Source organism: Cyprinodon tularosa, unplaced genomic scaffold, assembly GCF_016077235.1.
Source record: "Cyprinodon tularosa strain WSP-4 unplaced genomic scaffold, ASM1607723v1 ctg233, whole genome shotgun sequence".
NCBI classification, from domain to species: domain Eukaryota; kingdom Metazoa; phylum Chordata; class Actinopteri; order Cyprinodontiformes; family Cyprinodontidae; genus Cyprinodon; species Cyprinodon tularosa.
In genome coordinates this window covers 26,360-264,846 of record NW_024038871.1, presented here as the reverse complement: position 1 = coordinate 264,846, position 238,487 = coordinate 26,360, and the positions used below count along the sequence as shown (strand labels likewise).

The following is a 238,487-nucleotide window of genomic DNA, read 5'->3' as shown; positions in this document are numbered from 1 at the left end:
AATAATTTTTGCTTTCATGAGTGGAGCAGTACGGCTGTCGCCATAGTGTTAGAAAAAATACACTAGTTTCCACAGAAAATGGCTTGCTTATATATAACCCTAACCCTAGGCAGCTGTTAGATTTGGTCTAGAACTGACTCTGAAATGAATCTAACTCTTTGAAACCAACCATATCATATTTAATAAATAAGTTTTTGAGACTCCTGCATCATCAGTGTGGTGTTTTTGTTCTTGAAAACCCTAATTTACGAAATCAGACACCTGCAGTGCACAAAAAATCGAATAAAAGTTTATATAGGAATGCCTGATCTATCACTACGGAATAGGATTAGGGCCACTGAAAAAAATAAAAAAACGTTATGTTTTAAAAATATTTCCATTAATATGGGAAAAAAGTTAGAATTCTGACTTAAATCTCAGAATTCTGAGAATCTCAGAATTTTGACTTTTTTCTCAAAATTTTGACTTCAAGCTCAGAATTGTGACTTTTTTCTCAGGATTCTGACTTTTTTTCTCAGAATTCCGACTTTAATCTCAGAATTCTGACATTAATCTCTGAATTTTGACTTTTTTCTCAGAATTTTGACATCAATCTTGGAATTCTGACTTTAATCTCAGACTTTTTAATGGAAGAACCTCTTACACCCTCAGGGGGTATAAATACATTTCTGCCTGACAAAAACACCCAAAAGTAAATCACTTATAGCCTCACAGCTATTAGATTTAAGAAGAGACATTTGGTACCTCTGTAAAGGTAAGATGTCATAGAATGGTTTTGACCCTGCCTGAAATATTAGGGACAAAATACAAAATATTTTGCATTTTTTGAACCTCGCCAAAATTTTCTTTGAAATAAACATTGCAAAACACTACCAAAATATTATTTATAGCACAAAAAAGAAGAACAGACTTTTAAATCTAAATGTTGTGTAAAAATATACCAAATTTGGACTCAATCAGATGAATCATATTTATTTTAGAATGGTATTAGTGAGAAATTTCTTAGGCGGAGGGGCCATTTTGGCACATTTATCCAAAAATGTCACCAAACTGTGCCAAATGTGTTTTTTACATCAATACTGGGGATTTGGTAAAATTACGAGGTCACGTAGCAGCTGGACCCACCGGTGGGTCCGTAGGGTTCTAGGGGTTAATGGAAGAACAGAAAGTCGTTTAGTCTTTAAAACAGACATGACTACGGCTTGATGCTAAAATGTTTGTTAGCTGTCAGAATTCAGTCAGCATTCTGAGATTAAAGTCAGCATTCTGAGATTAAAGTCAGAATTCTGACTTTTCCCCCCATATTAAACGGAAATAATATTAAAAAATCAGTTAACTTTTTTTTTCAGTGGCCCTAATCCTCTTCCTTATATCACAAAGATGCAATCAATGATTCTAATTTAACTTCTACAAAATGTATTTTATAATAATGCAATTAATTGTTCTAATTTAACTTCTGCATCATATAATTTTTTTATGCCATAAAGTTCAAGGGCAACACTACTTTGATAGAAAAAAAAGAAGTTATCTGAAAACGATTTCATGGTCCTGGCTTTAAAGTGCTAAAGTTAGATATGAATCTCGGAATGTCCGAGCTTTTTTTGTGTCCTCGAACTCAACATGATTTCCAAGGGTGACGTCAGACCGTGACAGTCTGGGCTGGGCAGGGAAACGGGGAGCGGTGAGAATGTAACGGTACAAGGTACGCTGCACCTTCCCTCTACAGCCGTCGTAGAGACTCAGTAAACACAAAAAAAGCTGACCAAGTAAGTCTGCAGAGCAACTTTTTCTGCTGCTGTCTAATAATCTGTTTTTATATAGCATCACATAACATTAGTTTTATCATATTAACAAAGTAGTCGGTGGTTTATTTGCTAGTCTGAAGCTAGCTAGCTCTGGCATTCCAGCAGGGATTCAGGCTTTAGCTACAGGAGACAAAACATGACAACAACGCCTTTATTTATTTATTACGTCAGAGGACTAATTTACCGGCTGTTATCTGGTAACATTATAATTAACATGTAGGGAGTTAGCAGTGTTGCAGTGGTTTACATCAAAGTTATCCTGTTCTGTTAATGACACAGCCCAGACAAGATAATAATAATAATAAAAAGTCAGGGCAGACTTATGATGTGTTTACAAGCTAAAGCTTCATACGCTCATTTATGGTTAAAATGCAAAACCTAGAGAGCAGAGAGGGGGTGTGTGAGATCTGGAATCCTCATGCTGATGTTTGACAGCTGTAGGTATGCTTGTTGTTATGGTCTGGATGCACCGGCTGAGGGAGGGGAGGGTGGGGTCTACCTTGGTGATGTCACATCTGAGGAGCCCCTGTTTGGTTTAGTGTTGTTTAAGTGACTCCACAATGCATTGTTAGACTGAAAATCTGTTTAAAAATCAGATTTACCACTCAAATTATCCCATAAGATACAGCAAATTTAATGTTTAATTCATACAAGAATATTGCATGTGTCCCCCTGACTTCTGTCTAAATCTATGAAAAAAATGTTTTTAATCCTTTAAAAGAAATAGACAAAGATAATAAGCATGTAGTGAATGACTGAGGAGGCTTTGTATTGGTTCAAAGACACAAAAACTACAGTGACCACACAAGTGTTTCTTCCTCTTTTGGGATTTTTTACATTTGTCACAGTAAAACTAGTGATGCCATCTTTTGGCCCCAATACCCGACAGCTGATACCCGGCTGTGTAGTATTGGCTGATACCGATACCATCTGTTTGAAATTGATGTGTGTGTGTAAATTTTGGAGAACTGCCTACTACTTGGATGTAAAATAATTGCCATCATGGCTTTGTCAAGCTGCTGCCTACCTTTGTGAAGCAGGAAAAAGACTAATACAAAGTGAATCCAGTAAAACCTGTTATTGCCTACCTGGAATGGGGGACAATAGTTGAATAAACTTTTGGCTCTCAAAATGGTATCTGTGCGCTATTTGACGGTACTCAAAAGCTTAATTTTTCAACTATTTCAGATAGGGTCAAGGATGAAGGAGGTTTTGTTGGTCTCCATCTCCCGATACGCTCTCGCCAGTGTCCGACCTTTTAGACATTTCAGCATCTTTTTCTGAATCCTACATTATAGCATGGCATAGACAATTCACGTTTTGCAGTTTGAAGAACACCTGTTTGTTTCTGATGATTTCCTTTAGCTACCCAATGAGTGTTTGCGTTAAATGACTCATTTAATTACACAAGTTTTCACTAGATGTGGATCGAGCCAATGATCTGTATTGGATGGAGCACATGACTGGAAATAAAGATTTATAGACATGAAACCGAAGACAAGAGTAACGAGTAACGTTTGTTTTAAAAATGTAAGGAATAGAAAGTACAGATACTTGTGTGAAAATGTAATGAGTAGAAGTCAGAAGTAGGAAGAAAAGTAAGTAATGGAGTAAGGTATAGATACCTAAAAAGTGTACTTAAGTACAGTAATAAAGTATTTCTACTTCATTACTTGACACCTCTAGTACTCGCCAATACCGATACCACAATTTTAGTGCTGGATGGGGGCTCCGCCCGATACTAGTATCGGTATCGGTGCAACACTAATTAAAACCACAAGTTTTAGCACATTTTTATTGAGATTGGATGCAATAGTCAACCATAAAGATATTTATAACTGAGAAGTGGAAAGATGGGGATACATTTTAAAAGAAAAAAACAACTGAGAACCAAAAAGTGTGCTGTCCATGGTGCTCATCCCAGTCTGGTCAGTTCTTTACAGAACATCATTTCTTTGCAACAACAGCTGGGAGTTTATTGGGGGATTTATCTGCTATTTTTGCCCTTGTAAATAAATCTTGCCAGATGTTCTCAGTAGGATTTAGAGTTGGACTTTGACTTGAACTTTCTAACACATTCATACACTTTGATGTGAGTCTTGCCGCAGCTCTGGTTGTATGTTTGCGCTTGTTGTCCTAATGGAAGTATTTCTCTAAATTTTGCAGCCTAACTAAAAAAAATACATCCATCTTCCCTTTAACTTTGATCAGCTTCTACTACTGAAAAACATCACCGCAACAACAAAATGCTTACTTAGACAGACTCCTAACTATTAGAGATTAAGACCAGTACAGGTTTTTTAAGGCCAGTATTTTATTCTTTTTTATTTATTCTTCCCCGATATATGTGGCTGATAATTTTAGGGTGATTCTTGGAGTCAATATTGCTTCTTCTTCCACTTACACAATTTTCAATCAGTGGACATAATAATATTTGAACTTTATTGATCTCACATTGGAGAAATTTACATCTGCATTTAACCCATCCCCTTGGGGAGCAGTGGGCTGCCACTGTGTGGCGCCGTGGGTGCAGGTGTGGGGTTAAGGGTTTTGCTCAGGAACCCAGAGTGAAGGCTGTGGGGATCTAACCGGGTACTTGCAACCTTCTCAGAGCACAAGCGCACTGCTTTAACCACTAGGCCAACACTCCCTTCTGTAGCAGATGAAGGGAGAAGTTATGTATGGCTGCTGAATGCACTAATAAATCCTGGAGCGCTTGCAAGAATCGTCCGATAAAAGGTTAAAACACCGATATCACCATCTCTACGCGCCATAGCATACTGCTGAATCAAAGGAGCACAGAAGATAAAGGAAGACTGGTCTACATTCTCCAGACCTTTGCTGGTTTCTTCCCGCAAAATTGTTTTAATAAATTATTAATAATTGTAAAAAAAAAAAAAAAAAAACTCATATTAGTGAGCAATAAAATGCAACAACTAAGATCCAAGCATCAAATGAGGCATTTAACAAAAAAAAAAAAAAAACTAGTTACTGTGGTGTGGGATTAGAAATTCCTAGTTGTCACTGAATGTATCTTTTTTTTTTTTCTCTCTCTGTATTTGTTGGCCATATTATTCTTAAAACACTGAATGGTGCTTCATTGAATTCCTAAGACTTTATTGTAATCCATGTTTTGGATAAAATGGATCCTTTATGTGTGTAAAACAGAGTCTGTCTTGTTGCAGTCAGTATGAGTCATCTGTGTGGTAAGGTTTCTCTTCACGACCTACTAGATGTAAAAAAAAACATGATTTCAAAGCTGGACGAGGACGAATCCTGTAGAACCTTCAATTTTTAGTGATATGACAGCAAAAATGTTTTGTAAAGTAATATTTAGTTGCAGCAGCTGACATTGAAAACACTTCTGTTAGTCTGCATGATTTATTTCTCTGCAAAGAGAGAGGTTTCTTCTTTAGCAATGAATTAGTATAAGTATTTAATAAATAAAAATAAATAAATGAAAATGAAATAATGATAAAAAAATAAAAATAATTATGTATTTTATAAAATAAACATATCTATAAATTTCTAAATAATGTAATTAATCAGCTGTTTTGATTTGACTAAAAACATTTTTTGACTAATCTGCTAAACGGGTTTTTTTTGCCAATATTCTTATTGAATTACACAAAAGCTGTATTCGATTTTAACTGGATAATCTTTGGTTTGCTTTATTTCATTTCGATTTTGTGATTCCGTCTCGTTCTTTTCAAAGATGGTAAAATGTTAACATGTTGGAGGTGTTTGTCTTTAGGTTAGCTCCACCACAGAAACGGCCTTACTTTCTTTCTACTGACATTAAGAGGTCAGCTGACTCAAAAGCATCCATTGTCATGGTTCTCCTTGATCTTACTTATCCTTTTGATTGCAGTATTTTATTTTAAAGGCTCACATGCGATTGGTTGATTAGACATGGATCTAGATGGGTTTATTTTTTTATCATTTCGACAAAACTTCAGTCTTTTTTGCAAACATGTAAAACTTCTCCTATTTAGGAGCTTGCTTATTGTGGAAGTTCTCCTATTTACCAAGATGAGAGTTCTGCAATAAGGTTTATGCTTTTATATAGCGTTTATTTTTCTTATATTTTAATAAATAATTCATGTAAAGCACTTTGAATTGTCCATGTAATGAAATGGGCCTTACAAATAAATTTGCCTTGCCTTGTCTGTGATTTTCATTGTAGATTCACTTCAACTCTGAGAGACATAATAGGAAAAGAAATCCAGGAAATGATATTGTAGGATTGTAAATAATTTTAATATATATATAAAAAAAAAATCAGGATTTGTTCAGTAACAAAGATTGAACTGAACACTTTGTATCTAACCGTTGTTTTCGGTGAGGTTGGATGTTTCCTGTCCGTCTCCTCCAGTTTGCTCAGACTGTAGATGTTATTTTGCTTCATTTGTCCATCAGATCTCCTCTACAGAAGTGATGTTTCAGGGCTGTTGCTAGGAAATACTGACCTTAAGGGGAGAGAGTCAATACTGCGGAGGTCAGGAGAAAGTGAGTTCCAGAGCTGGGGAGCAGAGCGGCTGAAGGCTCTGCTCCTCATGGTGACAAGTCGAGCTGGGGGTACAGTGTGGTGGATGGAGGAGGAGGATCTAAGGGAGCGGGAGGAGGTGGCAATGTGAAGAAGATCTGAGAGATTATGGTTATGGATGGCTTTGAAAGTATAGAGAAGGATTTTAAATTGTATTCTGAATTGAACTGGGAGCCAATGGAGTTGGTGAAGGACAGGGGAAATATGATGGAAGGAGGGGGTTCATGTGATGACACGAGCTGCTGAATTCTGAAGATTTTGGTGTTTATGGAGAGATTTATGAGGGAGCTGAAAAGAAGAGAATTGCAATAATCAATACGGGAGGTGATGAGGCTGTGGATAAGGACAGAGGCAGTGTGAGTGGGGAGGGAGGAACGGAGACGGTTAATGTTGCGAAGGTGGAAGTGTGCAGACCTGGTAATTTTATTTTAGTGAGACTGAAAGAAGAGGGAGGAGTCGAGGATGACACCCAGACTCTTGACCTGATGGGAGGGGGAGACCAAGGAGTTGTCAATGGGTAGGGAGAAAGTATTGATTTTGGATAGGGTGGATTTAGTGGCGACGAGGAGGACTTCTGTTTTATCAGTGTTTAGTTGAAGGAAGTTTGAGGTGAACCAGTCATTAATTTCAAATAAACAGTTAGTAAGGGACAAGGGGGGGAGTGAGGAAGTGGGCTTACTGGATAAATAAAGCTGGGTGCCATCCGCATAACAGGGAAAATGAATGTTGAATTTGCGAAAAATACTGCCAAGGGGAAGGAGGTAGGTTATGAAGAGGAGGGGGCCAAGAACTGAGCCTTGAGGAACACCAGAAGTGACAGGGGAAGGGTGCGATGTGAAAGATTTGAGTTGTATAAACTGAGTGCGGTCGGAGAGATATGAGCGGAACCAGTCAAGAGGGGTGTGAAAAGAGAGGATAATCTATTGAGGAGAATGGGGTGAGAAATGGTATCAAAGGCCGCACTGAGATCGTGAAGGATGAGGATGGAGAGGAGTCTAGAATCAGCAGCTAAAAGGAGATCATTTCTGATTTTTATTAGGGCGGTTCAGTACTATGGGAGGGGTGAAAACCAAACTGGAAAGGCTCGTAAAAACTGTTCAGGGTAAGAAAGGTGTGGAGTTGAGCAGACACAATTTTTATTTTTGAAATAAAGGGAAGATTTGAAATGGGATGAAGATTATTAAAGTTAGTGGGATCAGAACCAGGTTTTTTTTAGAATCAGGGAGACAGATGCAGTTTTGAAAAGTGATGGGACAATACCAGAAGAGAGTAAGGAATGCATAATGGAAGTAGGCAGAGGAGGTAGAGGTCTGGAGACTGGCTGGGCCACTCCAGGTCTTGAAACCCTTTTTAAACGGAGTTGCTCCTTGGTTGGAGTGTTTGGGATCATTGTCTTGCTAGAAGACCCAGCCACCTTCCATCTTCACTGGTAAAAGGAGGTTTGGGCTCAAAATCTCACTATTCAGGGTCCTGTTCACCCCAAAGCATGATTCTTCCACTCCCGTGCTTCACAGTAGGTGTTCAACATGCCTTGCCCTGCATGATGTGAGCCCCCCTGGTCTAAGTGATACTAATGGTAGTTTTGGTTCCTTTGCTCTCTGCTTCCCATTCATCAGGTTTTCTCCATCATCCTACATGTATTTCTGGGATGTCTGCTCACAGTCCTCATGATCACTTTGACCCCACAGGGTGAGATCTTGTGTGGGACCCCTTATTGAAAGAAATCATCAATGGTCTTGTTTGTCTTCCATTGTTTTTCCCATCAACCTGCTGCCTGTCGCAGATTCACTCTTCTCAGCCTGGTGCAGGTATTCCTCAGTAAATATTTGGTTTTGGTCATTGTTGAGTTTAGAGTCTGACTGTTGGAGGGTGAGGACGGGTGTCTTTATACAGCTAACAATTTCAAACTGGAGCCAATAGAACAAATAACCAGAGGGGGACAGAGGAGCTTCAAAATCCTACAATATAATTTCCTAGATTTCTTTTCTCATTTTGTCTCTCATAATTGAATTGAACCTATGATGAAAAGATTACTGACCTCTTATAATCTTTTTAAGCAGGAAAATATGAGAATTTGCACAATCAGTGGCTGGCTAAATACTTTTTGCCCCACTGTACTTAAACAAGACAATGTAAATATTGGCAAAATTCATGTTGAACTTAATTTATAACCAAATACTTGAATGTTGAAAGTTTTCACTTCAAATACATAAAACTTAAAATCTAAAGAAGCCATTTTTTTCTTAACATAGGTGCACTTTTTTCCTGAATTGAGGAGGTAAGTGAGACACTTTGCCAATGGAAAAAAACAATTTACATTTAAAATAAGAAAAAAAAACAATTGCATTGTCTTATTTCAAGTGCATATTATCTAATTATCTTATTTTAAAGTTGTAGGGGAGTTATATTTAAATCTGTCTTAAAATCTGTGTTTTTTTTTCGTTATCTTATGTAGGCCAGTTATTTATACGTCAGCCTGAACACCTAAATTCAGCCAATCATATATCGATGGTCATCTGTCAATCAAATTTTTTTGGTCATAGCATCTTGATTCATATGTTGCAGCTAATATACGCAACGATTGAAATAAGAAATAAGAATAATTTCCTTTCCCATTGAGTTCCGTCCCAGTGTTCACGGGGATGGACTTCTGTGTCTTCAGCAGGCATAGAGCTAACAGAACGTTGGGTTACTTAACGTAATCCCTGGTTCTTTGATAACAGAGTGAGGTGTTTCACTATGGGAATCGCCTTGGCGTGACCAACTATGGAAGCTCCAATGACATCACGTCTGTCTGAGACAGACAGGTTGAGCGGTGTCCGTGGCTCCACCCACCAGCTAGATCACGGCCAACCTACCCGCCTCAACTCATTCTAGGCAGGTTTCTTTCCGTGCCCATGCAAGAAGGGATGTGTTGGTGAAACACCTCACTCTGTTATCAAAGAACCAGGGATTACGTTAAGTAACCCAACGTTCTTTTTCTAACTTCGCTCGGTGTTTCACTATGGGAGATATGGCCCACTCCCAGTTGCATGATGGCCCCGCAGCCATATATGATAGGAATCACAACCCAGGTCTCAGTTGGACCCTAACATCCCTACTCCAAGCACTGAGTGTGCTAGCGATGGCCGGGCCACATCCAGCCTGTAAAACCTCACAAATGTGTGCGGCGTAGCCCAACTGGCTGCAGCACAGATGTCCTGAACTGACACACCACGGAACAAAGCCCAAGAGGTGGCCATGCTTCTGGTAGAATGGGCCCTCACCCCTTTAGGGGGCTCTGATCCTGCGCACCTATATGCCAGAGATATAGCCTCCACAACCCAGTGTGCTAATCTTTGGCGGGAGACAGGTTTGCCCTTATGAGCAGTTGCCCAGGATACAAACAGAGGGTCAGCTCTTCTAAAACAGGCTGTCCTGTCCACATAAGCTCCTAAAGCTCTCACTGGACATAAGCAATGAAGCTTCTGCTCATCTGCTGAAGAGAAAGGGGGTGGATGGAATGCCAGCAATTCCACCATCGAACACCTATATGCTGAATCCAACACCTTCGGCACAAAAGCCGGGTTGGGTCTCAAGCACACCTTAGAGAGCCCGGGTGCCCACTGTAAACAGGCCGGACTGACTGAAAGTGCATGCAACTCACTCACCCTCTTAGCCGTAGCCAACGCTAAGAGCAGGGCAGTTTTCAATGAAAGGAACTTTAAGCCAACACCCTCCAAAGGTTCAAATGGGTGATGACAGAGGGCATCCAACACCAGAGAGAGATCCCATAATGGCACCAGAGGCTTAGAAACTGGTAACTTACGTCGGGCCCCTCTCATAAAACGACACACTAAGGGGTGCTTCCCCACAGGTTTATCACCAAACCCTACATGACAAGCAGAGATTGTGGCTAAATAAACCTTAATTGTTGAAAAAGCCTTACCCTTCTCCAACAAGCTCTGCAGAAAGCAGAGCACGTCCCCCACTGAACACTGAAAAGGAATGGTCTGTTTTTCCTCACACCATTCCTCAAACACTCGCCATTTACCACTGTAAAGATAGCGAGTAGAAGAAGCCCTAGCATTCTGTATGGTGTCGATCACCTCTGGGGGGAGGCCTGTTGCATTTAAATTCCACCTTTCACGGGCCAGGCCCAGAGAGCCAGGTGATCTGGGTGTGGATGATAAATCTCCCCTTGAGCCTGAGACAGCAGGTCCCTTCGAACGGGGAGGGGCCATGGTTCGGCTGACAGGACTTGGATTATCTCTGCCACCCAGGGCTTCGATGGCCACCAGGGAGCCACCAGAATCAAAGACAGCCCCTGTTCCCTCACTCTGATTAGAGTTGGGGATATCAGGCTGAGAGGAGGGAAAGCATAAAGCAACGCGTCTGGCCATGGGTGCGCCAGCACGTCCATACCCAGTGGAGCATCTGGGTCTGACAGGGAGAAAAACAGCGGGCAATGAGTGTTTTCCCATGAGGCGAAGAGATCTACGGCAGCCCGTCCGTATCTCTGCCAGATCTGCTCCACCACCTGTGGATGCAGCTTCCATTCCCCATAGAGAGGGTTCCCTCTGGATAAAAGATCGGCCCCTCTGTTCAGAATTCCCGCTACGTGCGTTGCTCTGAGCGACAGAACTCTGGTGCTGCTCCACATAATTATGTCCCTGGCCAGTCTGTGTAACTGCAGGGACCTGGTGCCGCCCTGACGGTTGATATAAGCCACCACAGTGGAGTTGTCGGTCTTTACCAAGACGTGGCAACCCATCACATATGGCATGAAGTGCTTCAGAGCTAGGAACACTGCGTGCAGTTCCAGCATGTTGATGTGAAGCCGCCTCATTCTCGGCGACCATATGCCATTCACCGCTCTGCCCATCATAGTTGCGCCCCAACCTGTCAGGGAAGCATCGGTCGTCATGGTAACCCTGGATGCTACGGTCCCCAGCGGGACGCCCGACGTGAGAACCGTTGGGTCTCTCCAGGGCTGAAGAGCCGCCACGCATGTCTGTGTCACTTTTACTCTGCGGCACAGATGACGGCGGGGACAGATTCGCAGCGAGGCGACCCACCGCTGAAAGTCCCTCATCATCAGAAGCCCCAGATGGACCACTGAAATCACGGATGCCATAAGACCGAGGAGCCGCAGGCACAGTCTGAATGTAACGACGTTTCCCAATTGAAAACGCGTCATGCACTGGGTGAATGACAGGATTCTCCCCTCTGATAGTGTGACACGATAAGAGAGGGAGTTTATTTTGAGACCCAAATACTCCGTGCATTGCACGGGAGTCAGGCGACTTTTGGCTTGATTTATCCTGAACCCGAGGTTGATGAGGTGGTTGATCACTGCCAGGGAGTCGCTGACTGCCTGCTCGCTTGACCGAGAGCAGATTAGATAATCGTCTATGTACGAAAATATTCTGATCCCGCGCGTCCTCAGAGGGGACAGCGCCGCCTCCACACACTTGCTGAACACCCTCGGGGCTAATGACAGCCCGAACGGGATGGTCTGAAACTCGTAAGCTGTGCTCTGATAAGCGAACCTGAGAAACTTTCTGTGTGGGGGGTAAATGGAGATGTGAAAATAGGCGTCCGCGAGGTCGATGGTTTCAAACCAATCCCCCGGACGGATGGAACGGCACAGTGCTTTGTGTGTGAGCATCCTGAATGTATATCTGTGTAAGTGTCTTTTTAACACACGCAGGTCCAGAATGGGGCGTAGTGATACGCCGTCTTTCTTTGGAATGAGAAAATAGCGCGAGTAGAAGCCCTGACGAACCTCCTCGTCCGGTACAACTCTGATCGCTGATGAGCGATGAGCTGAATCCCCGGTGGCAACCGAGGAGAGCACTCCGTTGAATCTCGGAGGTCTCGTGGCAAACTGCAGTCTGTAACCCTTGGAGATTGTATCCAAAACCCATGGAGAGACAGCGCATGCGCGCCACTGATCTGCCCGAGCAGAGAGAGGAGAAGCGTCGCTGCTGAGTGACGTCATCCCCTCTGCACTGCTGCGCTCGGCTCTCTTGTAAAGAGCGCAAGCTCCCTCTGCTGGGCGCAGAGGGGAGTGGCAGAGAGCCATTTGTGTTAATTTTTTTCTTTTTTGTGGGGGGCTTTCTGCCCTTGGCAACATGCCTGGCTGCAGAAAAGCTGTGTTTATTTTCTCGAATTCCCCCTGAACAACACTTTGTAACATGGGGCACAGCTGAGTGCTTGGTGACACTGATAATGTGCTGTGGAGTGTTTTGTGACACTGTGTCCTCCACCCCAAAATGTCTTCTCTCTGAACGTGAGAGGGAGAATTTAACATGCCTCCTGGTGAACTGGGAACTACAGGAGCATCTGAATCCTGGACAGAGAAGTTTGCCCTGGTGCCTGGAAACCTTCTCTTCAGAGGGGAGATGGTTAACAGTGGGGTTAGGTTGCCCGCTTTTTCTTGCTCTCCCCAGGGTGGGATGGACGATTTTTTGCAGCGGCCGCTGCAAAAGAGTGCTTCCCCCATGGTCTTGGGTTCTCCGCTTTGCTTTGCTGGGTGGATTGTGTGGCAGGTCTCCTTGAAGGCTTGGCTCCACCTTGCCGTACTCTCACTGCAGCAGCCGCAAACCCAGGTCTGGGTCCCTGTGGGGGGGTTTGGCTGGGCTTACGAGGCAAACAAAGGTTAAAAGCCTCTCCCTCCTGTTTTCTGAGGATACTTGTCTCCCTCATCTTCTCCAAGGAGGGGCCAAATAGACCTTTTGTCGGGTCATAGGGCGCATCCATGATCTCGGCCTTCTGGGAATCACTCAGGCCTGACAGGTTTAACCATAGGCCTCTTTCCCCTGAGACAGCCAGACCCATGACCCGACCACAACCTTGAACAGCACCTCTAGAGGAGCGCAAGATGAGATCGTTCACCACACAGATCTCATCCCATATCCTGGGGTTAGGTGTCCCCGAGTCCAGTTGACGCCCCATCTCCTCCAGGATTTCACCTTGGTACGCAGACAGCAGTGTAACCGCGTTAAGTGAGCACACTGACTGACCCACATATCTGTACATCCTTTGGTAAATGGAGGCTGTGAGGCGGTCCATTTTACCTGGGAGCGAGATGTTTGAGGATGCTGAAACCGATCTGCAGTTAGGGTGGAGGTGGTAAGCCACTGAAGGCTCTACAGCTGGGGGTTCGGCCAGCCCCAGCTCACCCATGCCCTGTATCTCCAGCTTAGAGAAGCCCTTGGTGGGAAGCTTACTCTTAAATGGGCTGGACCAGAAACGGCTCATTTCTCTCATGCAAGCAGGAACGGCTGGTAAAAGTTGCTTTGCTGGTGGTAAAGCTGGTGGAAGCCTTTTACCGCCGTACAGGTCCCGTTCTGCTCCTTCTGAATCCTGCGCTGCAGGCCAGGGGATGTTCAGCTTTAAAGCTGCCCGTCTGCACACATCGTACAGATCACTATCCCCCGGGGAGGTGACTTCTGCCCCGCTTGGAGGCCTGGAGTGATGACCCGGGAAGGTCGAGTCCTCCTCCTCCTCCTCCTCCATGTCCTCCAGTTCCAGGAGGTCGGAGTTAGCGTCACCCTCCGTTTCGTCGATGTCTGCATCGAGTTTCCCGCTGTCCATAAGGCCCTCAAACAGAGGAGGCACGGACGGGTACTCCTCTTCCATCACGTCCGCCCAGCTCTTAGAGGCTAGCGGCGGATGGTTTTCACCCGCCGCCGCAACGGCTGCAGGTGAGGAGAAGCAAGGGTCCTGGCTGTTAGCGACAGCCACCCTCAGCCGCCTCTCCAGGATCTTTTCCGGCATCGACGCGCAGTGCTGGCATCCCTGAGGGTCCGCCAGCGATGCCTGAGCGTGCTTAGCGCCCATACATGCTATACACATCGGATGAGGGTCCCGCCCAGAGATAGATGCCCCGCATGACGCTGGACACAGGCGGGATACAACCTCTTTAGCCTTCGGTTCCGAACCTTTGGCAGGGGTAAGAGCTGCAGACATGACTGTAGATAAAACACGGAGCTCGTCGCTACACGTTAGCTCTTTACTGATATAAAGTCCATTCGCCACAACACGTTAACCGGACTCTTATGCTAGCGATACACTGCTAGCCAAAAACCAAGCCCACCTTTACGTGTTAGCTCGGCTGACACAAGCGCTCTCTATTCCGTTAATTAAAACGGAGTAGATACAGGGACAGCTCGCCTTTACGCGGTCACCGCTCCCAGCGTTTGTGTTCCAGAAAGTGCTTCTGCCGAAGCGCTTACTCAGCACGGTACAGGCCTGTCCTGGTCCTGCGTTCAGCGACGTTTTCCTTTACGGAACGCCTGAGAACAGTTAAACAGGTCCAAGCTAGCCTGAGCGCGCTGAGGGAGCTTAGTTGTAGTCTTCTCACGGGAAGAAAGCGTGAATAAGTTGAGGCGGGTAGTTTGGCCGTGATCTAGCTGGTGGGTGGAGCCACGGACACGGCTCAACCTGTCTGTCTCAGACAGACGTGATGTCATTGGAGCTTCCGTAGTTGGTCACGCCAAGGCGATTCCCATAGTGAAACACCGAGCGAAGTTAGAAAAAGAACTGGCAGCGTTGCGAGGCAAGGGCTCAAACATGTACGGCTGGAAGCCTTCTACACCAAACCAAGCTTCTGCCGCCCTGGCGTCCTCTTCCACAACATCTTCGTCCCCGCTTTCCTCCTCTAAATAAAAAATGTATGACAGAGGAGATTCATCTACGACCTCCGACACAAAACTCTCCTACTCTTGCATGTTTCTGCTGTCCATAGCGTTCCTTGACAGTGTCGTTTCTAAGTGACTAAGTTGCTAACTGGTTAGCAAGATGTATGAAGGTAAATATGTGCCAAAATGAAAAAACTTGTGAATTTAATGTGAAAACTTGAGAATGCAATGTGAGAATTTGTACCACAAAAATCTGAACTTGTATGCCAAAATGTTCTGCTGTAAAGAAAAACCGCACACACACAAACTGAATTTGAAGTTGCACTAAAAGACATATCAGGCAAGAACATGTAAAAAAAAATTACACTTGTCAGTCCAATCTTCACCTGAAGAGGATTTTCACTCAAATCTGATTTAAATGTGAATGCACAAAAAAACTATTTACTGGTGTGTTCATATAGTTTTACACAAATAAAATTACAGCTGACAAATGATTATTGATAGTTTATTTGTAATTATTATTTTTTTGCATATGTTAATCTTGCATTACAACCTCAATTTAGCCATTACAGCTTCTTGAATCTGCTGCTTCAAGAACACAAACGCGCTCTCGCGAGACACAGCACGTTGACACCGCGCTTTGACTTTTGTCACATTCCTTGCGAGATATTTGTGCCAAAACGAACTTGTGTTTGAAGATGTGAGAGCAAATGTGGTGGGGAAGGGGGGGGGGGTGTTCTATAGGCCAACCAATCGCAGGCTGCGTACTTGGGAGGACGCCTTTGGAGCACTTCCTGGCTTCTTTTTTTTTTTTTTTTAGTAGTTGAAGAAAAAGAAGAAGAAAGTCGGATTTTCTTGAAGTTACGGACAACCGAAAGCAGCAGCAGCGCCGGCAGTAGAGCGGAGAACACCTTTAAATGTAAGTAGTTTGTTTTTGCTTTTTTTAAATGAACATCTATTAAAATACATGACGGTAACAGAGCCACCGGGATGTGTAGGACCAGCTAAAGCTAAAGCTAACCTGTTGATACGTGATGTTCATCAACAATTAAAAGCCTTCATACAAATGTCACTATTTTTTATTTTAACCTACATCTTACTGTACTGATAGCCGTATCCCTCTCTAATCAGATCTATTTATTCTCAAACAGTTTATTACAAAGTATTAGAACTTTTAAAGCTTAATGCAGCTGAAGAAATAACATTAGTCCAGCTGTACTGGGCTGTTAATACTGTAAACGTTTTGTTTTAATACTCAATAATGTATAGTTAATTTACAGTACAGTATAATAAGGTTTAAAGTATAATTCACTTGAAGAACAATACCAGTGTAATTATACAGAACAGTCATTTAGCCTGTTGACTTAACAGAAATATGCTTTACATGTCATTTTGTTCCAGGGAGCAGACAGAGGAGTGGATAAAATGACCACCTTATCATCGGGGCCAAAAATACTGCTGCAGTCAGATGGAGCGAAGAGTTGAGGCAGAATTCCATCTACATGTTGCATTTCTATGTAAAAGTCACACAAGTTAAAAGAAGTCCTGTTCAAACACCAACGTACAAATATATAATAATTTGATCACATCAAATGATGCTCAGATGCCACTTTTTGTAAATCTCATATTTGTGATAGAAGTGATCCTTGTGTGGGACAACTTAAAAAAAAAAATACAAAGTATGTTCAGGTTTGGATAATGTACACACACACTATATATATATATATATATATATATATATATATATATGTGTGTTTGTGTGTGTGTGTGTAGGGAAATTACATCTTACAATTATTATATTCATGTTAATTTTGAGTAAGCTTAAAAAAGTAATCTCCAGGTTACCATTCCAAAGTCTTTTTCTGTAGAATTTCATTAATCCATCCAAATCATGAAACCTTCCTTTTTTCTAGCTTTAAAGAAACACTACAGAAAACAGGGGGTCAGTTGGAACCCTACTGCTGCCACCTGGCCCTGGTTTGTCCTCATGGATGAGGTATTAGGACAGAGGCCCCCTAATGCCCCACCTGTCCTAATTGCCTCCATCCCTGAGGACACAGCAGGGCCAGGTGCTGCAGAGGCTGAGCAGCACCAGGTTGACGATGAGGAAGAGAATGAGGATGAGAGGCCAGGAGAGAGGAGGGAAAGGAGCAAGAGAAGAAGGAGAGACGAGTTGGTGGATTTAATCAGGGAGGATATCAGATGGCAGAGGGAAGCGGGAAAGGATGGACAGATTATTTCATTTATTGGAGAGGATGGTGGACAGACATTATTATTTTTGGTGTTTTTTTTTTAACAAGTTCAGGTTATGTGTTGCTGTTATTAAATTAAATTATTAAATTGTTTATAAAAGTTATTGTTGTCGGTGTGTTCTTAAAGTCTTTTATCTGTTTCATCACTTCTTTATAATTTAAGTAAACTTAGAACAACTTCTCAGTGACATCAGTTTATTTTTAGAGAAGCAAGTATTTACAATAAACTATTAAAAACATTTTTAAGTATTGAAATTAGATCTTAAAATTAACTACTACAACTATTTACAGAAGATATACAGTAAATATTACTAGAGAACATATATATATATATATATATATATATATATATATATATATATATATATATATATATATATATATATATATATATATATATATATATATATATATATATATATATATACAATTGTGACTGAGCAGGAGTCCCTTGTGGTGCTGCTGGACTGGATGCGATGCCACACAGATGACCTTGGAGTCTTCTGACTGTGAGTGGGACATCATTTGGGGGGTGGGGGTGCCTCTCTCCACTGTTCACCACATCATCCATCAGGGTTTGCAGGGCTGACCCAATCGACAGCTGCCCCAATTGACGGCTGCCATGTTACTAAAAAAGTTTAAAATGACGAAGAAAATAATGACTTTACTAAAACTGTTTTCATTACCCTGAAATAACAGCTAAAATGTGATTAAAATGTGCTAAAATGTGACAATCTAAATGTAATGGTGGTCGGGTAGACCCTCCTCCAGGGGCAGACAGCTGGTCCCTCCATGGAGCACCACTGACTGCCTCAAACACGTTCTCCCCTCCTCATCCTCTGGCATGTCATCCTCTGGGGCGGTGATATCACCAGCTCCCAGGCAGATGTTGTGCAGGACAGCACATGCCGTTACCTGTAGAAAAAAAATAGACAAAAATATTTATTTTTATTCAGTCATCTATCTTTATTACATGATTTATTAGAAATTTAATTTTACTTAATCTAGATCCACTATTTAACTTATTTTTTCGTTTTTATATTTTTTTCCTGTATTATGTTTATATATATATATATATATATATATATATATATATATATATATATATATATATATATATATATATATATATATATATATACAGTAATTGCAAATAAAATCAGGCAGTAAGGGGATAACAATTTAGACAAAAAATGATTTATTTCTCAACAGTTTGGCTTCTCAACAAAACATTAGTAATGGTGAAAGTAGTTATTCAAGTCAGTTATTTACAGGGTTTGTACACATTTAAGTATTCAATTCAAATTACTAAAGTTACAAACAAATAAATTACAAACTTAAAAATAAATATAAAATTTGATATTTAAACATATTCATCAATCTGCTGACAAGCGTTTATTTAATAGCTGGTATATTCTGATCATTAGCAGGCCCTGTGGGTTAGAATAATAGCAGGTAGATCTTACCTCTCCACTGCGCACTGCCAGCCTGAGAAAAATCCGTCGCAGGTTTTGCTGCCGCCGAAGCCGTCAAAGCGACTCTCCTCCTCCAATAACAAGTAAATAAAAAAAAAATTCCATATATATTTTTTTGTTTTTGTTGTTTCTTTCCGTATTTCTCGAGCTGTCGGATTTTGTTTGGCGCTGTTTTTGGGGTAAACGTGATGACGTCGTGTCGTAACCAGGAAGTGCTCCAAAGGCGTCCTGCCAAGTACGCAGCCTGCGAATTGAGACGCAGCCTGTGATTGGTTGGCCTATAGAACACCCCCCCCCTTACCCCCCACATTTGCTCTCACATCTTCAGACACAAGTTCGTTTTGGCACAAATATCTCGCAAGGAATGTGACAAAAGTCAAAGCGCGGTGTCAACGTGCTGTGTCTCGCGAGAGCGCGTTTGTGTTCTTGAAGCAGCAGATTCAAGAAGCTGTAATGGCTAAATTGAGGTTGTAATGCAAGATTAACATATGCAAAAAAATAATAATTACAAATAAACTATCAATAATCATTTGTCAGCTGTAATTTTATTTGTGTAAAACTATATGAACACACCAGTAAATAGTTTTTTTGTGCATTCACATTTAAATCAGATTTGAGTGAAAATCCTCTTCAGGTGAAGATTGGACTGACAAGTGTAATTTTTTTTTACATGTTCTTGCCTGATATGTCTTTTAGTGCAACTTCAAATTCAGTTTGTGTGTGTGCGGTTTTTCTTTACAGCAGAACATTTTGGCATACAAGTTCAGATTTTTGTGGTACAAATTCTCACATTGCATTCTCAAGTTTTCACATTAAATTCACAAGTTCGTTCATTTTGGCACATATTTACCTTCATAAAGATGCTTCCAAGACACCGGCCACAACCAAACTTGCTTGCGAACCTTCACAAAAATTCTGCCCTCTTGATAAAGGACTAATCACATTCACTCGTGTAAAGTATGGAAATGCAAAGGTTGGAACAGCCGCTTTCCCTACGACTTTAAGAGTAAATCTAATTCCACTGGCAAATCATCTTATTTACCTACTCAAATTGAGGGTAAATACACTTAATATTTCTAGACTGCTTTTTTCCAGTATACCCCTCGAATCAATTAGATTTGTGGATTGTCTATAGGCAGTGACATGTACTGTTTTAGTTGATTTAAATGCTGTTATTTATTTTTCCAGCTTTCTTCAGTCACATTGGGACACAGAGGGGTAGTGGGGGAAGGCTGTCCCCCCCACAATAATCAAGTCCCCAAACCATGGACAAACAGGGGCCCATCACTACGCCAGGGAAAGCAAGTGGCCTAAAACCTCCCAGTAAAATAGCTCGTCCATCTGGAGTGCCATCTAAGACATCGCCATCGTCTGGTAAGAAGTTTTCCCTGCCGTCGTCATGCTGATCACACGCTGACTACCCCTTAACATGGTCGTTTAGACAGACTAGAAATCAGACTTTGTCCTGGTCTTGCCATCTTGTTTGTTTTTATTTATTTTAGGATCAACTGATTATCTTTGAAATAAAACTATTGACTAAATTAATCAGATAGAATGTAATACGATAAATTTTTTTTTAGTTTGAAATATCATTTAAATAAGTGAATCTTCATCAGCGTAGACAGAGTGTTTGCATAGTGTTGCATGAGATAAAGCAATGTTATTTTTAGATCATTCCTGCCATAGTGTGAGGGGATTTGAAGTAAAACATGAGTTTATTCAAATGACATGAAAAATAACAACAAATCATATTATATTGTAAGTTTACCAATTTTCTCTTGCAGGGGCTTCAAAGCCAGTTCCTCCTGAGAAGTCCTCCCCTGGTGTCACCTCCCCAACACAAGACGGCAGCATAGACTTTCAGATCGGCGACAGGGTCTGGGTGAACGGCAACAAGCCAGGCTATGTTCAGTTTATCGGGGGAACGCAGTTTGCTCCGGGCCAGTGGGCAGGCATCGTCCTGGATGAGACCATCGGCAAGAACGACGGGTCGGTGGCTGGCGTTCGCTACTTCCAGTGTGAGGATGGGCGGGGCATTTTCACACGGCCATCCAAGCTGTCCAAAACTGAGATACCAGAGAAGGAGGCGAACGGGGGGCAGGCGAGCCCAGCACAGGCAGCTTCAGCGACAAGCGAGGCTGCAACTACCGTCACTGCTGAGGCTACACCTCCTGCCTCTGCCTCAAACGGTAACAGACGTCTTTCTCTTTTATATCTGGCATCCTAAAGCACCTCAGACTAAAAAAAAACTTTTTTAGCGTGTTCTGTTTACTTAAAGTTTGAATAAACCTTAAACAACAGTGTTCTACCTTGAACCTTTTTCACATTTTCTCAACAAGCACACTATGCAACATTTGTCAGTTAATTAATGTGTTCCATAACGTTTTGAATGATTAAATGATTCATTTCAGGTTGAACAAAGGTATTCTCGGCCGCCCTGGTGGTCTGTGGGGGAAATACCGCACTTGCAATTGCAGGAGCACCGACCCGCACCCACAGGCTCAGAAGTCTCGCAAGAGTCGGTCTTGCTTTACGGCGAGAACTGCTACACCCCCCAGTTAAAAGCATGCTCGTTGCTAGCACAGTGGCGATCTTTGTGCAGTTATGCTACGTTCACACCAGACGCAGCAAAATCAGCAAAATCGCGTCTGCTGCTTCATTTTTGCTGCTTGTACCAGTTAGTTCTGACGCGCGGCTGAAGCAGCTTTGCTGCTCTGGCTGCGCGGTGCAAAAGTGTGTCTGACGCGCGTTGGGCGGAGCTTCACTATCCTTTCTCTGCCTTGCAGCTATATTTGCTTTGATCAGTGGGAATAAAGTAGTTTTAATATGTTTTTAAGTGAGAAAATACACCTGAAAACATAATCAGTGCCGTCAGTTCATTCAGATTACAATCCTGCCTTCAATATTTTTTCTGTCGAAGCCGCTCAGACCCCCACATACCAGAGGTGCGCCGACAGTAGGAATCCCTTCATCAGCAGCCTCTGGCCGGGTCGCCTCCTCACGGTTCACCGCGGCAGCTGGTGTTTTTCATCTAAATAATCCAAACTGCAGGCAGCAGGATAATAAAAGCCAACATATTCTGCCGGCAGATTTCTGCATTTTAAGTTCATTTAGGCGTCAATAAACTGTTTAAGCGGAGTGATCATGGCGCTCTGATCATCAGCGCTGTGTCTGTTTCTCTCCCTGCCAGCTCCCAGATCAGCTTCTCTGATTGGTTGACGCGGCGCGTCGAGCAGCAAAAATTAAATTTTTCCATCTTGAGCAGCAGCGCTTGCGGCGCGTCACGCGCGTCAGATGCTTAAACGCGCCAGACGCGCTGCGCCTGCTGCTCATAAACACGCCGCGGGACCTTTTGCTGCTCCTTGACGCGCGTCAACCATTGACTTTGCATGTAAACTCGCTGCTTCTCTCGTGCCAGCTGCGTCCAGTGTGAACGCAGCATTAGTCATTCGTTGCGTTCGCCTGTCTGCTAAGCTCAAAACAACCGCGCCTGGCTTGACGGATAAACCAGGAGAACAGCTGTGCATATTTACGACAGTGCACTTTTACTTTCGCCCTCTGGGGGGAGCCTCGCTGGAAAATCAACACCGGTTGCATAGTGTACCTTTAAGTTTTTCATCCAGATTTCTCCTGATTCAATGTTTTAGAGTCATGTTTATGTTTGGGACATAGCAGGAGAGAACACACTCATGCACAGGGAAGCTAGACTCGAGGCTAAAGTGGTCGAACCCCGGGCCTTCTCTTTGCAAGGCGACAGTACTACTAATTGTGCCACCGCAAAACCTCTCCATCTTTTTTGGGGAACTGTTACAGAACTCCAAACATGGCTCAGATGATCTAATCTGCAATTGCTTCCTTTTTCCTCTCTTTCAGCTCCCGTCACTGGTATAAAAACCAGCGGCGTAATTAACCGAATGGTGACATCCAGTGAGTCTGTGTCCAACCTGTCAGACCCAGACTCTATGAAGAAGATCAGAAGGGAGCTGAGGCTGGGAGACCGTGTTCTGGTGAGAAGTATATTAGATTGTCTTCATTTTGACCTAAAAACGTGTTGGATCTTTGTCCAGAAGGATCTCCATGTCTGTATAGTTTGGTTATAAAAGTCGTCTTACAGTAGTTGTGGAGGGTGACAGGAATTTGATTGGAAATTAAGAAGCTGTTCCTCAAAAAACCCTCCAGCACATCAAAGTATGAGACATTTTTTATTTATGCTGCAGTCAGATTGGGGACAAAACTTATTTTTGTGATTGCCTGATATTCATCTCTTTCTAGCAGGGAATTAAACCGGAAATTCAAAGATGAAAAAAATAAAAAAATAAATAAAGCATTACCCTCAACCCACTGTGTTCCATTTTGATTTTAAACCCAGTGGGAACTATTAAGAAAAGTCAAGTTATTACCAATTCTGCTACTTGGAAAAAAAGCTGATTCTGTTGTGCTTTAAGCCCCTCCACCCCAACTTGTAAGTAATAGAAATAAAAATGGTAAAATTTCATGCAAAACTTTTCATTTTTATAAATGTATGTCTCTTACTTTCAGTAGGGCCTTCATTGCTGCCTAAATCAGTCAGAAACACCAACCTACATTCACAACTTCAACTTTAATTCTTCTTCTATCCAACTGTATTTATTTATTCCAAACAATCTATTCTCTTAATTTTGTAGTGTTTTTCTTACCTGTGCTGCTTCCATTACATTTATGTGGTTGCTAAATATTTTTGTCCAGTCAGATTTCAGTGTGTTGCTATGCCAATCTAATCTGCCCAGGGCCTTCAGGAGCAGCAGCGCTGGCTGTTGTTACATTCACAATATTAGTGAGGAACATTTTCTTCAACCAATCAAATTTCAGATTTGCCCCACAGGCCCAGCTAGCGGGCCCATGCTACCCTCAGTATTTCCTGTCCTCTGATTGGTCAGTTAGAGCCAAGTTAAGCTAGCGACAATCTGCTTTTTATGTTCACTTTTGTTTTCAAAGACTTCCTGCACAAAGATATAGTGATCGATTTGTTTATAAATAATTTGCATCTCTGGTGAGTTTGATATATTTATTTATAAACTTATTTTCATGCTTTATGCCAGGGGTCTTCAACTTTTTCCAGACCAAGGACCCCAAATTGATGGGGTCCTTGATAATTATATATATTGTATGAAGTAGTGTTCTATCAAACTGGTCCTATAGTCATTCTATTACAGATGGAGTAATGTAACGAAAGTAATTTCTCCCTGGGATTATTAAAGTATTTCTGATTCTGATTCCTGGTTGATGGGACAGGTGTTGTGAATGAAACGGTGCCCAGCTTGAAAGAGCTCCTGTGTGTCGCTGAATGTGTGCATTGATGACTGAAAGACATCTTCTGCCTCCATTTATCTGTTTACCCCTGGTGTTTGTTATATGGACAGAATGAAAACCTGCAAATGGGTCATAAGACGCTTTGCTGGCCCCTTGGTCTTCATTATTTTTGGTATATTAGGTTTGTGTTTGTTTTTTTTTTTAAATAGAAGGCAATAGAATAGTGCATTTATCCCTGGGCTCTGCAACTTGTGGCTCCTTAGACCCTCGATAATGTATGATAATGGAGTAATAGAAACACAACAAATGCTGGTTGACATTTTCTCCAATGGCTAATTGCATTGAATTAACAAAATAAATGAACTCTAAATTTAACAGAAATATATACATTTTTATCGTATACAGTTCTTTTTTTTTAAAAACATTAATATTCCAAACATTTCAGCAACCCATTGAAAAGGTATTTTGGAAGTTTCTTTTCTTTATTTAAATTTCTTGATGAAAATTTCTTTTTAACTGTGTATTTGTTTTTTTTTTTATGACGTTATGTCATTTTTGCCGCTCTAAACAAGTTTTATAGACTTGAACTCAACTTTGTTTATCCCTTGGGATTACTCCTTCAGGGAAATTCTGGTTCCAGTAGCTTATCTAGAGTACAGAGGGTTAAAGCAAGATGCCAGTAAAGATAAAAATATGACAGACAATATAAAAAGGAATTTTTAGCTGGACTGAAGTCAGAATTGAGTCTTTGGAGCCCTGATCTATCCTTTCAGCCTATAAGGACCCCTCTTTCGTGGTATGTCAACCGGATGTTTGCTATTTAACAACTAACATTTGTTTTGGTGTGTTTTATTTGGGAGGTTGTCTCTTGTTTTCATATTTTTTAGGGGGTTTATTATGCTTCGTATTTTGCCTGGTAATGCTGGTACCTCACGGTATGAATTGCTTATTTTGAAATAAATTATTTAAAAAACAGAAAATCCATTTCAGTAATAGCATCCTTTATGCACAGGTTGGTGGTACGAAGGCAGGAGTGGTGCGTTTTCTCGGACAAACCGACTTCGCTAAGGGAGAGTGGTGCGGCGTGGAGCTGGATGAACCTCTGGGCAAGAATGATGGAGCTGTAGCTGGAGCCAGGTAGGGTTGTGGCAAATAATCGTTTTGGCGATGTGTCATGATATTCGGCTGCCAGATATAATATCGATCTTTTACTTCCTAGTATGGATTAAAAAAAAAAAAAACATGGTTACCTTAAACAATGAGGGGAGATGGGCTACCTCTGCACCAATACACTGGCAGAAAGCTCTGTGGAGCCCCATATCTGTATTTGAGGTGGTCACAGTGGAAGAAATGGACTCCAACTCCAAATAACATTGATATATATATAGATGATCAATATCTTCTGATGAACATATACAGCACTTGCTTTTTTATCTATTCATTGAATTTTGATAGCTGGGGAAAATATTGCAATATATAGTGACATTGCAATATCGTGATAATATCGTATCATGACTAGGGGTGTGCAAAATAATCGTGATGATGATGCATCGTGATTCTAATTTTCGTGATCTACTGCATCGATTCTTGATGCCAAGAATCGATTATTAATTTAAAAAAATGAATAAATAAAATTGCATGAATGGTTGGCGAACATCAGCCAAAAACAAGTGTAATACAACTTCCAGTCCAGTAGATGTCACTGCAAATGTGTTGACGCACGCTGCCTTGTGTCACAAGCATTTCCGGCCGTGGGAGTCATTCAACAACAAAACATGGAGGATAAAATATTGCAATGCATCGCAATAATTCAAGTATCGTGATACATCGTGATAGAATCGCATCGTGGCCTGTGAATCGTGATTCGAATTGAATCGTGACTTCTTTGGCAATACCCACCCCTAATCATGACCCAAGTATAGTGACACTTATCGATTCGCAACGGCCATGCCAATACTCACCCCTAGAGCCAAATGAATAACCCTGGGTCTACTTATGATCCAATTAAACATTCACTGATTAGAATCAATTTTCCTATTTTCTTTTAAACGTAGGGAGTATTTATTTAAGCCTAGTCGTAAATTGTAAATTAGTTTCTTCCAAGCAAGTCCAATAAGGTCAAAATCGTATAAATGTTTCAAATTTAAAACTGATAAATTCTGTATTATCAGCAAGATTTACACCTATGTCGAAACATTGTAGATTAGAGCGGTTAGCTTTTATCTGTGGAGCCAACAAGCTGCTTCTCTCCGCCCACAAATGTAATGTAAAACAGAATTAAACAACAAACACAAGTACCAACAGTGTACCTGAGCCTACAGCAGACTGACAGTTTGGGACATCTTGTCCCCCCCAGGTATTTCCAGTGCTTGCCCAGGTATGGCCTCTTTGCTCCCGTCCACAAAGTGACACGGATTGGCTTCCCCTGCACCACGCCGACCAAGGCGAAGAGCTCCCGGAGGAGGTCCACTCTCAAGAGGAGTCCAAGCGCTTCGTCCATCAGCTCCCTTAGCTCTGCCACCTCCTCCATCAGCGGCAAACCAAGCAGGGCAGGACTGGTAATGTTGGCATTAATCATTATCACAGATTTGATCCAAAGTATAAAGTTTCATATCTCAATGTTTGGATTGGGTTAAAAGCAACACAGTCTGCTTAAGAAAATAAATAATTGTGATTTTTTTTTACTTTGAGAAAAGATAAATTAATTATTTGTCTAACTTAAATATCAATAGAGACTTCTTTTCTAGATGAAACTTGGAAAAATGTGCAAAGATAATTGGATCAATTGGGTCTGTGAAATAGTTCTCTCCCTCTAGCTTCTTAGTAGCACCAAAATTAATCTTACGATGTTATATTTACTTTTTTTTTCTTTTTTTACCCCGTCCAACCTTTTACAAACCCACATGCTGAAATTTGTTTACTTTTTGTTTATCTTCCAGCTGACCGAAACATCTGTGCGCTACGCTCGGAAAATTTCAAGTACCACAGCGCTGCAGGAGGCCCTGAAGGAGAAGCAGCAGCACATCGAACAGCTGCTGCTAGAGAGGGACCTAGAGAGGTGCGAGGTCGCCAAAGCAACCAGCCGCGCGGGAGAGGTGCAACAGGAGATGGCCGTGCTGAGGAAAGGGCGGGATCAGGTGAGTTTTCTACAGTTAATGAAAAAAAGAATTTAATAAAAGCAGCTTGGGGTTAGTTAAAATGTAAACATGTGGCTCAGAGGTATGGAATAAGGTAAAGCTAAGACTATTACTGCTAGTTAATAGTAAATGAGTAGCAGCTTAGCAGTGAAATGAATATTCCCATTCCATAAAGTGCAGCAGTGATCAAATGTAAACAATGTGGCAGAAAAAAAAAACATGGTGCAAAAACACATTGATATGGAAATTCAGAGCATTGCAAAGACAAATATATATGGTGCAAACTTGCAGTGTTTTGGTTTGGTGGAATGGGGAATCATGTTTGTTTCAGTTTCTCAGAAAATACACAGTCCTTTAAAGAGAGAGAGAAAAACTACAATCTTTAAGAAAGAAACTATGTTCTGAAAAAGAGAAATAAATAAACTACAGTCTGAAAAAAGAAAGCAGAAAAAAAGAAACTACAATAAGAAAGAAAGAAACTACTGTCGAAAAAGATTACAGTCCGGAAAAAAGGAGGAAAAAGAAACAAGAGATTAAAAATAAATAAAAAACTACAGTCTGAAAAAAAAATAAGACAAACTATTGTCCAAAAAAATGAAACTTCAGTCTGAAAAACAAAAGATTAAAGAAACTACAGTATGGAAAAAAAGAGAAAAAGGAACCTAAAAAATAAAGGAAAAAATAAAAGAAAGAACTTAACTCTTTGCTGAGACCGTTATATGACCTAGTAGTGTTCCTCAGCCAGGTTAGGTAATCAGGGAGGTGTTTTATAGATACTGTTGAGGTCATTTTAAGCATGTTTGCTGATGCTGAAAGGCCTCTAGATGTTTGGCTCCTTCCATACTAACTGATTCATTAGTCTCAAATCATCAAACAACTTAAGATGTTTCATATTTTGTAAATTTATAGTCATGCTTCTACAAAGTGAACAGCAGTGGGCCGAGTATGCAACCTTGAGGTGTGCCAGGTCTCAGCATCATGGAGTTTATTTGTTCTTGTTTTTTTTTTCCCCAATCTGGATTAACCGTGGTCTTACAGTCTGTTGCCTTCAGTATTTAATGTTCTTTGTGCCATTGACTCCACTTTTATTTTGTATTTCACAGTATGCAGTGGAGATGGAGGCCAAGCTGGATCAGCTTCGCTCTCTGGTAGAGGCAGCTGATCGAGATAAAGTGGAGCTGCTCAACCAACTAGAAGAGGAGAAGAGGTAGGTCCTTCCTTCTGCCAAACTCATCAAAGTGGTTCGACGGGCTTATCTGCTGCCCTGTGTGCCACGGTTAGTCCCTAACTGAGTATAAAGTTTAGTTAGTTTAGTTTATTTTAAAAATCACTGCTTCATTACAAAAATCTCCCCAGGGGACATAATATAAAAAAGAAACCAAGCTTTAGATGGACCTCTTATTAAAATAAAAAGTTGCTTTTAAGAAAAAGTCCAGTCAGCAAGGAATAATCAATGGGTCATTATTTATACGTAAAACCAATATGTTCTCGGTGATTAAATTAATTTAGCGTTAATTGGTGAAAAAAATTAAATTTTTGCCCAATTATAGTAACCCCTCACTCCTGATATCTTCTGGCAGTGACGTCACGGTACTGTAAGCCTAGCAACATTCTCCCTGCATTACAAACAGAATCAATTGGAACTACTAGACACATCTGCAATCAACAACAATTATTGAAGATTTCCAGAGGACTTCACAATTGAAATTCACCAGATTTATAGTTAAACTGACAATGCCCCCGTGGGTAAAAGTGAAAAAAAAATTAGTTATTTCACCTTTCCGATTCCTGATCCTCAACGGACGGGTTCGTCGTTGGATTGTCAAATTGAAGAGGGAGGATTTGCCATCGAACTCCTGAGAAAAAGCACGTAATATGTAGCCAAAATTTGGAAGAAGAATGTTTTCAAGATGACTTGGATAAAAGCGCGTTGTGACAAATGCCAGATACAGAACTGGGACTTGATCAACAGCTGATACCGCATCGTGACGTCTCAAACCAGTAGGTGGCAGTAGTGTTCTTTGACAAACATGGATGCCTCCAGTAAAGCACATTCAAACGAAATTACTCTTAATTAAAAACACCTATCATTTATTTAACAGTATGTAATAATTACATATTTAAAGTACTTTTAGAAGTTTGAATTCTGAATGTGAGCGGACTTTTCCTTTAATATTCTTTACCAGATTTCCTGACTATTTTATTCTTATTTTTGACACTATTGTATGTTTTAACAGAAAAGTGGAGGACCTGCAGTTCCGTGTAGAGGAGGCTTGTATCACCAAAGGAGACCTTGAGGTATACATCCTTAAAATAAACAAATTTCACATTGCAATATATATATCAGACTTTTTCTAGAGGTCTGTGTTATCAGCTTTGTTTTTGTGGATCTCCACATGAAGTAACACTGAAGTAGATTTCCATCTTTCCTTTAAAAAATGAGTAAAACTGAACTTTTTCCTGTTCTTGCACTCTTTAAATCCTGCATTTCCATCTGCCCTGTTTATTTATTCATCTTGGAGTTTGGTGACTCTTCTCCTCAAATGTCTCTACTATCTTTAAAACTTCCTGTTCATCCATCATCTGTTCATCCACACATCACCATTCTTGTCTGCCTTCATCTTCAGCTTCGCTTGAACTCTTTGCACTTTTTTTGTTTTTATTCACAGCAGATATAAATAAGTACCTAAATCTGCTGGGATTCTATGCTGAATGTAAAATAAATTATTTCAATTCAGTAAATGAGCCGATAAGTGACCGTTACTGAGATCATAACAATAACCAAAGCTGTGAAATCTTCTGTCTCACTCGCTGCTCTTCTTTTTCAAGCATTCTCTCCTTGTGTTGCACAAAGCTGGCATGTCATTGCAGCGTTGGTGTTTGTTCTCCTTCTCTTCCTGCTCTCTCTTACTAACAGACGCAGACCAGGCTGGAGCATGCCCACATAAAGGAGCTTGAGCAGAGCCTGCTCTTTGAAAAGACCAAAGCTGAAAAACTCCAGAGGGATTTAGAGGACACTAGGGTAATGCAGTCCCACACCAGGGCTGAGTCACGGCCTTTTTTTCCCCCCACTGGGTTTAATAATGATGCACCGTGAATATTAAGAGAAGCGCACCGCTGAGGCCCTGTGGAAATATTCCACAGCTGTGGCGCTGAGACATAACAGCTCATCTGCATGTAGCTTCCCTTAGAAGCCAGGCTTTCCTAAACAATATGCATGCGTGCATGAGTTCAACTGATATTGTTTGGAGATACCTGCCAGCCTAGAATACGGCTGGTGACATTTTCTTCTTGCCAACAAATCCCACAGAAGAACTTAACTAACAGATTAATTAATTTGGCTTTAATTCAGCTTTGAACAATGATTCTAATCCCACAAAAAGGATTATTTTTTGGGGAATTTTTAGTCTAATTCACAATCTCCATTTTTTAAACTACTTTTTAAGCACTTCAACATGAAAAGATATAAGCGCAGTGGTCAGATGTTATTCTACCCTGCCTACTATAGGAAGTATTTAATTATTTAGATATATAGTGATGCCATGTTGCCTGTGTGAAATATTAGACTCTTTAAAACGGTATTTTACTAATTTACAACCATGATTAAATTCTGCTTAATTCAAACTTTTTTTTTTTCTCTTACATGATGTGAAGAAAGACAGATTTTTAGTGTTTTAGTAGGGTCTTATATTTTTAGTCAGAGCTAGTTAAGTATGGAGGATGAGCTCTACTATATTTAAAAATAAATACAGAAATAAATGAATAAATAAATAAATAAGCATACAATTAAATGCCCCCAAAAAACAAATAAATGTAGGTAGAAATTAAATTATACAGTGAGACATAAATTTATTATTATTTATTTCTGTATTTTTAAATATGGTAGAGCTGGTCCTCCATAGTTAAGCTTCAAAAGAAGGACTTAAAAGTTTTCCTAAGGAGAAGGCTTTGCAACAGAGAAAAAGAAGAAAACAAAGTGGGACTTGTTAGCTTTAAGATAAATGTGGAAGACATTCTTTATGCTTTAAAAACTTTGACCTGTCGCTGCTTACAGATAGGTTCTCTGATTAGGGTGGTATTTTATTCTGAAAATACCAAAACACAGGCAACGTTGATTTGTTTTGGGTTTTTTATGTACTACTGGGCAACATCTTTATGGTTAAACCTCAGAAAATCTCTTTTTAAATAGAAAAAAATGAAACAGTATTTATTTTTTTTTCTAATATACACATAGCTAATTGAATGTAATTTATCTGTGACATTTTATCTGGGTTGTTAGGCTAAAATTAGTAAAAAATCTTGGATCATGTTTAAAAAATCTTGGATCCTGTTTCTTAAGCTATTATGTTACTACATGTTAAAAAAAGCTTTCCTAAAAATAATAGATAAAAAACTAGCAGTATTTCTTGTACTTCCTGATGTTCTTGTCACACTGTGAAAGTTTATTCTTTTTCCGTCAGCTCAGGGCTAACAGCGCTGTGTAAAAAGCAGACATTTTTGTTCTTCAAATGATCACGTTCTTTCTCGCACTTGTTATTTAAAACTATAGTTAAGTGTCAAAAAAGATTAAGCGTTAAGCACGCATAAAGCCAAAATAAAAACATATGTGATAAACGAAAATGTAAATTGCATTTAGGATGCTGTAATCAATAAAGGGATCAAGTCCTCCAAACCTCACCTGGATGGTGGTGTGAGGGGATAGAAGAAGAAGAAGAATCTCCAATAATGCGAGATGCTGGCAATCTATCATAGGAAAAAAAACGTTTAGTTTTTCCTGTAAATGACAGTTGAGCCAACTGCTCACAGATTCAGCTTTAATTATAGAAGTTATGTCATTGACATGTGAATTCTCTCTCTTAGCTTCCTCTTTGACGGTTACTCTGTGTTGGGCTATCTCCCAATCTGTTTTTTTTTTTTTTTTTTACTGAATTGAGGTTAGGTTTTAAGCAGTCATCGTGTTGCGATGGATTTAAATGTACTTTTATTTTGATCTGGACTCAGTTTTGATTTCTCCCTCTGGATGGGTTCTTGGACCCTGGGATGTTTTATTACCTTGGGTTGTTATAGAGAAATAGATGCTAAATCTAGACTGAGTTTCTTTCCAGATCGAAAGAAAACAGCAAGAATCAAAATAGCCACTTCTGACCATTTGGATGTTTTTGCGCTGATTTAATTTCCAGAAAATAGTTTGAAGGTCTCTACTCGCATATTTGCTGGATCTTTTCATAAAAGTTTAGAGTTGCCTCTTGGCTTTAAAAAAAAAAAAAAACATCTTTGAAACAACAGCTGGATGAACAGGAAGACTAATGTATGACGAGACAGAAAAGACTGCTTATACAGAGCCATGCAGAAGCATTAATAGCTGTGAGTTTTTCACAGTTTGGGATTTTATGAGATAGATACATATTGTGCAGTAGGAGAAAAATGATTCTTGGTTTTATTATTTTTAGAAATAAAAATCTGACAAGTGTGGCATGCATTTGTATTGACCCCGTCTGTTAAAACTTTGTAAACTATGATTTTAATTGAAGATATTGAGGTATGTAGTTACCAGCTTTGCATAATTTCCTATTTCTTTCAATCTTTTCTCTGTGTTGGGAGGCGATGTTCATTTCTCGCCTCAATATGCAAACTAAAAGACTGACCCAGTGAAATGCTCCTCTGATCCACATGCAGCTGGTTTCATGCGGTAGAAAAAAATCTACTCTGACCATCAGGTCGACTGACCAGCCATTTGAGAATCCTTCTGAACCTCCAAATGTTCCTCTCTGTCTGGTTGGAGACGTTAGCATCTGTTCACTTGCTTGTTGGGTGTCGATTCTGAAGTCTGCTGGGTTCATCTCACACATATGCGGTGGTGGGCGAAGTAATCAACAGTAGTACTTGAGTAAAATTATTGATACTTGTATTCAAATCTTACTCAACTACAAGTAAAAATTACTCAGTCAATAATCTACTCAAGTAAAAGTATTGAAATAAATCAAATCAAAGTTTATTTATATAGCGCTTTACAAAAAACACCAGGAAGACCAAAGTGCTTCAGAGAAAAATGAAAACATTGCAAAAAAAAAAAATCATACTAAAAACATAAGCATAAAACAATGTGTCCTAAGTATAAAAAAAATAGTCTTTAATCTGGACTTAAAAAGGTACTTAAAAGGTCTTTAAAAAAATACTCACTTTTGAAAATAATTATTCAAAAGTAGGTGCATTTTAAAGTATCTAAGATTTCAAAAAAATATACAAATTACATTTCTGTATAATTTTCAGAGTAATTTAAAAAAACCTTGTAACTTTCAGAAACCCCCTGATGTATTGATGCGTAGAACCACCTGCTGCAAATTGCTAACCACCTATAAAGAACTTCAGCACAAAAACTATTTTGATTATTATTCCTTATTTAAAAACAAATCAAAAAGGTTACTTGATTTCTGTTAAACTTTCATTATGGAATAGAGTTTAAAGGTCAGCCTAGTGAACAACTAACGCCTTAATAAAACGTATAATCTACCAATAATATCTGCCCTGAGTTTCTCATATCTGTGGAATGTTGTTTAAATCTCTAAAACAGTGGTGTGTTAATTCAGTCCTAAGGGCTGCTAGCTTACATGTTGATATTGCATTTCAAGAAGGAAAACTAAACAGTGGATTAAAAAAGCTAGGCTGCATCAAAATGAACAAGTAACTAGCAGCTTCCTAGAGATGGAGATAGAGCAGAAAGTATAATATTGGACTTTAAAATCTAGTGGCGTGAAACTATTAGTAACCCCCGAAAAAAATTACTCAAGTGAAGATACTGAAAAAAACTTTTTAAGTACAGTCACCAACTAAATGTACTTTGATACTTTCCACCACTGCATACATGTCAAATTTGGAGGTAATTGTGTTTAAAATCCCAGTTTCCCTGGCCTTTACTCTAGGGTGACCAGACGTCCCCGATTTCCGGGGACTGTCCCCGTTTTGGACCACCTGTCCCCGGCTAAAGCTGTCCCCGGAAATGTCCCCGATTTTACCGAGGCGAAAAATGTTGCGTGTAGACTGTTATTACAGTAGAGCTGTTGCGCGCAAAAATAGGTATTACGGTAGCTGGTTGCGCTGCTGATAACATAAAGATAAGGATCAGAGCGCACCACTAGAAGGGCGGTAATGATCCTTTTGGATGTCAGCTGCCATTAAAAGACAAAGAGGAAGAAGAGCGCATCACTTTTAAAACAGAAGAAGAAGAAGAAGTGGAAGTTCGTTTTTTACAACCTGTGGCAACTGATGAGGAGCTACGCTGAGTGATGGTAAGTGTGTTAATCAATTAATTTTATTCTGATCGGGCTGATCTTGTGATAAATGTTTGGTTTGTGTCCAGGTTAAAACAGTAATAAAAAGTAAGACAAGACCACGAGTTGAGCATGAGTAAAAGACGCTGGGTTAAAATGTAGCAAAATGATTGAAAACTCCTTGTAAGGCGCTAATCTGGTACGCTGGTTCTCCAGGGATCAACAAGGGTTTGTATAAAGATGTTTTAGAATGGATAGGTGACCTTTAGTTTATATTTCAGATAGTTATTATAAGTAGAGTTATTTCAATTTGTTTTGATGATTTATGGTTGTGATTTATGAGCATAGACTTCCAGTTTTTGTTGTGCTTTTTTACTGCTCAGTTTGGATATATATGAAAGTTCCTTGTGAAAAAATAGGAGTCAGTAACAGGAGAACTGAATAAGACAAGATCTACATGATTTGAGAATGATGGAGGAAGAGATAACCACCTGTTTAATGTTCATTTATTATGTGGTTTTTGCTTGTAGCTCCTAATATTGTGGTAATTAGCATTTTTAGTATTTAGATGAGATATTAATAATAATAAGTTTTCATGTTGCACATCCTAATTTTTTTGGAGGTGATTTTGATTGTATAATGTCTCTGTTTTAGAATAATGTAAGATTGATGCTGGAGGAGTGAGGAAGAAGATAGAAAGACAGAAAGGAGATTGAATGAGAGAGGAGGAAACTAGGAACTCTGATAGAAAAAACGGTTGACAAGAAGGGAGAAAAATTTACTTTGAGGAGTAAAGCAGAGAGCAGGAAACATAAGAGGAAACCTTAATGCACAATACAGAAGCTGTAAAAAGAAGGAAATTATATATGTATATGTTATTGCTGTTTATAAATATGGACTATTCTTGGATTATATACATTGTGTTGATGTTAAGCCTATTCTGCTGTTCAATGGTTAAACTTGTTTAAGACATTTAAAAAGGTTATTTTGCTTTTTACTTGCTATGTCTTCTCTTATATTATTTTACCATAATTACCAGGGCTACTGCCTCAGACCCTGTTCAGTTAATATTTCTGTTTCAAACATTTAAAATGTATAATATGTATTAATAAAGTTCAAGTGATAAAGCGTTGACATGATTTGAGTGATAAACTAACATATTGAGTAATGTAGTGTGCAAAGTATGCTGTGGAACACAGAGTGGCTGTATACTCAGGTTAGTAGGAAAAATGAACCTGCTACTTTGAGACACACAGGCCCCTGATGGGGAACCAACTACCAGTTTTAGTCCGTGAGGCAGACACCCTGTCTACTTTTAAGGCTAGGCTTAAAACTTTCCTTTTTGATAAAGCTTATAGTTAGAGTGGCTCAGGTTATCCTGAGCTATCTCTATAGTTATGCTGCTATAGGTTCAGACTTCTGGAGGACATAGGGATCCCCATTTCATCATTCTGCTTCATTCTCTCTCTGTTCTCCTATTCTGCAGAATCTGTTAGTTCAATCTCTAACGTTCTGCTCTCTCTGCTTTTCCTCAGAGTAGCTTTGCCTCGTCTGTTCCTGTTTAGCTGTGACTCCATCCTGGAAAGAAACATCAGCTGTGCTGCTTCCATCAACACCCTTGTTTATAGATGTTGGAGATCGGCCTGTTTTCCAGTGTAGCCCTGTTTCTCTGACCGTGACTAACTGGATGTGCTCTCTTCGTCCTCTGGCATGGGAGCTGGCTCGGAGCTCGTCTGCCTGGCTGTGTGTTTCCTGGACGGGGCCGCCTTTTACAGTTGCTTTTTGTATCTCTGCTTCTGTCTCCTTGAACCCCAGTCTGCCTCGGCAGATGGCCGCTCACACTGAGCCTGGTTCTGCTGGAGGTTTCTTCCTGTTAATAGGGAGTTTTTCCTCTCCACTGTCGCTACAAGCATGCTTAGTGTGAGGGATTGTATTTGAGTCAATGAGTCGATGCAATCAACTGGTTTTCCTTAGATAGAAAAATTTGTATCGATTTGACTGTATGATCTGGTTGAACTGTAAAGTGCCTTGAGATGACATGTGTTGTGAATTTGGCGCTATATAAATAAAATGAATTGAATTGAATTGATCTGGCTAGGTGACAGTAAGAAACATATATGAACCTTTACCTGCAGGCTTGACTACTATTTGTTTTTTTTATGTTAATGAAGAAAAAAAATATTTCTTATAGGTATGTACAGTAGATGTAAACAGAATAAGTATTTGTTGCACTTTTTTGAAGAGGTGGGGAAACTCTGTCTCAACAGACAGCCACAGGCATAGAATAAATGTTTGTATTTACTTTTCTAAATTTCTTTCCCTCATGTCACTCTCCCCTTAGGAGGCGGCAGAGCTCATTGGGCCCCCAAAATTGGAAAGCCCTGCTAATGACCCTTGACCCCTCCGCTCCCACCCCCACCACTTTGCCCCAACCCAGAGACACAGTTCTAGTTTTCTACTAATAACACTATTCATGTTATTAATCTTAGGATATACTAAACGTTTGGAAAGGCACATTCCTGGCTTTTACACTTGATTTTTGTTGTTTAAATATTAATAAATATGTAAAAATATATGAAACCATTACTGTCCCCGTTTCCTAATTTCATCTCGATAAGATGTATTGATTTTTATCCACGAGCAAGAAATGTCCCCAGATTTGATTTCAGAAATCTGGTCACCTTACTTTACTCTGATTAAAGTTCGGAGATTTCAGTGTATTTTGACAACTTTCAGTGTTGCGGGAGGTTTTACTGAAATGCTCTGGACAGAAAGCAGCCCAGATGGCAGTCAGTTGGTCTAATTTCAGCGTAGCAGTGACAAAATTCAGCCTAACGACCTGCTGGAGAGAAACCTGGGCCGTTTCTCAATTCACAAGAATGAGAGTACGGACTCATGTCCTCGCCAAGTATGTTCTTGAGAAGAACAGAGACGGCAAAAGTACTCACTTTCCATACTTGAGTAAAAGTACAGATACTTGTGTTAAAAAATACTCTGGTAAAAGTGGAAGTACTGATTAAACTTCTTTACTCAAGTAAAAGTACCAAAGTACAGGCTTGTAAATTTACTTAAAGTATAAAAGTAAAAGTAGAAACCACTTTTTTCATGCCGTTGCCTACATTTTAAATGGATGTCTGCCAATAGGACTAGATCTCCGTTGTGTTCATTTTCAATCATCTCGTCGTCCATGCTACTATGCTAACGCCACCGCCACCAAGCTGCAATGATTTGCTGCCAATGAATACCGCCGAATCTGTCGATTCATCTTGTAGTGGTGCGTCAAATGCAACGTAGATTCCCATCCAATTAGATTGAATTTGGTATTGATGACGTGAAAAATAATAACGGTAACTCCATTGAAATGATTCAACACTAAAGTAACGAGCCAATTTTTTAAAATGTAAGGAGTAGAAAGTACAGATATTTGTGTAAAAATGTAAGGAGTAGAAGTAAAAAGTCGCCATAAAAATAAGTAGTAAAGTAAAGTAAAAATATCAGAAAAATCTACTTGAGTACAGTAACGAAGTATTTGTACTTCGTTACTTCCCATCTCTGGAGAAGAACACAATAAAATATGGACTTGGGGAGAACGGGAGGACGCAGAATAAATATGGGTCAAATGGAACAGAAGCGTACTGATGACGTCATCACATGCTCCTCTTGGAGCTGCATTTCCCCTCCTGTTATTATTAGTCTAGATAATACTAAATTCTGACTCTTTTCATTTATTGGGGTAATAATAATGAACACAGTCAGATAAACACAAATCAAATTAGCATTTTGCAAAATAAAATAAAAAAATCGCCATCAGTGTCCTTCACACACGGCTATACCAAAAGACGGCTGCTGCAGACGGGCTAACGTTAGCCCTGGCTGCGGTTAGCCTCGGAGGTCCGCTGGTTGCTGCAGTCCTCTCAAATTTGGAAAAAAAATTTTAAATTATGCATTAAATCGGTAAATTGACCATATAGTGACGCTTTAAAGTATAATATTCTCACCTCAAATGATCTTAAAACATACTTTTATAGAACAACGGCAACAGAAAAGAGAACTTTAAATTTAATACTCTGAGCTCTGTGAGCGCTCCATTGGAAGCTGCTGCTGCCGCAGTGCATGCTGGGACAGCTGTCAGTCTAAGAAAGGACAAGTCTGCTCTGATGCATGCTGGGTAAAGAGGGAGGGGCGAGAACAACATCCGGGGACTTTCTCCGTTCTCGATCTGCTGTTCATGTGAATTAGAACAGTACTAGGACTGAGGGTGATGACGTTTCACGAGCACACGAGAACGCACAAGTACATATATTGAGAAACGGCCCTGGACTTTGACTAGACCATTTAATACATGATTTTCTTTCTGATGCTGATGTTCCTATTATGGTCCTGGCCGTATGGGTAGGTTTATTTCCCTCTTAAAGCTCGACCACCACCCTAGACTATTGTAGCCTTTAAAGGAATAGTACACCCAAAACATGATTAGCCTTCATTTTCTACTCACCTCCATGCTGAACAACACTCTGGAGTACTTTTTTGATATCTCAAATGCATCTGATTCTGGGAGGCTTCTTGCTGTCTGCTGACATTCAAATAATGGAGGTCTATGGTGACCGAGACAGAAAGGTCCATAAAAGTCCACAAAAAACGTGTCAATATTCCTCCATACTGCTCGTCCAATGTATTCCAAGTGTCCTGAGTGGGTAGCGTCCGTAATTTACTCGAAACGAAGTCATTTAGAATGTTTTTAGAGCATAAACAGTAGTGTATAGGATTTCCTGAAAGCGCGCACATGCGCGATCATACGCTACGGAAGCCGGCAGACCAAACCAGATGAAAGTGCGCATTCTTCCAATAATGCAAGCGTAGAAGAAGAAATGTGCCGTTTACCTGTGCAAAGAAAGAAACAACGAAAGAAAAATGTCTGAGGACTTCAGTGTTGAGGAAGAGCATGAGTTCTTTGCCGAGCTGAATGCGCTGGTTTGGTCTGCCGGCTTCCGTAGCGTCGGGATCGCGCATGTGCGCGCTTTCAGGAAATCCTATACACTACTGTTTATGCTCTAAAAACATTCTAAATGATTTTGTTTCGAGTAAATTCTGGATGCTACCCACTCAGGAAACTTGGAATACATTGGACGAGCAGTATGGAGGAATATTGACACGTTTTTTGTGGACTTTTATGGACCTTTCTGTCTCGGTCACCATAGACCTCCATTATTTGAATGTCAGCAGACAGCAAGAAGCCTCCCAGATCTCCAGATGCATTTGAGATATCAAAAAAGTACTCCAGGGTGTTGTTCAGCATGGGGGTGAGTAGAAAATGAAGGCTAATCATGTTTTGGGTGTACTATTCCTTTAAGAGGTTTTCCTTCTACATTCCTATTTTCATTTTCTCATCCAGTCTGAGAAGCCCTCCAGTCACTGCTGATGAGAAGGATCCTCACAGAAGAATGCACCCATCATGCTTCTCTCTGGAGACGGTGCATTCAGGAGGATGGGACGTTTTCCCACCTTTATTTTGTACTGATTGGCCAAAAAGTTCAGTTCTGTTTTAAATCAGAACATGTTTTTATTTTGTAGATTCATAAAGGGAAGTTGTTCTGTTGCCAATTTCTGCCACCTGAGGTGTGGATCTAAACAGCTCCCCCCTGAGTGACAGTGGCCATCTTAGCTGCTTCTCTGATCAGTCTCTCTCTGCCACATCGTTAATTTCAAAGAGGCGGCCTATATTTCAAACTTTAAGATGTTCAACCATCTCAAATGCTTCCTCCCTGAATCGCTTGCTGTATCTCTTGGTCTCCACGATGCTATTTGTTCTCTAATCATCTCAGAATAGCTGGTGTTTTACAATAATGTGTGTTTATCTGTCTCATAAGATCCCTGAACAATATAAGAATAATATGTGGTGATGTTGGCAGTACCATAGCAGTGAAGGATAACAATATATACTGTATTAATATCTTTCAAGGCGCTGTAGATTTTAAAGGCTTTAATTTATTAGACAAATTATTTATTTAAACATGCGAATGTTTGTTTTTGCAGCATAAGATGTCTTCTGTGGGGCATCCTGTGGGCCCTCACGCCTCCTCTGTCCTGTGTATGCCTCAGGTGGCCACAGTTTCTGAGCGCTCCAGGATCATGGAGCTGGAGAGGGAAGTGGCGGACCTCCAGCTCCGGCTGCGGGCATCACAGCAGAAGGAGGACGCAGTGTCGCTGTCGCAGCAGCAAATCAGTGGCCTCAAGGTCCAGGTTCAAGCTCAGGAAAAAAAGGTCTGTGGCCTTAGAATTTCCTGAAACCTTTTTACATAACATAGTTGCTTTGTAACACAGCATCTGGGAGGGATAAACCTGGAGGTGTTGTCTGTCATATACTTTACAGCTCTGTTTTCAGGCCTTAATGTAAATAAACAAAATTCCTGCGTCTATACATAATGGTACTGTGATAAAACATGAATTATGGCCCAATACATGTTTACGATGTTTGTCTCAACAGATCAGCGAGCTGAGCGTCGACCTGGAAAGCAAACAGAAAGAGCTTCAGTCTGCTCATCACGATAGAGCTACTCTGGAGCAGCAGCTTTCCAGTCTGGTAAGAAGAATTGAAGAATCTCTGGTGATGATAGTGATTGTTAAAGAACGGAGGAAACTGCAGCCCCTCTCAGAGATAACTCACAGGCGTCCATGTTTCAATGCACAGCGGTAATTCTGCCATGATTTGAATTTAGAGCGCCCCGGTCTTGTTTGCACATGCAGATATCTTGTTCTGCATGTAGAGATGTATAGGAGCCCTTAAGCATTGTGCAGCATGTCATACTCCATGTAGATTTCAGGACAATGGGATGTTTGAGCAGCTCATCCAAACTCATAAATCCCATTAGATGTTCAAACATGGACACTAAACCCAACCGTGTGATCAGGGACCTAAATCATTAATTGCCACAAGAACAGGGAAAGAAATTCAAGCAACACTGCAAAACTTTTGCTCCAAGCATCAGCTTGATCTGAGTTATATTATTAAATCATTTATCAGGTTAATTAAAAGCACTTGTTGCGTACCAATGAGCTTTTAAAAACCTATTTATAGGAGAGGGTCAGATCTGTCTCTGAATGAGTCATGTGACCCAAAGTTAAGCTAAAAGTTGTTGCTCAGAAACAAAACAAAGAAAGATCACATATATTTTCTAGAGGAATGAATGTGGCCTTGAATTTACAAGGAACTCCCTGAGTTCTCTTTACAAGGTTATAAAGGTTTTAGATTTTTCATTCTAGCTTAGTTTTAGATAGTTATAACTACTTTCTTCTCTAATTCAGTTAGATTTATCATTATTTGTTGATTGTTACCCCGAAATCCCATAATAATTAATGAAATTAATGAAAAAATCCCCAAAAAATAATGAATTGTAATTTTTTGTAATGATCCGCGGAAACCCTGGATAATTTCCGCATGTTTTGCTGCTTTGAATTTAATCATCTCGTGCATGCCCTCTACGATCTACAAGGAACTTAGAGCGGAGCGGACGGGAGCCACAGTGGAGGCTGTAGGCTTTGCTTTGAGCAGCCGGTCTGGAGCGCAGCGGGGCGAAGCGCTGACGGAGTATGTGGGATTTGGGGGTTAGCATGACATGTTGGTCGTGTTGCTGTTAGCATAAACAAAACATGTCGCACAATGCTTGCACACTGTTGCACTTTTATCCACAACTTTCTTTCCGCCGTCATCGTAGGTCACTCTAAATACAATGCGGTCCATTACAGCAGACCTATAAAGTGCTGCTGGTGCGTCTTCCAACTCCTGTTCTTTCCCACTCGCCATACCCACACAATTCTCCACAACAACTGATTTTTTTCAGCTACACCCGGCTACGCTGCTTTGCTTCCTATTCTTCTTCATAAACCATTCCATCCCTATATACCGTAAATTCTCTAATATAGGCCCGGGCCTTTATTTCACTCAAGTGCATCGCGGTCCAGGCCTTTATTGGATAGAGGCCAGAATTAGAGACAGGCCTCTATTGCTATTTGAGCAAAACAGACTACCAGTGGAATGAATAAAAATGAGATTTTGTGTCTATTTGAACCTATAAAACACTAGGTTCATTTATTGAAAAAGTACAGTTACCATGTCTCGCTTGGTTTGAAGTAAAAAAATAAAAAAAATCCTCCAATTCTGTTTAAACCTCCTCCTCAGTTTTTCTCCTCCTCTTCATCTCTCCCTTTAATCTCCTCATCACTCGCGCTCTTCCTGTTCTGCTGCGTGTCTGTTCTCTTCCTCGCGCAGACGGGCAGCAGTCAGGGCCTGTCGTCCAGCTGCGCAGGGCTGTGGTACTTGTATGTTACTACCACAAGTATAATGTTGAGGTATGCCCAGAAAAAACGTTTATAGCCCTGGCCTGTATTAGAGACCGGCCATTATTTACCTCCTCTGACAGCGAGACCGGCCATTATTAGAGACCCGGCCGCTATTGGAATACAGGACAATATTAGAGAATTTACGGTATATATATATATATATATATATATATATATATATATATATATATATATATATATATATATATATATATATATATATATATATATATATATAGATATATATATATATATAGATATGGTTGAAGGAGGATGTTTAAAAAAAGGGGGGGACTGTTCTTTCAAATATCTTCTGACTTTGTACATTCCAATGCGTGCTTCTTTTATTTTTTATCTTTTATTTTTTATCTGTGATTTGTGAAATGTGAACATGTGTCTGAAAGGTGTACTACCACTGCACAAAATTGCCCATACTGGGACAAATAAAAGCTACTGAACTGAACAATGAATTTTGTCCTCATGCATTTGACCAGCGTGCTCTAACCGCTGTTGCGGGCCTTGCATTGCCTCGTCATTTCATTTTGCAGGCTAAAGGATCCTGATGCTTCATAAAATATCTCCCCCTCCTTTGTCTCAGTGAGATCTAGTCCTCTGCAGACGCTACAGCAGCTGCATTGCTAGTTTTTGTAAGTTTGATGGAATTGGAGTTTTCACAGAAACAACGAGATCTGGTGATCATCATCCCAAAAAAATTAAAGCAAGATATATTTATGGTCATTTTTGTTAATATATCAAAAAATATGGTTAAAGTAAAAACCTGATCCACAAGTTTAAGACTCTACTTTCTTTATTTTATTATTAAAATGTCTTTTTATTCTTGGGTCCAAATCTGTATCTCTGCCCAGACTCACGTTTATTACTATAAGCTGTTTTGCTTGCAGGCATTGTGAAAGTAGCCTCATTAACAGAGGCATTTCATCCACAATCTTGCATGTTTTCTGGAGCCCGTCATTATTCCCCAGTTATCTCAAGGTACAGGAATGCTGCTGTGTAAATGTTTAGCATGTAATCATGCTGATGCTTCTGCATTTCAGAGACAAAAGCTGGAGATTGCTGAGGAGGAGAGCAGGACCGTTACAAAAACCATGAAAGGTAAAGATACCTCTTCTCTATGTCTGCTGCTCATGTGATTAACTTTTTTGTGACTTGATTGATGATTGTCTGTTGTTCTGCTGTTTTCCAACAGAGCTGGAGAATTCTATGGAGCAGACAAAGAAGGAGATCCAAAGCGTGAACCAGGAAAGTCAGAGCAGAGAAACGGATCTGAAGTCCCAACTGTTAAAGGTAGGATCCCTGCATGGGCTTGGTGCTGAATGGGAACTCTGCTATATTCAACATAATCAAAGTTAGAGGAATTATTTGGGCATGCAAAGTGAAATACTTTTTAATCTATTTTGCCATTATTTTATGACCAATAAATCACCCACCTCGGTGCTGGTTTCATTTATTTAACATAACATGCAGCATTGAGTCCAATCGGCTCCACAATAGGCTCTATGCACAGCTCCACTACTTCCTGAATTTAAGGCAGCTCCTTTGTTTCCTGTCTTTCATGATTGGATGCACTGATTAATCCAGGTGTGTATGACCTAAGTAACTGGCCAGACACACCTGGATTAATCAGTGGAGCTGCCTTAAATTCAGGAAGTAGTGGAGCTGTGCATAGAGCCTATTAATGCCACAAATGTTAAGGATGTGTATTAAAGCCCTTCACTACATTTCTATGCAGAGGTAGAGCTGATTGCTAGGGTTAAACACGCATCAGAGAAATTTGTACAATATAAATCTGTGTTTGGTTCGTTCTATAGTTTTTTTCGTTCAAAACAAAAAAACAAAACAAGCATGTGGTTTTTTGTTTTTCCGTTTTTAAAACGAAATTGGAAAAAATGGCATTTGCGAAAATGAAAAAAGGGTACGTTTGTTTTTTTTTTAACTGCAATGGTTAAACCAAAGACAAACTTTTATTTTGTTGTTAATTCAACGGACCTTATGGCAAAACCGGAAATGAAGACCTGAACTCCCAAAACATAACTTGTTTAGTTACCAGTAGGTGGCGGTAATGTACGCCTTCAATTTCTTGCCAACCGCCATTACAATCCACAAGAAGAAGAACTTTTTCAGTTAGCGCTACCAAAATGGAAACGTTTGTGTTATTTAGAGGGAATCGGAGTGTGTTTTTTCTTTCTCAAAAAGTTCGATAATCAATGCAGAAAACAGTTCAAGTGCAGCCATTGCCTTTTGTTTAGAAATGGTTTGTTTTGATGCCGTCTTCATCCACTGTAAATTATTTTTCTTTGGCGACTTACTTCATTTCCGGTACCGCTACATATTAAAACAACAACCATATTTTATTTTCCTTTAGATGGCAAAACAAAACTCAAACGCTGTTGATTTTCTATTAATTCGATTTTTCATTTTTTCAATTTAGGTTTTAAAAACGGAAAAACAGAAAAACCAAATGCTTGTTTTGTTTTTTCTTTTTTGTTTTGAAACAAAAAACCAAAGAACGAACCATACATGGATTAATATGCCAGCTAATTTCCATGTTTTTGATTAAAGAAGTTAATTGGTCTTATTGTTCAACTTACAATTGTTTGATAAGCGTGTACTTTCTTGAAAACATGATTTTTTTTTCTTGTATCAACAGGATCTTTTGATTAACATGAATTACTATCTTTTTTTTTTATCTTTACAATATGCTAAATTTAGAAAAAAAAGTAGAGCATCATTCTATTTTAACAATTTATTGTGCGATCTGTAATAAATACTGACTGAATAAAGAAAACATGTTTTCCTTACACATAATTTAATGAAACATATTTCTAAGATATAACAAACCAGTAACCTATTGGGTTACTTAATAAAAAATGTTTTATATGTGGAAAATGTATTATTTTTAATTAACAGAGATGTAAAACTATCATTAAAAAACAGGGTATGTTGCACTATGTCAGACTATTAGCCTCTTCGTTTAAATGACACAAACGCTAACTGTGATATAACTCAAATTTTATTGTTATCCAGTATTTAGTGCTCTGAGAGACTTTGTTCTACTAGCAGCGCTTTTAAAAAAGCGTTTTTTTTTCAAGCACAGCAGAGAAGTTATGCTGCTTCGTCATGCAGCATAGCTAAGTAGGCAGCATTTAGGTGATAACTTAAAGGGACAGTGTGTACGATTGATCGCCATCTAGTGGTGCACTAAATTAATTACAAATGAGAGACTGGTGCCTCCGCTGTTAGCGTGTGAGACCTATTAAAGCCAGGCATACACTGTACGATTATTTGCCTTTTTCGGGCTGATTCTCCAGTCGTGGAAGAATTTTTCGATTGGTGTAGTATACAGGGGATAACGAGTGGCAATCAGACTCTCACGACCACCTTCCGATCAGGAATCGTGAGGTCGGAGAAAATCAAACATGTTGAAATTCAATCAGCCGTCGTAAGATTGCATCTGAGTGTTAAGCCGCACAGTGTTAGAACATGCATTGTGAGCTGTGAACTTTTAACCCCTGAGGTTTCGTCGTACAGTTTGAGCTGTAGCTGCGTGCAACAATTGAAAATATCCCACAGTGTCTGTCCGGCTAAAGGAAGCTGCAGAGTGACATCTACACACAGCAGCTAATAACTGTTGCATCCGAGCTCATCCAATGTCGGCTAAATAACTAGCCGTCTCTGCCTTGTTTCTAACATATAAATTCGCTATTATATTGAATAACCTAACCTGTCCTGAAGAAAGCCTGCAACATTAGCGTCCTTTTGGAGTGCACTCCCTCAGAAATTGTCTCCACCTGGAAAAATCTGCACGAACATTGTTTTATTCCTGGTTAATGTGTATTTTTTCCTTTTTTTAATGTGTTTCTTTTGCCTCTCACTCAACATAAAGTGCAGATGTTTCTTCATTGCAAAACTTGAAAGTTTAGGATAGAATGATGTAGTTGTTTTTGCTTGTTTTTAACTCAACTGAACAACACATTTCCAGACACAGGCAGACAACTTTTTCCTCTATCTGCTTCGCTAATCAAAAACGCCAACACAATATGGCATTTCCCATTGGGTGGACCACCCCTTATGTTTTTAGAAACTACTAGTTCTAAGCTAAGAGAATGCTCTCATTTTGTATTTCATGTTATTAGGCTCTCACAGAATGTGTATTTATTAAAGCATTACTAGATTTTTGCTAATAAACAGCCAGATTTGTTACATATTGACCCTTTAAGGAGTGGAGCCACATAAAGTTCATTCTGTATCCTTGTCATCATTAAATAGTGTCAATAATATCAGACTGGACTCTGGATCGATTCACTCTGGCTTTACTTCTCTTGCTAATACCAGTAAGGCTGTCCTTAAGAATGATTAGTGGTGCCTTCCAGTGGACAGTGGCAGCACTACATCACTAAAGAGACTCCTAAATCTGACTTTATCAATTAATGGGATGGAAAAAAAGTCAAGCTAATCAACCATTTATCGACAATTATAAGTCAATTATTTGTTGGTTGATTAAGTGTTTACTCTAAAAGTGATATATAGCTCTGATTGTGAAGTGTCTCTGTGGATGTGGATTAACACAGCAATGTTTAAACAGAAGCAAACTGACAGCTAATTTTAAAACTTAATTTTCCTACTGTGCTTTAAACTAAAAGAGAAAATGGCCACTTCTGTTTAGATCTGGGTTCTTTGACAACATGATTGTATTTTTAACAGTTGTTGTGCTATTTGTCTGTATGTTTCTTGTCTTGCATGACTCAGTTTGCTAACCACATGGTTATAGACTGACTACTGCAGTAAATGACCTGTACTTATACTAAAAGGCAAAGGGCAGTGAAGTGCCAAGTACACTGATCTCAATAATAATAATTATTACAGAAGTGATGCAGTTTTAAGGGCAGTGTCCCTGATGAAGGAATAAAATTGTATGACTGCTGTTGTGTATAGACTTTTAAATGATATGTCTGCCAAAACATGTTTTACTGTTCTTTCATTTCCCTCTCGTGGTGTTGCAAAGAAAGGGGTCCTCTGTGAAACAGGGAATCGGCTTGCACATTCTGAGGCTTAAAGAAAATGGTGAATAGAAAATCTGTGTCTTAACAAACATAAAAAGCAGTTACTGTTATGCATGGATATGCACACAGCTCTGCAGTACTTCTCAGAAGTGGAACGGCAGCAGTGTGTTCATGTATGTGTTAGTGATGTCTTAATAACATTATAACAGCCTGAGGTTTCAGTTGGCTTTAACCTGGTAGATCTTTAAATGTGCTGAATGCTTTGAATGAAAGAAACATTTAGAACCTAATGTGGAGAACATTTTAAAAGGCTCATTAAATGTCCACATCATATAAATTAATTTAGTTCTTCCATTTTACAGATTAATTAGGTTTCTTTTAATGAGGTCAATAATGGGGGAAAAAAACTTGAAGGTTAAAGCAGTAATGGGAGGAAAATTAAAGAATGATACTTTCTGATTCCTCAATAAAAGGACCAAGTTCCTCTGCTAGATTAGATGTTAAAAAAAAACCCAGAGAAGTTGTGTTTGTTGTTGTAAGCTGGTGTCACGTGCACTCGGTCTCGGCTTGTTTCGTTCTCGATTTCGGAAACATCTGAACGCCTCGACAGACAGCATGCGCGTTCATGTGCTTTGAAGGTGTGGTTTCGAGGGGTGGTCTGAAGGGAGAGGCATGGTTGTGTATGTTCAAAAATATAGGTTGCTGGATCCGTTTTTCCAAGATCTCATACGGCACCTTTAAGATATAATTAATACAAATTTCGGCCGATGATGTCACCATCCGCCGATTAAACTCCGAATTGAACCAAAGTGATCTCCTTTTTTAGTGCTACGTTTGTGCAGATTTATGCCGTTAAGACTGACATTTGTGCTGCTTTAGCTTTTAAGATACTATCGATTTTAAATTCGTCCGATGACACCACCTTCCTGTCATCCAATTTGAGTCCATTTTAACTTAACACTCTTAACTTATTTTGCAACAAACTAAAGTTATAAAACATTTGTAGACTCACCTTTATCTGTTACCGCCACTGCTGGTGGAACAAAGAACTACAGGATATGCTGCTATACATACCCCCAACTCTTCAACAAGCCCTGGGAAAGACAGGAAGTACTAGGTGTGTAGTTGGACCAAATGTCTGCAAAGGTATCCCCTCGGAAAACTGAAATCACAAGGGTAAATGGAAACGCTACCTAGGCTTTTAAAAGCCTCGGGCTTTTGAGTGGCAATGGAAAAGAGACTGCAGGCGTTTCTGAGGGATTTTAAATCATTTTGAGAAAGTGGCCTGGTAAGGCCATGTTCACATACACCAAACTGTTTTTGTACGGTCAGAGCAGTAAATAATAAGTTAAATATAACTTTAATACAACGAGGCTGTGATGAGTAATGAGACATGGATCCCAGTGGATCTGGCTACCATCCACTATGAGGAAGGTATGCTAACACTTTGGCTCCAAATGGTGTCATCAGCTTTTTACCTTTCAGCTCTTAGCCTCATTTAAAGGCTGTGTTGAGGTTTGGGGTTTCATTTATGAGAAATAGATTTGGTTAAAAAAGGCCAGCCGTTATACAGGGTGGCCTTTTCTTGCTGCAAAAGTATTCAAAAGCTCATAACATGAGCCCAGAGGTTATCTTTGAAGTGTATTTTAGATGCAGATGGTAACACAAGATTAGTACCATACATGTTTAAAAATAACAAAAACTCATTACAGCCTTCTAATAAAGACTAGAAGAAAAATAAGTTCTGTTTATCTTAAACATTTCTTCCCAGCAGCCCAGATCAGCTCTGCTGTCACGATAAACTCCCAGTGATCAGAACAGACTGGTTCAGTTCATTTACTATTTATATCCGTACTTTTATCGTCTCTTTCTGCAGATGTCAGACATTCCTTCTGCAGGTGCAGAAAGAGTGTCTGTAAATAAAAGAGGTTCAGGCTGTAATTGCAGTAACAAATTGCTTTTACCATGCAGACATGAGTTTTCTGCTTCTATGGTTTTTACAAGAAAGGGCAGTTTGCTGTATGAAAGCGTGACACATTCCTGTTCCCTAAAGCTAAAGCTTTTATCCGCCTGCTCTGGCTTCATAAAACGCATTACAAATGTATGATAAAGTGAAATAACCTCTACTCAGTCCCTTTATGAGAAATACATCAGGGGAGTGTTGGCCCAGCGGTTAGAGCAGTGTGCTTGTGCTCTGAGAAGGTTGCAAGTACCCGGTTTAATCCCCACAGCCTGCATTCTGGGTTCCTGAGCAAGATCCTTAATCCAACACTGCTCCCCTGGAGCCACACAATAGAGGAGGATTGGTTAAATACAGAGAGTGAATTTCCCTATTGTGGGACAATAAAGGGGTTTACATTACATTAATAAAAAACAAAACAACAACTGATTTTTAGCCTTTGGGTCTTCTAATAAGTATGAATTACATTTTGTACCATGGTTTTTGCAATGGACACATATTTTACATTGGAAATTTTGGATAAATAATCCAGAAATGAAACTTCGAAAAGCTTCTTTATTAAAAGAGAGTAAATTAGCGGTTTTCTTTGATTATTTTCATCCATATTCATGAATGTTAACTATTTTTTTTACAGATTATACTTTGAAATATACTTTGGATTTCTCTTTTAGATTGAGTTTTATAAATTGCATTCTTTTCTAAAACCGCGGTCTAAAGCAGCAAGAAGAAAGCAATCTAATGTTGTTTTTTAAAAGTCAAATATTTCTGTAAGCGAGGACAAAAACCTAAAGAGGAGAATGCTTATTTACTTTTGCTGGGAATCTATTTTAGCCGATAACTATTCAAATTCTTCTTTGCTTAGTTGTCTGTAACATGTAGCTAACTCTTAATATTTTATGTAAATTTTATGACAGCTGAGACATGAGGCACCCAGGTAAACGTCATGTTCTGTTCAGATGGATGCGGATGTATAGAGCTGATGCGTGATGTGCAAATAAGCCCCTGTAAAATCTCCAAGCTTTATCTATGGATTCATACATGGTGTTTTTTCAGCATTAATTAAAGATACAGTTATTCATATACTTCACTGATTGAGGAAGTCTCTTTTTTTTAATCGTTATTCAAGGTAAACAGCAGCCAGATAACAAAGTTGACTTCTGTTGTCAAACCTTAGTGTTAAAGGGCCATTATCTAGCCACTTTTAAGAATGTCTCTGCTTTCACACTCTTGAATCAAATATTTAGGTCATTAGCAAGAGTTGGTAGATGTTGTCTTCATGCTGATGGGGTTATTTAACCATTCAATTTAGGTGTGTTTGACCAGAGAGGCCTCTAAAAGGTTTAGAACTGTGTTCATTAAGGGCTGGGGCTGGACAGATCTATATTTATAGATATAGCATTTAACAACTAAGGGCCTGATCTACTAATGGTCTGCATGTATAAAAACACATTCAAACTTGATAGCAAGCGCAAAGCTGATCTACTAACCAGTTGCAACCAGAAAAGGTTTGTTTAATGAACAAAAAGGCAGGTACAATTAGGGGGGGTAAAAAACAGCAATTACTTGTTAAAGTCGTAGGGAAGTCATATTTAAATGTCAAATCATTCTGGCTTAAACATGTATATAAATGTACTCTTTATCAGACTATCTTGTCCAAAAATTAAGAAAATTTGTATTTAAAAAAACAATTCTGTCATAAAATCAGTTTTCTTCCGTTATCTTATGCAGACCTGTTAGTTATAGGTCAGCCTGTACACATAAATTCGGCCAATCATATATCAACGGTCATCTGTCAATCTGATTTTTTCGGTCATAGCATCTTGATTCATATGTCGCAGCTTATATACACAACGGTTGAAATAAGAAATAAGAATAATTTTCTTTCCCATTAAATTCCGTCCCAGTGTTCATGGGGATGGACGTCTGTGTCTTCTGCAGGCGTAGAGCTAACAGAACTGGCAGCGTTGCGAGGCAAACATGTACGGCTGTAAGCCTTCTACACCATACCAAGCTTCTGCCGCCCTGGCGTCCTCTTCCACAACATCTTCATCCCCGCTTTCCTCCTTGAAATAAAAAATGTACGATGGAGGAGACTCATCCGCGATCTCCAACACAAAACTCTCCTCCTCTTGCATGTTTCCTCTGTCCATAGCGTTCCTTGACAGTGTTGTTGCTAAGTCACCAATTCAGTGCTACTTGGTCCCGATTGAATTTCCCATTAGGAACCTACTAGCACTTAGTTGCTAACTGGTTAGCAAAATGCTTCGAAGAAACTGACAACAACCAAACTTGCTTGTGAACCTTCCGCCACAACAATCCCGCCCTCTTGATAAATGACCAATCACATTTACTTTATTCACTTGTGTAAAGTCGTCCACCACTCGAGAGAATTTAGAAATGGGTTGGAAAACGGTTATGACTTTAATTGCAGTTAAGTTTTCACAATTCAATATCGATCCACAAAACTCTCTGAAATAGTTCTGGACAAGTTCCTCCTGGCCAGTAAGTTTGTGATCTACAGCGTTGTGTAACTTTGCATCATACTGAAGAAAAATGGATGTGAATTTCTGTGAGCATCAGACATAGAATAAGTGGAGTATCTTCCACCCAGGAATTCAAGTTAACCAAGGGGTGACTTAAAGACGGTCACAAATAGAAGCCATGAAATGTTCAGGCAGACTATCATAATTAAAGGTGCCAACCAGAGTTATTTTTCTTTTGTACTGTGCTGTACAGCAGCGCCAGATTGAAGTCAGAGGCGGGGTTTAACTGCTCATGCTAGCATTCCCATAGTCGACAGTAACTATGCTAAGCTACAGGAAAATAAACAACAGATCTTAAAAATCATATCTGGTTCTACCTAAGTAATAATAATGGACATGCAGGTGGCGCAGAGGTTAGTGCACACAACTCATGTACAGAGTTTTTTATTCTTTAGGCACGTGAGTCTTTAAAATGCCAGAACTTGCATAAAGTCTGTTTGACAGCATCATTTATAAACATTAAATCTGTTGTTGTTATCCAACTTTTTTGTTTCATTTTTTGTTTGTGTGTAAATATTGGATAAAAAAACATAGAAGTTTAACAGGAAGGTTACTCTACTTTAAAGGAATAGTACACCCAAAAATTGATTAGCCTTCATTTTCTACTCACCCCCATGCTGAACAACACCCTGGAGTACTTTTTTGATATCTCAAATGCATCTGGAGATCTGGGAGGCTTCTTGCTGTCTGCTGACATTCAAATAATGGAGGTCTATGGTGCCCGAGGCAGAAAGGTCCATAAAAGTCCACAAAAAACGTGTCAATATTCCTCCATACTGCTCGTCCAATGTATTCCAAGTGTCCTGAGTGGGTAGCGTCCAGAATTTACTCGAAACAAAGTCATTTAGAATGTTTTTAGAGCATAAACAGTAGTGTATAGGATTTCCTGAAAGCGCGCACATGCGCGCTCACGACGCTACGGAAGCCGGCAGACCAAACCAGATGAAAGTGCGCATTCAGCGTCTGCTCTGCCAATAATGCAGGCGTAGAAGAAGAAATGTGCTGTTTACCTGTGCAAAGAAAGAAACAACGAAAGAAAAATGTCTGAGGACTTCAGTGTTGAGGAAGAGCATGAGTTCTTTGCCGATCTGAATGCGCTGGTTTGGTCTGCCGGCTTCCGTAGCGTCGTGAGCGCGCATGTGCGCGCTTTCAGGAAATCCTATACACTACTGTTTATGCTCTAAAAACATTCTAAATTACTTCGTTTCGAGTAAATTCTGGATGCTACCCACTCAGGACACTTGGAATACATTGGACGAGCAGTATGGAGGAATATTGACACGTTTTTTGTGGACTTTTATGGACCTTTCTGCCTCGGGCGCCATAGACCTCCATTATTTGAATGTCAGCAGACAGCAAGAAGCCTCCCAGATCTCCAGATGCATTTGAGATATCAAAAAAGTACTCCAGAGTGTTGTTCAGCATGGGGGTGAGTAGAAAATGAAGGCTAATCATGTTTTGGGTGTACTACTCCTTTAAGTTAATTTAAGTGCAATTAGAGGGAGAGGGGGTAGGAAAAATTAGTTTTACTTCTTCATACCCCTTTTCAGACAATTTCCATTAATCAGTGTCATTTTTCTGGCTGTATATACCGACAGGTTTATTCGGTGGAGGGGTTTGTTTCTATTTATTTTCAGGTGAATTTAGTTAGTTTGGAAATTGGTGTTTGGTTTGGTTGATGTTAACTAGTCTCTTGTGTGTATACTTGGTTGATTCACTTATTGTTGTTTGTCAAATTGTCTGAAAATTGTATGAAATAAATTCCCATTCTAATTCATTCACAGTTACTCAGTACTCAAGTAGCCTTTCTACTGAATACTTTTTCACCTTTGCTTGACTAATTTCTTGGACAGTAAAATCTTGTCTTTTTGTGTTTCTAGACTACTGAGAAATTGGAGAAAACGACTCTGTCACTGGAGCAGCTGACTAATGAGAAGAAAACACTTGAGTCGCAGGTAAGAAGGGATTGATAGGAAACTTTTAACACTTTTAACAAGGAGAATTTATCTTCTGCAGAGGTGGAACTAACTAACTTAAACATCACCGGATTCTTGTTCAACCCTTTGTCTTTGGATTCAGTTTATATAATTGGCCGCATTCCCAGGAAATATGATCGGGCATTTTGATGTCCCTTATCTTACACTGAAGATGGTTTACTGATACAAGGATCCTGCTTGTTCTCAATAAAATAAAAGTAAAAAGCATTGCTGTTATTTTAAGAGGATAGAGGCCTGCTGTAATGTTTAATCAGTAAGAGCGGTAGATTAATGATAATGGACATTGGTAAAGTGAAAGCTTGTTTTAAGTTGGAGTTCTCAAACACAGCATAGCTCACATGACTTAAGGAGCATTATTTTTCCATATACAAGAGAGGAAAACTCTTTTTGAAACTGGAAATCCTCTCACATGTATTTCTGCATCCCCCTCCTTCTTTCCGACTGTGCTTTTTTTTTATTCCATTCATGCAACATTTTCAAATGAAAGCTTTATGTATGTCTGCATGGGTTTTACTCAGTCTGTCCACAGCAGCGTGAAAGGGTTTGCACATGCACGTACATGGGCTCCGCATCTGCGGCCTGCAGGGTTTTTGTTGCACATTCAAGCTGACTGGATGATTACACAGACTGTTCTTGTTGGGGGAAATTCAGACTCAGCCATCGCTTTAAATTAAGCATGAATGAAACCCTGCAGCCTCCTCTGCCTTCTCTACATTTATTTTTTTATCATCTTCTTTTATCATCATTGTTTTGTTTTGTTTTTTTCAAACTGTTCATTGTACTGCTGCTAAGCTCTCTGGTGCCCTCATGCTGTCTTTCTGCACATTCATCTCGCCTCTGGAACTTTCATAGCCAACAGCAGATGTATAGCTTTAAGGCACAGGGTGTTTATAAAGCATAATTTATATAATGTGAAACTGGGTGTTTTTAAAGCATAATTTATATAATTTAATCTCTCACAAGCATCACATTCAAGAAGTTTGTCTATCTCTCTTTTTACAGGATAGACTGTGAGGCCTATCTGTTGGGGTTTTCGTTATAGACCTTGTTTCTGTCCCAGTAGTAAGATTGTAAAGTGGAACATTTATTGTCTGCCATTTATTGAAATTATTTCTGTGTAATATGAAGGAGACAAGAAAGTTTTGTTTTCCAAAGCAACAGTTAGTGCTAATGTCAAAGGCAAAGGGCAAAATAAATTATATTTCTAGCATGCTGGATTTAAAAGCATGGCACTTTAATACTTTAGCCACCAAATATGAGAGTCAGACAGGATATTAATATTGAAGACATTGTAAGGATGATTGGGATTTGGGAGTTTTGCAGATCTAGTTGTATGTTGTTACTTTCATTTCTGATTAGGACACAATTAGGATGTCCAAAAACATCCTAATGGTCCCCAAAAATATTTTGTAAAGATACATTTTTTATTATTTCTGTTCATCGTTAAGTCAGTCTACTGCTTCTCAGACAGTGTGAAGTTGCTCTTCTCTCCAAACTTAACACACATCTATCAATCTCCTGCCAACAAAATGTATTTTCGTTTTTGTCTAGCGCTGGCTCAGCTCTCTTAGAGCTCCACTAGAGCTCCTCTTCAACTCCTCCATGTCAACTAGTGTAGAGGATTGTTTTTCTCCACCTTCTGTTTTAGGATGTCCTGAAGATCTTCAATTCACTTCAGTTTATGTATATCAGAGACAATTCGACCAGATCATCCAGTCAAATTGATTCAAAGTTTTCTATGTAAGGAAAACCAGCTGATTGCATCAACTCATTGACTCGAAGGCAATCCCTCTCACTAAGCATGCTTGTAGCGACAGTGGAGAGGAAAACTCACTTTTAACAGGAAGAAACCTCCAGCAGACGCAGGCTCAGTGTGAGCGGCCATCTGCTGAGGCTGACTGAGGTTCAAGGAGACAGAAGCAGAGATAGAAAAAGAAGCAGAGATACAAAAGGCAACTGTCAACCAGCTCCACAGGCGGCACTGTCCCGGAAACACACAGCCAGGCAGAGGAGCTCTGAGCCAGTTCCCATGTCAGAGGATAAGGAGAGCACATCCAGTTAGTCACAGACAAGATATCAGATGAAGCTACTATGATGAGAAAAAGCAGAGAGCATAAAGTTAGAGATTGAACTAAAAACTAATGCAGAATAGGAGAATAGAGATGGTCCCTATGTCCTCCTGAAGTCAAAGCCTATAGCAGCACAAATGCAGAAAATAGCGCAGGATAACCTAAGTATTTTGGAAGAGGTATAAGAATGATAGAGCCACAGTTTAGCCAAGGTAGAGCCAAGGAGAAACGTCAATCCAGACTGAAATTGTTGCTAAAGCTCTTCAGGGCAGTAGGGTTGTCATGAGTGTCAATAAAATTTTAAACTCGATATAAATACTGAGTACTCGATACCATTCTCTATACGTTGGGAATAAAAATATGCCAAATCTACCATCCATCTGCTCCCGCTTATTCCATCAGGGTCGCGATTGGGCCGGTGTCTACCTCCAGCAGTCTTTGGGCAAGAAGTACACCCTGGACAGATCACCAGTCTATAATAAAACAACACAGAAACACACAAAGACATAAAACTATGCAAGCCAATTAAACCAACAGTCATGTTTTTGGACTATGGGAGGAAGCTGGAGTACCCGGAGAGAACCCACACATGCATGGGGAGAACATGCAAACTTCATGCAGAAAGGCTGGGAATTGAACCCTTTGGTAGCACTCTTACTGCAAGGCAAGGGTGCTACCAACTGCTCAACACCCTGCCAAATAGTGTTTCATCCGGATACCAAATTTCAGTATCTATGCTTTTCAGAGTGTCAATAGTTTTGACATCCCTATATATTGTCCGATATCCGATATCTATCAGCCAGAATATATAAAAATGAACTTGGACATACACAGGATATGCACTATCCAACTATAGTCCAACTCAAATTTTTATAATAACCAAAAAAAAAACTTTAACACTGCAGATATGGGATATGGTTGCAGTTATCCATGTTTTTTGTCTTGTTTTCAGCAAAACCAGATTGATAAGGAGTCCCATTCAGGCCACATTTGATTGCTCCAATCAAATGTGTTCGCAGAAATGTGGGACCTTCAGGCAGAACCTTAAGAGCTAAACGAATGAAGCGACACTTATTGTTCGCCTAAAAGTTTTATTTTAGCCATGGTAACAAATTAAATAGCAACAGATGCTAAGAAAAGCCACAACAACTTGCGCTTTTACAAACTTGCTGTTCCGCTTTCAAAGATGAAATCGCAGATTCATACCAAACAGATGTGACAGCAGGTACATGTGAGTCCTCTGGTATTTTGTTATAACTGTAGGCACAGCAGCTCTTGTTTTCATCACAGCTGTATGTTCTGCCCTAAGCCATAATGCTGCAATGTGATTAGCCGACCTCCTTTGGGTCTGCCTCAAACAGTTGAATCAGGAGTGATTTCTGGCTAAAATTTTAATCAGATGAATTATTGACTGGCAAAAACGGTGATGCTCAAAAATACATGAATCCCTGATTGAAACATTTCTAATCGCATGGAGCGGAATGAGTGCTTGCTCTGCGTTACAGGCTCCTCCGGTGAAGGAAACGTCATTTCCGATATTTCTCTCATTTAAAGTCTGAGCTTAAACATGAGTCAGACCCCGGATAGGTCTAACAAACTTATCAGGACTAAACTGTGATGTAAGCTTGATTTGGGATCACAGCTATCCGACTTTCTAGGACTGATAATCCAGGGTGTGCAGAGATTGCCAGCTGAACTTATTCTTCCCACTTTCTACAAAGGAACCCTCCGCTCCCACTTTCCTTTTTATTCATTCAGAAATATCCCACAAATCCAAGATAGACATATGCTTGGAGAGACCTTAAATGATGAACAACGGGTTTGAGGGTGATGGTTTAACTAGCTGTAGAAAGGATGTATGTTTTAAATGCCCTGGCTAATATCTATGTTATCAATTGATCAAGTCACCTTAATAATGCCATAACACTCTCAGCTAATTATTGTCCGATTTTTAGCAGTACTAGAAAGAGTTTGGGAGTTTCTTCATGAGCATAAACAGACAAGACTAATATCAGACACGGCTGATTAAGTGTAGCAAACAGTAAAATCTAAATAAATAGAAAAGTGAAAGTTTTGAGGTTTATTTACATCCGTAGAGGAAGCTGAAAAGAAAAGCATCTGATCAAAATGGAAATGTTTTGATAATTTATGCCACAAGAGACAGTAGAAAGTTTGTATGGAAGGAAGGAAACTGAAGTGCATGTTGTCGAGCAGTTATTCAGCAGGGATGCTTCCACATCTGCCTCTTCTCTCTGCTCAGGCCTGATGGTTGTGATGTAATCCAGCACATGTTACAGTGAGCTGCAATGTGTGTGTGGGTGTTTGTTGTAATGACTGCTGACTTGGAATTGACCTGTCCCCTTGGACTGGAAAGGATTAACTAACATGGAAGGTGTCAGAATGTAAATTAATAATTTCTTGCTTTTTCAAACATGTTAATCCAAATATAGTGTGGGTGTCTGTATATATTTAATCCTTAGTGTGTAATATAAAGACCTCTATAGATTAGAAAAGATTCAGACTTCTGCAGCTATATGTATTATAGGTCATAACTACTACTTTTTTATCAAAGCAATAATTTTTTTCAAACATAAAACATCCAAAGAGCGTACCTGATTCTGCACAGTTTTGAACCATGATGGAGGAAAACAGTTTCGTTTGAACTGTAAACCCCACCTCAGACCTTCTCCTATTCAGAAACTGTCCCCAAAAAAGAAAAGAGATTAAAGGATACCTGTCTAGAGGGACTACAGCCAGTTTAAAATGCAGAATATTTTGAGGTGGTGCAGCAAAGCTCCCCACCTCGAGTAGGCTAGTCCAACATTGACGTGAGCTGTTCCTTTGGTCCTTCTTGTGTTTCAACTCTCTCTCCTGTTCCTCCATTTTAACTCTTCTAGGCTGTTTTACTGTATATTTAATTCAATTCAGTTTATTTGCATTGTGCCAGTTCTCAAGAAGTCATCTCAAGGCTTTGATTCAAAGTTTTTTATCTACGGAAAACAAGCTGATTGCATGAATCCTCACACAATCCCTCACACTAAGCATGCTTGTAGCGACAGTGGAGAGGAAAAACCTTTTAACAGGAAAAAACCTCCAGCAGAACCAGGCTCAGTGTGAGCGGCCATCTGCTGAGGCCGACTGGGGTACAAGGAAACAGAAGCAGAGATACAAAAGGCAACTGTCAACCAGATCAACAGGTGGCCCCGTCCAGGAAACACACAGCCAGGCAGACGAGCTCTGAGCCAGCTCCCATGTCAGAGGATGAAAGAGAGCACATCCAGTTAGTCACAGTCAGAGAAACAGGACTACACAGAAAAACAGGGCGATCTCCAACATCTATAAACAAAGGTGTTGATGGCAGCAGCACAGCTGATATTTCTCTCCAGGATGGAGTCACAGCCAAACAGGAACAGACCAGATGAAGCTACTATGAGAAAAAGCAGAGAGAGCAGAACGTTAGAGATTGAACTAACAGATTCTGCAGAGTGGGAGAATAGAGATGATGAAATAGGGGTCCCTATGTCCTCCAGAAGTCTAAGCCTTAAGCAGCATAACTATAGATACTTAACAGCATCCGATGACAACTGGCGTAGTTATCGCAACTTTTCCTTCATTAGCCGCCATACTTCTCTGTTTACAAGACACACCGTGTGTGCTCTTGGAGAAAAAATGCGTCATTGGAAAACGTACTTATTAGCTAATTGGAAATAAAGCTCTACAGCAAAACCCCATTGGCAGAGAAAACCGTCACGATAAAGTTAGAAGCTGACAACAAAAATGCCTGGACTCCTGCATTTGTGCAAATGATGTGTAATTTATTTTAATGAAATTACCCCTTTCCAAAAAAGCTTAAAATAAAAGGAAAAACAACATAAAAAATACTCACTGGACTTTGAAGATGTTTTGCTTCCTATCCAGAAATCTTTCTCAGTTCAAAATGTCTGGAGTAGCATTCAGGTCCATGCTTATATAGTGACCCAAACAAACGCCTTGTTTTGGCTTAGAAAACGAGGTTGAGGTCGTTCTTGGCCTGCAAAATCTGATACTGGCCTATGCCTCTGAAAAGGGAGTCGTTAGGGTCATTGCTGGCCTGGCTATACAAGCGAGATGTTTGGTCCCCTGCATATAGAATAGAATAGAATAGAAAATCCCTTTATTGTCCTACAATGGGGAAATTTTGGTGTTTACAGCAGCAAAAAGATTATAGAAAAATGGTCACACAAATGTAGAGCTTAAAAAAATGTATAAGAATAACATAATAGTGAAGAGTTAAAAGATAAACAATAAAATACTGTACTGTAAAATGTTTTAACAATATAATACTGTGCACCTGGAGAATAAATAACCAATATACAGCTATGGACATTTTTACAGTAATATTTGAAAATAGCAGCAATATCAGAGATGTGCAAAATGACAGCAGGATATTATTTAACTGACTAAGATAGAAACTGTGCAAAATCAGCATGAATGTAAGAACTTATTGAGGTTTAAAGGAAGGATCTGTGATAGCGGTGGGGGTTGAGATGATAGTGGGAAGCAACCAACTCTATCCCTGCGTTGTACGTTTTTGAAAGCTGAAACCTGAGTCCACCCCCTCTGTTCAGGGATGGTTTTTCTTTCTTAACATAAATGGCTTTCTACACACCCCTTTCCAACCACCTGCCTTCTTTATCCAAAATGTGAACATTTTGGTCCACAACCGAATGTCCTTTGTCCTTTAGATGTAGATGTACCGCTGTGTCTTGTCCTGCGGAGGTTGCTCTTCTGCATTGGGCATATGTCTGTGGAGAGGTTGTTTGGTTTCTCCGATATAAAGATCAGAACATTCCTTACTGCACTGAACTGCATGCACCATTCTGCTCATCTTAGGTCTGGGGGTTTTGTCCTTAGGATGCACCAGTCTTTGTCTAAAGGCTATTTGTTTAAAGACATTTTGAATTGAGAAAGCTTTCTGGATGGGAAGCAAAACATCTTAAAACTTGGTAAACAAAGTCCAGAGGTTTGTTTAACTTTCTTAAAAAACTTTTTGGGAATGACTATGACCTGGAAGACTGAGAATCTTCACCAGTAAAATGACCTCTTCTGCCACACAATATGCCATGCAAATAAATCTTTTTTCTTAAGAGAGATATAAAAAAATTAATGGAAAAAAAAACTGGCCCCAAACCAGCCTCTCTAGTGAATCTGGTCACTGCCTCTGCATTAAATCCCATCACAACATCATCACAAACTTTCTCTGTGTATTTAAACAAACCGGAAAACCTTCACTTTATCTATTTATTTTGTTTTTACTGTATGCTACACTTAATCGGCTCTGTTTGATGTCAGTCCTGTCTGTTTATGCCCATGAAGAAACTCCCAAACTCTTTCTTGCATACATGTATGCTAGTGTCAACTATCCCTTTAGTTTTGCCCCTTTTATCCCTTTAGTTTTGTAAGAAAAATACACTTTAAAGTCGCAGGGAAACGGCTGTTACATTTTCTGAATTCTCCCAAGACTTTACACGAGTGAATAAACTGAATGTGATTGGTCAATTCAAAGATTATGGCCGGTGTCTCGGAAGCATCTTGCTACCCAGTTAGCAACTTAGTGCTAGTAGGTTCCCAATGGGAAATTCCATTGGGACCAAGTAGCACTAAATTGGTGACTTAGAAACGACACTGTCAAGGAACGCTATGGACAGAGGAAACATGTAAGAGGAGGAGAGTTTTGTGTCGGAGGTCGTGGATGAGTCTCCTCCGCCATCGTTTTTTATTTAGAGGAGGAAAATGGGGACAAAGATGTTGTGGAAGAGGACGCCAGGGCGGCAGAAGCTTGGTTTGGTGTAGAAGGCTTACAGCCGTACATGTTTGAGCCCTTGCCTCGCAACGCTGCCAGTTCTGTTAGCTCTACGCCTGCTGAAGACACAGACGTGTATGCCTTTAGTCATGTACAAAAACCAATTTAAGGTCAGATCGCCGAACACTTCAAAAAACACCAAAAAGTAAGTACCGTAATTAAATAGTTTTTTTTGTACATGACTAAAGGGATACAGGCCCGTTGAGGTTGTTTATAGTGTATTTTTCATACAAAACTAAAGGGATAAACGGTATTGACTATGGGTATGCTGGTCTGACCGAGTATGCTCATCTTACAGAACACCGATGTTTCTGCATCATTGACTTGGAAATGCATCTACAGTTTTTGAATCGAGTTTCGATAAAAAGCTTCAACAGTTAAAATAATGACTTATAGCTAATCAAACCTGGTAAACAAGCAGAATTGTTTTGTATCATTGAATTAAGAGTTTTACTGAACTCTAAATTTTCTTACCTAAAGGGATAAACTAAAGGGATAAATAGGTATTGACTATGGGTATGCTGGTCTAACAGAACATCCTCATTTAAAAACCTCACATACATTTACTATCATATCACATTTTTCCGAAAAAGGGGGAAAAAAAATGGAAGTAATAAATATTGAAGCACATATTTCAGAGCATCATTATGAACTATTGCCATATATTGGTAAACAGTGCAGCAGACAAAAAAAATTAAAGATGAGTTGCTGTGGTTAGCTCTGAATGGTAAAGCTTTCTGAGAAGTGTAGGCACACATGAAGGGAGCAAACTTCCATGAGGTGGCGATGAGAACTGGGAGGAGCTTCTGCAGGCATTCATTATGTAAGCAGACTGCCTCTTTAACCCGACGTGAGAGGGAGAGAGAGGCAGCTCAGGCAACACACTCTTCGTTTCCCTCCTGCTGCTGTGCACGGCGGGAGACGAGGACTGATGTTTTATTGATGCTCAGCTTGTGTTTGCCTGTCGGTGATACAGGCAGAACAAGAACGGAGCATCAGTGACAAAACAGAAGCCGCTTAGCAGGTTGAATCATCTGAAATTCCTGCAGCGTAGGTATGGACATAGCTGCTCTACATCAGGGCTACTCCAACAACATCTACTCACCCCATTACCAGGTAGGACCAGTTCTTATTAAGCAGTGAATTAGAAAGACTCCTCCTCTTTTTCCTAAACAGATGTTTAGTTTCCCTCCATGCTGCCTCAGGATTTACTTTTTCAGCATGTGGTACAGATTTACTGCATGACAATTGCTCCATGATCACCCTGAAGTTAACATGTGATCGTTTATGTTACTGAGCTGCTGTGTTGAGCATATTTTAAACTGGGAGGCATCCCCAGCACAGCTGATCTCATACCTAACGATGAAGGGAAAACAGAAACATACGCTAGAGCTCTGGCATGCTGGCTTCTTCATGATTGGACATTTTTTTAGGTACTGATTTAAACTCCTGCTCTTAATGGTTCACTGACCATTGGTCCTGGAGGTCTGTGGATGAGGCTGCGCTGAATGTGTCTTTTTGTCTCTGAGGTGTCAGGAGGGACTCCTTATATGTTTGGAGTCTGAAGCTCTAGAAAAAGTTTAAGAAGATGATATTATTGGTCCTTTTTTTTAGTTTCACTTTGTTTCTATTTCCCTTGCTCTCCTTTGAAACAGATATCTAAGTTCATACCAGCTGTTTATTATCACCTTTAGTCAGAAAGTAACTAATAATCTTTAATTTAGGAAACCTTTTTAAGATGGTGTTCATCTGCCTTCGTGATTCTGTGTGCGGACTGAAGCTCGCTAACAAACCTTTGAGGCATTCACTAAACATCTGGATTGTTTTTGACCCAGCAGTGGAATCTGTTTACTAATATGGTGATCATGCTTTTGGTTGGTTTGGGATTTTCTCTGCTGTTCATCACTTATTTGGATGCAGTTTTTTAAACCTAACAGTGTTTTTTATGGAAACCTTTCAATTCATTCCATAGTTTTTGACTTTTTTTGTCTGTCCTGTATTTAACTTTAATGCAGTCTGAAATTAACCTCTTGTTCTTTTTGTTTTCTTATTCCTCTCGGTCTTGTAGGAACTAACTATGGGTTGATTGTTTTTTGAAATACTGACTGCTAAGATTTTCAAATATCTTGAGTCTTTCTTAATGTGTAAACAACCTCTGTCATGATGGATGTTTACGTGGCTTCAACTCCTTTCAGACTGTTGAAGAAGAGCAATAGTTTCTCTAAGGTCATTGTTGTCGTCTCTCTTTGGGATTTTAAGATGCACTGCAGAGAACCAACCAAAGCTCGGTTAATAAATGTTTTCTTTAGCATTAACTTGCTGCTGTTTTCCCTAAAAGCAGAAAGAATGAACTGTTGTTCCTATAGCTCGCCTGAAATCGAAATAAAATTACATAATATAAAATGGAACTTAACCATTGTGGCTATGAATGATGCATTGAATTTGATAAATTAGGAGTAACCTGGAGATTTCTCTTTACTCCTCTGCCTGTTTCTCCTCTTCAGCTCGAGCATTTGAAACAGCAGAACTCCAAATTCCAGGAGGAGCTCAGCCTGTCGAAGGAGCGGAGCAGCTCAGAAAGCCAGCGGATCGGCATCCTCTGCAAGGAAATGTGAGTTGCCCGGATTACTGATGTGTTTTTTCCTGCCTCTGTAAAGGTGACCCCTGCCTGCCTGTTCATTAACGCTGGAGCCGCTAAAGTCACCTCCAAGGTCTAAACTGCTGATTTAAAATCTAGCTGGATTTTTAAACACTAATAATGTAACTGGACTACATTTAAGAATTTAGATGTGTAAAATATACATTTACAAGCCCTGGTAAGGCCAAATGATTTAAAACATCTGTAGGGAGATGTTGCATATTTTATAAAACATTCTGCAAAGCCTGAAATAAGTTGGAGCTATTCAGTGATGATGTAAGACCTCCAGGGAATTCTGATCTTTACAGATATTTTTGTATTGTATACGTCATGTCAGGAAATGTCTAAAATGATCAATGCCCTCCAACCGATCTTTTATTTTTCCCATGGAGTGTTTTATCTCGCTGTTTCTGTCCAGAATACATTTCTGTTTTGGTCTTAGACTGACTTCATCATTTCTCTGGGATTCCCACAAGGATGTTAACATTACTAAAAACAGTTTTCCATGATTGACAGAACCACAAAAGGATGAAACAGACTAACTGCTGCGCTTCATTCAGACTATTTGTTGTCTGCTGAAAATATCACTGCCTCTTAAACTCTCCCAGCTTGAATGAACTATAAATATGTTATTGACGTTACAGTTTGCTTTTAAATAGCTTCTTCTGTCTTTGCGCTTCCCCTGATTTCGTTTGAAACCATCCAGAATTACTGTATATACTATTACTAAAACTGTAGATTTTAGATAACATTTTTACTATTTTTGAGCTAAATGACGTGAAAAGTGCTTTTTTACTAATTTCCAGGAATTTATTATTACCTTTGTCTCCACTGAATTTAAGAGAAATAGACTTAAGACAAGTAATGTCCCTACTCATGAGCAGAGATGGGAAGTAACAAAGTACAAATACTTCGTTACTGTACTCAAGTAGAGTTTTCTGATATTTTTACTTTACTTTACTACTTATTTTTATGGCGACTTTTTACTTCTACTCCTTACATTTTTACACAAATATCTGTACTTTCTACTCCTTACATTTTTAAAAATTGGCTCGTTACTTTAGTTTTGAATAATTTCAATGGAGTTACCATTATTATTTTTCACGTCATCAATACCAAATTCAATCTAATTAGATGGGAATCTACGTTGCATTTGACGCACCAATACAAGATGAATCGACAGATTCGGCGGTATTCATTCGCTGCAAATCATTGCAGCTTGGTGGCGGTGGCGTTAGCATAGTAGCATGGACGACGAGATGATTGAAAATGAACACAACGGAGATCTAGTCCTATTGGCAGACATCCATTTAAAATGTAGGCAACGGCATGAAAAAAGTGGTTTCTACTTTTACTTTTATACTTTAAGTAAATTTACAAGCCTGTACTTTGTTACTTTTACTTGAGTAAAGAAGTTTAATCAGTACTTCCACTTTTACCAGAGTATTTTTTAACACAAGTATCTGTACTTTTACTCAAGTACAGAAAGTGAGTACTTTTGCCATCTCTGCTCATGAGGGTGCATATAAATATATAAGCTTTGGTAGAAATCAAAGAAAGTGTTGCATCACCTCACAGCAGCAGGAAAAAAAATCCTGAAAATAGGAAAAATAAAACCTCTCACATGTTATTTAATTGCTCAGGGAAAAAAAAACATTTGTTCTTAAAATGCAATATACATTAATGTGCAGTGATGGGACTAACGGCGTTGAAAGTAACAGCGTTACTAACGCCGTTACCTTGTTTTAGTAACGAGTAATCTAACTAATTACTTTGACTGTAACTATAACGCAGTTACCATTGCAGACACCGCGTTACTGAGCGTTACTCAGGTCACACAATGAACCTATTTTCATGATAGGACTCGTGCGCGCCTTGTCATGAGAGAGGGGAGGATGAGAACGGCTGATTTATAGTGAGATTCCGTCTGTCAGTTGGGTAGGTGGGTGTTTCCGCTGGTGGGTGTTAACATACAGCACACACAGAGAGATGGAGAGTGAGGAGGACTCCAGCAGAATCAAATATGATTCATCTGATTGAGTCCAAATTTGGTATATTTTTACACAACATTTAGATTTGAAAGTCTGTACTACTTTTTTGTGCTATAAATAATATTTTGGTAGTGTTTTGCAATGTTTATTTCAAAGAAAATTTTGGCGAGGTTCAAAAAATGCAAAATATTTTGTATTTTGTCCTTAATATTTCAGACAGGGTCAAATCTACAATGGTGCTGACACCAGAAAACCATTCTATGACATCTTACCTTTACAGATGTACCAAAAGTTTCTTCTTAAATTTAATAGCTTTGAGGCTATAAGTTATTTACTTTTGTGTGTTTTTGTCAGGCAGAAATTTATTTATACCCCCTTAGGGTGTAAGAGGCTAACATTCAGAAGGGTGGCTGCTTTTTGTAGAGTCTAAAAAGCTGATTATAGGCTGGATGTTCCTTATTATTTATAGGTTGACAACTTTAGCTGAAATTTTGATTTAAGTTTTTTCAAGCTAGAAGCAAACTTGTTCTTCCTCCTCTTCCTTAACCCGCTGGCTGGCCTCTTCTTTTGTCATTTTAATTTGACTTTACATTAGGTGTGTCTGAAAAAAATCGATTTGGCAATATATTGGGATTTTTGGCATCCTGATATAATACTGATCCTTTACCTTCTAATACCATTTTTTTTTAAAGACATTTTTCCCTAAAACAATGGGGGGGTGTGCATTACTTCCGCAACGCCGCACCGGTCGACGGAGCCCTGGAACCCTTCTGTTGTGCATGTAGTAGAGGCAATTACATTTGCAGAGGGGGACTGACTCAAACCCCAAACACCAAGATAACTGAATGATCAATATCTTCTAATGAATATGCTGCACTTGTCTTTTATCTCTACATTTAATTTAAACATTAGCTGGGTAGTATACTGAAATATGTCTTGATATATGGGGATATCGTATCGTGACCAAAGTATCGTGATGCGTACCGTATTGCAACACCCTTGCTAAGGGTTTTCTTTTCTTTTGAGTATTCAGTTTTTGTTTGCGTTTTTTTGAATGTATTTGAGTTCTTAGGTTTTTCTTTGTTGCCCTCTGGTGTTGATCTCCTTTTCCCTAGCTCCCTTCTAGAATCCTCTGTTCACACCTGCTCCCATTCAGCTCATTAGTCCTGTCTTTGTTCAGTCTCCCATATATACTCTCCCTGTGCAGTTCCTCGGTGCTTGTTCCTCATCTTTTCCTGGTCCCCCACGTAAGTTTTTCCCCATGAAGTTGTCTGGCTTTTGGTTCCATGTTTTTTGTACCTTGGTTTTTGGATTTCCTGCCTCAATTATTAAATTAAATCTTCAAGAACTCAACTCAGCCTCCTCCCCTCTGCATTTGGGTGCTCAAAACCTCAACTAAACCCTGACAAAAATTAGGAAGGATTTTTATTTCTTCTCATAAACAGTCCCAGAAATCAAGCCATTGGCAGTTTTTTAGGTGTATAGTCTCCTATTGGAAGTCTTTCAATCAATAAAAACATTCTTTGAATTAATATAGGTTTAGTTTTTTGTTACCATAAGTTACAGGTAGCTCAGATCGTTTACACCTGGACTGGTTTGAACACACCAGACAAGTCGTCCTAAAGTCGGGGTCTGGACCTAATTAGGGCTCCAAACAAACCAGTTCTGCTGTAGTTTTCTATCTATAAAACAAAACTTTTCCTCTCCACTGTTCCTGCATGCATGCTTGATATGCGGCATTGCTGCAAAGTCAGCATCACTAAGCAAACGTCTGTCTGCTTTCAACTGCTCATGCATGAAGAATGAATTCTGTTAGTCAATGACTTGATTTAATCCGCTGATTTTTCCTTAGATGGAAAGTGTTTTAACCAGTCCATCTGTTTGATTTAATTAAATGACTCAAGTTCTTTGAGATGACATGTGTTTTAAGTTGGAGCTGTACAAATAAACTGATTTGATTTGGTTTAAATTCACTTATTCAATCACCTAGTAGGTGACTCAGCTACCCATTGCATAATGTTTGATGAATAGAAGCCCTCCTTTCTTTTATACCACCATATTGTTCCCTTTCTGCAAAATCAGAGAGTATGATGATTTTATAAAGCTACTTGTTAACCAAGATGTTTTCTTAAAAGATTGAGGGGAGAGCTCCAAACCTAAATTGTGTAGATTTCATTCAATTATCTGTTAGTTAAAGATTTACCAATCTTTAAAAATCCTCCAAGAATCATCAACCCTAGATAGATCATATAAACACTATATAACCCTAAAATACCAACTAGTATTCAGTGATAGTAGATCACTGCTGACTGTTGAAGTATCAGACCAGCACTGATCACGTGTCCTTTGAACTGCGTTTATTTTTACTTCTCCTTGTTGTTTATGGCGATCTCTAGCCTGATGCGGAGGTCTATTTTTAGCCTTCAGTGCTTGTGTGAAGCTGTCATGTGCCTCTTTATTTCTCAGTCTTTGCATCATCCCGCCACACCCCCTCCTTAGTCATCAGTTGCTGTGACATCACAGCTCCAGATCAAACTGACTGGTAGACTCACCATCATCACATTTGAAACATCCCAGCATCAAATGGAGACGCAGCAGATGGATAAACCTCCTTAGAAACAAGGCAATGTCATCCAGTCAACTCATTGTAGCTTTAGATTGAGTAAAACATATTTAAAAGGACAGGGCTTGCTGATGGGTTATGTCTCTCCATACTCCTCCTCCATCTCTGCTCAACCCAACAATGTGTTCCACCATCCTTTTCCAAAAGACATCCTTCCTCTCTTCACTGTTATGTAATCGCATTTCTCCTCCTAGGACCGCCTGGCTCCGACATAACCGCTTCTCTGGCTGTCAGCGCGTGTGTCCCAGTGTGTGTTACTGTGCATGTGTTTGTTTGAAACAATGGCGCTTTGAGCTTTCTGAAAAAATTAGCTATGCTCACTACAACTCACGTGTGTGTGAGTTACTAGTGCTGCAGTAGATTTGTTAAAGCTGGCAATTAATATATTTTTACGTTAAATGCACAGAAAAAGGTCCAAAGTAGGGATGGGACTGAGACATGGCTTTAAAACTTGGTTATAATATGTAATGTAAATCCCTTTATTGTCCGACAATGGGGAAATTCACCCTCTGCATTTAACCCATCCCCTTGGGGAGCAGTGGGCTGCCATTCTGTGGTGCTCGGGGAACAGTGTGGGGTTTAGGGTTTTGCTCAGGAACCCAGAGTGGAGACTGCGGGGATTTAACTGGATACTTGCAACCTTCTCAGAGCACAAGTGCACTGCTCTAACCCCTAGACCAGAGGTTACGGATTAGCGGACTGCGGTCCGGATCCCGTCCCACCTGCTGGCTAATCCGGACCCAACCTGATTTAAAACATTTATAAATTACCGCATGTTGTCCTAACATCACTTGCACCACTTCTCCTGTTAATACGGTAAAGCCCTCCGGAGTGTCGGGACAAGGCTGCACGTGATCCAAATTAGCCAATGAGCTGCTGTCAGTCTGAGTTGCTGCTGCTGCTACTTTTAGACACAGCAGGCAAACCTGTGGCAAGCCGGGTGATGGGAAAGAAGGAGAAGATGATGAGAAAAAGAGAGCAGAGAAAGTGTGGACTGCTGGAAGAACTGTGGTGAACTGGTGAAAGAAAAGTGAAATGGTGCTCAAAGATGACCCTGCACATTTAGAGGATGTTTGGCTTTTATTTTGGTTTTATAAAATATGTGAATCAGGAAATTGTCTATATATCAAACTGAACAAATCTTGTTCTCTACCTCACAAAACCTTAAATTTTCAAAATGGAAAAATGTTCAATTTTTTTTTACATATTTTTTTTTGTTAAAAATTTAATGTATAACATGGATGCATGCACCCCTCATTTTATTTCAGTGTTAAATTATGTTTAAAGTAACAGATTATAATTAAAAATGTCTCCGGACCTTTACTGGTTGATGATTTTCTTTATTCGGACCCTGCTGATTTTTAGTTGGTTACCCCTGCACAAGGCCAACACTCCCCACAATGAAAAGGCTAAGCTTAATAAAGCTCTCTGTATATATTTAAAGTAATAACAAAGGTTACAATATTACAATATTCCCAGGGAAGTGCAGAAATGGTTAAAACAAAACTGCAAGATTCACTGTGAAAAATGTAAAAAGAAAATTATAATTCAATAATATATTATGGAATATTATAGATGGATAGTTTAATAGATTGATAAACTCTTTCTTGATGCTGTGTCCCTGTTTTTTTTTAGGAATGGGAGTTTTCTTTTTCCTGGATGTTCTGAAAAGAGTCTGAGGGGGTTGACTAGAACTTAGTTGCTGTAGATCACTTTGTTTCCAAGTTTGAAGATTTTTTTCGCTTCCCATCCAGGACGCTTTTTCAATTCAAAATGTCAGAATTACCGCTTAGTTTGAAGCTTTGGCCCAAAACAAAACCTTGTTTTGGCTTAGAAAACATACAAGTTAAACTGGACGAACAGACCCACCCATTAGGAATGGCGACTCATTTTAGTTTTTTTTTTTAGCATGCACTACCAGATGCTTGTCTGTGCCCCTGGAAGGGGGGTCGCTAAGGGGAATTGTTGGCCTGGCTGAACAGGCGAGATGTTTTGGTCCCCTGCATGGGGGTTGGGGTTGAGATGATAACAGGAGGAAATCAACTCTGTCACTGCAAGGTTTTCGAAAGCTGAAATCTGAGTCTACCTCCTATGTTTAAGGTTATTTTTTCTCATAACACTCATAACATAGATGGCTTCCTTCACACCCCTCTCAAACCACCTGTGTTCGTTGTCCAAAATGTGAACATTGTTGTCCTCAAAAGAATGTCCTTTGTCCATAAGTTGTAGATAAACCTTATAGTCTTTACAGGAGGAGGTAGCTCTTCTGTGCCGGGCCATTCTTTAAGGTAGTCTGTCATTCTTTTTTTGTAGGCATTGGTTGGATCTCGTTTCAAAGATTTGTACGTGTTGGTGTCTGTCAGTAGAGCCAGAATTTTGCCCTGGTAGTCCAAAGAGGGTGGCAGCGGTGACTATTAACAACCTCAGCATGGGACTCAAAAAGTCTGGAGGTATTTTACTGAAGACAAAAACACAAGAAAGGGGAAAGTTGTTGGTTTCCTAGCAGGCTCAATTGAAACTTATAAAGGGAATTTAATTGAAATGATTTACCAGAGGTACGCTTCATGCCAAGGAACAATTCATTTAAATATGGAAATGATCGTGTGCGAGTTTTATCTATAGGTGTAAGTCACAATTTGGGGCAAAATTTGCTGCTTGGCGAAGTTGTGCGCTCTGAGTGCTTTTTCTAGATAGCATTATGATTTCTATCAACTTTTTTTTGTTATTTTGATTTTGTCACATAAATTAACAAAAAAAAAATCTATACCTTGATTTAGTATTAGTTTTAGGACTGAACAACTTTGCCAAAAATCTAAATTGCGATTATTTCCCCCCAAAATTGCTCTAGCGATTTAATCGCAACTTTTTAAACCCAAGCTTGTAGATGTTTTTGGTTTTGGCTTTTGGTTTTTGAGAGCTTGCTTGCCCAGAGTCCATTGTTGCAGAACTTTCCTGTAACCGTTGTGTGAAAAAGTGCTTACTTCTACTTGCATGCATGGATCTGCAAGCATGCTGCAAATCTCTCTACCTTTCTGTGTGGCGACAAACACACTTTAAGCATTTAATCACCACCTAAAGAGCTGGAGGGGGATATGTTGTGTCTTACTCTTGTTAAAAATCAGTACCTCTGCGATTTAAAAACTGCATTTTGTTAAATTGCGATTATATTGCAAATGCAATTATTTGCCTAGCCCTAATTAGTTTTCCTCAATGCTCAGGATTCCTGTGCTTAAATGTCAGCAGGTCATCTGCTCAGACAGCCCTGGGCTACTTTACAGACATTGTGCTGATGAGTTTCCAGTTGTTACTTTAAAACAGAATTGTCTCAGTTAAAATGAGGGGAGGCCATCCTTTCGTTGCTGTTATTGTCATAGTTTGAGTGGAGGTTTTTGAGGACCCAAGTACAGAGATCAGGAGGCAGAGGTGAGACTTGCAAATAATAGGCAACTGATGCAGAAATGCAAAAATCCAAAATATTGAGAACCAAAAATAAGATTACATCAGGGAAAACTCACGTGGGAAGCCAGAGATGAGGGAAGAACAAAACAACATACCAGCACTGAGTGACTGCAGAGGTGGTGTAAATATGGCAGACTGAACCAAGACTGACTAATCTGCAGATTGGGAGCAGGTGTGAGCAGGACCAACTAGGAGGAAGGCAAGGGGAAAGGAAAACAAGCACAAGGAGGCAACAGAGGATAACTTAAGAACTCAGCACTGGTAGAAATAAACTACAAATACACAGAACACAAATAAACTTCAAAATAAACCCAAGCAGAGGGTAGAAGTCTGACAGTTATGTTTGAACAAACGCAATCCTTTTTACTAATTGTTCCATAATAGCATTAATACACATTAGGACACTAATGAAAGGATACATGTAGGTTTCTAAATGTCACCGTTATCAATGTTCAGCAGAAACTAGGCTGCTTTCTGTTTACCCATCTGAATCTGAGTGTGTACAGGATGGACAGAGCGTTGCAGAGCTTGGTGAAACGTATTTAGCACGGTGCATTTCCCTTCCAAGTCTGCCTGCTGCCTTTTGTGTTGCAGCGCTGGATTCTGTAGAGCTATGATAAATGTGATTAAACAGCGTGCAGCCAGATATTTCACCCAGATGGCACCCGGAACATGTTATTAGTCGCACGAAGCTTCAATTATCTTCCTCTGACACAAATCCATAGAGCGACCCACATGGGAACAAATCCCAATTTGCACAGGAAATCGTTTGCTTCCAGTGTCTAAAAATATGTGGGGGGGGGGGGTTAAACATTCACAGACAAAACAGCCTTTCAAGCTGTCTCAGTCTGAAGTGCTAGTATATATTTCAATACCTCTGATTTGGTTTTGCTTTTGTTTCTTTTGTGTGATCGCATAATGTTTCACAGATGCACATGCAGCTAAATACTGCTTTTTAAACAATAATTAGATAGTTAGAGCAATTTTTCTTATTAGATGCATAAAATTGCATATATAATTATTCTTCTTTCTTAATACTTGCATCTCTTTGCAGACAGGCAGTGATGGTTACTGCTGTCCTTACGCTAAGCTAGTAGTTACCAATTCCCATTCCCCACATGTTAGTGTTATGAATATTTAGATTTTATCATCAAACTGATGATGAAAAAATAGGACATGGTTTTGTAATACATTTCCACAAATGAATTCATAATAAAAAAAATGTCAATAATACTGGAACAATACTAGAAATAATAAATTCACTGGGAGAAAGGAAATTTAAAGATTTTCTTTCAAACAACAGACAATCGCATTTACTCTCCACCCCCCCCACCCCCCTCAGAATACGGTTAGTTACACGAAAGGTCTGTTTCAGTGAGCTTTAACACAACAGTCAGATCAAGGTTAAATAGTCAGAGCTGTTTGAAGCCGTCAGAAAGAGCTATACAGCAGCTTCTGGGGCTTGTAAGAGATTTAAAAAAGGTCTCAGAAGAAATCTGCCCCTGTATGGATAACAGTCCAGATGTGGAAACCATTCAAAACATCAACTGATAAACGGCAGGTTTAGCTCACCAATAGATAACTAAGATATAGAGCTACAACTGATTTAAGCTGCAGTGTGTGATCATTACCGAAATGTAATATACTATACATAAAAATCTTTAATATTATATTTAATATGATCTACAAACTGAATAACTAAATATTTATGTTTGTGTGACAAACTATTGACTGTAGAGTTCACCATTACAATGTGACTGCAGCAAGTTAAGTCTACTTATAGAAAATCTATATCCTACATAGACTAATAAAATACTGTTTATGAAAATATCTATGTAAACAAACCTCTTCATCACTTGACAAATATGATGATTATTATTATTATTTGCGTTGGAAACAGCGTTCCTAAGCTGCAGATGTCATATTTGGGAAATCTGAACTTTTGCAACCCGACATGAAGCACCAACCAATCAGAGAAGCTGATCTAGGGAGACAGACATTATCACTGTGTTCGATGCCGGCGGCATCTTTTCGCCTGTATCCTACATAGCCTTGAGTATCCCATGATTCATTGCGAGTCAAAGCAAGCCGGCTGCTCCGTGCCAAGAGGAAAAAGGTACTTGGCACCAAACAGTGGTGAATATTGTAAGTTCAGTTTAATATAATACAAGTATTTAAATAATTCTGTCTGAAATTAATAAAAATAGTTGTTTTAAATGGTTATTGAGTCAGATATGTGGCGGGTAATGTTTGGTTTATTAAAAGGATGAGATGACGCTACTGCTGCTGAAACCCCTCAAACATGAAATGAGCACCCACAACAGTAAGAAGTTCAACATCCATTCTTTGCCTGCTTTGTTAATCAACCGTCATGGTTGCTAGGCGACAGAGCGTATGCATATTTAGGAGCCACGTCCGCTGAGGAAGGTTAGACCTGTTTGAACCTATAACAGAAATCTTCCGTCCTCCTGATTTTAATGTTCCTCCAAGGACCTAGCCTCTAAATTGGTACACACCATACATCCGAGCCTTAAACACTCCTCCTGTAGACCTGTCAGCACAAAACTATAAAAAAAATTAACATATAAATATGAAGTAGTTAAACTCCTTTAAATAAAATGTCATGAGGATGTATTTTGTAAAAGGAAAAAAGTGCTGTGATCATTATTATAAAATATTTTCCTGTTAAATTTTGGCCAAACAATATACATTACCTACAATTAACTAAAACTATGTTAAATATCACTATCGCTATCTGCCGTCCTGATGGCTACCAATGATATTGTTGTCATTTAAGTTCAATTTCTCAAAAATAAAAAGATAAAATTCCGATGAACGCTTCTTTTTATAGAACTGATTATTTTATGGGTTATTTAATCCATTCACAGCTGTTGACAGGAAGCCTGATGTATTGTCTGTGTGAGTGTGTTTTAGAGATTTGAACAGATGTGACACAGATATAACATAAACCTGATGGTCCTGTTTCCGATAGAGCTCACGAATCTGTGTCCTCTCTTGTTTTCTGTCTGTTTCCTTTCAGAGAGGAGCTGAAGCTGGCCTCCCAGAAGTCTCAGCATCATGACGAGGTACTGACCTTTCCCCGAAGCCGTCCCCTCTATCCTGTTATAGATCTGGGGTTTGTTTAGTCAGAAACGGAGCTTTGATTAAAGGGTTTAGGCGTAGGGACGTCTGAGCTCCCGCTGTGACTAAACTCCTCAAGCTGAGCAGCTTTAGCCTTTATTTAGATACGTCTATATGTGTGTTTGACCCGCAGAGCCAAGAGGATCGCAACAGTCAGCACGCAGACATGAAGAGCAGGTAAGCGGCACGTTGATTTATTCATGTTCTTTCAGATGTTCAAAAATGTCCAAATCTGCCAAATGTTTGCATGAATTAGAGCAGCAAATGGTAGAAGTACATTTTTTGAGCCATCGGGATCAACATCTCTAATGGAATTTACTGAACTGAATCATCCTGTCTTTATGTCTTTCTCACTCACAGCAAATAGTCAAAATGTTTATTTTACCTTTTTTAGGGGTTTTCAACAAATCTACTTTTTTTTTCTAAAGAAACCTCTAGTCTATATTCATTTCTTCCTCAGGGTTTAAAGTCTTAGGAAAGTGGCTGTTCCAACCGTAGCAGTTCCGATCTCTCCCAAGTGGTGCCCGACTTTACACGAGTGAATTAAGTGAATATGATTGGTCGATTATCAAGAGGGTGGGATTGTTGTGGCGGAAGGTTCGCAAGCATGTCTGGTTGTAACCGGTTTGTTGGAAATTTGAAATTTAAATATGACTTCCCTACGACTTTAAGGAAATGTGAATTCAAATATATTTAATTTTTAAAGATGTAGGGAAGTCATATTTAAATGTCAAATCATTCTGGCTTAAACATGTATATAAATGTACGATATTTAAAAAAAAATGCCTCTCTTAAAATCTTTGTGTTTTTTCTCCATATCTTATGCAGGCCAGTTAGTTATACGTCAGCTTGTGCACCTAAATTCGGTCAATCTTATATCAACGGTCATCTGTCAATCAATCTTGATTCATTCGAACCCACGTCGAGGACTAAAGGGCAGATTATTGTTCTGCAACCGCACGCATCAAATGTCGCTTGGGTCTGGTCGTGAACCAGTTTTGCTGGAATGCTTCTGCACCGTCAGTCTGGAATTTCTAGGGACGCAGATCGGTTTCCCACCAAAGCGCAAGGGGGAACCTATTTGAGAACTTGCGAGAAATTCGACGGATTGTACTTCCAAACCTCCTCGATTAATCTTTCGTCGTAGTTGTCCACTGTTGTAGTTCCTCTGTTTTTAAAAATGGTGCACCCCAACACCGAATCGAGAAGGACGACCACCCAGATAGCCGGAAAAGCATACTAAGGACCAATAACAGCTGCGCGGGGGGCATGGTCGTGCACAGAGACAGATTTGACGGTTGCAGAGGCTATGCATCAGAAGCATAAATTGGCCTTAAGGCCTCCGTACATGGGTCGTGCCACTAACCTCTGCGCCACCTGCATGCCTGGGGAAAATACAATTTCACAAACAAATTGGAAAATAAAAAGAATATTAAACTAAAAAGAAAAAAATATGAAAAGTAAATTTGTAAAAATAGCAAACTTACTCTCAAAAACCTTTTTTTGATTTAAACATTTTTTTCAAAGTTTCATTGATTGCATTTGTTTTCTTATTTCAATTTACAAAATTTGTTAACTTTTTCCCCCCCCCACACATTTTAGAAAACCTGTTCTTTGCTTGCAACAGTAATGAAACAAAACTCCATATTCTGGTGAATGTTGACACAACAGCTGCAGAGTTTGGCTGCATTTTCAATTCAATTCAGTTTATTTCTATAGCGTCAATTCACAACACATGTCATCTAAAGGCACTTTACAGTTCACCCAGATCATACAGTCAAATAGATTCAAAACTTTCTCTCTAAGGAAAACCAGTTGTTTGCATCGACTCAAAGGCACCAAGCATGACACCAAGTATGCTTGTAGCAGCATATCCATAAAACAAGTGTCCAGATCTTCCACATCCAAGAGGAGCTCTATGTGATTAAAACTGGTTATCTGTGGAGGCCATTAAAGTGGATCATCCCATTGTGTTTAAGACATGGTTGAACCTTTTTGCTATGGTGAAAAGAGCAATAGGAAGATCGGCACACAGATGTTATATCAGGATGGCCATGGTGAGCAAAAACAGTGATATCTGATGTGGAATTTTAAAGATGTTTAATGTTTACTAAAGATAACCCACACCAGGAATCACCACTGCCAAGATCTTCCAAAATAGCTCACTTTGTTTACACAGCTGCTGCTCTCTGAAAATGTCCTCCCTTTCTGAAAGTTTGTCTCTGAACCCCAGAGATGGTTTTGTGTAAAGGATCATAGATCAGATGTTTCTGAAATGCTTAGGCCAGCCTGGGTAACAGAAACATCTGACCTGTTCCAGTTCAATGAAATCCTTTTACTTCCCCATTCTGGTGCTTTGTTTGTACTTTATTACAATGATAGGGTACGTATGTACCCTACATGTACTCTTATCAGACCATATCGTCCCTAAAGTTTGAAAATTTCTATTTTGATGATTGGTCGATTATCAAGGGGGCGGGATTGTTGTAGCCGAAGGTTCTCAAGCATGTTTGGTTGTGACCGGTTTGTCGTAGTTGGAAATTTAAATATGACTTCCCTACAACTTTAAGAAAATATGAGTTCAAATATATTTACTTTTTTGAAGTTGTAGGGTAATTATTTTTAAATGTCAAGTCATTCTGGCTTAAACATGTATATAAATATACTCTTTATCAGACGATATTGTCCGGAATTCAGAAAATTTCTATTTTAAAAAAAAATGCTGTCTTAAAATATTTTTTTGTCGTTACCTTATGCAGGCCAGTTAGTTATATGTCAGCCTGAACACCTAAGTTTGGCCAATCATACATCAAAGGTCATCTGTCAATCAAATTTTTTCAGTCATATCATCTTGAGTCATATGTTGCAGCTAATATACGCAACGGTTGAAATAAGAAATAAGATTAATTTCCTTTCGAATTGAGTTGCGTCCCAGTGTTCACGGTAATTGACGTCTGCATCTTCAGCAGAACTGGCAGCGTTGCGAGGCAAGGGCTCAAATATGTACGGCTGTAAGCCTTCTACACCAAACCAAGCTTCTGCTTGTTCTCTTCCACAACATCTTCGTCCCGCTTTCCTCCTCTAAATAAGAAATGTATGACGGAGGAGACTCACCCACGACCTCCGACACTAAACTCTCCTCCTCTTGCATGTCTCCGCTGTCCATAGCGTTCCTTGACAGTGTCGTTTCTAAGTCACCAATTTAGTGCTACTTGGTCCCAATGGAATTTCCCATTGGGAACCTACTAGCACTAAGTTGCTAACTGGTTAGCAAGATGCCGGCCATAACCAAACTGCTTGCGAACCTTCTGCCACAACAATCCCGCCCCCTTGATAAACGACCAACCACATTCACTTTATTCACTCGGGAGAATTCAGAACTGCAATGGTTGGAACAGCCGCTCCCCAACAATTTTAAGTTGTTTTCTCATAGGCCTAGATTCATACGTCTTATGTTGCTGCCTTGTGACTGGATGACTAATAGCTGTACAACAGGGTGTACCTAATAAAGTGGCTCAGTATTATGATGTTATAAATCCGCATTGATTAATCCACATTTCAAATGAGTAGAGTGTAAGCATGGCTAAAACAAGTACCTCAGGTTATCCTTTTAGTGGACTTCCATTAGTAGTTTGTTGGAAAAATGGTTAGGACAAAACATGACAGATGTGAAAAGGTTTCTAAAAAAAACTATATTTAAATGAAAAAAACACCCAACTTAATTTCTGTGGTTTCTAGCAGATAAAGGATGAGCATTCTGGTCTGTTTAATCTTTTTTAATAATCTCTGGATATCACCACACAGATGCACAACAAACATAGTTGTTAAAAAGTCTCCTCTTCAGAAAACCTGTGACGGTAGCCTCAGGTGCAGCAGAGTCTGTTCTGCATACAGTTTTTTTTTTTTTTTTACGTTTTTTTTTTTTTTTGTTTTTTAATTGATGAAGCACACAAGGAAAACCCTGCTAAATAAACACCTTCCATTAAGCCAAAACAATCACTAACCCTTGTAGATATTGGTATAAAATAATGATATATAGCTAAAAACCCTACCTGGCTCTGATATAGAATCTGAAGGTAAAGATTAGGGTGATAGCATGGAGGCCCCCAACCCTCAATGACAGGGAGCTCCTCACCATATAATAAACCTCATAATACTTTTAACTAGTGTTGCGCCGATGCCATTTTTTGGCCCCGATACCCGATACCTGGCTGTGTATTATTGGCCGATACCGATACCATCTGTTTGAAATTTATGTGTGTGTTTATATATGAAGAACTGCACACTACTTGGATGTAAAATAATTGCCATCATGGCTTTGTCAAGCTGCTGCCTACCTTTGTGAAGCAGGAAAAAGACTAATACAAAGTGAATCCAGTAGAACTTTTTATTGCCTACCTGGAATGGGTGACAATAGTTGAATAAACTTTTAACTCTCAAAATGGTATCAGTGTCCTATTTGTTGGTACTCACAGATACCGATAATAGCATTTTAGTGCTGGATCGGGACCCCTCCTGATACTGGTATCGGTGCAACAGTACTTTTAACCTGAGGAATATTTCATTTACTAATGAGGAGTAAATTTTTTTAAATAAATTGAATTGATCGCTGAGAACCTATTTATTTTATGTATTGTATTTTTCATTTATTAATTTTTGCATAAACACGACACTGAAAGATTTTTTCTTTTACCAGGAGGTTCCTGTTTCATTTCCTACTGGAAACTAAGTTCTTGGTTTAATGAAAATCATTTAAAATCTGAGGATTCCGGGGTGTTAGTTATTTTCTGCTGTTATACTAAGAAGAAGTGATCAAAAGAGCTCAGTATTTTATAACAGCTGCTGTCAGCCCTCTATTCTGCTTTGCACAAGTTAATTGGTACATTCTTGCTTAGAAATTCACATGTGCAGGACTGCAGCACATTTATGGAAACGTGTATCATAAATGAAGCTGTTTATCCCTCACTCTTTACATTTATTCTAGAGATATACATGTGCGTCGTCTGCATAATGTAATGTTTAAGAACATATAGAGAATAGAAAATAGAATAGAAAAACTGATCCTGGATTTGAAATCTGGGACAAATTAGGATACGTAAAGTCTTTAAAACATAAAAATGTTCTTTTTAGATAACTAAGAGAAACTAAACAAAGTATATACCGATGTTTTGCTAGGAATTGAATTATATTTGGTTGTGAAAATGATATTTTTATGAAGCAAAAACAAAAGAATAAATGGGGGATTTCCTCAGCTTTTAGGTCAAACAGTCTGGTTTATGATATCAAAAGGCTGTTTTTGGGGTTGTGCTCTTTTTTTTCTTCTTCTTTTCAATGGAGTCTTGATTAACAGAATTTTCAGGTCCGATAACCAAGCAGCTGTGAACTTCAGTTCGTCGGAAACAGAAGCTTATGCTGATGAAATGATTTACTCCACTTCTAAGCAGCTCTTCTTGTTGAAAGTGAATGTATAATATGGGAGAGAGGGTCGACAGGGATGAGTATGTAGTTCAAGATCTGAGTGAATCAGGAGAAGTCAGGCAGAAATGTGAAGACGAGTTGTTAGTGCTGTGTGAGTGACCTAAGGGGAAATGATGAAGCTACAGAATGAGCCAAAACAACAGATGGGGAGGCAGAGGGTGTTTACACTTGGACCTGAAAAAGGTGAATAGAAAAAACCACCTTGTTGCTTTCACTTCCACTTGTTTGGCGTGTAGAACAGAGGATGTTTGTGGATTGTTAGCCAGGCTCAGGTGGTTTCTGTTTTTATTGCAGTTCAGCTGTCAGCTGATTAGCCTGATAAACCAGACTAAATGTGAGATTAAATGTGTAATTTAATCTGGCCTCGATGAATGAGACATCAGAAGATTGTTGATGAGAACAACGCGTTGTTTTTCAAACCATGTCTGTGCCTAATGGCCAACGCTCTGACCAATGAGAGCAACTGACTGTGACGTAGTAAGAGCGACAGAAAGCTGGTGGGGGAGTGTAAACAAACAGCCTGTCGGTAAAATGGCGAATACGTCCTCCTTAAAAATGAATGATCATAGAGCCTCTTTCTGCTCACGTTACAACGAAAACCCCAAGTCTAATCCTTCCAGAACTGATTCCAAAGCTGAGTCAAACGAGAACTGTTCAATAGTTGTTGCCATCTTCCTTCTGCTTTCTCCAGCGTCATGCAGCTTTGTCGTCACGCCCTCAAAACCCCGCCTGCTTTGCATCCAGAAATTTAAAGACACGTCTGCGCTGTGATTGGCCAGCCAGTTCTAGGGCCTGGGTGATCGAGGCTAGACCACTCGCAGGCAAAAGGGATTTTGGCCGCTGGCGGGTGGGGCTAGTTTACTAGGCTATAAGCTGATTATACTTCATGTTCAAAGCCATAGTTTTTGGATTTCAGACATTAAAGGCAAGCCATAAAGATAAGACTGAATTATGATTAATTTTTATATAAAATTTGATTTAAGGCGGACCACTACGTCTCCAGATAACTTAACTTTTCTTCCAAGAGAAGAAGGGAAAATGTAACTTAAGGCTGAGCTCAACAAACTCTGACTTATTTAGTATTCATAGCTTTAGACGAGAGCTGGACATGGAGTAATACGCCACGCTGTTAATGTGGATGTTCTTCAGCACCAGTGTGAAGAAGGACAGTTTCACTCGTTTTTTTTCCTTTAGAAAATAAAAAGTAGCTAGCAAAATTGTCGATTTCTTAAAGTGAAAAGATCTGAACTACTTATATCACATATATTTGCTAATAATCTGCTGTACTGTGTGTTTGCAGTTTAATTTGAACCTTCTCTCAATGTGACAGTCCAACTTTATTGTCGCCAAGAATACGTTTACATGAAAAAAGAGAAAAAGCAGGTTAAGTTTCCAAACTTGTAGTTAAGTGCGTGTTTATTTGTGTGGACAGTCAACAATGGCTTCTGTATTTCACTGATCAGGTTGGTTTGTTTAATGGTGAACCGTACGCAGATTCTATGGAGAATGTCCCTTTATTGTTGGTAGCAAATAACATATTTTAAAATTGGGAATTTAAAAAAGCTTTACTAAATGGAAATTAAAAAATATATATATTTTTTCAATTCTTTTACATATTTGATTTTTTTTATATGTACTTTTTATGTTTCACGTAATTTTTTCCACATTCTTTTACAGATTTTATTTTTTTTTTAACTTTAATTTGATAGATTTATTTAAATTTATTTTTTTCTAAAAGAAAGTAACCTTTCAACAGATGTTTTTCAAAATTTTAATGGTCAGTATTTCTTTTTGTTAATTGAGTTTTAAGAATTGCATTCTTTTTAAACTAGTTTTTACAGATCACTTTATCTCCCCTCCTGGGGCAGGCCTTCCTCTGGAGCCGGGAGCAAAGATGCATTTCTATTGGTCTGCTGGACGTTAGCAACCACATTTTCATTTGTCATTGATCACGAGTGAGCATTTTCAGTGGGCTTGAAGTAACTGAATGTGATCCGTGAAACCAAATAAGAAAATAATGCAATTTGGAAAACCCATCCTGAAAAAGAGAAATATGAAAAAAAGTTAAATTTCTAAATATAAAATCTGTAAAAATTAAAAGTATAAATTATATTTTGAGAAATTACATTTGAAAAAAAAATTAAATGCGAAAAAACTATTTGGAAACATATTAAATCTAAGAAAATGAAAATTTTCAAATTTCCATTTAAAAATCTCCTAAGCAGCTAGCTTAGAGTTGTGTGAAAACATGTTTCCCCCCTTTGTGATTTATTATTATTTTTTGTTTTTTTGCATGCTTGTTTGAAGAAGGATTTAATTCTTAATGCAGAAAAAACATTCAAACCTACTTAACTACTGTTTGAAATTAATTGCTGTTAGAACATAAACACCAAATATGTTTAGCCTCTTCTGTTTTCTTTAGGTAAAACTTCTTGTGTTCAAAGATGGCAACTGATTTTTAGGAACTAGATGACCATGACTGTTACTTAGAGCCGAATTGGTGACAATATTCTGTTATTCCTAAAATTAATTTCACAATAAGCATATTTTATTGCCAACAAAAGTAGTCTTTAAAGCTGTGAGATAAAACACAATATACAATCCTAAAATGTAGAAAAACACCATAAATCTTTAAAAAATCTGACACTTTTTGTGTTTAACTGCATATTGAGTGAGATCAGATTTAGCCAGGCTGTAACTCCGGATCTGTAGCCTTATTCTAGCCATTTCAGCAACAGGTAGAGAAGGGGCAGCAAGGTTTTACTGGCGTCTGATTGATTTAAATGCAGAAATATTCCGTTTGTAGATTGTTTTTTTTTTATTTACTCTACAGAGACGCTGTTTTAAATCAGGACATGAAGGGGGACGTCGATTTTCAGAAATCCATGGGAGCTTTGATCTCAGACAAAGACAAAGAATTGGAAACTCTGAGGAACGAGGTACAAAGATCAGGATCCCAGCTTTCAGTAGTTTTCCACATGGGTCTGTAAAGCCTCCTCCATCTTTGCAGATCGCCGTACTGCGTGGAGAGAACGCCATGACAAAGACGCTGCAGTCGGCTGTGGAGACGTTGGAGAAGGACAAAGCTCAGCTGCAGAGTCGTGTTCACAGTCTGGAGCAAAGATTGACGGGAACCCAGGCCTCAGACGGAGGAGACAGAGAGGCTCCCCACTCAGGTGAGGAAAGATTCGCTGAAGTCCTCGGCTCAGAGTTTGACTGCAGATTAATGTGTCTGCCCTTGCAGGGGATGCTGTCCTGCAGCAGCTGAGGGAAGAGAAAGAGTTTGCTGAGGGGCAGGTGAGGCCTTCTGCAAAGCCTTAAATAGTGCCCAAAAGAGTTATTTCATCTTGTCTTATATAATAAATATACAATAATCTGTGTGTTGGACTCCATCAGATCAACTTCCTGAACAGCGTCATAGTGGACCTGCAGAGGAAGAACGAGGAGCTGAAGATCAAGTTAAAGAAGCTTGCATTGGCTGAGTTCAATGGAAACGACGGCACAGACGGGTAAAAACAAAAAAAAAATGGCTGCCTGGAGTGATACTGGTTTTGAGGTGTGCCGGTGACAGTAAAGTTTAAATTCTTTTATCTCTATGATAGGTTTGATGATTCAGTACCAAAGCGTGAAAAGAAGGCGACTCCGCGTCTTTTCTGCGACATCTGCGATTGCTTTGACCTCCACGACACGGAGGACTGTCCCACACAGGCCCAGAGCCCCGACTCCGTACCTCACAGCAGTTACCACGGCAACCCGACTGACGTGAGGCCCTACTGCGACATCTGCGAGGCCTTCGGGCACGCCACCGAGTCATGTAACGATGACCAGACCTTCTAAAGAGGTCACTCCTCTTTTACTCTCCCTCCTGATGTATTTCTTACACTCCAGCTAAACACAAGTTTTTCCCATAGTGTATTTTTATACTGTAATGATGCGTCGCTGTGGTAACAACCATCCTAACTTAACCCTTTTCTGAGAATAGTGTTCCGATCGCGATGCAGGATGCTTGTCCAAATATGCTTCTTTGGTGCAATATTGATATTTATATCAAATTAAATTTGCTTTCTGCACTTGTTATTTTATACATATTTAGAAGTTTATGTTTTTATTTTTTATAATAAGTAGAAGTAATTTTTCACGTGTTGTTTTTAGGGTTGTTTTTTGGCAACAAAGTGATGCAGCTAGATGAAGCACAGTTAAAACCGAAGGATCTGTACTCTATTCTGTTTTCTAATAAGTTCATTAATAAGCCCCGCTGCCTTACGCAAGCGTATTGCATTCACAAAGGAAAAAAAAAAATCTCAAAGCGTATCTAACAATTACAAGATCGGTATTTCGGAATTATGAGATAATATGTTATAGTTAGGAAATAAGGAAGGACATTCATTTCTGAGTTATGCTACATAAAACGTGAACAATGAGTGCTTTGTCAGATTTAATATGCTTTTATTTCTTTTTAGGTATGCAACTCTGGGAAATAATTAGTCTCCTCAATGTGGATGGAATTAGTTTTAGTTTGTCAGCATTGCGCAGTAAGTTTCTACTCTGACTTGCTGGAAGTCGCACTGTTCCTGCAGGAGCAATTAAACCAGCACGGGATGCTTTATAGCTATAAATGCTATAAATGCTTCAAGCTGGCTTGGTGGTGTCCTAAATAACTATCCAGTACCTGCTCAAAATCCTAGATCCTTAAGGAGTGCAGCTGAAGCTTCAGAATCGTTCAAAATGACTTCTCTACAGAAACCTAGGTCCCAGCTTCATGCAGCATGTCGATTCATATGAAAACAAAAAATCATACAGAATCTGTATTAATGGAGCTCTTAATGGGTTTTCCCAAATGGTCATATGGCTGCATGCTTATTCCACCAGTAGTAATCACTGGGTTATAGCTGGGTAATTATTGATGAAGTGGAAAACAGGAGAAGAACTCCAAGGCGTATCAAGTCAGACCTCGATACAGAGAACTGTTCAGTGAAACGGATGCAGATATTTTTAAGAAGTAATCATGAAGACATTTTCTGAGAGATGCTACATTACTGGCTCAAGTAATCATAACCAAATATATGGATGTGATTTCATAATTATGAGATAAGTGGTGTGATTTTTTTTTTGTCTTTGGTGAATGCAATACGCCTCCGTACTGCCTCATTAAAACTAAGGATTTATGCTGTTTTATTAGCACAGCCATTGTTCCAGTTAAAATATATATGACAGAGTATTATGGCCAGACTAGGTGAAAAAAAAGAATAAGATTATGACATTATTCTCAAAATATTACGCTAAAAAGCTCAGTTTGTAAACATTATAGCCTAATAATTTGACGATGGGCGAAAAGGTTTCATTTCCTTATTTGTAAAACCAATGAGAACATTTAGGACAGGATTCTCAACATTCCTCATTTCAATGCAGGAGATGACAGCGCAAGAGCTCTCATTAAATAATATTGGCTTTAACCTCCTAATATTATGACTTTAAACTCGTAATGTTGCAACTTTAATTTCATAAAATATGACTTTTTTCTGGTTATATTACAACTTTAAAGTTTTAATGTTACAAATTCAATCTTGTGATTTTAAAACTTAAATCTCATAATATTATGAATATCCTCATAATATTGTAACTTTAAAAATGTTATGACTTTAATCTCTTAATTTTAAGACTTTTTCTCATAATACTATGACTTTTTTTCCTCATAATATTTAATTCAGTTTAATTCTATAGCGCCAATTCACAACACCTGTCATCTCAGGGCTCTTTACAGTTCACCAGATCATCCAGTCAGATTGATTCAAAGTTTTCTATCTAAGGAAAACCAGTTGATTGCATAGACTCATTGACTAAAAGGCAATCCCTCACACTAAGCATGCTTGTAGCGACAGTGGAGAGGAAAAACTCCCTTTAAACAGGAAGAAACCTCCAGCAGAACCAGGCTCAGTGTGAGCGGCCATCTGCCGAGGTCGACTGGGGTTCAAGGAGACAGAAGCAGAGATACAAAAAGCAGCTGAAAACTAAAAACAAACTTAATTGAAGTGAATCTCATAATATGACAACTTAAAGCTTGTAATATTACAACTTTTGTCTCATAATGTTATAACTTTATCGTCATAATGTTATGACCTCATTCCCACACTATTATGACTTTAATCTCTCAATATAAATTTTCTCATAATGTTATGACATTACTCTTGTGAATTTATCATTTTAATCTTGTTTGTAATGTTATGGCCTTATTATTGTAATATTGCAACTTTAATCTCTTAATACTATATTAGTAATGTTATAATTTCAATCTACTAATATTATGACTTTATCCTAGTAATACTGCATCTTTATTTTATAGTGTTATGACTTTATTCTTGCAATTTTACAACTTTCTAATGTTCTGTCTTCAAACCCTTAATATAATGTCTTCATTCTTGTAATTCTCCTATTTTATTCTCATGATAGTACAGCCCGTCAAAAGCAAACTTCTCTTTAGTCTGGCCCTAATACTCCATCATAGAAATGAGAGTCAGGAAGAATTGTTCTCAGAATAGTCTTGCTCGTTCCTCCACATTTTGTTAAAGCAACACTCTGTAACTTGAGAGAAATATCAGCTTTATCTAAGATATATTAAATGATTTTTCAGGTCAGTGGTTTTTGCATATTGATGCTCTATGCTACTCAATAACCGCGGATCTGTCTTTAATGAGTCATGTGACCCGGAGCATCGCTTTACCTCAGTCTGAGCTCCCCTTAATAACTACAATTAACAAAGTAAAGTTGTTTTTTTAGCAAACACTTGTTTAACATTCAACCCTTAACTGATCTGACATATTTTTGGTTCTCTGATGTAAGATTTAGTCCAGAGTAAACATTTCAGCCCGTGACCCTACAAAAATAACAATGCAACAAACTGGAAAATCCCTAAAAATACAAATTCTGTTAATTACTTCCCTCTATATTTAAGTAATTATTTTCCTTTTAAATAAAATGTTTTTGTTTTATTTATTTAATGGGACATCTAAATATTTAATGAAGCATTTAACAGCATACAGCTAAACCTGTAGGATAGGGGTCTAGCGCCCCTAGTGGCTAAACGTTGCACAGTGTTGCTTTAAGTTTTGACAACAAACTAATTTTCTCCAAATAAAAAAAAACAAAAAAAAAACATCTGAAGCCCAAAATACAAAGTAGTTTTTTTATTTCTAAAGGCTATATTTATAAATACAAATAAAACCATGATTTTCTTCTTTCCGAGTCGCAGTTATGAAGGAATTAGTGTTTGATCATTTTATAAAGTCTCGATTTAATACCATGAGATTTGTGGTACTAACAAGAAAATGCGGGGGGAAAAAATGAGGATTTTCTTTGTTTGGTTGTTAACTCACAGCTTTGTAACAATGCTTACCTTTAAACGTTTTATTATTGTGAAACTGTTAACGTAATCATGCAGTTTTTGATCTAAATATTCTTGATCCCCTTGTACATTTATGCACTGTCTGAACACAAAATTATTTAACTCTTTCATTTTTAAAGAGATTTTAAATTATATATTTTTTATCAAAAGTTGTTTCGTTTTTTGCAATGTAACTACATCTTTGTTAAAACTTTACATATTTAAAAACACTTTAATAGTTGCACCGATGTTAGATCGGATGGTGGAAATAATCTCTTAGGGTTAAAGTGATGTTCTAATCCAGGGCTGTGGAAGTATTTGTGGGATTCCCTAACAAGAAGGTCATGGAGATTTCTCCTATCATTTATCCTCCTGAGTTTTCAGATAATTTTTCGATGGCTCAGACACAGAATGAAGATAAGTTAAAATATGAAGTTTCTTCTTCATTATATCATCATCAGTTTAAAAGCTGTTGAGGAGCTTTCAATCAAAAATCACACAGTACAGTTATGGTGTCCAGGTGTGACTATTTTACATGCTTTACATTTCATAACAGCTTTAATGATTAACTTTTGTTTTAAAGTTAGGATTTCAAGTTGCAGCTCTTTACCTCATAGTTTTTTTGTTGTTGTTTTTTTTTCATCAGCTTCTGTGTTTAAGGCCAGAGTTGAACATTGCTGCGTGTCGCCCTCTATAGGCCGCTGCTAAAAGCTGCAGGAGTTTTGAGAGGATGATAAAGTTTAGTTATTAATCTCCAGATCTTTTTAGCCATGAAGTGATCATCATTACAGGGAAATAAGCTGGAGCTGATGAAGTTTAAGCAGGACTGATGAGGTATATGAGACGCACCTTTGCTTCTATTAGTATCACCCTTTCTATTTTAAAGTCGTAGGGAATTCATATTTAAAGTCAAATCATTCTGGCTTAAACTTGTGAATAAATGTATTCCTTATCAGACGATATTGTCCCAAAAGTTAGGAAATTTCTATTTAAAAAAAATCCTGTCTTAAAATTTTTATTTATTTTTTTTATTTTTTTTTATTTTTTATTTTATGCAGGTCAGTTAGTTATTTGTCAGCTTGAACCCCCAAATCCGGCCAATCATATATCAACGGTCATCTGTCAATCAAATTTTTTCAGTCATAGCATCTTGATTCATATGTCGCAGCTAATATACGCAACGGTTAAAATAAGAATAATTTCCTTTCCCATTGAGTTCTGTCCCAGTGTTCACAGTGATGGACGTCTGTGTCTTCAGCAGGCGTAGAGCTAACAGAACTGGCAGCGTTGCGAGGCAAGGGCTCAAACATGTACGGCTGGAAGCCTTCTACACCAAACCAAGCTTCTGCCGCCCTGGCGTCCTCTTCCACAACATCTTCGCCCCCGCTTTCCTCCTCTAAATAAAAAATGGATGACGGAGGAGACTCATCCACGACCTCCGACACAAAACTCTCCTCCTCTTGCATGTTTCCTCTGTCCATAGCGTTCCTTGACAGTGTCGTTTCTAAGTCACCAATTTAGTGCTACATGGTCCCAATGGAATTTCCCATTGGGAACCTACTAGCACTAAGTTGCTAACTGGTTAGCAAGATGCTTCCAACAAACCGGCCACAACCAAACTTGCTTGTGAACCCTCCACCACACATTCACTTTATTCACTCGTGTAAAATCGGGCACCACTCGGGAGAATTCGGAAAAGCAACGGCCGGAACAGCCGCTTTCCTACGACTTTAAAGATTTTAGAAAGCTGCAGCATCAGAGTTACTGTCATTTCTTCAGAAGGGAAACGCAGACTCCTCTATAGCTGTAAAACTGCCCTCCAAAGCTAAACGGTGGCATTTATTTAGGGATTTTGCGATAAAAGGTTTTAATTTACAGAATGGTTTAGGGCATTAACCTCTGACATCTCACCTCTGACTCACGTCTGGACAATTCCAAGGTTACCAAATAGTCGTCTTGGAAAAATCACAACTTGTTACCTAACAGATATTGCAGCTGTTAGTGTTAATTGATACCGATATTAATCCGATACAATATCAGCATGAATCATACATACTTTTATTACTCATTTTGTAGCATTGATATTTTTAGTGATATTTAGTGATATTAATCACAGAGAAAAAAAGTCGGTAGCAACAGATGCTTCATTCACTGATAGGTTACTGGAATCTTAACCTATAGCAAATATAAGCAGAGTTGATTACATTGAATATTTTAGACACATGCCAATATATTTCCCATATCTAGCCTTTTTGGCCGACGTCTGACCGATTTCCGATATCAGTATCGGTTCGGAACATCCCAAGATGCAGAACTCGTTCACTTTCAGAGCCGGAACATATTCAGGATACTCTATCCCTTCCCTTAGGTAAAAGTACTGTAATTAAGTAGATGTACTTAATTATTAGATTAAATTAATGCTTCTTAACTTGGCTCAGTTAATCACAGATACCCAAGATAGTTGAAATAATTCAATAAAAACATGTTGGAACTAAAAGAGTAAGAGTTTTAGTTTAATAGCACAAAAAGTTTAGGTTGAATATAAAATATAAGCAGGAACAGTACAAAGTGTTCTTTTTTAATTTGGGGAAAAAAAACAATGGTCCATTTGTATGTAGGCTATTTGGTGTAGAAGTGAACATTTTCTTAATATTTGAAGTCAGATTTTTAATGTGTATCTAAAGTTTAAAGTAGAAGAGAATAAGAAAAATATTTACTACACAGCCACACACTTTATGGTCCACAGTTCCAGGATATTTTTTTATGTTTACTGCTTTTTGGTTTAATATTGCTTTAAAATGTACTTTCTCATTATTTTATGACATGTGTTGGAAATGATTGGCCATGTGGAAGAATGTAAGGGAGTGTCTGCCCTGGAGATCTATAGCAAAGGTCTTATCGATTCAGCTCTAATGTTTGACATTCTGGAAAATATGCATCTTTCCATCCGTCAGTACAGTACAGACGTGTAAATGTGTCCTCATATTCACCACTCTTATTCTAATTTCTAAAATTATAGCTCTAAAATCTGTTTATGACATCTGGAATAACGATGAAAATGAGTTCATAACAAATTAAGTTCAGGTCTATTTGAGTTCTCGTCTGAACCTCCTGATATTATTTGTATTAACAGTCATTAATATATGGCGTTAATCTGTAGGCATTCGCTTAAACATTGACAAATATCAGTTTAAATCCTATAGATTTAATGGGTAAATTAAGTCTGTTTAGCCTCAGGGTTGACTTTAAGTCCATAGCTCAGTGGGTAGGACAAGTTTGAATACATCTAAAAGCACAAATGTACTCCAACTAGCTCACTTTTACACATAGGAAAAGTTTTCCTCATTGCACCTTTAGATTTAGGTACAGATATGTAGGTACATTAGAATAATTCGGAGTGAATCAACATTTTCCTCAACATGAAATTATGTAAAAGATTAATCATATTCTATTTTATAACATATTCTCTTAAAAAAACTGTTAAAAAACCAATAAATATTGTTTCATAAGCGAGTTATATATGAAAATGGTAGGCTGGTCAGTCACTGTGTTCTAGCTGAGCTAAGCTAACAACTTGCTGCTTAAGCTTTAATTGAAGAATAAAATGTTAAAATCTACACATTTTAATCATATTTTAGAACACATCCTCTCTTTTTTTAAACAGTACTAAATATTATGTCATTGACCTTTTTTTTTATGAATGACGGAGGCTTGTCGGTCACACTATGGTCTAGCTGAGCTAAGCTAATAACCTGCTAGCTTTAGCTTTAATTGAAGAATAAAAGGTTAACATTGAAAAATATGAATATTTTTGAACACATTGTTTTTTTTAACTAGTACTAAATATTGTGTAATTGACCTTTTCTTTTTTGGGTGATGGAGGCTTGTCAGTCACACTATGTTCTAGCTACGCTGAGCTAACAACCTGCTAGCTTTAGCTTTAATTGACGAATAAAAAGTTAACATTGAAAAATTTGAATATTTTTGAACACATTGTTTTTATAACTAGTACTAAATATTGTGTCATTGACCTTTTTTGAATGACGGAGGCTGGTCGTACAACCTGCTAGCTTTAGCTTTCGTGTAAGTGTAAAAGTGAAGATTTCCTCAAATGGAAAACTGTTTTATTTAATTGAACCTCCTGTAGCAACAATCTTTGGACATGTTTTGTTCTAAAGCACAAATTTTGGATCATATTGAATCTTCCCGTGTAAAAAAAAATAAATCATGCAAAGAACTGTTTGGCTCTAGTGTCTGTAAATAAGAATCAGAGGTTTCCTTCTGACGCATGTGAACACTGTGCCATGAACCAAAAATAAAGCTTTTATGTGCTGCATTTTATTTTTCTGCCAGTTAAAACGACTAAACTTATACAGTCCCAGTGGGAAAATGGTTTGTAGAAGATTCTATGCGTTGTGTACTTTTTAAGTGATGACTAATTGTTGGTGTAATGTTTTATACGTAATATCTGCACAAACGAGTATTTTACAGACGTCAATATGTTGTAAAATGTCACTGTTTTCTATGTACTGTATATTCCTGAACGCTCCAATAGAAATTCTAAGAAGGGTTTTGTGTTGTCATGTTTTCATTTAATTTCCCAGCAGTATTTTATATATATATATATATATATATATATATATATATATATATATATATATATATATATATATATATATATATATATATATATATATATATTTTAGATCACATGAATAAGATTATTTAAACCAGAATCTAGATTATAATAAATTAGAACATATTTTTTGTTGTATACATACATATTACTTAGCTCCATAAGTGTAACTCATAAGAGGATCTTAAAAGTGTTTTTTTACAACATAAAAAATATTTCTCCAATAAAAATAGAGATTTATTTGATTTTGTAAAATAAGCCCACAACTTACACCATTTGTTTTCCTTTAAATTAAAGCAATTTTTTTAAAGCATGATTCTGGTTTTTCAGTTACGTTTCTTTAGGAATAAGTTTCAAGTTATCGAGGTTGGAAAGCCTCCTTCCCATCACCCCATTATTATTATAGGGTTATTTTAATAATGCTATTCGGTTTAGGAATTATAATTGGATTATCTGTAAACTAACTTTTTGTTTTCTTAGTAAATAGAGTGAATTTTGTTCCATTGTTGCAAGCAAAGAGCATATTTTTTTGAAGGCAATCAAGAAAACAAACTTTGAAAGTTTGCATTAAAATAGAGGTTTTGAGTCTCTTTTCTGTTTTCTCAGATTTTTTTTCTTTTTTGGTAAAAAATGTTTTTTAGATTTAATGATTTCAAATGTTTTTATTTTCAAATTCAGATTAACAGATTTCATTCTTTTTAAGTTGGTTAATTTGCACTAAAGGAGCAAGCGTTAGTGTTGAGCTTGGAGGAATACAAATTATATAACTCAAGATGAAAAAACTATATATACTTTTTTAACAAATATAATATATATATAAATGTATATATAAATATAACATTTGTGAAAAAAAAAACTTTTTTTTAAAACAAAAAACCTGAGAAAACTACGTTTCTCTCAAAATCTTTTTTGTTAGACCATTTTTCAAATTTTTTTCTTTTTCATATTTCCACTTACAAGACGTATTCTTTGCTTGCAACAATAATGGAACTACAGTCATTCCACAATTAAACAAGTAAAAATAAATTTTTAAATAAAGTATACCATTGCTGTAAAAACAACCCTGACATTTCAGTCTTCTAAACTGAGACACAGCAAAGGTATCATTAGGAATATCCTAAACTTGCAGCCAAAATGTCTGCTCTTGTTTCCAATGGAGTTTAAAAATATGGATTTTTCTCAATGTTGGAACTTGTATCTATAAAAAAAAAAAAAAAAAAAGACATTACTTAGTTTATTGCCAGATGGAGAACCAGTGAGTAATTGTGTTCTTAACTACAAGAAGCAGCTCCAGGCACTTCTATTCTATGAGGTTAAACACTGAAGAAAATGAGCAGATAAAGGTTGTGCTGCAATGTTTACTGCTAAGTTTCAAGATTTCTGAGTAAGAATTTGTTTCAGCATTTAAATGGGGAAACTTCATCTGGTGATAATTTATAGTTTCAGTCTTTTTGTAAGCCATGGCTGATAATGAACCAGTGAATAAATAGTCAAATCCATATTTTTTGTTCTAAAATGAATTTGTTTAGTTCCTGACAGACAGAGACAAAAGATTTTCATGACTTTTATTAAGAAAACAAAAACCATTGGACATGATAAAAACAAAACCAAGCACTACTGATGGAATAAATAAGTCAAACCAAACCATAAATCTGTACAAGATCTAAAGGAAAAACAAAATGGTCCCAAGGGGAAAAAAACTTTTTATCATCTCACAGCTCTTTTTTTTCTCATTTTAATTTTTACACACAGTTATGAGCAAACTATAAATCAATCGGCTCAATCAGGTGAACGCTACAACATGGGTGAGAATTTTTTTTTTCTACAAACAAACCGAGCGTAAATAATGCTGTTTCTAACTGTCGATGTCGATACAATAGCATTTTAAGTTCCAGCTCTGCTGGACTGGGAATGAGGTATATGCTAATCCACCCTCTGAACAGACGACGCTCTCATTCTTTCCTCTCCATCCGTGTGAATGCTGATTGGCTGAAATCTGATTCTGGGTTGTGATGCGTAGCCCCGCGCTGTCCTGGTTCTCAGCGATTCAGTTGATCTCAATTCATCCAGGAGTGATTAAAGAAAGTAAATCTAACATGAGTGAGGTTTTTTTTTTTTAAATGAGAGGTCGTAGGTCTGAATCCGTACTTTAAAGTTCAAGTAAACTGCACTGATCAGCACACAGTCAGGAGCGATGCCACGCGAGTATGGATTCAGCCCACAGACAGCACCTTGAAGGAGGATTAGAGCGAGAAAAAAAAAACTCGACCCTTACATTTTATCTTTAAGTGGCGAGTGACACCAGCATAAGTGGGTCATAGAGAAGTAGTGACGCAGAGATAGAAGGTGATTAAAGGCGAGTGGTCGTAACGTGGGAAGGAAAAAAAAAAGTAAAAACAGTGATAAGATCCTGAAGAGTTTGCAGGAGCTTCAAAGAAAGAACATGATCAACTTCTGGGTAGTGTTCAATCTAATCTTAATGTGTTTATAAGAGTCAGGCGCTTCCTTGCTGCTACTTTGCATTAATCCTGAATCCCCCTAATTAATCTAACAGGTAAAACTGCCTGTTTATGCAAGTATTGTGTTATAAAAACCTCCACAGTGTCGCTCTCTATCACATTAATATTTGACTCGCAACAAGGAAGCTAATATCTCCCAAATATTTCCTAAAAAAAAAAAACAATAAAAAAAACAAACATCCTAATAAGGTGGAGGTAAATATAAATAATTTGAAAAAAAAAAAACTAATTAGTGACAGTTATAAGGCAAAAAAAACAGAACATGGCACCAAAACTGAAGTCCAAACCTGCTTGAACTAAAACTTGTGGAAGTCGTAACAACTCAAGGCACACACCTCCAGGACACACTCGTTCCTTCTCCCAGCTGATCTCAGCGTGTACCGTCACCTTCTCACTCTTCAAATCGCCAGCTAATTCACTTTAGGAAACAGAAACATGGAGAACTTTTTCATGGATAGAGATAAAAGACTTCCACTACAGCAGCAAATCTATCTGTGATCGATTGTGACATAACCATAACAGTGCATTGACCCTCCTGAGGGAGAAAAAAGCTAAAAAATAATAATAATTAAACATTTCCTAAACAAAAGAGAACATTAGTCTAAGAGGAGGCGGCGAATCGGGAGGATTAAAGAGACGTGCCCTCCCCCCCCACAGCCACTGATCTGAGATCAGGTTAGCCCCCTGAGCTTAACCGTTCGCAGTGAAATAAAAGATCTCAGAGCAGCGTCTGCGATCGGCCTCGTTCTATTCTCGCAACTCTTCTAGTCACAGAAGCAGGTTGGGGTTCGTGTTGTGGGCTGAGCTGAGCTGCCGGCGCCGCCCCCTTCCCCCGTCTGGTCCCAAACGGGATCGAAGCTTGGGTTTGGCGCTTCGCTTGGCAAACAGAAACAATGCGGAGGACTGGAAGGAAGCACGGAGGGGACCAGTGAACAGAGGTAATATCCATTCTCCCTCGGTGGCAGGAGGAGTGTTTGGGTAAAAGTGGCGACCGGGGAAGGGAGACGTCCGTTCTCCCTTCGGTTTCGAGAGAAGGAAAACAAACAAAAAAAAGAAATATATCTATAAGTAGAGAGCCGGTGTGTCCATTAGCCCTAAATCATCTAGAGTTAATGGGAGGAGGTACAGAGGGAGGGAGACAGGAAGATGGAGGAGAGAAAGACTCAGCCCAAAACATTTAGCTCTCCTCAAAGTCCTGAGATGAGGACTCCAGTTTGCTTTTCTTGCTGGGCGGGGACTCTTCCTGTAGATCCTGTGGGAGAGAAAAAGCATTGAATAATAAACAAAAGATGATCAGCGTTAGCACATAGAAGTTGTTTTTAAATCTTGGTTGTAAATAAACAGAAGAGCACCACTACAGCAACAGATCCCCCCACCCTGAGGACTGATGGTTTGTCCCACTTCCATCAGGAAAAATGATTCAGAAACATTAAATCCAAAAACAGACGGACCAAGAAACGTAAACACCTCATGCTAAACGTCCAGGTTAATTTGGTTCCTTAGAAGGATGGAGGAAAATGGAGTTTAATATTTAATACTTTGCGTTTTCTATCAATATGTTGGAGTTCTCCTCTGAGGATCAATTTTTTTGTCCCTATGGTTACATAACAGTGATAAGGACTCCTGATTCCTGCAGTAGTTCCGGATGCTCCTTCATTCTGCAGGAGAGAGCCGACCTTTCAACAGAGAACAGGAAGGCTGCATGTTTTCTTCTCTAAAGCGCTCAGCCTCTGTGGGTCAGTAGTTAGCAGCTAACTGTGCTAACCTATAGTTGCATTTAAAATGTCTCCAACGGTTGTTCCATGTTTTATCACAGTTTGTCTTTACTAACTCCAAAGACGATCAGAGTCTAGGAGTGATTGATGCCGTTTCAACTAAAGCAAAGATTTATGAATTAAAGGGATGGTTTGTCACAGATTTGCCTTTTAGAGAGCAAAAATCAAATTACTTAATAAATACATATTCTAATGAAAATCTAATAACATCACATCAAAAATGAAAGCACTCTTATTGGTTTGAATGAATAGTTTCTGAATACGTATGGGGCGGTGAACCCAATGGGAGACGCCATGTTGTGTCGCCATTTTTGATCACAGTAGCTGAAAGGGGACAAACTTGTCGGCTTTATGCGCTTTACCTGTATCTAAAAATGTGTTGCTGGTAAAATGGAGTAGTTTAATATATATATATATATATATATATATATATATATATATATATATATATAAAAGAAGTGATCGAGTGAAAACATCATCAGTACAGCTTTTATTAGGTGGAGATATTTTATGAGGAGGCGAGGCTTCAAAAAGGTTTCCGATTAGTTTAATATAAGAGTAGAGTTTAGAAACAGGGCAGTTTAGTCCAGCAACTAGTCTGACCCCCCAGCAGTGACGGCTAGTTTGAGCGTTATCCTCTAGACTGGATGAGCTCTGATCTATCAGAAATCAGCTGCTGTTATTCTTTATTAAAGTCAAACAAACAGGCGGCCATAAGCTTCTATCAGTTCTATTTTAATGGAGATTTTCCAACTGGTTCATTATTTATTTTAGCTGATATACTAAGGGTGGTTGAGCCAGTGTTCTGTCAGACTAGCATACCCATAGTCAGTACGCATGTACAAGACGTCAGATTTGCGTTTATCCCTTTAGTTTTGAACCTGGATGGGCGTGTATCCCTTTAGTCATGTTCAAAAAAAACTATTTAAGGTCAGACAGACTGCAATAAAACACAAAAAAGTAAGTAAGTTTTTTAAGTAGGTTTTTTGTACATGACTAAAGGGATACACAGGTATTGACTATAGATATACTGGTCTGACGGGGTATGCTCATCTGACAGAACACCAGCTCTGTCTACAGATAACTAGTTTATCTACATACGTATTAAAGGTTACATACATATTTAACTATTTAAGGCATATCCTAGCGATCCTTAAATATCAAGTTGTAATTGCATCAGAAAAAAAATGTGTAAGACAAAAAAAAGGTTATTTTTAATGTTTTTAAGGCTTTTTATGAGACAGATCGTGCCTCCTGAAGCACCATAAAAGGTGACCTCTCTCATTTGGTTTATTTTTCCTATGGCAAGCCATTTAACATAAATTTGGTTATAACACCTTTACATTCAAGATATCTCAAATTGTTTTATGAATAGACGTTTTAGCGATTTAAGATATCTCAAACTATATTTTGACTAGTCAAAATACCTATTCGAGATATCTCTAATTACATTCTGACTAGTGGAAATGACGTCAGATTTAACTTGTATGGAGACAACAATTTAAGATATCTAGAAGGAATTACTGAATATCTGAAATACACATTTCAGATATCCACCAATAAATTACAACTAGTCATAAAGTAATTTCAAGATATCTCAATTTTAGTTTTGACTAGTCATAATTCTAATTAAAGATATCTCAAATGCCACCATAATTCAAGATATGCAGTTTTGACTAGTGAAAACTAAATTATAGATATCTTAAAAGTAAATGATGACTAGACAAAACAACTTTAAAGATATCTTGAATTGTAATTTTGACTATTCGAAATTCCTTTTTAGATATCTCTAAATGAATTAAAGATATCTTGAATTATTCAGCTTTTTCATTAACAATATCTTAAATTGACATTCTGACTAGTCAAAATGTGTTATGATCTTTTTAATGGGCTTCCAGGAGGATCATTCCTAAAAAATTCCTTACTGTCAGTTTAATGCAAAAGAGGAAAAGTTAAATCAGCGTGTGACACTTTAAATGACAAATCTGGTGTCGTAATTTGAGATATCTTGAAAGGAATTTTGACTAGGCAAAATGTAATTTAAGATATTTTGAATTATTATTCTTCCTAATCAGAATGTAAATACAGATATCTTAAATTACCATTCCAGATAGTCAAAATGTGTTTTTTTCTAGTCAAAATGTATTTATTGATATCTGGAACGTACTTGTGGATGGTCAGACGAAACCGAATTTATGTTAAAAAGGCTTGCCATATACCATCTGCTGTATTTCCTAGAGAGCAGACAGAGCAGAGGTAATGCCTACATACCAACGCTACACGGGTTCCTGTTTCCTCACACGTTTGCAGAAGGACGTGTTCATACCTGAGTGGCTTTGCTGTCTGAGGAATCCTTCTCCCCTGAGGACAGACTGTCTCTCTTGGCACTTTGTGCTCTCTCTGAGGTCTCTGATGAGGCGACGGTCTTCCCTGAAATCACAGTGCAAAGAGAAATCAGACAAGCTGCTCACTTCTCCACCAAAAAACAGACAAAAAAAATCATCATTCTGGTTTTTTTGTGACCCCGTTTCTTACACTCTAGTGGCCTCATGTGGCTATAAGGAGTAACTACATGATCTACATGTCAGTTTTCTGTGCTTATTGATTAAAAGCTGAACAGATCTAGCAGACATAGAAGCTGAGAAAAGCTAAACTAAATATGTTCCTCCATGAGATCACATTGCATTTAAATAGAAACTAATAAAACAGACATTTGAGCCTCAGCGTTCCTGGTGGTTTTCCTTTCTCTTTAAATTCCTTAATGTTTCTGCTGCTATACTAAAATAAACTACCCAGCTGTCTGGTTTAATAGTTGAATAAAAAAATCAGAGATAAGGAGGTGGTCCTGATGTGGGGGAAGGGTCCTGGGTCACAAACAGAAATAGGAACAAAAAAATTTGAATTTTTAGCGGCAGAAAGCTGTGAAGCAAATGTACATAATATTTCCCAAAGTCTTGAGACACAGCCAGATCAATGAATCTCTTCCATGCCTGCATATTTATACAGGGAGCATGGATCCATCAACAAAGTGGACATTATAGATTGAGAAGTGATTATTAATGAGCTATTTTCAGCTTCCAGAACTATATTATAGGATCATCGATCTTTTTCATTCATTAAACTAATCTGCATGTTTTCCCCAAAATCCATGTTCTTCACTTCTTAAAAGGTTGAGAGAGAGAAAGAGACAGGAAGTGACTGCTGTAACCTGCTTAGCTCCTTCAGAGCAGCAGCTGAAACACTCCTCATTGGAGTTAAAGATGATCAAAGCAAAGAATCCAGTTTAACAAGGGGAAAATTACATCTAGAAACATAACTGGATTTGCTCCATATTTCATTAAGAGCCAAGCGACCAAGCAGTCGTATCAAAGCATATTGAACAGGCTAAAGTGGCTTGTAGGAAACTACAGCTACATGATGACGTTTTCAGCAGAAAGTCTAAGCAGATGTTCAGAGCTAAATGAGAAAGCTGTGAGGAAAGAGCCAACTAAGTGGATAATTAGGTATCTAAATCAAGTCACTAAATGTGAAAACATTAAAGACTTAAAGCAATAAATCAGCCGGAAGATATTTCTGACCAATACTGGCATTTAATACCTTCACCAAGGAGGCCTTTGCTTTTCAGAGAGTCTCTCTGTGTGTACAGGATAGCTTGAACAGCTATGGACGGATTTTAATGAGATTTTCATTAGATGTCTCCCTAAAGCTATTAAACAATGAGTTAAACTTTGGTGATGATCCAGATCCTAATCTGGATACAATGATTTTTTAAAGTTTCTGGATATTTGGCGGAACAAGCAGTTCTCAGTTAAACCAGAGGGTGGCAGTAATGACTGCTGACAGCCTCAGCATCAGACTCAAAGGCTACGTTCTCACTGCAGGCCTTGATGCTCAATTCCGATTTTTTTTATGTTGCCGTTCATATTTCCAAGTATATGCGACATGTATGTGATCTCCTATGTAAACTGCAGTCATAGAATGCAAGTTAGAGGACGCAATGACGTCACAGGTCCGCATGCTCTTTTTTTCCGGAAGTAAACATGGATGGTAGTGCTGGCGTGCATCTAGCGGTCTTTTCCAACAAAAAAAACCCACAATCTTTTCAATATGTTTAAACATAAATACTGTTCTCCGCATCATCATCTGCCATGGTTGGTGTTTTTCTTGCCGCTTTTGTGTAGCAAGACGCAGAATAGTGACCTTTGTCGGGTATTAATGGCGTTCAGGTTGGATGAATGCCACCTGGCCGTTCAGACGCATGTCGCATTTGAAAAGATCAGATTTGTATCGGATTCAGGACCACATAGCTAAGCGGTCTGGGTCGGATTGAAAAAAAATTGGATTTGTGTTGTTCAGACTGTCACGAAAAGATCAGATCCAGGTCGCATATGGGCAAAAAAAAATAAATAAATAAATAAATCGCATTTGGGTCACTTCAGGCTGCAGTGTGAACGTAGCCAAAAAAAACTACTACTGAAGACAAAAACACAAGAGAAAAGGGAACATTGTTGGTTTGTTAGCAGGATCAATGGAAAACTGATGAATGGATTTTATGGAAATGTTTTCCCAGAGGTTTGCCTCATGCCAAGGAACAATTAATTTAATATGGAAATGATCCAGATTATGTGTGAGTTTTAGCTTTATGCTGCTGCTTGGTGAAGTTTTGCGCTCTCCGAATGCTTTTCTAGTTATCTTTGTATCAGCTGATACTTTCACATGTCGACCAATTCATTGGTGCATTTAGCTGCCATGCCTTAGATCAATGTTAATTAAGACAATTTTAACATTTGGTCACTCCATGTTTATAATGTAAATGAAGAAAGAAGAAGTAATACGGGATCATAGAATCGGCCTGGAAATATCAGCAGCACATATCAGGGATTGGTTAGAAAAAATAAATAAATATACCAGTATTGGCTTTAAAAAACCCGTATCAGTTGATCTTTGTTATAAACTCCTGCAAACATGTAACCTCAAACATTTTATCTCTTACCTTCTATGCTTTGGACATAAAAGCGTAGAAGGTAGAAATCACATATTAACAACTATACAAAAGTAGAAATACAAGTTTGTACTGAAAAATATCTTTGAAATAGTATTTTGATTTGACCCTTTACTTTTTAAACATGGTTTGATAAGCTGACTGACACCTCAATAGCTCGACTTTCTCACAGCGTTTTTTTGAAAATGGCCGAGGGTGGTAATAAAAAAAGCGTTCACGAAGTGTAGGAGAAGAAAACAAGAGGCAGATATATCCCAGAATGCTTTGCGCGGAGAGCTCTCCTCAGAAAGCATTATAGTATTTGCGGTCACAGCGGACCTCTGTCACTACCCGACAGTGGCGACTAATAACAAAGATGGCGCAGTGGAGGAGCAGTTACTTGAATAACGGGAAGCAAAAAGGAGTGATCATCTGTCCAAACGATCAGTTAATTGAGTTCACTATAAAGTCCACTATATAATCCCCGCTGTATAGCGATTGACGAGCTATAAGAACAGCAAATTTTAAACAGATCGTGCACAAGGAGAAATGGGCTCGTGCACGCAATCGCACACGTATCCTCTCCGAAACGGGTTGTGTGAATGAAGGCGGATTTACTCAAAAAACCAGGTCGTCTGCGTGTGTGTCGCAGTTAACGCAGATATTACCTCACATACACGGTCAGTTATTGACGCTGGTAAACTGTTGCCATAGCTCCTGGCAAACGTATGCAGGAACGCACAAACAGCACCCGCCCCCTTCCTCTTCTGTTTGGCTAATAATGTTAGATTCAGAGAGCTCCTTTGCTACCATTGGCTGACAAACGTAAGAGGGATTTCGATTAAGATTTTAAAATTTATTTACAGTCTATTTATTTTCGAGTTTTTTTTTTTACCCACGGGCAATCGCTACGGGCCTGAATACTTAAATCCCTGAGAACAATAACTTCCCTGAAGGAGTAATCCCAAGGGATAAATAAAGTTGAGTTTAAGTCTAAGTCCATTAATACAATATTAACTATCATTTTACCTCATATAAAGCTCTACATTTCGATGTGTTTTTTTAGAGCACTATAATACCTGCATTAACCTAATGAAGCCTCTTTTGGAGCAGCGGGATATTAAAGGAATCATCATCAACCAGAAATTTGACTTTATTCTAAATCCTGTGTTGGTATTTCATTAAAATCTGCAGGAAAATCCAGAGTCTGAAAGTGATACTCTCTCCAGGAAGCCTGTTCAGATCCTCCTTGATTAAAGTCATCCCTGCTGGGATGCCAACATTAGCCTGCCTTGCTATCATCTCCTGCATCTCTATTCCACTAAAAAGAAGTGATTCCAACAATCGCTGCCTCCTCTGCAGGCAGTCAGTAAATGTTGCTGCATTTCTAACTTTTCACTTAATATGAAAGAGACCAGGAAATGATGATAAACGGCCCACAGCTAAGTGCTAATGATGCTAACACCACACCCACAAAACACACGTCAAATTCTTATGCGTGCGAAAAAAAGTAGTCTAAAAGGTGGTCAGAATGAGCCCTATTTCTTTTTTTTTTTTTCTGGTAAAGATGATTAAACATGAATTTAAAGAATTTTATAAGCGTTGTATATGAAAAACAGCAAACAAACGGACCAAATATCTGACTAAAATATGTTTGCATGCATGGGATCATTTGGTGTGCTTTTGTTGTGAAGGCTAAGGCAGAAAAGTTGGCAGTTAAATGCTGTGGGGGTCATTGTAGCCACAGGTGTGCAGTACATTTTAAGGGGAAGTGGTTGTTTCAGCTTGAGTGAGACCGAATCGACGAAAAACACAAACAGGAGGCTGTTCATGCTCCGCCTGATTTCCTCTTTACATCCGTCCTGCCGTCCTCTCTGGGTTAAAATCATGGCTGTAGCACAGAGGAGCCTGCCTCTCTGCTCTGGGGGGACGGGTCTTTGGCTCCTCATGACCACTATTGAGCATTTTCCCTTTGGATAAACTTTACATGCTCAAGTGCGCTCTCACAAACAACTGCAGGAGCTTGGTTCCAGGAACTTAGAGATTCCTCTCCATACAGAAAGCCAATATTCTTATCTTCAGCTACCACAGTATACATGTCAGATTAAATTATAATACTTATACTTCAGCGATAGTATCAATGTGCTACTTTACTGTATCTCTCGTACCATATCCGTTGGTTGTGCTGTTCTTTTCACATCTCCTTGCAGGTGATGAAGAAGATTGAAGATGTTTTATCATCGTCTCCCTTTTATCTCCTCTTTCTTTCATCTTTTCTCCTTTTTCCTGTTTTTCCTTTCCTGTTCTACTTACATTGCGGTGTCCATATAATATCTAATACACCCTGCATAATAATAATAAACTATTTATATGCATAAATCAAGAGGAACACTATGGCGATAGCCGTACAGCTCCTGAAAGAAAAATCTGTTGGGCTCTTTTTGGCATCAAGACAATTATTCTTATTGCCACGTCGCCAGACAGGACATTGAAAATAAATAAATAAATCATGGCCAGCCTGCTTTTTAGTTTGTGTTTGGTCTGACCTCTCTTGCTGTCTGGGCTCTGGTCGGTCTTGGCCTCGCCGTTGTCACGGTGAGATGCGGCGTTAGACTCCGGGGCGGGGCTGGTGCTACAGCTGTTCTCCTGTTTCACTGGAGACGAGTCGGCGATGGAGCTCTGGTTGCTGTTGTCATCTGGAAAAAGGGAGATTGAGAGTCTGTGACTCAGAAAACACTATAAACACGACTGAAGATGTCTTTAATTGGAGGGAAAACGTCTATAAAAACCCACCATGCATGTCCATCATCCCTGGAGAGGAGCTGTTCTCTGGCGTCGTCAACTCTGAGCCGTATTTATCATCTTTGCCTTTCTTCTTATTTTTGTTCTTCTAAACCACAGGAGGGACAAACGGCATTTGAAAGAGGGAAAAATAAAGATGTTTTTTAGTAAGAAACAGTTAATTTAGAGTGACAGAGCAGATTAAAGTTTTGGACTCACGTCGTCTGATTTTGGCTCCGTCACCGGCACCCACTTGTAGATGCGAAGGGACGTGTCTCCAACCGTCACCCATTTCTTCTCCCTGAGCAGGAAAGACAGACAAGCAGATTAAAACGGGTCGTCTGGTGAAAAATAGACTTAATAAGGAAGTTTTACTGAAATAATTATTTAAAAAAAACTTGTTAGGTTTAAATTTGGAAAAATAAAGCTTTTCTGGGAAATATTTTGGTCTCTGCTTTGAGAAACGGCTGGTTTCTGAGAAGTTCTGAGAAAATGTCATGAATATTAACGTTCCCAATGATGAAAAGGAACATTTCAGTAGATGATGCACTTTCTGATCAAGTTAACATTTTGTTTTAGAGAAACAAAAAATAAAACAACATTAGTGGGGAGTACAAACTGTTAAAAATAAATAATTTAGTATTTTTCATTAACAAAAAACTAAAGGACCATCTTATTTAGAAAGGTCTTTTCATAAGTTCTACGGTAGTATGGCCTTTTCTGTATAAAATGAAATATAAACATACATATTTGTAGATTAGGGTTCACAGAATTTTGGCCGATCACCGATCTTCAAAAAACAGGGTTCTGATTTTAACAGATATCCATTTTTTCTTGTATAAATAAGATTTTCCTTCATAATATGCCATCAATGTTTCATCAATGATCTTACTGAAAAATATTGAATATCTGTGAAATAATGTACTCTGGTTTTAACAGGATTAACAATGACTGATGACCTTTGCAGAGGAGGATAAATGTCAGCCGATCCCCCAAAATTAAGGAAATTGGGGCCCATCAATAAACGCCCACACAACATGTTACATATTTTCTCTTTACCAAACAAACACCAAAATAACGCTACAAAGATGCCATCCAGTGTCTGTTGGTAGGTGTGGATGGATGAGCGTTATTATGCTCACCTTGATTAGAAATACCACTTTATAAAATTAACATAAAAATGTATTTATACCATATTTGATTTGTTTTTGTGCTTTTACTGTTATTTATATTCTAATGCTCTTTAACAAGAGCTATTTATTTAGCATATAAAACAACCCTGACATCAATTTTTTTCTTCTTTGTAAGGATAAGAACATATTAACAAACAGATAAATTGGTCGTATTAACTGATAGGCAATGGTGTAAATATCAGTCAGACAGTCAGGCCCCATCACTGACACATGGTGGCCCCCCGACATAATTGTAGATAAGGACGTGTCTTTCTAGATGTAATGGGCGAAAACTTCCTCTTAAATCCATCTGATACTAAAGTGACTGACCCCACTGGACCGTATTTATACCGCAACACATGATGGTGAGCCGTTTAAACACGACACCAATAGCAAAGCAGACAGTGGCACTTTTAATCACTACTTTAATAATTGTGTATAGTTCATTAGTTGGCAACAAAATACACTCATATAATATGTTTCAAACCGCAATAAAGATCTTAAAAGAACAATGTATTTGATTTTTTATACTACGACTTGGAATTATGGGTAATCCAGAGCGTAGATTAAAACCATAACCGTTATGACAATGTGTTAGCGACGATGGATAGCAAAAAGAGGTACTTAAGAGGATTCCAGAAAAGAAAAAGGAAAGAAGAGCTGCTGGAAGAACGGAAAAAAACTTCCAAAAATAAACACTTTCTTTTAAAGAACAGAAGAGGGAGAGGAGGACGTTGCTGCTGTAGTGGGTAAAGATTGCGATCAGGAGATGAATGGTGAGAGCGTGGGTGAGGAGGGGGGCTGTGAAGCTGAATGTAGCCCCATGGCTTGTTGTGCTAATATACTAAAGTATATCCATGTCTAGTGAAGGTGAAGAATGAAGAAGTGTTTATGTATGGGGGCACGTTTCAGCTCGGTTGTCTACGGCGGCGGTTCAATAAGCATCTGAAATGAGTTTTTGGAACTTGGGATGTCTGTAACATGTGGTGGTGCGCTGTCACCAATTGTTCCATTCAAGGTGCACAGTCACCATTTTTCCGTGTGTGATGTGTGATCATATACTACTGAGAATTGCATAATTGTATCTTCTTGGCCGATTTATGGAACCGTCGCCATATCCTGAACCTTTATCAGAGTTGTACTTCATATGGGGTCAACCCAGATAATGTTGCTTACAGGCCTATTGTTGTATCGTTGCTGATACGGATAATATTTGGACATCAGACCAACTGCTCGCTGATATGTCCTGCTAGTTCTTTAGGCAGATATTGCTTTCCCTTCTCTAATGATAAAAATGACGAAAGCAAACATCTAACAACTCTAAACTTAGAAACTTTTTTCAACAAATCAAAGAAAACAGTGACTTTAAATAATTCCAAAGAATGGCCTCTGAATGAAATACTGAAATTAAAGATTCATATATACAGCAGTTGATACCAAAAAAAAAAATGTTTGCAGCCAGCTTACTGGCAGTGTGCAGCAACATATAAGGAAGAAGCAGTCTCTAAAATCTTATAGATAACAAAATATTTAGTCAAAAATAACAATAACCACCTGTTTCCTAATTGTTTAAAATGTATATTAACATGTAGCTTTTATTTAAAAATAAAAAACAAAACAGCAAAAGGAAAAATCTGGATGTTTTCAACATACTTGTTCCCTTCTGGGAAAACCCTAAAACAAGTTTAAAAGGGACACAAAATTCAAATTATAATAATTAAATTTACTGTAAAGTATCCTATCACATTTGATTTTTATTTTGTACAACTAGAATATAAAAGCTAGAATAAAACCAAACTTTTTTTCTGTTTAAAGAGAACAGAATGTGATTTTTCTGATAAAAAAAAAAAAAAAAAAAGATAACATTGATAAAAAATATCAGCCCATTCCTAGTAAAATCATTTTGCAGCCAGCTTACTGGAAGTGTGCAGCACCAAATTTTAGTGGTTATAAAACCTCTAAAATCTTCTAGAAACTATAATATTCAATATAACCAGTAATGACAGTAACCAATCAATGCCCAATTGTTAGATTAATATTGAAATTAACGTGGCTTTAATTAGAAAAAGAAGAAAATTCATAAGTTAAAAACAAAAACTTAAAAAAAGTGAAAGGAAACATCTGGATGTTTTTGACTGATTCTTTCCCTCACGGGAAAAAAACGAAAATTAAAGAGATTTCAAATTTATATTATAAAATAAAATAATAATATTAATCTTAAATGATATTTAATGTTTTGCGAACACAGAATATTAAAGTTCAAATGAAACCAAACTTCTTCCTTTGACCCGGAGACGTTTGATTAATCTGAATTAATCCAGATTATTTGTGACCCCGAGCGCAGTTAAACATCTTCATCCATAAACATCATGTCCTCGCAAAAACACGCGCTTCTTTTCCGTTTCTACCGAGCAGATTAATGTGATTAATTGTGGTGTAAAACAGATAAAGACTGAGTCACTGGCTGTTCAGCCATGCAGCCTACTTCCCTCTCCCAACCCCCACCGTGTCTCATTCTCCGGCAGACCTAAAGGGCGACTCAAAGCGCTTAATTTAAAACTCCTGGCGGACTAAAGTGCTCTGACTCCGGAGCTCCGGCCTCTAAATGTGCCCCAGCGGCCGGACTGGTCGGGTTTTTAGCCGCTAGCGGCTCCAGGCTCGACCAGCAATGGCTTCATGTGACCGCAGCGAAATGGCTTCTAGGTTCAACCCTTTTTTTTTTTTTTTTTGCCGTTAAAATCAGCGGAAAAACACCGGCTACAAGCTGTCTGCTTTCCGCGGGCAGCCTCCTAAAGCCGCGGGGAGGAAGGAGCTCCTCACCGGGGCGCTCCGCTAGCACCTGAGCCGGTAGTTGATCTGCTGAGAGAGAAAATCTGCCCTTTATCTTTCTATTTCATCCCTCTCTCTGTCTCGCTCCTTCCCTCTCCTCCCCCAACAAGCCTTTTCTCCTGTTAGATAACGAAGCCTGCACTTTTCTAGCTTCTTCTTCTTACCATTTTCGTACTTTCTCAATAGCGGCCATAACCCTCTTGATGTCATCTTTGGCCCTACTCCGGGTCTCCGCTCGGACCGACCTGCCCGACATTGCCGCGGTGGGGATAATATTTTTAAAGCTCGCCGGCAGTTCAGACACAATGCAAACAGTAGAGCGCACAGAGGAGCCAGTGCGCATGCGCGGGGAGGAGGGGGGAAGGGAGGGGGCCTGCCGGCTGCAGCTGCACTGAGCAGAGAGTCTGCCTGCTGAGCTGAGAGCAGAACAAAGAGTTCAGCTGAAAACTGATCACAGCGTCCATGAAGCACAGAAAACTGGGAGGATGTTTCACTAAAACCATGTCTGCAGTGTGAGGAGATTAAAATAGGATTTTATGTCATTTATTGTTTATATGAGCAGGGGCCCATACTGGGGCCCCAGCACATAACTCACAACCAGGAACCTAATCCAAGAAAAGAGAAAGAAAAAAAACTCTCTTTTCTTTTTAATTTTTGTCTTTTCTGGCTTGCTTTCTTCCTTTCTTTCTTTAAGTCTTTTGAAATTGTGTTCTTTTTGAAAAAAAAAATTATTTGTTATTTTTTTAATTTTCTTTTTATCATAATATTATTTATATTATATTTTAATTAATGTTTTAAAATAAAATTGTGTCCTTCCTTTTTTCATTTTTTATTTTATTTCTATTATGTTTTATTTATTTTTCTTATATTATTAATATTATATTATAATTAATAAAAAATAAAATTGTGTCCTTCCTTTTTTAATGTTTTTTTTTATAATTTTCTTTTATTTATTGTTTATTTTCTTTCTATTATTATATGATTAAATCATAATTTACAAAAAATGAAATTGTGTCATTTAAAATTTTTTTATTTATTTTTAATTTATGTTTTGTTTTCTTTTATTATAGCATTATTTACATTATATTATGATTAATAAAAAATGAAATTGCGTTTATTTTTATTTGATTATTTATTTATTATTTTCTTTTATTTATTCATTTTTTTATATTATTTATATTGTGATATCATAATTAATAAAGAAAAATTAAAAAAATGAAATTGCGTCCTTGCTTTTTTTATTTATTTATTTTTTTATTTATGTTTCATTTTCTTTTATTATAGCATTATTTACATTATATTATAATTAATAAAAAATAAATTGCATCCTTTTTATTTTATTTATCATTTTCTTTTATTTATTCATCTTTTATTTTCTTTTTATAATATTTATATTGTGATATCATAATTAATAAAGAAAAATAAAATATTTAATTGTGTCCTTCCTTTTAATTTTTCGTGGTAGACAACAAACCTGTAAGATGAAGGCGAGGTGATTCACTGTTCTTTATTAATTTACTTATTTCGATTCAGTTTATTTATATAGCGCCAATTCACAACACATCATGGCACTTTACAAAGACAATTCAATCAGATCATCAAGTCAGATTGGTTAAAAGTTTTCTGAGGAAAACCAGCTGATCGCATTGACTGTTTGGTTCTTCAGCAATCTTTCACACCAACCATGCTTGTAGCGACAGTAGAGAGGAAAACTCCCTTTTAACAGGAAGAAACCTCCAGCAGAACCAGGCTCAGTGTGTGCGGCCATCTGCAGAGGCCGACTGGGGTTTAAGGAGACAGAAGCAGAGATAGAAAAAGAAGCAGAGATCCAAAGGGCAACTGTAAACCAGCTCCACAGGCGGCCCCGTCCAGGAAACACACAGCCAGACAGACGAGATCTGCACCAATTCTGCCAGGCACAGTAAAGGAAAACAGAAAAACACTGAAAACAGGCTGAGCTCCAACATCTATAAACGAAGTAGTTGATGGCGGCAGCACAGCTGATATTTCTCTCCAGGATGGAGTCACAGCCAATCAGTAAAGACCAGATGAAGCTACTATGATGAGAAAAAGCAAAGAGAGTAGTATAATGTCTTCTTCTTCTTCTTCTTATGAGATTTTATGGCGGTTGGCAAACTTGTGAAATGTGCATTACCGCCACCAACTGATATGGAGTAAAGCAAGGAAACAGGAAACGATTCACCCCCCCCCAAAAAAAAAAAAAAAAAAAAAAAAAAAAAAAAAAAAAAAAATACTATAAAATAACCTGTGTAACTTAAACCCACATAATACTAAATTATACTAAATTACATTTGCCCGTATAATTTTAATTTACTCTAGGTCATCGTACCTCTGCCAGTTTCCGATGGTCCCATTGGTCTTTCCATCATGCTTCCAACCATCTCCCATTTCATATCTTTAACATCCAGATATTTTTCTGCAGCCTTCACTATTATTTTGATTTTTTCTGTTTTTTTTGTCGTCTGAGCAGTACAATTAATCACTTCCACCATGAAAAGAACAAAATTTGTCTTTTTAACAATTAGTGAGTCTTCATCAATTTTTGGAGATTTCTCTAGAGATTTGAAATTTGCCGTGTGTTTGAACTATAGGTTTGGGTTTTTTCTGACTGAGATGGGATCCTTTTTGCATAGCTTCAGCATAAGATATTCCAACTCAAATTTCATTTAATTTTTTATTTTTTTAATTTAGTTTTGCTTTCTTTTATTATAGCCATTATTTACATTATATATGATTATAAAAAATTAAATTGCGTTATTTTTATTTGACTTATTTTAATTTATATCATTTCTTTTATTATTCATTTTTTTATATTATTATATGTGATATCATAATTAATAAGAAAATTAAAAAAAGAATCTCATGCTGTTGTTTATTTATTATTTTATTTATTGATGTTTACCATTTACTTTTATTTAATTGCTTATTTCCATGATATTTAATTATATAAAAACTCAACTTTGCATCCTTTCTTTATTTTATTTACATTTTCCGTTATTATCACTTCTTTTTCTTTTTAATCATTTATATTGTCAGAATCATACTTAATAAAGAAAAATAGAGAACTCTCAATGATCCTCCTTGCTTGATTTTTCGTGGTACACCAAAGCCTGAAGAATTTAAGGCGAGTCGTTCAATTTCTTTATTAATTACTTATTTGCATTCAGTTATTTATGGCCTCTCTGCAGTAATAGCAGTCATGCACTTGTACAGAAATCTGCAATCGATTCATCAATCAATGTGTTAGAATGGTTTTCTGTAAGGAAACCTGATTCCATTGTACAAAGTTTGCTGATTTCAGACTTTGAATACAGACCATGTTGTAGCACAGTATTGAGAAACTCTTTAAAGGAATGTATGAATTATCAGCAGACCAGGATGTTTGAACTAGCATTGCAAGCCACTGGTTAAGGATCAGACTGATTTAAGAACAAGATCCAGGAACTTGTAACCATTCAATGGCGCCCGTCCAGAACACACACCAGACACGTATTTCCCAATCTTCAGCACATAAAGGAAAACAAGAAAAAACTGAACGCCTGACTTCCTACACATAACAGTATATGCGGCGCACAGCTGAATTTCTCTCCAGATGAGTCACAGCCAATCAGTAAAACCAGATGAACTCATAGAAAAAAGCAAAGAGAGTAGTATAATGTTATATGTGGAACTCATTAAATACTGCAGAATCGGTCTTTGTCAGACACGTGACTGACACGCCCCCTAGCGCCATTTTTGTGGTGAGCGGAAGAAAAACAAAACAGCAGAAAACAAGAGGAGAGCGCTGCCAGCCAGCAGCGAGGATTATCACTTAAATGGAAAAGAACAAGAAAACTGAACGGATACCCTACCCAGACAAACTTTCTAAAGCTGCTAGGGAACGATATTATATATTATTATTACAGTGACAAGGCAGATGTTGTGGGCAGTTGCACAGATAGCTGCAGTTATTAGAGCAGTTTGTGCTGCTCATCAGACTGAACGAAAAAACTTGTCATAATTTTTGCACATTGATAAGTTGCACACTGTATTTGCTGTTCACTTTATCCAGGCCTGTTTTCACTGGGATCTGCAGGCTTCTTCACAGATATCACCTGTTAGGTCATATCTCTACGGAAGACTACAGACCACAGTGAAAACAAGTCCTGGGAAAATGAAAATCTTCTAATTTAATCATAAGAGCAATCTGTTATATACGAGGGAGGAAGAAAAAGTAAAACATTTGAAGCTTTGCACTGTTTTGCATTATTTATGTATTTGAGATTTTGTATTGCATTTTCATAAATTCTCTGCTTGATTGAAAAGATAACAACACTTGTTTCAAATTTCAAATCCACTCTTTATTGTACACACATTTTTACAACCTCAGAAACATTGTTAATATTTGAAGTGATGGTGAAACTTATATTTGTTTTGCTGTTGTTTTTCAAAAGTAACTTTAAAAAAAGCAAAATTCTATTTGTGTGAAAAGAAGAATAAAAAAAGAAGAATAAAGTTGAAACAGTACTTGATCTTGCATTCATTTATTAGCTGGTTTCTCTGTGAAAATTTAAAAACAGTCAATAATCACTGTGACTCTATGTCCAAAGGCCTCCACAAACTGATGAGGCATAATTTTGTGCAATTTGTCTCTATCTGGCCACACAATTGCACGCTTTAGATTTGCATATAAAAATGACAGCATTTCATTGAATGTTCTGTACACTGTCTTTGGTGAAACACGGAAGAGATAAGCAAGGTGTTTTGAGGGCAGATCCAATCTCAGACGCATGAAGGTTAACAGAAACATTTGAAATGGACTGAGAATTTTATTTTGAGCAGACATGAGAGGCAGCAGAAAATTAAACAAAGCCATAAAGGTTGCCAAGTTTGGTAGACGTACTTGACTTTTTCATTACTGTCTCCAAAGAAGCAATCAGAGATCTGCAGCTCATCAAGTTCACGCTGCAGCTCTCTGTTTTCTTCCAAAAGACGGTTAATCTCTGCACACCTGAGCACACACAGGTTACATTCTGTCTGTCCTTCCTGACGACCACCTTCTGTGTCATCCTTGGTGTTTGGCCGGCCAACGTTTTCAGCAGCCTTAGGATGACAGAGTGATGAAAAGTGGTTCCTATGTCCTCCAGCAGTCGAAGTCTATAGCAGCATAATTATAGAGATAACTAAGTTTTAAGCCTAGCCTTAAGTAGACAGGGTGTCTGCATCACGGTCGGGCCCTTGAAATAAGATAATTGTATATAATATGCTTAAGATTAGTTATTTATATATGTTCTTCGATTTCAGAAAAAAATGTTACTTCCTTTTAGTTCATTTTTTTTGCTGTGAAAATCTTTATAGGTCAAAACCTAAGAAAATTAATACTTTGATGAGGCAGGATCTCCCAAATTTCTTCACACTGTCATGGTACCGTAAAATTGTATTATGATGGCTTAAATTCCTTATTGATTTGTGTCTTTTACCTGTTTGTTGTGATTTTTGATTGTCTTAAGTCTTAATTTCAGAATCGTTTTACATATATTTTAAGATCATTAGATATTTACCTACTTTCTTCTTACTTTGCACATCACTTGTTCCTTTCTTCTTGCTGTCCAATCATTTACCCTATCTTTCTTTTATTAAGGTAAACTTAGAAATATCCATCCATTTTCTGAAAGTTGTTTATGTATTAAAACACATTTCATGTGCACAAAAACCTCAATACTTTGCATAAAAAAATTAACATTAACACTAAGAGTTGTAAAATAGCAATAAAGAAAATAATACACATGAAATAAAGGTTACAGTGCATAGTAATGGAAAAAGTCATAGTTTTGACTAAAAGCTGTTTAGAGTTTTAGCGGTCTTGACATATTCAGGGAGTTTTTGCTACCAATGGGGAGCATAAAAGCTCAATGCTGTCTCACCATGTTTGGTTCCAGCTCTGGACACAGAAATTAGACACAATCCTAATGAAAGGGGTTGTTTCATTAATGGTGGACCAGGACAGCAGAGATTTATATTGTCCCTTTACCATTCAAAGACTTTTTAAACCAACAACAGTATTTGAAAAATATTTTCAGTGAGAAGTATTCAGAGTATTCAATAACACTCCAGTGAAAAGTATTCAGAGAAAGCCAGGGTATAGATCATAGTCTTATTGCGGACTCTGGGAGCAGCATTTTGAACAAACTGCAGCTGTTTAAATGGATTTCTCTGGGAGACCAATGAAAATGGCATTAATGGAGCAGCAGATAAGGCAGAGACAGAGACAACAAAAAACAGCAAATTCATTTCAAATTAAATAAAAAAAAACACATCATTAATCCCAAATGGAAGTTTAATGTTGCAGTAACTCATGAGCAGTTTTCTATGTCAAACAAAAGCATTACTAAGTTGTTGCTTTTTTTTTAAAGTCCTGATAAGATATCAGTCCTTTAATGCACAATATGTTGTTCAGGTTATTAAATTCTGATCATTTTTATTTTATATTACTTCTAATTATGGATGTGCCATTTAAAACAGAAGAGTTAACATAAAAAAAGAAGAAAAAAAAAACAGAAAGAACGAGAGAGACGCCGCCCTCTGGTGGTGAAAATTGATTACTGCAGGATGTAGCTCCAATGAACTACAAAGAATCACAATATTTACGCGTCTTATATGCTTTTCTTTACATTCAAAGTAATTGTCAAATGCTAGCTCCAAATGTTATGTTGCTTTTCAATTGTTTTTACTTGCTGTTTTTTTTTTTTTTTTACATTTTTTCTTTTGATAACTTTACAGCTCACATCCATAAAAGATCTAAATAAAAGTAAAATCATGTCTAAGTTGTTTTTTTTAAAGTCCTGATAAAATATCAGCCCTTTAACGCACAATATGTTGTTCAGGTTATAAAATTCTGCTCAGTTTTATTTTATATCACTTAAAGCGGAAGAATAAAAAAGAAATAAACAGAAAGAACGACAGAGACTACGTCATCTGGTGGTGAACATTGAATACTGCATGATGTAGCTGCAAAGAACTATAAAGAATCACAGTATTTATGAGTCTTATAGGCTTTTCTTTACAATCAAAGTCTTTGTCAAATGCTAGCTCCGAATTTTACCTTGCTTTTTTGTTCTTTTTAAATGCTGTTTTTTTTTTTTTTACGCTTTTCTTTTGATAACTTTGCAGCTCACATGCATAAATATTTTTAATAAAAATAAAAGCACGTCTAAGTTGTTTTTTTTAAGTCTTGATAAGATATCAGTCCTTTAATGCACACTATGTTGTTCAGGTTATTAAATCATGCTCAGTTTCTTTTTATATTACTTAAAACGGAACAATTAACAAAAAAAAAAAAAAAAAAAACAGAAAAAACTACAGAGACTACGCCGTCTGGTGGTGAAAATTGAATACTGCAGGATGTAGCTCCAATGTACGGAAGCGCTACAAAGAATTATAATATTTACGTGGCTTAAATGCTTTTCTTTACATTCAAAGTCAAATTTTAGCTCCGAATTTTACGTTGCTTTTCTATGCTTTTTACTTGCTCCCATCCATGGAAGATTTAAAAAGAAATAAAAGCATATCTAATTTTTAAAAAAAAAGTCCTTATAAGATATCAGTCCTTTAATGCACACCATGTTCTTCGGGTTCTTAAATTCTGCTCAGTTTTATTTTATATCACTTCTAGTTATAGATTGTGCCATTTAAAACATTTAAAGAATTAACACAAACCAAAAATACAGAAGGAACAAGAGAGACGCCGCCCTCTGGTGGTGAAAATTGAATACTGCAGGATGCAGCTCCAAAGCACTATATTATTTATGAGTCTTATAGTCTTTTCTTTACATTGTCATTGTCAAATGCTGGCTCCGAATTTTATTTAGCATTTCTATGCTTTTTACATCCTGTTTTGTTAGGCTTTTCTTTTGATAACTATACAGCTCAGAGCCACGGACAATTTAAGTCGTTTTACTTCGTATGTCACTCTCCTTTAGCATAATTGACAGTTTTCGTTATTAATCGCATTTAAACGCTTAAAATTTGTAGATTTCGACCCAAATTTGGATTATAACTTCATTTCCTCCTTAAATTAAATGTAACTCCTTTTCATTTTACTGACCGGTCAGTGAAGCTTACGCCGGGTGTACGTCATCACTCCGCGACACGTCACTGGGAGTGCATTGCATGAGCTAACGGTGTGAAACTCAATTTAGAGCGAGTAAAAATATTTTCAGACTAAATTGGAGTTTTTAAACTCTCGCTTTTGATTATATTAAAAACGTAAAGCATATTTTTATAGAGGTTTGGATAATTTAAAGAAACAGCGTCGCAGTTTGTTTGGTTCTTGCAGCACCCTGACATCTGGGAACTGATTGACTTCTTTACATATCAATTATAGTTCTAGTGTTTGGGTTTCGGAGTTTGTTTTGACATTATAAATAGCTTTTAGGTTTAGTTTTGGGTTTGAAGATGAACGAAGAAGGTGAGTTTCTCTCATCCTGTGCTCTGTGGTTCTCAGAGATGCTAAAACTTGTGTCTGTTTGTGGTCAGAACTGGTGGAGTACTTCAGGGCTCAGATGAGCAAAGACCCAGACATGGCTTCAGCTGTGGCAGCCATCCGGACCCTGCTGGAGTTCCTCAAGAGAGACAAAGGTGTGGAGTTCAAATGCTGTCTGGAACTTTTGATGATTAACTAAAATATTATTCTTCTTCTTCTTCTTGTTGTGTTTATTGGCGGTTGGCAACAAACTTAATAGTAGCATTACCGCCACTTACTGGTATGGAGTGTGGCTCTCGTTGGTCTAACGCTCTTTTTGTATATATATATCTATATATACTCATACATACACCTACCAACCCACACAAACAAACTTACATCCATATTTATATTCTACTCATCACTATCATCCACACATTCACTCTTATGTCTACTCTATCAAATTCTACTGAATATCTTAGTTTTCTTTAAGAATCTAATAACTATTTGTATATGTTTGCTCTCCAAACTTTCCCTCAAAATATCTATTAACATAAATTTTACCTTAATACTTTCAAACTCTTTTATCATACATCTTCTCTCTCTTTCATATTTATCACATTCTAGAATAACATGTTCTACTGTTTCCCATTCTCCACAATATTCACATTTACCAGTTGCATGTTTTTGAATTTTAAAAAGTGAGTAGTTAAGTCCAGTATGCCCAAATCTTATCCTGGTTATCACTCTTTCCTCTTTTCTATTTCTTTTTCCCTTTCTTCTTTCTTTAACCTTCTTCTGAATTTTATAAAACCATCTTCCTGTTATTTCTTCATCCCACCTTTTCTGCCACTTTTCCATCAGTTTTTCCTTAACCATACTCTTTCCTTCAGCTTTACTTGTTTTAACTTTAATGCTAATTGGTTTTTGAATTGCCCCTTTTGCTATTTTATCTGCTCTCTCATTTCCTTCTATTCCAATATGCGCTGGAACCCATACAAAAATAACTATCACACCCATATTTTTAATTCTATATAATGTGTGAAAAATTTCTAATAATATGTCCATTCTACTATCCGATTGCTTGTTTTTAATACTTAATAATGCAGAACTTGAATCTGAACAGATTATTGTTTTTAATGGTTTTATCTCTTCTACCCATTGTAAGGACAATAAAATTGCCATCATTTCTCCTGTGTATACTGATAAATCGTCTGTAATTCGTTTTCCTATTCTTATATTGAATTCTGGTACAACAAACGCTATTCCTACTTTTCCAGTTATCTTTGATGCATCTGTATAGATTTGAATATACTGATAGTAATTGTTTAAATGTACCTGTACTGAACTACTATCAATGATGAAAGATTTATCCTGCTTCTTTTCCATGATTGTCATATCTACTGTTGCTTCTGGTAAAATCCATGGCGGTATTACTGATGTTGGTGTTGTATGACTAATTTCCAGATTATTCATGTTAAATTCTTTTATTTTATTTTCAATTGTCCATCCAAGACTCCCCATATCTTTTGTTTCTTTTTCCCAACATGGTTTTAAAATTTCCATAGCTGGATGATCTGAATTATTGCTCTGCAAATTTAACCAATAATTTAATTCCAACCTTAATCTTCTTAATTCTAATGGCATTTCTCCCATCTCTACTTCCATTGCTGCTCTTGGTGTGGTTTTAAACGCTCCAGAACACAATCTTAATGCTTGATGTTGTATTACCTCTAGTTTAACCAAATGTGCTTTTGCTGCTGAACCGTAAACAATACAACCAAAATCTATGTTAGCTCTTATCATACCTGTATAAACCTGTTTCAAAGATTGCCTATCTGCTCCCCAATCATTTCCAGCCAAACATCTCAAAATATTTAAGATTTTCTTACTTTTATCAACAACTTTCTGGATATGTACATTCCATTTTAGTTTATCATCAAACCATAATCCTAGAAATTTAATACATTTTACTTGCTCTAACTCTTGACTATATAATTTTAATTTTACTTCCCTGTTTATTTTTTTCCTAGTAAATACCATTACTTTTGTTTTTTCGACTGAAAACTTAAATCCCCATTGCCATGCCCATCTCTCTAGCTCATTAATAACATCTTGTAATTTTTTAACAATGAAATCTAAATTCTTCCCTCTTTTCCAAACCGCTCCATCATCCGCAAAGAGTGAACATCCCATTTCTTTATCAATACCTTTAAAAATATCATTTATCATAATAGAGAACAATAACGGACTTATTATACTCCCCTGTGGTGTACCGTTCTCTACTCTATATACTCCTGATGTTACTTCACCGATTCTAACTTGAATTTTCCTATTTAGTAAAAAGTCTTTAATCCATTGATATATCTTTCCTTTAATGCCCAACCTATATAGTTTAATTAATAATCCCTCTACCCACATCATATCATACGCTTTTTCTATATCAAAAAATACTGCCACCACATTTTCTTTATTAACTTGTGCCTTTCTAATTTCATGCTCTAGACATAATGTTGGATCATTAGTACTCCGCCCTTTTCGAAATCCACTTTGATAATTTACTATATACCCCTTGCTATTTAAATAAAATATTAGTCTATTGTTAATCATTTTTTCCATTATTTTACACAAATTTGATGTTAAAGCTATTGGTCTATAATTTCCTGGTATTGATTTATCTTTCCCTGGTTTTGCTATTGGTACTATAATTGATTCTTTCCATTCCATTGGTAATTTCCCCTCCTCCCAAATTTTATTATAAAATTCCAATATTATCCCTTTAGATTTTTCACTGAGCTGACTTATCATTCTATACCATATTTTATCTTTCCCTGGTGCTGTATTTTTAAGTTTTGTAAATGTAGAGTTCAATTCAGCTTTTGTGAATTCAACATTTAACAAATTATTTGCTTCTTCTTCATTCTGCAACACATCTTTATATTTGAGTTTTGTATTTTCTCTTCCTTTTCTACCCTCCTCACTAATATTGTCAGAACTGTGGATTTTACTGAATGTTCTTGCCAATATTTCTACTTTATCATCGTCTTTAACTATATTTATATTATCTACTTTTAATATAGGATATTCGAATTCTCTTTTAATGCCATTCATTCTTCTAATCATTTTCCAAATTTTTTCTATTTTTGTTTCCTTCCCTATTGTGCTACAAAAATTTCTCCAGTATTCTCTCTTTGTATTCTTAATTATTCTCCTTACCATAGCTTGCTTTCTTTTATAATCAATTAAATTCTCATACTTTAAGTTACCTCTTAATACCTTAAATGCTTTGTTTCTTGCTTTTATTGCTTCTTTACATTCATTTGTCCACCATGGTACTATTTTCTTAGAATTTTTACAGCCTACTTTCTTCACAGATTTATCTGCTGCTTCCAAGATTATCTCACAAATTTTTAAATTTATATCATCTATATTCATTTCCATATCCACTTTTTCTAATTTTATTTGACTTAAAAATCTAAATTTAATCCAATCTGCTTTATTAAAATCCCATTTTTTACTGACCTTTCTATTTTTATTATTTATATTTAATCCTACTTTTATTGTAATGGGATAATGATCACTACCTATTGTTGTATTTTTATCAATGATCCATTCACAATTACTAGCTAACCCATTTGAGACTATTGTTAAATCAATAGCTGATTCCATCCCTGTTCTTATATTAAGTCTAGTTCCCCTCCCATCATTAATACATACAAGATTTTTACTTTCTATTAATTCTTCTATTATTTTCCCATTTCTATCATTACATTTACCCCATAATGTACTATTAGCATTAAAATCCCCACACCAAATTACATTTCCTTCCAAATATTCAGTTAATTCCTCCATTATTTCAATTGATAATAATTTACATGGATTATAAAAATTTATTATTTTAACTTTACCACCTTGTTCCCAAATTTCAATTATTATATATTCAAGTTCTTTCCCTTTCCCTAAAACCTGATATTGTATCCCTTCTTTTACAAATATACCACATCCACCTCCTCCTCCCTCCTGCCTATCTCTTCTTACACTACCATATCCGTTAATCACAAAATCCAACGTTTCTTTTAGCCATGTTTCTTGAATACAAATAATTTCTGGTTTTTCCTCAAGACTATCAATATATCCTTTAAGTTCCTGTCCGTTAGCAATCAAACTTCTTGCATTCCATTGTAGTATTAACATGAATTATTTCCACCAGACGTTCCTGGCTTCCCGTCTACCTCCAATTTTTTGTTTATGCTCTCCCATGATCCCTCTTTAAACCCCAAAAACTTTTCCGCTCCCCTCACTATAATTTTAATCTTCTCCGTTTTATTCTTGGCTTGGTCAGTACAGTTGATGACATATGCCATGAATAATATTAGTTTTTCTACTGGTATCACGATCTTTTCCTCTGTCTGTATCTCACTTTGCAGTGGAATTTGCCTCGTTTTTTCAACCTCTCTTATTTTCTGTTCTTTCACATTTTTAACTGCCTCTGCATAGCTTATATTTTTGGTCATTTTAATCTGAGTGACTTCTTTTGCTTTCTTCCTGACTTCACATCCTCCGAATGTAACTCTATGATTCCCTCCACAGTTACAACATTTTTCTTGTACTTCTTCTTTACACTCTTCTAATTTGTGATCTTCTCCACATTTTGGACATCTCTGCTTTCCTTTGCAAACTGCTGCTATGTGACCATATCTTTGACATTTAAAGCAACGAAGTGGTGGAGGGATATAAGGCCTGACCTGAAAACTGAGATAACCTATTTTGATGTTTAGTGGTAATTCTTTCTCTTCGAATTCCATGAGTATTGACAGACTCCCTACTCTTTCCCCGTTTATTGTTTTTGACAGTCTCTTTAAGTTACTCACTTTGGCACCAACTACACTTTTCTTGATTTTATCAAGATCTTCATCTAGAGGGATCCCATAAATCACTCCTCTAGTTTTTTTATTTTCTCCAATGATTCTTTTCTCTAACACATTCTTTTTACAAATACTCTCCACGTTAAGAGCCTTGTTCTTTTGTTCTTCGTTTTTACAAACCACCAACAGATTCCCATCTCTCAACATCTTTACCATTTCAACATCCCCAATTTTCTTTTTTATTTCTCTTGACACCACAATGGGGCTAATGTTATCTTGTCCTTCCTCATTTTTTAGTTTTAATATTATTTTAAATTCCTCTCGTACAACTTTCCTCCTAACTATCCTTTCTTCCTCTGAGCTACTTTCTTCCAGTTCTCGTTTACTTCCTTGACTTTCACTCATTCCCTTTCCTTCGTCTTTTTTGTTTCTTTCACGTCCTCTCCCTCTTCCTCTCCCCACTGGCGTCCACCCATCAAAACCCATATCTTCCTCATCTCCTAACTCCATTACCAACCGAACCATTCACATACCAGTTTATGCTCAATCCGCCTTTGACAATTTCAATTTGTAATTTGATTTTCCGCCTTCTTCCCTGGGCAGTTTTTTCTCCGAAAAACCTCCGCTCCAAGCACAACCAACGACCTTCTCCTGCTCGCTGCACCCCTAAAATATTATTAGATAGGCATTAATCCTTTATAGTATCCTTCAGTGAAATACTGTGAAAGTACACATTTCAAGCCAACAGTGTTATTGGAATCCAGGATAAGACCGTATTAGCTTTGTAACATAAAAAATATGGATATTTTGATGGCAAAAATTGATGTCAACAAGAAACGCCAACTTGCCCAAAAATGTTTCTATAAGAAATTAATGAAAAACATTCTGAGTGAAAGAAACACATTTTCTGGTAAAAAAAAACATAACCTTAGAGGCATTAATGCTGATACTAGCACTTACATTCTTTAGTTTATAAGCCTAAATATAATTGTTAAATAGGCTTATTAACTTTAACTTTTTTAATTAGCTTTTTACCTCTTTTTTATTGAATTATTAACTTTTTTTCAATTAAATTTACAGTAGTTAAAATCTCATTCAAGGGCTCATCTAATTGATCAAATACCAAAATAAGATATACAGCCATGTAGCAGCATCTTTGCTGAATGCCTGGATATAGATCTTGTGCTTCTAGACCTCACTGAGGGACGAGGGGGTATGCAAGTGATCAAAAAGAGTAACTTGCCCTATAGAGGGTTAAGAGCAAAATGACCAAGCAGTCGTATCAAAGCACATTGAACAGGCTAAAGTGGCCTGTAGGAAACTACAGCTACATGACGACGTTTTCAGCAGAAAGTCTAAGCAGATGTTCAGAGCTGAATGAGAAAGCTGTGGGGTGAGAGTCAACAAATGTGGATCATTAGGTATCTAAATCAAGAAATGAAAGACTTGTATTTATTCCTCGTAGATAGAGCAATAAATCAGCCAGAAGATATTTCTGACCAATACTGGTGTTTATTACCTTCACCAAGGAGGCCTTTGTTTTTAGGAGAGTCTCTCTGTGTGTACAGGACAGCTTGAACAGCTATGGACGGATTTTAATGAGATTTGTATCAGATGTGTCCCTCAACCCTCATAAACCTAAATATAATTGTTAACTAGGCTTATTAACTTTTAAACTTTTCAGTTAGCTTTTTACCTTTTTTTCTTGACTTACCTTTTCTTTAACTTAATTTCCAGGAGGTAATATCTCATTCAAGTGCTCATTTAATTGATCAAATACCAAAATAAGGTTTACAGCCATGTAGCAGTATCTATGCTGAATGCCTGGATGTAGATCTTGTGCTTCTAGACCTCACAGAAGGACAGGGGGAGTCCATTTGTAATGGGTATGTAAATGATCAAAAATGTTAACTTGCTCTATAAAGGCTTAATGGGGTCATCAGGTCCAGGTGAGTTTAGGTCGAACTGATTCTGATCCAGATTCAGTATTGGATCATAAATCTCAAATAATACAACACTAATAAGATGGCAATCCTTCCATAATGCTTGTTTCTGGATTATTTTCATTTAGGTGCCCTAAATCAGCCTGTTCATTTTATGTTTTTATTTTTTTTTTATATACCTTAGAGCAGGGGGTGTCAAAGTGGTTCCAGAAAGGGCCGTGTGGCGGCTGCAGGTTTTCTTTCCAACCAAGCAACACTTGACCAGACTCCATTCATCTTATCAAGTGAGTTCAATCTGAACATGATGACTCGATGAGATGAATGGAGTCTGGTGTGGTGTTGCTTGGTTGGAAAGAAAACCTGCCGGCCGCCACACGGCCTTTTCTGGAACCACTTTGACACCTGTGCTAAAGTATCGCAGGAGAACTAGTGTTTGAGAGCAAACAAATGCATCTCAACAGCAGCAATACTCTTAAAGCATTAACACAGCAGCAAATGAAAGTACTATTGACCCAAACTTCTTTTCCACTTTGGTCCTAAAAATAAATAACACCCTGCCTTTTTAATACCAACTCCACCGACACCAAGGGTGTAACTTTGTGATGAAAGTTGGTGAGGACACTCTAAGGGTGGCAGCTGATGGAACTACAGTTACTAAACCCCAACGCTTTCATTGGGTTTTTATATTTTCCAAAAATGAGCTAAAATATATATTTATTGAATGCTTTCCTATTGTTGAGAACCCAAGAGAAAACCATAATATACTGATATTTATATTTATAGATACAGAGATGCCTTTTAGTGTATTATATATATAGGGCCCAAAAACAATGTATAAAAAAAAAACGAATAACAGCCGATTCTGATGCTGAAATCAATTTATCATGCGTCCTTAAAATGCATAATTTCATAATTTCATGCATAAAATACCACCATTTAGTGCTGATCGGGGCCCCGCCCGATACTGGCATCTCAAAATAAAACAGAATTCAGTAAATCCAGAATTGTAAAATAAAGGAATCTTTTAAAAAAACTGCTTTCCATTTGTCCTTAGAGTAATTGAACCAGCTGCCTTTAGATGTTAACATTCAAAGCGGAGCAGGATTTCTTTAACTTCTTCCTGATTGTTTTTAACGGGTCGTTCCAAATGTGTGCCTCCGTCCCTTCAGGTGAAACCATCCTGGGCCTGAGGGAAAGCCTGACTTCAGCCACAGACTGCCTGAAGGGAGAGGACTCCTCTGTGGCCGTGTCCTCTGGAGGAGAGCTCTTCCTGCGCTTCATAAGCCTGACGTCGCTGGAACACGAGGTGGGTGAAGGTTCACTTGTTTATTAATCCTGAACGCCTCCAACAGGAACTCCAGCTGGCGTGTTGCTAAGTGTATAAGCAAACATTTCACAAAGTGTTGTCCTCCTTACAGATGTCATGCTTCATTTTCTCCCTGAAATGTTTCAGATCATCAAAGCATCAGGATTGCTAAACGAAAAAAAAGTTAGAAAATGTAGTTTTTTTCATTCCAAACTAACATGACTATGTGTCAGAGGAGCTGCCTCCAAAGTCTACTTTCATTTCTCTCCTTTTCTTTGTTTTGATTTCGCTGGACATGAGAATTTCACAGAATAAAACAGCAGTTTAGGATTAAGCTAAATAATCTCAGTTAGTTTCAATTCCAGGCTTTGATTGGGACACACTAAAACCTAAATCTAGTTGTATTTCTTTAGAGGTAAACTTTTTGTTGTACTGAAGTAGTGTTTAAGCTTAATGTCTCAGAATGATAGTAAAACCTGCAGCATTTCTGCTGTAGAAAAATTGTGGTGCCATAAACTTCCCGCCTACATTTGACCGCAAATTGAAGCTAAAGTACGTTTGGTTCTTAATTTCCCCCAATTATTAGAGAATAGTAGGATTTCTACGCAGTTTTACTTCAGTGGCAGTGAAATCCTTTTAAAATCCAAATTTCAAACCAATAGTGTTATTGGAATCCAGGACAAAACATTACTACATTTGTAACTTTCAAAAATATGGATATTTTAATGGTAAGAATTAATGTCAATTTAATAAGAAACACCAACTTACCCGAATATATTAAGAAAAATAACAAAAGTGCTTTTATAAGAATTTCATAAAAATAAAAAAATAAACATTTTTTGTGGTTACAAGATAACCTTAGATACATTAATGCTGATACTGGCACTTGAACTTTTTAGTTTATAAACCTAAATATAATTGTAAACTTATTAACTGTTCAATGAGCCTTTTACCTTTTTTCTTGACTTTTTAATTTTTTTCCCAACTTAATTTCCAGCAGCTAATATATCATTCAAGGGCTCTTCTAATTGGTCAAATGCCAAAATAAGATGTAGAGCCATGTAGCAGTATCTTTGCTCAAAGGCTGAATATAGATCTTGTGCTTCTAGATCTTACTGAGGGACGAGGGTAAATAAAATGCTTCTGCGTTTTATTTAGAGTAAATAAAATGCAGAAGCAGTCTTGAATCATTTTGTTAAAGAAGCTGAGAACCTTTTTTTTTTTTCTCTTCTGTTGCTGAATCTCTATTGACTGGAGGGTCAAACCGATTCTAGTGACGTAATAAGGCTTTGGTGCTGCTGCAGCTCTCACCACACTAACATCCATTTCTGTCTGCAGGATTTGTCTCGTTGTAAGAAAGTAATGGAGGAAAGAGGAGAACTATTTCTGGAGAAGATCTCCATGTCCAGGACCAAAGTAGCTAAGCTCTGCCACACTTTCATCAAAGATGGAGCCGTAAGTACCAGCCACGTCTTATTTCTTGCTCTTTGCATGTCATTAATCTGGAGCATTTCCTCTCAGAAAATCCTGACCCATTCATACTCCAGAGTGGTCCTGAGAGTGTTGGAGAAAGCCGCCGCAGAGAAGAAGCGCTTCTCGGTCTTTGTGACCGAATCGCAGCCTGACGCCACCGGGTGAGCGACAATTTAAGCTGTGCTCTGCTCAAAGGATGCAAAAAATAATTCAGTTTTCTTCTTTCTTTCTTGAAGACGGCAGATGGCTGAAGCCCTAAAGAAACTGAACGTTCCAGTGACGGTAGTGCTGGATGCAGCTGTAGGGTAAAGAAAGCCGTTCGGGGAAAATAATTGGTTTATTTTGTCTTTCATCTCCAGTTGAACTTTACAACTGAAAAGATCAGTGAAATATAACTCTAAGCTAACGATTACAGCAGTATTTATTTAGCACGATATAAAATAACAAAAATTACTTTGAAAAACTTCCATTATAAAGGCAGTAGAAGACCATTTAAATGGTCAAATATGAAATAGAAAGTAAAACCAAAAATAGCATGGTACCTTAAGGTAAATTTTGTGGAACTCCAGTATTGATTCAATATAAAATGCTTGATTTTATCTGTTCAAAATATATATTTATATATATAATATATATTTAATATATATTACATCCCTTGTCTATAATTAAAATGTAATTCTACATTTAAAATTTTCACAGGCAGTGAAAGTGAATCCAGATAATTTATAGATTTTTTTATATTAACGTTAGGAATAATATAAACAAGGAACCTTGTTTTACCTGTTTCTTTCGTCCCTCAGGTACGTGTTGGAGAAAGTGGACCTGGTCATCGTTGGTGCTGAGGGCGTCGTTGAGAGCGGAGGGATCATCAACAAGGTGAGCTCCTTTTTACAGCCTCAGCAGAGATATAATCAAATGAAGCCTGGACTATCAGGCTATCAAACATAATCTGCACCTTTTCTCATCCAGCGGATGTAAACTATACAGGAGACTGTTTCAGAATGGGATTATTTACCCAGGATTCATGTTGCTGAGTTAGCATTTATCATAAATAGGCTAATATATTACCATAGTAAATTAGCCCCACCCACCAGCGGCCAAAATCATTTCTGCCTGCGAGTGGTCTAGCCTCGATCAGTGCCCCAGGCCCTAGAACTGGCGGGCCAATCACAACGCAGAAATGTATTTTGAATGGCAACTATTGAACAGTTGTAGTTTGACTCAGCTTTGGAATCGGTTTTGGAAGGATTAGACTTGGGGTTTTCGTTGAAACGTGAGCAGGAAGAGACTCTACACTCATTAATTTTTAAGAAGGACGTATTCGCCGTTTTACCGACAGGCTGCTTGTTTACACTCCCCCACCAGCTTTCTGTCGCTCTTACAACGTCACAGTCAGTTGCTCTCATTGGTCAGAGCATTGGCCAATAGGTACAGACAGCGGTCTGAAAGACAACAGGTTGTTCTCATCAACAATCTTCCGATGTCTCATTCATCGGGGCCAGACTAAATTACATATTTAATCTCACATTTAGTCTGGCTTATCAGGCTACCAATATATAATAAATAGGCATAAAGGTGGAACTGGATTAGGATTTAGAAAACAGCTAAAATAAAAGCTTAGATTGTGTTCGAAGGGAATTTAATTCAATGCAACTTAATGTTGGCTCTGAAAGTGAGCATGGTACCTTAAGGTAAATCTTATTTTCCAGCATTTTATATTGAATCAATACTGGAGTTCCACAAGATTTACCTTATCTTTTATATTTTCCAACATTTGACGGAAAATTGGAGCTAAAGTAGGATTGGTTCTAAATTTCCCTGATTGTTAGAGAATAGTAGGATTTCTACGCAGTTTTATTTCAGGTCATGATCCGGATTAAGATGATGGTGTGTCTGTGTAGAAATTACAAAGCAGCTCAACATTAACTCAAAAGTTGTGTTCAAAGGGAATTACAGATCCAACTCTGTAAACTCTTTCTTCTAAACACTAGGGGTGTAGATAATCGTTTTGTATCGATGCATCGATCCAACAGCCGACGATCCGATGCATCGATACGTCCGCAAGAAAATCGATTCATGTTTTTTTTTTCCTCCGGTCTATTTTTATCCATTTGCTCCTGGGCGTAATTCTCCCTCCCGTGCTGGGGTGGCACTAAACCTATTTTGCCCTCCTACCTCGCTTCCTGGTTATACTCTTACAGCAGTGTGTTGCAGTGAGCTTGACACAGACATTTTTGATTTATGCTCAATATTGAAGCGTGGTCTGAGCTACACACTGTGGGTCTAGATATGGCCGATGCGGCGAGGAAGTGGGGGCGAGTTTAGTCCGATGACGGAGGGACATGAGGGCCAAAAAGAGCGGAGATCCAGGTGGAAAAAGGGTCCCAGCGTTCTTGTGCACCTCACTCTTCTAGCTGGTCAAACTTCACGACTTGTTTTCCGCAATTTTGGTCATAAAAACAAAACTAGCCGGCCTCCTGTCTGCGGTCAGCTACAATTAGGGAGAGGAGCAGCTGAGCGTCTTTCAAGGGGGCGGGGACGTCTGCAGCCGAGGTATTGCGTTGCACACATTGCACTGATTTTATGCAGTATTTTTTGATGCAACTTTTCTACTTCTGTTATTTGCTGTTTCATTGATTTATTTGAAACTTTAAACTTTGTTTAGCCTGTAAGGTGTAAAAAAAAAAAAAAAAAAAAAAAAAAAATTCGCATCGTGGTGTATTCTTCAGTATCGAAAATAATCAAATCGTTGGGTCAGGATATCGATACTAAATCGAATCGCCATGATGGATGTGATTTTTTTTACACCCCTACTAAACACATTGTCATATTTTATTTTCATTTGTAAAAAATCTCCCAACCTTTTCTGATTATCTTGTGGCACTAGCTAAATTTCGCTTATTTTGGTGCAGCTTCATGTTGTCATGTAGCTGCTTTCAGCATAAGCCCCGCCCCCTGCTGGCCGTATTAAAAACAGGGAGGCTGCTTCTGTTTTGTAACCAACTCAGCGCCTTTTCAGACTTATCCGAGGACTTGTTAGCAAAAAATCAAATAAGCCACAATTCTAGCAAGTTTTTACTGTCTTATTGACTTTGGTGTTTTTCCCGCAATTACGGTCATAAAAACAAAACAGGCCGGCCTTCTGTTTGCGGCACTGTCTGCAGACAGCTACAATTAGGGAGAGGTGCAGCAGAGTAATAATAATAATAATAATTTTTATTTATAATGCACTTTACATTTGATTTCAAATCTCAAAGTGCTACAAAACAAGTTTAAAAGACCATAACATTAAAAACAGAGTAAAAAGACAGTCATTAAAATCAATACATTAACAGGCATACGTAGCCTATTAAAAAAATCTAAAATCAACAATTGTAGGAATTTCTAAACAGGAAAGTTTTTAGTCCTTTCTTAAAACAATCCACTGTCTGTGGGGCCCTAAGGTGGTCTGGGAGGGCATTCCACAGATGGGGAGCTGCGGCTTCAAAGGCCCTGTCGCCCATTGTTTTTAGCCGTGTCCTGGGTGGGGCCAGACGGTGCTGTTGGCCTGACCGGGTCCGGGAAGAGGTGTGTGGTGTGAGCAGCTCAGTGAGATACATGGGGGCCGCACCGTGCACACAGTGATGGGTGTGCAGAAGAATCTTGTACTCTATACGGGCGTGAATGGGCAGCCAGTGTAAAGTGTGAAGGATGGGAGTGATGTGCTGGTGTTTCCTCACCCTCATCAGGACCCTGGCAGTGCTGTTCTGTACATACTGGAGCTTCTGAAGGCTCCTGCCAGAGATCCCGACGAGGAGAGCGTTGCAGTAATCCAGCCTGGAGGAGACGAAGGCGTGGACGAGCTTCTCTGCAGCAGGGAGGGATAGGGAGGGACGGAGTTTAGAGATATTACGGAGGTGAAAGAAGGACGTTTTGCAGATGGAGGTGACATGATTGTCAAAGGAGAGGTGGGGGTCAAGCTTGTTGACCCCAAGGCTTGTAACAGAGGGAGAGAGGGGAATGATATGACCACAGAATGAAACAGAGGTGAGAGGAGAGGAACGGAGTTGATGAGGAGTACCAGTTTGGATGGCCTCTGTTTTTGAGGCATTAAGCTGCAGGAAGTTTTGACTCATCCACGCCTCTATATCCTCCAGGCAGGAGCTGAGGCGGGTGACAGAGTTGGCGGGGGAGCTGGGAGGAGTCATTTTAATGTAAAGTTGTCTGTCGTCAGCATAGCAATGGAAGTTGACCCCATGCCTGCAGAGTGTCTGCAGAGGGGGCGGGGACGTCTTTGTGTTCACTGCGACACCTACGCAGACAACCTAGTTTCGAAGTATAAATCAGTCTCAACAAGCCCCTCCCACCTCCAGAACAAAGGGACTCCGATGCAGCAGCTGCAGCCCGTCGGCCCAGAGGGAGCAAAGCAATTCTCGTTTCCCCATTCAGTTTTTTTTTCTGTAAAACTGTTCCAGCGAATCAGAATAGCATGTGGGCGTGGTTTCAGCACCCCCAGCATCTCAGGGCAGAGAAAACAGATGTTTTTTCATTACTTTAAAGACCTAATTTTATTTAATTAGTCGTTTTTTTTAATCATTGAATTTCATATAAGTGATTAATAAAAACATTTCTGTGGTTTGACAAACTGAGAACAGATTTATTTGTACTTTACTCTTTAACAATCGTCAGTACTAATTTACACACACACACACTGGCTGTTATCAGGTAGTTAGCAGGATTAATGGGGGCTGAACACATTCTTGCTGCACATATTTTATTTATAAAAACATTTGTAAAACTGAACCCTTGTTAAAAGTCTGTTTTGTCTTTCCAGATTGGCACCTATCAAATGGCTCTGTGCTCCAAAGCTCACAACAAGCCCTTCTACGTTGTGGCTGAAAGTTTTAAATTTGTCCGCCTGTATCCGCTAAACCAGCAGGATGTGCCTGATAAATTTAAGGTGCTGCTTCCTTATGTTGTTGGTTTTCCCTCCTTTTTATTCAGATGTACTGACTTGTGCTTCCTGTCCCTCCGCAGTACAAGGCAGACACCCTGAAGAGCGGACAGAACCTGTCAGAGGAGCACCCCATCATCGACTACACGCCGCCATCACTCATCACCCTCCTCTTCACCGACCTGGGCGTCCTCACCCCGTCGGCGGTCAGCGATGAACTCATTAAGCTGTATTTATAACTGTGCCTCATTGTTCTCTAATAAACACCCTTAAACAGACGACTGGTTCCTCCTGAGCTTTAATTTAGGGTCCTTCTGCTTCTTGCTTTGACTTTGGTCGATTTGCGATCTGCTGATCAAAGTCTTCCTCGCTGATTTGGCCTTTTTTGAGCTTCTTAAGGAGGCGCGTGTCTTCCAAAAGCTCTTTCATGTATTCGTCATCCACATCAGAGTCCTGCAGAGGCAGAAGAGAAGCCATAAGTATATCGGATCCTGTCTAAATGCTCAGTTTATCCCAACAGAATTACCTCATCGTGCTTCCTTTTAGCGGCCCGTTTTTTCTTGCGCTCCTTCTTGGTCTTCTGTTTGGACCAGGCCTTGTTCTTAACGAAGCTCTTCTTGGGAAGCTCTGTCTTTTCCTTGTCCTTCAGCTCAGCCAGCCTTTTCCGTCTCTGCTTTTCCCGGTTTTTGTCCTTGTAGCGTATGGTCTCTGTGTCCACGGTCGTCTCCGCGAATTCAGGAAACGATTTTCCCTTCAGCTCCGGCATCTTTGGGAGGCGGAGCAAAGCGAAGCCGCGAGCCAAGGACACAAAATCCAGATCTGAAAAAATAAAACCTCATTAAGTTTTAATTGTCTCTAAGGAAATGATTATAGCTTTGAGGTTTTCTCACCTTTTACTCTAAAGATGAGGCTACATTCATGTTTGGCGTATGCCTGGACGTATGAGACGAAGGCCTTCATCCCGCGGTCGAACATGGCTCGGTCAGCCAGGGCCATGGCCTTCACTTTGGGAAGCACGTCCACCACATCCTTAATGGGAGACATCTTCTGCAGCGGGCACTGAGCCATTAACGAGAGGAGGCCATTTCTCATTAAACGTTCTAAACAAATGCACCTTTTCTGACCTGCAGACATCAATGGCATCCCTTTCTGCTTTAAAGAAAACCATTTTTCACCATAAGTACAGTCTGAGATGCTCTGCTGTTAAACAGAGTCACACTGATAATGAACAAGGACAAAGTGATTATAAAGGAGTCAACTTCTAGTTTGTGAGGCCCGTCATTTGCTGGCAAAATCATTTTTCACTGCATCTAAAATTCTTTGAAATATTTCTCTTGAGAAATTGTAACATGAAAAGAAAATCTGGGATTATATTTCCAAAAAAAAGCTAATTTTAGTTTAGAAAAATAAACTGGTTTAGAAAAAAAAACCTAAGTTGGCAAAACCCCGTGCTCTTTGCTATTAGGGCTAGGCTAGAGTTGCTTTTTCTATTTCAAGAATAAAGTCGCAACAAGAAAAGACATAACATTGTAAGGAATAAGTCGTAACATTGCGAGAAAAAAGTAACACAAAAAACAAGTTGTATTTTATGACAACTATTACAAGAAACACTTTGTTCCCTAAAATGAGGAATGTGGAGCATCATGTGAACTTTGGCTCTGGTTTGACTAATAATGAAATCTTTTAGCAGCAGCATCAAATTGGGCAGAAGGTCAAAGTGGACTCAGGTTGCTGATTGGTGGAGCTGGTCGACCGTCATCTGCAGCTTTAAAACTTTCTTTCTGAAACGGGTATATACGGGATGACTTAATTCTCGTTATATTCAGAGATGGGAAGTAACGAAGTACAAATACTTCGTTACTGTACTCAAGTAGATTTTTCTGATATTTTTTACTTTACTACTTATTTTTATGGCAACTTTTTACTTCTACTCCTTACATTTTAAAAAATTGTCTTGTTACTTTAGTTTTGAATAATTTCAATGGAGTTACCATTATTATTTTTCACGTCATCAATACCAAATTCAATCTAATTGGATGGGAATCTACATTGCATTTGACGCACCACTACAAGATGAATCGACAGATTCGGCGGTATTCATTGGCGGCAAATCATTGCAGCTTGGTGGCGGTGGCGTTAGCATAGTAGCATGGACGACGAGATGATTGAAAATGAACACAACGGAGATCTAGTCCTATTGGCAGACATCCATTTAAAATGTAGGCAACGGCATGAAAAAAGTGGTTTCTACTTTTACTTTTATACTTTAAGTAAATTTACAAGCCTGTACTTTGTTACTTTTACTTGAGTAAAGAAGTTTAATCACTACTTCCACTTTTACCAGAGTATTTTTTAACACAAGTATCTGTACTTTTACTCAAGTACGGAAAGTGAGTACTTTTGCCATCTCTGGTTATATTACAACTTTAATCTAAAAATAAAATAAAGAAATCTCTAACCTGGCCCTCATAGTCTGTCCTACTTTGCTGCCACCTAGTGGACATTCAATTTAACAGGCTCTGGTTGTTTGTGTCGCTTTAAATTGGGGCTTAATGATTTTGGCAAAAATCTAAATTGTGATTATTTTTAACCAAAGTTGCGATTTTATTTTGACCTTTCTTTGCACCAACCTCAAGCTTGTAGATGTTTCACCCCAGGCTTTTGGTTTTTGAAAGCTTGCTTACCCAGAATCCACTGTTACAGGACTTTACTGCAACCTTTCTGCGAAAAAATGTTTACTTCTACTTGCAAGGTTGGGTCTGTGCTCTGGCTGCAACTCTCTCTTTTTGTAACAACGATCCCACTTCAACCATTTAACCACCACCATAAGGACTGTGATTTGAAAATAGCATTATGTTAAATTGCGTTTTTAATGCAAATTCATTTAATTTCCCAGGAAAGTCAGTTGATAAAGTAAAGTGGATCAGGTTAAATTTTTACATATTAAGAAAAAAAACATGCATTAATCAACAGCCGTGATAAATTTGACAAGTTAAAAATAAATTTTTAATTTTTCTTTTACTAATTCACTGTGATGAAAAACTGCATATGGTGATTAAATAAAGAGCAGGCAACAAGACGCTGTTAGAGATAGTAGAAATAAAATTAACTGATTTATTTTTTTATTAAGTGCCTATATGTAAACTACTATAGGAGGAAGATGCAATCCACCTTATGCTGATGATATTCCACTGAAAATGGTCACGGTGGAAGATGGCGCCTAAAAAGCGCTGCAGTTTCTGGTGGAACCCGGAGGTTAGACGAAACAAAAACGACTTTAATCCAGTCGTATCCAGTTTTGCTAAATCTCAACAGAACCACCAACTGTGGTTCTGACCGGTTTCAGTATATTCCTGCTTGGTGATACTGATCGTTATTATTATTGGTTAGATTCCTGAATTCATTGATTACCAAATTAGGTACAAAATGTGGAGGTTTTTTTTGTATTTTTAAAAAATTTGAGAGAAATCTATTTTTAAGAGAAAGTGTTCACTCTAAATGCATATATATTTATATATATATATATATATATATATATATATATATATATATATATATACTTGAGAGCAATAATATATATACTTATATTTTTTCAGCATTTTATTGTCATTACACCGTTGCAAGTACAGATCAACGAAATTCACCCCTGCAGTTAAGCCATCCCCTTGGGGAGCAGTGGGCTGCCATTGTGTGATAAAGGGTCTTGCTCAGGGACCCACAATGCAAGATGTGGGGATCAAACCGGGTACTTGCTAACTTCTCAAAGCACGAGCGCTATGCCCTAAGCACTAGGCCACCACTCCCCAATAATTCTGAGAGCTTCTTTCCCTTGTAAATCACTTTCCGACTGTCAGTTTCTTTTATTTATTCAAAATATTTTCTCTCAAAACTTTTTCTTTAGTCTCAAATAACATCAGTTTTTGCTATCAGTGTATTTTCTTCTCTCCAATATATTTATTTTATTTTAAAAATCATTTCCCCCTTTCAGATAATTTTTTTTCTTGAATAAATAACAATCACAAAAAATAACTTCATACAAAACAACTCAAAGAGTTTCTGAAGCGATGAAGTTCGATCCAGAAGGTTCTGCTGCGATCGGCCATTAAAAACACCTCAGATTAGCTTTATATGACTCACCTTCTGGTTGATGGATAAGAAGTTGACGTAAGTTTCCTCCATCGGCAGCAGGAATACGAGGGCGTTGCCATAGTTACCGATGCGCGCCGTCCTCCCGCATCGATGCACGAAAGCGCTGCAGCGGATAAACCAAGCAAACATCAGAGCTGGAAAAGTGAGATACTAAAATCTGTTGCGTCGTTTCTGACGGACGCAGACGTGGCGGCGCACCAACCTGGCGTTGCTGGGCGGATCGTACTGAAGGACCCAGTTTACATCAGGGATGTCGATGCCCCTGGCCATGACGTCGGTGCAAACCAAGATCCCGCTGCAACATTAAAACAGTTTAAAACAGTAAAAACGATTCATCTAGAACCACGCAGGAGGAGGTTCCTACCTTTTCAGAGACCGAAACTCTGCAAAAATACTGTTGCGCTTGTTTTTCATCTTTCCGTGGATGCAGTGGATGGTGACCTTCTTGACCAGCGACTCCAAGGCTCGGCCGAAGTATTCCACACAGGCACAGGTGCTGGTGGTTAAAACCGAGGGAGAAAAATATTAGAAATGAATAAATCTTATTTATTACGATCAGAGTTCACATCCTTTCGACTTTCCCACAATTTGTCACAAAGATGTCAAACTTATTATACATTTTATCTCGCAGACGAACAAAATGTGCTTAAATATCCCGAGGAAGGATAAAAAGATAAAAGTTTCAAGAGCAAATCTACCGGTAAATAAAAAATAAAGAAGCAGAAATAACGGCTGAATGTGAACTGATGGACCAAACCTGAAGAAGACCAGGTTCTTCTCATGCTTGTGTTGCCTTAGAAACGCCACCAGGTTGTTGAACTTGTCCTCCGCTCTGCAGATCTGACAGGAATACACCACAAACAGTTTTTTTGGGTCTCATCTTTTAGGGCAGGATGCAGAACGACGGCGCCGGAGCTCCCAAACTCACGCTGTAGTAGTTGGAGAGGCGGGACGGCGTCTTCTGTGCAGCGGCGGCGGCAGCCTGACCTTTCTCTTTGACTGTGATCCGTACGGGGTTTCTGAGGCCGGCCCTCACCAGCTTCTCCAGCTCCTGGGTCTGAGTGGCTGAAAACAGGCCGGTCCGTCTCTGCTTGGGCAGGTAGCCCAGGATGGTGTTCAGGCTGCGTACAAATGGAGACAGAAATATGTCATGTAGATCCCTTTATTATCCCACAATGAGGAAATTTGTTCTCTGCATTTAACCCATCATTGTGTGGCGCCCGGGGGAGCAGTATCAGGTTAAGGGTTTAACTCAGGGACCGCAGGCTGTGGGGATCGAACCGGTTACTTCTCAGAACACAAGTGCACTGCTGTAAGTGTTAAGCCAACATACATACAAGTACATACATCCAAAACTGGAGCAAACTGTTAACTGGCATCCAGAGAAGCTCTCAGAGTTAAGGGCTGGTTATCCTCCAGCAGCATTGTGTCGCAGATATTTTTGATTTATGCCCAATATTGAAGCGTGGACTGCGCTGTGTTATTCCACGCCACAACGCAAGAGGGGCAATCAGGAACTAGCTGTGGGTCTAGATACGGCCGAGGCGGTGAGGAAGTGGGGGCAAGTTTGTGCGACAACGGAGGGACATGAGGGTGAAAAAGAGCGGTGATCAAGGTGGAAAAAGGGTCCCAGCGTTCTCGTGCACCTCGCTCTTCTAGCTGGTCCAACTTCGCGTGTCGTTTTCCACAATGACGGTCATACAAAAAAAAAAAACAAGCCAGTAAGGTACCAGACAGGAAATACACATAGTGTAGAGTGGATGAGGATTTGACCAATCAGAGGCACTTCTCCGCCAGTCATCGATTTCAGCAGGATCAACATGTTACGTTTTTTTTTTGCCCTCTTTTTGGGTACGAAATAATTTTTGCAAACATTTGACTCAAACCTAAATTTATTATCTTTGTTCCTAGAAGGAAAGTTCCTTTTTTCAAGTTCACAACCCTAACTGTACCTGAACCCCTCCCTGCTGGATTGAAAACTAAAAAAAACCCAAAAAGTACAGAATCTGGATGTTTCAGAGCATGTGAAGGCTGCATTTACAGGACAATTTGTCCTTTAGTCGTCATTTACAAAGAAATCTCATTATTTGTTTTTTATTCATCACCTTTACACTGTTTTCCAAGATTAGTGCACACTCGTTAGATCGCCCTGTTTTTGTTGTGAATGTGGTTTATTTTTATTCTGGTTGAGTTTTGCAGTTTCTCCAGTCCCTTGATTGAGGAACCGGCAAGTGGCCAAGGGGCTGAGTTGATTTGGACCGTACCACATCAACGCTATGGGGGGAAATGGGGTTTTAATTAATTTGGTTTAGTTTTGTTTTTGTATGTTTTACCCCATGTGTTTGTTTAAGTTTCCCTTTATCTCATTAAGGAAGGTCAGTTTCCTATTCTGTTCTGTTACAGATGCTTTGAGTAGTTTTGGTTCCTTTGACCTTTTTCCTGGATCCATTTTTGTACTTGTTACTTATTATATTTTTTGGGTTAAATAAAAGAACCCTGTTTTTTTTTTTATCATCATTCAACCAGATGCTCTAAAACCCGGAACATTCTCTCCTTGATTGGAGCAAAAGACAAGCAAACCACCAGCAGCAGGTTTGGTTCTGAGCTCCTTCCTCCATCATAGCCGTAGAAATGTTTCCCATCGCTTCGTACCTGGCCTCAAAGCCCATGTCCAGCAGCCTGTCTGCTTCGTCCAGAACCAGAACCTCCAGACTCCTGACGGCGCTGGCCAGTTCAAATCCCTCCGTCTTCCTCCTGAACATGTCCTCCAGTCGGCCGGGCGTCGCAATCACAATGTTGCCTCTGAAAATCAGCACAGATTGGCGTTACTGCAGCATCATCACTTTTTAGATTTTCCAACATTTGACTGAAATTAGGAGCTAAAGTACGATTGTGAACCGTTTATTTTGAATCCAATGTTCTGCATTATGTTTTATAATTCAAATATTTATTGAGTTTTAGTATTTTATAACAAAGAAACAAAAAAAAATTGTTTTAAATTAATATAAAACTGCGAGGTTCATTGTAAATCTGTAAACTCATTTTCTTTCATCCAATCAGAATACTGTTTGAACAATTTAAATCCAGGCATTTTTCTCCTTTTTAATTTACGTTATAAATTCCAAACTATGCTCCGATTCCCTTTAGTTGAACAGAAGGATGTAATCATCCTGTTAAACCCCTTACAAACAAAGGAAGTCCTTTTGCTGACAGCTTTACATCCTGTTAGGGTAGAATTGCCAATCCATACATACCCGTGCTCCTTAAACTTCTCCACATCCTCTGCTGGGTTACTGCCACCGATCAGTAGAATCTGCCTGAGAACCAAGAGGTGAAACAGAGACATTTTTAAACTTTACCACTGATTAAACTCTGAGTCTCATATCTGCCATATTTCATTCTACACTCACGAGAACTCTGGAAACTTCTGGATAAACGTTCCCATCACTTCACTGATCTGCAGGGCCAGTTCCCGAGTAGGAGTGATCACCATGGCGCCAACCTGCAGGAAAAATGCTCCCAATGAGATCCGCCAAAACAGAGAATCCCTCTGAATCACAGAAATGAGAACAGACACGTTGGCGTCTCTTTTACCTGCTTTTTCTTCAGCTTCTCCTCTCGCTTCAGCAGCAGCTCTATGATCGGAATGACAAACGCTAAAGTCTTCCCGCTGCCGGTGATCTGGAACAAACAGAGAGAAGCTCATAACTGTCAGGAATGTCCAACTTTCTCATATTAAAAAAAAATCTCTACATAAAAACACAAAGCAATTGTTTGCATTATTTGTAATTAAATGATTACTGAAATAATCGTTGATTATTTTAATTTAACTGCTTTTAAGAGGAAAACCTTTGTTAGAAAATACGCTCTATGCAGAGCTCTTCAAGTTTAGCTTCACTTTGTTTAAACTCTGTATAAAATCTTCTTTAGGCCACTTTTATTATCTGATTAATCATTGAAAACAATAATGGAAAATGAATCGATTGGCAGAATAATCGTTAGTTTCAGCCCATGTTTAAATACCTCTCCAAATGGTTCATTTCACTTCCACCAAGCCCCCCTGTGGTCAGAAAATTTAAATTTATCTTAATAAAAGTTGAGTCAGTTTCACTTGCAAGGCCTCACAATTCGCCTGAGTGAGGGGTGTTTGTAGACAAGACACTTTATTCTCATAACAAGCCAGATTCTTTTTCAAGGTTTATTCATAACATGATACTGTTTAACCAAAGTGTCAGTCATTTGTTTTGACTCTGACTGCTTTCCATTGTTGTAAGTAAAGAGGAACACACTCTGTCCAGATCAGAACAGGGCTGATTACCATGCAATAAGGGGTGTATGATGAACTGTTCTCTCTTTGCAAACATAAAATAAAGTGCCGACTGAGTGAAATCCATCGATCTCCGTTTATTTAACTGGGGTGAATAGTTGAATACTTTTTTCCCCATTAAACCCCCTTATAATTAAAGATTATCATAACTGACAGTGGTGTCAAAAGTCCACACATTTGTTACTTAAGTAGAAGTATAGATACTGCAGTTTAAAAACAATCTGGTAAAAGTTGAAGTATCAACTTGACCTCTTTACTCAAGTAAACGTGAAAAAGTATGTGCTCCAAACAGTACTTAAAGTATAAAAGTATAAAGTAACCTTTAAAAAACACAGTCAGATGCCACTATATGAATTGAAAGCTCAAAATTCTTTGAGAAAGGGCCAAGGATGAGGGAGGTCTGTTGGTCTCCATCTCTGACCTTTCAGACATTTCAACATCTTCTTCTGAATCCTACATTGTAGCATGGCATAGATAATTCACGTTTGCAGTTTGAAGAACACCTGCTTGCTTCTGATGATTTCCTTTAGCTAACCAATGAGTGTTTGTCATGGTCTTGGTTATGTTGTGCTTTACTTTGCTCCTTGTTTTTTTAGTTTTATTGGTTTAATTCCTGTTTTGTTGTAATTTCTAGATTTATGTTAGTTTTCATGTTTTTCTGTTTTCCTCTGTTGCCCTCTTGTGTGTGTGTGTGTGTTCCTTTCCCCTTGGCTCCTTCGTTGTCTCCTCTCACACCTGCTCCTTGTCAGCTCATTAGCCCTGCCTTTGTCTCAGTCAGCTATTTATACTCTCCCTCTGCTGTCAATCCTTATTGGTTCCTTGTCTTTGCCGTCCTCCCATGCTGTTGTCTACCTACCTCGTCTCTCCCTGGCTCATCGTGTTTGGTTTCCCCAGATGTCTCCATAGTTCTGGTTTGCTTTTCATTATTAGTTGGATTTTTGGTTTCCTGCCTTTGTTAAACTGTTTCCTTTGATTAAATCCACAAGAAATCACCTCAGGCTCTCTGCCTCTGCATTTGGGTCCTAAACCACAACCAACCCTGACACTGTTTCCATTATATGACTGATTATATGGAGCCAATGATCTGCATTGGATGGCACACATGAAGTGAAATAAATATTTATAAACATTAAACTGAAGCCAAGAGTAATGAGTAACGTTTGTTTTAAAAATGTAAGGAATAGAAAGTACAGATACTTGTGTGAAAATGTAATGAGTAGAAGTCAGAAGTAGGAAGAAAAATAAGTAATGGAGTAAAGTATAGATACCTAAAAAGTGTACTTAAGTACAGTAACAAAGTATTTGTACTTTTTTACTTGACACCTCTGATAATTGAAGATTTCTTTACAGCCAGATTCAAAAACCCTATAACAACTGGCCTCTAATAGAGATGCACCGATCCGATACCTGGATCGGATATCGTCTCTGATATCGGCTAATTAACTGGATCTGATATCGGTGATTAGAAATCTGATATCGGAAATCCAATCCAGTGCACTTTATGTGTAACTGTTGCTTCCTTTCTTTGCTGCTTATTTGTTCATAAACAATATAAGGTATACTTATATATGTCTGAATGTGTTACAAACCTTTACCAACATTGTAAGATAGATGGTGCATCGCTCTCAGGGTCGGTAGAGCTACTGCAGGCTTCTAGTAGCTTAAATCAATATAAAATATTATCCGCTTTGCATTACTTATTAGTTTAATATAAATAACACGAGAGTACCGCAGTTCACAAGGAAAACATTAGTTTTTTTTTCAAAACATCTTGAGCTGTTCAAGCCTCCTTAATAACTTGTTGAAAAGACACTCACCGCCTCAGCTGCCACATCTTTATTGTTCATGAACAGCGGGATACAAGCAGACTGTAAAAGGGAACGGATCCAGCAGTCAGGCAGAGTTTTAATGACATAACAGATGGAAACAGGGAGTTTAAAGCTAAATCAGTTACCTGCACAGGAGTCATGTGAGTGAATTTCAACTCTTCCAGGGTTTGTAAAATCTTCTGGTTTATTTGAACAGGTAAGCTGTCCCACGTGCCGTCTGTAATGTTCTCCATGTTGGGGAATAAACCGAGAAAATGTTACAGCAGAACCATAAGATGTTAGATGGAAGTCAGTGAAAGTTTAGCACATGGCCAGAATGAGCACAACGATGGACCGGTGTTATGCCCAAAAGTGCATGCCTGCCGAAATATGCATCCCCAGTCGCGGGAGCGCGCCTCGCTCTGTTGAACTGCATATCGACGAGGAAAACGGATTAAAATATGTTCAATGGAGCTTAGGTTCTTATATTAATGATATAAAAACGTTTAAAAATACCTCTCGTGGGAAAAAAAAGTTGTGGTTATTTGGCAGATTAATTTACAAAAGTACGGATTTTTTGAACAACATTAAATCCAAAGATTTTGACCATGGTACGGCTGATTTATTTGTTGTGGTCTCTTGCTATTTACACACAACACTAAACCGTGATAGCCGAAGTGAGTTTTGAGTTTGCAAAGCTTTCTCTTAAGTGGAAAATCAAACGCGCACCTACAAAGCACAGCGTTCACAGACCAGTGAGATGCGTTCGCTGCGCGTCAGAAAGCTATGGTGCATTCAGGAGCATTGGAACATTTTAAACTTACAAGAATGAGGCATAAAACAGAACTGTATTTTTACTGAACTGTATTGTTTTTTTGTTTTTTTGTTTTTTTGTTTATGCACATCTGCTAGCTTTTTATTCTAAAAAATCTATAATATTACAGCAGCAATTTATCAAAGTTTTTCAAAATCCTGTTTAAAAGCTCCAAATGGGGCTTCAGATCATATGAAGCAACAATTGCACTGTCATTGTTTTACAGGGCAGTATTTGCATTTGCTGATCCTTGTACTTAATTACTGATGAATATACAGGAATACAGATGTACAAGTGTCAACTCCTCTGAGATAGCAGGGGATGGAATTTTTGGCAAGGACCTGCCAAAAAATGCATCCCCCTTGTTTTTAACTCAAAGATTGTCCCACACACATGAAATTCACACTGGTAGCTCAGCACACATGTGGAAGCAGGTAGAAATTGAAACATCAGCTACAAATCTATATTTCTGGAAAAAAGCAGGGGATGCCATTTTTGGCAAGGACGTGGCCAAAAAATGCATCCCCCCTTGTTTTTAACCTAAGGACCTGCCAAAAAATTCATCCCCCTTGTTTTTAACTTAAAAATTGTCCCACACACATGAAATTCACACTGGTAGCTCAGCACACATGTGGAAGCAGGTAGAATTTGTCACATCAGCTACTAATCTATATTTCTGGAAAAAAGCAGGGGATGCAATTTTTGGCAAGGACCTGCCAAAAAATGCATCCCCCTTGTTTTTAACTTAAAGACTGTCCCACACACATGAAATTCACACTGGTAGCTCAGCACACATGTGGAAGCAGGTAGAAATTGAAACATCAGCTACAAATCTATATTTCTGGAAAAAAAGCAGGGGATGCAATTTTTGGCAAGGACCTGCCAAAAAATTCATCCCCCTTGTTTTTAACTTAAAGATTGTCCCACACACATGAAATTCACACTGGTAGCTCAGCACACATGTGGAAGCAGGTAGAAATTGAAACATCAGCTACAAATCTATATTTCTGGAAAAAAAGCAGGGGATGCAATTTTTGGCAAGGACCTGCCAAAAAAATGCATCCCCCTTGTTTTTAACCTAAGGACCTGCCAAAAAATGCATCCCCCTTGTTTTTAACTTAAAGATTGTCCCACACACATGAAATTCACACTGGTAGCTCAGCACACATGTGGAAGCAGGTAGAAATTGAAACATCAGCTACAAATCTATATTTCTGAAAAAAAGCAGAGGATACAATTTTTGGCAAGGACCTGCCAAAAAATTCATCCCCCTTGTTTTTAACTTAAAGATTGTCCCACACACATGAAATTCACACTGGTAGCTCAGCACACATGTGGAAGCAGGTAGAAATTGAAACATCAGCTACAAATCTATATTTCTGGAAAAAAAGCAGGGGATGCAATTTTTGGCAAGGACCTGCCAAAAAAATGCATCCCCCTTGTTTTTAACCTAAGGACCTGCCAAAAAATGCATCCCCCTTGTTTTTAACTTAAAGATTGTCCCACACACATGAAATTCACACTGGTAGCTCAGCACACATGTGGAAGCAGGTAGAAATTGAAACATCAGCTACAAATCTATATTTCTGAAAAAAAGCAGAGGATACAATTTTTGGCAAGGACCTGCCAAAAAATGCATCCCCCTTGTTTTTAACTTAAAGATTGTCCCACACACATGAAATTCACACTGGTAGCTCAGCACACATGTGGAAGCAGGTAGAAATTGAAACATCAGCTACAAATCTATATTTCTGGAAAAAAGCAGGGGATGCAATTTTTGGCAGGTCCTTAGGTTAAAAACAAGGGGGATGCATTTTTTGGCAGGTCCTTGCCAAAAATTGCATCCCCTGCTTTTTTCCAGAAATATAGATTTGTAGCTGATGTTACAATTTCTACCTGCTTCCACATGTGTGCTGAGCTACCAGTGTGAATTTCATGTCTGTGGGACAATTTTTAAGTTAAAAACAAGGGGGATGCATTTTTTGGCAGGTCCTTAGGTTAAAAACAAGGGGGATGCATTTTTTGGCAGGTCCTTGCCAAAAATTGCATCCCCTGCTTTTTTCCAGAAATATAGATTTGTAGCTGATGTTTCAATTTCTACCTGCTTCCACATGTGTGCTGAGCTACCAGTGTGAATTTCATGTGTGTGGGACAATCTTTAAGTTAAAAACAAGGGGGATGCATTTTTTGGCAGGTCCTAAGGTAAAAACAAGGGGGATGCATTTTTTGGCAGGTCTTTGCAAAAAATTGCATCCCCTGCTTTTATCCAGAAATATATACTTGTAGCTGATGTGACACATTCTACCTGCTTCCACATGTGTGCTGAGCTACCAGTGTGAATTTCATGTGTGTGGGACAATTTTTAAGTTAAAAACAAGGGGGATACATTTTTTAGCAGGTCCTTAGGTTAAAAACAAGGGGGATGCATTTTTTGGCAGGTCCTTAGGTTAAAAACAAAGGGGGATGCATTTTTTGGCAGGTCTTTGCCAAAAATTGCATCCCCTGCTTTTTTCCAGAAATATAGATTTGTAGCTGATGTTTCAATTTCTACCTGCTTCCACATGTGTGCTGAGCTACCAGTGTGAATTTCATGTGTGTGGGACAATCTTTAAGTTAAAAACAAGGGGGATGCATTTTTTGGCAGGTCCTTGCCAAAAATTGTATCCTCTGCTTTTTTTCAGAAATATAGATTTGTAGCTGATGTTTCAATTTCTACCTGCTTCCACATGTGTGCTGAGCTACCAGTGTGAATTTCATGTGTGTGGGACAATTTTTAAGTTAAAAACAAGGGGGATGCATTTTTTGGCAGGTCCTTAGGTTAAAAACAAGGGGGATGCATTTTTTGGCAGGTCCTTGCCAAAAATTGCATCCCCTGCTTTTTTCCAGAAATATAGATTTGTAGCTGATGTGACAAATTCTACCTGCTTCCACATGTGTGCTGAGCTACCAGTGTGAATTTCATGTGTGTGGGACAATCTTTAAGTTAAAAACAAGGGGGATGCATTTTTTGGCAGGTCCTTAGGTTAAAAACAAGGGGGATGCATTTTTTGGCAGGTCCTTGCCAAAAATTGCATCCCCTGCTTTTTTCCAGAAATATAGATTTGTAGCTGATGTGACAAATTCTACCTGCTTCCACATGTGTGCTGAGCTACCAGTGTGAATTTCATGTGTGTGGGACAGTCTTTGAGTTAAAAACAAGGGGGATGCATTTTTTGGCAGGTCTTTGCCAAAAATTGCATCCCCTGCTTTTTTCCAGAAATATAGATTTGTAGCTGATGTTTCAATTTCTACCTGCTTCCACATGTGTGCTGAGCTACCAGTGTGAATTTCATGTGTGTGGGACAATTTTTAAGTTAAAAACAAGGGGGATGCATTTTTTGGCAGGTCCTTAGGTTAAAAACAAGGGGGGATGCATTTTTTGGCCACGTCCTTGCCAAAAATGGCATCCCCTGCTTTTTTCCAGAAATATAGATTTGTAGCTGATGTTTCAATTTCTACCTGCTTCCACATGTGTGCTGAGCTACCAGTGTGAATTTCATGTGTGTGGGACAATCTTTGAGTTAAAAACAAGGGGGATGCATTTTTTGGCAGGTCCTTGCCAAAAATTCCATCCCCTGCTATCTCAGAGGAGTTGACACTTGTACATCTGTATTCCTGTATATTCATCAGTAATTAAGTACAAGGATCAGCAAATGCAAATACTGCCCTGTAAAACAATGACAGTGCAATTGTTGCTTCATATGATCTGAAGCCCCATTTGGAGCTTTTAAACAGGATTTTGAAAAACTTTGATAAATTGCTGCTGTAATATTATAGATTTTTTAGAATAAAAAGCTAGCAGATGTGCATAAACAAAAAAAAACAACAAAAAAAACAATACAGTTCAGTAAAAATACAGTTCTGTTTTATGCCTCATTCTTGTAAGTTTAAAATGTTCCAATGCTCCTGAATGCACCATAGCTTTCTGACGCGCAGCGAACGCATCTCACTGGTCTGTGAACGCTGTGCTTTGTAGGTGCGCGTTTGATTTTCCACTTAAGAGAAAGCTTTGCAAACTCAAAACTCACTTCGGCTATCACGGTTTAGTGTTGTGTGTAAATAGCAAGAGACCACAACAAATAAATCAGCCGTACCATGGTCAAAATCTTTGGATTTAATGTTGTTCAAAAAATCCGTACTTTTGTAAATTAATCTGCCAAATAACCACAACTTTTTTCCCACGAGAGGTATTTTTAAACGTTTTTATATCATTAATATAAGAACCTAAGCTCCATTGAACATATTTTAATCCGTTTTCCTCGTCGATATGCCGTTCAACAGAGCGAGGCGCGCTCCCGCGACTGGGGATGCATATTTCGGCAGGCATGCACTTTTGGGCATAACACCGGTCCATCTTCCGCTACGTTGCGTTGTTGTTTACACGCCGGGTGGGAACTAAAATTCTACTTTATGGTTCCGCTTTCTAGTATACCTTTTTTCTGGGTCTCAACTTTTATTTTGTATTATTTATTAAATCTTAAAAGCGGTAAGAAAATCCCTTCTACAGTCTACAGTGTACTAAAACCTTAAAGCATTGGCTTACTCACGTTTACTTGTGCTTGTTCAACTCACTTTTCACCACAATATTACCACAAACCCTTATGTGTGCCATAAAAATTCAACATATTATTGTGCATAAGTGTAAAGTAGAAGGAAAATAATACAGAGTTTTTTTTTAAACATTTTTACAAAAACAAAACAAAAAAACACAAAATAAAGCATGCCACAGGGTATTTAGCCCCTTATGATGCCATTACGAATAATACAAGCCTGTGAGGCCTTTTTTTTTTTTTCAGAAATAACCTATCAGTCTACTTGTGTAATTGATTGTCAATACAAATCTATTATTTTTGTGAAGATTTGGTAGATAAGATTAAAAAACAGCACTTAAGGCCATGAAACACTGGAGATAGTTTACAGTGAATGTTGTTAAACTTTAAAGCAGGATTAGCATTTATTAAAATATATCTCAAGCTTTGAATATTTCACATAGCATTATTCATTTCATAATCTGAAATGTGAAAATGAACTTGCTGAAGGTTTATCCAGACTTGTTTATGATTGTCTTTTATTGAATGTTGGACAAAAATATTTCTTTAATTAAATTACCCTCTGCCAAAAGGATGGATTTAGTTCTTCTTTGACTGATTCAGCATTTTAGTTAAGGTTCTGTCAAATATTGACCCAATGTGATCCATCCCGCTGCTGGGTTTACACCATTTTAAGACCTTCTGGGGAACAAATAATCTTTTATTCATATATTGACAACAAAACCTTAGAAATTATTGTGGTTCTGCTCACTTTTGACCATCATTAGTTCGTATGGATCATTTTAGTTCTTGTATATAAATTTGATATCATGCTGTTTACTATTTAATCACATAGAGGGACATAAATCTCCATCAAAGAAGAGTCTAGTGCATTTCTAGTTAAAGCGGATATTGGTTCTATCAGACATGGATCAACAGAACATCAATGAATCTTTTCAAGCAGCATGTTTGTGTTTAAACTGAGATTTATGAGAAGGATTCATGTCCTCAGCAGGTTAACTTTTCTCTGACTCCCATTCAGTCTGACCCATTAGACAAGTAACAGAAGTAACTCTTCTTAGACTCATTCCTCCAGATGACACCAGAAAGAAGCATTTTTATCTGAACTCCTCTCCACTCTCGTGGATACTTTCTCAAACTCCCTCTAAAATCACTGTAGACATTCTACTTTTATTGTGTTTTGGTTCTCCATGGTTTTCAGTTCTTTTGTTTCACTAATCTCCCCAAAGAACAATAAAATTACCGAAACCCGAGGCTGCTTTTAATCAAGGTCAAAACATATTTGTTTAGAGTAGCTTTTGACTGTTCTGTTTAAACTTTTTAGTAAAACATTATCAGTTTTATCAGTTTTAGTTTGCTCGCCAGCTTTTTGTTACCGGCCTCTAGGCCACTGCAGTCTTTTTGCTGTTTGTTTTATCTTCTTGTTTTTTTGTTCATGCTCCTCAAACTGTATTGTTGCCGAAATGTGGTATTAAAATAAACCTGCCTTGCCTCGTGGAATAAATAGCGAAACCAAACGGGCTTTAATTTTATCAGCAACATTTGAGGAACACGGTTCATTTATAGCAGGACTCTTTCTGGCCACAGTCTTGCCAGGAAGACTTGGAATCCTAAGGTTGTGAGGTCGAAACCCACTCCCACAGGCTGCCACTCTGGGTCTCTCAGCGAGACCCTTCACCCCACACTGCTCCCCGGGTGCCTCACGATGGCAGCCCATTGCTCCCTAAGGGGATGGGTTAAATGCAGCGGGAAATTTCTCCACTGTGAGATCAATAAAGTTAAATTATTATCATTTTATTTTATAATAAGGAACTTTTCTGCTTTATATTTACTGATGTTTAGAGAATGCATCCACTTCTTATTCTAGTAGAAATGTAATCTCTCTGCTGTTTAAAACCAATCTACAGGATTATTAAATTATTGATAAATAGCAATGAAGCATTATGGACATCTGACTTTTCTTTGTTTTTCACGTTTTTATTTTCTGGAATCAGACTTAGGTCTCATCACTGAAGTCAGGCTCAAAAGCTCCCTGCTGCTTCACATCAGTTTCAAAATAAAAGCCCATCAATGTTAAAATGTATTTGAATTTTTAAGATAATTACAAATGTCAGTGTAGATTATAGTATAATCTACACTGACAATGGACATTTAAAAGTATAATCATCATACTTTTAGACTTTGATGATTGTGAAGTCAAAGTGAATCATTGTCCATGAATGGAAGTGATCTTCCAGTGTTCCACCTAGTGGATGGATAGTGGTAGCACAGCAGCTGACAGCAGCTTTTGCTTCCTCTGCCTCACGCTGATGTCCGACTGCATTCAAGGACATTGATTCCAAGAGAAAAATAGCCAATCAGAGGAGAGGCAGCTATTTAGGATGATTACATTTGATGAGAAGATAAATTATTTGGGTTTCCATCCATCCATCCATCCATCCATCCATCCATCCATCCATCCATCCATCCATCCATCCATCCATCCATCCATCCATCCATCCATCCATCCATCCATCCATCCATCCATCCATTTTCTTCCGCTTTATCCGGGACCAGGTCATGGAGGCAGCAGTCTAAGCAAAGATGCCCAGACTTCCCAATCCACACACACCTCCTCCAGCTCAGAGACATAGTCCCTCCAGCGTGTTCTGGGCCTTCCACTAGTCCTCCTCCCAATGGGACATGTCTGCAACACCTCCCAAGGGAGGGGACCAGGAAGCATCCGGAACAGATGCCCGAGATACCTCAGCTGGCTCCTTTCGATCGGAAGAGCAACAACTATACTCCGAGCTCCTCCTGGGTAACTGAACTCCTGATTTGGGTTCCTCCTGCAGATAAAGCTAGAAAGTGTGTGTAAGCTGATGTGGATGTGAATTCAGCAGCATGGATCAGTACAGGGATGGAGAGAAGAGAGTCCCTCCCTCTAAACAACTTTGGAAGCATTTGAGCCAAAAAAAAAAAAACTCTCAAAGATGACACATTAAAGACCTGTGGCACAGTATTTAACATAAACTTTTAGACATATAAAAATGAACTGTGTGAAAGTGTGTGACAATCCACCCAAAGATTTTCAATCTACAAATGAGATCAAATTTAACTGTTCATTAACAATTAAACCCTTTCAGGCTCAAATTAAGTTCTAGTTGCAGGAAAAATCTGATATTTGGAGAAAATGATCATATGGGGTAGTAATATACAATCAGACTTTTTATTGAGAGAGACCTTCACATGCAATGAATTCTGGAATGTTGCAGATTTGCAATAGTGGCCCAGAGTGGTAAATTAACACTGAAGACTGAATCTGATATGAACGTTAACTTTATTTGAATGTCATAAACAAAAAATGAACAAAAAAAAAAAGAAATTCTCTCACAAAATTAGATACGTTTTCTCAAACTTTATCTCTACCGACATCTCAAAACCTCTTGAGAAGGCCGTTTCTGTTAAACTGTTGCTCAAAATATAGGCTAACTAGTAGATAAAGCATGTAGCATCCATTGGTACCTGTTTGGGCACACGTTGCGAATCCACAACATTGAAATCAAGATGCCTCTGGTTAAAAACCCAGAGGAGATAAAGTCTACAAATTGGCATTTGTCATATCTATGCACATTCATGATTCATCTTATGTAATATTGATTTCAAAATAATGGAAATTGGTAGTGATACTTACATGAAATTGGTGCTTAGAAAATCTGTTTCAGTGACACCAAGGACTCAGCCATGTTAAAAGTGAGTCAGCAGTGCCATCAGGTGAGCTGGAGAGAAACTGTTTGTTGCAAATGCACAACAAAGTCCTTCTGTTGTACTTCTGAGTAACAAAAGCTCTTAAAATATGGATGTGGAGTAATATTTACTAATAAATACTAAGTAGTAGTTAGCTGTTGCAAATCTGCAACATCTGCCTGGAGAGGGTTAAATTAATGAAATTACCGAGTTACCACACTCCGAAGGTCATACTGTTATTCTCACCATTATTGACAGGTTCTCCAAGATGGTTCATTTAGTTCTGCTGCCTGAACTCCCATCTGCAAAGGAGATGGGGGAGACCCACACTCGGGAGGTTTTTTGCCTGCCTAGTCTCCCCACAGACATTGTTCTCTCAGTTCGTTTCTCAGTTTTGAAAGCAGTTCGGTTCTCTGTTGGGGATCTCTGTCAGTTTGTCATCAGGTTTTCACCCCCAAACAGTCAGACAGAGAGGGCCAACCAGGAGGTTAAGACGAGGATTCGTGATATCAATTCTGCTCCCTCTAGCACCACTGCACTCTCTCCGTTTTTTGTTGTGTTCGGTTTTCAGTCACAAGTGTTCACCATTCAGGATAGAAACTCCAAAGTTACATCTGCCCGTTTATCTTCCCGCAGGTGCCAGCGAGCCTGGAAAAGGGCTAGAAAGACCATTTCCAGCACACATTTACCAGGAGGGTCAGAGGGTTTGGCTATCCACCCAAGATCTGCCTCTTAGGATAGTAGGAAGCTGGCTCCTCGCTTTATATGGCCATTTCCTATCGCTAAAGTGGTGAGCCTGGTGGCCTTCTGCCTCCAGCTTCCTCGTACAATGAAGGTACTACCCACATTTCATTTTCCACTGGTCAAGCCTGTGGTAACCTTTAGATTTGTGCCTACCTCAAGGTCACCGCCACCCACCTGATTCAGCGATGGTGACCCTGCCTACACGTCAACCTCTTTCTGAAGTCCAGGAGGAAGGGCAGGGGGATCTGGTCCTGAGGAGAGGTTCTGGGTTTCTGTTGAGCTGATTTTGGATAAGGCTCGGATTAAGGCCTTCCATAAGCAGCACCTTTGGTTGTCTGTCATGTTCTTGGCACTGATAACTGGATTATTAGTTCATTCCCATTTTAACCTGCCCTCATCTGATCCACCTGTTCCAGCTCCTATTTATGCTCCCTGTTTCCAGCCATCAGTACCAGATTATTCGAGCAGAGTTTTCTAGCGAACCTTGTTGTGTTTTGACTGCCTGATTCTGACTTGTTTCTGCCTCTGGATTCTTGAGTTTTGGCTTGCCCCTGATCTGGTCTGTTTTTCCCTGTTCCTGTGTTCCCACTGCTGTTTGGACTCTGCCTTTTAACGACCTTGGATGTGTTCCCTGACTCCGGTCTTGGATTTTCCCTTTGGTACCTCTCTTTGATCTTCTGGTTTGGACATCTGCCTCATCACCTGCTCTTGATTTTGCCATTGAACTCTTGTGTGTCTGCTGGCTTCCGCTTATCAGTCTGCTCTGCCTCACTTCTGTAACTTTCTAGGTAGCTCCCGCCGCTAGCTGTGTGAAAGGCATCTGACTGGTTCCCAGTCCTTCCTCTGGACATGGACAGAACTAAAAACGAGGTTAGTGATTCACATGCTTGTTATTGTTTCCCATCTGAGTCTAGTGTTCACTAACCTGAGTGTCTGTCTCTACAGTCACGGTTTTGGTTCTGTTTGAGTTTTCAAGTTTACTTTGACCCATGTTTTTTTTTTTTTTTCTGGCTTTATTTTTTCAATTCATTATCTGTGCTGTTTTCTGGATGTTTTTGAGTTCTAAGGTATTTCTAGTTTGCCCTTTGTTTCCCTCTTGTGTTGGTCTTCTTTTCCCTAGCTCCTTTCTAGACCCCTCTGTTCACTTCTGCTCCCAATCTGCTGTTTAGCCTGCTCTTTGTTTCTCTCTCCCCTATATACACCTCCTGCTCAGTTAATGTTGCTGATTTGTCGTCATTTCTTTGCCCCCTTGTTGTGAGTATTCTTGGTATTCAGTATTTTGGGATTTTGTGGCTGTATATTTTTGGATTTTTGCTTCTGTTACCCTTTTTGGTTAATTAAATCTGGTAAGAAACCCCTTCGGGTCCAGTCTCTGCATTTGGGTCCTGTCAAACCTCAAACCAACTTGACAACAAAGAATCCAGCAAGCCAGTCCCAGCTGACGAGCCGCGCAATCCAAAGTAGTCAACAAAGGGTTTAACTTTATACTAACCAGTTATTTCTGCCTTACTTCTGGGTCCTATTTCCTGAGTCTTGAAACTGTTATTCTTCAAACATGTTTCTCTTTCACAATAAATTATTGTTTTATGGTTTCCAGTTGAAGCAGAAATTGGTTCCATCAGATCTTAACCAAACCTGAGTCAGCAGAACATTAATGAACCCATTTCACCAGCAATAGCTTTTTTCTGCTCAAACTGGGTTAATGTCCTGAAATGTCAGAAGGTGTACTTTCCAATTACACCCACCCAGTCTGACCAGTCAGACCAGTTACTGCCGCAAGTAGCAACCGGCAGGCCTGTTCTCTGGACACTTTTCTTCTTATGACACCATAATTTATAGCACAATCACCAGAACTTCTCTTCTTTATCATAAAGACTTTATCTAACTGCCTCTTATATCAGTCCTGATATTTTACGAATAGTGATTTGATTGTATGAAATAATAAACTACAAACCAGTTAAACTGTGATTTTTATCAATTGCGCAATGTTACTCGTAATACCTGTTCAGGTGAGGCACACCGTCTGGTTCTACCAGGGCTCTGTTTGCCCACAGTCTATTGTTCAGATCTTGTTCTGCTGTATTCTGGACCGTTTGAACAGACTGTAAGTTTACTTTCTATCATACTTGAACTTTGCTCTAGGAATTTTGGTTATTTTCCTGCTCTGTGATATTTGAAGAACAAGTTCACTTCTTATTGTAGCACAATTTCGATCTCTCTGCTGTTTAGATTATTGATAAACTGAAATCCAACAGCATGATACACTGCTCACATTTCTTTTTTTTTTGCATTGTTTTTGTATTGAACTAACTGCTTTATATTTTTATTCCCCTGCACCAAACTCTGCTCCACTCCACTATGGTCAGGAAAGTAGCTCCCTGTTGCCTCTTTCTAGTCCTCTTGGGGGAAAAAATGTCACTAATCTTAAAGCTTTTTGATTTTATCAGAGAATTTAATTATTCTGGTTGCATAGTGCAAATACTCCACACTCAAAATCAATTGGTGTCAGTGGATAAAAAAAAAATTGAGCTTAAAGACTCCATCTGGTGGATTGATGATAGAGGTTGTTAGGATTGTCCGTTGATTATTTTTTTTGAATTAATCAATTAATAATCGGATAGCCAAAGGTTCTTTATAGACGATTTTTTATTTATTAAATTGAACCAGGTGATACTAAAACTTTTCCCCTCAAGTTCTAGATAGAGCATATTGACTGACAAAATCCAATATATTTTTTTACAATCTTGGTATATTTAATGCTCTAAATGGGTTGCTCTGTCTGCTGAAAACATGTTTAACAGTCTCTATTAATTTTAAATAATTATTTATATGTATATATATGTGTATATATGTGTATATATATCTATAGATATATATATATATGTATATATATATCTATATATATCTATATATATATATATATATATATATATATATATATATATATATATATATATATATATATATATATAAGATTCTGTTATTTGGGGCTCTCTTACTGATGATGAGAGCCCGGTAGGGCTGCTGTATTTAACCGGAGCCATTTCTCTGGTCTGAGTAACATTACATTTTGTTACACTTGCCATCATGTTTTATAGTCATTTTATATATATATACATTGGGAAGTGTTAGTGAAAGTGTGTGTCTCAGTGATCTCATCCAGGCAGAATCTGGCAGAGATAGTTTAGATAGTGTTTCAAACTCTGTTCTTTCCTTAAAATTGTAAACACACAGCTTTTCTTTTACAAAGTACAGCAGCTAATGTCAACTTCCTCTGCCTCACCTCACACTGATGACTGACTATATTCAACTGGCACTGATAGAAGGCAGAGCAGAAGAGTTGATATGTGGAGGGAAAATGTATATGTTTAAAGAACAAATTATGTAATGGATAATCAGCTGTGATGAGAACATGAATGATTGCTGTGTCCTTTGCAGGTGAAGGTAGAAAATGCCAGTAAGTCTGATGTGGATGTGAATTCAGCAGCATGGATCCGTGTGAGCATAGAGAAGAGGAAGTCTCTCACTCTAAAATCACCCTGTGTGGAGAACATGAGAGACTGAGCACAGCTCAGAGGTGAGATCAGCAGCTGTAGCTGTCCATGGCTCTTTTCACACACCGTTCACTATATATGGCCAAAAAAGCAGTGATGAAGCTGCTGCTGTTCCTCCTTTGGTGCTTCATCCAGGCTGAACAGAGGCACCTGAGTGTGGTATCAGTGGGTTCTTACAAACAGGAAGTCACTGCTGCAGAAGCAACTTAATGAAACTAGCCTGTTGCTTAGAGCATCTCGGTTTCAACAGAATCCACCTGGACAAACTCACCATTTTACATTTTCTAAATCTTGATGACTAAGATCAGAACTATTCTTTCTTGAAAGAAGAACAGATTGACCCTTACAGAAGAATCTTTACATTAATGGCTGGTCACTGTAAGTTGGTACTGACTGTTCTACGGAAGGGCTTCCACATTTAAAACTCAAAAACTTGTCTGAAGGTTGACAAGCAGGTACTTTTAAGGCTGCTGGCAAGTGACTCAAAAGGAACCAGATAATCCAAGGACACAGAGGCACCGCAGGACCGTCCAAGGAAAACACAGAAGTGCAGAGTGACTGGGCTGCTGAGAGTGCAGAGACATGAATAAATCTTGAGTATAGGAGAGCTACAGTTGTCCCCACTTGGAATTGCAATAACCATCTGGCACTGGTCTTATGGCACCAGCCTCCGATATAAAATAGAAGAACAGAAAATCCCTTTATTGTCTCACAAGGGGAAATATCTGGTGTTTACAGCAGCAACAATATTATAGAAAAACTGGTCACACAAATGTGAACCTTAGGAAAATGTATAAGAATAACATACTAGTGAAGAGTTAAAAGATAAACAATAAAATACTGTTCTGTAAAGTGTTTTAACAATATAAAACTGTGCAACAGGAGAATCATTAACCAATATACAGCTATGTGTCATGATCGGTTTAAGGAATCTGACCCACATGCAGAGTAACCACTTAGAGAACCAGGGGAAAAGTTCAACAAGTTTATTGGTGGTAAATGAGAACTGCTGTCTAGTCTGGAGCTCAGTAAACTGGTGAACCGGAACTGGTAGTGAGGAGGGGAGATCACGGAGATCAGTTCAGGGACCGTGGAAATCTTGGATGTTGTTAAGTTTATGCAGGAGAGGGACTCACGTTTGAGGGGGCTCTTATCAATCCTTGAATCCAGTCTGTGTGGGATTATCCAGAGAATAGGGAACACGTTGGAGAGTGGACAGGTAGACAAATGTTCGACCCGGAGGAGTAATGGAGCGGACTGTCACATTTCCGATGGGAACTTGAACGGGTCATGTGGAGGTTTTCCCCAGCTCAGTGTGAACTCAGGCTTTCCTTCCAGGGGGAGAAGGTCCAGGTATCCAGTTAAACAGGAAGGCTTCCTGCCGAAAAACAAAGATTAAAAAAAAAAAAAGTCTCAGAGAAACAAAGCTCAGGTTAGACTCTGTTAATCTCAGCTTGGCTAGGGTACCCAAAACCAGCAAACACTCCGGCATCGAGGTAGTGACAGTCCACTGCTCAAATACTCCTCCAGATAATGGTCCAATGAGCTGCTGGTGTGCAAGGAGGCCCACCGAAGACAGGGCACCTCCTGGTGGTGGTTAGAAGGGAACACACAAACAGACCACACAAACTGGATTCCAAACACTATGGACATTTTTACAGTAATATGGATATTTGAAAATAGTAGCAACATCAGAGATGTGCAAAATGACAGCAGGATATTATTTAACTGACTAAGATAGAAACTGTGCAAAATCCAAATGAATGTAACAACTTATTGAGGTTGTTGGGAATTGTGGTGGTTATAGAGTCTTATAGCTGCTGGAAGGAAGGATATGTGATATGTGAACGCTTCCTGGTGCCTTAAGCGTGCAGCAGTCTGTCACAGTCTGCCCTAGCTGCAGAGTACATAGGGAGTGAGGACCAGCTGTAGAGTAATCTTATTCCTATTGCACCCAGTAGAAGGGTGAGGATATTTGTATTATCTTTATACCACTGCAATGTACTGTGGAATTATTCCTACTTTATATGAGATTTTTTGTTTAACAATTAGGAAAAAAATTATATAATTGCAAAAATCATATACATAGATACAAATTTCAATGGCTGAGTGTCAAATAAAATCCAAGCATAAATCCATGACAATGTTCAATTTTAAATCTGAGTTTTTCTATCAGGTTTGATCTCAAAGATGAACCAGAATCAGAGGCAGAGCCAGAACCTAGCTGTGTGTCCTTTAAAAGTGACAGGTCAAAGGAACCTCCTCTTCTCTTTAAATCATCTGGACCTTCATCCTCAGAGAGGTGAGTTTTATCTAACTTCCAGGGACGCTGATAGACATTGGTGTGTGTTGAGTGCAAATTCTTGATTGAGGGTGCAGCCTCAATCACTCCTGCTTAGGGAACATTTTTATAATAAGGGTGTAACAGGCTGAACATGGGAATGTAAAGAACTGTACTCAGTTTTTATACTGGTTTATCATCAGTTTACAAATTCTATTGAATAACATTAAAAAAACAAATCTTTTTTAGATAAAATGAGCTTTTTTGCAGTATCTTGGTATGAAACATTTGTCTTTTGAAAAGGTCAATGACATGTGGTAGATTGTCTATGTGTAAAGAAATGTTATCATCATCATCATCTGCTGTCTAGAATAACCTCTATACTGACTCAGCTTTGGTTCCACAAGAAGTGTTTTCAGAGCGGGATTATCCTACACAGATGGACTCGGATCATACCAGGATTGCATCACTGCACTACAGTATTGAACTTGTAGGCTTTTAATTAAAAACAAAAGTATTTATTGAACCTGTTCTACCAGCCTTGCCCATACCTGATCCCCTTATATTTAATTATATCTAGTTTTTTAGCTATTCTTTCCATCTAATGTTATATTTATTATCGCTGTTGATTACTTGCCTGATTAAAATTTAGAATTTCATAAAAGTAGGAAATCCAAAGTTGGCACGTGCAGTCTTCTACTTGTAAACCTGACCAGATCCACTTTGCTTTTCATCAAATGACTTCCTGTCTGAATGATCCACTCTGTTCTAGATTGATGTGGATTTCAAGCAGAAATAGTCCTGTCACCTATTCTGGAGGAGCGGCCAGCAGCCAACGTTTCTGGGACACTTCTGTAACGCTTTAGAATGCACCGTAGCTCTTTCAGTGGAACCACTTACTGACTAAGCTGCTGTGATCAGCTGCGACAGCTCACCAGAGCCACACCACTGTGTGGATAAGCCACTCCCACTTCTAGTAGAAGCAGGGGTTACAAACAGAACACCAAGACTTAAAGAATTTCCATCAGCCCTCCTTGGATGGTCGTAGATAAAAAGAAGCTTTTTAAAGAACTTCATACTGTCATGATCTTGGTACTGGTGACTGGCTTAATAACTCATTCCATTCACCTGTCCAACTCTGCCCGGTTTCTAATCACTGCTCATCTGATCCACCTGCTCCTACCTCTATTTAAGGTGCTTACATCCAGTCATCAGGGCCAGATTATTCTTGTTCTCTCTAGCCAGTGGTCAGAGTGTTTTTAGAGTGCTGTTTCTCTTTCCTGATCCTTACCTGTTCTACCTCTCAACCACTAAGCTTGCTCCTTCCTGTTCTGATCTGTTGCTTGACCTTGCTTCAGACTTCTGGGGCATTAAGACTACCTGTTTCTGTTCTGATCTGTTTGCCTGACCACTCTAAGGGACTCCTGCTGCCAACTCTCTGGGGCTGCAGCATCTGGGACACTTTGGGCGGCACCCGCCAGAATCTTGTTGGGGACCCACCAGCTGGATCCTACCTTGATCTCTGGGCATGGACTTAACTGTTAAACCAGAGGTTCCAGCCTTAGACGCCCTAGCTGGTGCTACTGCTGATTCACAGATCGTTAATTTAGAAATAAAAGCTTTTTGAATAATCCCACTGTCTGTCTTGCCTGAATACTGGGTCCTCTTTTTTTGAGTCATTACACATTCTTCTCCATGCCAGAGCTCAACATTGATCCCAATAGCCTTCCTGTTCCTTTGTGTTTTTGAACCAGTAGGATTGGTGATCAGGAACATGTTGGATGGTTAGAACATTTGTTTTCTCTTATTTGGATTCATTTGGAGCATTAACATTAATATCTATCTGGTTCTGTTGTTTCTTACAGCATTACAATTTACCATCGGTCATAATGAAGCAAAGCTCCATCAGATTTGTTTTTTCCGCTTTATTTTTGGATTATTGTTTTACATTTAAACTAATGCAATTACAACAAACATTTTTTCGTCAGGTTTGATCTCAAAACAAAACCAGAACCCAGCTGTCTGTCCCTTAAGAGCAACAGGTCAAAGGAACCTCCTCTTCTCTTCAAATCATCTCAACCTCTATCCTTAGAGAGGTGAGTTTTATCTAGCTACCATGGGCACTTCTAGCTATTTGATTATCCAGACTTTAAAAAGTTTTGGGTGCAGAGCACATAATTTTGGTTAGAATGTAAAAGCGTTAAACATTTCTCAACAGACTGTGATAATATCTTAAGACTTTGTTGACCGTGCTGTTATCAGTTTTGTTGTTTTTCTTTTGATCAAAGTTTAGTTTTGCTTCAGCAGTGAATTACTGCATGGAAAATTGGGCTTTGTTACACTGTTTTATTTACAATGGAAAAAAAACTCAAAAGGTTATTCCTGTTTCTCCCACTCTGAAGGGCAACCATATCTGTCCCAAGCATACGGAGCAAAAAAGGTGCAGAGGAGACGAAAAAGATTCAATCTGTCTACCTGACTTTGGAGAGAATGGGAGAAAAAAAAAGCCAAATAACACTTATACTTTATCACAGATAGCAGCCCAAAACCACAAAAGCTAATCAGACTTATAATAGAAATATTTGCATTTAAAACAAAGTCTTTCAATGTGGTTTTACCTGTACTCTGCTGGCCTCTCTTAACCTCTTACACCCTAAGGGGAATAAATAAATTTCTGCCTGACAAAAACACGCAAAAGTAAATAACTTATAGCCTCACAGCTATTAGATTTAAGAAGAAACTTTTGGTACGTCTGTAAAGGTAAGATGTCATAGAATGGTTTTCTGGTGTCAGCACCATTGTAGCTTTGACCCTGCCTGAAATATTAGGGACAAAATACAAAATATTTTGCATTTTTTGAACCTCGCCAAAATTTTCCTTGAAATAAACATTGCAAAACACTACCAAAATATTATTTATAGCACAAAAAAGTAGTACAGACTTTTAAATCTAAATGTTGTGTAAAAATATACCAAATTTGGACTAAATCAGATGAATCATATTTATTTTAGAATGGTATTAGTGAGAAATGTCCTAGGCGGAGAGGCCATTTTGGCACATTTATCCATAAATGTCACCAAACTGTGCCAAATGTGTTTTTTACATCAATACTGGGGGTTTATTAAAATTACGAGGTCACGTAGCAGCTGGACCCACCGGTGGGTCCGTAGGGTTCTAGGGGTTAATGTAGAAAGAAGGGGCTCTACGTTGAGTGTCTCTTTGATGGACAGGCTCCTCAACCTATCACTAAAGAAGTACCTGGTCAGCCAACGAAGGAAACTGGTTTCAGCCGCTTGTATCTGGGATCTTGTTCATTTGGCCATGACACAGCATCTACATTATGCACTAATCCACCTGTTGTTCTCCTGCTCTATTCCCTCTTCACCTATAGACAGGAACCCAAAATATGTGAGCTCCTCCACTTAAGACAGGAGCACTCATTCAACCTGTAGAAGGCAAGGAAACTTTTTGTGGTCAAGAAGCATGGCCTTGGACTTTGAGGGGCTGATCTTCATCCAGAAAAGCTTTGCACATGGCTGCAAATTGCTCCAATGCATGCTGTAGGTCTTGGCAGGAGTGAACAAGCAGAGCTAAGTCATCCCCAAAAAGAGGATACAAAATCTTCTAGTTTAACCCATGGCTTTGCCCAGAAACCATGTTTATAACCTTACTAACAGGACCAGTGGGAGAGGGAGTCCAAAACATGCTTGAAATAGATGCAACTTAATCCTGGCAATGTGGACCACACTTTTGCTCCACTTTTACAGATTACACAAGTGGCCCCTAGTAAACAAAAATAATCCATACTCAGGGAGCAACCCCCACAGGGCACCAAAAGAGACATGGTTGAATGTTTTCTAAAGGTCCACAAAGCACATATAGACCAGATCGTAAAAAAATCCAATGACTCTTCGAGCATCCTGTAGAGGGTGTAGCTGCTCCTCCAACTGCTGCTGATCAACAATCAGCCTGACTCTCCACCACCTTTCCTGAAAGGCTTAAAAGTTTGATCCTCCTACAGTTGTATCACACCCCATAGTCTCCTTTTTGGGAAAGGGAACCACCATCATGGCCTGCCATTCAAGCACTGTCTCTGACCACCATGGGATGTTTAAGAATCATGTTAAACACCGGCAGCTCAAACAGATCTATGTAGTACCTCATGTCTCAATCCAGAGACATGAGATTCTATAGGTGGCGTCATCCAATCAAGAAGTTTATGGCCAGCTCAATAAATTCAACCTGGGTGATGAACAATGTACAATTTTGCCTGTTAAGGTCAGCAACTCCCTGATCCATTGTTAGCAGGGTTAGCAAAGTGCTACTTCCCCATCTGGAGGTACCAGACACTATGCTAGAAACATTTTTAGCCTGAACAATAGTCTCTGTGTTCTCTTAGAACCTCTCCCAGGCCTCAGTTTTTGCCTCTGCCACCTCCCGGGAAGCAGCACATTTGCTCTCATGGCACCTTTGTGCTGCCTTGGTAGCCCCAAAGAACAGTCAGGCTCAATAGGAGTCCTACTACAACTTGACAACATCTGTTACTGCCCGGCGTCAACGACTGGGTTCTGGGGTTTCCACCATTGCAGAAATTGCAGGCTTACAGCCAGAGCTAGTTGCAGCTGCATGCTCATTATAAGAACGTATCTATGTGAAAAATATAGGATTAATATTGTATTTCATCCTATTTGTTCCTGGTTCCTCCACAGAGTTGACCAGCAGAACTTAGAGGTTCCCAGTGGTCCATCAAGCCCACCTGGACTCCATATTTAAGGTCTGCACATCTACAGTACAACAATTCAGTCTGTTGGCAATAATCTCCATTCTGCACTGTAGTTTGGCTCCATGGTCTCCATCTGATATTTCCTTCATGTATCATTCTATTCCAGCTGCTGGAGGACAACATTGTAGATTTTGTAAAAAATGAGCTCAAGAAGATCCAGAAGGTTCTCAGTCCAGACAACCCAGGATGCTTGGAGAATCAGACAGATAATGAGGAGTTGTTGCAAGATCAGAATGAAGAGCAGAGGAAGAGTAGCAGAGAATCATTGATGAAGATCACTTTGAACTTTCTGAGGGGGATGAAGCAGGAGGAGCTGGCTGACCGTCTGTGGTGCAGTAAGAACATTTGTAGAAAGACTTACACTGATGGATAAGTAACATATTTACCAATGTCTAAAAAGATAGAATCACAATTATTAAAACAAATCTTCATGATATTTTGTTTCTTTTTCATTTTTTATTTTTGTATTCATTTAGAACATCTTGAAGGGGTCTGTCAACATGAACTTAAATCTGGTCTGAAGAGGAAGTTCCAGTGTATCTTTGAGGGAATTGCTAAAGCAGGAAGCCCGACTCTCCTGAACCAGATTTACACTGAGCTCTACATCACAGAGGGAGAGACTGGGGAGGTCAATGATGAGCATGAGGTCAGACAGATTGAAACAGCATCCAGGAAACCGCACAGAGCAGAAACAACAATCAGACAAGAAGACATCTTTAAAGTCCAACCTGGAAGAGATCAACCAATCAGAACAGTGATGACAAAGGGAGTGGCTGGCATTGGGAAGACGATTTTAACACAGAAGTTCACCATGGATTGGGCTGAAAATAAAGCTCACCAGAATATCCAGCTCATATTTCCATTCACGTTCAGAGAGCTAAATGTGCTAAAAAGTAAAAAGTTCAACTTGATTGAACTTGTACATCACTTCTTCACTGAAACCAGAGAAATCTACAGCTTTGAAAACCTGCAAGTTCTGTTCATCTTTGATGGTCTGGATGAGAGTCGACTTAATCTCGACTTCCACAAGAAGGAGATCCTGACTGATGTTACGGAGACCACATCAGTGGATGTTCTGCTGACAAACCTCATTAAAGGGATACTATATCCCTCTGCTCTTGTCTGGATAACCACGCGACCCGCAGCAGCCAATCAGATCCCCCCTAAGTGTGTTGGCATGGTGACAGAGGTCAGAGGATTCACTGACCCACAGAAGGAGGAGTACTTTAGGAAGAGGTTCAGAGATGAGGAGCAGGCCAGAAGGATCATCTCCCACATGAAGAAATCACGAAGCCTTCACATCATGTGTCACATTCCTGTCTTCTGCTGGATTACTGCTACAGTTCTTGATGATGTTGTTAAGACTAAAGAGGGAAGAGAGCTGCCCAACACTCTGACTGAGATGTACATCCACTTCCTGGTGATTCAAACCAAAGTGAAAAAGGTCAAGTATGATGGAGGTGCTGAAACCGACCCACACTGGAGTCCAAAAAACAGGAAAATGATTGAATCTCTAGGGGAACTGGCATTTGATCAGCTGCAGAAAGGAAACCTGATCTTCTATGAATCCGACTTAACTGAGTGTGGTATAGATATAAAAGCTGCCTCAGTTTACTCTGGAGTGTTCACACAGATCTTTAGAGAGGAGAGAGGGCTGTACCTGGACAAGGTGTTCTGCTTTGTCCACTTGAGTGTTCAAGAGTTTCTGGCTGCTCTTCATGTTCACAGGACCTTCTTCAACTATGGCATCAACCTAATGGAAAAGAAGCAACAGATACCTGCTATCATCAATCCATTTTTCAACAAAGCAGATGAAAATGTTCTCCACCAGAGAGTTATTGACCAGGCCCTTCTTAGTCCGAATGGACATCTGGACTTGCTCCTCCGCTTCCTCCTAGGACTTTCACGGCAGACCAATCAGAAACTCCTAAAAGGTCTGCTAACAGAGACAGGAAGTAGCTCCAGGTCAAATCGGGAAACTGTTAAATACATCAAGGAGAAGATCAGTGAGAATGTGTCTGCAGAGAAAAGCATTAATCTGTTCCACTGTCTGAATGAACTGAATGATCGGTCTCTAGTGAGGGAGATCCAACAGTCCTTAAGTTCAGGACGTCTCTCTGCAGATAAAATGTCTCCTGCTCAGTGGTCAGCTCTGATCTTTATCTTGGTTTCATCAGGAGAAGGTCTGGATATGCTTGACCTGAAGAAATATTCTGCTTCAGAGGAAGCCCTTCTAAGGATGATGCCAGTGATTAAAGCCTCCAACAGAGCACTGTAAGGACTCAGAACGTTACTGCTTTGATACTCAGAAATCAGTTAGAGATAATGTAGCAGCCATTCAAAATGGCCCTTCCCAGTCAAAACCCAGTCGAATGGCAGCAAAATAATCTCCAAATTCCAGCCACTGGCCTTCTCATGGGCATGCATATTTTTTTTTTTTACCCCAAATCTACCCTTTTACTGAATTACAGGGTCTGACCAGGAGATAACACTTCTCTTTTGATCTTAATGTCCACAAATCATGACAGTATATTTTAGTACAAATATTGATGTTTAAAAAGGAATTCTAGGGGACCGGCCAAGGGCCCATCATGAAAGTGGAAAAACTTTGAATGGCTACTACTGTAAATATGGGTTCATGTTGTTTCACTTTATTTACAATGATCCAGTTTTAAAAAAGGAAGCCCAGTCCTCATTTGACATAGTTTTTAATCATTAATTTTGGTTAAATGTTTAATATTAGATATTCCTCCTCATCTCCTCAGACTGAGTGGCTGTAACCTTTCAGAGACAAGCTGTGAAGCTCTGTCCTTAGTTCTTAGCTTCCAGTCATCCAGTCTCAGAGAGCTTGACCTGAGTAATAACAACCTGCAGGATTCAGGAGTGAAGCTTCTATCTGCTGGGCTGCAGAGTCCAAACTGCAAACTGGAAACTCTGAGGTACAATGTTCTCAGTCCTTTTCATATCAGATCTCTATCCTTTAACTGCTTTTAAAGATTATGCAAATATTGTTTCAATAGATTTTTCTGACTGATATTTCCTTTAAATACCAACCCCTGCTGTATTCTTACTGTGGGTTTCATTTATTGATCAAAGAAATTGTAATAAGATAGTAAAAAGGTGAAAAGGGTAAACTACATTGGTTCTACTGCGACCAGCAGTTTGTCTTTGGTATTTTAGTTTTAGTTTTTTTCAGTTCCCAGGATTTCCATCCAACCGGATATCTAGATCAGATTGATCCAATAAAATATATATAATATCTATTAATCAGATAAGTAGGCATATAAAATTTATATTTCCCTACTTAATTATTCTATTTATAACTTGGGTTCTACCTCAAGGTTGTCATCTTCTTATCATGTGTGCTGAATTTTGTTTCTGCAGCTTGTCAGGCTGTCTGATTTCAGAGGAAGGGTGTGCTTTTCTGGCTTCAGCTCTGAGCTGCAACCCCTCCCACCTGAAACAGCTGGACTTGAGCTACAATCATCCAGGAGATTTAGGAGTGAAGGTGCTGTCGGCTGGACTAAAGGATCCAAACTGGAGACTGGAAGATCTCAGGTATGGAGGAACCTACTGCAGGTGTAGAAATGATTTGATAGAGGAGGAACAATGAGATGTGTCTTCTTTGACTCTTAATTCAGTTTTACAAAAACAGTCAGGAATATATATATATATATATATATATATATATATATATATATATATATTTTCTTGAGCTTTTACAGCACTAGTGGTTCGTTTTTTTCTGACAGTAGGCTGACAGGAAAGGGGGTATGAGAGAGGGTAAGAGACATGCAGCAAAGGACCACAGGCCGGATTTGAACCTGGGTCGGCCACGTCGAGGACTAAGGCCTCCGTACGTGGGTCGTGCGCACTAACCATTGCCCCACCTGCACGTTCTACAATCAGAAATATTTATCCATTATGTGGTGAAATGCATTGACAAAATTATACTATTCAATTCAGTTTATTTATATAGAGTCAATTCCCAAGACACCAGCTCAAAGCACTTTACAGAGACAATTCAATCAGATCATACACTCAGATTGGTTCATAGAGTTCTAAGAAAAACCAGCTGATTGCATCAATTCATTGACTCAAAGGCGATCCCTCACAAAAACCATGCTTGTAGTGACAGTGGAGAGGAAAAATACCCTTTTAACAGGAAGAAACCTCCAGCAGAAGCAAACTTATGTGTGAGCGGCCATCTGCCGAGGCTGACTGGGGTTCAAGGAGACAGAAGCAGACATAGAAATCAGACATAGATACAAAAGGTAACTCTCAACCAGCTCCACAGGCGACCACCGTCCAGGAAACACACAGCCAGGCAGATGAGCTCTGAGCCAGCTCCCATGTCAGAAGATAAAGAGAGCACATACAGTTAGTCACAGTTTTGACTAACTGTAAATGGTATTTATATTGATAAAATAATCAATATAAAGTAAATCAATTCTGTGGTGCAACATGGAATTGAGGTATGGAGTGAGACATAATGACCCAGGTTAATCAGATTCAGGTCTGGGAAATGGACAGGCCAGTCCATAGCACAAGTGTCTTTATTATGCAGGAACTCCTGACACACTTAAACCACACGATGCCCAGCATTATTATGCCAAGCTACTAAACGGTATACCTACATTTCTTCAGAACCCAACAATCTTGAGTGGCAAATCATCTTTTTAGTATGTAAAGAAATGACTCCATGATTTCTGGAATACATCCTATTTTTGAGCAACATGTCAATCAAGACATAAGCTCCTTAAACAGCAGAAAGATAAAGAGTTTACTCCTAGATTTCTTGTTTAAGGCAATTTTGGTTTTGGCTTATGAACAACACATATTTATGAACTCTCTCAATTCGATCTCCTACTATTTCTTAAGGTTCCTAAGAGAACCCTAGGATCACAATCCAGTCTAGTGGGCAGAATCTCCTACACAGATGTTCTGAATTCCTCCCTAAAGTCTCAGTCCAAAGGCGTTAAAGTAGGATGCCCTTGTTTACCTTATATGCTGCACACATCTGGTATGTCTGAATTAAATTAAATATATTCAACTTGTTTACATTCTCATTAACCAGTTATATTATAATAGCTTAACATAGGGCTTTCCCTCATTTATTGTAAAGCTGCTTGTAGGACAGCCCAATCAATAGCAGGTAATGTACCAACTGTGAATCTGTTTTCTATTCATCTAGTTTAGAAATGAAAGAGTATAGAGAACTCTCTCAGCAATTAGTAAAATTCTAAGAGGATGCCTTTTCAGAAGGGATACTTTGATTATTTTTTTCAGGGGGTTATTAAAGGCCACAATATGTCATGATACAGGACAGAAGGACCCAGTATTCAAGGCAAATCAGACAGTGGGATAATACAAAGTGTTACTGAAACAAGATTGACGAGTGGTGGATCCGCAGTATCAGCAGCTAGGGTGTCTATCACTGAAGCTCTGGTGGAGAGAAACACGGGTTAGTTATCCTGATAATCTCATGGAGGATAATTATCCATGAGAGTCACTAACCTGGTTTAACAGTTCAGTCCATCTGTGGCACCTGAGAGGTATATTTATGAAAAAACAAACTGCGGTGAATGTGAGCAGAGGTCTAAAAGAACGAGCTGGTAAAAGTTAACAATGATTTATTTAAAAGAATAAATTAACTAAAAAAAGAGAAAATGCAGGGCAGTAAGGATCAGCACAGTCAATGGATGAGTCTGTTTAAAAAGGATGAACTCTTAGCTGGCCCAAGGGGGGCGCATTCCTCTCTGGCGCTTGGTCCCCTCCAGCACGCAGTCCTTTCTGACGCCAGGCGGCCGATCCTCCACGGCCACGGGTGAATCACAGCAGTGATCCAGCCACTCGCACTCCAACACCCATCCGTTCCTCGACGGCGAACAGTTGGAGGAGTCTCCGTGGCAACTAGTCCTTTAATTCTTCCATCCGCCACTCCTTTACCTGTTCTCTATCCAGCTTCAAATCCCTTCAACTGCACAAAATCAGAAAAACATGTAACACAGCAACCCAAGCTAAATCTAACAAGAAAAGTAAATAACTTCAAAATATAACAAGCAAATCCAAATCAGAAAAAAAGAGACATGAAATTAACTTCAAATAGAAAAAAAAGAGGCCAGATCATTCACATCCCCAGAGAACGAGGTAGGATCCAGCTGGTGGACTATCAACAAAATGTGGCGTGTGCTGTCCAGACTGTCCCAGATGTTGCAGCCCCAGAGAAAATGCAGGGGTCCGAAACTAAATCAGGGAAACGGATCAGAACAGGAAGCCCAGCAGTCCAAAGCTAGGTCAGAACAGAAACAGGCTGGTTCAGAGGTCCAGGAGTCCAAAGACAGTTAAAGCAACCCGTTCAGACGGAAACAGACTTGTCAGTGGTTGAGGGGCAGAATGAGTCAGGATTAGGAAATCGGAATCACTATGGTACACTGAAACCGATTCTCTCCACTGAGATCAGATGAAAACCGGCAGGCTCAGTGGATAAGAGTCATAACATGCCAGGATTGTACAATCCGAAACACTATGGTACAATAAAAAAAAAACCCTCTCACCACTGTACAGCGAAAACGAGAACTACAGAGAGCAATAATCTGGCCCTGATGACTGGGACTGAGCATTTTTAACAGAAGCAGGAGCAGGTGGATCTAGGGATGCAAATTATCGATTAATTCATTAATCATTAGTTGATTATCTTATCGATCGACTTTCGATTAATTGATAAGCGGCGTTTTTCACCTGAATTTCAGGGCTTCAATAGGGCCTTAATATAATTGAGGTATTATATTACATTAGCCAACATTATGATACCATAATTATATTGTATTATATTATACATTCCTCAAGTAATTATGCATTAGGAGAAGAAAGCAGACACGTTTTTAAGGTAAAACAAAATCTTTAATTAAAAAAAAACCTGGCTCAGTTCTTGCATTTGAAACAGACATAAAAAGAGAATAGAAGAAATTAAATAGAGAGCCAAACAGAATATTATTGAGCCTATAGGTTAGAAAGAAACTGCATAGGCTATTAATTGGGTAATCCTCAACAATCCTAAAATGAAACATCCACAACATATTTCTACCTCAATTTGTATAGGGTTACAGCAAAATAGAATGAAACGTTCACAGGGTCACTGAACACAACAACATAGCATAACATTACAGGGCCTCAAACCAGAACAATCAAATAAAGTGGTGATTCAATATTACCCTCTCCTAACTGAAATGTGGCACATCACAACTTGACCTAGGCCTAGGTTCTATATATTTTTGTTCAAGAAAATTAGCATGTTAACGTGCTCTGGGGTAAGGCGTGTACGTAGCCTGTTTACAGTGAGCCCAGCTACTGAAAACACACGCTCAGAGGGGACTGATGTGCCTGGCGTACACAAATACCGTTTTGCTAGTGTTGCCAGTGTCGGAAACCTCCTTTCATTCACTTTCCACCAGCACGTGGGGCTAGACTCAAGTGGTGCAGGAGGGTCCTTTAAGTACATATCCACTTCACTCTCCACGTCATCTTTGCGGGCATCGGAATAGGTTTCACCCAGAAGTAAACTCATAGCAGATGTAGGCTTAGCCCCATGTCGCTGAGGCCCTGTATGGACAGTGTTACCGTCGTCTCCAGCGGTGGCGGCACCTGCAGTGATGCTGTCGCGTTCGGCTGTAGCCATTTGAAGCAGCATGGAATGAGCTGACTTCCTGGTAGCTGGAGGAAGAAATCCCAGGTGTTTGTGACGAGGGTCAAGCATTGTTGCGATCATAGGGGTGGATGTGTTGAGGTCATCAGACTGAATCTGTTGAAAATAGAAAGAATAGGCATAGGCCTACAATTACACATATGAAAACGATACAATTGAATGACAATTACGACCTATTTGCATCATTATTTATTTTATTCATCATTATTATTAGTCTATTGGATAGACCCTATAGGTAGTTTTAATAATTAATGGATGCATACCTTCATGCGCTCGCCCAGCGAATCTCGCACTTTTTCCTTGAAGTCTGCGACTTTGGGGCTGTCCTCGTCTGAAGCGCTGAGGTGAGTGTTGATTAGACTGAACGTGATGGGGTACGTGTTTGAGATTGACACCTCCGACTCCGCAGACATCACCGTAGTTGCACACTTCAATGTTCCCAACACGGGTGCCATATCTTCCATTAGCTGCCAGTAGTCGTCTCTCAACTCCAGCGTCCTCGAATCTGCCAGTTTTGTCACGGATCGGTCTGATAGCACGGCTGACACAGCCCATCGCTGTTCAACCAGGCGCTCAAACATGTCGCAGACTGAATTCCACCTGGTTTTACAGGATTGAATGAGGCGATGCGGAGGAAGCGACGTTTGGTGTTGCTTTTCTTCCAGGGCTTTGGTTGCGATTGTGCTGTGGTGGAAATGTTTGACCAACCTTCCCGCTGCCGCGATTGCTCTGTCTACCCCAGCAGAAGCAAAACCATCATTGACAGCGAGATTCAGGGTGTGCGCGAAACACGCTACTGATTTCCAGCTGACTCGTGTAGGATTGTTCGCTTGGACAATATTCCTAGCATTGTCGTGGACACATGCTGTAACGCGGCCGGAAAGTCCCCAAGTATCCACTATATAATTCAGCTTCTCAGCCAAGTTGTCGGCGGTGTGTCTGTCAGAAATGCTCGTCGTAATCAGGATTGCAGATTTTAACAGCCAGTTTTCGTCGGTGTAGTGGCAGGTAACTGTGATGTAACTTTCTGTTGTGAGAGCCGTCCAACAGTCTGTTGTTAATGCTACAGCTGTAACAGCAGCGAGCTTTGTTTTTAGCTCACCTTTCTTTTTTTCGAACCGAGCTTCGAGGCGAGAAGTTATTGATGTCCTCGAAGGGATGTTGTAACCTGGCTCTATGAACCCAATGAGATCCTGAAATCCTGCACCGTCAACTGTGTTGATTGGCATCAAATCCCTCTCGATCATGCAGCAAATCTTCTCTGTAATGCCCTCCGCCCTTCTCTCATCACACGCTCGCCTTCCAATGGTAGCTGTGATTTTAGGTTGACCAGGTGAACTGGTGGTGCCATGCAAGACAGCAGCATGCACGGTGTTCAAATGATAACTGAGTGAGCTAGTGGAACTGTTGTATTTCAACACCGCATTACAAAGAGAACATTTGACTTCTTTGCCTGAATTAACAATATTGAAGTGGTCCCACACCGCACTTCTTTTCGCCCGCTTCATTTGATTTTCAAACCTGGTCTCTCTCGCGACACGAGGCGTGTTCTCGTTCTCACGCTGTGTTCAAGTTACAGTAAAGCGCTAGCACCCTCTAGCGGTTAATCGTGATTAATACATTTTGATCGAGCAACCTCTTGATCGACAATTAATCTAAAGTCGATTAACCGTTTGCATCCCTAGGTGGATCAGATGAGCAGTGATGAGCAACAGAGTTAGACAGGTGAATGGAATGAGAAATTAAGCCAGCAATTAGTGCCATCATGAACCAATATATATTAAGACATTTTTGCTTTGATAAAATCTTTAAGAGTAAAATCTTTTAAGAGTAATAAATCTCACAATCAGAGATGTAGGAAGACATCACCACACTGTAATTGATCTGGAGATAGAAGTTATCACTGGGTGCAGTAGATTTTCCAAATACGTAGATGGGGATGTTGGGGATGCAGCACCCACACTTTTCAGATTTGTTCACATTAATGACATATCTTCCTTATGCTCAAGTTTTACCTATGGAGTACCACAGGGATCAGTGCTAGGACCAGTTCTCTTTACTATATATATGCTCCTAATGGGTAGAATTATTGGGCAGCATGGGATTAATTTCCACTGTTATGCTGATGATACTCAGCTTCATCTGACTATAAATCCAGATAAAGTTAACCACAATCAGTAGTTAAAAGCCTTCAGCTTATAAAAAATGCTGCAGCATGAGTTCTAATTAAAATTAAAAAGAGAGATCATATCTCAGCTATCCTAGCTTCTCTTCATTGGCTTTCTGTTAAATCCAGAATAGAATTTAAAATCCTTTGCTTAGTGTGAGGGATTGCCTTCGAGTCAATGAGTCAATGCAATCAACTGGTTTTCCTTAGATAGAAAACTTAGAATCAATTTGACTGGATGATCTGGTGAACTGTAAAGTGCCTTGAGATGAGGTGTGTTTTTTACTTGCAGTCAAAGTCCACTGATTCAGTTATTAAATAGCATGCTTTATGTGAGACAGGTCTTTCTCTTAGGATTTTTTTCCTTTCTCCGTGTGGGGCAATGTGGTCAAACATGATGGTCCATGTCTGCACGCTAAACGACACTGATGGTCTGACCCCCTTCTCCTTTCAGGATGGAGCCTGCTGGAATCCAATGGTTGAAACCAGGTCTGGGAAAGTGTAAGTAGTTTTTCCCAACACTTCAGGAGTCATAATCAAAGTGTCAGTCAATTATCAATAACTGCAGATGGGTTGTGTTTGTTCTCCTTATCAGATTCCTGTCAGCTCACAATCGACACAAACACAATGAGCAGGAAACTCAAACTGTCTGAAGATAATAGGAAGGTGACAGTCTTGGAGGAGCTTCAGTCATATCCCGATCATCCAGACAGATTTCATGTTCCTCAGCTGCTTTGTAAAACGGCTCTGACTGGTCGCTGTTACTGGGAGGTTGAGTGGAGTGGGGGAGTGGAAATATCCGTGAGCTACAGAGGAATCAAGAGGAAAGGAGAGAGTAGAGACTGTAGGTTTGGTTGGAATGATCAGTCCAGGAGTCTGAGCTGCTCTGATGGTGGTTACTCTGTCTGGTACAATAACAGACCAACATTCATCTCCTCCTCATCTTCATTGCCCTCCTCCTCCCCTTCTGTCACCAATAGGGTAGCAGTCTATGTGGACTGTTCTGCTGGAATCCTGTCCTTCTACAGAGTCTTTTTTGACTCTCTGATCCACCTCCACACCTTCAACACCACCTTCACTGAACCTCTGCATCCTGGATTTGGGTTCAGTTCTGGTTCCTCAGTGTTTTTGTGCTGAGTTGAGTCTAAAGAGTCTTTTTCTGCCAGAGAATTCCTCTAAATGTTAAACAGTGTGGTCAATACTTGTCTGTCTCTTTAAGTCAGAAACGTTTTCAGATTTACAGATTGAAACTATTCTAAATGCTGAACTGTTACCAGTCATGCCGCAAACTATAATTTAAATTTTGAACATTAATGGACCAATGTCCATTCAGTTTCTCTTTGCCAACTTTAAAAGGCTCTATTTATTGGACTTTATTGATCTCACAGTAGAGACATTTACCTCTGCATTTAGCCCATCCCCTTGGGGAGCAGTGGGCTGCCATTGTGGGGCACCCGGGGAGCAGTGTGGGGTTAAGAGTCTTGCTCCGGGAGCCAGAGTGGCAGTCTGTGAGAGTGGGGCTTGAACTCACAACCTCAGGATTCCAAGCACTATGCCCTAACCACAAGGCCACCACGTCCCAAATTCCTCATCAAACACGCTTAAAGAAACAAATCCAAGGACATATTCTCTACCCAATAAGCGGGACACTGCCAAAAGGAGTTTGACACTCACTGGGAAATGTGATGCCCCCCTGCTGAGCTTGGTATAGAGGCTCTGCTCACTCCCACACTTAAGACATGAACACACCGGTTGCATACATATGTTTAAATTCTGATTAGATTTTTTTCCATGTCACACTGACTGCATATAGAAAGGCTCCGACTAGGCAGGGTGAGCAGATCTGCGCAGATTTTTTTCCACATCTGTCACAAATTCAAAATATTTCCCATATTTGAGTTGGGCAGGTTATGAAAAGTTATTATTAATAAATAAATAAATATAAAAACACTGGCACAGCTATAAAGCAAAAGCACCACTTAAAGACTCGGGGCAGTATCTCAAACCAGAACAGGTAGAGAATGTTTATATGCCTACATCAGAAATATAATTACAACTATGTTTAAAGAAAAGTACACAAAGCAATAAACACCGTGTTTCTATGCTGACTGAGGCAGAGAGGTCATTTTCAAGGGCTGGTTATACTCCTGCAGCAATGTGTCGTAGTGAGCTTGTCGCAGATATTTGATTTATGCCCAGTATTGAAGCGTGGTCTGCGCTATGTTACAACGCCACAACGCAAGAGGGGCAATCACGAACTAGCTGTGGGTCTAGATACGGCTGAGGCGGTGAGGAAAAGGTGGCAAGTTAGTGCGACAGTGGGGGGAGAAAATCAGCATGGATCCAGGTGGAAAAAGGGTCCCAGCGTTCTCGGGTAACTCGCTCTTCTAGCTGGACCAACTTCAAGAATTTTCCGCAATGGCAGTCATACAAACAAAACAGGCCGGTAAGGTACCAAACAGGAAATATGCATAGTGTAGAGGCCTCCTGTCTGCAGCACTGTCTGTGGTCACATACAGTTTTGGAGAGGTGCAGCAGCAGAGTGTCTGAGGCAGGGGCATTTTGCATTCACTGCGACTTACAAACAGATGACCTGGTTGCTGTATATAAATCAGCCTTCAGAGAGAGAGCTATGAAGTTTATCGAAGTTTCAGTTTTTCTTCTTTTTTTATTAAGAGGTGAGAGAGATATGCTGCACTTACCTGCTCTCTCTGAGAGAATCACTACTTTTTCCATTTTCTGGTCTCTTCAACTCCTATCATGGGTAAAGTATTATTTTTATTTTTCATGTATTGTTTTTGAATGAAACACTTCCTATATACGGGATTTGAGACTCCAAAACTGACTATTTCGCTGCGCAATTAACAGATTTATTTTGTATTTTCCATCAAAGCTGATGTGTTTTACTTTGTAACAGTGTCTCTCTTTCGGTCAGAAAGAAATTTCCTCTGAATCTGCATATTCTGACTGAAATAGACCTTTGGTCTATCTCAGTCAGACCTATACAGCACCCTTGTTTAAAATCGTATTGGGTGTAATCATTCCCATTGACTTTCTATGACTGTTGAACGTCACAATGACATAATTTTCTGTCGGATCGGGCTCAAAATCGGATTTGGTGTGTTCTGGCCTTAAGGGGTCCCTAGCCTTAAATATCTCCGCAGGAAAAAATCCTTGACGGTTAAGTGTCAGGTATATAAAAAGTTTTTAATTTCTAATCAGGCAAATCATTTATTTTTTTATTCATCTTTATTTACCAATTGGATTTGCATTGTAATGGGATTTTTTTATTCAAGTTAGTTACAGTGTTGTTAATTGATTACAATCATTGCTGTATTTTTAAGAAAGCTGAAAATTCAGTCAAACTCAAGTTTTTACAAAGAATAAAATAAAAGAGAGAATGAATATTTGGAAATGTTTGGAAATTCAATTCATCTGAGTTGATGGTGAGTTGGTGAAAATAATGTGGAACATACTAAACGCAGATAAACAGCAAGTTCTGCTTTGTAGGAGTTAATATCAGAAACATTTAGATATTATTAGAATAGGAAAAAAAGAAGCATAAATAAACCAATTTTATATGTTAGTTTTATTGATCCATCATGTCTTTAAATCGGGCCTGAATATTGTCTGGCATTGACCAGCAAATGCCTTAAGATCGATAAGCCCTTAGCCTTTGTTCCAAATCAGCAATGTTTTGTATAAATGCATAGGGTGAGGGCACTGTCCGTGGTGCTGAAAGGAATCTGTCCTCATATTTCAAAAGGTGCATTCAGGGTGAATGCAGTAAAGATGACAATAATAACTTTCAGCAGCACTTTCATCCTTTCAGGACCTAGTATCAGGAAATGCTGTACTGCAGCAAGGAGATGTCTCAACCACTATGTTTTTTTTTACAGAAAAACTCAATTCTGTGCTCCGTCACCAATCATGATACCATAGAGCTTGCCCGAACTTTGAACTTTAGCCAAACCTCATGTTGCTCTATTCACCCTGGTCCTTTTTCGCATAACAACCAGTTTTCCCCATTTGCATCACTGAAAGGGCCTAATCTTCAAAAATTCCAAATAAGAGGTGCTAAAATGAATGTGTTTTTTTTTTAGCAAGTCTAATAAGTCGGTGTGTTGTGGGTGATCTATAATGATGGCTGTACAAATGTTAAGACATGCAAACAGTTGTGGTTCCACCCATTGAAATCAGCACATTGCGTGTTCTACAGGCAGTTTACGAAAATAAAAAAAACAACGAATGGCCTTAAAGGAAAAGTACACCCAAAACATGATTAGCCTTCATTTTCTACTCACCCCCATGCTGAACAACACTCTGGAGTACTTTTTTGATATCTCAAATGCATCTGGAGATCTGGGAGGCTTCTTGCTGTCTGCTGACATTCAAATAATGGAGGTCTATGGCGCCCGAGACAGAAAGGTCCATAAAAGTCCACAAAAAACGTGTCACTATTCCTCCATACTGCTCGTCCAATGTATTCCAAGTGTCCTGAGTTGGTAGCGTCCAAAATTTACTCGAAACGAAGTCATTTAGAATGTTTTTAGAGCATAAACAGTAGTGTATAGGATTTCCTAAAAGCGCGCGCCTGCGCGTTCACGAGTCTACGGAAACCGCGGCAGACCAAACCAGATGAAAGTGCACATTCAGCGTGTGCTCTGCCGATAATGCAAGCGTAGAAGAAAAAATGTGCTGTTTACCTGTGCAAAGAAAGAAACAACGAAAGAAAAATGTCTGAGGACTTCAGTGTTGAGGAAGAGCATGAGTTCTTTGCTGAGCTGAATGCACACTTTCATCTGGTTTGGTCTGCCGCGGTTTCCGTAGACTCGTGAACTCGCAGGCGCGCGCTTTTAGGAAATCCTATACACTACTGTTTATGCTCTAAAAACATAAAAAATGACTTCATTTCGATTAATTATGGACGCTACCCACTCAGGACACTTGGAATACATTGGACGAGCAGTATGGAGGAATATTGACACATTTTTTGTGGACTTTTATGGACCTTTCTGTCTCGGGCACCATAGACCTCCATTATTTGAATGTCAGCAGACAGCAAGAAGCCTCCCAGATCTCCAGATGCATTTGAGATATCAAAAAAGTACTCCAGAGTGTTGTTCAGCATGGGGGTGAGTGGAAAATGAAGGATAATCATGTTTTGGGTGTACTATTCCTTTAAAGGAAAGAGGAAGTTCAATGCCATGGATATGCTGGTTTTAATAATCATCATTAAAAGATAATAATTATAATACTAAATGATGTTTATAGTGCATGTGGAAGTATGGAAAATAAACCATAATCATGCTTCGTGCAAGATTGATTCATTTAAGAGAGAAAAAAATCCCATTTGCAAAGAGCTGCAAAAACTACACAAAAACTGTCAGAAATTGAACTTCCGATATGAAAAAGAAAAACGTTTTGCAAGTGAAAATTTATTACATTCACTTGATCCCACTCATGAATTTGCATGGCTTGGTCATTAGATTGTGATCTATATATTGATGAATTGTTTGCATATACTGTGTCCCAAATTGTAAATGCAAATTTTATTTTACAAATTCTTTGAAGATCTGCCCTGCATGTTCAAACACATTTGCACCTGTTTTAAGACAAGAAAGCCTCATTAACAAATGAAATTTTATACTTAAGAAGAAAACAAATATATCGGCACATGTTTAATTTTATTTCATATAATTGTTGGAACATATTTTTGTATTTGCAACATTTTTCTTTCTTTGCAAAAAAAAAAATCACTATTTTCCTCGGTTCTGTTATTATTCCTAAACAACTTGTATTTTTGTATTTCATATTATATTTTTTCATATTTTTGAATGTCAGCTGTATGTTTGTATATGTGTGTGATTTTATCCCCAAGGTAAATTCCTAGTATGTGTAAAATACTAATTGGTATAAAAGATTTTTCGTATTCTGGAAAATGAACAAAAAAAATGTATCCTTGCAAAAAATAATAAAAAATAGGATAAATCTTTATTCATCTCCCCTTTTAGGCAGATGAACTTATTTAAATGGATGGTGGGCTGGAGACTGGTCATGGAGACCGTTTTTTTCCCGGTGTTAGTCTCTGCCTCAGTTTTTAGGCCTTTAAAAATTCAGTCAAGGCATTTTTTCCACTAATGCACATTATGGAAAAAGAAAAGTTAACTTAATGTCATTAAAACAATGGAAGCATAGCTGCATGCTACCATCTCAGGTAAAAAAAAAAAAAAATAAAAAAAAAAAAAACAGAAAAAAGAATCGCATTGTTATGGAAGAGGATTAGGGCCAGTGAAAAAATAAAAAAGAAGTTAACCGATTTTTACATTTTATTTCAGTATGTGAAAAAATACTGAATTCTGACTTTTTTTCTCAGAATTCTGACTGAATTCTGACAGCTAACAAACATGTTAGCATCAAGCAGTAGCCATGACTGTTTTAGAGACTAAACTAGCTCTCTTGTTTTAATCACCTTCTGCTCTTCCATTAATGAAATAGCATCACCGGGGACCCCTCGGGAACATAACAAGTCGCCTAATTCTGTCATTTTCCACCAATGTGTTACTGGCCCTCCCAAACAACTCACATCTTTTTCAATGAAGCTGAGTGCTCCCACATCTCTTCCTTCATGGTTCCCATATACATTAAGATAGATAATTCTGAGATTATATTCAGAATTCTGAGGAAAAAAAGTCAGAATTCTGAAAAAAAGTCAGAGCTCTAAGATTAAAGTCAGAATTCAGACTTTTTTCCCATATTAAACTCAAATAATATTTAAAAATCAGTTAACTTTTTTTTATTTCTTCAGTGACCCTGATTCTCTTCTGTACATTGTAGTCAGCACTTAAATTTAGCACCAGAGCAGATTACATCACCTGTCCAACAATGGATTGTAAAAAAGATACTTTTTTTCCCATCGGTTTATCAGTCCAAGGGTAATAATTTGTCATTTCTTGCCTTGTATTTTAAACCTGGTGAAGGAACCTTATTGTGAAAATTTTGTTTCTTTGAAATTAAATTAGTTACTTTTAAGGACAATAAAAAAAAAAAAAAAAAAAAAAAAAACAGGTTTTATTGGTTGAAATGAGAACTGGGATGCAATGTATTTAGCGTTCAGTATTGCACATACACTGCAAAAACGAGCTAGAAATAAGTAAAAATTTCTTAAATTAAGTGTATTCACCCTTAATTTGAGTAGGTAAATTAGATAGTTTGCCAATGGAATGAGTATTTTTACTCTTAAAATAAGATAATTAGATAATATGCACTTGAAATAAGAGAATTCAACTGTGTTTTCTTATTTCAAGTGTAAATTGTCTTGTTCCATTGGCAAAATGTATCTTTTACCTCCTCAATTCAAGAACAAATGCACTTATTTTAAGAAAAAATGACTTATCTAGATCTAGATTTTTTGCAGTGTAGAATTTAAGTGCGTATCACTTACTGCCACTACCTAAAGGATTAAATGGCTTTTTCCATAAAGAACAGTGGCCACAGCCACTGAACCTGAACTTCAATTCATGCATTCAATAAAGTATTCAAAATTCCCAAACAAACTGCTTCACATGATAACAGGAGATGCATAAGTGTACAGAAAGCTAAGTTTGTGGGGATATATGTTACAGTATTGGACTGTTTTCTAAAATATATGGTAACCCCTTATTTGTTTACATTGCATTTTAATCCCATTAATCACAGTCAACTTTACAGTTAATTTTATTCATTTAATTAGTTTTAGTTGAACGAACAAACCCTTTTGCTCTCAATCCCCACCCCCCCAAAAAAATGTAATTCTGAGATTCAGCTTTGACTCAATCACTCCAAAATGTTTGTGCATTTTGGTGATCTTAAAAAAAAAAAAAACAGATCAATTCCTTTTCTTGAAGTTAGGATTTTTTTAAAAGAGTTTTAGTACAATATAGACAAGGAAAAAACATGACTGATCATCTTTGCAATTTCAAAATTTTTTGCGAAAGATAAAGCTGTGGCTCGTTCTCTCTGAAGCAGCCCAAAGGTTTTTGGGCCAAGATTTTCCTAAACATGGCGCAACTGTAGGTTTTTAGAATACACTGTGAGTTTGTTACCCCTGCACAAAATGGGTTTATGTGCAGTACTGATCAGAGTTGGATTCTAGATGGATGAACTGTAGCCTCTTTATATTTTATGTTTTTTAAATTACCATTTTCCTTACATTTTGCGTAGCATCAAAAAATATGAGACCTCCTCTGTGGAAAACACTAAAAGGTCTTATACACTCACCGGCCACTTTATTAGGTACCCCATGCTAGTAACAGGTTGGACCCCTTTTTGCCTTCAGAACTGCCTCAATTCTTCGTGGCATAGATTCAACAAGGTGCTGGAAGCATTCCTCAGGGAGTTTGGTCCATATTGACATGATGGCATCACACAGTTGCCGCAGATTTGTCGGCTGCACATCCATGATGCGAATCTCCCGTTCCACCACATCCCAAAGATGCTCTATTGGATTGAGATCTGGTGACTGTGGAGGCCATTTGAGTACAGTGAACTCATTGTCATTTTCAAGAAACCAGTCTGAGATGATTCCAGCTTTATGACATGGCGCATTATCCTGCTGAAAGTAGCCATCAGAAGTTGGGTACATTGTGGTCATAAAGGGATGGACATGGTCAGCAACAATACTCAGGTAGGCTGTGGCGTTGCAACGATGCTAAATTGGTACCAAGGGGCCCAAAGAGTGCCAAGAAAATATTCCCCACACCATGACACCACCACCACCAGCCTGAACCGTTGATACAAGGCAGGATGGATCCATGCTTTCATGTTGTAGACGCCAAATTCTGACCCTACCATCCGAATGTCGCAGCAGAAATCGAGACTCATCAGACCAGGCAACGTTTTTCCAATCTTCTATTGTCCAATTTCGATGAGGTTGTGCAAATTGTAGCCTCAGTTTCCTGTTCTTAGCTAAAAGGAGTGGCACCCGGTGTGGTCTTCTGCTGCTGTAGCCCATCTGCCTCAAAGTTCGACGTACTGTGCGTTCAGAGATGCTCTTCTGCCCACCTTGGTTGTAAGGGGTGGTTATTTGAGTCACTGTTGCCCTTCTATCAGCTCGAACCAGTCTGGCCATTCTCCTCTGACCTGTGGCATCAACAAGGCATTTCCGCCCACAGAACTGCCGCTCACTGGATGTTTTTTCTTTTTCGGACCATTCTCTGTAAACCCTAGAGATGGTTGTGCGTGAAAATCCCAGTAGATCAGCAGTTTCTGAAATACTCAGACCAGCCCTTCTGGCACCAACAATCATGCCACGTTCAAAGTCACTCAAATCACCTTTCTTCCCCATACTGATGCTCGGTTTGAACTGCAGGAGATTGTCTTGACCATGTCTACATGCCTAAATGCACCGAGTTGCCGCCATGTGATTGGCTGCTTAGAAATTAAGTGTTAACGAACAGTTGGACAGGTGTACCTAATAAAGTGGCCGGTGAGTGTAGCTCATGGGTTAAAATGCTTGACTAAAAACCAAAACTTTAATCATTACAGAATATTTTCTTTGACCTTTTCATGTTGTTGTAAGTATTACGTACCTCCACTAAGGAGGTTATGTTTTTAGAAAAGTTGTTTTTTGTCAATCCAACAAACAATCCATTACATTTCGGTGATGATCCACATCATGAAATGGATGCAAAAATTTTAAGAATTCTTAAACATTATTTGGCAGAACATGTAGTTCCCCTCTAAGCCAGAGTGTCAGCAGTGATTATTGACAGCTTCAGTATCAGACTCTAAAAGTCCAGAAGTATTACACTGAAGATAAAAACAGAAAAAGTGAGCGATGCCTCGTTCAAAGTCTAGAGCAGCTCATTAACAAGAAAAGAGTGAATAAAGAAAGTGAGAGCAGGACAAACACCAGAGGCTGCAGCCACACGCTGCCTCATTTATAAACTTATGAAAGGATTTTGAGGAAATTGTTACCGAAGATGATCCTCAGTCCAAGGAACAATTCAATAAAATTTCATGATGATGTACCAGTTTTAGCTAGAGGTGCAGAGACAATATGGGGCAAAAACTTGTCTATAAATAAAAACTTTAAGACCAACTTCACAATAAACACAAGAAAACCAGGTTGTGAAAAATTTATCCTGATGCTTATTTTAACATAACCCATTACTTTCTGGCCCAGTAGAAATGTTTACAATTTGGAAAAACCTTCCATATAGGAAGAAAGCTAAAAACATAACAGATATATTTTAGCAACTAATGAATGAAATTCACAAACTTTGTTTTGATCCCTACTAAAAGTCCATAATAGTTCTGCTTTCATTTTAGGCGAACCACTGAACATTATCCGGAGTTTTGGTGCTTCTCTTGATGTCGGAGATGGCTGTAGAGGACTTGCAGAGACATGGGTGCAACAGAACTCAGAAATAGCTGCTGCTTCTGTGCAACTTAATTTTGGCGCTTTGTTTTTCCCTCCTCATGTCTGACTCCACTGCTTTGATTCCCATCGTGCCGAGCTAGAACGACTTCTTGCTTAAAATACGCCATTCCTCATATACGTTACCTGGTACCGTTTCTAGCCATGCAGAAAAATCTGGGCTGGATAGCCAATTTTCATAAAATTTACTCTTTCCCACATTGTCCAGATAAATAGTTATTGGCACATCACCCCATGGTCTGTTTGCAACATGGTTTTTATTGGAATTAATAATGGTTCCAGCTAAGCCGTTTGGGAAATTTCAAAAAATTATCGTGAATTATTTTAATTTTTTATATGATTACAAAAATAAAATTCAATTTATGACTTTGTGACAATTTTAAGACCTATGAAAGACTGATTTAATACATTTTAATACCAATTAAGGCCTTATTGGAGAATTCAATGCGTTTCAAGACTTAAGGTTCCGCAGGAACCCTTTGAAGGTCTGTGCTTAGAGTCCTTTCCTAGTTTTTAATAATATGGGTAAATATAGATTAGTTTTATTAATAATGAATGCTTCTGTTACTTCTCCAAAGTCTTGGGATATGTGTCCTTATAATTGACAATAAAATTATAGAATCAATTTAGTCCTGATCTTCTATATTGAGAATCAGATGAAAATGTTGGTTTACCAAGGTGCCTTAAAAGACAAGGTGTTTAAAAAGACAACAATCATACAGAATATTGGCTTTATTATGAAACCTGGGGCGTTTGTTCACATAGAGCCATCCTACATTTGTACACACCCACTAAGCAGATCTTGTTGCAGTCACAAAAAAAAAAAAAAAAAAGACCTTATTCCGAGCACGCAACCAGCCTGAGATCGCTGAGGATTTTTAATACAAAACCAAAGCATATTTCCTTACATGCAACTCACAGCGACTGCCACAAATGTGTTTGACTGTGGCATCCTCTTGATGGCTGCATACTGCTCCACAAATAAAACTATGAAAACAGTATGAACCAGGATTATTGTAAAACCCAAACCCGGACAAGTATTTCAGACAAAAAAATTATATGAAGTTCATAACCCCCTCCCCGAATTAACAAGTAGCATGGATTCTCGTATTCGTTCACTTTGAGAGCTGTAACCAAAAAATTTCAGTTAAAATCCGACCCTCAACTCAACAAATGCAGTCGTTTTAAAATTCTGTGAGCAAATAGGTGGCCTGGTCAGTTTTCTTAATACATAGGGAGCACAGACAAACCTCCAGGATTACAGTGGGTCCACTCTGGCGCCCCCAGGTTGTTTCATCCAATAACAGCAGTAGAGGTTGCCTAATATTCTGCAATGTGCATCCTTCAGATTTACAAACAAGGAGTGCAATTAGTTGAGAGCATGAAGACAAAGGACCGTGAATTTTGTCACAAGGGGAAAAAAAGCCTTCTGCGTCTCAGATACTGGGTTTCAATTCATATTATGACATTCTTCTGTAGCGCGCCCTTCTTTTTTTATGTATTCATGAGCCTTTTTTGTGTTGCAGGTACAGAAGTCACTTGTAAAAGTAAAAAGTGTATTAGCACTAGTAACTGGTGCTTAACTATAATTATCAAACTTTGACCAAAAAAACTGGTAAACCCAAAAAACAAGGAAACACTAAAGGACTTCTACGAAAAACCTGTGTGGCCGTTCATTTCCAAACATACAGTTAAAGAGAGAATAAAGCAGAAAAAAACAAAAACATCGGAGATCAAATCACATGTTGGCTTTTCTCAAAACTGCCAGTCTTGTCTTTCAGATTGTAAATAACTGTCTTGGTGTTGGAGAAAACAGTGGAGGACACAGAGGGATGGATTCAGAGGACTACACCACTCGTCGCACTTCAAAAAATCTCTTCAAGTAGTAAATCTGTCCAAGTGTCATGGCCACCAGAACGAGAGCTTCGAAGAAGGACCACAGGACCACTCTGCTGTTTGTGTTGTCGTTAACTACAAAAAACAAAGAGGAAAAGGTTGTCATGATTCAGTTTACTCCGTTCATCAAATCAAGCTGCTCTCGGTTTCTGTTCTTACTTGCTCTGTGTATCCTCTCACGGACCTCCATGTACTCCTGCTCATGCTTCACTGCAGTCATAGCAACAGCTAGTTCGTTGATCATCTCCTCCAGCTTGTTTTGATGCGCTGAAACAACCAGTTAATAATTTATCAATATTCAATTAAAGGAAAACACCATGCAGAGAACATGCATTTGGTTTATGCAGAACATGCAAGACCTTCTAACATCTGTGACCCGAGTGGCAGACGAAAATTCCTTTACCACTAGGGGTCTGTGGGAGCATTTACTCCTTTACAGATTTGTAATCATTACTTTGCGGTCACACTTTAACGACTCGGGTCAAACAGATTTTAGAATCAGAGACAACCTGAGTAAATACAAAATACAGCTTTAAATGATTTAAATTCATCCAGGGTGTAAAAAAAAGCTAAAACTGCTCTTATCAAACCAGCCCTGTGAGAAAAAGTAATAAACCATGAATTAACTGAACTACAAGTCAGAGCATGTGAACGGAGCGGAGCGCAATTCGCGCTCCCCTTTGTGGAGGATGTTTGCTAGTGATATTAGTAGATAAGCATGTATAAGGTGGGATTCATTTAGAGGAGGGGCCAAAATTAGTGACGCCCGAAGCCTCGCTACACTGATACCACGTCACCGCTTTCTGGAAGTGGTTCAGAAAGAGCAAGAACAAGCATTTAAACAGCGTCACAACTCAATTAAGTTGTGGGAGTTTGTAGGAGGATTGCGGTCAGTTGGATAGATACTGAGAATAGATTGGTTGTTCTTCCAACTAATCTAGTTGATTAAAACTATTTTAGTTAATGTAATGATGAAAATCTGAGCGAACCGCTGGATACAGTTGTAACTTTAGTGTTAATATTACTGTCTGACAAATAGTTGTCAATGTTTGTGGCGTCAGATGTAAGACAGTGACTTCCACTCCTGAGGTTGATGGTTCAAGACCTATCTTTGACTTTTGAAAGTTGCGATTATACTATTGAGACAAATTTTTATTAATTTGTCCTAGTAAAAATATAGATTGGGTAAATACACTGCCAAATTAGATTAGATGATTTAACCAAATTATTAGTTGAAGACATAACTTCCAACACAATTAAAACTAAAAACTGTGGAAAAACTATTATGTTTGAATAAAAATGACAAACACCTTTCATTTTGCTCAACTTTGCGTTTCCAACGCTTTCCCTGTCTGCTTGAGCTTATTTCACTAAAATGGCAGAAAAACAGTGAACCTTAAAAGATTGTTCTCTTCTAAGAAATTTTCCACTTCCAAAAAAAAAAAAAAAACCACAAAGTTTTTATTATACACACCGAATCATTAACAATTTCAAAGGAACTGAAAATGGCCAAAGTGGCGGCGGATGTAGGAGTTTGCCCTGAAATCGAAGGATTGATGGTTCAAGCCCCGGCTCCGACTTTGGGTGTTGATGTGTCCTGGGGCAAGACACTTCACCTGTATTGTCTACTGATGCTGGTCAGAGCGCCCGGTAGCGCCAGTGTACGGCAGCCTCTCTTCTGTCAGTGAGCCCCAGGGCTACAATGTAGCTTGCCACCATCAGTGTGTGAGTGTGTGTGTGAATGGGTGAATGAATGAATTTAGTGTAAAGCTCTTTGGTCAAGTCTCCTGACTTGAAAAAAAAGCTCTATATAAGCTCTCGTTTACAGACCCCCGAAACGCCGGCTTCGTATGGATGAGAGGCTGGTTTGGTGAAAAATTTGTGCGTTTAGGCCAGGGTTTGACTTCGTGTGGACGGGGCCTAAAATCCTACTAATCTCTTAACATCTCCAAGTTAAAGTATTTATAACTGAGGCCAGCCCTAGTTTGCTCCCTCCACTTCCTGTTTATAACAGCCAAGTGTAACCCGAACGTATGACATCATGCTTTGCATCACCTGGTTAATTCCCTCCAATCAATGGCAACACATCTAATTCACATTTTCTTAATTTAAAAACTTTGCTTTAATTTAAATGACTCTTAGATGGGATCACTAATGTGGGCTCTGGGCACGGCGCTTAACCTCATTATGACTGGCTGAAGGCAGCTTTATTGGAAACAGAGCTGCAGCTGTCCTTTATTTCAGTAATTGATTAATCTTATTACCCCTAGTCAAATCACGTTTTATGATGAAAAGACATTTGACCTTAAAAAAAACATACAATTATTTTAAACAAAGAAAACATAAAAGATATCTAAATTAAATACTCGCAACACAGCAGTTTATTCAAAAATGGCTTTTATATAGAAGATTAAAGGATTAAGAATCAATCCAATTTTATATTTACTCAAAAATACAAAAACTTCCAAAAAAGGTTTTGAAAAATAATCTGCAGACTAAAGTGAGAATATAACTTTTGGCAGGCCTTTGTCCTGTTATTGTAACAAATGACATGTCAGAATAAGAGCATCAAACTAATATAAAAACAGGGCTGGTATTATGATTGTCTTCCACATCGATACAAAAGGCACATCTTTCACTGTTGATGGTCGAAAGGGTCGGAAAGCTTGTTACTGAAGAAATTACTTTATCCGACAGGACCTGGTTGGTATGGCTAGCTCTCGCCATCTCTTTAAATTAACAATGTGCATTTATAATGTTTATGTCCAACAATAAAATGTGTTTAATCCATTTAAGATAAGATAAATCATTAGAAATCTGTAAAAGATAATTTTTTTTTATTTCTCCGACGTTTACACTGCAAGCATTTAAATCATTAAACACCAAAGCTGCCTCTGTTGCAGCATAACCGTATTATTAGTTTATACTATGAAAACAATGCTGTTAGAGAAAACTCCACAGTGCATGTCAAACAAAAAAAATGCAGTATTCTTTTAGTCTAGGTTTTTTTTTTCCTACCATCCCAGCTGTCACCACCTACAAAGAAGGAAGATGCACCCAAAATAAAGTCAAAAGGGAAAGAAATTCAAAGGAAGGTTCAACAATAGAGTCTATAGCATAAAATATTATCTTCAAACGGCCTGTATGGGTACCTTCTGTCTCCATGTCTTGGCCTTTAGGGGCCTCTCCGATGTCGATGGTGAACATGACGATCTTGGGTGTCATGGTGGACATTTTGTTACTGAAGCAGAACTTATAGGTTCCGTCCATGTGTGCGGCCACCGAATATTTCCCACTGGACTCTCTGTCCCCTTTGTAAATCTGCTTCCCATCAGGCCCTGTTATCTAAAAACAAAAAAAAAAGGGGGGGGAAGCTGTGTTAAAGGTGCATTTTTTGTGTTGTTCAGTTACTATTTGGAGGCTAAACCAGAGGTGGAGTTACAGGACACAGCATTACCCAGAGCTGTGTTCGGGCCTTGTCACACCTTGCCGTTTTAATCAGAAAGCTGAACTTTCTATGTGTATTTTTCAATTTTTGGTGTATAAATAGAGTATTAATAATGAGTCAAGAACTTATGTCCGACAACAGCCAAACTTATGCATAACACAGGACAGCATAATGCCCATTAAATGACGCACAAGCATATGGGCAATAATTAGATCAATCAGATTAATACATTTGCATGATAAACATTAGTTGAAGGCCTGCACAGATGTATACCAACCAAATACATTGATGTATACGTGTTCTTGACCTCTGAAAGTTTAAATGTCAACACGAAGAAAAACAGAAGACTCACTATCAGTAATACTTGATGGATCGAGCCAAAGCTTAAAGGAATAGTACACCCAAAACATGATTAGCCTTCATTTTCTACTCACCCCCATGCTGAACAACACTCTGGAGTACTTTTTTGATATCTCAAATGCATCTGGAGATCTGGGAGGCTTCTTGCTGTCTGCTGACATTCAAATAATGGAGGTCTATGGTGACCGAGGCAGAAAGGTCCATAAAAGTCCACAAAAAACGTGTCAATATACCTCCATACTGCTCGTCCAATGTATTCCAAGTGTCCTGAGTGGGTAGCATCCAGAATTTACTCGAAACGAAGTCATTTAGAATGTTTTTAGAGCATAAACAGTAGTGTATAGGATTTCCTGAAAGCGCGTTCACGGCGCTACGGAAACCGCGGCAGACCAAACCAGATGAAAGTGCGCATTCAGCTCGGCAAAGAACTCATGCTCTTCCTCAACACTGAAGTCCTCAGACATTTTCTTTCGTCGTTTCTTTCTTTGCACAGGTAAACAGCACATTTCTTCTTCTACGCTTGCATTATCGGCAGCGCAGACGCTGAATGCGCACTTTCATCTGGTTTGGTCTGCCGCGGTTTCCGTAGACTCGTGAACGCGCTTTTAGAAAATCCTATACACTACTGTTTATGCTCTAAAAACATTCTAAATGGCTTCGTTTCGAGTAAATTATGGACGCTACCCACTCAGGACACTTGGAATACATTGGACGAGCAGTATGGAGGAATATTGACACGTTTTTTGTGGACTTTTATGGACCTTTCTGCCTCGGTCACCATAGATAGACCTCCATTATTTGAATGTCAGCAGACAGCAAGAAGCCTCCCAGATCTCCAGATGCATTTGAGATATCAAAAAAGTACTCCAGGGTGTTGTTCAGCATGGGGGTAAGTAGAAAATGAAGGCTAATCATGTTTTGGGTGTACTATTCCTTTAATGTTGGTATTTTGAAAAACATTGTTCATATACCAAGAAAAATTATTTAAAAGAGGAAATTCTGCTGCCTGTGGCTTTTAATTTGCCCTAAATGCCACAGGTGTCTTATGTCCCATTTTCATTACTTTCAAAATTTGTATAAAAATAAATTATGTTTAAACACCATTACATTTGAGTATCAACTCAATGGGGACAGCATCTCAAATTCAAAGATGACCCAACAGTCCAAAATTATGTTATTTTTAGAGAAACAAACAGCAGGAGCCTAGACTGTTGCAGTTCACATACTAACAGTAAAAGTCCAAGAAAAGCTAAGGGCAGCTAGATGAAGCCCGATTGATATGTACAGGACAGAGAAAGGAACATGAGGTGTAAAACAGAAAGATTAGAGGATATGTAAAGAAATGCTAAGGCTACCAAATGTAAGCTTTCTTTAATAGCATTAAACAATAAACCCAATATAAACTGCTGTGAAGGTTAAAGATAATGGTTATTAAACTATTTGGGACTAGTGACAACACCCCTAACCGACTGACGAATCGATTAATAAATTAGTTGACAATTGTTTCAATAATCTATTAATCATGATTAATTCAATTATTTTGTTTCATCCCTTGTCAGAACTGCATGCAAGCCTAGCCATTGCTAATGGAAAAGTCAAGAAAGTGCGTCGACCTGTAGCATGCTGGTAGAAAAGGAACTTAATAGTGGCAGCTGTCAGACCTCCTTGATAGGAAGAGTCGACAGGTATACTTGTTTTAATAACAACCCCTAGTGAATGCTAACAGAAATCAAATCTTTAAGCTAAGAGAAAGCAGCTACTTTTGGACATAAGTAAATAGAATAACCAGACCAACATCAGACTAATATGGTTTCACGTAAACATTTCAATCAGAAAATTCTGATCAGATTTGGCAGAATCCTAATGAAATAGTAATCTGGGTAAGCAGGATGGGGTATGGCAGTCAGCCAGTTACTCATAATGAGGCACTGTGTTGAGTGTTTATGTCCGTCCTGCTTCAACGAGATGCATCTCCACCATGAGTAGCTCACCGCTGTAGCTAGCCTTTATCAGAATACTATCATTACATGACAAATTCTTAGTCCAACTGGCTGTTTTATTCTAATTACTCATTTCCATATAAATGGTGCAATCTGATTATGATATTTTTTCTGAATACGTGTCACTGCGGACTAGGGGTGTGCAAAATAATCGTGATGATGATGCATCGTGATTCTTATTTTCGTGATCTACTGCATCGATTCTTGATACCAAGAATCGATTATTACTTTCAAAAAATGAATAAATAAAATTGCATGAATGGTTGGCGAACATCAGCCAAAAACAAGTGTAATACAACTTCCAGTCCAGTAGATGTCGCTGCAAATGTGTTGACGCACGCTGCCTTGTGTCACAAGCATTTCCAGCCGCGGGATACTGTGCCGAGTCATTCAAAAACAAAACATGGAGGATAAAATATTGCAATGCATCGCAATAATTCAAGTATCGTGATGCATTGTGATAGAATCGCATCGTGGCCTGTGAATCGTGATTCGAATCGAATCGTGACTTCTTTGGCACTACCCACCCCTACTGCGGACCTGAAGTTTGTGCATGTAAACAAAGCCATTGTTTGGTGATCATAACTAGTCGATTTCTAGCTAAAATGACTAGAACGGGTGCTTAGATTATGAAAAAGGTTTAAGATTCAGGTTTTGAGGAGAAGTGAAAAAGAACGAAAGATATTTTCACCCTAAGATTAAGTTTGAACAATTTGCCTAATTCCAAAATCTTATTTGTGGTAAAGATTGGGATTCAGCTTGTATTCCATCATGTTTTTAATTAAAGAGGGTATAACAACAAATACAAAGAACTCTTGTCAAAAATCACTTGGCTTTACTGTGGCTGCTGATGGAAAAGCCAAAATCTGAATGAACAAACCTTGACCTAGTAAATATTCTTGCACATAGAAATATCTAGAAAAGTCACTGGAACATCAGACAAATGTATTTTTTAACTGATCAATGGATTCCAATAGTACTCTTAACATTTTGTTTATAATCATTTGGTATTGTTCTGCCAGAATTAAATCTAGGATCAGTTTCAGGAAGTAAAACGTTTGAATCTTAATAATTCTGTGAATCAGTTCCACCTGCTTTTATGCAAATTAAAGAAAGAACAGGTGGAATAGAGGCATTTAGGCTCCGTTCACACTGCAGCCTGAAGTGACCCAAATCAAATTTTGTTGCCCATATGCGACTTGGATCTGTTCTTTTCATGAAAGTCTGAACAACAGAGATCCGATTTTTTCCAATGCGACGCAGGTCATTTGGCTATGTGGTCCTGACATGAATCAGATTTTTTTAAATATGACCTGTGTCTGAACGACCAGGATGCATTTATCCGACCTGAACGCCATTATTAACCGACAAAGGTCACTATTCTGCTTCTTGCTACACAGAAGCGGTAAGAAAAACAAACACCATGGCGGATGATGATGCGGAGAGCAGTATTTATGCCTAACCATCTTCAAAAGGTTGAGGTTTAAAGGTTTGGAAAGATCACTAGATGCGCTCCAGCTCTACATCCATGTTTACTTCTGTAAACACGAAGCACGCTGGCTTTCGACGTCATTGCGTCCTCTACTGCGCATGCGGGAAACTCAAGCTGTCTGAATGCAGTTTACACAGGAGATCACATACAAGTCGCATATGTTTGGAAATGGGAAAGGCAACGCAAAAAAATCAGATTTTACAAAAAAATCTGAATTGAGCATCAAGGCCTGCAATGTTAACGTAGCCTTAGAAAGAGAAGCCCTATAAATGGAGCGGTTCTGCAGTTGGTGATCACAGACCATTTCTCTTTTCTTATCCTTTCTGACTGAGGTTTTCATCACTTTTACATGTCATACTGTCAGTGCTCTCACCCCTAGAGGTAGTAAGAGGCAGTGTCTAGAACTGACGGATGCCAATCAAGAAAGCTTGTAGTCTGACAGCCCAGTGTACATAGCATGGATAGCATAAACACAGACAGGCAGATCTAAGCGCAATAGAGTCATTTATAGGGCATAGAGAACTTCAAACTGTAAAATTTGACTCAGATTTTAAGTGAATTTATGTTTGCCTTATTAGAATAAAGAGTGTGATCAATCAAGAGTCCCCATTTTGGAGGAGCTGTACCTATGCTCCAAGGGGCTACCCACGTGTAATAAAAAATATATATATATATAGACACACTCAGATTTTAATCTCTTCGAATTTCTGGATTATATAATTGTTATCAAATACCTTCCCGTATTATCCTCTTGTAAAACATGTCAGCATTGAAGCAATTGTTTTTAACAATGGATATGTTGACTTGAGGAGAAACATATGGCAGGAGCCAGCAACAGAAAAAGAAAAGCAAGCAGATCCTAAAAAACCCTTGCAATAATACTGGATCCTACTGAAAGCTGCCATATTATATGATGCAAAATTATACCCAGAAAGATGAGGTCAGTGTGAGCCAAATAGTTAGCAGCATATCCAAATGAAATGCTATAGCCGCATCCAGATCATCAACCCCATATCATATTTGCATTGACTAAACAGCCATCAGAAGGGCGTATTAAATATCAATCAAAGGACCTAAATGCCATAAAAACAAACGGATAATAGCTAAGCATTTGGGTGACGTTTCACAGAGAGACGGCTAGTCGTTAGCGGCTAATATTAGCATGGGGCCTTGCTATCCGGTTGTCAGTTAGAGAAGTCAAAGCGGCAAATCCTTGACATGACACCCTTGTGATACTCGGACACACTCGATAAAGCATATTACCTCCACGTCGATGTCCAGGAAGCCTCCCTCGGCCACCTCAAACATGAGGCCCATCTTTGTGCCGGAGTTAACCCGCTCATAGAAGCACTCCTCTGCATGAGCATCTATGCTAACGAAGTAGCCCGATGCGGTAGCAGACAAGGCGGCGAGCAGGATAACTAGCTCTGAGGCGGTGAACATTATTTAAAAGTTGTGCTGAGAAAGCCGAAGGTATAAACAGTGTCCTCTAAAGGAGTAGTCTGTGATACACCGACTTTCTTGTAGTGGACGGTTGAAACGGGGAAGGCGCAACACTTCCACAGCCGTGTTCCGCTCTCTGATTGCCACGTACGGATTATTGCACGGCAAGCCGGAAAGGCCAAATTTTACGACAGCGCCTGAAAATTCTTCTCTGTTTTTTTTTTAACGGCAGTTTGCACCCAACTGCATGTTGCATTACTGCCATCCTATGAATTCATGTTAATGTACCATTTCTCAAAAATACTGATGAGACTGGTTTTTCTTAAAAAGAGAAAAAAAATCTTTAATTTCCCTACTTCATGATTTAACTGTGCAGCAATAAAAACTCAAATCTAGCTTAAATATTTCCTTTGAATACTCAAAAACAATGTTCTACTGGTTCTGTAGTAAACCCACACCAACAACTGTCACCCCCTTTGCAGATGACTCATTAATTGTGAAAAAGAAAGATTTTGTACTTGTCATGGTAGACGTCAAAGAAAACCGAAAAAATAAAAATATTAGTGAAAGCCGAAGAAAAGCATTGGTGTCAAAAGTACACACATTTGTTACTTAAGTAGAAGTATAGATACTGCAGTTTAAAAACACTCTGGTAAAAGTTAAAGTATCAGCTTGACCTCTTTACTCAAGTAAAAGTGAAAAAGTATGTGCTCCAAAAGTTACTTAAAGTATAAAAGTATAAAGTAACCTTTAAAAAAACCAGCCAGATGCCACTATATGAATTGAAAGCTAAATTTTTCTGTTCTTAAAAATTCTTTGAGATAGGGCCAAGGATGAGGGGGGTCATGTTGGTCTCCATCTCCCGATACGCTCTCGCCTGTGTCCGACCTTTCAGACATTTTAACATCTTTTTCTGATTGCGACATTGTAGCATGGCATAGACAATTCACGTTTGCAGTTTGAAGAACACCTGCTTCCTTCTGGTGATTTTCCTTTGACAAATAGCGAACCAATGAGTTTTTGCGTTATATGACTCATCCAATTAAACTAGTTTTTACTAGATGTGGATGGCGCCAATGACCTGCATTGGATGGAGCACATGACGTGAAATACATATTTCTAAACATAACCAAATTCAAGTGTAACAAGTAACGTTTGTTTTAAAAATGTAAGAAATAGGAAGTACAGATACTTGTGTGAAAATGTAATGAGTAGAAGTCAGAGGTAGGAAGAAAAATAAGTAATGGAGTAAAGTATAGATACCTAAAAAGTGTACTTAAGTACAGTAACAAAGTATTTGTACTTCCTTAGTTGACACCTCTGCAGAAAAGTACATAGAGGTGAGAGATTTAAACTGGGAAAAGGTTGAAAGTATGATGGGAGAACGAGTAGGACTGTCAGAAATTGGTAGACTGACAATAACTTAAAGATAAATTAGAAATTATGAGGACGAATTTGATTAGGTATTTTTTTATGTTGGGTTAAATTAAACAGTTCGGAAAAATATCATTACATTTTTATTTATTTATTTATTTTATTTAATTATTTTTTCTGGGGAGTCTTGTTTCCTGTTTCCTTGTTTAACTCCTTATCAGTTGGTTGCAGCAATGCACTTTAACTAGTTTGCCAACCGCCATAAACCTTTCAAGAAGAAGAAGAAGAGATGCCCATCTTGAAATCGGTGCCATTTAGTAGACAATGAGCTGTTCTTATTTTGTTTATCACTACCTTTTCCATCCTATTCAAACCTCTATTTCCTCTACTCTCAAATGTTTTTTTGAATTATTCTATATAAATGTATTCCATTTACCCCATTATCCCACCTTGTCTTAAATAACTTTTTACTTTCTTTCAAAACACTACTTTTGCCCTCAGAACTATATAGTGATATCTCAATTCAGTTCAATCAGTTTATTTATATAGCACCACTTCACAACACATGTCATCTTAAAGCGCTTTACCGTTCACCAGATCATCCAGTCAAACTGATTCAAAGTTTTCTATCTTAGGAAAACCAGTTGATTGCATCGACTCATTGACTCGAATGCAATCCCTCCCACTAAGCATGCTTGTAGTGACAGTGGAGAGGAAAAACTCCCTTTTAACAGGAAAAAACCTCCAGCAGAACAAGGCTCAATGTGAGCGGCCATCTGCCGAGGCCGACTGGGATTTAAGGAGATAGAAGCAGAGATATAAAAAGCAACTGTAAAACGCGGCCCCGTCCTGGAAACACACAGCCAGGCAGACGAGCTCAGAGCCAGCTCCCAAAGTCAGAGGATGAAGAGAGCACATCCAGCCAGTCACAGTCAGAGAAACAGGACTACACTATCAAACAGGCAGATCTCAAACATCTATAAACAAAGGTGTTGATAGCAGCAGCACAGCTGATATTTCTCTCCAGGATGGAGTCCCAGCCAAACAAGAACAGACGAGGCGAGGCTACTATGAGAAAAATCAGAGAGAGCATAACGTTAGAGACTGAACTAACAGATTCTGCAGAGTGGGAGAATAGAGATATAATGAAGCAGAATGATGAAACAGGGGTCCCTATGTCCTCCAGCAGTCTAAGCCTATAGCAGTATAACTACAGAGATAGCTCAGGATAACCTTTAGCCACTCAGTAACATTTTAAGCCATAAAACTGTTGAAAAAAACTCTAATCAAGTCACAAATTGTGACTCTGCATCACACTAATAACTAATAACACCGTATTTGCACAACATGGTGAATCTACAAAACAAAATTCAACTCAGTGTCTCTAGTGCATTTTGCATCATATATATTTATTACCTTTTTTGCACTGCTCTTTACCTCCAAATCAGTGCCTTTTGCACCATGTCTCTCCTACATGTTTACATTTTGATCACTGCTGCTCATTCACTGTCCAAAATCTGCATGTAAAGAATTTTAGTTTTGTATACACTCTGTGTATACAAAATGACAATAAAGTTTGTCTAAGTTGAAGTCTTGATAAATTCACTTCAGTCAATTGTAGAGTAGGGAGGTCTCAATCTAAAATTGATATGGTAAATCTGTCCGAAATCAGCTGAAAAAAGATAATTGGAATATATAAGGGCCTTCATCTAAAATACCACATATCAGCAGTACTCGAGTTGAGGGGGCATGAGGGCGGATTAAATGACCATGCCCCCATACAATCCCCTGTGACATTTTATTACTGAATGTGTAAAATTTCTACTATAAATTATTAGTAACAGCAATAATTTGCCCTTTCAACAGCTGTGGACTTACTAGTAGCCTGAGCAAAATAAATAAAACCAAAGAAGTGGCCTACCAGGACTATGAAGCTGATGCCAATGGAAGATTTGTCCTCTGGATTTGTCCCTAACTATGTAGGGGCAATGATAGCCATGCCAGTCCAGGGACTGACTGCAGTTATACTCTAAGGTGCCTTGGTCAAGGTCAATGACTAGCGTACCTGACATGTAACAACCGTACAATGCATATTACTTAGGTTACAAAACTTTATTAATTAGGCTATGTATGCTTCCATACATGCTTGTTACAACTAGACTACTACATATCAACAAGCTGGTAGAAACACTTCACTTAAGTTCACTTTAAAGCTCATATAACCCATTAGTTAATAATACAAGACTGAGTATATATATATATATATTAATTTATTTATTGTTGATTACTGTTCTCTGATTCTCCTTTCTAACATTCAACACAATAAAATAAACAATACAAGTGTGGAGGGTTTCTTGATGATATCATACAGGGTCAATAGTGGTATTAGGTGATACTCAGAGCTAATATATGAGTATTGCATTTAAAATGAAAATATTTTATCGGGACATCCCTGTTAAAATCAAATTTGCCCTTTGATCTACATAGAATAGATATATCTTTATTGTCCCACGGTAGTGAACCTTAGCAAACCAATTCCAAAAAAAAAGTAAAAAAACAATCCACTTGACTTTTGTTCCAAGTTTGTAGGCGTTTCGCTTCCCATCCAGGAAGCTTTTTCAATAAAAAATGTCAGGAATAGCGTTGAATTCAAGGTTTTATACAGTAGCTCAACAAAACCTTGTTTTTGTTTTGAAAAAATGCAAATTGGAATAGATAAAGGGGTCCACCCCTGTGCAATGGGGGTCGTTTGGCTTCTTTTGTTAGCCTGCAATACCCCATACATGTCTATGTCTCTGAAAGGGATGTCGTATCCTGACATTCTGAATTGAAAAATCTTACTGGATGGGAAGCGAAACGTCTTCAAACTTGGAAACAAAGTCCAGTGGATTGTTTTTTTTTTTTTTTTTTTTTGTACTTTTTTTGACATGACTATGACCTGGATGACTGAGAATATTCGCCAGCACTTAGCAAACCAAGACAAAAGAAAGCATACGAGAACATACAAGACTAAATATTCAGAAAAAGAACAAAAACATTCAAGTTAAACTGTACAGAACTATAGAAAAAACAAATTCTATTAACAATATATATTGTTACATAACAAAAAGTTAAAAGAAGAAATATTTAGGTGAAAAAACACAAGAAAACAGCCTGTTTACAAAAAGATGAAGAAAAACTGTGCAAATAAGCATTGCTGTAGAGTACATGGGTTGTTATAGCTGGGTGTAATATGGCTATATTAGGGGCCAAATTCAGGAGAGATCAGCATCATCAGCTTCATAATTTCTGTAATCCAACTTGAATAACTGATGCCATCAACCAAATCACATTGTTTTTTGGTAATATTAAACTTGTCTGTGTGTTTGTGGTAATGGTTGTTTTTTTTTTTATTGTTATTGTGATGATGGAAACATAGTCTGTATTCTGATGTGAAGTAAATAGAAGAAGTCAAAGGTCTTTCTTTCTTTCTTTCTTTCTTTCTTTCTTTCTTTCTTTCTTTCTTTCTTTCTTTCTTTCTTTCTTTCTTTCTTTCTTTCTTTCTTTCTTTCTTTCTTTCTTTCTTTCTTTCTTTCTTTCTTTCAAAGCCAATGAGAAGGTTTGCTAGGAATAACACTGGCCAGTGGAAGGATGATGGCGTGTATAATTTTCCCTCTCTGAGCGTCTGTCTTTCAGGTACTTTCTGCTACTCTGGGAAGAACGGTTATTGTTTTAATCTACACTCTGGATTACCCATAATTCCAAGCCGAAGTGTAAAAAAAAATTGACGTGTCAGTGATAGGGCCCCTAAGAGGTCATGGACTAGTAACCAACTGCTGTGTCTGCTTACCGATATTTACGCTATTGTTCTCCACCATGAACATAATCAAAAATAAATATTGATATGTGCTTGAGAATGGCTTTGTCTCCTTTTAAACCCAGGTTTAAAGCCTTGCAGGGCAGCCTAAAGCCCATTGCTCTCATTAAGACAGGAAAAAAAAGAAAACTTACAGTCAATTAAGGGGTTTTATAAATTATGTAAATCAGGAAATTGTCTATATACCAACCTGAACTTCTGTTGTTCTCTACTTCAAAACAACACTTTAGATTTTAAAATGGAAAATTTTCTTTATTTTTTGTTCAATTTTTTTATTTAAAAATTCAATGTATGACATCAATGCATAAAAACTCTTTTATTTCAGTGTTAAATTCAGTTTAAATAAATATTTTATAATTAAAATTGTCTCTTGACCTTTACTGGTTGATGATTTTCTTTTGATTTTTAATTGGTTACCTTTGCTCTAAATGATAAACACAAACATCGTTTAAGTGAGCATGCGCAACGTAAGAGTTATCAGAGCGTTTAATATTAGTAATAGCGCATGCCGGTTTGATGAGCTCGGGCGGGGCCTGTACAGGAACCAATCTAGAGCTCCCCAAACGGCCGCTCCAGGTGTTAAAATCCATAGAGCCACGGTTGCGTCGCATGTTTGGTGACGTCTAACAGTCGACTGGCCGTGAAGACTTCAGGGGACGAGGCCTACAGACTTTTTTTTCCCCCTTTGCAGCAGAGGCTACTGTAATTTTTTGTGGATGTCTAACTAGTTTTCAGTGCCCGTTCTGACCGGGTGTGGACCGATGAAGCAGTTTATTGACTAGCTGAAGCTGAAACGGTCGCAAACATTCGCCCGCTTGTTGACGCTACAGTTTTAGTGCCAGCGAGGAAGTGAGGAACGGAAAAAAAATGACATCTCGGAGGTAAGAGGGGCTGTCTGGAAAAAAAAAACAATGTTAGCCGAGCCAGCTAAGTTTAACTGCTCACATCTGTTTGGGGCTCAGTCTGTGAGCGAGGGATGAAGATTCTGGAAGAACATCAAAGTAAAACAGTTAGCTAGGTTAGGGTGCCGGGGGGCGCTAACGGTTACATTAAAAACTGTCTGGACATGTTCAGTAAACAATATATTTATACTGTTATTAGCATCTTAAGCCTATGTATTATGTACAGAAAAAAAAAAAAAAAAACTTTTGGATACCCAATTAATTTTTTATACACGTTTTTTTTTTCATATGTTAGTGATTTCCATTTGTTACAGGTCCCAAGTAGGGGTCTGTAGTAACAAATGTAAAATATCCTGAAAGACATGAAATTAAAGACTCAGGCACAGCAGATTTCTATGTTTTCTCCCAAATTGCATCTGGTTTATTTATTCAGAGTAAATCACTAAATATCAATGCATTAAGTGTTTTGTTCAAATCCCATTGTGGTGTATAATATATACATATATAATAGTAGATAGCAATTTTATCCCCAATGCATACATAAACAATTCTTACAAAACATTGCCATATTACCATTTACCAAAATAACAGAAATATCGCATATTATATAATTTATATTCACATTCCAACATATTACATATCCAAGGCCACTGTGGCTTAATAGGGTACTTTAACAAGGCTATAGTGTAATTAAAGATGTAACTGTATGTAGCTGCCTAGTGAATACTGGACTAACTCATTCAAACTGCATTTCATTAATCACAAAGGCTACAAGACATAAGAATCACTTTAAATCATTTAAACTAAACAGCAATGACCATTTACAAAACCATTTGTAAACCCTGTGTGTGTGGACTAAATTATACTTGTCAACATAACTGCATAAAAGAGTGTTGGAGCTCCACATGCCACGCCACGTAAATATGGACCCAGAGACGGCAGCCAGCCGCTTGCAGCACCGCCACTGTTGTCCGCCTCAACAGCCCGCCTATGAGACCGTAACCGCCAGCCAACCTTTCACAACAGCCCAACCCAGCCAGCTGCCCTGATCATTGGCAAACTTTGTATTTACACTTTTATTGTTAGGGTATAAACAACACTAGAATAAGTAATCCAAGAGACATTAAAAAAAAGGGTAATACTCCAACAAGATGGACAGTTTACCCATTACTGACCTGAAAGATGAAATAAAAGGAGACTCAGGGACAGCAGCTTTCTATGAAACATAACTGCTTGTGCCACACATTATAGCGACAGTGTAAATATATATATATACATAGATATCATATTTATTTAATAATAAACATATAACCAATGTGGTCACCTGTTTTGAAAGCGCCACACTTTTGGTATTAAACCCAAGTTTCTGACATCTGTCAAAAAACAAACAGCAACAACAAAACCATAACAAAACAAAGTCCAAACTCTGGGTAGTGTTTGTCTGGTTTTTTCTCACATTAGGATTCATTACTTTGAAGCACAAATATATTGAAGGAAATTATTAGATAAGCACTCATAAGAGACTGATAAATCACTAAAGGTTGGTCTTTCTAGTACGTCATATCTTTATCTCTGCTGTTTTATTACATAAAGATGTCAGAAAAAGTGAAGGTTTGTCACTTTCTTTAAAGATGTATTTAGATAATCTCTATACAGAGCTAATTCAGGGATCAACACTAGTACAAAAAAGGTACAAATTTGGGATATACCTGAAATATTGCAATTACTAAAGCTTGTGTCATTTACAGATGATGATCTCACTCATCTTTTTCATACACTGTTGCATCTGTAAATCTTTGCCTTTGGGTCATTAAAATCTATTTCATCTGTGTGCGTGCAGGGCAGTAAAAGTTTTCCCAACTTGCCAAGTGTCTTATCTGGAATATCATGCATGCATGGTGCTTGAATTCACATGCACCTATCAGGCTTTTACTTATTTTCTTTTTTGGATTGTTATTATTTCTTTAAACATGGAAATAGATCAGACAAAACTTAAAGCCTTTTATAGGGCAAAGTTACCCCTTACAAATGAAGCCCCCCCCCCCCAAGACTGCAGTGTCTTTGCAGTGTCTTCAGCAAAGACACTGCTGCATGGCTGTACATCTTATTTTGGCATTTGACCAACTAGATGAGCCCTTGAATGATATATAACATAATGTAAATTAAGTTGGGGGGCAAAAAAAGTTAACAAGTCATTAAAAAAAAGGTAAAAACTAATTGAAAAGTTAACCCTTTATAGGGCACTCAGTGAAATACTTTGAACATCCAAATTTCAAGCCAACAGTGTTATTGAAATCCAGGACAAGACCTTATTACCTTTGTAACATAACAAAAAATATGGATATTAATTAAATCGCCAACTTGCTGGAATATATTAAGAAAAATAACAAAAATGCTTCTATAAGAAATTCATGAAAAACACTGAGAGTGAAAGAAATATATTTTTTTGGTACAACTTAACCTAAGAGGCATTAATGCCTCTAGGCACTTACATATGTTAGTTTATAAACATAAATATGCTTATTAATAAGCCTAGTTAACAATTATACCATTTATTCACAGCTTAAGGAGTTTGACCTGCCAATCAGATCACAGCTAATCAAGCAATAAAAGTGAGTCTGATTTCTGGCTGATTGGTTTATTTCTTACAGATCTAGTTATCTTTAAATCTATCAACACTTTTTGCAGATTGAATGCGGTATTAATGTTTCGGAGTTAATCCTGCCAGAGGCCTTACTTAAATCTAGTGAAAAATCTTTGAAGGGACATGAAGATTAGGGTAATGATCATACCAGTATGATCTGGTGAACTGTAAAGTGCCTTGTGATGACATGTGTTGTGAATTGGCGCTATAGAAATAAACTGAATTGAATTAAATTAATGGAAAGGAGGCCTTTCCATCCTCATAAACTTGGAAATCGTCACCAAAACTAAAACGTTCAAACTCCGCAGACAGTTAAGAGTTTGGGAAGCATTTCATTGCTTTAATACTAATAGGATACTAAAAGATAATCAAAACCTAAATAAGTAAAATGAAACTAATGAAATTACTCCTGAAAGGAAAATATATACATTTAAAAACTAATTAAATAATGATGAATAATTTGCTATTTTTTGTATGAATTTAACCTTTAATAAGAGGGTTTGACATCGTTTGAACTTGAATAATTTAGATTCTGTTTCCTATTTATTCTTGATTCAGATTATTTTAAGAAGAAGAGTCATAACTGTTTACATGTCATAAGTGAGCTGGCTAACCACACTTCTGTCTGGTTCAAATGGTCTGAACTTCTCATTAAGATTTATAGTTCATACTTATTTTCGGGCTGTATAAAAATCTGTGAACTCTAATATAAATCTTATGCATTTCTTTTTACTCATTTACACTTTCATGTGGAGCAATATTGTTTTTGTTTTAAACCAAATTCAAATGCATTTACACATATCCGCTGTCTGTTGCCTCAGGTACAATTTTATTATTTTATTTACCTGATTCTAACTGCAGTGCGGTGCAGGGCTGAGCATCTGAGCTGGAGGAAAAAACAGCGCAGCAGAAAGGCATCCTGACTAGGGGTGTGCAAAATAATCGTGATGACGATGCATCGTGATTCTAATTTTCGTGATCTACTGTATCGATTCTTGATGCCAAGAATCGATTATTAATTTAAAAAAATGAATATATAAAATTGCATGAATGGTTGGCGAACATCAGCCAAAAACAAGTGTAATACAACTTCCAGTCCAGTAGATGTCGCTGCAAATGTGTTGACGCACACTGCCTTGTGTCACAAGCATTTCCGGCCATGGGATACTGTGCCGAGTCATTCAAAAACAAAACATGGAGGAGAAAATATTGCAATGCATCGAAATAATTCAAGTATCGTGATGCATCGTGATAGAATCGCATCGTGGCCTATGAATCGTGATTCGAATCGTGACTTCTTTGGCAATACCCACCCCTAATCCTGACAGAGTTTATCACGTTAGCATCGTTTGCTGCACCTCAGCTCCTCTAAATTAGATGTGGAAGTAGTGATGTTTTACTGTTGTGGACAGTGGAACGAGGAGATTTCATTTTCAATCATTCAGTTAGTGGGTTTTATCCTATGAAACAGATTCCAAATCAACTAAAATAAACAACAGATGAAGTTGCCCTTAACATAATTTAAATGTTTGTCAGATCGAGATCAAAGTGCTTTTCATTTTATCCAGAACCTGTAGGAAACAAGGCAGGTATCTGTTAAGACAAAATGAAAGGAAGAGTTGCAGTGTTCTTAAAGTCGTATTGAAATCATATTTAAATGTCAAATCATTCTGGCTTAAACATGTATATAAATTTACTCTTTATCAGACCATATATATATATATATATATATATATAGAGATATATAGATATAGATAGATAGATAGATAGATAGAGATATATATATCTATATATTAGGGTTGTCACGATACTAAACTTTTCAACTCGATACCGATACTAAGGAAAATATTCGATACTCGATACCATTTTCGATACCATAAGGATAAAATTTCAACAGAAATATTTTGATTAATAATTAAAATACAATAAATAAATAAATACAATAAACAATAAGAACAACATTTTGAGGTTGTTTGCTGTGCACAGTATTTAGCAAGCTTGATAAAAAACTTACAAAATTAAAATTAAGTTTTCCTTACTTGGCTATGCTTTGCACACATAACAATGACACTAGCCAAACCGGTTAAGAAACAAAAATATTTCTCAGCAGCTGCAACTGTTGCAAAAAAAAGTCTGAAACTGAAAAGTGCACAGAATTATTCAATCACAGTGTTCAGAAAGTGCATTTTCCTCTATTCTGCACTTTTGATGAATGACTGTTTAGGTGCGACTGGTACTCGATACTTTTGAAAATGAGTATTGTATCCGGATACAACATTTCAGTATCGATACTTTTTTGAGTATCGATACTTTTGACAACCCTAATATATATATATATATATATATAGATAGATAAAAAAAAATACTGTCTTAAAATCTGTGTTTTTTTTCTTCCTTGATCTTATTCAGGCCCGTTAGTTATACGCCTGAACACCTAAATTCGGCCAATCATATATCAACGGTCATCTGTCAATCATATTTTTCAGTCATAGCATCGTGATTCATATGTCGCAGCTAATATACGCTATGGTTGAAATAAGAAAAAAGAATAATTTCCTTTCCCATTGAGTTCCGTCCCAGTGTTCACGGGGATGGATGTCTGTGTCTTCAGCAGGCGTAGAGCTAACAGAACTGGCAGCGTTGTGAGGCAAGGGCTCGAACATGTACGGCTGTAAGCCTTCTACACCAAACCAAGCTTGTGCCGCCCTGGCGTCCTCTTCCACAACATCTTCGTCCCCGCTTTGATCCTCTAAATATAAAATGTATGACGGAGGAGACTCATCCACGACCTCCGACACAAAACTCTCCTCCTCTTGCATGTTTCCTCTGTCCATAGCATTCCTTGACAGTGTCGCTTCTAAGTCACCAATTTAGTGCTACTTGGTCCCAATGGAATTTCCCATTGGGAACCTACTAGCACTAAGTTGCTAACTGGTTAGCAAGATGCTTCCAACAAACCAGCCACAACCAAACTTTCCGCCACAACAATCCCGCTCCCCTTGTTAATCGACCAATCACATTCACTTTATTGACTTATGTAAAGTTGTGCACCACTTCAGAAAAGCAAAGGTTGAAATGGCCGTTCCCCTACGACTTTAAAAAACAGTGTATTCATATTTGAGAAGATGTAGCCTACTTTATTTTAACATTAGTGTTATATAAGTCAAAAATCATCTTTAAAAAAAAAAAAAACATAGAATCACAATGACTTCAGGGACGGTTTATCTCCCAGCAACATTTCTTATCCCGACAGGCACGGTTTTATAGCACAGTTATGACCAGAGAGCCACTTTTATGTCTGACAACGTGGCCCAAATTATGTTGAGAATATTAAGTGATAACATAATGTATGTGAAATGTGAGTAGGTCAAAGGAAGAGCAAAACTAAGATTCCTTCTACATGATGTCTTTAATAGAATATATGGTTAATATTGCAGAGTAGGGGAGATGAAAGAGAACGAGACAGACAAAACAGAAACAAAGTCTGCTGCGGGAAACCGAATCAGCTGAAGAGAAGGTGGAAAAAATGCAGAGTCGGGATCACATGCAAAACATCATCTCTGTTTGGTGTGAAAGGGTGGCTGGAAAATCCTGCTTAATGTTTCTCAGGCTAGCATTTCAGAACTTTTTTTTTGTATTAAACAGAAATCAGTTCTATCTTAAACTAAGAAATGCTCCTATATGGCAAACTACAGGGGGGTGGGAGAGAATAAATATAAAGGCTTTTTTTCATTCTTATCCAGGCACAGTCTGAAAAAGGCTAACAAAGTACCTATGTTTACCTGCAAAACAAATTAATAAAGAAATCTAGCACATCAGCGCTGTGCTATCTTTGGTGTGGAAGGGCCATTACACCTGTGAAATCCAAGTATTTTGATATCTGGAAGTTTTTCCAGGATCTTTTGGGCTTTAACCACTGATTTAATGTAATTAGAATAGGACCTTAGCAGGAGTTTACGAGATGGTGATAAGAGAAAAGAACTTTGTATTATTTTGGCCATCCTCTGTGTATTGGGGTTCATGATTTGTTAGCTGAGGGTTTATGTTTTGCAGCCAAATCAGTAATGGTCTGTCCTTACTTCACCATCCCCCAGGTGGTTTCACCCCAACATCTCAGGCGTGGAGGCTGAAAACCTCCTGCTGACTCGAGGAGTGGATGGAAGCTTTTTAGCCAGACCCAGCAAAAGCAACCCTGGAGACTTTACCCTCTCAGTACGGTAAGTATTGATGCTAAGGACACAGTTAAACTCTGGGGTCAGTGATTCAGATTTAAATGGCTAAACCATTTAATTGGCAAACTTTTTCTCTTAACTGCAAAAATCGAAACATGGTTTCCCTTCTAAATACTGCAAACTGTAGCACTATTCCCTTCACCTACTGTCGGGTCAACAGTAAGGATGAGCCATATTCAAAGTTACACATATGTATGGCTAAAGCTCTGAATTAGGGATGGGACGATTTATGAAAACCGTCAGAATCGTTCGGTTCGACTGTCTCGGTTCGGTTCGCGTGTGTTGCGTTCGGTTCATGCGCTGCTCCTTTTTCTCATAGAGGAAGCGATTACACTCCCGAGCAGAAGGTGGCAGTACTGCGACCAAAGCCAACTACCAGTAGTAAACAAGAAGAAGAAGAAGCGAAGCAGCTTAGCCGGGTGTAGCAGGAAAAAAAGATCAGTTGTTGTGGAGAATTATGTAGGAATGGCGAGTGGGAAAGAACAGGCGTTGGAAGACGCGCCAGCAGCAATTTATAGGTCTGCTGTATGGGACCGCTTTGCATTTAGACTGACCTATGATGACGGCGGAAAGAAAGTTGTGGATAAAAGTGCAACAGTGTGCGAGCATTGTGCAACACGTTTTGTTTACGCTAACAGCAACATGACCAACATGTCATGCTAACCCCGAAATCCCTCATACACCGTCAGCGCTACGCCCCGCTGTACTCCAGACCGCCTGCACAAAGCAAAGCCTACAGCCTCCACTGTGGCTCCCGTCGGCTCCCCTCTGTGTTCCTTGGAGATGGTAGAGGGCATGCACGAGATGATTAAATTCAAAGCAGCAAAACATGCGGAAATGATCCATGGTTTCCGCGGATCATTAAAAATAATTACAATTAATTTTTTCATACATTTTTATTTTTTTATTAATTTTTATTAATTTTTTTTTTTCAGTGTAACAATAAACATATATCCAATCGAACCGAAAACCGTGACCACGAAACCGTGAACCGAACCGTGGATTTTGTGAACCGTTCCACCCCTAATATATATAAACATTAAATTAGAGTTACTAATTCCTGTATAAACCTTGTTATAGCCGTAGGATTCTTTTACCTTTATTTCAACAACTATTATTTTAAACCTGATGCCTTCACTAACATTGCACGGTTCATTCATTCAATAGTACAGGATCAGGCATCGGCCAAAGAACTCGGCCCAGGTATTCGTATGGGATTGGTTATGATACAAACTGTCACAGTAACAAAAATAAACTCCACATTCAAAGTACTGAATATGCAATAAGAAAAAAACTTTTATTTATTTTCTCTACAACTTTGAAAAAGAGAAAATATCTATTTTTCCTTCCTGCTTTAAGTCTGCCCAAGTCTGTTTTGTCTCCAGGAGAAGCAGGCAGGTTTGAACAGCCACGAAGCATTTGCTTCAATAAACTAAGCTAACACAGTTGCATAGTGAGCTGTTAGCTGGTCCACATGTAGCAGATGGTTCTTCCAGGAGTCATAAAGAGCGAGCAGTGCTAAAAGGAGAGAAATATTAGACTTTCATCAAGAAACAAACATCACTTTGAATGAAAGACAATTAAAAAAATTTTTTTTAGAATAAATAACTGTGTATTGACCTTAGAAAACTAAACTCGGAGTGAAAGATGTTGAGAAAACCAGTGTCATCCAGATTTTTCTAATATAAAAAGTTAGTGGTATTATCACTGGTCTGTAAATGTTTCAGATGAAGTATAATTAAGTCTGCTGCTGACAGAGATGGTTTTATGTTTGTCGCCCACACATACTTTAAATTTAAGTTCTCTCTTCTTTCTCTGTATATCTTCCTGTTGAGCCCAAACACGTCTCGCTTGTCGTTCTCACAGGGGAAACCAGTTCCTACTGGTACAAACCAGCGCATCTGTCTCCCAGAGCTGCCACTAAGCTGGCTGACAGACGCTGATGAGCTCCTGACCTGCCACAAGTTCTCATTTTCTATTTTCTTAGAGAACATCTGCAATGACTAAGTTTATTTCATCCGTCTGGCTGAATCAGGAAAGAGAGACGTGTCTTTTTGGATCTCAGTCTGTTTATTTGACATAAAACATGAAGAGCTAACTGCACTTACAGTATGTACCATGTGTATATTTAACCATAAACCATATAGTTGAACTATGCAGAAACTCACCAGGAGGTAATGTTTTCTTCAGAGATCTTTTTACGAATTCTCTTAACTACACTGTAGAAAGGTGGGATAAGTTTGATAAGTTTTCAATATTGTTTTTTTTTTTTTTTTCAGTGGTTGAAAAGTCAGTTTCAATCCATGTCTGAGCAGATGTTCCGTAGAGCTAGAGATGGTTGGTCTCACCTGGAGTAAAAAAAAGGCAAAGTGACGTATCAAAGATGCCAATTTACCAGGATGTTTATATTCCCACATTTTCTAACTGGTCTTAAATTGCGGAAACGGCTGAACAAATTGAATCCTGGTTATAGGCATTTGAAATGAGCTTCCTCCATAGGGTGGGCCACTATCATTCAGGGTGATCTTGAGCTGGAAATAGTGGAATTTGTTTGAACATTTAATCAGAATACCAGCTGAACGCAGGCTGCTTGAGTTTTACTGGCCACATTCTGTTGGTAGCAGGAGGGACAGCCTTTGAATCCCCCAAAATGAGCTGCAGAGTGCTGCTAGAAGGAGGGATGTTGGGCTTTTCCATATGTGCATAGATGGACAGATTAAAGTAAACTGTAACATTTTGAGTGTCAGGGGCAGCTGGTTACACCCAAAGTCTGTGGGACATTTGACCGTCTGCTGCTTCACACCTAAAGCAACAGAGGCAGCAGAAGCAGCTAGTTTACATGCAAAGTCAATGGTGGACGCCTATAAAATAGCTGCTTAAGGTCCTGCAGCGCCTTTTGAGGAGCAGAAGCTGCTTTTTTGAGCAGCTGGAGCAGCACCTACTGAGCTTCTGACGCACGAGAAGCGCTGTGAAAGCAGTGGCTGCTGGAGTTGGAAAAATTTAACTTTTGTTGCTCGACATGCCACATCAACCAATCAGAGAAGCTGATCTGGGAGCTGGCAGGGAGACAGACACAGCAATGATGATGCAGAGCGCTTTAATCACTCCTCTCAAACAATTCATTAATGCCTAAATCAACTTCCAATGCCGAAATCTGCCGGCAAATTCTTGTTCGCTTTTATTATCCTGGTGCCTGCAATTTGGATTACGTACGTGAAAAACGCTAACATCTACTTCCAGCCGCAAACAGTAGCGGCAAACGGTAGCTGCATCCCCGATGAGGCGACCGGGTCAAAGGCTGCTGTTGGACGGGATTATCTGGGACAGAGCACTGCCTGTGTACGGGAGTCTGAGCGGCTCCAACAGAAATATTTGAAGGCAGGATGGTAATCTGGATGAACTGACTGCACAGATAAAGATTTTAGGTGGACTTTTTCACTGAAAAACATATTAAAACTACCTTTTACCCACTGATCACAGCAAATATAGCTGCCATTGTTACAGGCAAAGAAAGGATAGGGTAGCTCCTCCCAATGCGCTTCAGACCCACTTTTTCTATTGCGCAGCCAGAGCAGCTAAGATGCTTCAGAACTAAACTTGTACAAGTATCAAAAATTAAGCAGCATGGGCGTTGTGTAGCCATTCCTGCTGCTTGCGTTGTGAACGTAGCATTAGAGCATCAAATCATCAGATGCTGGAGTTGGAAAACCTTTTGTTGCTTGACAATGTGCATCAACCAATCAGAGAGGCTTATAATCTACCAACTGGTTGGGAGACAGACGCACCATCCAAGCTGTGATCTCTGCTCCTGTGGAGCTGTCAGAATAAAACCATCAAAAAAAGACAAGAATATATATTTGTAAAGGTGTTGCACTCCTCTAGGCTTGTATAAAAAGCTGACACAATCTATTTTTCATGGTCAAAGAAAAGTGGGAATGAGCTGTTCACTTAAATAATTTGTCACTAGACTTGCAAAAGTCAGGTAAAATATATGCTGTAGTTGTAGTTTTTACCACCATATTCACTTCCAGCCGCTATCAATAACAGCAGGAAATCCCAGGGAGCCCGGTCGGCTTGTAGGAGCCATTGCTGGATTCTGGGTGACCAACTGCTCCCCAGGTGGTACGTGGGGCGTCCACCGCTCAGAACAGCTACAGAATATTTAAAACTAGGATCATTATCCAGATGAACCGACTACGATTTGAGATGTACTCTCTTGCTTAAAAACCTCTATTTTTCCACTTAGTCTTAGAAATAAATAAAAGAACTAAAAAAATTTTTACAACTGCACTTTCTTCACTACATCTGCCATTGCAAATCGCGTCAGAGACTTCTGCACACAATTTGCTCTATGCACATCAAAGATGTAAAAAAAGGGCCTCAACACGTCTGACTTAAATGAGCGAAGCATCTACGATGTGACACATAAAACGCGCTTGGTGTGAAAGCAGCATAAAAATAAACGGGTTACTGTAAGAGGTTCTCAGAACTCATGTTGAAGCTCATTTCTAGATGAGGTCAGAATCTGGAACTGTTGGTAAAAAGTAAATCTCTTTTGATTAAATTAGATTCAGCAATCAAGCACTTTATGACTGCATTTGTTGTCAGTGACTAAGCTGCTCTAATTTGACAGCATCAGACAAACTTGATTAACCTAGTTTTCATGCCTTAACCAATAAGAAGCCTTTCTTTACAAAGGAAATGCAAACATTTAAACTGATGACATAATTCCTACCAATAGCCTGCCTAAACCAGGGCTCTATTAAATTAGCTTTTTTTTTCTCCCACATTCCATCTTAACATTTATTTTTAAGGATTGCATGTTTTACAAAACTTTTTCTTTTTTTAATTTAAAACCGTATATTGTCATATTTGATTAAAAGCATTTTTTTCAATTAATTATTTAAAACCAAACCCTGGGACATCTTATGGGGGACCTTTTCAACTTTTACGAAACTCTTAATGTATTGGTCATATGGCTGGGCGATGAGGCCTAAAAAATAAAATTTTCTTTTTTGTGATGCCAAATCTCCTTTTATTTTTTTTCCCTCTCATATCTGTTAAGTAACAAAGTGCCTAATGACAGAAACTACTTTTAAAAACTAGATTTTATTTCAAACAACCACTCCTGAATATACGTTGCAACTAAATCCAAATTGTGAAGCGTACCCTTAAAACAAGTTTGCAGGTTCTGCCACTGTAAGCAATGAAAATATGACATGCCGGATGTTTACAGCTCATGTTATCACATAGTCTATTATTTATGAGCATACATCTGAGAACACCTCTACAGCTGAGCTGTTGATAACCAGTGGAGCGTGGTTAGGCCGGTTCTTCCTGAAGTCCAAGATGATCTCTTTCATCTTCTCCACGTTCAGGATCAGGCTGTTATTTTTGCACCAGTCCACCAGCTGCTCCACCTCCTCTCTGTAGTCCAGGTCGTTGTCCTCTCTGATGAGGCCCGCCACCGTGGTGTCGTCTGCAAACTTCACTATTACCCTATTTACACTACTCTTGAAAAACGGATCCATGCCGAGACTGGTCCGAGCTCGGATCAGTTAACCAGGCCGAGCTTGGTTCTGACGACCGTTTACACATCACGCTATCTCGGTTCTTCGCCTCCTCGCCTCCTAATGATGATACTTAGGTTTATTCAATGATGATTATAAAATGAATGTATGTACTAGGGCTGCAACTAACGATTATTTTAAAAATCGATGAATCGGCCGATTATTTTTTCGATTAATCGATGAATCGGACAAAAAATATTTTTTATACTCTTTATTCCAAAATAAACATTTTAGACAGAACAAACAAGCACACAAGTACAGGTTGCTCATTAACTGTACTGGTGCTATATGAAAAATAAATGTTTGTGTTAAAACTACGCAAACTTACATGAGAAATGTAGCTGTACATCCACAAAATATAGGCTACTTTGTTTCATAAAGTGCAAAAAAATACTTTTTTTTTAAAAGCCCCTAAGGGGTTCAAACAACAGGCCCCCCCATTTCAACAAATGAGGTCTTTTTAGACTAGAAGAGTTCTGCCTTTTAAGACAGGAAAGTATAGCAGTTAAAGTTGCTACTGGAGAAAATACTGAACCATAGAGATAAAAATTATAAATTACAAATTATAAATTATATTTGGAATAAAAATGAGAGAACTAGGGGTGCTAAAAAACACATCCTCCAAAAACAGATATTTACATGAAAATGCGGCATATAATTAATTGACATATTACTGATCTTGCTGGATTTTATTCTGCTTTACTTCCATAAATTGGAGGATCTTTACTTTATTTTTGCCAGAAGATTTAAACTTTAAAAGCCTTGCCCTCATAATTTGCAAGTTAATTTATTTATAAAGTAAATATAAACGTTGCTTAAGTTAATTCAAATGAAATTAAAAGTAAAATAAATAGCCAACCTTATCACTGTCTGTAACCTACTAACACGGTAAGGAAAGCATCAGATGAGCTTCCTGAGAAACTAACGTTACGTTTCCCCACTTTAAAACGAAACAAACATGGTGGTTCCGTGCCATGTTAATTTGTTTTGACAAAAGTTGCATGTTACGACTTTTTTCACTGTACAAAGCGCAGGCTATTTTAATTATTGTGATCAATTTGCGACGTCAATCCCGGCGCATGCGCGCTTCATTTGCAGTCTGGACGCTGAGGCTCTGACTGCAGCGCTGAGAGGGACTCCTGTGGGAGCGGGGGGAGGCGCCCCGCGGCAGAGTAGGAACGATACATGCTTTCATGTAAGAGTCTCCAAAAGCCGCCAGTGACACCGTAAAAAGTCGCCAGATATGTCGCTAGTCGCTTTTTTGAAAAATAGTCGCTGGAGGGGTCTGAAAAGTCGCTGAGTTGGCAACACTGCACCTGCAGCGCTGGCTCGCTCTGCCGTATTTTTTCTTCTTCCCCCGCTTCAGTCAAGTGGATGTGATGACGGCGGCCGCGGATGACGCATTAATCGCGCGACACAACTAATCGATGATGAAATTCGTTGCCAACGCTTTTAAAAGTCGATTTTTATCGATTTTATCGATTCGTTGTTGCAGCCCTAGTATGTACATATAAGCATTGAAGCAAGGAGATGCTCCACTCTGCCTTGTGGTTCAGTCAGGAGACCACCCTGCCTTGTGATTCAGTTGGTGGAGCCTCCTGTCTTATGAACTGATCATTTGTTCTGTCAGAACCATACTGTTTTGTAACCATGTGTTATGTTCTGTTAATAAAAGACGGCTGCAGGAGGGGAGTCGGAGAAAGAGTTGGAAGTTAGGTTGGGCTCTTTCCGCTCCTGCAGAAGCTGTTGTTGAAAATCCCTCTCTGTGTATTCAGTCCTTTTACAAACCTACATTTTTGAACCTAACAATGATCTGCGGTATTACTGCCAATATTGAAGGAGGAAATCAAGCAGTTGGTGGCAGTAATGCACCAAAAGTTGTTTGCCAACCGCCATAAAACACAAGAAGAAGAAGACGAAGAAGGTGGGCATCAAGTAAATCAAAATGGCGTCGCTCGTCACATTCAGAAAGTTATGCTTAATTATTATTGCTGTACTTCGGTGTTTGTGGAGCGTCAGGCGAGGACGGCAACCTTTTGTGGATGTTTATAGTTGTTCTTCTTCTGTTTTGTGTTGGTTGGCAAGCAACTTCCGGAGGGGCATTACCGCCAACTACTGGAATGGAGTGTGAATCGGGATGTGCAACCAGACGGAGATGACGCATTCTGCTCATCCTCTCTTGTTATCAGAGAACCGAGCCAGGGAAAAACCGAGCCGAGCCCACCTCTGGAACTGGTCTACAGTTAGCTCGGTTCGGTTGTGTCTAGCTCGGTTCAGTTCAGTTTGCTTTCCATTTACACACGATAAGTTATCTCAGTTACTGAGCTCGGACCGGTCTCGGCACGGTTTTTCAAGGGTAGTGTAAATGGGGTAAATGTAATTAGTAATGAACCTGGGGACGCAATCATGTGTCATCAGGGTGAACAACAGGGGGCTCAGGATGCAGCACTGAGGAGAGCCTGTGCTTAGACTGATGACAATCTTAATGGATTACTTCCCTGGAAAAAAAAAAGATAAAACAAATAAATAATAATGTGGATTACCAGACAGGTGATGGTAAACACATCGCTGAAAAGCTACCAGTGTTTAATTTAGTTGTCCCTGTTGACTGCTCTTTTTTTAAATTTTGATTAGCTCTCCATCTGAGAAGCACATTTACTGATTAGCTTTCTCCATCTTTAGGCGAAATGGAGCCGTCACCCACATCAAGATCCAAAACACAGGAGACTATTATGACCTGTACGGCGGGGAGAAGTTTGCCACTCTTGCTGAGCTGGTGCAGTATTACATGGAGCATCATGGGCAACTGAAAGAGAAGAATGGAGATGTCATTGAGCTCAAGTATCCACTCAACTGTGCGGATCCTACATCAGAAAGGTGAGAGAAACATTTTTGCTTCTAACACGAATGAATTAATCCCTGCGGTGAATGATACAAAATATTATTATTAGATCATCAACATCCCTGACAGTCATCTAATTAGCATGAGTGATATGAGTCTGAGCTCAGAACGGCATTACAACAAAATTCTGAGCTTTATCGGTACAGGTCAGACTTTCTGATTTGTTTTGGTGGAAACTACTGCTAATGATATAAGCTAATATTTTTCTCTCCATTTAAGGTTTTCAAACACAAAATGAACATGTTCTACGTTGGGCTTTTACAGAACTATGTCTACCACCAGTTAATGAGATGCAGAAGTGAAGCTTTTGAACCTGCATCTTTCTCTAAAAACTAGAAGCACAACGGTCATATTGAATACTAAATTTGTGAATGCGCAAGCAGGACCCCTCAGAATATAGCAAATGTCCTTTCATGTAATTGATTTACTGTAAATCTATTGATGGAGTAAGCAATTTAAAATATTTAGATGCATAAAGATCTGTTAATTTCACCTGTTTTTTGTTTTTTTTTCCCGCCCCACAAAATAGATTGATAATACAATGCAATTAAAAAATATTTTATCGAAATATATGTTGGACTTGATTTTTTCTATGTGTTAAAGTCGTAGTGAAATCACATTTAAATATCCAATCAATTTGGCTTAAATATGTATATAAATGTACTCTTTATCAGACCAGATTGTCCCAAAATTTAGAAATTTGTATAAAAAAAAAAAAAAAAAAAAAATAAATCCTGTCTTAAAATCTGTGGGGGTTTTTTCTGTTATCTTATGCAGACCAGTTAGTTATATGTCAGACTGAACACCTAAATTCAGCCAATCATATATCAACGGTCATCTGTGAATAAATTTTTTCCGTCATTGGATCTTGATTAATATGTTGCAGCTAATATATGCAACGGTTAAAATAAGATTCAACAATTTCCTTTCCTATTGAGTTCCGTCCCAGTGTTCACGGGGATGGACGTCTGTGTCTTCAGCAGGCGTAGAGCTAACAGAACTGGCAGTGTTGCGAGGCAAGGGTTCAAACATGTACGGCTGTAAGCCTTCTACACCAAACCAAGCTTCTGCCGCCCTGGCATCCTCTTCCACAACATCTTCGTCTCCACTTTCCTCCTCTAAATAAATAATGTATGATGGAGACTCATCCACGACCTCCTTGACAGTGTCGTTTCTAAGTCACCAATTTAGTGCTACTTGGTCCCAATGGAATTTCCCATTGGAAACCTACTAGCACTAAGTTATTAACTGGTTAGCAAAATGTTTCTGATAAACCGGCTACAATCAAACTTGCTTCTGAACCTTCCACCACAACAATCCCGCCCTCTTGATAAATGACCAATCACATTCATCTTATTCACTCGTGTAAAGTCGTGCATCACTCTGAAGAATTCTGAAATGCAACGGTTGGAACAGCCGTTTCCCTACGACTTTAAGGTGCATTTCTTCTTGCCATGTCCCATCATGATTGATGAAAAAGTTGCCTTTAATTCCCTCCTCCTTTCTCCTCTTTTTGATCCTACTCTGCATCCTTTGGACCTCCTTTTCAACTCACCTGGGACTTGTGGAAGTAGTAAAAGCATTATTACAGCTTTGAACATGTTAATGAGTAGCTCCCTAGTGTTAAAAGCAAAACAAAAAAAAACCTGACTTGTGGTTCATATGGTTACGCATCATAACAAATGTCTAAAAATGCTGCATAGCAACCAACACTACATCTAAATAAACATTAAAAAAGGGAAACTGATCCACAAATGGAAGGAACCCTATTAAAAAAAACCTATTATATCAAAATCAAGCTAGCAGAGCTACTCCAACATGGAGCCACCTTAACCAGGACAATTCTAGAACCACTAAGGACAATCATCTGGGAATAAATGTTCTAGCTTTCAGCAAGACAGATCTTCATTGCTAGAATAATCCGTATATTGGTCACAACATCAGTTTCACTTTCTGATTCAGATATCAGGGCCCCTGAGTTGAGGTTAATTATGGTCTGTAGTTTCTTAAAGCCCTGTTGTTCATGCTGCAAATGTGTTTGTGTCATGTTAAAAACATCTATTGCAGCCTGGCTTAGCTGGCTTTATATAACAAATGGCAAGAATCCGATGCCATTAAAATATAAGACCGACACATGAGTTATCATGGATATAACACCTTTTTAAAATAAACATTAAGGAAAGACATCAGCAAATTTCCTTTGAGGCAACATTATTTGAAGCCAAATTTTAAGGAATGTCAGAAGCAGAGGTCTTCAACAGGGGGTCTGCAACCCCTAGAGGGTCCACAGAGGTACTGCATGGGGGTCGTGAAAGTTTTGGTTGATTAGATTTTTTTTTTTTTTTATATTCCCCCCTGCAATTTTTTTCCACTAACTGAAATGTCTTTAAATCCACATTAACATGAATTGAACACACTGTAGTAAACGGATACATGGAGGCAGAAGATGTCTTTCAGTCATCAATGCACACATTCAGCCACACACAGGAGCTCTTTCAAGCTGGGCACCGTTTCATTCACAACACCTGTCCCATCAACCAGGAATCAGAATCAGAAATACTTTATTACAGATGGAGTGATGCAACGACATTACTCCATCTGTAATAGAGTGACTATAGGAGCAGTTTGATATAACACAATTTCATACAATATATATAATTAGGGGTTCCATCTCGCCATCAATTTAGGTTCCTTGGCCTGGAAAACATTGAAGACCCCTGCCCTGAGGCCAATGTTTTCTTTTGTCCCATTTCCTACATCATTATTTTGAAAGACTTTTCATGCATAAAACTACATAACCAATGATTCCTATATTAGTGTTAAACAATTTACTTATGCCTGTTTTATTCTGCCTTGCTGCTGACAATTTTTTTTTTTTGTGAAAAGGAAAAAATATTTTCAATAGTTTCTGTTTAGCTTCTGTTCAGTCTGACAAAGGAGCCTCGATTTGTAGATCTTTGAAATGTTTATTTTTTCCCCACAATTTGCGGTATTATTGCTTTCCAAAGTACTGTAAACACAAAGTAAACTCAAATGTTTAAAGAAATTAGTTTACATTTGAGGACATATTTTAGTTGGACTATTATTTAACAGTTCTAATGTTAACTGAGGTTGTACTAAGATACTTTGATCATTTAAGCTCGGCAGATGTTCTCTTCTATTTGCTGCTTATTTCATTTTGAATTCAATTCAATTTTTTGTCTTTTTCTCTAGATGGTTCCACGGACACCTGTCAGGCCGAGATGCAGAAAAGCTCCTAACGGAGAAAGGCAAGAACGGCAGTTTCTTGGTGCGAGAGAGCCAGAGCCACCCTGGTGACTTTGTACTGTCGGTTCGCACCGGGGACGACAAGACGGACACCAACGATGGCAAACCCAAAGTTACTCACGTCATGATCCGCTGCCAGGTAAGAGAGGTCTAACCCATTCTGACTCTATCTGACTACATCTTCTGTTTAAGGGGAAAGCAAACAGGTGCTTCTTGTAAGTAACTGAAAACGACTGTTAGTGTGGGGTTAGGAAGCTGAGACAGAGGCATTTCTTGCAAGAAAAAAAGGTTCAAATTTATTTAACGTCCTCAGACAGAGAGATAGGGCTCTGACTGAGGCAACCTCAGTACATACAGGTGCTGGTCATAAAATTAGAATATCATGAAAAAGTAGATTGATTTCAGTAATTCCATTTAAAAAGTGAAACTTGTATATTATATTCATACATTACATACAAACTCATATATTTCAGATGTTTATTTTGTTTAATTTTGATGATTACAAATGACAACAAATGAAAATCTCAAATTCATCATATCAGAAAATTAGAATATTGTGAAAAGGTTCAAAATTGATGGCCCCTGGTGCCACACTCTAATCAGCTAATTAACTCAAACCACCTGCAAAAGCCTTTAAATGGTCTTTCAGTCTAGTTCTATAGGCTTCACAATCATGGGGAAGACTGCTGACTTGACAGTTGTCCAAAAGACGACCATCGACACCTTGCACAAGGAGGGCAAGACACAAAAGGTCATCGCTAAAGAGGCTGGCTGTTCACAGAGCTCAGTGTCCAAGCACATTAATAGAGAGGCGAAGGGAAGGAAAAGATGTGGTCGAAAAAAGTGTACAAGCAAGAGAGATAACCGCACCCTGGAGAGGATTGTGAAACAAAACCCATTCAAAAATGTGGGGGAGATTCACAAAGAGTGGACTGCAGCTGGAGTGAGTGCTTCAAGAACCACCACACACAGACGTATGAAAGACATGGGTTTCTGCTGTCGCATTCCTTGTGTCAAGCCACTCTTGAACCACAGACAGCGTCAGAAGCGTCTTGCCTGGGCTAAAGAAAAACAGGACTGGACTGCTGGTGAGTGGTCCAAAGTCATGTTCTCTGATGAAAGTAAATTTTGCATTTCCTTTGGAAATCAAGGTCCCAGAGTCTGGAGGAAAAGAAGAGAGGCACTTCATCCACGTTGCTTGAAGTCCAGTGTAAAGTTTCCACAGTCAGTGATGGTTTGGGATGCCATGTCATCTGCTGGTGTTGGTCCATTGTGTTTTCTGAGGTCCAGGGTCAACGCAGCCACATACCAGGAAGTTTTAGAGCACTTCATGCTTCCTGCAGCTGACCAACTTTTTGGAGATGCAGATTTCATTTTCCAACAGGACTTGGCACCTGCACACAGTGCCAAAGCTACCAGTACCTGGTTGAAGGACCATGGTATCCCTGTTCTTAATTGGCCAGCAAACTCTCCTGACCTTAACCCCATAGAAAATCTATGGGGTATTGTGAAGAAGAAGATGCAATACACCAGACCCAACAATTCAGAAGAGCTAAAAGCCACTATTAGAGCAACCTGGGCTATCATAACACCTGAGCAGTGCCACAGACTGATCGACTCCATGCCACGCCGCATTGCTGCAGTAATACAGGCCAAAGGAGGCCCAACTAAATACTGAGTGCTGTACATGCTCATACTTTTCATGTTCATACTTTTCAGTTGGCCAACATTTCTATAAATCCTTTGTTTTTATTGGTCTTCAGTAATATTCTAATTTTCTGATATGATGAATTTGAGATTTTCATTTGTTGTCATTTGTAATCATCAAAATTAAACAAAATAAACATCTGAAATATATGAGTTTGTATGTAATGTATGAATATAATATACAAGTTTCACTTTTTAAATGGAATTACTGAAATCAATCTACTTTTTCATGATATTCTAATTTTATGACCAGCACCTGTACATGTATACTTTAAAAAGTTTCCAACACACACCTGCCCCCAGGGGAACCAACCCACCCCCTGCATAAAGAACTTTCTCACACTTGAACATTTGGAGGAAAAGCAACTTGAGTTCATTAAGACCATTCTCTGTTAGGTTTATTTATCTTTCACTGGCCAAATGGATCTCCTCAAAACAACAGTCCTGTCCTTCATGCCATGAAGGAACCTCTTTAACTCATTCTTATCTCTTATTACCTTCGTTTGGAGCCTGTCAGGCTAAGAACAGACATATCTCGAATTTTTTTATACCACATTAGTTTAATGGATTATTCTGAAGATATTCTTATAGATTCCGTTTTTAAGATGTTTAAATTTGGTTACAGGAAAAACAGATGAGCACTGTTTTTGTGCAGCCTGCCATGTACTTAAACTGATAACAAATTAAATTGGTACAATGAAAAATCCCAGATTTCCCTATTTGCTCACTTAAGGTCAACATTTGACTGTGATATTTTAACAAAAAAAAGTGTGCCTATTTTGGGTGACGGATGTCTTTTACATATTTATTTTTAATTAATCCCTTTTATATATTTTGCAATAATGTTCGCAATAATGATGCTATTCTTCTATTTGTTTTTTATTTGAGGGAAAAGCACGTCGCAGACACTTTAACTGTTACTTCTTTCTTTGTCAGAATTTGGTGTAGGTACCAGATCTGCTCGGGGTTCTGCTTCCAGTGACGTTATGCTACATGATTGGCTGAACGTTGACACATGATGTAAAATGTTGTGGTTGAGCAAACAAATATAATAACATCACGCAGCGACCGTGTGCTGAGTCGGAAGCATCTGTAATGTTAGCGTTTCTAATGACTGATTGAGTTTTACCTGATTGATTAAAAAAACAAACAAATGGTGAACAAAGTAACTGTTAGACCATGTTTAGGGGGAGAACTCGTTGGTGCGGTAGCTAGCTGTGTTCAGTAGCTAACAGGTTAGCCTCTTTTAGCTCGGTCAGTTAGCCATATTATCCTACACTACTTTTAACTTTGTGTCAACAACGTTTGTTTTCTTCAAGTAAAATAACTGTTTTATTCATCTAAAATCTCTACAATAGTTTTTTTTGAGATGTTTCATTTGTCCTCCCTGTCCTCAGATCTAAATAAAAAGAATAAAAATAAGCTGAGCCTTGTTTTGTCATCTTGTTAAACGGTCTATCTTAGAACGCAGTACTTTTCTTCAAGACTGAAACGATTGTTTTCTACTTTCGGCTACTTTAGATCACAGATCTGACCACCCGAGCAGATCTGGTTCCTACACCGGCGCAGAACATCGCCTGCTTGAACTACTACTATGTCTTTATTACTAAAGGAAAAGCTAACCACACATTTTTATTTCTCATTCTAAACAGGGAAAATGTTACCAGCAAATTGTCTTATGATGTAATTTTACCTTTCTTGGTTAAAACTACCCAGCAGATGTAAATTGTTTTATTACTGTTGGAAAAACAGAATCATTTTAATTGGATTTTTGTAAGTCTGATTGATTGATGTGATCTCTTTTGGATTCCCTGTCTCAGGCTGATCTGAAGTACGACGTGGGTGGAGGGGAGAAGTTTGACTCCCTCACAGACTTGGTGGAGCACTACAAGAAAAACCCCATGGTGGAAACCCTTGGCACTGTCCTTCAGCTCAAACAGGTCTGCATCTGTTTTGATTTAAACAGTCCACAAGCAGCACTGTGTTCCTGCTCATTAGTAAGCTAATGAGCTACTCTCTGTCCTGTCTACTGCAGCCCCTGAACACAACTCGTATTAACGCCGCAGAGATTGAAAGTCGAGTTCGGGAGCTGAGTAAACTAGCGGAGGCCACAGACAAGGTCAAACAAGGCTTCTGGGAAGAGTTTGAGGTAATTGGTTTAGCATTTTACTGAACAACTTTTCCCTTTTCTTCTGCAATAATTAATGGATGTTTGCCTGGATCATGGTGGTTGATGGTGGGAGTTTATTTTCTTTAGTCATAGTGGCTGTCACACTGGCTGAACATGTTTTTTGTCTGTAAAATGTTAGCATCTTGTGGCAAAACAATGCGATACAGCAATAAAAGGTTCTTCATCTTACCTTTTACTCTATAATTAATTTCCCTGAGACTCAAGAATCTTTACAGGGTTCTCATATAATGACTTTAGAAACAAATAGAAACTTTTATTCATCTGCATTAAGATACATCCTGATCATGTTAATGTAGTCTGAGTAAAAATAATTTTTGCTCAAGATACATGCCATATGAAGACCTGAAGAATAGCATTGCTATTACTAGTATCAGTAAGGCTGCATGCTCTAGCATCCATGAATTTGGCAGCAAAATCTAAATGCTTCTGCAGCTTTAGCTACAGTTTCTGTAAACACCTTCTTTTTAAACTTTTTTTCTTTTATCTTGGACTTTTCCTTTCTTTTCCCCGCTCGTTGTTGCTAACTCTGCTTCCATTGCTCCTTCAATAGGCCAAGTATTTGTAGCGCTCCTTTATGATTACCCATTGTGTGCATGCGCAACGTCTTACCTTCCTTCACAAGGCCTTGTGAAGGTAAATATACGAGAGAAAAAAAAGTAAAAGAAAAAAAATATATAAGAAACCAACAGGGAGCCATCATTTATTTAGAGGACCGTTTTATGTAACCAGAGTATCCATCCATTTCCAATTTCCATCATGCGTATCCCAAGGGGGGTTGCGAGGGGTGCTAGTGCCCAACTCCAGCTGTCTATGGGCGAGAGGCGAGGTACACTCTGGACAGGTCACCAGTCGATTGCAGGGCAACATGGAGGCAAACGGGACAAACAATCATTCACACACTCATGCCTAAGGAGAATTTAGAGAATCCAATTAATCTACTAGTCATGTTAGGAAGGAAGCCGGAGTATCCAAGCATGCACAGGGAGAACATGCAAACTCCATATGTGCTTTTAAAGTAATTTAGAAAAGTCTCCCATGTCTCTTCCAATGACTTTAGGGTAGCCACTAAGGGAAAATCTAGGCTTTTCCAGGGTGATTGTCAGGAACACGTCCTGCAACCACCTTCTGTGAGACGGCAGATGAGGGTGTTTTCCCAAAGTGTCCTTACCTTGGATTTAAACACCAAAAAAGGCTAAGAGAATTTAAGGAATTATTGTGGTGTAAGCTTTGCTAAGGGTTTTGAAAATTTCAGCTCAAAATGTTCTGTATAAAAGGCCATTTTAATTGTAATGTGGCTAGATTTCTATCAGTATGTCACCAAATTCCAAACTTCACCAGACAGAACAGATATTCATTAAGTTCCTACTTTTTCTTTTTAAAACGTGACATTTTCTTTTTTTTTTCCTAAATAAACTTTATTAATGATAGAATTGGTGTCAGAAATGATGGGCCGAGCTGTATGTGTGCAGGCAGATTGGGACTTAAAGCAGATGAGATGACCCAAAAAGGATTTGTGTCAGGGACCAAGCAGAAAGTCAAAGGGACACATAAGGTAATTAAAAAAAGCTGGGCTTTATCGACCAAAAAAACATAAAAACAATGCAAAAATCAACTGGCACATAAGTGGTCAATTGAATTTATCAATACTTAGCAAACAAAGTAAACTTAACTAAGGAAAACCGACCTAACACAATGAGATATGAGGGCAACATATATAGTGGTTTGGCCAAATCAAAAAACAAAGAAAGGGGAAAACAAGATGGCTGATAATTAACTAAAGCATTTAAACTAACATAGTTCAGTGGTACATGGTAGAGCTTAATGAGCCAGTGACCAGTTTTAAGCCTTCTCAGCCCGTTGCCATGCCTTTGCTTGTCAGGAAAGAGCCTCATCTCCCACCATGGAAACTCAAACAAGGGAAAGAAATGTTAACAAAAGAAAATACCTTCAATTGCTGGTATGCGCGCATGCCATAAGAGCAGTGCAAGATAAACCAAATTACAAAATGAAAGAAAAGAATAAAAATATTACCACAGTGGGGCTCCACAATATGATTGGAGATCACAGAATGACGTTAAAATAAGTGTCGATCAGAGGATGAGACACTGGTTTCCATGTAAGCTGAGAGTTGTTAGATGTTTTTTTCTTTTTAAATGGTTGAGTTGTTCTCCTTTTCTCTCCATGCAGACTTTGCAGCAGCAAGAATGCAAGCTGCTCTACAGTCGCAAAGATGGTCAACGACCAGAAAACAAAAACAAGAACAGATACAAGAACATTTTGCCTTGTGAGTAACCCGGGGCAACAATCAGAGCATACCCAGGCAGGATGTATCTATGGAGACCTGGGCAGCTCCTAACAGGTTTGTTTTTGTTTGTGTTGACAGTCGATCACACGCGCGTAGTTCTGAACGACGGAGACGCCAGCGAGGCAGGCTCTGACTACATCAACGCCAACATTATCATGGTAGTATCTGCTGTCAGTATTGAGTCACTTTATTCTCCAGGTCTCCACATTCACTCACTTTTTGTTGTGACAGCTGTACAGTCATATTCAGTAATGAATGGATGAAAGTTACTGCAAAGTTTGATTTCTGCGAGTCATTTCACTCAGTGAAACAAATTATATGGATTGATTATTAAACATAAAAATGGTTTTTAGGCCTTTATTTGTTATAGTGAGTTACAGATAATAAAAATATGATATTTAGGGTTAAAATATTACATCACACCAATTAAAGCTGACAAACTGTCATTCCTGAAACAATCTGATTTATTGAATATGACTATATTTAGCAAGTCATTTTCAGCTCTTTCTGCAGTCTCTGTGGATCTGATTTCGGTTTCTTGTCTTAAATGCTTGCAGCCGGAGGCGGACACAAAGTGCAACAACGCCAAGCCGAAGAAGAGCTACATCGCCACTCAGGGCTGTTTGCAGAACACCATCAGTGACTTTTGGCGGATGGTTTTTCAGGAGAACTCTCGAGTCATTGTTATGACCACCAAAGAGGTGGAAAGAGGGAAGGTCAGTTAAGATCCATTACTATGAAATGGGACTTATTTTTTAGGTCTTTGATTTGCTGGTGAAGGTTCTCAGTCATCCAGGTCATAGTCGTTCCAAAAAAAGAAAATTAAAAACAATCCACTGGACTTTGTTTCCAAGTTTAAAGATGTTCGCTTCCATCCAGGAAGCTTTTTCAATCCAAAATGTCAGGAAAAAGGTTGAGTTTAAAGTTTTATACAGTAGCCCAATAAAGCCATGTTTTTGTTTTGGAAACATGCAAATTGGACCGGACGAAGGGGTCCACCCCTTTGGAATGGGGAAACGAGCATTTGAGTTAATCCCTTCTCGCTATCATCGCAGCCCCAGCCCCTGTACAGGAGAGTGGAGGACCTCGCCTATTCAGCCAGGCCAACGACCCCCGGGTATGGGGCATTGCAGTCTAACAAAAGAAGCCAAACGACCCCCATTCCAAAGGGGTGGACCCCTTCGTCTGTTTCAATTTGCATGTTTTCAAAACAAAAACAAGATTTTGATGAGCTACTGTATAAAACCTCCAACTCGATGCAATTTCTGACATTTTGAATTGAAAAAGCTTCTTGGATGGGAAGCAAAACGTCTTCAAACTTGGAAACATAGTCCAGTGGATTGTTTTCAATTTTGTTTTTTTTGGAAAGTCTTTGGTTTGTTTTAATCTTTTTAGCGGTAGATATGTTTTTAACTGTTCCAATTTAAAATGATGCGATCTGTTTCCACAGAGTAAGTGTGTGAGGTACTGGCCCGAGATGTCTGCTCTGAAGGAGTACGGGGCCATGCGTGTTCGCAATGTCAGGGAGACAAACGCTCATGACTATATTCTCAGAGAACTGAAGCTTTCCAAAGTTGGTCAGGTGAGTAGCTGGTATAGGGGGTCCACTTGGTTATAAAAGGAATACAAAGTTATTTTTTTTTAATGACCAATTGTATACGTTTTATTTGGTTTTTTTCTCCCATTTGTTGAATTTCTACCTCCTAAAAATATATGAATTAATGATTAAACCTGAGAAAGCCGTAATAAAAAGGCATCAGTCAGTAAAGGGAAAGTAAGTGATCAAAGTATCCCTGCTTTTAAAAACCTACTCAGTCAGTCTATACTCAAACTAAGCCCTTAGCATAGTTGCTAATGTCTGCGCCGAGACAGGAGCACGCAAATCTAAATCTTTAGGATGTAGACAGCATTTACGGCGGTGTCTCTCTGCAGTGCTCAGCAGGAGTCTTCCTCTTAACAGGAATGAGTTTTTATTGCAAACTGTTTTAAATGAGACGGCAAGCTTACCAGGATCAATAGATGTAGTATCTGGCAGCAACACGGCTCAGAGCAGCCAGGCGCTGGAACCCGCAGCATTGACTGTTTTCTATTTCTGCTGGGAGAAGAAACAGAGAAAGGTGCCCGACTAGACTTTCAGGGGAAAGAAGACAAACTTGCCTAATGTTGCCATGTCATTGAGGGGATGGCTTAGTGATTAGAGCATTGCGCTTGGGTCTCGGAGATTCTGAGTTTAAGTCCCACACACTCCCATGGACTGCCTCTGTAGGTCCCTGAGCCAGACTTTTAACCCCAGACTGCTCCCCGGGCGCTGCACAATGGCTGCCCAGTTATGGGTTAAATATGGAGATTTCATTGCGTTGCTCTGTACTTGTGACAGTGTAGTGACAATAAAAGTTGGGGAAAAAAATGGAGTTTCACATGAGAAATGTAGGAATCCAGTAGGTACGCTTGATAACGAAGGCTGAAAAGTGCGTAGACTGTTTGCAACTCGGTGTGCACACTGTCCACTCAACCATGTGGGAAAGACAGAAATACTGGTGGTTTGAATGCTAGTATAGCCTGTTCAGCACAACAAAGATTAGTTCTACTTACAGGAGCCTAAAGAAGCCAAAACTGACTTGATAAAACAAAAGCTTTAAGTTTTTACAAAGGATGATTTAGTTTCAGATTGTGGTTAAAGAACAGGGTCTCGAGACAAAAAATAAGTTCAGAAGCTTTGACTTTTTCTATTAGAATTGCTTTTGTTTTGGGTTAGGTTAAAATAACAATAGTTTTTTAGTTCTGTGTTTTTACTGAGACAAAATAAATAGTCAGGGTTACTGCATTTAGCCACTGCAAAAGGTGAACAATAAATGGAAAACATTGTGTACAGGTTTTAAAACGGGTTCAATTAAATGCTAGAATTCAATTCAGTTTATTTATATAGTGCCAATGTCATCTCAAGGCACTTTACAGTTCACCAGATCATACAGTCAAATTGATTCAAAGTTTTCTATCTAAGGAAACCAGATGATTGCAGCGACTCATTGACTTGAGGGCAATTCCTGTATCTACCCTATTCTATGTTTTCCTGATGCTTTGCAAAAGCATAGTTTGATCACAAGTATTTTTATTTCTTTATTTGGAAGTTTGAAATGACCACAATTTCCCATTTTCCTCCCTAAAAACTTTCTGATTATGCTTCTCCGGGTTTAAAACGATTTCAGGGTAACACAGAGCGCACAGTATGGCAGTACCACTTCAGAACCTGGCCGGACCACGGCGTCCCCACTGACCCAGGTGGCGTGCTGGACTTTTTGGAGGAGGTCAACCTGAAACAGGAGAGCATTTTGGACGCAGGACCCATCACAGTACACTGCAGGTACTCTCAGATCTGTGCTGGAATCACTGACTTTAGAAGTAGAAATACCATCAACTACAACAGTTTTCTTCCTTTCACCTCAGTGCAGGGATCGGACGGACGGGGACGTTTATAGTGATCGACATCCTGATAGATGTGATCCGAGAAAAAGGTGAGACCATCTGCTCGAGAAAACTGCAAGAATTTTTACCAAATCATGGTAAAAACTGATGATTTTAGCACATTTATAGAAATATTAAATGTTATTTTTTTAATCACTGTCTTTTTATTGAGTTTTCCTTTTATACATACAGTTTGTAAATACAAAAAATATATAATTGTCCAACAAAGATAGATATAGAAACAAATACAGTAAAAACATTTCCTACAAAAAAAAAGAAAAAAAAAATCCCATTCAGCCCACCCAGGTCACTACCAAGAGGTCAATGCACTATTTTCCTATCCCTGACTGAGACAGAACACATTTTATTGAATCTTTTTTCTGAATTTTTTATTTTTTTTTTATCTGGAGCATTATTGTAAGTTTTTGAATGTGTCAAGAAAGGGCCCCCCCGTATCTCTTCAAATTTACCAGTTAAATGTTGGACAGAACATTTAATTTTTTCCAGTTTCAGACATGACATGAGGTCACATAACCACTGTTTGTGAGTTGGAGGAGCCGCACCCTTCCACCTGGTCAGAACTGTGCGCCTCGCTAACAGTGAGCAGAACGGCAGTGCCTGCCGTTAGTGCCTGCCGAAATATTAGATGTTATTTTAAAAAAAATCAATGAGAACCTATTGGAGAAACTATTGATCGCAAAGTGAAATGATATCTGGTCATAACCTCTAGGGTTTGTTTCGTTTACAATTGTAGCTGTTGATAGCTGTAGTCAGGAAGCTGTAGCTGTCTGTATTGCACCAGATCTTGCGAAGCTTCTGATTGAAGACACTCTGTTGATCATTCTGATAGACAATGCTCTCTGCTGTCCATGCTTTTCCTCATATGTGAAATCATCTCCAGGGTCCTAGAGGAGCCCCTAGAACAGCCAGCCCTAGCTTAACTTTCTTGTTGTTTTTAAATTTATTAACTATATTATGCGTTTTGTTTCACACAGTACCCTATTACCGTAATAAGAGAACGTGACATCTTCCTAGTTTACCTCTACTGTCTTTAAAGTTGTAGGGAAGTCATATTTAAATGTCAAACCATTCTGGCTTGAACATGTATATAAATGTACTCTTTATCAGACTACATTGTCCCAAAATTTTTAAAATTTATATAAAAAAAAAAATCCTGTCTTAAAATCTGTTATTTTTTTTTGTTATCTTATGCAGGCCAGTTAGTTGTACACCTAAATCATCTATCAACGGTCATCTGTCAATCAAATTTTTTGGTCATAGCATCTTGATTCATATGTCACAGCTAATATATGCAATGGTTAAAATAAGAATAATCCTTTCCCATTGAGTTGCGTCCCAGTGTTCACAGAGATGGACGTCTGTGTCTTCAGCAGGCGTAGAGCTAACAGAACTGGCAGCGTTGCGAGGCAAGGGCTCAAACATGTACGGCTGGAAGCCTTCTACACCAAACCAAGCTTCTGCCGCCCTGGCGTCCTCTTCCACAACATCTTTGTCCCGCTTTCCTCCTCTAAATAAAAAATATATGATGGAGGAGACTCATCCGCGACCTCCGACACAAAACTCTCCTCCTCTTGCATGTTTCCTCTGTCCATAGCGTTCCTTGACAGTGTTGTTTCTAAGTCACCAATTTAGTGCTACTTGGTCCCAATGGAATTTCCCATTGGGAACCTACTAGCACTAAGTTGCTAACTGATCAGCAAGATGCTTCCAAGAAACCGGCTACAATGAAACTTGCTTGCGAACCTTCTTCTACAACAATCCCACTCTCTTTATAAACAACCAATCAAATTCCCTTTATTCACTTCTTGCACCACTCGGGAGAATTTGGAAATGCAACGGTTGGAACAGCCCATTCCCTACGACTTGAAGTCAAATTGTGAACCCTGTCCTCTGATTCTTACAACGAACAACAGCTGTTACAGGAAAGCTATGGTTGATTCTAATTTAATCTGTTGCCCTTGATATAAATATAGTTTTTAATGGGCTTCAATGTTTTTAGTTGGATCACCCCACTAGTTGCTTCAGTGACATAGTTGGTAATTAATGAGTAAAAGTTTCACTTTTCACATCCACTCTTAAGTGAAACAAAATGTTGCACAACAGCCGCTGTGATGTCTGATTTGAAGGAGGACTTGGACTTTGATCACCCCGCTACTAAAGGAAGGTTCGGCAGTGAATGATTATTTAGAGTAGGCCTCAGTGTTTTGCTGCCAATCAAGAAGGAACCTTCAGTTTATGTGTTTGAAAGTCTGAAAAAACATCTAAATGTACTCTTCACCTGCTCAAGTAAATCCTAACAGCTCATTGTAAAAGTATTTTAGACAGAAAGTAAAATTTTTATGCAGCAAAAATAAAATCCTTTTTTGGTGTAGAGGTCTGGTTAAAGGAATAGTACACCCAAAACATGATTAGCCTTCATTTTCTACTCACCCCCATGCTGAACAACACTCTGGAGTACTTTTTTGATATCTCAAATGCATCTGGAGATCTGGGAGGCTTCTTGCTGTCTGCTGACATTCAAATAATGGAGGTCTATGGTGCCCGAGACAGAAAGGTCCATAAAAGTCCACAAAAAACGTGTCAATATTCCTCCATACTGCTCGTCCAATGTATTCCATGTGTCCTGAGTGGGTAGCATCCATAATTTACTAGAAACGAAGTCATTTAGAATGTTTTTAGAGCATAAACAGTAGTGTATAGGATTTCCTAAAAGCGCACGCCTGCGAGTTCACGAGTCTGCGGAAACCGCGGCAGACCAAACCAGATGAAAGTGCGCATTCAGCGTCTTCTCTGCCGATAATGCAAGCATAGAAGAAGAAATGTGCTGTTTACCTGTGTAAAGAAAGAAACAACGAAAGAAAAATGTCTGAGGACTTCTGTGTTGAGCAAGAGCATGAGTTCTTTGCCGAGCTGAATGCGCACTTTCATCTGGTTTGGTCTGCCGCGGTTTCCGTAGACTCGTGAACGCGCTTTCAGGAAATCCTATACACTACTGTTTATGCTCTAAAAACATTCTAAATGACTTTGTTTCGAGTAAATTCTGGATGCTACCCACTCAGGACACTTGGAATACATTGGACGAGCAGTATGGAGGAATATTGACACGTTTTTTGTGGACTTTTATGGACCTTTCTGCCTCGGGCGCCATAGACCTCCATTATTTGAATGTCAGCAGACAGCAAGAAGCCTCCCAGATCTCCAGATGCATTTGAGATATCAAAAAAGTACTCCAGAGTGTTGTTCAGCATGGGGGTGAGTAGAAAATGAAGGCTAATCATGTTTTGGGTGTACTATTCCTTTAAAGTAATGTATTTATTTTTAGAAAATCTATTATTTTCATGTATTTATTATTACACTGTACTTATTAATGTAGTAATGTGCTGGTTTTGATGGGAACTGAGTCCTTCGGGTTCTCTCCTCTAAAAGGTGATTCGATCACTGATCCAATAATGAAACGGAAACCAAGAAAAGCAGATTTAGGGAGATGCAACATGAAATACATGATCTTTTTCTTTAACCACCCATAGGCAGATTCTGGCTGATTGATTTTTATTGGTGGCTGAAAAACACTAGAATAAAAACTGAATCAGTCTCTCCTTTCATAGTTTAATACTTAAAGGATTGGAGCTTACAAATGTTTCATTACATCTCATAAGAGGCAAAACTTAAGAGTTTGCATCCTGCTGCAGGGGTGGACTGTGACATCGATGTGCCAAAGACCATTCAGATGGTTCGTTCGCAGCGCTCTGGGATGGTGCAGACTGAGGCGCAGTACAGATTCATCTACATGGCTGTGCAGCATTACATAGAAACGTTGCAGAGACGCATAGAAGAGGAACAGGTCTGCAGAAAGTTGCATCATGGTTTTGTTTTGTACCTCCTCTGGTTTATTTTACTATAACGTTTTCTTTCTCTTTTGCAGAAAAGTAAAATTAAAGGACGCGAGTACACCAACATAAAGTACTCGTTGTCTGACCTAGCCGGTGGAGAGCAGAGCCCTTTACCTCTTTGCTCGCCCATCCCTACACCCGTCTGCACAGAGTGAGTAAAGCTGAGACATTTTGATTTCTTTGAGTTAAATTTGACTTATTTCTCCAAAGCATGAGTCTGTTGTTTCTCACCAAACTGTCGCTTCCATCAGGATGAGGGATGACAGCTCTAGGGTTTATGAGAACGTGGGCCTGATGCAACAGCAGAAGACCTTTAGATGAGATTTGCCTTTAATTCCAGGACTATCAGTTCCAGGTAGGTACTGCTGTGAAATTTCACCAACAAATTGTGAACATATTGAATAACTAAAACTTGGAGTTTTAGTTAATTAATGGGTCGTCAAATCAAGGCTATAACCTATTAATGATTATTAGTTAAATGATTATAACTGAAATCTGCTAACTCAGAAAGGGTCTTTAGTCCTTAAAGTCTGGTTTATGCTCAGAAACCATTGTTGTCTGCATGTGTGTCACAGTTAAAGGTGCAGTAGAAGATCTTTTCTGATGCATTTTTTACCATGTGGCTTGAAGATCTCGCCACAGTCACATAGCAAGCAGTGAAATAGAAGATCGGGAAGTTAAACGAAAATAAATGGTCCCTCGCTACAGTAAAAAATCAATGAGTAATGTCCACCAATCACAAAACATGGTCCATTGTCCACTATAGGTTCCTGACACATCAATCATGGTCGTCCCTCCCCCCTGTGCTCGTACCTTGAGACGCGAACAAATCGACCCCCCCCCCCCCCCACCTCCCCCAGTGCTCGTACAGGACGCCATGGCTGGAAGCTAGCCAATGTTATGCTACGTTCACACCTAAAGCACCAAGAGCAGCAAAAATGTGCGTGCTGCTTCATTTTTGATGCTTGTACAACGCATCGGTACACACAGCGATGCTGCTTGAAGCTGCTCAAAGCTGCTCGATTGCTTCAATTGTAGAATCCCTTGGCTTGAGTTCACCAGAAGGTCAAGACATTTGCAGGCAAATTTTTTGCAGGCAAATCTTTTGCAGCCGAATTTTCACAAGATAAAATTTCAATTTAAGGAGTTTAAAATTTGGTAATAAAAATTCAGTGTTTAAAATTCCAATGAGACTGTTTTTCTTCCAAAGGATTCTGTGTTCTGCCTAAAGTCGATACTTTTGTAATGAACCACATTTCAGCACAGATACAGCCACAGATCCAATGGGGCATACTTTACCTGCTTGTATCTATGTTCTCCTAAATATCTTGAACATATTCTATCTAAAGTGTCCTGTAGTAGCTTTGGCTTCAGTTCTATGGAAGCCAGAACCAGGTTATCCTAGATTTTTTTTCTTGCCACAAAGTGGGGTTTTTGATTTGAACAGCACTCCACTACATCCATTTGGCTTTTCAAACTTTAAACTGCTGTTTTCCTTTGCCTTCCTGGCTCCCATTTGTTTTCTAACCAACATTTCCAGAACAGCTGCATTTAAAATAGCTGTAGAATTTCATACAGAAGGACACAATCTTCTTATTAGGAGGCTTCTGAAAGCAACTGCTGACACTTTAGCTATTGGCAGCATATTAACCCTCTCTATGTAAAAGCATTCAGCCTTTTTTTTTTTTATTTGTAATAAAATTTTAAAACTATGGCCATTTCTCAATATGTCTTCTTGTGCGTTCTCATGTTGTTGTGTACTTGTGAAACGTCTCAGCCCTAGTACTGTTCCAAATCACAAGAACACAAGTTCAAGAACAGACAAAGTCCCCGCATGTTGTTCTCGCGCCTCTCTCTTTACCCAGCATGCATCAGTGCAGACTTGTCCATTCTTGAGGTTGACAGTTGTCCCAGCATGCACTGCGGCAGCAGCAGCAGCCTCAATAGTGCGCTCACAGAGCTCAGAGTGTTAAATTTAAAGTTCTCTTTTCTGTTGCCGTTGTACAATAAAAGTATTCAGGCGAGAATATTATACTGTTAAGCATCGCTATATGGCCCATCTACTGATTTGATGCGTAAATAAAAAAAACATTCCAAAGTTGAGAGTACCGTGGCAACCAGCGGACCTCCGAGGCTAACGGCAGCCAGGTCTAATACTAGCCCGTCTGCAGCAGTCGTCTCTCTGCATTGTCCTGTGTGAAGTACCACTGGCTCTGATGGTGAATATTTTTGTGTGTTTAATTTTCTCACTTTGATGGCAAAATTTGGAAACTTCGTCCTCACATTTCGACAAATTAATTGTAGCTATTCAGATATAGAAAATAGATAATTTATATGAAATCAGAAGCAGGTCTGTTATTTATTCAGTGGGGTGTTGAAAGAAAGCACCGAGGAGGTGGAGTTACGTGATCAATGGGGAGCGAAAAGTAGTGGTCATCTGTCTGAACAGTCAGGTGATCAGATGTTAACCGAGTTCACTATAAAGTCCTCCATATGGTCCCCGCTCTATATAGTGATTGAGGGATTTAGGGGTAAGGGCGGATGTTCTGACACAACCCTAATGTTTAAGGTTACATGTTCTAATTTTATTTTTTTATTCTCTTCAGGATCCGGACAGTTTTTCGCCAGCTACACCTTGACGCCTGAGACTTGACCATGTAGAACCATTTTTGGGGGAGGGGCAACACACACATATTAACACACACACAGCTACACCACAAAAGCCCAACTAAAACCTGAGGGAGACCAGATGGCCTGCTCATAATCTTGTTGCGCTTTCTTCTCGACCATTTTCCCTCAAGTTGAATTCTTAACCACTGTGATCATTGGAGGAGCCTTGGAGAAGCCAAACACGTCACCCTGCTGAACTCCGGCTCCAGCTCAGCCTTAGGGACGGTACCCAACAAGCGCTGCTGACCGAGCGCACTCTTCTCAGAGGGAAAACCACCCAGCTAACCTACCCTCATCTTCTATATTGTTCATTTCTTTTTCCTTATTAACCAAAGTTATGTAGAGTATTTAGAAACGTGTGAGGAGTTTCTTGGAAACGGCCTGAACCAAACAAATAAGTGAGTTTTCTCTTTTTCTTCAGCTATTTTTAGCTGCTTTATGTGAACAGTTAAAAGGTTTTTAACCGGTTAGCCTTTAATACAGAAAGAGATGGTGGTTTCTGACTTACAGGCCAAAAGTAACCATCTATTAATGTATTTAATGGAAATAAAATATTTCGTATTAACCTGGATCTATAACCCTGTGACTTCTAAAATGAGGGTTTTGTTTTTATGGTAGTTGAACCATCTTAAATGCACTCGAATGAAACTTATTGAGTGTAAATGTTCTCTTTTTTTCTGTCTTCTAGTTTACATAGGCTTTGCGATCTGTCGATGGAATTAGCGTGTTTATTAATCATTCCTTAGCTGAAGCCGGTTATCCTTAACGCTGCACTCTTCTTCAGAAACAGTTTGAGTCTTGAATCAGCTTTTTATAAATGATCTGATTTGGGGTTTAGTGAGGAGTCACCACGGCGGCCTGTATTTCTGTCGCACTCGGTATGTTGACATATTGAGCATTCAGGGGAATCTGTTGTGTATCTCACCTGCAGGCTTTGCCTCAGGTCCATTTTTTTATTTTATTTTGTTTTTCAAGTGCATTTCATGTTTTTTTTCTTTTCAAAGAGATGCCTGTGTGTACCATTGCCTTTTTGTGAACACCGCCTAAACTTAAGTTTGAGAGTCACTGTTTAACGAAACGATTGCACATCTCTCAGCTTCTAAAACGTATATTAGTCACTGTTGTTTAAGTTGGATTAATTAGATTTTTTTTTTATGCACATTTATGTGCAACACAGCTATATAACCTTTTAGGGAGACATTTCAACTTCTAGTGTTTAAAAAGAAAAAGTTTGACATTTTGTGGAAAGAACTTATTCAGTTTATCACGCTTGCATTTATTTAGTTTTTTGCCTTTTTTTTTTTTCTTCTCAAAATGTATTCCAGAATTTAATGACACCTTATATGACTTTCCTGGATTTTCTCACTAACTTATAAGCAACTCGATGCTTTGCTTTAAATCCGGCGTTCCACATGGCAGCGTCCTTAGCCCGCTTGTTTTTGTTTATCGAGACCGTTGGAAAACAACAACAAAATCGGCACCGACTGACCTAATAATGATGGACGCCCGATATTGAGCAGGCTACACCATGACTTATCCTAATATTAAAAAGAAATAAAAGCCTGGCCTTTAGCAAGCAGGATAAAGAAAATTCACCCCGTTATTTTGATGGTAGGGCTTATGAGAGGTTTAGCAGTTTCAGAAATGCAGATCCTTTACGTCTGTGGAAACGGTGGTGCCACTCCTTTCAGACGGGCCACTCCGCCCCAGCAGCTACTGTTTAGCTGTTTAGCTAGTTCACCATGAGCGCATTTGGAGGGATATTGAAGTAAAAAGCATCTAGAACACACAGGCAAGCTTTGTAATACTGTCTGTATAAACTGTTTCAAACTATATTAAGATCAACATATATAGTTACATCATTGTGTGTAGTACATTTCAGCCTACAGTTAGAAACTGACTGAGAAATGTAGAGCTGTAGTGCAGATGAGGCTAAAAATAAGGTGGTTTCATGAGGAAGTTCTAGTTTCATATATCAGGTTAACAGTCAGCATCTATATACATATAGATGTTTTTTTTTTTTCTGAAGCTTGTGTAATGAGTTTTTTTTCTTCTTCTGAAATGTCAAAGTCTTCGCAATCAGCTGTATTTTGCAGGGCAGTCACCAACTCCCCCCAAGTCATCTGACTAAGCTCTGCTGCACTCGCTTTTCTATCGTTCTGCCTTGAGAAACTGCAGTGTTGTGGTTGCAGTTACTGTTACAGTGCTGACTCAGAGCGAGCGAGGGGGATAGAAAGGGGAAGCTGCTGCATTCTTTGCCTTCCGAGAAGTTTCTCCACGGCCACTGATCTGGGACACAACAGCTTCTCTTTAACTTTAGGAAGTCCTCTCTGTTCCGTTCAGTATTCCAACGCCATCTTCTGATAGAGATGCTCTGTGGTGTGGTGTTATAACGTCGGAAGGAGGACTCAGTTCTCGTCTAGTCTCTTCTGGAGTGCTTGCTTTGTGTGTGTTGTGTGCTTGTGTTCTCGGATGCTTTCCTTGTTTTTTTTTTCTTCCTCCTAGATGATTACTCTTCTTCATGAATCACAAAAGCAATTTTAATGCATAGAGGTGCCTTCTATGCGTTTGTGTGTAAAACGGCTGTCGAAGCACACTGCTCCTCAAGCTCCAGCGCCATCTAAGAACCTGTAACAACTAAATGTGAATCCTTTCATCATGAACGTGCTGAACAAAAAAAAAACTAAATAAAAACAGGATCCTGAAGCAAACTATATTTTTTAACATGTATATTGTACATGAACACCAAGTAGAACAGAATGTACTTACTAAAACATATCTACTTGCCAATAAAATATACTGTATGTATATTCCTGCAGCTTTTCTCCCCATGACACGGGGAGGAACCTCACAGAGCTTAAGAGGTGTATTGTATGACTCTCAATGCAGTTAACCATGTTAACTTCCGTAACAATAAACGGCTAACCCATGCCTTGTTAACGGACCGTCTCTTGTCTTCTTGATTCTTTTAGTTTTTTGTGGGTCTTTTTATTTTGTATTTTTCAATTTTGCATAAAACAGACAAAAAGATAAGTGAAAAGAGAAGGGCAACAAAAATAAAACAAAGGTATACCAGAGTCCATGTTTAGGGCATGTGGGGGTCGCACAGTTCTTATATAGGTTTGTCTGGCGTTCCAGTTTTATTGAGGGGAAGTTCTTTCTGATTTGTGTAATTAAACCAAGTTGTTTCAGGTATTTGGACTTTATCCCTAGATAGTACGGTATTTTCTCCATTGTG

General features: G+C 38.7%; 7 protein-coding genes and 1 pseudogene across 10 annotated transcripts; 4 read left to right on the top strand and 4 right to left on the bottom strand.

Moving 5' to 3' along the window:
* The first annotated feature begins 1,635 nt into the window (after positions 1 to 1,635).
* Positions 1,636 to 85,568, top strand: clip1b (CAP-GLY domain containing linker protein 1b). 2 transcript variants are annotated; one of them, XM_038287018.1, is made up of 23 exons: positions 1,636 to 1,766; positions 19,894 to 20,079; positions 20,490 to 20,894; positions 22,579 to 22,712; positions 25,007 to 25,131; positions 26,351 to 26,552; positions 26,934 to 27,131; positions 28,235 to 28,338; positions 29,369 to 29,429; positions 30,049 to 30,153; positions 40,499 to 40,660; positions 40,884 to 40,979; positions 43,792 to 43,849; positions 43,944 to 44,041; positions 54,141 to 54,215; positions 64,673 to 64,779; positions 75,920 to 75,965; positions 76,154 to 76,197; positions 84,332 to 84,437; positions 84,509 to 84,674; positions 84,743 to 84,795; positions 84,895 to 85,007; positions 85,101 to 85,568. In XM_038287018.1, exons 2-23 carry the CDS (start codon positions 19,971 to 19,973, stop codon positions 85,333 to 85,335), a joined length of 2,802 nt encoding a protein of 933 aa, XP_038142946.1. In that variant the 5' UTR covers positions 1,636 to 1,766; positions 19,894 to 19,970; the 3' UTR covers positions 85,336 to 85,568. The 2 variants fall into 2 exon arrangements, with proteins under 2 accessions (XP_038142946.1, XP_038142947.1); XM_038287019.1 differs by lacking the exon at positions 30,049 to 30,153.
* Positions 85,569 to 95,063: 9,495 nt separating this feature from the next.
* Positions 95,064 to 109,910, bottom strand: bcl7a (BAF chromatin remodeling complex subunit BCL7A). Its single transcript, XM_038286991.1, has 6 exons — positions 109,734 to 109,910; positions 105,788 to 105,869; positions 105,581 to 105,677; positions 105,334 to 105,483; positions 100,133 to 100,236; positions 95,064 to 97,283 (listed from the first exon to the last, which is right to left on the bottom strand). Exons 1-6 carry the CDS (start codon positions 109,823 to 109,825, stop codon positions 97,209 to 97,211), a joined length of 600 nt encoding a protein of 199 aa, XP_038142919.1. The 5' UTR covers positions 109,826 to 109,910; the 3' UTR covers positions 95,064 to 97,208.
* A 7,793-nt stretch (positions 109,911 to 117,703) lies between these two features.
* On the top strand, positions 117,704 to 132,828 carry eif2b1 (eukaryotic translation initiation factor 2B, subunit 1 alpha). Its single transcript, XM_038287017.1, has 9 exons — positions 117,704 to 118,036; positions 118,105 to 118,206; positions 126,008 to 126,144; positions 127,483 to 127,599; positions 127,666 to 127,778; positions 127,854 to 127,922; positions 128,418 to 128,493; positions 132,431 to 132,556; positions 132,634 to 132,828. Exons 1-9 carry the CDS (start codon positions 118,024 to 118,026, stop codon positions 132,787 to 132,789), a joined length of 909 nt encoding a protein of 302 aa, XP_038142945.1. The 5' UTR covers positions 117,704 to 118,023; the 3' UTR covers positions 132,790 to 132,828.
* On the bottom strand, positions 132,163 to 148,057 carry ddx55 (DEAD (Asp-Glu-Ala-Asp) box polypeptide 55). Its single transcript, XM_038287016.1, has 15 exons — positions 148,039 to 148,057; positions 142,981 to 143,191; positions 142,844 to 142,894; positions 140,294 to 140,380; positions 140,110 to 140,201; positions 139,954 to 140,016; positions 139,352 to 139,501; positions 137,628 to 137,820; positions 137,457 to 137,539; positions 137,064 to 137,195; positions 136,902 to 136,994; positions 136,688 to 136,802; positions 133,441 to 133,609; positions 133,077 to 133,369; positions 132,163 to 133,003 (listed from the first exon to the last, which is right to left on the bottom strand). Exons 2-15 carry the CDS (start codon positions 143,086 to 143,088, stop codon positions 132,854 to 132,856), a joined length of 1,779 nt encoding a protein of 592 aa, XP_038142944.1. The 5' UTR covers positions 143,089 to 143,191; positions 148,039 to 148,057; the 3' UTR covers positions 132,163 to 132,853.
* Positions 148,058 to 154,769: 6,712 nt separating this feature from the next.
* LOC119784758 lies at positions 154,770 to 176,628 on the top strand (annotated as a pseudogene).
* On the bottom strand, positions 169,985 to 171,671 carry LOC119784760 (E3 SUMO-protein ligase ZBED1-like). Its single transcript, XM_038286971.1, has 2 exons — positions 171,294 to 171,671; positions 169,985 to 171,126 (listed from the first exon to the last, which is right to left on the bottom strand). Exons 1-2 carry the CDS (start codon positions 171,609 to 171,611, stop codon positions 170,590 to 170,592), a joined length of 855 nt encoding a protein of 284 aa, XP_038142899.1. The 5' UTR covers positions 171,612 to 171,671; the 3' UTR covers positions 169,985 to 170,589.
* A 7,706-nt stretch (positions 176,629 to 184,334) lies between the features above and the next one.
* Positions 184,335 to 194,426, bottom strand: tmed2 (transmembrane p24 trafficking protein 2). 2 transcript variants are annotated; one of them, XM_038287005.1, is made up of 5 exons: positions 194,077 to 194,426; positions 188,666 to 188,858; positions 188,532 to 188,549; positions 185,673 to 185,780; positions 184,335 to 185,588 (listed from the first exon to the last, which is right to left on the bottom strand). In XM_038287005.1, exons 1-5 carry the CDS (start codon positions 194,254 to 194,256, stop codon positions 185,464 to 185,466), a joined length of 624 nt encoding a protein of 207 aa, XP_038142933.1. In that variant the 5' UTR covers positions 194,257 to 194,426; the 3' UTR covers positions 184,335 to 185,463. The 2 variants fall into 2 exon arrangements, with proteins under 2 accessions (XP_038142933.1, XP_038142934.1); XM_038287006.1 differs by lacking the exon at positions 188,532 to 188,549 and having other exon boundaries at positions 194,077 to 194,423.
* Positions 194,427 to 200,097: 5,671 nt separating this feature from the next.
* ptpn11a (protein tyrosine phosphatase non-receptor type 11a) lies at positions 200,098 to 238,194 on the top strand. 2 transcript variants are annotated; one of them, XM_038286975.1, is made up of 16 exons: positions 200,098 to 200,367; positions 207,127 to 207,249; positions 215,517 to 215,711; positions 218,950 to 219,142; positions 222,531 to 222,650; positions 222,746 to 222,859; positions 225,089 to 225,185; positions 225,285 to 225,364; positions 225,764 to 225,922; positions 226,657 to 226,788; positions 228,413 to 228,567; positions 228,651 to 228,718; positions 232,379 to 232,530; positions 232,612 to 232,730; positions 232,831 to 232,934; positions 235,186 to 238,194. In XM_038286975.1, the coding sequence occupies exons 1-15, from the start codon at positions 200,354 to 200,356 to the stop codon at positions 232,898 to 232,900; spliced, it is 1,791 nt and encodes a 596-aa protein (XP_038142903.1). In that variant the 5' UTR covers positions 200,098 to 200,353; the 3' UTR covers positions 232,901 to 232,934; positions 235,186 to 238,194. The 2 variants fall into 2 exon arrangements, with proteins under 2 accessions (XP_038142903.1, XP_038142901.1); XM_038286973.1 differs by having other exon boundaries at positions 225,285 to 225,376.
* The last annotated feature ends 293 nt before the right edge of the window (positions 238,195 to 238,487 follow it).

Coding starts and splice junctions, on each gene's coding strand:
- LOC119784760 (XM_038286971.1), bottom strand. CDS start 171,611: ATGTTTGAGCGCCTGGTTGAACAGCGATGGGCTGTGTCAGCCGTGCTA. Junction 171,127..171,293: donor CGCTGGGCGAGCGCATGAAG/GTATGCATCCAT, acceptor TATTTTCAACAG/ATTCAGTCTGATGACCTCAA.
- ddx55 (XM_038287016.1), bottom strand. CDS start 143,088: ATGGAGAACATTACAGACGGCACGTGGGACAGCTTACCTGTTCAAATA. Junction 136,995..137,063: donor GAGTTTCGGTCTCTGAAAAG/GTAGGAACCTCC, acceptor TTAATGTTGCAG/CGGGATCTTGGTTTGCACCG. Junction 133,610..136,687: donor TCTTATCCATCAACCAGAAG/GTGAGTCATATA, acceptor TTAATGGCTCAG/TGCCCGCTGCAGAAGATGTC.
- bcl7a (XM_038286991.1), bottom strand. CDS start 109,825: ATGTCGGGCAGGTCGGTCCGAGCGGAGACCCGGAGTAGGGCCAAAGAT. Junction 105,870..109,733: donor ATTGAGAAAGTACGAAAATG/GTAAGAAGAAGA, acceptor TTTCCTGCTCAG/GGAGAAGAAATGGGTGACGG. Junction 105,484..105,580: donor AGGGATGATGGACATGCATG/GTGGGTTTTTAT, acceptor CCCTTTTTCCAG/ATGACAACAGCAACCAGAGC.
- ptpn11a (XM_038286973.1), top strand. Junction 225,186..225,284: donor ATACAAGAACATTTTGCCTT/GTGAGTAACCCG, acceptor TTGTGTTGACAG/TCGATCACACGCGCGTAGTT. Junction 226,789..228,412: donor AGCTTTCCAAAGTTGGTCAG/GTGAGTAGCTGG, acceptor AAACGATTTCAG/GGTAACACAGAGCGCACAGT.
- clip1b (XM_038287018.1), top strand. CDS start 19,971: ATGGACAAACAGGGGCCCATCACTACGCCAGGGAAAGCAAGTGGCCTA. Junction 20,080..20,489: donor TAAGACATCGCCATCGTCTG/GTAAGAAGTTTT, acceptor TTTCTCTTGCAG/GGGCTTCAAAGCCAGTTCCT. Junction 25,132..26,350: donor GGAGCTGTAGCTGGAGCCAG/GTAGGGTTGTGG, acceptor TGTCCCCCCCAG/GTATTTCCAGTGCTTGCCCA.
- tmed2 (XM_038287005.1), bottom strand. CDS start 194,256: ATGTTCACCGCCTCAGAGCTAGTTATCCTGCTCGCCGCCTTGTCTGCT. Junction 188,859..194,076: donor TCCTGGACATCGACGTGGAG/GTAATATGCTTT, acceptor TTTTGTTTTTAG/ATAACAGGGCCTGATGGGAA. Junction 185,589..185,672: donor TGAGAGGATACACAGAGCAA/GTAAGAACAGAA, acceptor TGTTTTTTGTAG/TTAACGACAACACAAACAGC.
- eif2b1 (XM_038287017.1), top strand. Junction 127,600..127,665: donor CTTTCATCAAAGATGGAGCC/GTAAGTACCAGC, acceptor ATTTCCTCTCAG/AAAATCCTGACCCATTCATA. Junction 127,923..128,417: donor GTGCTGGATGCAGCTGTAGG/GTAAAGAAAGCC, acceptor TTCGTCCCTCAG/GTACGTGTTGGAGAAAGTGG.